At 42.9% G+C, this 282,698-nt stretch overlaps 5 protein-coding genes and 2 long non-coding RNA genes across 13 annotated transcripts; 1 reads left to right on the top strand and 6 right to left on the bottom strand.

Moving 5' to 3' along the window:
• Positions 1-5,012: 5,012 nt before the first annotated feature.
• Positions 5,013-16,363, bottom strand: LACTBL1 (lactamase beta like 1). The gene is made up of 6 exons (XM_030865583.2): positions 16,249-16,363; positions 14,969-15,078; positions 12,764-12,921; positions 11,516-11,754; positions 6,598-6,703; positions 5,013-5,994 (listed from the first exon to the last, which is right to left on the bottom strand). The coding sequence occupies exons 1-6, from the start codon at positions 16,295-16,297 to the stop codon at positions 5,013-5,015; spliced, it is 1,644 nt and encodes a 547-aa protein (XP_030721443.2). The 5' UTR covers positions 16,298-16,363.
• Positions 16,364-33,910: 17,547 nt separating this feature from the next.
• On the bottom strand, positions 33,911-35,788 carry TEX46 (testis expressed 46). Its single transcript, XM_030883020.2, has 2 exons — positions 35,597-35,788; positions 33,911-34,108 (listed from the first exon to the last, which is right to left on the bottom strand). Exons 1-2 carry the CDS (start codon positions 35,786-35,788, stop codon positions 33,911-33,913), a joined length of 390 nt encoding a protein of 129 aa, XP_030738880.2.
• Positions 35,789-39,743: 3,955 nt separating this feature from the next.
• Positions 39,744-103,819, top strand: KDM1A (lysine demethylase 1A). 3 transcript variants are annotated; one of them, XM_030875406.3, is made up of 20 exons: positions 39,744-40,224; positions 48,141-48,306; positions 62,027-62,086; positions 73,480-73,613; positions 76,658-76,736; positions 77,360-77,452; positions 78,338-78,444; positions 80,009-80,090; positions 81,142-81,236; positions 90,080-90,222; positions 90,600-90,690; positions 91,885-92,019; positions 92,794-92,867; positions 93,650-93,761; positions 96,906-97,038; positions 98,850-99,037; positions 99,461-99,575; positions 101,271-101,398; positions 102,091-102,237; positions 103,311-103,819. In XM_030875406.3, exons 1-20 carry the CDS (start codon positions 39,868-39,870, stop codon positions 103,494-103,496), a joined length of 2,625 nt encoding a protein of 874 aa, XP_030731266.1. In that variant the 5' UTR covers positions 39,744-39,867; the 3' UTR covers positions 103,497-103,819. The 3 variants fall into 3 exon arrangements, 2 of the variants coding, with proteins under 2 accessions (XP_030731266.1, XP_030731272.1); XR_011377552.1 differs by lacking the exon at positions 101,271-101,398 and having other exon boundaries at positions 103,311-103,447; XM_030875412.3 differs by lacking the exon at positions 62,027-62,086.
• Positions 103,820-105,357: 1,538 nt separating this feature from the next.
• On the bottom strand, positions 105,358-186,309 carry LUZP1 (leucine zipper protein 1). Of its 5 annotated transcripts, none has more exons than XM_030875356.2 (5): positions 186,216-186,289; positions 134,790-134,854; positions 133,834-133,939; positions 111,265-114,440; positions 105,358-109,344 (listed from the first exon to the last, which is right to left on the bottom strand). In XM_030875356.2, the coding sequence occupies exons 4-5, from the start codon at positions 114,319-114,321 to the stop codon at positions 109,189-109,191; spliced, it is 3,213 nt and encodes a 1,070-aa protein (XP_030731216.1). In that variant the 5' UTR covers positions 114,322-114,440; positions 133,834-133,939; positions 134,790-134,854; positions 186,216-186,289; the 3' UTR covers positions 105,358-109,188. The 5 variants fall into 5 exon arrangements, with proteins under 5 accessions (XP_030731216.1, XP_060165766.1, XP_030731224.1 ...); XM_060309783.1 differs by lacking the exon at positions 186,216-186,289 and adding an exon at positions 170,273-170,291; XM_030875364.2 differs by lacking the exon at positions 134,790-134,854 and having other exon boundaries at positions 186,216-186,309.
• Positions 186,310-187,828: 1,519 nt separating this feature from the next.
• LOC138842885 (uncharacterized) lies at positions 187,829-192,546 on the bottom strand. The gene is made up of 3 exons (XR_011377851.1): positions 192,361-192,546; positions 189,051-189,098; positions 187,829-188,649 (listed from the first exon to the last, which is right to left on the bottom strand). It is a non-coding gene; the product is annotated as an uncharacterized lncRNA (long non-coding RNA).
• A 15,100-nt stretch (positions 192,547-207,646) lies between these two features.
• On the bottom strand, positions 207,647-209,459 carry HTR1D (5-hydroxytryptamine receptor 1D). Its single transcript, XM_030875347.2, has one exon. It carries the CDS (start codon positions 209,053-209,055, stop codon positions 207,760-207,762), a length of 1,296 nt encoding a protein of 431 aa, XP_030731207.1. The 5' UTR covers positions 209,056-209,459; the 3' UTR covers positions 207,647-207,759.
• A 55-nt stretch (positions 209,460-209,514) lies between these two features.
• LOC138842887 (uncharacterized) lies at positions 209,515-226,468 on the bottom strand. Its single transcript, XR_011377852.1, has 3 exons — positions 226,351-226,468; positions 220,701-220,784; positions 209,515-209,957 (listed from the first exon to the last, which is right to left on the bottom strand). It is a non-coding gene; the product is annotated as an uncharacterized lncRNA (long non-coding RNA).
• Positions 226,469-282,698: the final 56,230 nt, after the last annotated feature.

Genomic DNA, 282,698 nt, shown 5'->3' with positions numbered 1-282,698 from the left:
CAATTTTTAAAATCCAATTAGAAAATGGACAAGACATAAAGAGACATTTCACTGAAGAGGATATACAGATGGCAAAAAAGTATATGAAAAGATTTTCGATATCATTAGTCATCAGGAAATTAGAATTACAGAAATAAAAATAGTGACAATACCAAATGCTGGCCAAAATGTGGAGAAACTAGATCACTCATACATTGCTGGTTGGAATATAAAACGGTACAGCCACTGTGGAAAATAGTTTGGCAGCTTCTTCTTTAAAAAAGCTATCATTCAACCATCAGTTGCCCTCCTGGGCATTTATCCCAGAGAAATAAAAACTTATGTTCACACAAATACATGCAAACAAATGTCCAAAGCAGCTTTATTTGTAACAATCTAAAATTGGACAACCTAGATGTCCTTTACCAAGCGAATGGTTGAATAAACTGTGGTGCGTCCGTACCATGCAACCAACCACTACTCTGCAACAAAAAGAAACAAACTATTGACACTTGCAACAACTTGAATGGATCTCCAGAGAATTATGCTGAGTGAGAAAAAAACCTCAAAGATTACACACTGTGTGACTCCTGTCAACAGAAATAATCAATAACCAACCTGTAATAAGAATAAAGGAAAGGGGGCTTCCCTGGTGGTGCAGTGGTTAAGAATCCGCCTGCCAATGCAGGGGACACAGGTTCGATCCCTCGTCCAGGAAGATCCCACATGTGGCAGAGCATCTAAGCCCGTACACCATAACTACTGAGCCTGCACTCTGGAGCCCGTGAGCCACAACTACTGAAGCCTGCGCACCTAGAGCCTGTGCTCCGCAACAAGAGAAGCCACCACAATGAGACACCCGCGCACCACAAGGAAGAGTAGCCCCCTCTCGCCACAACTAGAGAAAGCCCGCACACAGCAATGAAGACCCAACACAGCCAAAAATAAAATAAATAAATTTAATTAAAAACAAAAAAGAATAAAGGAGAGTTTTATTTGAGCCAAACTGAGGACCAAAGCGCAGGAGACAGACTCTCAGATAGCTCTGAGGAACTGCTCCAGAGAGCATGTTTTTCAGTGCAATTTTATATCTTGTCAGCACAAAGAACATCAAACATGACAGGGGTACATTCCTTCAAAGTTTCTCCCAAAATACAGATTTGTACATACATAGGAAGTCAGTATGGCTTTGGTGCCTGGGGAGGGAGACTAATCATCAAAGAAGTAGTAGCACTGACATCCCAGGAAGGGAGGCATTTATCTCTGTCTTCAAAACGGAATTCTTTACTTCTGGACAATGCACCCTTTTCTTTAATGGTTAGAGGAAAGCAACAGTGTATGTTTGATAAGCCACAAAGTCAAGCTAAACCATGTATGTGTAAGCCAGAATGACTTCCCCGTACCTCAATATGTGAAAATTTCTTCCATCACTCCATTGATATAATATTCTTGAAATGAGAAAATTACATTAATGGAGAACAGACTGGTGGCTGCCAATGCTTAAGGACAGGGTGGGTTGGTAAACAAGTGGGTGTGGCTAGAAAAGGGCAACAGGAGGGATTCTTGTGCTGATGAAAATGTTCTGTATCTTGACAGTATCAACATCAATAACTAGCTTATGATATTGTCCTATAGTTTTTTTAAATATTTATTTATATATTTATTTGGCTGCTCCAGGTCTTAGTTGCGGCACGAGGGATCTTCGTTGGGACATGCGGGATCTTTAGTTGCTCCACACAGGATCTAGTTCCCTGACCAGGGATCAAACCCAGGCCCCTGCATTGGAAGCACAGAGTCTTAACCACTGGACCACCAGGGAAGGCCCTGTACTATAGTTTTGCAAGATGTTTCCATGAGAGGAACATGGATAAAGGGTACACTGATTATTTCTTACAGCTGTATGTGAAACTACAATTATCTCAAAATTAAATGTTTAATTTTTAAAAGGACATGCAAAATGCAAGCCCAAATTTGGTATTAGACTCATCAGGCATAAGACTCCTCAAAATTTTAAAACTTTTGCTCTTCAAAAGACACCATTAATACAAGGAAAAAGTGGGACTTCCCTGGCAGTCCAGTGGTTAAGACTCAGCACTTTCACTGCAGGGGGCACGGGTTCCATCCCCGGTCAGGGAACTAAGATCCCGCAAGGCACGCGGTTTGGCAAAACAAAACAAAACAAAACAACCACAGGACTACAGTGAGACAGGACTTCACAACCACTAGTGTGACTGAAATTGAAAAGACTGTCAATGCTAAGTGGTAGGAAAGATGTGGAGACACCGAACCACTGCATATGCTGGCAGGAACATAAAACGGTACCAGTGCTTTGGAATACTGCATGGCAGTCACACCTAGATATTTACCCAAGAGAAATGAAAGCATGTATTCACACACAAAAAAGACTTATACAGGAATGCTTTTTCATAAAGCCCCAATCTGGAAACAACCTAAATATCCATCAAAAGGTGAATAGATAAACAATTTGGTGGCATAGCCATACAACTGAATACTATTCAGCAATAAAAAGGAACAAAACATTGATATACACAAGGACATGAATGGACCTCAGAAACATCCTTCAGAGCAAAAGAAAGCAGACACAAAAGCCTGCACTATATGATTCCATTTATAAGAAATTCTAATCTAAAGTGACAGAGTAGACCAGTGGCTGCCCGGGCCTGAGAGCAGGGGAGGGGACTGACTGCAAAGCAGTAGGAGGGCCGTTTTGGGGATGATGAACATTTTCTATATCTTGATTGTGGTGAGGGGTATACATTTGTCAAAATCATCAAAATGTACCCCAATAATGTGTACATTTCCTTTTATGTAAATTATAACTCTATAAGGTTGTTTTTTTTAACATCTTTATTGGAGTATAATTGCTTTACAATGGTGTGTTAGTTTCTGCTTTACAAAAAAGTGAATCAGCTATACGTATACATATATCCCCATATCTCTTCCCTCTTGCGTCTCCCTCCCTCCTACCCTCCCTATACCACCCCTCTAGGTGGTCACAAAGCACCGAGCTGATCTCCCTGTGCTATGTGGCTGCTTCTCACTAGCTATCGATTTTACATTTGATAGTATATATAAGTCCATGCCACTCTCACTTTGGCCCAGCTTACCCTGCCCCCTCCCCGTGTCCTCAAGTCCATTCTCTAGTAGGTATGTGCATTTATTCCCGTCCTGCCCTTAGGTTCTTCATGACCAGTTTTTTGGGGTTTTAGGGGTGTTTTTTAGATTCCATATATATGTGTTAGCATACGGTATTTGTTTTTCTCTTTCTGACTTACTTCACTCTGTATGACAGACTCTAGGTCCGTCCACCTCACTACAAATAACTCAATCTTGTTTCTTTTTATGGCTGAGTAATATTCCATTGTATATATGTGCCACATCTTCTTTATCCATTCATTTGTCGATGGACACTTTCATTACTTTCATGACCTGGCTACTGTAAATAGAGCTGCAGTGAACATTGTGGTACATGACTCTTTTTTTTTTTTTCGGTACACGGGCCTCTCACTGTTGTGGCCTCTCCCGTTGCGGAGCACAGGCTCCAGACACGCAGGCTCAGTGGCCATGGCTCACGGGCCTAGCCGCTCCACAGCATGTGGGATCTTCCCGGACCGGGACACGAACCCATGTCCCCCACATCAGCAGGCGGACTCTCAACCACTGTGCCACCAGGGAAGCCCAACTCTTTTTGAATTATGGTTTTCTCAGGGTATATGCCCAGCAGTGGGATTGCTGGGTCGTATGGTAGTTCTATTTTTAGTTTTTTAAGGAACCTCCATACTGTTCTCCATAGTGGCTGTATCAATTTACATTCCCACCAGCGGTGCAAGAGAGTTCCCTTTTCTCCACACCCTCTCCAGCACTTGTTTGCAGATTTTTTGATGATGGCCATTCTGACTGGTGTGAGGTGATACCTCATTGTAGTTTTGATTTGCGTTTCTCTAATGATTAGTGATGTTGAGCATCCTTTCATGTGTTTGTTGGCAATCTGTATATCTTCTTTGGAGAAATGTCTATTTAGGTCTTCTGCTCATTTTTGGATTGGATTGTTTGGGTTTTTTTGATATTGAGCTGCATGAGCTGCTTGTAAATTTTGGAGATTAATCCTTTGTCAGTTGCTTCATTTCCAAATATTTTCTCCTATTCTGAGGGTTGTCTTTTCATCTTGTTTATGGTTTCCTTTGCTGTGCAAAAGCTTTTAAGTTTCATTAGGTCCCATTTGTTTATTTTTGTTTTTATTTCCATTTCTCTAGGAGGTGGGTCAAAAAGGATCTTGCTGTGATTTATGTCATAGAGTGTTCTGCCTAGGTTTTCCTCTAAGTGTTTTATAGTGTCTGGCCTTATATTTAGGTCTTTAATCCATTTTGAGTTTATTTTTGTGTATGGTGTTAGGGAGTGTTCTAATTTCATTCTTTTACATGTAGCTGTCCAGTTTTCCCAGCACCACTCATTGAAGAGGCTGTCTTTTCTCCATTGTATATTCTTGCCTCCTTTATCAAAAATAAGGTGACCATATGTGCATGGGTTTATCTCTGGGCTTTCTATCCTGTTCCATTGATCTATATTTCTGTTTTTGTGCCAGTACCATACTGTCTTAATTACTGTAGCTTTGTAGTATAGTCTGAAGTCAGGGAGCCTGATTCCTCCAGCTCCATTTTTCTTTCTCAAGATTGCTTTGGCTATTTGGGGTCTTTTGTGTTTCCATACATATAAGATTGATTTTTAAAAGACACAATGCTAGACCATATTCTTAGATTTGACAGACATAAAAGTACTCTGTCAATTCGCTATTAAAGTTTCTAAATGCTCACTAAATTTCTGTAAACTCTTCCTCTCCCATGGATAACAAACAGTTCGCCACCGGCTGTAGTTCACAGACCACACTTTGAGTAGCACGGCCCTTTCCCACTTTGCCAACTCCTTAGTTCTTTAATAGACATCCCTACAGCCTTACCTTGCAGAACTAGGATGGAAAGCTGCCAGGCGAGAGAAGGGGAGGCTCTGAACAGGGGTCACTGGGTCTTGAATACTGGTTTGTGAGACAGCCGCATCACCCGGTACGTGTTGAGGCCCGGCACGTCGAAGCCGGGGGAAAGCCCGTGGTGGTCCAAGGGATAGAAGTTGACGAGCTGCCCGTGCTGGGCCTCGAGGGACAGCCAGGAGTCACCCAGCGGCAGTGCGCACGGAAACTCGCGGGCCACATACAGCTGGAAGACGCGGCCGCGCAGGTGGCGCAGCGCCAACGTGCGGAACGCCGGGGGCACCAGCGCCTCCACGTGGGGCCCGAACTGGCGCAGGTGCAACTCGCCCGTCGGCCTGGCGCGCACTTCGTAGAAAGTCAAATTGGCAAAAGTGAAGTAGCCAGTGAAGGGTCGTGCGCTGGGCGGCGGAGCCGGGCTGAGCGCGGCCTCACGAAGGGCGCTCTCCATAGCCGGCAGAAGCACATCGTAGACCTGAGCCACGAGGTCAGGCCCTGGCGGCCTCGGCCCGGCCAGGAGCAGCACGAGGCTCAGGCGCAGCGGCGGCACCAGGGAGAAGGTGGCGGCATAGCCATCCAGGTCACCGTCCTTGCGCACCACGCGGTAGCCCCGCTGCGCATGGAACTCCCACGGTGTGCCAGTCTCGTTGGCGAAGTAGGCGCCCGGGCAGGCCAGCAGCGGTGCCAGTAGTGTCTTAGCCGCGTCTGGCCGCAGAAGCCGCTGGGGCCTGCTGCCCAGGAGCACCATGGCCAGCTTGGCCAGGTCAGAGGTGGTGGAGTACATCTGGCCCGACGGGCGGTACCAGCCGAGATCGTACAGCGGCGCCGGCCGCCCGCTGCCATAAAAGCCAGCTGCCAAGCGGGCACGCACAGGAGGTGTCAGATCGAAGCCTGTGTCTTCCATCCCCAGCGGTTCCAGCACGTTCTCCAAGATCCAGTGCTGGTAGTCACCCTGGGAGGTGTGGGCTGCCAGGACATGGGCCAGAAGCGAGAAGGCCAGCGTGCTGTAATGGCATCTGGAAGAGGAGGGGTGGAAGCTAGGATGCAGCCTCGGATGGACATCTCCAGGCCCTAAATAAACCCTTCCCACCTGCTCAGACTGTCTGCAAAGCCATCAGAGTTTCTGATGCCTTCTCTGTTCAGTGGCTGGCTACACCAGCTATCCACTCCCTATCTCATCAGCATCCCATTTATTTCCAGCACTTGGCAAAGTCTGTATTTATCTTGTTTATCTGTTCACTGATAAGAATGTTCACTGTTCACTCAGAAGAATGCAAACTCCACGAGGAGGAACCTGGTTGGATTCGTTTGCTGCTATATCTCAGTTTAACATATTCCAAGCACAGAGTAAGTGTTCAATAAATGTTGAGTTGATTAATGGGAAAAACATGAGATTCAAACAGGACTGGATCTGGGCCCAGCTCCCTGCTGCCTTGCTCTGCCATCCCTCTAAGGTCCTCAGTCCCCCCAGCTGTGGAACAGGGGTTGTCATCAGTGACCTGCGAGGTCTTTCCTGGCTCTGACCACCTAGGATGAGGTGACATAGGTTCTCTCCCAGGAGGGGTATGTCACCTTGTGAGGTTCCTAACATTGGTAGGGCATCAGGGCTCACTCCTTACCTGGTTCCTGGGTCTGCCACCAGCACATCATCCTTGAGCAGGTTTAGGGCCTCCTGGGTGCTGCCCCTCCACAGCAGCGAAGTGGAACGGAGCCTTCGGGGCAGCCCTAGGGAGGAGCAGTGGTCAGACCTGCTGGGTCAGCTGATGGTGGGATGATGGGCCCCTGGCTGTACCCCCTCCCCCACCTTCCATGAGTTGAAAGATAACAAAATCACCTTTAAAAAAAAAAAAGCTCTGGCATAGACTCTAATCCTGCCTGTGTTTCATTGGGCAAGCCATTTAACCTCTCTGAGCCAGAGTCCCCTCATCTGTAACATGAGGGAAATAATTGCTATGTCATATGGCTGGTGTGAGGATTTGGTGAAATCAAATGCTTAGCAAGGTTCCTGGTCATAGTAATTGCTCAAAAAATAATTATTATCATCAACCATAGATATCTGATTCCATAAAATTCTTGAGGTCACTGCCCAGATAGGTTTTGTGGAACTGGCTGCTCCAGCCACTTGGAATTTTCTGTTTATTGGATGTGACTAGTATTGACAGGATCACAGGATTAGGATTCTTCCCACCCATTCACTCAACAATAGTGTTCAAGCATCTCTTTCGTGCCAAAGACTGTTCTGGGTACTGGAATTCAGTAGTGAACAAAACAAAGTCCCTGCCCGTGTGGAGTCTGCATTCTAGCAGAGGAGACAGACAAGAAGCAAATAGATATGCATGCTGTGAGGGAAATAATTCCATGTATGAAAGGAGGGATTGTTATTTTTTACAGAGTGGTCAGAGGAAGGCCTCACAGGGTAGGTGACCCTTGAGCAGGTGAGAACTCGAGGAGGTGAGGGAGAGAGCCACATAGCTCTGTGAGGAAAGAATGTCTTAAGCAGAGGAAAAGAGCAGGTGCAAAGGCCCTGAGGCAGGAATCTGTGGGCATGTTTGAGGATCAGCAGGAAAGAGCCAGTGTGGCTGGCAAGGACTGAGAAAAGGGGAGACTTTGGAGGTGAGAGATATTGGGGTGCAGGCACCAGATCCTGTAGGGTGCTATAGGCTACTGCAAGGACTTGGCCTTTTCTCTGATTGTGATGGGGCCACTGTAGGGCTTTGAGCAGAGGAGCGATGTGATCTGACATATATCAGGGTTGCTCTGGCTGCTATGTGAAAACAGACTTTGGGGGGCAATGGCAGACACCAGGAAGCCTGTAAGGAGACTTGCAAAAATCCATGTCTAAATGCTGGTGGTTTGGATGAGTGAGGAGTGGTTGGATTCTGGACATATTTTGATAATGGAGCCAACAGAATTTGCTACTGGAGGGGATGTGGAGGGTGTGGGAGTGAGAGAAATCAGGGATAACTAACTCCAGGCTCTTGGCCTGAGCAGCTGGGGGATGGAGTCCCAAGTCCTGGGTTTAAATTCTGACTCTAACACTTCTTGCTGTGTGGCCCAAACCATATGCTTTACCTCTCTGAGCCTCTACTTGCTCACCTTGAAGTGGGCTGAAGCACCTGCAGTGGTTTCCCTGTGAGGTGTTACAAAACTTAACTAAGAATGGATGAAAAGCTCCAAGAATGGGAGAAAGCTCTAGATTAGGGTGAAGGTCAATCATAAAAGGTACTGGGGGATTTCCCTGGTGGTGCAGTGGTTGAGAGTCTGCCTGCCAATGCAGGGGACATGGGTTCAAGCCCTGGTCCGGGAAGATCCCACATGCCGCAGAGCGACTAAGCCCGTGAGCCACAACTACTGAGCCTGCGTGTCTGGAGCCTGTGCTCCGCAACAAGAGAGGCTGCGACAGTGAGAGGCCCGCGTACCACGATGAAGAGTGGCCCCCGCTCTCCGCAACCAGAGAAAGCCCTTGCACAGAAACGAAGACCCAACACAGCCAAAAATAAATAAATAAATTTATTTAAAAAAAAAAATACTGGGAACATATAACAGAGTCATTCAAGCAGCTGTATGCTCAATTGGTGGGCTTTGGGACACGTAGGGTGGGCTTTTTTGTTTGTTTGGGGGGGTTGCATTTTTCTTAATTAATTTATTTTTGGCTGCATTGGGTCTTCGTTGCTGCATGCAGGCTTTCTCTAGTTGCGGCGAGCAGGGGCTACTCTTCGTTGCAGTTGTGGGCTTCTCACGGCGGTAGCTTCCTCTTGTTGCAGAGCATGGGCTCTCAGCGTACAGGCTCAGTAGTTGTGGCACGTGGGCTTAGTTGCTCTGCAGCATGTGGGATCTTCCCGGACCAGGGCTCGAACTTGTGTCCCCTGCACTGGCAAGCGGATTCTTAACCACTGCGCCACCAGGGAAGCCCGTGTAGGGTGTTTTTAAACTGACCACAAACACAAGACCCCTGTGCTGGGTCCCTTGGGTGCAGATGAAGAAGAATCCACAGTGTACCCTTAGAGGGAGCCCTGGGGTCAGGTTATAAACAGGAGTGTATTTAATAGGAGGCTCATGGAGCAAAATCCTCAGAGCCTCTCACCTGTATGACCCCTTCCAAGGCCCGTATCCAAGTTTGAATTTATAGTATTGTATTTTTAAAGAGGACCCCCAAATTATATCTACATCAGGCCTCCATAAACCTAGGTCTACCCTTGGCTGTAATAACCAGAGCTACATTGACAAGCACTGCTGTGTGCCAGGTACTCTGCTAAGGGCTTGGCATTCATTAGCACATTTAATACAGCAAAATAGCATGAACCAGTCCTTTTACAGAGGAGTAAGACAAGGCTCAGAGAGGTTACGTGACTTACCCAAGATCACACAGCTGGAATTAATTTCATTGCTCATGCCCTTAGCCACTAGGCCACCCTCCCCCAAGGCTCTGATCCTGTCCTGCCTGGACGACTTCAGGAGGTTCCACTATCTGGCAGAGCCTCAGGTTCACCATGTGCTAATGGGAGTGCTAACCAGCCATGTCCACAGACTGAGACCTCAGGCCTGAATGCACTTTGTAAAATGATGAAATAGCAGGCACTTATGGTGGATTCCTACCATCTAGAGTTGATGGGTTGGTGACTGCAAATATGAACAATAGAAGGCATTTTGGGGTGGTGCAGCTGGTGCCTGCCTTCTCCTCCTTGGCTGGGTCAGTCACCATGCAGCACAGCCCCCCTCCCACCCGTTCCTGCCCAATTCCTGTTCACTGGCTTTGTCTTCCAGTATCCCAGCCTGCCCTTGCCCTTCCACCACGTAGATTTCATCTTGGCTTGTTAGCACATCTTTTATTATCATCATTATTATTATATAATTTGTTTTTAATAAGTAATTCATTTACATGATTCAAAAGTCCAAAGACACCGAAGGGTATACAATGAAAAATTTTCCTCCCACTCTTCTCCACAGCCACCAAGTTCCCCTCCCTGGAGGCAGCCCAGTGATTCAATCCCTTTCCCTTCCAAAAATAGGTGGTACCCATTTTTATATATATACCTGTATATATACACACACACGTAATATATGTGTATATAAATATATATGTTATATAACAGATACATTACAAATGGATTATACATATACATTCATATACATATATACATTATATGTGTATATATTATTTATTCATATGGTAGCTACAATATATGCTGTTACGAGCTTTTTTACCCACTTAAGATTGTATGTGCATCTCAGTACACAGGGAACGTTATTACCCATTTTTTTAGGGCTACAGTAGTATCTGATTGTATAACTCTGCCATAGTTTATTTAGTTACTCCCCTATTTATATTTAGGTTGTTTCAATCTTTTTTTTTCACTATCACAAACAGTGCTGTAGTGAATAACTGTGTACATACCTCATACCGCACATGTGTGAATACATCTGTAAGAGAATTTCCTAAAAGTGTATTTCTGAGTCAAAGGATATATACATTTTTGTGACAGGTATTACCAATTACCCTCCACACAGGTTGCACCAATTTTTTTTTCTTTATTTTGGCCGTGCAGCGCAGCACGTGGGATCCTAGTTCCCCTACCAGGGATCAAACCTGTGCCCCCTGCAGTGGAAGCACAGCGTCTTAGCCACTGGCCGCCAGGGAAGTCCCAAGTTGCACCAATTTAAATTTCCACCACTGATGTATAAGAGGGCCTATTTCACCATAATTTCACCAACTCAGTACACCCACCATTATGGCCTTTACCAATCTGATAAGAGGAAAATGTGTCTCAGGAGATTTAATTTGCATTTATTTTGTTATGAATGAGGTCGAGCATCTTTTAATATTTTGTAATATTCTTAAGAGCCATTTATATTCCTCTTCTGTGAACGGTCTGTTCTGTTCCTATCCTTTACCCATTTTTCTGTTGGGTTCTTGGTCTTTGTAATGGTTTATATACTAAGGGAAATTAACGTATAGTTGTAGAATATATATTATATTCAAATTATATATATAATTTGTAGAATTGTCAACAAATATTCACTTGTTGACTTGTTCTTGATCTAATAAGCAGATCTTGACCTGTCAGCTTGCTTTTGACCTTCCAACAGATCCTCATTTGTCCACTTGACCTAAATTCTCAGGTTTTACCTCAGCTTTTTTTTTTTTTTTTTTTTTTTGCGGTACACGGGCCTCTCACTGCCGTGGCCTCTCCCATTGCGGAGCACAGGCTCTGGACGCGCAGGCTCAGCAGCCATGGCTCACGGGCCCAGCCGCTCCGTGGCATGTGGGATCCTCCCGGACCGGGGCACGAACCCACGTCCCCTGCATCGGCAGGCGGACTCTCAACCACTGCGCCACCAGGGAAGCCCCACCTCAGCTTTTAACTCACCCGATCTTTCTACCCCTGGCCCGCCACCCAGGAAGGATGAGAGGGAGCTATGGCCAGTTCAGGAAGCAGAGCAGAGAGTGGGCCCAGCCTGGCTGGATGAGAACCTGCTCCTTGGTTCCCCTACCTGAAATGGTTTGGGCTGAGCTACGTTAAGTTCAGAGCCACTCACCTGAGAGCTGGCTGGCCATCCTTCGGAGGGTGACAGGTGAAGGCCTTGGGGCTGGGCCCACCTCCTGCAGACCGTCCATCAGGCTCTTTTGTTCAGGCGCTGACGCCATGCCCAGTGGGTTGTTAATGGTGAAGGTGCTGGCGTACCGCTCCAGAGGGTCATCTAGAGAGGCCACGACACCCTCCTCCCACAGACGATAGAGCATCAGCACGGGAAAGATCTTGGAGATGCTGGAGATCCTGGACAATGTGGGGGGCACAAGGGTGCAGAGGGCATCCTGTTGGCTTCACGACCCACCTCCACCCTGCACCCCCAGCCTCCAACTTTCTAGCATAATTAGGAAAGCACTGAGTCCACCCTTATTCAGCATCTCAGGCAGAAATCCACCAGCCTCTGTAGAATGCCTTTGGGATGCTTGAGAACTTACCAGGGGCAGTGGGGCTGGACCAGATGGACACTCTCGAGCACCTCCCCCATGCCAGGCCCTTCACCAGGCACTTCGCTCCCTGGGACAGACCTGGGTTGGGATCCTATCTCTGCCTCTCACCAGCTGAGCTGCCTTGGGCAAGTGCTAGACCTTTCTGAGATTCAGTTTCATTGTCTGTTTCATGGGTTGTAGAAAGGATCGAACAGATTGTGCTTGCAAAGTGCTTGGCAACACACCTGGAAGGTAGTAAGTGCTCAATAAGTGATAAATATAATTGTTGCCCTGTGCCTGGCACATAGCAGGTGCAGTGTGAATGGAAGCCCTGCAATCCTCACAGTATCTCAGGGAGCAAATGTGTTCACTTGGCACTGTGAGCTCTGAGGATCCTACAGGCAGCACCCAGGAGGGGAGACTCTGGGTGTGCAGCAGATTGTCCCAAGTTGCTTCCATCTGGGCCACCGCTGCCAACTGGCAGAGACCCAGGTCGAGGGCCCAGGAACTGGTTACGGTTCTTTAGTGTCACGTGGAAGGGGTGTGGGGTGGGACATAAGGGAGCCTTTTCTAGTTTGGGAGGCATTAGGATAAGGGCTCTCCAGAAGGGATTCCTTCCTGACTTGTTACCACTGTGATGTGATGTTAGGCACTCACTGGTCCTCTCTGGACCTCAGTCTCCTCATCTATAAAATTGCCAAGACTTAATAAAGGGCCCTGGCAGCTAAGACCCCCAGTCATGATTCTCTTGAGTCCCCCTACCTCCTAAGTTCCCCTTGTCCTACCACTCTTCGCCCCCTCCACAAGACCCTGGTGGTCCCCCAGCTGACCGGTACATGGTGTACTCATTGGGGGGCCCAGAAGCCGGGTCTGAACCGTTCTTCCTCCCGAAGTTCCCGGTCCAGAGCACAGTGTCGTTGTGGATGACAACTGCAGACATAGCAGCCAGGCCTGGGGCAGACAGTGCCTGCCGCAGGATCCTGTCCACCTTGGAAGAGAAGAGCGGGTGCCTCAGAGTACAGGTACAGAGACAGGCCCCTCTCCCCACCCACAGGCCCCATGTGGTTCTGTACACCGTACCATTCACATACCGCACCTTGTACACAGCACCCCCTGCCTGACTCCCCTCCATTCTCTCCCCCTAGTGGCTGGAAGGGAGCCCAGTGAGCCTCCAGACCTCGGGTTCTCAGACCGTGTCCCATGGGGTGGGGACCCCACCCAGCGGCAATCAGAGCAGATCCCCTGGAAACTGTTTTGTATGTAAGTTTTCCTCATAAGACCTTTGTTCAAAGAAACATTTCTTTGGAAATACGTAAGAGGAGGGAGGCGTTAAAACCCCTGATCTAATCAAACCTGTGTCTGATGCCCTAAAAAACCTCCAACAGGCTGAGTCTGACCCCTTAGTGTTGGAGAATTCAGTATTTATAGAGGGCCCCTAGCGCTGTCTTTGAACATTTATTGAAAATACCTCATTATTTTCAGTCATGTAGTATAATGATGGTGATTAACAGCTGACATTTACTGGACATTTACAACATGCCAGACACAGTATAAAATGATTTTCATACATTGTCTCACTTAATCCTCATAAGTCATTGCTGATTTCTCCCCATTTTACAGGTGAGAAAATTTGAGATATGAAGTGACTTGCCCTGGTGGTTAATGGCTAGTGGAATCAGGATTAGAACCCTATGCTAACTCCAGCACCTCCTTGCCAAGAGATTTTACATTCCCTGAATTGAGCTCAGTCTACCTGTAGTTTCCACCCCTGCACTAACTTTGCCTCTCTGAGCCTCAGTTTCCTCCTCTTTAGCTAGGGATTCACGAGGTGGTAACATAAAGAAGATAGCACAGTGCGTGGCATGTACCAGGTGCTCACTAGAAGGTTGCTATGGTTATTATTGTTGCTTTATTTTTTTTTAATTACTCTGACCCCTGGGAGCCAAATAGCGTGCTTCTGCTCTCTCTCCTTCACAAAAGCTTTTTGTGTATTTGCAGGCAGTGATTGTGTCTCTCTGCACTGGCCCACGCCTGCTCTTATGTGGACACATCACCCTCCTTCCCTTCAACTGTTCCTCGGATGAAGTTTCAAACCATCTCCCACCACCACCACCAGGCTGCTGCACATACACTTCTGATCTGTGTGTCTCCTAAGGTGAGTGACCCAAGTGGGTAGGGTCTGAATGGCAGAATGGCACAGACAAGAGCTGGCTGACAGCCCCCTCTAGTGTTAAGCCATTCTGCAACGGTAAAAGTTGTGTTGTGGGGTCTTTAATCGTCTTTCAATGGCCTCTGTGATCCTCTCCTATCTCCTCTTTCTCCACCCCCACTTAATGGCCCCACCAGACTGAATATCCTCTCTGTATATGCCTCATACTGACCCTGCTGCCTCTGGGCCTTTGCACATGCTGTTCCCTCTATCTAAAGCACACCTTTCACACCCCCAAGCTCCCTCATTATACACACACATATACTCTGAGTATCTACTCCTTGTTCACCTCTCAGTTTAGACACCACTTCCTCTAGAAGCCTTCCCTGACCCCAAGTCCAGTTCCTTTGTGTCACCATGTACCCTAAACTTTCTCTATCCTCACTCTTACCCCTGTGTTATAAATATTTACTATCTTGACTGTTCCAAGACTAGTAGCTTCTTGAGAGCAGGACAGTATCTTCTTCTGCCACATCCCTGGTGTGTAGCGCAGAGTAAGTGCTCAAGAATTGTATGTTGGGGGGCATACCTGGTGGTCCAGTGGCTAAGACTCTGCACTCCCAATGCAGGGGGCTTGGGTTCGATCACTGGTCAGGGAACTAGATCCCACATGCTGCAACTAAAGATCCCACATGCATGCCACAGAGAAGATCCTGTGTGCCACAACTAAGACCCAGTGCCCCCAAATAAATTAATTAATTTTTTAGAAAAAGAATTATATGTTGAATGAATGAATGAATGCCACTACCAGCTCAGAGGATATGCCCTCCCCTTCATCAACCGGGCCTAGCCCACACAGCCAGTTCTCTCCTGGCTCATCACTGACCTTTTTCAGGGCCTCCTTCAACACGGGGAGGGGGTGGGCCAGGGGCACAGGCTCAGGGTGCTGGGGACACATCCTCACGGGGGCAGAAGTCACCTCTGGTCCCAAGGAACCTGGAGGGAACATCACATGGTGAGTGGAGGACAGAGATCAGGTTAGTAGTCTAGGGGTCATTGCCCACTGGGTCTTCTCTCACTTCTGGGTGATCTCAGGAGGCAGTGGGAGGTTTAGAGAAGAGTGGTTCTTGTACTCTTGGGGGGTTCTCACACCCTTACCACCCCACACTGTCCTTAGAGGATGCAGGGAGGTCTGGAGGCCGTTGTGATGGTCTCACAGCCTGAATCCTGCCCTGCCAAGGTCCACACCTTCCCCCTGCGTTTCCAAGAAAGCGACACACATGGACAAAAGTAGGATGGGACTCAAACCCTAATGCCCAGATGCACAGCTCTGGGGATGAAATGAGTTGTTCCTGGTGGTTTAAGCCTGAAGCCTAAGTGGGGCCCTGAGTCCACTTCTCCACCCTTATATATAATCAGAACTGGAGAAAGGGGGACGGTAGAGATGTGGCTGAGTCTGCCCCACAGAGCCGGAACTTGTCTAAGTCTGCTGACCACATGGAGGGAGGAAGCTCGTCATGCGAAGAGAGAAGGGCTACCAACAGGCGCCTGTGGCCTGATTGGTGTCTCGAAGGCCAGGCAGCAGGTAGTGAGTGTAGGACTGTGCTGTCTCCTCCTGGGCATGCTCTGCCCTTTGCCCCTGGCTGCCCATGGCTGGCATCTTGTGGTGAGGCTGTGCCAGCTGGGAGGGCTGGCCCTAGGGCATGAGCCTGGCGTTGCCAGCAGTGGTGGTTCACTTGCTGAGCCTTGACCAGCCCAGGATGGAGAGACCAAGAAATGGCAGCTGCTGTCCATGGACACGTGGACATGTTCTTCCCGGGGTCTTATATGTAGCTGGGGCAGTGCCTTTAAAGGGAGGTAGGGCCTGGAGATCCCACCTTGGGGGCCCAAGGAAGAGCAAGGGAAACACTGTTTGCACTTTTGGGGGGATCCTGAGTTTTACCCCTGGAGTCGATGGCTTAAGGGACCCCCAGTGGTATTAGATCCTCAGTTACTACAGAAGGGCATCGAGGCGCAGAGAGATCACATGACTGGCCCGAAGATGCACAGTTAGTGAGAGCTGGAGTCAGAATGGTCCTCCCTCCTGCCTCAGATCAGGAGTGGCGGCTCAAAGCCCATGGGGACCTCCGGAGGTGGGGGGAAACTCAAGGGTGTTCCTGCACTCACCGGTCTTCAGCTTGGGGAGGTAATACTGCCACAGGAAGCAGCCAGTCATGAGCACAGAGAGCACAAAGAAGAAGCTGCAGGAAACCGGGAAGAGCCACTTCTGTTTCCCTTTCAGCAGGCTGAGCTGCCGGCCAGCCTGCAAGGGGAAGGACAAGGCACACCCCCAAGGGGGTCAGCAAGAGGGAGGAGAGAGGGACCCCTGCCCTGGCCCCTCCTATGCCTTAGGTTCACCCAGACATCAGGAGAGCCCACAGCTTGGGGTAAGTTTCACACCTGTAAAACCAAGGGCCTTCCCAGGATTGCCCCTTCAACAGCTCTACCCCATATGTACCTCTGCATCTCTGTGCCTTTGCATAGCCTGTTCCCTCTGCTGGGTGTGCCCTCTCTCTCCTATGTACTTAGTGAAACATCTAAGACCCGCTGAAATGCCACCTCCTCCATGAAGCCTTCCCCAACTCTCCTCACCCAAGTCCCCAACAGGGCACTAGGCACAAGCCTCCGTTGTGGTGCACATCCAGCTTTCTCTCTAATACAGTTGTTCTACAACTGTTAGCTGATCCACCTCACGGAGTGTGAGTTCTCCAAGGGAGGGACCACTTCCTCACTCTCTGTCCTCCACGGCCTCTGGTTTATCCTGGTTGCTCGGTACATGTTGTGGAGGGAATGTGTGGGTCCTGAGAACACAGGACAAGGCTTCCCAGGAGACTCGCTTCGCCCCATGCCTCGCCACACACCCGCTTTCCCAAGCCTCCACCAACGGTGTGTTCTTGCAGTGGGCCTGCGTAAGGCTCCCAATGTGTGGTTGGTGTCTCCCAGCTGTGGCTGGTCTCATCGCCACGCCCCCCATGTTTCTCTGCCAAGTGAGTATAAAAACCGTTGAAGTGAAAAGGGACCTGCCTGGAAAGCTCAAGAAAGGGTGGAGCTCAGAGAAATGGGGTCTTTTCCTCAGACAGGTGCGGGGGCTGAGCAAGTGTGGCTTGGGAGGTGGGCGAGGGCAGGAAGCAAGGAGCATAAGACGATGAGACCAAGGCCTGAAGTCCAAGAGAGGGAGGAGGAAGAGGCCGCGTGGGGAGGTGGCAAGGAATCTAAAGAGAAAGTGTGTGTGGCGACCTGGCCCCCAGGAAGAACCATGTATTCCCTCACAGCCAACTTAGAATCCTGGAAACACAGTACCACCTCCAGTTAGTGTCCCAGACACGGTGCTAAAAGCCTCTTAAGAGGCGCATCATGGCACCCTGTGAGGTAGGCGCCCTCAGTGCCCTGATGTTACAGATGAGGCTCAGAGAAGTTAAATGACTTGCCCAGGGTCACACAGCTAGTTGCAGAGCTAGCATTTGATCTCTGTCTCTGGCCTGCTCAACCAAAGTTCTGGAAGAGCCTTCACAGTCATTTGTTGAACTTTCTCATTTCCAGGTTGGCAAACTGAAGTTACAGGAAGGAAAGGACTTGTCTAAAAAATGATAAACATCATATGTTGAGTGCCAGCTTTAAGCCTGGGCCTGCACTATTCACTTAACAGGTATTATCTTACCACACTTCATAGTCTGTTCATGAAGTTGGTTTGGGCACTTTCATTTTAGAGGTGATAAAATGAGGCTCACAGAGGTTAGGGGACTTGCTCAAGGTCACAGGGCACAGCAGTGGCAAAGCTGGGATTCACATCCAATCTGCCTGACTCTCCACCTTTATGTCTTAATGTGTCTTACGTCTCTTTTGAACTATCTTCATTTAAACTGTGATGTGAAAGGACTCTTCCCTGGTCTCCCCTAATCCTTCTCTGTCCCTCCTAGAGGGCCTGCAGAATGAGAGAGCTGGGAAGGAATTCAAAATTCAGGACCCTTGTCCCAGGATTGAGGGCTCTGTTTCATTTATTCATCCTTTCAACAGCTCTGTATTGAGCACCTACTAGGTGAGAGGCACTGTTCCAGGCCCTGGGGGCTCAGCAGTGTACCAGTATCAGAATTCCTGCCCTTGGGGAGCTCGCATGCTGGTGTTTAAGGCCTAGCTCTCCTGGCCAGCCCAACTCTGCACAATCTCTCTGCTGTGCTCAGTGGCTGACCTGTGCTCAGGGCGTGGTGAGGATTTGCTGAGTGAATGGGTGAGAGTAGTACAAATCATCGAAGAGTGAGAAGCAGCCAGCTGCTGGAGAGCTGGGTCTCACACTCGGGCCTCTGAAATGTTCAGTCACAGAAGATACCCTTGCAAAGCAAAACCCACATCCAAATCCAGGATACACCAGCCTAAGACCCATAAAACCTTTGGCAACTCCCAGTTTCTTCATTTGTAAAGTAGGAAAGGTAATAACCTTGCAAAGTTGTTTTGAGACAAAAAACGTAGCACCTATGTGAGGGGTAATATTCTAAGGACTTTAATGTACTTTATGCATATGAAATCATTTAACTCTCACAATATCCCATGAGACAGTATTATTATTACCACCAGTTTACAAGTGAGGAAGCTGAGTGTCACATATGCTAAGCCATTTACCCAAAACCACACAGTATTATGTGGCAGAACTGGACCTTGAACCCATACAGGGTGGCTCCAGAATCTGGCATCCTTAACCACTAGGCTATCTCTACTGACTCTGGTGAATGAGATGACATATGCTCACACAAAAATGTGTCCTTGAATGTCCATAGCAACATTATCATAAGAGCAAAAAAGTAGAAACAAACCAAATGTCTATCAAATGATGAATGGGTAATCAAAATGTGGTATATCCAATGGAAGATTATTTGGCCGTAAGAAGGAATGAAGTAGTACAACATGGATGAACCTTGAAAACATGGTAAATCAGCCACAAAAGGCCACGTGTTATATGACTCCATTTATATTAAATGTCCAGAATAGGCAAATCCACAGAGACAGAAAGTAGATTAGTGGTTGCCAGTGGCTGGAGGTACAGGGGGATGGGGAGTGACTGCTAACGGGTAGTTTTCTTTTGGGGGGTAATGCAAAGATTCTAAAATTGATTGTGGTGCTGGTTATACAACATTGTGAATATGCTAGAAACCACAGAATTCTACACAAAATTGGTGAATGTTATGGTATGTGAATTATATCACAATAATGATTTTTTATAATAGTACCTATTTGTATTCAGTTGCAAGGATTGAATGAGTTAATATTTATAAATCACTTAGGGCTTCCCTGGTGGCGCAGTGGTTGAGAGTCCGCCTGCCATTGCAGGGGACACGGGTTCATGCCCCGGTCCGGGAGGATCCCACATGCCGCGGAGCGGCTGCGTCCGTGAGCCATGGCTGCTGAGCCTGAGCGTCCGGAGCCTGTGCTCCGCAACGGGAGAGGCCACAACAGTGAGAGGCCCACATACCGCCAAAAATATATATATATATATATATATATATATATATATATATAAATCACTTAGAACAGTGGTGGGCACATGGTAAACACTATATAATGCATTAGCTATAATTGAATGCCTACTATGTGCTAGGCACTGAGCCAGATATTAGAGATATACTGATAAACAGTGAAGAAAATGTTTCCTACCCTATTGGGGATTACACTTTTCGGAGGAGGTGGGTATTAACCAAATCTTGCATTCACTATTCTTTCCCTATCTCCCTTTCCAAGGGCTCCTCCTTCACCTCTGTCCTACAAATATAGTGTACCTGGCTCCCCTCCTCCTCTTTCCTCAGTACACACACAATCCCTAGGTGACAAATTACCTAATCAGAAGTGGAAGAGGGCCACCACTACAGATCCTACAGGAAAGTATTGTGAACAATGTTATGCCAATCCATTTGACAATGTAAATGACATGGACAAATTTCTTGAAAGACGTAATTTCCCCAGGTGATCTCATGCACAAGGATACCAGCCATGTGCTAATGATTACTGATTCTACAGCTTCTGCCCAGCTCTCTCCCCTGAACTTGAGACTACCATTTTCAACTGCCTACCAAATATTTCCACCTGGAAGTCCCCACACCTCTGAAACCCAACATCCAGGGCAAAACTTGCTTATCTTCCCTCCTCCTCCTTCTCTAATATTTTCAACATCACTTCATGGCACCTGCTTCCACCAAGTCACACAAGCTAGAAATTTCAGGGTCTTCCCTGGCCCCTCCTTGCCCCTCAATCCCTACCCCCAGCCATTCACCAAGCCCTGCCGGCCTGTTAAGTTTATGAAATATTTCAAGCATAGAGAAGAATATATGGAGAATATAATGAACACTTGAGCACCCACCATCCAACTTTGATTAAATCTTAACATTTTATGATATTTTCCTCATATTTAAAAAGTACTAGGGACTTCACTGGTGGTTCAATGATTAAGACTCCATGCTCCCAATGCAGGGGGACTGGGTTCGATCCCTGGTCAGGGAACTAGATCCCGCATGCCGCAACTAAAAATCCCACATGCTGCAACCAAAGATGCTGTGTGCTGCAACGAAAAAAAGAAAAAAAAATCCTGCGTGCCACAACTAAAGACCTGGTGCAGCCAAATAAATAATTTTTTTAAAAAATAAAAAATACTATGTTACTTATTTAGTCTGTTGTCTATTCATCCCATCCCATTAGAAAACAGGGACTTTTTTTGTTTTGTTCACTGTAGTATTCCCAGTGACTAGAACGGTCCCTGGAACATAGCAGTCCCTAATAAATATTTGTTAAATGAATGAACGCATGAAAATAAAACATTCTAGGTAGAGTTGAAGCCCTCTGTCCCCTTTGCAGATCTCAATCTTCTCCCCCTCTCCCCACATGTGACACCCATTCTGATCTTGGTGTTTATCATTATCAGGCATGTTTTTATTCCTTTACTATGTGTTTATGGATCCATAAGCAGCACATAGTATTGTTTTTCAGATTTTAAAACTTATATAAATGATATCCTACTGTATTATCCTCCTTCAACTTAATTTTTTTCCAATTTGATACATGTAGTTCTGGATTATCCATTTTAACTTCTATAGAGTATGCTGCTGTATGACTATACTTCATAGTGTAATAGAGCATGGACTCTGGGGCCAGGCTGCCTTAAAGACGTGAGCATTTTATACATTTTAGTTGGGAGTGAAATATCTGGGTGGTAAGATATAGCCATCTTCAGCTTAACCAGATACTATCCAGTTGCTCTCCAAAGTTGTTCTAATTTATACTTTCACCACCTGTGATTCTCATTGCTACTTTTAGTTTGCATTTTCTTGATTACTGATAAGGTGGTGAGTGTCTCCAGCACCAAGACCTTGGCTTTGATGCCTGCAACACCCGGCACTCCACCTGGCTCTGGCAGGTTCTCAGGAAGTATGTTTTGAACTTTATGTTGTCCTGCAAGTGGAAGGACTTGGGTTCAAATCTCAGCCCTACCTTCCTGAGTCAGTTATAACTCTGGACAAGTCCCTTCCCCTCTCTGAACCTCCACTTCTTTAACTGTTGGAGAGGGCTGGGTTATTTACAAAGAGTTTACTTTTACATCTGGAAACCTCATTTGACTTCAAAAGTATCTTCCAGCTCTAGAATTTAGGGTTCACATTAAAGCCATTCTTTTTTTTTTTTTTTTTGGCAAAGCCATTCTTTATTCATAATTTCTAAAGATCGGAAAAGTCCCTCAACTGGTGAATGAATAGACAAACTATGGTACATCCATGCAATGGAATACTACTCAGCAATGTAAAGGAACAAACTATTGATATATGCAATCATGCGGATGAATCTTAAATACATTATGCTAAGTGAAAGAAGCCAGACTCAAAAGGCTACAGACTATAGGGACTTCCCTGGTGGTCCAGTGGCTAAGACTCTGCACTCCCAATGCAGGGGGCTCAGGTTAGGGAACTAGATCCCACTTGCCACAACTAGGAATTCTCATACCAAAACTGAAGATCCCGCGTGCCACAACTAAAGATCCCACATGCCTCAACTAAAGATCCCGCATGCAGCAATGAATATCTGGCACGCCACTACGAAGATCTGGCCTGCAGCAACGAAGACCCCATGTGCCGGAATTAAGACCCAGTGCAGCCAAATAGATAAACACATAAATTTTAAAAACGTTTTTTTAAAAAAAAGCTACGGACTATATAATTCCATTTTCATAACACTCTGGACAAGGCAAAACTGCAAGGACAGAAAACAATCAATGGCCACCTGGGAGTAGGGATGGTATAGACTACAACAGGGCAGAAGGGAATTTGGGAAGGTGATGAAACTGTTCTCTATCCTGATTGTGATGGTGGTTACAGGGCCATATGTATCTGTCAAAACACATGGAGCTGTACACCTAAAAGAGTGAATTTTAATGCATATAAACTGTACTTCAGGTTTTTTTAAATGAAGCCATTAAAAATCCTGAGAGCATTAGGTTGTCTCCACCTGGGTGTCAGAGGAGTGACACCAGACACAAGTCTGCACCTCAGCCACAGGAGTGAATGGGGAGGCTCTCTGGCATTGCCGTGGGTTTGTGTGGGAGGGGAGTCGGAAGGTGCCCCTCTTTGAGCATGAGCAAAGGACCACTGGGGCAAGCCCTGTGAGGGTGCCCTGGTCGAGGGCAGCCTGATCTCACTTAACAAGTACCTATGACACAGCATCATCCTCTCATTTTCAGGAACAGAATGAAATTCACAGATATTCGATGACTCGATGAGGTCATTGGCAGTGGATGATGGAGCTGGGATTCTAGCCCTGTCTATGCATCCCCCCCCCAACATGTGACTGGGTTCTCTGCATCCCCAATGTGCAGCCCTCCTCTGGGGCCCAGCCTCATCTCATGTCTGTCTCCAGTCTCAGAATTTATTCCAATAGACACAAAGGTGGGGTCAGTATCTAATGTCGAAGGTGCTCACCAGCTGCTCACCTTGACACTTGCAGATGTCACCTGGCATCTCTCTCCTCTCTCTTCCCAGCTGGAAAACGCTGGCGGAGGGGTTGCTCAGGGAGATCCAGGCTCTCCCAAACCCCACCCATAACGCAGTTCACCCAGCTCCTTCCCCTGGTGGTCTGCAGCCCAGAAACCTTCACCTTTATTCTCCCGACTGGCCACTCTGGGACAGCACTCCTTGTCCAGTCATTCATTCAGAATACAATCTCCAGGAGCTGGCTGTGTGCTGGGCACAGTGCTACGCCCTTTGGCTAACATCTGTCCCTCATGGAGCCGGCAGGATGGTGAAGAGGTCAGACACAAGGGCTCTGGGGCCTGAGACTTGATTCTGGCTCTGCCCTTATTAGCTGTGGACCAATGACTTCCCCTCTTTGAGTCTCAGTTTCCTTGTCTGTATAATGGGAATGGCCATCATTCCTACACCTCATAGAATTTAGATGAGGGTAAATGAGAAAATGCATGCAAAGCCCTTTGAAACTAGCTGCTCACAGACTGGTAGCTAGTGGAGTCATAATAATTTCTCTGGGAGAGAGATGTAGACAGATCATGTCAGAGGGCTCTGGGGGCTCTGAGGTACCCATGAGCTCAGCCTCGGGGTGGGAGGGGGAGGAAAGCTTCATAGAACAGGTAGTTGGGGATGAGTTGGGGGCACTCCAGTCAGGGCCCTTGAGACAGGAAAAAGAAGAGGATCTGTTTCTGGTTTGTTTTGAGAATTTGATGAGTCAATACACAGCAAACACTTGAAATGGTTCCTGGCCTGCGGTACAAACTCTAGAAACGTTAGTGATGACAATGAAGGTGATAGAGGGGTGATTTATGATTTAGGTCAATGCTTGAAGCAAGCCTTTGTGGAGCTATGCCTCACCTGGGTCTTCATTCTCTCCATGGTGTGGAAGATTCCAGCCCCTTGAGGAGTCAGCTCTATAGCCCAGGAGACCCTGTGAACAAGAAACTGAGTCAGTGGAGAGAAGGCAAAGAGAGGTCCTGGAGGCTGGAAAAGAGAGGAGGGGGCTGGAGAAATGCAAGAAGACAAGGATGGGGGATTTGCACCCAGAAGTCCTCGCTGTTTCCCAGACACTAATGCATCTTCCCATGTTGTTTCCCCATCAGACTGAGGCTTTCTAGGGTAGGGATCATGTCTCCATTTCATGAAGCTCCACCTCAAAGGCAAGGGGAAACAAATTCAAAAAAACCCCAACTGTCCAGGTCTGCCCAGTCTGTCCTGATTTCAGCACTGAAAGTCCCAAACCCCTCAGTCCAGGGGAAACTGGGACAATTGGTCACCCTCCCTGCCATTGCCTCTGCTTCCAGCTCCTCCTCCTTCTTCAAGCCTCAGAAACAACCCTGTCAGACCCGTGGGTGCGTGGTCCCAACTCACCCTCTTCTGGAAGGCTCAGGAAGGACGGGGAAATTCAGACCCGGCCATGGTTGGCCAGTGCCTCCGGGAGCCCCCGTGTTCCAGGGGACAGGAATGACATCCTGGGTTCTGAGGCGCAGGCTTCACCCAGGCTCCCCAGGGGCTGGCAGATGTGGCGCCTGATTTCCCAGTGCTAATCCCTCTGTGTGTCTTACGCTATGGGGATTAGTTCCTGGGGTCCCCGAGCAGCCGGGAGTGGGGCACATCTGTCAGGGGGACTGTGTGACGCCTCGTGACCCAAAATGCTCCAGGCTAGCGGGCAAATGTATGCTCTCTCCAGAAGGAGTGTCTGCCAAGCCCAGTGTGCGTAGGAGAGATGATGGGAACTGCCAGGAAACAGCCTCAGCCCGACCCACAGGCCTCCCAGACCTGCCATCCCCCACACCAGCTCCTCAGCTACCTCTGAGGAACCCTGGGCTCCAAAGAACACAGTTTGAAGACCACTGGGGTCAGCCTAGTTGTTACATATTCGGATAACTCGGTTCAAATCCCAGTTCTGTAACTACCTGTGTAGCCTTGGGTAAGTCAGGCCCTCTTTGATTTTTCATCTATAAAATTGGGATGATATCTATGTTATTGTGAGGATTAAACAGCGATGTGTATGCAAAGCAGGTAGCCCAGGACCTGGCACCTAGTAAGGGTTCTGTTAAGGTTAGCTTCTCTTTATTTTATTTATTTATTTATTTATTGACTGCGTTGGGTCTTCGTTGCTGCACATGGGCTTTCTCTAGTCGCGGCAAGCGGGGGCTACTCTTCGTTGTGGTGTGCGGGCTTCTCATTGCAGTGGCTTCTCTTGTTGCAGAACCTGGAATCTAGGAGCACGGGCTTCAGCAGTTGCAGCATGCAGGCTCAGTAGTTGTGGCTCGCGGGCTCTAGAGCACAGGCTGAGTAGTTGTGGCGCACGGGCTTGGTGGTTCCGCAGCATGTGGGATCTTCCCATACCAGGGCTCGAACCCGTGTCCCCTGCCCTGGCAGGAGGATTCTTAACCACTGCGCCACCAGGGAAGTCCCAAGGTTAGCTTCTTTTTATAACTTGGGTTTTACACCACAACTTTAGAAAGTCACTATCCACTGATTTTAGTTGGCACAAAAGAGAAAATATATTTGCCTTCTTGGCACCAGATATGGCTGCACATTGGAATTACCTGGCGAGCTTGTAAAAACCGCTAGTCTGGATCCCACCGCCCCAGAGGTCCCCAGGGGTGCAGCCCAGGGCATCACGATTTTTTGAAAACTCCTCAGTGTGTGGTTAAGGTTGAGAATCATTGCCCCAGACCACTGTGTTTCCATCTCATTATAAATGAATGTAGGAATAGCCTGGGGATCAAGTTAAACTTCAGGTTCTGAATCAGTGGGTCAGGGTGGGACCTGAGAGTCCATTTCAAACAAACTCCATTCTGGTCTGTGGACCACACTTTGAGGAGCAAGGCTCCTCTGCAATTCAAGGATTGCGCCAGCTTCTACTTCATGATCTCAATAGAACATCACAATTGCCTCCCAGCCACCCCGTCGCTTGAGTTATTCTATTTTGCTTATGCTCAGGGTCAAGTATGTGAATGGTGGAGGCAAGCCTTTTGGATCTTTTTTTTTTTTTAATTTTATTTTTGGCTGTGTTGGGTCTTCGTTGCTGCACGCGGGCTTTTTTTTTTCTTCTCTAGTTGCGGTGAGTGGGGGCTAGTCTCCATTGCGGTGCGTGGGCTTCTCATTGCGGTGGCTTCTCTTGTTGCGGAGCACGGGCTCTAGGAACGCAGGCTTCAGAAGTTGTGGCACGCGGGCTCAGTAGTTGTGACTCGTGGGCTCTAGAGCACAGGCTCAGTAGTTGTGGTGCACGAGCTTAGTTGCTCCACGGCATGTGGGATCTTCCCTAACCAGGGCTTGAACCCGTGTCCCCTGCATTGGCAGGCGGATTCTTAACCACTGAGCCACCAAGGAAGCCCAGCCTTCTGGAGCTTATTCTGTATCCCTCAAGGTCAAAAATCTGGGCTGACCCGGAAAAGGGGTGTGATAAGTTAGAGAGAGAAGAGATCTGAGTAATCTTGTCCAAGCTCCACATTGTATGGCTGGTGAAACAGACTGTGAGAGGGGAGATGAATTGCCAAGGTCACACAGAAAATTTAGTGGCAGCAATGGAGCTGGGACCCAGGTTTTCTTTCCCATTGTAGCTGGCTGCTTTGTTCATCTTTAGTGAGGCTCTAAGTAGGCTGGGCAGCCTGCCTCTGGGTCACAGATTGAATGCAGACAGTGTGCCCCATATAGATGCTTAGTGCCTTCTGTGTTACCCTCTGAGGTCTTCACAACAATCCCATGAGGCAGGTTTTATTCTGTCCCCATTTGACAAAGAGGAAACTGAAGCTCTGAGAAGTGAAGTCCCCCAGAAGTGGCAGGACTGGGATTCCAACCCAGGAGTCCTCTCTGCTTCCCAGACACTAATGCATCTCCCATGTTTTTTCCCCATCAGACTATAAGGTTTTCTAGGGTAAAGAGCACGTCTCATTCTGGTTTGTGCTGCCAAACCAGGGCTAAATATCTGAATCAGTTAATCCACTCCAGGGTTCTGCATCTCTGCTGACAAGGACCCTCACCCCCAGGACACTAGCTCCTCTCTTGGAGTTCCTCCCTTGCCCCTTTCCCCAGCCCTAATGCAGCCATTTCTCTCCACCCAGACCAGCCCCTGCACTACCAAATTTAGCCAGACCAGAATCCATACCCTGTCATAGAGGACAGTGGCCACACAGTGGCACCAGATGTCCACGTGTAAAGTCTTCCAGCCTCCTGGAAAGGATCATTTATTTAATCACTGAATGCTTCTCTCTCTCTAGGCATTTGTCCAAGGGCTTTCCATCCATGCACCAAGATAATCCCCGCAACAGCCCCATGCATTCATTCTCTCTATAGATGAGAGATCATATTAATCATTTGCTTAAATAATCTTCCAAGGCTGCCCACTGCTCTATGGAAAAATCCAAATTCTTACCTGCATAGTCTAACCCTACCCACTGGACCCTTGAGTCAGACTGCTGGGGTTCAAAACCCAGCTCCACCACTTATTATCTACATGACCTTGGTCAGATTTCTTGACTTCTCTTGGACCTCAATGTGCTGATCTGTAAAATAGGGTAATGAAATAGAACCTACCCCCTTGGGGTGAGAGTGAGGTTTACGTGAGATAAGACACCTAAAGCACACAGTAGGTGCACACAGTAACCGCTCTGATTACCATTAGATTTGGAGGGTCCCCCTCACAATCCCATGAATCTCTCCTTCTCTCTTCCCTTTTCTCCATCTCTCCTTCTCCCAACTTTTTTTTCTACTTTTACTCTCTCCCCTGACTCTCCACCTATTCTAGCAGGGACAGCATGTTAAATAGTATATTAGAAAGCGATACATGCTATGGAAAAATAAATAGAGCCAAGTAAGGGGAGGTAGATTATAGTATCAAATTGGGCAGTCAGGATGGCCTCCTTGAGAAAGAAATGTCTAGCAAATCACCTAAGGGAAGTAAGGGAGGTAGTAGTATATGGACAACAGAGGAAGAGAGTCCATGGTAGGGCCTTAGGGTGAGAGTGTACAGAAAAGCGAAGAGGCCAGTGGCTGAGCAGATTAAGTGAGGGGCAGAGTAGAGGCGAGGTGGGAAAGGTAGCTGGGGAGCCAGGTCATGGAGAACCTCCCAGGCCACAGGAGGGACTGTAATTCTCACTCTGAGTGAGGTGGGAGCTGTTGTAGAATCTGGAGAGAGTGGCATGACCTGACTTTTTTATTTTTTAATAAATTTATTTATTTATTTATTTTTGACTGTGCTGGGTCTTCGTTGCTGCGCACAGGCTTTCTCTAGTTGCAGCGAGCGGGGGCTACTCTTCGCTGTGGTGGGCGGGCTTCTCATTACAGTGGCTTCTCGTTGTGGAGCATGGGCTCTGGGCACGTGGGCTTCAGTAGTTGTGGCACACGGGCTCAGTAATTGTGGCTCGCGGGCTCTAGAGCACAGGCTCAGTAGTTGTGGCGCACAGGCTTAGTTGCTCTGCAGCATGCGGGATCTTCCCAGACTAGGGCTCAAACCCGTGTCCCCTGCATTGGCAAGCGGATTCTTAACCACTATACCACCAGGGAAGACATGAAGCGCTCCGGCTTCAGTGCTGAGAGCAGACTAGAGGGCAAGGGTCGGGGCAGGGAGACCAGGGCCTTGTTCAGCTGAGAGATGGTAGTGGCCTGGTGCACCCAGGCAGGGAGAACATCCAGACTCTGCATATGCTTCTAAGGAAGAGCCAATAGGACTTGCCAATAAATTAGAGCTGGATATGAGAGAAGAGAGGAGTGGGGATCAGCTCCAAACTTTTTGGCCTGAGCAACTGGAAGCTGGGAATTGACTTTTACTATGAGATGGGGAAACCTGCACGTGGGAGGGGGTTTGAGCGGAGGGACAGAGTTCAGGATTGACTGTATGGATTTTGAGATGTCTAAGTGAAGGTGTGAAAGTAGGCAGTTGCACATTTGAGTCTGGGATGTAGAGGTCTGTAACAAAGACACAATTTAGAAAATGATTGACATGTAACAGTAGATGATATTTAAAGCCATTACCAAGGGAGTGAGAAGGAGTAAAGAAGGGATCTGAGGACTGAGCCCTGAGGTCCAGGAGAGTACTGGGTGAAGTACTGAGTACTGGGTGAAGGTGAATATCACAAAGTCACGCAGCACAGGTGCAAATGGGGCTTTACTGGGAAAACTTGGAGGCAGAGGGTCAGCCATTGAATGAGGCATTGGGTTGTCCATCCAACCTCTTGTCATCATGTGGAGAGAGATATGGGGGTCAGGGCATAGCTGGAAACATCCTGGAATATTCTCCAGGAGAGGGACCCCTCATTCCCTTCACTACTTTTTTTGGCAAATGTGAGGTCAGTCTTGCAAGTAAAGAAGATGTGGTCTGAGCTCAGGTACCAGGGGAATTGTTTGCAGTGCTGAGGGCCCCTGGAGACCCCAGGGGAAGTAGAGACCATGTGGAATCATTTCTGCTTTGGGAAGGGAGGCCCCTCTGGAGCCCACCTGCTTTCTCACTGCTAGGAACCCGGAGTGAGTACCCAGAGTTTTCCAGTAAAGTCCAAATTGTTTTTCCAAGGTCCACCCCCTGACCTAGGGGCTCCTGAAACATAAGCCTGCCAAACGGGCATAGAAATCAACAAGGGGAGAAATCAACTGAGCTTATAAGGAACTTCCAATGGTGTTGGCAATGCTGGAGGAGACATTAATGCTAGAGGGAGGCCTGGAGTAATAGTGCAAAGCACATTGTGGAGGCCTAAGCCATCTGGCCATGGAGGAGTGGTCTGCAGGCATTGGACTTGCTCTTACGGTAGCTGCATGAGCTTCTTGACTTGTCTGAAGGTGTTAACCCAGAAGCAGCAGGAGATATTGGCCAGTGAGTATGGTTATTCCCCTGGTTGGCCAGCAAATAGTCCAAAGCTATGTGGTTATATCCTGAGCTAAGGATTCATGATAACCTTGACAGTGAGAACCCTGGCTGTCCCCATAGTAATTTCCTTTCTATGGTTCCACCTATCTAGGGGAGGAAAACCTGCATAAAATAGGGAAACCCATGTACTTAATACCCAGGAGTGTCTTGTCAATGGTACCAGAGGCTGGTGCTGGAAATGTTGCCTTGCCCACACATCTTGGGTTATTATGAAGGTTGATATGCAGGTGGCATTATGTCCAAGGAGAAAGCAACGAAGGACCTATATCTAGAATACAAAATAGTTTTGGGGTTACAAAGCGCACTGCTCAATATTCTTCCAGCTGGCCTCAACATTATCCATGAAGAGGATGAGAACATGATTGTGAAGGCCCAAGGCACAGCAGCTGGGAGAAATGTCCTTGCCATTGTCAGAGAGTGAGATACCAATAAGGTCTCCCGTAGCTGGGCATGGTGGGAGGGGGTAGGAATGGCATATTCAGTACTGTGACAGGTTCATGCCACGGGCCCCGGCCTGAGCAGCTGCTCAAGGCTGTTTAGCATTGCCTGTTCAGATCTGGAAGAAGAGGAGAGAGGTTATTTACCCCTCCACCCCAGTCTATTTCCTGAGATTGCTTGCCTATGTTCTTGCTAGATTTGCTGGGATCTGTCGTGTGCCTGGCATGAGCTAGTTGATCTGTCCTTTCTCAAAACATTTACCTCCATAGGAACCCAGGAGTCACCATACTTCCTGACACATCAGGGGGACTTGTTCCCCTCTTAGGTGCCCACAGAGGATGAGGGAGTGGCTAAGGTAATTGCTCCTTGAGCCAACCATACCAAGGCTCATTTGTACACGCCACCTGCAGGTGGCAAGTGTGGAAGAGCAAGTGAATTCCACGTGGACAGATGGAGGGCAGTGCCGTAAAGATAATTCCATCATCATATTATATCATACCTGGGAATTCCAGCACATGAAAAAGATGCTCATCAGAGCCTTAAGAGTCTAGGTTCTACCTGCTTGGTGGAAAAGAACAGTCACCCCATGTACCTAAACCATGTTCATGGTAGTCAGAATCCATGGCAATTGTGAACTAGTCAGATCCAAAGGTCATTGTGCCACTTTGAGCCACCTTGAGCCACAGGCCAACGTTCCTGCAAGTAATACACATTCCGTGAGCACCAGTGACTTCATAAGTCAAATGAGTCCTCACTGGACTCCCTCAAACCGCCGTGGTAGTTTCACTGTTGTGATAGGTCCAGGTGTGCATCTAGTGAACTAAAGTGGTTATGATGGCCACATAGTCTTAATCAGCTTTTTTATTCCAGATGCTCTCTTCAAGATGCAGTGCCTTACTGTGGGCTCATTCATATGTCACATATAGATCGAGTTTGTGGCTGAATTGTTGTATCCATCTCCACAGCAGGGGTTACCATATGGACATTCTCCTAATGGTCCCGTTTTGGGTGGTCCAAAGGCCTGGCCATACAGCAAGTCCATTAGCAACGGCCCATGAAGCTGTGTAAAAGGGACTATTTACAAAGGTGTGGGCAGGCTATAGGGAACACACAAGTGTGGTGCAGTACCCCTGGACTGGTAACTGGGGGGATGCTACTGCCCTTGGGCCAGAAGGGAACTGGAAGAAGGTCTTGTAGAGAGAGCCTCCTCTGTGATGACCCAGCCAGCCTCAAACCAGCCCCAGGCAACCCCACAAGAGGCATAAGCATCCCAACCTCCTCCTTCCCTCTCATCCTCTGCCAGGGATCCCTGTCGGCCAAACTCAACTGGAAGCCACAGGGTAAAGGAACCTGATGATGCAGGTTGACCCCCTGGCAGAAAAGGCAGAAGGATGGAGAGTGGGCCTGGAGGGCAAGTAGAAGATACAACACACAAGGGAGGGTTGCGATTTTAGATAGGGCAGTCACAGGAGTCCTCACTAGGAAGGGATCATTTGAGCAAAGACCTGAAGAAGTGTCGTAACTCATCGAATCCTCACAGCAATTGATAAGGCCATTTTATAGTTGAGGAAACTGAGGTACAGCACTCAGTTTATTCATCATCCAAGATTACACAGCTAAGAGCTGATAGAGTTGGGATCTAAAGCCAGGGAGTTTAGCTCCAGGTATCCTGCTCTAAACAAAATAGGATATAGAAAAATCATAAAATGAAAGGGCAGAGAAAATGTCAGGACATATAAGACTGTGATTGACAGTCATAGATGTTATTTATTGAGCACTGACTGTATACGAGCCACTGTGTTAGGTGCTATGAGGGGGATATACAGATGAACAAGATACTGTGTTTGGGTTTCCCTGGTGGCACAGTGGTTAAGAATTCGCCTTCCAACGCAAGGGACACAGGTTCGAGCCCTGGTCTGGGAAGATCCCACATGCCGCGGAGCAACTAACCGCATGCGCCACAGCAACTAAGCCTGTGTGCCACAACTAATGAAGCCCGTGCGCATAGAGCCCCTGCTGCACAACAAAAGAAGCCACCGCAATGAGAAGCACGTGCACTGCAACAAAGAGCAGCCCCCCGCTCACCACAACTAGAGAAAGTCTGCGTGCAGCAACAAAGACCCAATGCAGCCAAAAATAAATAAATAAAATAAATAAATTTATTTATTAAAAAAAAAAAAGATGCTGTGCTTGCCCTCAAAGAGTCTATAATCTAGTTGGAGAGTGGGGAGGGAGTATAGAAACATTTACAAACCAAATCCCAGCAGATCATCATACAGTCTATCGTAGAATTACAGATAAAATGCTGGGATACCGCTAAGGAAAGAGACACTTTACAGCTGGGCTGAGGGCAGCTTTCCGGAGGTGGTGGCTTTGAAAGAAGCAAAGAATTGTAACAGCAGAAAGGGGAAGATAAGGGATTCCAGGGGAAGAAACCACGTGAGCAAAGATGTGGCTGCATTTGGGGGATGGCTGATCACCTAATTTGATGAGAGCGCACGAGACTTTTGCTAAGAGAGATGATTTTAAGTGGGACACCAATAAGGCATTAAGCCACACTGGATCCCACAGCAAGGCAGAGGCTTCCTTCTCAATTCTCCTTAATGGAGAAAAGTCTCAGCTGAGTGCTGGCATATCTTGCAAACACTAACACTCACTAATCTCCCTTTTTAACCCACATTTTACAGATTCAGATCTTCAAGTGGGCAACCAAGCTCTGGTTGGAACTTCACAACATTGTTTTGTTTTCACTGTCTTTATTTTGACTGTTAGGTTCTATTTCAAACAATGATACTGGTTTTTTTTTAACTTACAGATAAATTTTTTATTATTATTTTCCTTTCCAGATAAATTTATTAAGGAAAATATAGTTGATTTAAAGGGACAATATCTAGTTACGCATTCAGGTGGTTCACAGCTATGGCAAAAATCACAAAGGTGGTACACTACTGACTGATGTTCAGGATACTCTGGTATCGGGTAAAAAGCATGTGAGGGAGAATAATGGGGGAAAAAGGTTGGGAAGGGGGTCAGATCATGGGGGGCCTGAACACCATGGTGAGGAGTGAGGCTTTTATTCTGTCAATCACGGCAAGGCGTTGGCTCAAGAATAGGCAATTATCATGCTCGGAGCTGTGCTTGGCAGGGCTTGTTTGTGGCCTCTGAGTGCAGGGGGAGGAGGAGACTGGAGGCTGGGACAGCACTGGGGAGGCTGTTGAAAGACTCAAGGAGAACAGGTAGAGGGCCCTGGACCAGGGTCAAGGTGGTCCAACTGAAAGAGAGGAAGGGCTGGGTTCAAGAGCTCCCATCAGGTTGTGTCATAGGGTGCTATGTGGCTGACCTGGTGAGTACAAACTTCTTTTCAAGAGGCGATGAATTTCAGCCTCTAATCCTCCTCTCCAGTGTGATTTACTAAGAAAATTCAATAGTCTCTGACTGGGCTTTACTGAGGAAAGGTAACAACAGAAGAGGCTAGCCCACCACAGTCTCTGGGACCTCGTTAGGGGGAATTGGAAGTGCAGTCAGAGATGATGGAGAACATAGATTCCCGTCTCCTCATTCTGGGTTTCCCCGCTGGAAAAGTCCACTGTCGGCTTGACTGCTTGTGGTGATTCATTCTATTCCATACAATGAACATCTGATTTTCTAAGACCTTCAGCTTCATTTCACTGAACATAAGCCGTTCAAGGATCTTGTCCTGGAGGGCAAAGCAAGCGTGCAGCCTCTCCACTTCTTTTGTGTTCAGGCAGTTGCTCTTGGGTTTGGCCTCGCAAGTCTTTGTCTTCTCTTCCTAAACTCCCCATCACCACGAAAAGAGGAAAAGTTGGTTAATAGTGATAATCCTTCCCATGCCAGTTGAGTTACAATCATCTCAATCAATTTCACGACCAGCATCTAAGGAGAGCCTCTTTGCCACATCTTGTGGGTGAGAGAATGGGGCCCAGTGAGGGAAGGTCCCTTTCTCAGCATCACCCAGCCTGCATGAAAGCCCCCAAACTCCCAGGATCCAGAGCTGCCTTTTGTTCACAGGAATAAGTGAAACGGCCGGCTAATCTGCACCCACGGAGGACTTAAAACCCTTAACCCAAATATATGTGTCTCCAGAGCTTGTGCTTTTCTCAACATGCCTCTTTGAGAGTTTAGTCAGGCCTCATAAAATCTCCAAGTCTCAGTGGTCTCATGAAATGCTCTTATCTCTGTCATCTTTATCTGCTCCCTCCCCCACCACTGCATGCAGTTGGTAAGGACACAATTTTTTTTTTTTTTAGGATTCAGCTACAAATTCCTAGTCTTTAAAACCATTTAAGAATTAAATATTTCAGACATGCAAAAAAAGTAAATATTACAACAAATACCCATGATCCCTAAAATATCACAACGGTAACTGAAGTCCTCTGTGGATTCTGCTCCTAGAGTGTTCCCCTCCCTCCCTGAACCTTATCTCAACTGCAATCCTGAATGTGGTATTTATTTTTTCCATGCATTTCTTTACACCACTTTACACTGGTTCTCAGTGGGAGGCTATTTTGCCCTCCCCTGGGGACATTTGGCAATGTCTGGAGAAATATTTGGTTGCCACAAGAGGGGTGAGGAGTGCTATTGGCATCTTGTGGGTAGAGGCTAGGGATACTGCCAAAAATTCAGCATTGCACAGGACAGTCTCTCATCACAAAGACTTATCCAGCCCCAAATGTCAATCGTGCAGAGGCTGAGAAATCCTGCCTTAATGTACTTTCACTATACATAGGCATCCATAAACTAGGCAGGATATTGTTTTGCATGTTTTTTAACTTTACATAAAAGACGTCATAATCTAGGTACATTTCTGCTGTCTTCATTATTCAGTTTTAGAGATTTATCTACGTTATACATGTTTTTAAATTTATCCATTTTAATTTTTCCCACTTTAAAGCAGTTGTTACTGTTGTCAAAGCATGTTGTCATCAAACATGAAGTAGAAGAGTCTGGGATGGGCCCTATTCTTCAGCTGAGGCAACTGAAACTTTGTGAAGGAAGTGCTTTGTCCTCTATCACCCAAGAGGGAGCTGCAGAGCAAGGTCTTAGACCAGAGTCGGATTCCTTAGTCTTGCCGCATTGTCCTGACACCTTCTCTGTCTTCCCACCCCCCAGTCTAGCTGCGACTATCCCATCACTCTCAGCTGAAGCTAAGGTCCCTCTTGCTCACCTGCTGGGGCTCTGGGGGCGTGGGCTTGAGTTCGTACTTGACCAGCCAGTTGCTAAGCAACAGCAGAAGTAATAGGAACCCAAACAAGGCTGGCTTATAGCTGATCAGCCAAGCCATCAGTGCTCCTATGGTGCCTGAGGAAGCAAATGTCCCATGGAGATTCCTAAAAAGAGACATTAGCTCCCCCAGCATTATGGCTTGGAAGCACCCAGGCCCCAAGGCCCTGCCTGTCTCCCATCTAGGACAGTTGCCCTCCATGACAGGAGTCATGGCTGCCCCCTCCTCTGAGTCATAACCGGCCCCCACCCCCAGCTGCCGCATAACAATAATACTGACTACTCCTAGGTCTTAAGCAGCCACTATGTGCCAGACTTTGACAGGCAGTTCACAAGCATCATCTCATGACATCCTCACAACAGCCAAATGATGTAGGCTTTCATGATACCTCAGTCATTCAACAGTACTTCTGGGCCTAGTTGCTGGGGATCAACTGGCCAGCAGTACAGAGCCTCTACCCTTGTAGAGAGGGAGACAGCGAAGAAAAATTATCCAAAACTTGGAAATAAGGCAAGAAGATTTCTGCAAGCTCGTTCACAGTCATATTAGGATATTGGCTAACTGGCCCACTTGTTTGTCACCTGATGCTTTAGGGGAAGGAAATTTTATTGGGTTTAATATTTAATATTGATTAGGGTCCTGACTCTGTAAAGTCAGATGGAAAAGTTGCTCCACCAATTTCACTTGGGTATATCCCAAAAATTGAAAGCAGGGTCTTGAAGAGATATTTGTACACCCACGTTCATAGCAGTATTATTCACAATAGCCAAAAGGTGGAAGCAACCCCAAAATCCATCAGCAGATAAATGGATAAGCGAAATGTTGTATATACATACAGTGGGATTAGCCTTAAAAAGGAAGGAAATTCTGACACGTTACAACATGGATGAACTTTGACGACATTATGCTAAGTGAAATAAGCAAAAAGCAAAAGCTATTTGATTCACTTATATGAGCTATCTAGTGCGGTCAAATTTATAGAGACAGAAAGTAGAATGGTGGTTGGCAGGGGCTGGGAGCAGAGGGGAATGATGAGTTGTCGTCTAGTGGGTACAGAGTTTTACAAGATGAAAAGGGTTCTTCAGATTCTTTGCAGAACCATGTAAGCGGATTCTTTGCAGAACCATGTGAACGGACTTAACACTAGTGAACTGTACACTTAAAAATGGTTAAGATGGTAAATTTTATGCTATATGTATTTTACTACAATTTAAAAAATTAATTTAAAGTGAATTAAATTAAAAATTTTTAATGAATTAGTTACTTCTGGGAAAAAAAATGGATAAGTTGCAAATGATTTTTGTTTCCAAATAGATGCAAATGAATTCTGTCTGACAGAAAAGATAACCTCAAAGTTTACAGTTTTATGGCCTTGTAGGACATTATTTTTTTTCTTATTCAACTTTGCAGTCTTATTCCAGCATTCTGTGTTCCACTGACCAGTGACTATATTATGTTTCTCATATTTTCCTTTGACCCATCTTTATCCTCCTGCTGTTCTCTCAAAAACGAGTTAAGGGACTTCCTTGGTAGTGCAGTAGTTAAGAATCCACCTGCCAATGCAGGGGACGCAGGTTCGATCCCTGGTCCAGGAAGATCCCACAAGCCATGGAGCAACTAAGCCCGTGCACCACAACTACTGAGCCTGCGCTCTAGAGCCCACAAGTCACAACTACTGAGCCCACATGCCACAACTGCTGAAGCCCGGGTGCCTGGAGCCCGTGCTCTGCAAGAGAGGCCACCGCAATGAAGAGTAGCCCCTGCGCTACAACTAGAGAAAGCCCGCGTGCAGCAACAACACTCAACGCAGCCAAAAATAAATTAATTAATTTTTTTAAAAAGTTAAAAAAACAAAGAATGAATTAAATAAATCTTTAACATGTGCTCACTATTTTGTATGGGAGTTCTTTATGTTCAAATGTAAATTTTAATGATTATGTTATTCTAATATATTCAATTAGTTGTCACTTGTTGGGTCTTAGGGACCTGAGATAACACTTTTTTAAAAAAATAAATTTATTTATCTATTTATTTTTGACTGCCTTGGGTCTTCGTTGCTGCATGAGGGCTTTCTTTTTAGTGGTAGCGAGCGGAGGCGGCTACTCTTCGTTGCAGTGCACAGGCCTCTCCTTAAGGTGGCTTCTCTTGTTGCAGAGCACAGGCTCTAGGCGCGCGGGCTTCAGTAGTTGTGGCACATGGGCTCAGTAGTTGTGGCTCGCGAGTTCTAGAGTGCAAGCTCAGTAGTTGTGGCACACGGGCTTAGTTGCTCTGCGGCATGTGGTATCTTCCCAGACCAGGGTTTGAACCCATGTGCCCTGCATTGGCAGGTGGATTCTTAACCACTGCACCACCAGGGAAGCCCAACACTTTAAAGTTAAATCTTTCTACACATACTTAAACATTTCCCTAGAATGTTTTCCTGAAAGTGGAATTGTTGGGTCAAAGGATATGCATATTTTTAAAATCTAATTTTAAATTTTATCAAACTACTAAACATGCAAGCCAGTCAGATAGAACTACAGGGTTTAAAACAAACAAGTTTCCATCTCTTATCTCATCCCTTCCCACCCTCACATTCTACGACTCAAACAACCAATTTCAACTCTTCTAGCTATTCCTCCTGGTGTTTATCTTGATATATCTGAGTAGTATGCTTATACTGTTATTTCTGAATTTCTCAATTTTGAAATTATATACTATCTTTTCATGATGGAATCTGGGTATTTAGCTCCTATGTAGAACCGCCTCCATTCCCACTTTGTCCCCTCTTCTGTAAACCCCTCTCACCCCTCTCCTCCACAAAGTTTCTCTTTCCTCCATTCTCCCCATATAATTCTATCCCTTTGGTTAAAACAATATTCATTGCTTATGTTATTATAGACCTGTCAGTGTAGTTCACAGCTGAACCATGTGTTGTATTATGATTACACTTTCTTTCTGGCATAGCTTTTAGTTTTCCTGAACTTAATTGTCTCTTTTTTTCTGTTAGCTTAGTTTAAAAAAAAAATTCAACTTCTTTGATGTAAAATCGACATAAAATAAAATACACCTATTTTACGTGTGTAGTTCAATGAGTTTTGACTAATGTATACACGCCCCAGTCAAGATAGAAAACATTTCCATCACCCCCAGCAAGTCCTTTCCAGCTCTCTTGAAGTCAACCCCCACCCTCATCCCAGGCAACCACTGATTGGATTCTATCACTAGAGATTAGTTTTACCAGTTCTTGAACTTCACGTATAAATGGAAGTATTTTTTGAGAATTATACTTTGAAGACACAAACCTGTAAAAAAGCGATTACAGCTCTGTGTCCTAGAGGAAATAAGCTTGAAGAACACAAGGCCTGTTCCAGTGTTGGGTCAGTGAAGGATTCCTGGAGGTATTAAAAGAATAAACCGCCACCACCATCAGCGACATTAGAAAGAATTAACCTGGAGTGGAAAGCCGTCATGTATGTGGGGATGGGAGCATAGGAGTGGGAAGAGGTGCGAGTGAGGAAGTGCAAATGGGGAGGGGGTCCAGACAGAAGACAGAGCATGAACAAAGGCCCGGAGGCAATGGCAATCCCGTTTGGACTCATATCTGGATTTCCTAACTTTTGTCCATTTTATTACCTCGAAACTCATTTGCTCTCCAAGATTTCCCCAGTCGAAGCAGGACAATTATGAATAGTAAATACGATGATCTACTAGTTACATATCAGTGTTTTCCCCTGTAAGCTCTTTGAGAGCAAGAACTTCATAATTAAACCTTTGTCACGTAGTAAGCATTAATAAATATTGGTTGACCTGACGAATGAGTAGGTGAATGAATGAATGAGTGAATGAACGAATGAATTTATGAATACACGCAAGTCCCAGGAGGAAATGGTTGCTCTCGGAGGTACAGTCTGGCCCAGAAGCCCTAGAATGGGGACCGTGCTGGGACCGACCCCGACGGCTAAGGAGACGCTCTAGGAAAGCTTCGTGCAATTTGCCATGGCGCCGCTCTAGCCTCGAGGACGCCGCTCTATGGCAGCGGGGTGGGCGGGGCCGTGGGCGTCTCGGGCTTTATTGTTCTGGCGCGGCGGGAGCGCGCGGAGCGCGCTTAGCGCGTGCATACGCGGCGACGGTTGGCAGCGCGCGGACTGTGTGAAGTGAAGCGAGGCGACTCCGGACTCACGGACCGACAGACCGAGCGGCCCTTACGGCCGTCCGCAGCCAGGCGGCCCGAGATGTTGTCTGGGAAGAAGGCAGCAGCCGCGGCGGCGGCGGCGGCGGCAGCGGCGGCGGCGGCCGGGTCGGAGGCCGGTGCCGGGGCAGCGGGCGGCTCGGAGAACGGCTCTGAGGTGGCCGCGCCGCCCGCGGGCCTGTCCGGCCCTGCCGAAGCCGGGCCGGGGGCGGCCGGGGAGCGCACTCCCCGCAAGAAGGAGCCCCCGCGGTCCTCGCCCCCCGGGGGCCTGGCTGAGCCGCCGGGGTCCGCCGGGCCTCAAGCTGGGCCTACCGTCGTGCCTGGGTCTGCGACCCCCATGGAAACGGGAATCGCAGAGACTCCGGAGGGGCGACGGACCAGTCGGCGCAAGCGGGCGAAGGTGAGGCCCGATCCCCGCCCTCGAACCGCTAATCCCAATGCCAAGCTTCCCCGAGGTTGTCCAGCCCGCATTACCCCCACCCCCGCGAGCCCCGGTCTTGGGCCTTGAGCCCCATGCCCCCCGACCTCCCCAGTCACCGACCTCCACCCACCTCTCCACTAGCTGGCTGGGTGAGGTGGGAGAAGGGAAGGTCTTTGCGGTGGTGAATGCGTCTTCATGCCGGGACCGGGCCGTCCTGGGAAAGGGGGATCTCGGGAAGGGGTATTTACTCATTTACATCTCGTACACCTTTTCATTTTCTTGACTGGGAAAAATGGCTCCCTGACGTGGAGTTATGGTTGGCCTTGCTGGAGACATACATCATTTGTTTGACCACAGATGTGTCTGGAAGCTGCTCAGCAATATTTATGTGTTTCGGCCGGGAGCACGTTGAGGCTGTAGGGTGATGCTAAAGAAATTGCCTTAGCCTTGAAGACCGGAAAAAAGGAACTTTTTTTTTTTTTTTTGAGCCCTTTGCTGTGTGCTAGAGAGTTTTGCTCTTTGTCCTTTTATCCTGTCAACGATCTTTTGATGTAGTTTTACAAATGAGGAAGCTGATTAAGAGGGTTAATATCAATTAGTCAAGGTGTAAATATACGGCAAGAAAAGGCTTTGTCACGGGACAGTATATGCAGACTCACATCTCTGGGTGCCAGATGCTGTGTTCAAAGCATCACCAACTTTTTATTTTTGCTAAACACCAACTGGCAGGTTTTGCTAGCCCCATTCAGGAATGAGTAAGCTGAGGCATGCAGTTTAAGCAGCTTGCCCAGAGTCGCAAAACTAAGTAAGTGGTGGAACTGGAATGTAAGCCCTACACTTACAATGTGATAAGGTAGCATCAGCCTCTGAAACAAAGGACCACATGTGACACCAACAGTGAGCAGGGCACTGGGGCAGTAGTAGGGCACAGACTTTAGACATGGCCCTTTTCTGGAGATTTCATGGTACAGTTGAAAAAACTGGAAGTATATGTACATATAATTTTAAGTAACTAAATATTTAAAATTATGTAATTTATGCATATTACAAGTTTTCTATCTCTATATAATTTAAGTGGATATACCAAGTCAGTGTGTATGAGGAGCTTCTTGAGTATTGCCCAGATTGAGAGCCCTCAGATTGAATTGCCCAGTTTTGAGAGATCTCTCTCCAAGAATACCTTACTCCAAGTATAAAGGAGGGAAGTCTTTGTGGGGGGGAGGGGCGGTTTAACCAACGCATAGGTTGGCAACTCCCAATTCTCTGAAATGAAATAGAGGATAGAAGCCCAATTGGGTTTTGATTTAACTATTTCAATAGAAAATTTGGCCAGAAACCAGATGATAAGATTTTTTTTTTTAAGAGAACGAGGTGTCTTATTTATTTATGCATGCATACCTGCATGCTGGGTCTCTTAGTTGCTGCACACGGGCTCCTTAGTTGTGGCTTGCCAGCTGCTTAGTTGCAGCACACAGGCTCCTTAGTTGTGGCATGTGAACTCTTAGTTGCAGCATGCATGTGGGATCTAATTCCCTGAGCAGGGATCCAACCCAGGCCCCCTGCATTGGGAGCACAGGGTCTTAACCACTGAGCCACCAGGGAAGTCCCTCAGATATTTTTTTTAAAAACAGGTTTATTGAGATAATTCACATACCATAAAATTTACCATTTTTGAGTATGTAATTCAGTGATTATTAGCATATTCACAAAGTTGTACAACCAGCACAATATGCTACAGTCAATTGTAGGATATTTTCATCACCCCCAAAAGACACCTGTACCATTAGCAGGCACTCTCCATTCATCTTTGGCTCCAGCCCCTGGCATTCACTAATCTTTGTGTCATTGTGGATTTGCCTTTTTTGGACATTTTATGTAAATGGAACCATATAGCATGTGGCCTTTTGTGTCTGGCTTTAGCATGTTTTCAAGGTTCATCCATGTTGTAGTACTTCCATTCAGTACTTGATAGCTCACTTGCCAAATAATATCCCAGTGTACGAATATACCACATTTTGTTTATCCATTCATCATTTTACAGACATCTCCACTTTTTGGCTGTTGTGAATAATGCTGCTGTGAACATTTGTGTACAGTTTTTTGTGTGAACATGTTTTTGGTTCTCTTAGGTATGATACCTAGGAGTGGAATTGCTGGGTGGTATGGTATCTCTGTTTAACTTATAGAGGAGCTGCCAAACAGTTTTCCATAGCAGCCACATCATTTTACATTCCCACCAGCAATATTTGAGAGTTCCGATTTCTCCAATCTTATTGACACTTGATAATGTCTTTTTATTATAGCCATCCTAGTGGGTGTGAAGTGCTATCTCATTGTGGTTTTAATATGTAGGCTAAAAATGTTGAATTGAGTATCTTTTCTTGTCCTTATTGGCCATTTATATATATTTTTGGTGAAATGTCTATTCATAGCCTTGGCTCATCTTTAAATTGTGTTGTCTTTTTATTGTTGAGTAGTTAGAGTTCTGTATATACGGTGATTACAAAAGTTTTAAATTTTGATTTCCAGTTTATTTTTTCTTTTGTCCCTTTTGCTTCTAGTGTTCCATCTAAGAAACCATTGCCTAATCCAGTGTCATAAAGATTTACTCCTATGTTTTCTTCTAAGAGTTTTAGCTCTTGCATTTAGGTCTGTGATCATTTTGGAGTCAATTTTTGTACGTGGCATTCTTTTGCATGTGTGTATCCACTTGTCCCAACACAATTTGTTGAAGGCTGTTCTCTCCCCTTTGAATGATTGACACCCTTGTTGATTGACCATAAATGTAAGGGTTTATTTTTCCACTCTCAATTCTATCCCATTGATCTATATTTCTGTTCTTATGCCAGTACCACACTGTCCTGATTACTGTAGCTTGGCAATATGTTTTGAAATCAGGAAGTGTGAGTTCTCCAGCTTTGTTCTTTTTCAAGATTGTTTTGGCTATTCTGTATCTCTTGCATTTCCATATAAATTTTAGGATCAGTTTATCAATTTTTGCAAAAAGGCAGCTGAAATTCTGATTGGGATTGTGTTGAATCTAGATTAATTTGGGGCTTGCTGTAAGATTTCTTTGTAATTCTCCTGTGTTTAATTTTCCTTTGTGATTAGCTCTGAAACTCTCAAAAGAAAAATGGGTTATGTGTTTATTTGGTGAGCAACTAGGAAGTAAAGAACTGGGGAAGCTGACCTACGTATTCATAGCTAGTCTTGGGAACCAGAGGAAACAGACCTCAAGGGATAGAGTATCCATAAAGGAGTAAAATGGAAGCTGAGTCCACTGTAGATAGACCTTGCTTCAAGACCTTGCCTCAAGAGTTTATGCAGGGGATATATCTATATTTTATAGCCTGGGAGCTTATTCATTTTGGGGAGGGACACTCTTTTTTTTTTGCCACACCGTGCAGCATATGGTATCTTAGTTCCCCGACCAGGGATTGAACCCATGCCCCCTGCAATGGAAGCAATAAGTCTTAACCATTGGACTGCCAGGGAAGTCCCTGGGGGGAGCCCTCTTTTTAAAAAAATTTATATATGCATAAACATGTATATAATTATATAAATAAGTAAATATATATATAATTATGTAATCAAAATTAGGTTCAGGGTATTGGAAGGAGTCCATGCAATTGAAGGTCCCTGAGGCTTAAGTTTCATTAGTTTCAGCATAAATTCACCTCTGAATGTCTATGCTAACATTATGGCAAACTATTTAAGGTTTGAAATTGTTAAATTGGGCTGAGACTTTGGGAACACCACACAGCTTAAGGAATGGCAGTCTTGAGCTGGGCCTTGAAAAAGGACAGAATTTTTAAAAGTGTTCTGGAAAAGGATGGACTTCTGGAGTTAACTCATCCTCCTGTGATTCCTTTTCCTCAGAAAAATAAATCCTACCTTGTAACATTATTAGGTTTAGATATAATGTAAATAAAATGCTTATTGCAGTGTTTGGCATAAGTAAGTAGGTACCCAGTGATTTAAGTACTACTAGGGAAGAAAAGGAAGTGAAAAATGCTTGGAATATAATAGAAAGTGGTTTGAGAAGCAACAGGGAGTCCAGAGTGGACAACTGAATGTTGGGAACAATGGGCGAATGAATTTAATTGGAAATGAGGTTCTTCTAGGAGCAAGATAAGTTGGAGGGACCAGTATGTTGCAGAGTTGTATCTAGGTTGTAGAGAGCCAAATACTAAATATGTGCTGTCCAGGATGGTAGCCACTAGCCACCTGTGGCTATTGAGCACTTACCATGTGGCTAGTAGATTGAGGGAACTGAATTTTTAATTTTTATTTAATCCTAAATAGCCACATGGTAAGTGCTCAATAGCCACAGGTGGCTAGTGCTACCTTATTGGACGCACAGATACAGAACATTTCCATTATCTCAGAAAATTCTGTCAGACAGCATTGCACTAAATTATGAAGTATAAGTGCTATGAGAATTTAGAGAAGGGAAAGATATATTTGTAAGTTTGGAAGACTTAGGGAGTAATTTGCAGAGGAGGTGGGCCTTGAGTTTTAGACATTGGATTTACAGAAAAGGTGGGAGTAGCTTTTAGGGAGTTTAGGGATGATTTTGACGAGTGTGTTAGAAAATGATTAGAGGTAAATTTGACTAATTAGAGCTAGAGAGTTTATATGCTGTTTTGACAGTTTGGGCATTCATTTGTTAAACTATCTGAAAATACAGTGTATTTGGACAATTAATCTGGCACTTGTACCCTAGGTGAATTACAAGGAAGCACTGTTAAAAGACTGGAGCTTTAAGGTGGTTGGGAAGTGAATGAATCACTGTAGCAAGGGTGTGGAAGAGATAGGAGGACTAGAGATACAAATTTGAGAGTCACGGGTGTACAGGTAAGAACAAGTACCCTACTGACTCATCTGCCTGTTGGGACACCTTTTTGTACTTGGTTATAAGTAGTTGTAGAACCTCTGAAGTCTCAGAGGATTTTACTTAGGGATAAAAGATTCCCAATCCTTTATGTTCATAGCATCCATTCTTTTTGTCAGGGGAATAATTCTTATTTTTTAGAGTTTGTATGATTCTTTCAGATGATTTTTAAACTTTTTCGTAAGTGGGGAAATCCTTTTTTACAAAATATAATTTTATGCACAATCCCAAAATAAAATACTACTTGCCTGTTTTATATGAAGTTTAAATTTATAACATTTATTTTAGTTGTCAGTCTTTGAGACAATGAGGCTATTTTGGTAGAGCCAAATTTGGGAGTGGAGGTTAAGCATAATAAATAGTTGCAGCTTCAATAATTTCTGTATTTTGTTTATGAAGTATTGTACTGATTGACAAGTAGTGGTAGTGCAAAAGGTTGTTTCCTTTGTTTTTAGCTTGTCTTGCCATCTCAGGACACTCTCTCAGTTGAACAGAGATGGCAGAAGAAATTTTATTCTTCAGTCTACCCAAAATTGAGTTACCTAAGTAGTACAACTTCATATGTTGGTGATCTCTAAAGGGTTATGGTTTGGTTTAACATATGAGTACTCATGTTAAAAATACATTTTAAAATTAGTAAATGAAATCCTCCAAAAATCCAAGGGTTCTGTGGAACACAGTTCTTTTTCTGTTGTTGTTAAATACTACCTTAGATATTCTTACTCCTATCTCTAGGTATTTTTCTGATCTCCTTTTTTTCTTGAAAGCTAAGAACTCTAGACCAGCCTCTTCCAGGTATATTCCTTGTTAGTAGTTATTACATCAAAACATTGGATTAAACAATATTTAAGAAGATTGTTTTTGCTGTGAAACTTCTCAGTACTTTTAACATGTATTATGACTCTCCTAGAGGGGGCCTATAAAAAATGCAGTGTTTCTCTAACTTTAATCTTGGATTCATTTTTCCTTCAAAGGGCGTGGTGTCTTAGGCAAAAGCTGAACTAATTCAGTAGAGAGGATCGTATATTATTGTTTGTGTTTGTCTCAGAATTTGCACATTGCCCAGTTCCACAGTAGGCACTTGTTAAGTGATTATTGATTGAATGGGTAGGATTGATGGGCAGGGGATTAAAGGGCTGAATCTTTGGGTCAGGGAGAGATCAAGCACTGTTGAGGGGTAAAAGGTGAAAGGAAGCTGCATACTGTAAACATGTATTACATTTTCTAACCCAGCTCCCTCTGAAACTTTTTTCCCTCCTTGCTGCTTTACCCATTATCCTGAGGTCTGTTCCTAACAGTTTAATCTCAGTCAAGTAGGATAAAGTTTGTTATCTGCATTTTGGGGAGATTTTATTGTAAAGTCTCTGAGATGTTTACCTGATCAGGTTTTTTTGTTTGCAACTAGAGTTTCAGTTTATTAAGGGCAGAGATACTCATTCATAATCATTTTCTCCATTGTGCCATGTTCTCAGTTCAGTATTTGATAGATAAATACGGTTATTCATGTGTTAAATAAAATTCTTAGAGCACAGGTCAAAACTATTCAATTTATCCATAATTGTTTCCATTTTCTAACCCAATCCCTGTTTTCAGTAAAACTCTTACCTCCCCTAGCTACCTACTCCCCCACCACCCAAATCCTGTGGTCATGTCACTTAAAAAAAAAAGAAGAAGACAGATAATAGCAGCCAGCCATCTGGAGCAATTTCAAAGATATTTCGAAAGTTAAAATAGATTACATTCACTGTAATCCACAGGACGATGCATTTCAGAAATCTAATATATTTGGAAGCCATGTTGTCTTTGCCCTGTCTCCACCTCCAATAAATACTTTTTATTTTATTCGTTTTATTTTTTCATTCAGTCCAGAATAGAGAGCTCTTGTTTCTGTAGCTTCCTTGTTAGGGTAGGGGTCAAAATGATGATTTGACAGTGTTCCAAGGTTGATGACTATTTGTAATACCACATTACACATTTTAACAAAGCGGTCCATAATAATCTTCCCTATCCTAAGTTGCTTTACCCCCCAATAAAACATTCATTAAGACTGCTTCCTCTTTCTACTTATTACCTGGTTTTCCCCTTTGTAACGGGTGTGAATTAGTAGTAAGGCTTGTAGTCTCCATATCCACATGACTTACTCCTTAATTTGTTGTAATAAGGATTCTTTGCTCTCATCATTCAACTCTCTTAGGTCACCATTGTTTTGTTTATGTTTTTGTTTTAAGCAAATGTACCGTTTTATTGTTTCAGTTTGACTATTGCCATTTGCAATTTTTATTCCCTGCCCACCCTCCCCACTCCTCAATTTGGTTTCTAGAATTCTTTTTTTTTTTTTTTTCCCAGTACGCAGGCCTCTCACTACCGTGGCCTCTCCCGTTGCGGAGCACAGGGTCTGGACGCGCAGGCCCAGCGGCCATGGCCCACGGGCCTAGCCACTCTGCGGCATGAGGGATCCTCCCCGACCGGGGCACGAACCCATGTCCCCTGTATCTGCAGGCGGACTCTCAACCACTGCGCCACCAGGGAAGCCCTCTAGAATTCTTTTGCTATCTACCTATGGAATAGTAGTTAGAAGTACAGATTGGCATTAGACAGACTTGTTATTCTAGCTAACTGTATTTTTGTCTGACTGAGGGCTAGCTTAGTCTTTTGTTGAAACTTCCAGTATGTGAACATGATATATACATATGTATAGATTCACACACAAACACACAATTAATTTTTATTTGTAGAGAGCCTCAGAGTCATTGATTTGAATTTCAGTACTATGATGTAAAAGTTACAGTTTGGGCTAAATCTGAACTGACACAAGATTATTTCATGAGAGATTTTGTTTTTAATGGTTACCTATTATGAGCTAGCTTGTTCCTTGTTATTTGCTTATTTTCCTTAAAAATTGAAGTTAGAAAACAATTCATATTTACTGATGGTTCCAAACTGAGTTTCTGACTTTAGATGTCCATTGTATTTAGCTTTCCCTGGTATAATCTCCATATAGGTAGAGTACAGAGAGATGGATGAAAGTTTGGCCAACCTCTCAGAAGATGAGTATTATTCAGAAGAAGAGAGAAATGCTAAAGCAGAGAAGGAAAAGAAGCTTCCCCCACCACCCCCTCAAGCCCCACCTGAGGAAGAAAATGAAAGTGAGCCTGAGGAACCATCTGGTGAGTTATAGTAACTAACCACAGTTTTGTTTTATCTTAGAAATAAGAATAAATGAATTTATTCCTATTCTGCAATGTTGTTTATGTCTTTGGTTTATACTCTTATATTGGCCATGTGTATTTTTGTGTGTATGCACATATACATGTATACACACATAAATATACATGCATATATACATAGTGGTACTGACATTCTTTTTGTGTGTGTCTGTACATATAGGAGGAAAGTAAAGAATGAGGGTAGAAGGATAATGGCTGTGTAAGGCAGCTGAAAAGTTGGAGAAAGTGCACAGAAAGCCAAACCCGAAGAACCAAACCTTTCAGTGATAACTCTGATTCAGAATTTAGAGATAGAATGATTCAGAAATTATTCTGGCTAAATTATGCCATTTACTTCATGGTTAGATACTTTCAGGTAAAACCTTCGTGGTGTGGATCAGTTTTGAAAAGGGTCTTTTCCTGGTGAACAAAGATAAAAATACATTCTGAAGTCAAAAAGAAAAGACTTAAGTGCCTGTTATTGTTTAGTTATTGAGCCTCCAGTCAAAAGAATGGTATAAGAAAAGGCTGTGAAGAGATTCTAAGGTCACACAATCTTCCCTATGACATTGAAAGATTATTGGAGCCTGTAGTACTGTTTTCAGAGGTTCAAACATTTTAAAAGAATTCTCACTAACATCACCTCAGTGAGTCCTACTGAGGATGCCCAGACCAATTAGGAATACCCTTTTGTTTTGGAGAGACCAAACAAAAGTAGAATCTTAATTAATATTTCATATCTTCTGCCTTTAATGGCTACTTTTTAACTCTTCTTGACTTTGAATTTTTACTAAGTTCTTCTCATTAAAATACTTTCTGTATTTCCAGTAGCTCCAGGCCCATTCACCTCACCAATTCTTTAGAGAGCATTACAAATCAGGTGTTAATTTAAACTTAGATTTAGAACTTATCAAACAGATTCTAGCTAAAACTCAAAAATAAAAATTTATAATTTACAGTAATTGTAATAAAATGTGATAAAAGAATACAGTTTGAGAGCATTTAGAAAAAGATAGATTCTGGGTTTAAATCTTCTCAGGACTCAGATTTCCTAAGAATGGTTTTCCTAAAACTTTCTTAAAATAACTTATCGGAGAGTTACTTACTGGGAGTGGTATATTACCTTTGGGAGTAATGTCCCTGAGGCAAACGTACCTCAACAACACCTCCTCTCTTTTTGTTGATTTTTTTTCCTCCTTTTCCTAGTCTTTTACATTTAGCACTCTCCCCTTCTTTCTGTCCTTACTCCCAACTCTTCCCTTGACTCTCTACTCCTTTCTTCTATATTCTTCTTTGATTCTTGCCTTTCTTTTTTTCTACCTTTGCTGTAGATTTGCCAATGAGATACATGGGGATAATCCTTTTGATAGCTGTTATATAGCTCCAGAGGCTGCTGATCTCTGTTATTCAGTAGATGATCTGATATCTCAGATACTGCCTCACCCTCTTTTTTGTGTAGTTGTCAGTGTCTCCAGTAAGAAACTGATTTACCATAAAGTATCAAGTTGATATACACTTTGTCCTCTGAGAATTTTAAACCAAGTCTTGGTGTTTTCTTTTTTGTGAAAGAGGTTTTTTATTTTGTTTTCCTTCTTCCATAAATGTCAGATATTGTTCCTACAAAGAGTAAATATCTTTTTAAAAATTATTTATTTGGTTGCGCTGGGTCTTAGTTGCGGCAGGCGGGCTCCTTAGTTGCAGCTCGCGGGCTCCTTAGTTGTTGCATGCATGTGGGATCTAGTTCCCTGACCAGGGATCAAACCCGGGCCTCCTGCATTGGGAGCATGGAGTCTTATCGACTGCGCCACCAGGGAAGTCCCCAAAAGTAAATATCTTAGCAAAGGGATTTAGGATCTGGGGAACTGTCTTTATGCCATTATGTTCTAGTTAATGTTAATCCAGTGGTTTAGTTTAAGTTTTAAACTATTTAATATTTTGGAGAAAGTTAAAGTTTTGTTTCTTAAGTTTAGGATATCTTCAGTGCTCAGAGGTGTGCTGATAACGGCCAAAACGTACAATTAATTTGTGGTTATGAAAATAAAGTTATTTTTCCTCTAAAACAACTCAAAAAATTTTTTTTAAACATTTGTAGGGTGAATTAGGGAATACTTGCCCTGGAAAAGTAGTGGTAACTTACTGGCCTGCAGAATTTAGAAATAGTTTGGGTCCTCATGGTGAATAAATATTATCAGGGAAGTTCAAGTATGTAGAAACTGTCCAGGGTTTCCAAAATCTCTTGTCTTATCCGAACTAGTTCTTTCACTTAAGTTTTCATTCAGAAATTGAATGGAAGCCTTGCCATATGCGTATTTAATATCTTGAGAGAAGATGTGGGTCTGGTTCTTTACCAAATCTTTTCAGTTATTTTAGGTGATAACTAGACATTAACTTACTCTCTTAAAATATATAAGGTTTGAATACATTTCATTCTTACCAGCTTTTAAACATGTTTAGAAAATTTTGCTTTGCTTTCCACAGTGTTAATCTTAAGAAGAATAAAATATTTTGTTAATTATGAAAGCACAAGGTATTCTGAAGTCAGTGGGTAAAATGATTTGACTAGAGAAGATTCCTCTAGGAGACTTCTAAGAGGAGGCCAAAAAGGAAGGTTGGAGCCTTGGTTACCAGGCTAAGGAATTTGAACTTGATGTCCTTTAAGCACTAGGAGGATCTGGCCATGGGTAACACTGAGGTTTTTTGAGTGAAGGTGCTATACCAAAATACGTGTTTTGGAAAAATCAATCTATGTGCTCTATAAGGGCAAAGTAAAGGAGTAAAGAGACTGGGATTGGAGAGGTGATTTAGGCTATTTTGGTAATTGAATTTACTAGATTTTGATCAATGGAAAAATGTTCTCAATATCAAAGTTGAATTTTTGGGGAAACGAGGTTTGAGTTTCAGGAATTCCCGGGTGGTCCAGTGGTTAGGACTCGGCGCTTTCACTGCCTGGGCCCAGGTTCGATCCCTGGTCTGGGAACTAAGATCCTGCAAGCCTGCACGGTGTGGCCAAAAAAAAATGGAGGTTTTTTAATTGAGAAAAAGTTCTCTGTTCTGGGTTAAACACTGTTTGTAGATTTGTCAGTTTTTAATTATAACAATGTGGCATTTAGTTGTGTGGTAGTCACATAGGTAAATGTATTTTTCATACTAAATATTACTGCTTATGTTTAAAATTCACCTGTTTTCTTAAACATTTCCATGTATTTTTATATTTACTATACACTTCTGAATATATTTGTTTTAACAAACGATGGTTTTATTTGGTTTTCCAGTACCTCTTCTATCAAGATAAAAGTGGCAACTGAGCCTGAACAGGTTGTTTTTGGAATTGAGTGTTTGGTTATTAGTGGTGTTACATAATAGTGAGCGTCTATAAAATAGAGTAAAATCTCGGTTGGAGTTTACATACTGGTTTAGAATAATTGCTGCTCTGTTAAAGTAACTTTCTATTGGAGAAAAGCTTTCTTCCCTTCTTGACTCAGTTGTTACCCTGTATACCTTAGATTATTCCTCAGTGAGGTTTTACTAAGTTAACTAATTTGCTAGCACTTAGCTTTTTTATTTTCATACAAAACATAGTTTTTTTCCCCTCACTGCCTTTCAGCAGTTGAAATTTTCCAGAAAAATCTCACTAAGTAGTTCCTGGATTTAAATTTTGTATTGGATTACTGTTTAGGAACTCTGGTTTGGGATTACTGTTTAGGAACTCTAACATTTGGGATTAGAAGTAGCTTAGTTGTGTATAGCTTAAGATTTGTATGGAAACTTACTCTAAAATAAATAAAATGAAATTTGAAATGGGTTTTTAAGATGCCTTTCTTAAGACTTCTTCACGTTAATGGATTTCTCAATAGAGACATCAGAAGTATGTTTAAAATATATGTATGTATGTGCACGTGTCTGTATGTGTACCATTTTTCCAGGCTCAGTGCTGTGCTAATACTCTAATGAAACTCAAAGGCTTCCATTAACCATTGATTAACTCTTCAAATCAATTTTGTTAGATATTGTTAGCTGGTCGGTGACGACTTTATTATATTCCATTTTATTGAATGACTGTGGGAAGAATCACTTTATCTCCTTGTTTAAAATAAGGATTCTGGTGAGAATATAACAAAGGAAAGTGTTTGCTCTCTTCTCTGTTGTGCATGGTAATTTTGGATGTGTTTGGTGTATGTGTTTGAAAGATATGTAGGCTTTTAAACAAATTACAAAACAATGAGATATGAGAGATTGCTATGACAAAAAATTCTGTATGGTTTTAATAATTTGGAGGCCTTGTTCATGTAATAGTCATGCTGTAGATTGAAAGTATTTTTAAAAATCACACAAAAGGAGATGCAACCTGAATTAGTAAAAATACTAAATTTATATAAAATATACAAAATGTACATGTATGGGTAGAAGAATTTAGCTTAAAATTCAGTGAAATTTGATCACAAATACTGTTGACAAGAGATTGACCGAAAACTTGATGAGTTGCTTTATTTGCTGTAGCAAAAATCTAAAAGGCAGAATCTTTTGGACTATCCTTTAGAACTCGATATAATAGAATTTGACCAGAGAAGAGCTGAAGATGGACCTTACTTTAAAAGAAAAAAATCAATGGTCGGTCCCAATATTTGTACAGTGGTCCTTATATTTTCATAATTCTTTGTTTATAAAGTACCCTGATCATCTCTCCTATGAGTCAGTCATACTGATTGCAGTCAGTAAAAGTGCTGGATTTGGCAGCATGGATAGTTATGGTCAGAGTTCAGGTGAATACTTTCGTTTATCAGGCTGTAAGTACTCTCAAGTGGCACATCCCAGCCTTTTCTCTCTCCATGCCTACAGGTGCACAGCCCCCATACCCAGCAGGAGACCCTTTTTTGTAGGTTTAGTAGAAGTTGCTAGGAAATTGATCCCTGAAGAGTTGTTTATGTTGCCATTTTGGCCTGCTAGTGTCAACTAAGTGCCTGAAATCATTTGATTTTCTCATCATATGAAGTATGGTGTATACATTTAGAAAACAGACCTAGGATTAATTTTCTTGCCTTTTTTTAAAAAATAAATTTATTTATTTATTTATTTTTGGCTGTGTTGGGTCTTCGTTGCAGGCTTTCTCTAGTTGCGGCGAACAGGGGCTACTCTTCGTTGCAGTGCGCTTGCTTCTCATCGCAGTGGCTTCTCATTGTGGGGCACGAGCTCTAGGTGTGTGGGCTTCAGTAGTTGTGGCACATGGGCTCAGTAGTTGTGGCTCGCAGGCTCTAGAGCACAGGTTCAGTAGTTGTGGCGCACGAGCCTAGTTGCTTCGCGGCATGTGGGATCTTCCCGGACCAGGGCTTGAACCTGTGTCCCCTTCATTGACAAGCGGATTCTTAACCACTGCACCACCTTTTTTTTTTTTTTTATTATAGCATCATTTCAGTGTTCTGATTTGGAACTATGCTCCAGAATAACTTACTAGAGAGCTGGGGGAAAATGTCACAGGCCGAAAAGGTAACCTAGATCAATTCAACAAAATTTTTGTATTTTGAGAGATTACTAAAAATGGACCAAGATGTATATTACTCTCCAACACATGGTCCCCACTCTCAGATAATTTATAGCCTAGTGTGAGATACAGATGTATACATAAATGTATAATAGAAGGCAAAATACTCTTAGATGTTACATTTCAGGGTAAAAATTTAGAGAGACTTACAGGCAGAAAGGGTGGAAAGGAAGGAAGTCTTCAGATCCTTCTTTACTTACAGGAAGAGTTAAAAAAACAAAAAAGAAACCCAACAAGGTAGGGGATTGGTGGTGTGGAGGGGAAAATTTTTATAGAGACATTTTCCACACAAAATAAGATTTTCACAAATGTGCAGCTCCTCATTCACTTTATTCTACATACATTAATTGTAAAACTATAGTGCTTTGTTCCAGGCATGGTGCTGGATTCTGAGGGTTCAAGGCTGAAGACTAGGTCCTCCTGCAAAGAATTCACAGTCCAGTTTAGGGTTACAGATATTAATTGACAACAATGAAGAAACAGTACGATAAAAGTATATACAAAGTATGGTGAGACTGCAGAAATTGTTTTCAGATGTTTTTCCCAAAATTGGGTTTTGGACGTTTTACTTTAAACATGAAGGAATGAAGTTAGGCTTTTATGAAGCAGTTTGAGAGCCCTGATTTTTAACTGTTTACTGCTTTTGGCTGATAAGAACCATTGAATCAGATGCTACCAAGTTATGTTTGGTCTTTAGAGATTGACCTGCTTTTCTTAATGAATGATTTTATTTTATTGATAATTTTGCTTTATTTTTTATTAAGGCAAAATAGTAATTTGTTTAGCTGAGCAACTTTATTTTTGTAATCTCCTCGTATTCTTTTGCTACCATCCTTTATTTGGTGTGATCATGGATAATAGAAGAACAGGATACTTTGAGGATTTTCTCATCTGAAAAATGGGGCTTGATATGAGGATCACATGAGAAGATATGGGCTCCACTTTTGTGTACAGATGTTTTGTATTTATTAAACACAGTTGAACCAGGAATACGGTGGGTTGGTGGTGGTGGTGTTTTTGTTTTTTTTTTTGTGGTATGCGGGCCTCTCACTGTTGTGGTCTCTCTCGTTGTGGAGCACAGGCTCCGGACGCACAGGCTCAGCAGCCATGGCTCACAGGCCTAGCCGCTCCGCGGCATGTGGGATCTTCCTGGACCGGGGCACGAACCCGTGTTCCCTGCATCGGCAGGCGGACTCTCAACCACTGCGCCACCAGGGAAGCCCGGTGTTGTTTTTTTTTAATTTATTTATTTTATTGAAGTGTAGGTGATTTAGAGTGTTGTGTTAATCACTGCTGCACAGCAAAGTGATTCAGTTATCCATATACACACACACACACACACACACACACACACACACACACACACACACACACATTCTTTTTTAAAATATTCTTTTCCATTATGGTTTATCATAGGATTTTGAATATAGTTCTCTGTGCTGTACAGTAGGACCTTGTTTATCCATTCTGTATATAAAAGCTTACATCTGCTAACCCCAACTTACCACTCCATCCTTCCCCCAACCCCGTTTCCCTTGGCAACCACCAGTCTGTTCTCTATGTCCATGATCCTGTTTCTTAGGTTCATTTGTGTCATATTTTAGATTCCACATATAAGTGATATCATATGGTATTTGTCTTTCTCTTTCTGACTTCACTTAGTATGGTAATCTCTAGTTGCATCAGATCAGTGTTCTCCTCAGGAAAAAATCAGGTTAGGTAATGGACTAGGTTGACATACATACTCTGTCACTTTTGGAAACTGGAAAGTGTATGTGGTAGCCCATTTTCAATAATGTGAATAGATCATTTTTTACAAGATAGATAATTCTTTAAGCTTTTATATGATAAATCATAGGAGGAGTGGCAAATCTTGATACTTTCTAATAAAGACTTTCTCTCCTCAGAGAATAACAATGTAAATCCATGTATCAACTATCGAGATATAACATTAAATTTTGCCATATTTGCTGATCACAGAGGTTTTAAACATTTGAAAATAGGATTATTTTTGATTTTGCTATTTTTTAGCATCTTCTGATATTTGAAGATAGACGAATACATATGATTAATTAAAGCCTAAGAAGTTGTATGTTTTTCATAGCATTGTAGACTCAAATCATGTTTAAGATGGAAGGAGCCTCTAATCATAGCCTGGGAAGATATAGATAGCCAGAGTTCTGAAAAACTGTTACATGAGCAGGAAAGGGGAACTCTCTTGTCGGGAAATACATTCATGGTTATCAGTTGTGAAAAGTTATAATGGTTCTTTTAATAGCAGCTCCAGAATAAAGTTCCATATTGGCCTTTTTAAAAACAGGTAAATAACTAGAAAAATAAGCTTTGTTTTTAAAAAAACTACCTGTACTCAAACACAGCTTAAGCTTGGTAGTTGAGCAACATAACATAGCATCTGAATTGTGGGCTTTCTTTGCAACATTTTGAAAAGTGAACTACAAACCAAGATTTTGCAACAAAATAAGTAAGGAAAATCTATGGAATGTGGAGGGAAATAGCATGTGAGAAAGTCAGTTCTTTCAATTGGCTTACAAAACCTTTGCTTTCTTCCCTAGCTTGTAGGGCTTTTACATTCTTTTATATAGGATCCCTACTACTGAGCTTCTCAGTTCTGCCCCAGTGTTAAGTTCAGGAGCAAAGCAGTGCTACAGCTCCTCCAGTGGTACAGTGAGAAAATTCCAGGCAGGCTCCTACCTCAGGAAGCATGGTTTTCCTGCTTTCTAGACTTAGTTCTTTATTTTATTTTACTTGCTGTGTTAGGTCTTTGTTGCTGCGCGTGGGCTTCTCATTGCGGTGGCTTCTTCTGTTGCGAAGCACGGGCTCTAGGCATGCGGGCTTCAGTAGTTGTGGCACGTGGGCTCAGTAGTTGTGGCTCGCGGGCTCTAGAACGCAGGCTCAGTGGTTATGGCGCACGGGCTTAGTTGCTCTGCGGCATGTAGGGTCTTCCCGGACCAGGACTCGAACCCATGTCCCCTGCATTGGCAGGCAGATTCTTAAACACTGTGCCACCAGGGAAGTCCCAGTTCATTATTTTAAACAACAGTGTAACCCTAGAATTGCTGCTCTAATTGGAGATTTCATTTTGGTTAATTTTGTTGGGGAGTATTGATCAGTGTTAGGTGTTTTAAAATGCCTCTGATGTGCTTCAGAGGAACCCCCGAGGCTCTTCCTTCAGGATAGTTTAGTCTACCTCTCTGAGCCCAGTTTACTTTGCTTTGCGTTTCTTTGAGCTGCTGTAGATGATTTATTCTTCTGCCAAAAATCATAGTCAGAAAGTTAGCAGGAAAGAGATGTATCAAGCAAGAGTGGTATACTTGAAGGTGTTTTTAAGCCACCTCTCACTACAGCAGGGACAGGAAGGCAGCACAACTTGGTGATGGTCACCAATAATTCATTTTTCTCAATTTTTTCTTTTTTACTTTTTTTATCATTTATGTTGACCAATTCCTCTTTGAAACTGTGACTTTCCTTAATGAGATTAATCATACAGCTGCTTCAAAATTTTTTACCTCTATGTTGATTTAAAATTTCTTATACCCATTCTCACTTGTGAGTTCTAGTCTTTAATTTCCAACCATCTTTAGAGTATTTCCATTTAATTTTACTAACCTGTCTCCCAGATTTCCCATTTTTTCCATTGTATTACTATTCTCCTGAACTTTGGAAGCTTGGAGTCTTGAAAGCCCCTTATCTCTTTCATCAAGTCTCTTGTAAAGTCATGTGTCTTCCTGTGCACAGCCTCTTCACCTTGTCCATTTTTACTGCCATCTTTTAAACTTTTTTTTTTTTTTTTTTGCGGTACGCAGGCCTCTACTGCTGTGGCCTCTCCTGTTGCGGAGCACAGGCTCCGGACGTGCAGGCTCAGCGGCCATGGCTCACGGGCCCAGCCGCTCTGCGGCATGTGGGATCTTCCCGGACCGGGGCACGAACCTGTGTCCCCTGCATCGGCAGGCGGACTCTCAACCACTGCGCCACCAGGGAAGCCCTACTGTCATCTTTTTATTCTGCTGGATTTCACTTCACATCTAAATTATTTCAGTAGTCTTTCGACTGGATCTCCTTTATCTAGATCACCTTTCTCCTCTAATCCATCTAGTACAAACTGATTAAAGTATCACTTGTTTTGTTGCTTTCCTGGTAAAAATACTATTCTCCTGCATTACTATTAAGATCAAGTTTAAGTTTTGGCCCTGAAAGTGGCCCACTTTTGCTTATCCTTTGTGTCTCCCACTGCTCTTTGAGATCATCTCCTTCATTAAGCAGGGTGCTGTGTGCGATTCTTCGTACATACCATGTCTGTGGTTTTCTCCTTGCTTTTGTAAATGTTCTGGACCATGCTGTGGTATCACCGTACCCCGCACCCCCCACCCCAGTCTATGCAAATTTCTGGATTTGTTCGGAAAAGCTTCCCTGATTCCCCCAAGTGTGTGTGTGTTTCTTGTTTCCTTTAAAAAAAAAAAAAAAAGTTTCTTTCTGGATATTTTTCATCTTTCCCCAATTAGATTATGAGCCCTTTGAAAATAGGGACTCAGCCTTTTCTACTTTTGATTTTGTGCTTGGCAGTTTGGATGGGTATTCAGTAAACATTAAATTTGTGAGCTTATTTTAAGTAAGAAACTCAACTAGTGTGTTAATATAGTGCAAACTTGTGTGTTCAAAGGTGGTTTTAACTTTTGAGATGTTTTTTTCCTTTGCTAGTTTCTTAGGTTCAATTGAAGTCAATCCTTGGCAGTTATTTTTATTCTGTAAATTTGGTAAATTTTTGATTAAATAAATTTTGATGAATTGATTTTCTGTTTAAAGATCATTGCTTCCTAGAAGATTTAGTAATTCCTCAAAATGTTTACAAAGTTATCAGTTAATGTGATTCCAAGAAACTAAATAGTCAAAATGTGATGAATATGTTGTTCAGTATATTCCTGGGAACAACACACCAATGATTCTCGCCTCCATGCCTGCCAGATAAAAGTATTTGAATGTAATAGACTTCCTCTTAAGATGTTGAAAGAGTGGTCTCTTGAGAGTTTGAATCAAGATGAAAAAACAATTCAGTAGTGTGACTATAACTAAGATACTTAACTGTTCTTCAAGAATAACTTAACAGATCTGTAGATTTATTAGAGGACAACTGAAAGGCTGCTATGGAAGATAAACTGAAAAGATTTTATTTTGAACTTGGAGAAGATATGCACAAATAAACTGTATTAGGGTCTCTACTTCAAACTTGAGGATTTTGTGTGTGTGTTGTCGGCGGGGGTGTGTGAAAACAAAAGGAAGTCTGCTCATTCAGTAGTGCCAAAATCAAGGTGATATTAAAAAATTGCTTGTGTATATTTTCATCTTCTGTTTTGAATTTGAGCTCATGGAAGATAACAACCACATTTGCCTGCTGTTCCATGTCTTTGTGCCACTGTCAGAAGCAGAGTTCTAGGCCTGAAAGACCCGAAGAGCAAATGAATATGGCATTTTATGTGTTCTAATCAGAGACACTACCTGGATGGAAAGTTAGCTGCAAACATTTGTATGTGTGCTGTTCTTAATAAAATGAATATTCTCTTAAAGAATAAAGGAAATTAATACGTAATTATAAGACTGTTTCTTATGCCAATTGTATTGCATGATTCTGTGCTTTGAACATTATAGCATGCTGGCAAAACAAAGGATCTGAGAGCTGGTAAAGCAAAAAAAAAAAAAAGAGGAAGAATTGGTCTAGAATACCACTAATAAAAATGGTGCTGTTTTCTGCTGTCTTTGGAGAAGTAGGCACCCTCAAAATACTCATGAGTATATTGTGATTAGAGAGAAAATAGCAACTTTACTTTCAAGCAGGTTATAAATATTCATCAATTCAAGAGACAAATATATTGTTCATTTACTTAATTTTAAGCACTTTTTGTTTTCCATCATTTCTTTCATGTTTATATCATCTTCTGCTTGGTTTTCTCCTGTTTCTCTGCTTAAGTAGTATTTTAGAGATTCATTTCTTTTTTGACTTTCTGTTGCTATGAGAGATACCTTTTAAAAATCTTCCAGAGTATTGAATATTTTCCATGTTTCTCCTACGTATTTTTATCGAAGGACAGTGTCTTTATAAGAATTTTGTTAGTACCTCTTTTCAAAAGCAGACAGCAAAAAAGACTGCCTTACCTTGTTGTAAAAGAGCAGCCTTGTTGACCTTCTGAGCACATAAGTCAGGGGTAAGAAATCCATATTTCTATTAAGAAAAAACATTGACAGGAAAAAAAAATCAGTACAGTAAATAGCATATTGTATGACATGTAGTGGGAGGAGAAGGAAAATGATAGAAATAGAAAGGGTAAAATAATTCAGTCTTAATGGCAAGCTTGAAAGTGTTTTTTGGTTTTGTTTTTACTTATTAAGAAGTGGTGAGATGCCATCATTAGAAGAGACTGTTGTTTTCATTCTTTCTTAAAGAAGCCAGAAACATAATTTGAGAAAGAAGAGCTATATTATTCCTAATGCCTAAATGTTCTTCTTGGAAACTCTTTCATTGTTTTCAGCCCCTTTCCCCCCTTCTAAAATAATAGCTTAATCTTCTGGTGTAGTTTGGTGCTATTTGGAACCAAAGAAAATAATGACAACAATTTTAACTCTGAAACTTTTTAACTCTGAAAGACTTTTAAATGAATAAATCCATAAGTTCATTAAGAATGAACATTTTTTAATTTAAACTTTAAAAGTAAAATTTTAAATGTACAGCCTGCATTTTTAAGATAAGTTTACAGATTGGATTTCATAATTGGAGTTATCTCTTCATAATTATATGCCCTTTCCAAAGGCTGTAAACAGCAAATCATATACCTTGTACCTTGTCTGAGAAGCATAACCTTCTAGAACCTAAAGTACCGTTTATACAAGAGCAATGTGAAATAATTTTAGGATGGGATTCTATTCTACTTTCAAAGCAGACCATATACCATCTAGCAACATATTATAATATTGTCAGAAATCATTTATATATGAATACCTTCATATACTTAAAGATGAAAATGTCATTTTAAGTCTCACAGACCTGGGATCATTCTTATAGTAAGGGGGCTATGTTAGTTTTACTTTCCTGCTGCCTTTTAACTCAAATGGTAGAATAATCAATCTGCTTTCTAGTTGAGATTCTTTTAGAATAAACTGTTTAATGAAGAGTGTCCAGTTTTAGATCTTTGTGGGATGGTGTTTCATATCTTCCAAAGATCACACTGGTAGTAGTTTTCCCTAGTATATCAGGTGGCGAGAGGCTTAAGAGGATCATTGCATCTGTCTTGGTGATTGATTTTTGGAAGAGTCTGGAAGATGATCTATCCGAACTTTCTCAAGTTTAACTTTCAAGCTGTGATACTTTTCTTAAAGTTATTTCTGTACATTAATCAATGAGGAAAATTTCTTAGAGGGCTTATTGTGAAGCTTGAGGTAGAAGCTCCCCCATCATCTTGCCTGCTCCAGCCTTCCCCCTTGTGTTATGTCTATCTACAGTACTTGGCATATGACTGTGAGGTGTTTTATGGTGTTTTAATTAAAGTGTTACTGAGGAAGCACTGGCATGTTCAGATCTGGCACTGTCTAGTATATATAGTGAATGAAACTTCTTTTGGAACTGAATCTTAGTTATCATCCCTTCTTTGAAGTCAAGGGGAGAATATTTCATTAAAATTATGTCTTGCTTGTTGTCTTATATATATTCTTTTTAGATAGAAAGGTAAAGTTTAAGAGACATTGAGCAGATGCTGAATTGTTGCAACTCCAGATCCTAGAGCCTATGTCACACCCACTCTCAGTCTAGCAACAAGTAGTAAAAGACATTTGGAATCCCTTTTCCCCCATCCAACCTTGACTATTAAGACTGACAGCAAGAATTTAGCAATTAGAAATACTGCGTACTTTGTTCTCCTACCTTTCAACAAGAATCAGCATGTAAAGTTGAAGTTTCCTGACCAGAATTTGGAAGACTATAATGTGACTCCCTGGGCCTTGATTCCAGAAGAAGGAGCTCTCTGAATATGCGTTTACTAGTTGGTGGTGAATTCGTGAGTCGCCAACTATTAGGCCTTTATGTCCAGATATTATCTCAATTTATGGAGTAAGGTCCCTGAGTTCTCCTCTTTCCTTCCACAGGGCAAGCAGGAGGACTTCAAGACGACAGTTCTGGAGGGTATGGAGACGGCCAAGCATCAGGTGAGGGTGGCATTAGATGCTTGCCACTTAGCAAGAGCCGCCAAGTCAGGGTTTGATGCTTGCAAGTGTTTTTGGCTGTAGTACCCACATTTTAGCCAGAAGCGCAGGGGAACTTTAACCCACAGGACAGAGTAGTATAATAGGAGAAAGTGTAGACAGAACAAAGGCAAGCAAAACCTTTTGAAGTCCTCAGGCCGATCTCAGCCCTCCACTCTTCTTCATGTTTTTGAGGAGATGGCGGGTACTTTTCTCCCCAGCAGCCTTTATAGTAAAAGTAAACATGATATAAAACATAGTCTTAGAAATCATGGGACCTTTACAAAGAAAAATAACTTTATACACAGAGGGGAAGCCATAGGCTGAAAAACAGGATGGAAAGGCCTTCTAGGATTAGTCAGAGGAACTATGTGGGCAAGAGAAATGGTTAAGTGGTATTGGATACAGTTTTTTCAGTTAACATTACATAGTTAATCATTTTGCAGTTTAAACATTTTGTTTCTCACATGAAAATTAATCTTTGTTAAAAACTCTGCTTGAAGTGCTGTTTCTTTTCAGACCAAACTATGAGATTTTAACTTTTGGAAAAAGTAAAGGGTTAAATGATTTATAGGGGCCTATCTGGAACAGTTAAAGTTTGTTCCAAGAATCCAAAGTAGAATATCTGGATTTCATCCTTTACCTCTTAAAGGATGCAATTGTGTGTGCCAGTGCTCAAAACTAGTTTATATATACATTTTGATAGACTTGGAATAGGTATCACTTATGGAGTTTGTCACTTTTGAACTCTTAAGTCTACTTTAAAATTATTTGTTTATTATAGTTTGTGTACAGCAGGTCCAGGGAATATTTTGTATTTTACTCTCTTAGATCAAAAATAGTTCAATGTTAATACAGAAATTAGTACTTAGGGGATCCAGAATGTTAGAAGTAGACTTCTTTAAATGCTATTTGAAGGATTGGAGGTTGATAATCAGTACATGGTTGTCTTAGAGGAGTTAAAATTCTCTTTCAGAGTCTGTATCTGATAGATAAATCTTCAAGAATGCTTTTCATCAAATGATGCACAATTGGATCTTCCAGGGAACTGTTGAGGGTCAGGGATAGCCTTTAGAGCTTTAATCTTGAAGAAATAAATTGAGTTTTCTTGTTTCTTTTTGTTTTGTTTTTACATGAGTAATAAATAAGTTTACTCTTTTGCTTAAGTAAACAACATGTTGTATTGCTGAAAGTAAAAGCAGACTTTCTTATAGAACTGTGGTGCTACTGACTTAATATTAGTAGAACATGAGTTTTAAGTGTTTCCAGGAATGGTGGTGACTATTCTGAACCCTTCAAGGTCTCTTCTTTAGATTTTCACCTTGTTCAGAAGCATGTATTTGTGAGATGATCAGTCGGAGTTAGAAACGTATGCTTATAAGTGATCAATGTTATTCTCTTAACAAAACCAAATGACCGTCATGAGTATCTTGGGACCAGGATCACATCTTGACTTTTAAAAAATCATAGCAAGTTGGTGTTTACATCCTAAATCTTGAAAGTTAGAAGGGAACTTGAGGTCATCTTGCCTAGCTTTCTGCCTTCAAATAGGTGGTATTTGTATCACCCCTGTTTTATCAGGTCCTGAAACACAAAGTTAAATGACTCGACCAGGAATATACCCAACTGTGGAGGAGTGAAAACCCAGAGGTCTCGTTTCTTATGCGTATACTATTCCTTACACCTTCCCTTATAGAATCATTTAAAGTGTGCGTTTACGCTGAAAATAAAAAATCTAAAGCATAAGAAATCATAGGATTTTCCTCTTTTTCCTTTTTCTCTCTTCTCCCCCTATTCTTTATTCTTTTATTTTTAAACTATTATAAGACTGGATATGGTGCATCTAAACTTACTAATTTTAGGAAGTTTATATGTGCATCCTATCAGGCTCTTGTTTTCCCTCTTTAGCTAGAAATCTAATTGTAGTTCATTTTCTCTACGTTAATAAAGGGGGAAAAAAGGCAAGAAACTCATGGAGGCCTTCTTTTCTGTTGTTATATCTCTCTTACTTCATTCAAGATGCTACCTGTATCATATCAGAATCGGGGGGAAATGATTTCATGGAATAGCAGTCCTATATACTCACTTCCCTCTCCTCCTTTTTTCTGCCTAATTGATATATCCGGAAAGATCTAAATTAGTCCCTTAAATATTTAACTACTTTTACTGTGTTTTGAGGGAAAGCATTAGCCAATCAGACCATTAGAAAAGGCAATTATGCTTTAGCATGACTGCATTTTGAAAGGTGATGCTGGAAATTTCCTGTGTTAAGTGGTGAGAAAGAGGAATTGAACAGAGGGCAAGATTGGTATGTAGGCAGCCTTGGGGCTTTTAAAAAATTAAGGTAGCATCTTTGAAATATTCTAAATTTCCAGAATACCAGACTCTGTTAAGTACACACAAACACCAAAGTATAAAACTGTATTCCAGAGCCAAGTGTAAATACTTCTGAATTATATGTACTACTGCTACTTTTAATCAGGATGTTATACTGAAAACAATTGTATTCTGTAAGATTCTTCCCTCTAAAGAAGATACTTGAGTTAGATTATCCAGAATGGTTTGTTAGTTCATTTTGAAATATTTTATAGAAAGAATGTTTTGATTTACCTTCTGAGCAGTTTAGTTTCCAAATTAACATTTTTTGTTTCCTTGGAAAAAAGTTAGATTTTTTCATCTTGCACACTTTTCACCTTGATTTTGATAATGGTTTCCTTCTTTGGAATAGTAATTTTCATCCCTAAAAACCAGAAGGAAGGCAATAATTACTGAGTTTATAGGGACCATTTTTCTTTTTTAAAAAATTTATTTTTAAGAATAATTGGGGTTGTTTTTAGATGTTATATAGAAGATAGAGATGGAGAACAGTGTTATTCCACATATACATTAATGTTACAACTTTTGGCTTCTTTAATTCCTTTTGTTAAACTTTTGATGTTTGATTCAAAGATAATTTAAAACTGTCATGACTCATATAAAATTTCTTAATTGTTACATATTTCCCAAATTAGCCAACTATATTGGAGTGATTTCTGTTGATAAGAACACTTGGAATGAGGAACCAAATATAATGTAAAATTTAGTGCTTTTTCCCCACATGGTTTTTCTGGCTGTCATTGACAATAGTATTTTGCAGTAGGATTGATGTTCATTGACCACTTATTAAACATATATATAGAAGATAATATAGCTAAGAAAGAAAACTACCCTGTTTCGGGGAGGGAGAAGTAGAGTTTACAGAGTTCATTGGTTGTCTTATTAATAGTATACACTCATGAAATACACCAAGAAGTAACCTATTAAGAGGTATTTGGTCCAAATACTCAGGATTATTGGGTAGATAATGCTTCTTATAAATGTGACATGTTTTGGGACTTGGCTTTGTTTTTTTATTTTGATTTGGGGGTACAGGACTGGGGACATCAGAGCTGTATAGTTGGGGCTTCCCTGGTGGCGCAGTGGTTAAGAATCTGCCTGCCAACGCAGGGGACATGGGTTTGATCCCTGGTCCGGGAAGATCCCACATGCCGCGGAGCAAGTCCGCGTGCAGCAACAAAGATCCAACACAGCCAAAAAATAAATTAAAAAAAAAAAAGCTGTATAGTTTTAGAAGCTTTCAAATTACTGAAATAACCTATACATCTGATAGTCAGCATTTCTTCTTTTCATGCCTTAATTTCATGCTTCACCCTCCACAATATGGCTGTTACTGATTATTTTTTTCCTTAAGGAGTAATTAATTCTCCTGACAGTCTTTAATTTTAGGTTGAGATTCATTAAATGTGAGGATTATTGATTTGATCTACTGTTGTGAATACAGTATTTGTGCCCTCATAATCTACTGTGAATGGATGAATTTTTCTTCTTGTCTCCAACAACAGTATTTCTTAATGTACAGCCCACAGTAGCATTAGACATTTTTGCTTAACCTCTTGTTAACCATTATTTTTTCCTAGATAGTGTTTGGATGTCTTTGTGGAAACAATACCTCAATAGCTTAGCTATAATTTTCTAAGTTACATCTTTACCTGCTTTGTTCTTCTTCTTCTTTTTTTTTTAAACATCTTTATTGGAGTATAATTGCTTTACAGTGGTGTGTTAGTTTCTGCTTTATAACAAAGTGAATCAGCTCTACATATACATATATCCCCATATCTCCGCCCTCTTGCATCTCCCTCCCACCCTCCCTACCCCACTGCCCCATCCCACCCCTCTAGGTGGTCACAAAGCACCGAGCTGATCTCCCTGTGCTATGTGGCTGCTTCCCACTAGCTATCTGTTTTCTATTTGATAGTATATATAAGTCCGTGCCACTCTCTCACTTCGTCCCAGCTTAGCCTTCCCCCTCCCCGTGTCCTCAAGTCCATTCTCTACGTCTGTGTCTTTATTCCTGTACTGCCCTTGGGTTCTTCAGAACCTTTTTTTTTTCTTTTTTAGATTCCATATTATATGTGTTAGCATACGGTATTTATTTTTCTCTTTCTGACTTACTTCACTCTGTATAACAATCTCTATGTCCATCCACCTCACTACAAATAACTCGATTTCGTTTCTTTTATGGCTGATTAATATTCCATTGTATATATGTGCCACATCTTCTTTATCCATTCATCTGTCGATGAACAACTAGGTTGCTTCCATGTCCTGGCTGTTGTAAATAGAGCTGCAGTGAACATTGTGGTACATGACTCTTTTTGAATTATGGTTTTCTCAGGGTATATGCCTAGTAGTGGGATTGCTGGGTCGTATGGTAGTTCTATTTTTAGTTTTTTAAGGAACCTCCATACGGTTCTCCATAGTGGGTATATCAATTTACATTCCCACCAACAGTGCAAGAGGGTTCCCTTTTCTCCACACCCTCTCCAGCATTTATTGTTTGTAGATTTTTTTGATGATGGCCATCCTGACTAGTGTGAGGTGATACCTCATTGTAGTTTTGATTTGCATTTCTCTAATGATTAGTGATGTTGAGCATCCTTTCATGTGTTTGTTGGCAATCTGTATATCTTCTTTGGAGAAATGTCTATTTAGGTATTCTGCCCGTTTTTGGATTGGGTTGTTTGTTTTTTTGATATTGAGCTGCATGAGCTGCTTGTAAATTTTGGAGATTAATCCTTTGTCAGTTGCTTCATTTGCAAATATTTTCTCCCGTTCTGAGGGTTGTCTTTTCATCTTGTTTATATTTTCCTTTGCTGGGCAAGAGCTTTTAAGTTTCATTAGGTCCCATTTGTTTATTTTTATTTCCATTTCTCTAGGAGGTGGGTCAAAAAGGATCTTGCTGTGATTTATGTCATAGAGTGTTCTACCTAGGTTTTCCTCTAAGCGTTTTATAGTGTCTGGCCTTACATTTAGGTCTTTAATCCATTTTGAGTTAATTTTTTTGTATGGTGTTAGGCGGTGTTCTAATTTCATTCTTTTACATGTAGCTATCCAGTTTTCCCAGCACCACTTATTGAAGAGGCTGTCTTTTCTCCATTGTATATTCTTGCCTCCTTTATCAAAAATAAGGTAACCATATGTGCGTGGGTTTATCTCTGGGCTTTCTATCCTGTTCCATTGATCTATATTTCTGTTTTTGTGCCAGTACCATACTGTCCTGATTACTGTAGCTTTGTAGTATAGTCTGAAGTCAGCGAGCCTGATTCCTCCAGCTCCGTTTTTCTTTCTCAAGATTGCTTTGGCTATTCGGGGTCTTTTGTGTTTCCATACAAATTGTGAAATTTTTTGTTCTAGTTCTGTGAAAACTGCCATTGGTAGTTTGATAGGGATTGCCTTGAATCTGTAGATTGCTTTGGGTAAGATAGTCATTTTCACATTGTTGATTCTTCCAATCCAAGAACATGGTGTATCTCTCCATCTGTTTGTATTGTCTTTAATTTCAGTGTCTTATAGTTTTCTGCATACGGGTCTTTTGTCTACTTAGGTAGGTTTATTCCTAGGTATTTTATTCTTTTAGTTGCAGTGGTAAATGGGAGTGTTTCCTTAATTTCTCTTTCAGATTTTTCATCATTAGTGTATAGGAATGCAAGAGATTTCTGTGCATTAATTTTGTATCCTTCTACTTTACCAAATTCATTGATTAGCTCTAGTAGTCTTCTGGTAGCATCTTTAGGATTCTCTATGTGTGGTATCATGTCATCTGCAAACAGTGACAGCTTTACTTCTTTTCTGATTTGGATTCCTTTTATTTCTTTTTCTTCTCTGATTGCTGTGGCTAAAAATTCCGAAACTATGTTGAATAATAGTGGTGAGAGTGGACAACCTTGTCTTATTCCTGATCTTAGAGGAAATGGTTTCAGTTTTTCACCATTGGGAATGATGTTGGCTGTGGGTTTGTCATATATGGCCTTTATTATGTTGAGGTAAGTTCCCTCTATGCTTACTTTCTGGAGGGTTTTTATCATAAGTGGGTGTTGAATTTGGTTGAAAGCTTTTTCTGCATCTATGGAGATGATCATATGGTTTTTCTCCTTCAATTTGTTAATATGGTTTATCACATTGATCAATTTGCGTATACTGAGGAATCCCTGCATTCCTGCGATAAACCCCACTTGATCATGGTGTGTGATTCTTTTAATGTGCTGTTGGATTCTGTTTGCCAGTATTTTGTTGAGGATTTTTGCATCTATGTTCATCAGTGATATTGGCCTGTAGTTTTCTTTCTTTGTGACATCTTTGTCTGGTTTTGGTATCAGGGTGATGGTGGCCTTGTAGAATGAGTTTGGGAGTGTTCCTCCCTCTGCTGTATTTTGGAAGAGTTTGAGAAGGATAGATGTTAGCTCTTCTCTAAATGTTTGATAGAATTCGCCTGTTTAGCCATCTGGTCCTGGGCTTTTGTTTGTTGGAAGATTTTTTTTTTTTTTTTTTTTGCGGTACGCAGGCCTCTCACTCTTGTGGCCTCTCCCATTGTGGAGCACAGGGTCCGGACGCACAGGCCCAGCGGCCATGGCTCACGGGCCCAGCCTCTCCGCGGCATGTGGGATCCTCCCGGACCAGGGCACGAACCCGCATCCCCTGCATCGGCAGGCGGACTCCCAACCACTGCGCCACCAGGGAAGCCCTGTTGGAAGATTTTTAATCACAGTTTCAATTTCACTGCTTGTGATTGGTCTGTTTATATTTTCTATTTCTTCCTGGTTCAGTCTCGGAAGGTTGTGCTTTTCTAACAATTTGTCCATTTCTTCCAGGGTGTCCATTTTATTGGCATATAGTTGATTGTAGTAATCTCTCATGATCCTTTGTATTTCTGCAGTGTCAGTTGTTACTTTTTCATTTCTTATTCTGTTGATTTGAGTCTTCTGCCTTTTTTTCTTGAGTCTGGCTAATGGTTTATCGATTTTGTTTATCTTCTCAAAGAACCAGCTTTTAGTTTTATTGATCTTTGCTATTGTTTCCTTCATTTCTTTTTCGTTTATTTCTGATCTGATCTTTATGATTTCTTTCCTTCTGCTAACTTTGGGGTTTTTTTGTTCTTCTTTCTCTAATTGCTTTAGGTGTAAGGTTAGGTGGTTTATTTGAGATGTTTCTTGTTTCTTGAGGTAGGATTGTATTGCTATAAACTTCCCTCTTAGAACTGCTTTTGCTGCATCCCATAGGTTTTGGGTCATCACGTTTTTATTGTCATTTGTTTCTAGGTATTTTTTGATTTCACCTTTGATTTCTTCAGTGATCTCTTGGTTATTAAGTAGTGTATTGTTTAGCCTCCGTGTGTTTGTATTTTTTACAGATTTTTTCCCTGTAGTTGATATCTAGTCTCATAGCACTGTGGTCAGAAAAGATACTTGATATGATTTCAATTTTCTTAAATTTACTAAGGCTTGATTTGTGACCCAGTATATGATCTTTCCTGGAGAATGTTCCATGAGCACTTGAGCAGAAAGTGTATTCTGTTGTTTTTGGATGGAATGTCCTATAAATATCAATTAAGTCCATCTTGTTTAATGTATCATTTAAAGCTTGTGTTTCCTTATTTCATTTTGGATGATCTGTCCATTGGTGAAAATGGGGTGGTAAAGCTTCCTACTATGATTCTGTTACTGTCGATTTCCTCTTTTATGGCTGTTAGCATTTGCCTTATGTATTGAGGTGATCCTCTGTTGCGTGCATAAATATTTAAATTGTTATATCTTCTTCTTGGAGTGATCCCTTTATCATTATGTGTGTTCTTCTTTGTCTCTTGTAATGGTCTTTGTTTTAAAGTCTATTTTGTCTGATGTGAGAATTGCTACTCCAGCTTTCTTGCGATTTCCATTTGCATGGAATATCTTTTTCCATCCCCTCACTTTCAGTGTATGTGTCCCTAGGTGTGAAGTGGGTCTCTTGTAGACAGCATATATACGGGTCTTGTTTTTGTATCCGTTCAGCCAGTCTGTGTCTTTTGGTGGGAGTGTTTATTCCATTTACATTTAAGGTAATTATCGATATGTGTGTTCCTGTGACCATTTTCTTAATTGTTTTTGGTTTGTTATTGTAGGTCTTTTCCTTCTCTTGTGTTTCCTGCCTAGAGAAGTTCCTTTACCATTTGTTGTAAAGCTGGTTTGGTGGTGCTGAATTCTCTTAGCTTTTGCTTGTCTGTAAAGGTTTTAATTTCTCCATCAAATCTGAATGAGATCCTTGCTGGGTAGAGTAATCTTGATTGTAGGTTTTTCCCTTTCATCACTTTAAATATGTCTTGCCACTCCCATCTGGCTTGCAGAGTTTCTGCTGAAAGATCAGCTGTTAACCTTATGGGGATTCCCTTGTATGTTATTTGTTGTTTTTCCCTTGCTGCCTTTTTTTTTTTTTTTGCAGTACGTGGGCCTCTCCCGTTGCGGAGCACAGGCTCCGGACACGCAGGCTTAGCAGCCATGGCTCACAGGCCTAGCCGCTCCACGGGATCTTCCCGGACCGGGGCACGAACCCGTGTCCCCTGCATTGGCAGGCGGACTCTCAACCACTGCGCCACCAGGGAAGCCCTCCCTTGCTGCTTTTAATATTTTTTCTTTGTATTTAATTTTTGACAGTTTGATTAATATGTGTCTTGGCGTGTTTCTCCTTGGATTTATCCTTTATGGGACTCTCTGTGCTTCCTGGACTTGATTGACTATTTCCTTTTCCGTATTAGGGAAGTTTTCAACTATAATCTCTTCAGATATTTTCTCCCTTTCTTTTTCTCTTCTTCTTCTGGGACCCCTATAATTCGAATGTTGGTGCGTTTAATGTTGTCCCAGAGGTCTCCAAGGCTGTCCTCAATTCTTCTCATTCTTTTTTCTTTATTCTGCTCTGCAGTAGTTATTTCCACTGTTTTATCTTCCAGGTCACTTATCTGTTCTTCTACCTCAGTTATTCTGCTATTGATTCCTTGTAGAGAAGTTTTTATTGCATTTATTGTGTTGTTCATCATTGTTTGTTTGCTCTTTAGTTCTTCTAGCTCTTTGTGAAACGATCCTTGTATTTGTCCATTGTATTTTCAAGATTTTGGATCATCTTTATCTGAATTCTTTTTCAGGTAGACTGCCTGTTTCCTCTTCATTTGTTTGGTCTGGTACGTTTTTACCTTGCTCCTTCATCTGCTGTGTGTTTCTCTGTCTTCTCATTTTGCTTAACTTACTGTGTTTGGGGTCTCCTTTTTGCAGGCTGCAGGTTCATAGTTCCTGTTGTTTTTGGTGTCTGCCCCTAGTGGCTAAGGTTGGTTCAGTGGGTTGTGTAGGCTTCCTGGTGGATGGGAGTAGTGCCTGTCTTCTGGTGGATGAGGCTGGATCTTGTCTTTCTGGTGGGCAGGACCACATCCGGTGGTGTGTTTTGGGGTGTTTGTGACCTTATTATGATTTTTGGTAGCCTCTCTGCTAATGGGTGAGGTTGTGTTCCTGTCTTGCTAGTTGTTTGGCATAAGGTGTCCAGTACTGTAGATTGCTGGTTGTTCAGTGGAGCTGGGTCTTAGTGTTGAGATGGAGATCTCTGGGAGAGCTCTCGCCGTTTGATATTATGTGGAGCTGGGAGGTCTCTGGTGGACCAATGTCCTGAACTCGGCTCTCCCACCTCAGAGGCACAGGCCTGACATCCGGCTGGAACACCAAGACCCTCTCAGCCACATGGCCAGGTACGTGGGGAGTTTCTTGCCTTTTGGGATGTCTGAGGTCTTCTGCCAGCGTTCAGTAGGTGTTCTATAGGAGTTGTTCCACGTGTAGATGTATTTCTGATGTATTTGTGGGGAGGAAAGTGATCTCCACGTCTCACTCCTCCACCATATTGAAGGTCTCTGCCTTGTTCTTTTTATTCTCCTAATCTTACTAATGCCTTTCCTTTAAAGTTGCTTCCATTATCAGTGCTTCCAACTTCTTGTTTTATGTGCTTTAAAATGATTAAATATGGATATCTGGTGCCTGTCTTGTTACTTATATAATTACTTCAGTGGTATTGAATTTTGAAACTCTTTAAATTGTTTCTTGATATGTTCAGAAGCTGATGGAAGTATATATTTGTAAGATCATCTTAGATAGAGAGCGCCGAATCCGAACCACTAGACCACCAGGGAGAGATCATCTTAGAAATAAAAGTAAAATATATGTGAATGTTTCTGAGGACACCTTAAAAAGATGTACTTAACCATCAGCTTATAAAAATATCAATTTAATACCCAATTTTAAGAATTATACTTGTTATGTAAGTTATATATATACTATGTATATATATTACTATATAGTACATGCAGTAAAATATTTTACTTGCAATATGTAGTAAAGCATTTCTAATGTTTCTGCCAGAAAAGGCGAATTCCTTGCTTTCTTTTATCTCTTCATTGTAGTCTGCTTAGTTTCTTTCACTGCTTGCCAGCACTGAATTATGAGAACTGATGGATGGTGCCATTTATGAGATCATGTGTTGGTTATTAAACCTTAGAGTCCTCTTCATGTTCCCTGCTGTAGTCCTAAAAGAAGGCATGTGATTGTGTTTTTCACTCCATAACCTCTTTTGCTTTCGTTAGTGTATTTTCCTTTATTCTGGTTCTTTAGTTTTAAATTTTATTGTATATTATCAGTAATGCTAATTTTAATTAGAGTATCCTCCAATATTTTAAAGTTTTTTTGTGGATGAAGAAAATATTCTAAATGCCTTGTGCTTTATATGGTATATTGTTTCACTCATTAGTAAACTGATTTTTGGAATGTTAAGCTGAAAAGAATGACTAAATCCTAAGGATGTTTCAGCTTTTGAGCAAATTGAAAGTTTTTTTAAAAAAGGAAGTGAGATCAGTCTGCAAATAAGGCAAAGCTTTACAGAGGTTCTTCAGGCAAGAAAGGAGTTTGAGGCATAATCATTATCCCTAGTTTTGTGTTCACTTTCACTTTTCCCAGAAGTCCTTTGCTTTTCTTTGTTAGGTGTGGAGGGTGCAGCTTTCCAGAGTAGACTTCCTCATGACCGGATGACTTCTCAAGAAGCAGCCTGTTTTCCAGATATCATCAGTGGACCACAGCAAACCCAGAAGGTTTTTCTGTTCATTAGAAACCGCACAGTAAGTTTCCAATCAGCTTTTTTCCACCTGAATTGTAAAAGGTACATATTACTTTTATATAGAATATGGGGGGAAAAATAGAGAGGAAAGAATTTTTAAGTTATCTGTAATACTATTCCGAGATAACCACTGTTAAAAATTAGGCGTTTTTTCCTCCAGGTATTTTTTTAAAGGTACATTTAATTTTTGTTTTTACAAAATTGAGATCCTACTTCCATGCATTCTTGGGATCCTTTTCTTTCCTCATAACCTCATAAACACACAATAAGAATCTTTACACACTTTTTTTTTTTAATAATACATTAAAAATAATCACTTTGTCTTTCCTTCCCAGGGTAAGAGAAACCCTTATTCTGTTCTTCTCATCTGGTTGATCTTCCTCCTCTGGCTAAATGATTGATTTTTAATGTCGGCAAAATATTTTTTTATCTGACAGTTGGGTCATACTTTAACTGTTGGGCATTTAAATGTCCATTTTTGCTTATTATAATGAAGCTCTGAACAGCTTTATACATTCTTGACTCTTATCTCTGGTTATTTCCTTAGGATAGCGTTCTAGAAGGAAAACTACCTGGTCAAAAAGTATGAACGCTTTTAAAGATTTGATACATGTTGTCAGATTGCTTCCCAGAGAGGCTGACCCAGTTGACACCCTCGTTACCCTGCCCTGTTTTTGTGATTAAAACGATGATAATCTGTGCTGCTGTAGTAGACCAAAATCATTTCATTTATTTTCCATTTCTTTGATTACTTAGACTGATTGCTTTTTTTTTTTTTTTTTTTTGCGGTGCGGGCCTTTTACTGCTGTGGCCTCTCCCATTGCGGAGCACAGGCTCCAGACGCGCAGGCTCAGCGGCCATGGCTCACGGGCCCAGCCGCTCTGCGGCATGTGGGATCCTCCTGCACCGGGGCATGAACCCGTGTTGCCTGCATTGGCAGGCAGACTCAACCACTGCGCCACCAGGGAAGCCCCAGACTGATTGCTCTTTCACATTTATTAGTCATTTGTATTTCTTCTGTGAATTTTTCTTTAATGTCCTTTATTCATCAGAAATTCTTTATATACTATTCAGAACATATTCATTGTACTCTGGAGTGATACAAAGTAGAAGAAATTCATGTTGTAATTTCAGTTATTTTGGATATAGCTCAGAGATGTCTTTTTAGCCACCACTAACGTCTTTATTTTGACCATTACATTGCAAAACTACTGCTAAATTTGGATTGTTAAATGCCATTCATCTAGAGTGATTGGTAGGTTTTTGTAGTACAGAATAAAGGTTCTTTTTTGTGAAGGAAAATAGGGTGATTTTTTTAAAGTGAATGGAAAATTCTTAATGTGCATTTCTGAGGCTGATTTGTCTTATAATTGAATCAGCTTCTTTGTGTAACATGTCAACATTTGTTCTAAGTGGATTTCAGACAAAATTGTCATTTTTTTGTTTCATCCTGAGGGGAGTTTTTACTTGAATTTGAGTGGTGGATTTATAGGGATCTCTGTTTTCTTTGATTCATTACCTGTGACCAGAAATCCAGATTTGGGGAAGGACTAGCCCAGGTTAGAGTTGTGGTCTCTGGCTAAAGAACGGAACTTAAGTCATTCTTTCCTGTAAGAATTGTGTCAGTTCTCTCGTGTTAAACTGCATCTTTTGCTTCCAGATTTTAAAACCACAACTTTAGGATTATTCAACTAGAACCTATGACCTGACCTTTATATTATAAGATGGAAGGAGGAAGAAGGCTTGTGTTGAGGGGTGATGGACTTGGGCCCACTGTGTGCTTGAGGAGTTCCATTTTCCTTTGACAGTGGCCACAGAGAAAAGCAGAGGGTCCATATGGATTTGGTCATATCTCTGTAATTGAATTTATTTGCACTTTTTTTTTTTTTCTTTTGCTGTACGCGGGCCTCTCACTGTTGTGGCCTCTCAGTTGCGGAGCGCAGGTTCCAGACGCGCAGGCTCAGTGGCCATGGCTCACGGGCCTAGCCGCTCTGCAGCATGTGGGATCTTCCCATACCGGGGCACAAACCCATGTCCCCTGCATCGGCAGGAGGACTCTCAACCACTGCGCCACTAGGGAAGCCCTGAATTTATTTACACTTTAGTTCTTTCTTTGAAACTTGTTTATGGAGCAGTCTTTATTAACTTTTAGCTAAGATGTAAATATGATGGTATTCAGCTGGTCTTACATTTTGCAGATATATATTCAGTTTGAAAAGAATAAATTGATTGTAAATAAATTGATTGTACCATAATATTTTTTATTCCTCATCTTACTGCTTTTTCAGCAGTATTCAAAATAATTGACTCCTCCTTTCTTAAATACACAGCTCCCTTAGCTTAACACATTATTCTAGTTTTTCTCCTGCCTCCCTGGTTGTCTTCTCTGAATGCTTTATAGCCTTATCCTTAACAACAGACCACTATGTGAACTGGTTAGAGTTCCTTAAGGTCCTCTCCTCTCTCCCCTGTTCTTTCCCACTAGGAGCCCTGTTCTACACACTTGGCTTCAGTTATCACCCATAAGCAAGTGGCTCTAAACCTTAACTCTCCTCTGAACCCCAGCTATGTATCTAGATGCCAGTCTTTCACCTCCTCTTGTTGTCTTGAAACTTAACTCATTATCTCTTATTTCGGTGTCCCTCATTCAGTGAATGGCATACCAACTCATTTAGTTGTGCAAGCCCAAAACTGAGGAGTTATCCTTTGCACACACACCTCCCCACATATCTGATTGATCATTTGATTTTGTATCTACTCAGGATCTCTGGAGTTATCTAACTCAGGTTTAAATTCTTGTTGCTCCCCAGCTGTATGATCTTGGCAACTTACTAGGCAGGCTAAATTATCTCCTAGCTTCTTTAATAATTCACTCATTTGACATAGTTTTGTGTTTCATTAGTTTCTTTGTCAGGAATATAACCCTTACTGTTTCACTGAAAGGAAAACCTATATTTGAGGCCTTAAAGTTAAAAAGATATTTTAAAGTGATCAAATGGTATATGTCTATTTGATTGTAATACAATTTCTATCATTTAAATACAGTTGCAGTTGTGGTTAGATAATCCAAAGATTCAGCTGACCTTTGAGGCTACTCTCCAACAATTAGAAGCGCCTTACAACAGTAAGTAGTGTTTTCAGTAGGACTGGTTTTGAACTGGATTTGAAAATGGATACTTCCTTCCAGAAGCTCATGGTTCCTTGATAATGAATTTGATAATGAATTTTCATCTTCTTGTGCTATGCAAAAATGAGCCTTGCAGCAAAACTATTTTGTGTGTTTGTAATTGTTTTTCTGATTTTTTAATTGTGTTGACGGGTGAGTGAGTTCAGAGATTGCTAATAATTTCTCCAGACCTATGTTCCAGCTTTAATCCACATAGTACTTTGCTGGCATTCAGCCTGTCTATCTGGCTTTCTCATTTCCCATTTGCCACCAGCAGTCTTGTAAAGTTTTTGCCAAAGGAAATGAGCATAATACTACTTTTAAAAGGGTTGGTTTTGTCCTTCATTTCATCTGTAATGGGATGTCATTTTTAAAAATTTGAAATTATGTGATATGCATTTTTGGACTACCACACAGATTAATAGTTCTAAGAATCACTTTTCTAAAGGAATCACATGACTTGAAGCTTATAGAAAAGATGAATAGAATGACTTCATGATGGAGAAATAGAAGAAGAGTTAAGAGTTTTCCATTTAAAGTGCTTAAAAGATAAACATGTTTTTAAATTCATTTTTCTGTAGGTGATACCGTGCTTGTCCACCGAGTTCACAGTTATTTAGAGCGTCATGGTCTTATCAACTTCGGCATCTATAAGAGGATAAAGCCCCTCCCAAGTAAGGACCTGGCCAATGAATTTTATGGTTTTAAATTAGGTTCCAGCAGGCTTTTTAGCATTTTATTTTGATTTCTAAATCCATATTTAGAACCAAAATATTCCCAAGTTTATCTTCTTATAAGTCAAATTTAAAGTAAAATCTCTTTGTAAATGTGAATTTCCTATAATTTCTGGTTTGATAAATACTTGATAAAAGATACTGAATTTCCAATTTAAGAAAAAACAAAGTAAAATTTATTAAAAATGAAAAAAATCAGTTATAAAGTAGGAAGTTTGTTTTCTCTCATTAACCAGTTCTTTAATGCAATGCTAAAGGTTGCATTTTTATTTTTTAAATGCTTTTTACCCCTTTAATGGTGTCTGGATAATGTCTGCCAGGAATCAGAAGATAGGGGTATTTTGAGAATTAATACATCTATCTATCTATTTATTTATTTTATATTTATGCTTTAATAATTTTTCATAAAAGGAAACTAAAGACTGCAGAAGTAGAGCTTAAAGAAAATAGCTTTAAGAATCGATTGGTTGACTGCTCAAATTGTCCTAAGTATAATTGTGAGGTAAATGTGGGAGATTATTCATAATAAATTAACCGAGGGTCACAGACGCTGAAGCACATGGCAGAGGTAATGAAAAAGTAAATCTTAAGATAAAGGATTTCATTTATGAATTTTCAACGTTGAATTAAAGTTTATAAGTTTCAGATATTTGCTAATTTGTATTCATATAGTTTTCATAATTTGAAAATAACTCTGAATTGTTACTTTGTGAGACGTCATAACATGTTAAGAACCTAGAAATTTTCTTGATTAAAAAAATAACAAATAAAAACTCTTAAACCTACAACAAAGTATTTTAATTTTTGTTCATTTTTTAATTTTAGCTAAAAAGACAGGAAAGGTAATCATTATAGGCTCTGGGGTCTCGGGCTTGGCAGCAGCTCGTCAGTTACAAAGTTTTGGAATGGATGTCACACTTCTGGAAGCCAGGGTAAGAATTTTATTTTGGGTTTAGAAGCCCAGCTTAATGGAAATATGGTAAAGAAATTATCTGTTGCAAATTAAGGAATCTTACAAATTGAACTAAACCAAACTGATTTAAATAATACTCAAAGTATTTTGACAGTGTTAACTACATTGGATAAAGCATTTTTGACAGTAAAACTTTGCAAAGTGCTCAGTGAGTATTTAGAGTTTATAAATAATCCATATAGCCCTTTGATGTATATTTTCAGGTCATTGTTTCTTGCAGCTAACTTTCAATTTGGGGGCTTTCTCGGGCATACCCTTTACAGGATGCAGTTATATTTAGTGGTGGGACAGAGTGAATTGTATTCTGTTTGATTGTAAACGGAAAGGAGTTGCTTCTCAGACAGCAGCCATCTTTTACAGCCTGGTGAAGCCAAGATATTGGCTCCTTATCATTAGTCCTAGAGAGAGAAATGGAAACTGAAAGAGGATGGGGATGATGGCACAGAATGGAAAAAAAGAACATCCCATTAGGATGTTATTATTCAAATCATTTTCATGAGTAATTTTTGAGATTTAATTATTTTTCAGTGGCTTAAAGACCTCCCTTGACTCCTACCATTTAAAGAAACAAAAACCAAACAACAACAAAACACTTCTCACATAACCTAAACAATCTAAAATTTTATAAAAGCTTTCAAAATGTTTTGAAATTGCTTTTTACAAATTCCTAATTTTTTAAAATGTTCTTTACAAATAGAGTATGGAGAGATCAAAATTAAATAATTCCTGATACAGTCTTACTTTAATATTTTATTCATTAATTCAGAAAACATTTGTGTGCCCTCTGTCTCCTGTGTACAAAGAATATAGCAAGGAATAATGGGATCATTATGATTCCTAGCCATGTGTGCAGGTTTTTGTTTTGCTTTTTTTCATTTGTTTGTTTGGAGTTTACAGAGTACTCTCATGTAATCCATGACTGAAGTATCACTGCAGCTCAGTAAGATTTCCCCATACTTGAAAATCTACAGTCAGCAAAGATAACACTTGGGCCTGTGTAGAAATGAGAGGTATTGTCAACAGTTCATGCTCAGTAGACACTCTGCCCTTGGGCATGGGGCTGCACTGGAGAGGCATTTGTCAGATAGATATCAAATCATTCACAGCTGACTTTGACACTGTGGGGCAAGAGTCAGAACATGAAGGTAGGAAAATGGCCTTTAGTGTTGAAATTTGTGAACAAATATTTTCTATGTGAGTGGCCCTTGCTCAGCCTGTACAACTGGTGTTAGAGACATTAGGGTAGGTGGCTAATAGTACCAGTAACTAAGTATGTCTTTTGGGTGTCAAATTGTTTCCTACCTCACATCACTTAATTCTGTTCCTTTTATATGTCATTCATTACCTACCACTCTCTCAAATAGTTAAAGTTCATTTGCTCTTTGTGCTCACATTGTACTCCATGTAAACTCTGACTACACCTTTCTTTTTAAGTTATCAAAGAGCCCTGAGATGGTACCTTGCCAGGTTATTATGGTTAAACTAGAATTTATGACTTTAGCCATTTAATTTCTGAAAAACAGGATCGTGTGGGTGGACGAGTTGCTACATTTCGCAAAGGAAACTACGTAGCTGATCTTGGAGCCATGGTAGTAACAGGTCTTGGTAAGTAGTTCTTAGTTTTGTACTGTAATACAAGGTCTGAGACTCATAAAATTGTTTAATCTTACATATATATATATATATATATATGTATGTATGTATGTATTTTTTTTTTTTTTTTTTGGCTGCGTTGGGTCTTTGTTGCTGCACGCGGGCTTTCTGTAGTTGCTGCGAGCAGGGTCTACTCTTTGCTGCGGTGCGCGTGCTTCTCATTGCAGTGGCATCTCTTGCTGTGGAGCACGGGCTCTAGGTGCACCAGCTTCGGTAGTTGAGGCACACGGGCTCTAGAGCGCAGTCTCAATAGTGTGGCGCATGGGCTTAGTTTCTTCTTGGCATGTGGGATCTTCCCGGACCAGGGGTCAAACCCTTGTTGCCTGCATTGGCCGGCAGATTCTTAACCACTGCGCCACCAGGGAAGTCCCTGTTTAATCTTACATTTTAAAGCCATAGATACAATTTTAAAATATATTGGTTAGGATACTGTTCTCAGTATTAGTGAGAGGTAAATTGACAAATAGTCTTCCTGAAAAGATACATCAATATGAGCATAATTTAAAATGTACATAGATTTTAACCTAGCGGATCCAGTTCTAGGAAATTATCCTAAGAAAATAGACAACTGGACAGTGACGTAGCAGATGTTAGAAACCACAGATTAGAAGATTAAATTATTATACAATGAGAACTATGCAGCCACTAAAAATTATGTAGCTGCATATTAACATGAAATTATGTCCACATTTGTTGCAAAGTTGGAAAAAGATCACAGAACAGTGCATGTGTTATGATCCTTTTGTATGTATATGTCTGTAATTTTATGCACATAAAATCTAGAAGGGTCTGTAATGTTAACCAATTTTTGGTAATAGGTAATGTTTTGCTTTCTTCTTTATGCTTAACTTAAATATTTATTTTACTTTGGGCATTTTGTTGATATGTAATTCATGTACCCTAAGCTTTGATATTTTAAATTTTGAGTAAAAATATTTTTGCATTGAGGTTTTTGTTCTCTTTTCATAGGTATGTTGAATTTAATTGTTGGAGTTTTTTCTAGGAGGGAATCCCATGGCTGTGGTTAGCAAGCAAGTAAATATGGAACTGGCCAAGATCAAGCAAAAATGCCCACTTTATGAAGCTAATGGACAAGCTGTAAGTTGACAACAAACTACTTTTCACAATTTCTTTGGTTCAGTGGAAAACAATTTTGGGGAAATATGTGAGTGAATATACACACATATAAATATGAACTGAGAGTAGAAATGATGTGACATTATTGTGATTGTTTCTTAACTCTGAGCTGTATAGGAAGGGGTTATACATGCCTGTTTAGGCATTTATCTTTAAATACTTAATGAAGATTAGGCTAGCTAGGCTGTTAAGTTTTTTAGTTTTTGATGGGCTAATAGCGAAATGGTGGTACTAACCTGATGCTTAGGTAGGTTAAAGTGTTTGTTGATCAGAGGCATAGGAGCTTCCTATGGTTGGTATGATAGTAGCATGGAAGTGATATTCAGTATGGGAGAGTGAGAGTGTTTTAACAGCTGTATTATAAGTTATGTAAGTCAGTCCTAATTTTTAGGGGTCTGTGAAACTCAAAAGTTTGTATTCAGCAGAATTTTTGCCAACTCCCCTGTTAGGAGTGAGGGAGTCTACAATTCTCAGGCTATAAACACACTATCATCTTTATATTTGAAGGAAGGGAAAGCTTGCTATGTATATGGCAGTTTAGCCTACTGTTATTAAAAGTGGTTAGATTCCAACTCTAGAATTTTGTGTGATAGGTCCCATGGGACATCCTCACCTTTTCCTGTCTACCTTTAGGATATGCAGTTTATATCAGAGAAGTACAGACTTCTGGGAAATGTTTTGGTTCCCATCCCCACCATTCTGGATCCATATTTACTCCCAGGGCTTTTTTGGGGGTGAGGGGAAAGGGCGGGCAGCCTTCTGGCAAAATAAACAAAGTAGAAAGGAAAAGGATGAAGTAGAGGTTAATTCAACAATTCTATAAACTTCTATTTACCCTGCAAAGACCTGTAAAAAATAAAGAGATAAGACAGTGTCCCTGCCATGTAAGACCCCATAGTCTGGTGGTACTTGTACACAAATAATTATCTTTTCCCACCTTTTTATTATAGAAATTTTCAAACATATACAAAAGTAGAAAGAGTACTATAATGGACTCCCATTTTTCCAGTCTTGTTGAGAGCAGGGGAAGTGACATGACCAGATAGGTGTTTTAGGTAGATAGACAGTAATTTAGAGAATTGAATTGAGGAAGCAGGGTCTCTGAAGTAGATACTACATTAGTCCTCAAGAAGTAATGGAATCCAAACCAAAGATTATCACTGATCTTTGAGACACTATCTTTTTCTTTAGACTTTCCTGAATGTAGAGCCTGTTCATTTAGTCTTTCTAACAGTAAAAAGTGAGGGGTTTTTTCCTAGTAGAGATATCCAAAGAAATTGTCTGCTTTCTTGGTATTAGATAAGCTGTAAAACATTTTTTAAAACACTTGTTTCTAAATAACATACCAATATTTGCTGAAGTGTGGCCTATAGCCAGCTGCCAATCCATGAACTGTTGGTTACTAGTATGGGATGAGATATATCTTGTGCCAGAATGTAAATAAACCACACCATTTAACCATGATGTTTGTTCAGAGGATGACTTTTTTTTTTTTGGTAGCAAGACTTTGTCAACGAAAGAAGTGGTGGTGCGTTTAATTTATGTTCTGGCATAAGCTCCGTATCTCACCAGGACCAGCCCTTTGAGTAGCATTTTGGTACACAGTTGTTAAGCTGGTGTGTGGTTTTCAGCATTTTGTTGTCATTCAACTCTGATCTTTATAGTATTTTTCTAGGTTGGTTTGTTTGTATTTGGTGAAGCAGCCAAATGGTAAGGAGGATTCTTTAAGCATTCTCAAATTTGGGAAAAAATTCTTTGCATCTTTGAGTTCTGCTTGCCTTAAGTTAGTCAATCAAACATAAGAAGACATTAATATTTCTTAATCATGCTGTTCCCAGTGGTCTAGCTCAGAGTAGGAATGGACAACCGGTGACCAGTAGACTGGCTTTTGGCTTATATGACAAGTACTGAGAGCTTATAGCCTGGTTAATTTATGCTTATAATCACAGATATGTGTCGTGCCTTTAGAAATCTAAGGAATCGCTCAGTCAGTTGCTTCATTCTCCCATTTTGCAGGGGAAGAATCTAAAGCACGTGCATGTTTCCCTGAGGTCATTATAGTCAATAAGTTGTAGAGCCAAGGTCCGTTGTCTGGTGTTGCAGCTTTAATGCCCGCACTTGTTCTGTTCTGCCTAGCTGATAGTTCAGGGAAGGTGGGAGCAGGGGTGAGTGTGCAGTTCTGACTGCCAGTGTGACTGCATCAGCTGAGTCTCCTTCTCAGAGAGCTTTCTTTTAATAGGTATTCTAAGGAGGCCCACCTAGAGTGATGATATTCACTCAGCCATTGATTTTTCTTCAGTGAACTGTTGAACGAAATGAGATGTGTTCCTCCATTCTCTGTGGATAGCCTCAGTGGAAGAGAGGGTGATTGATTTGATGGTTCTGTTGTTAGTACATAGAAATTAATTATTCCATCCTATACAAGGCCAGCAGTTAACTCAGAGTTATTAATATCATTTGTAATTTTGTCTTAAGGACATATCACCATACTCAGCCATTTTGCTGCTATAGAAAAAAAATCATGTAGTAAGTGGTTTTTGTTTTGTTACCTTGTTATTGTTTTAATAACAGTCACAAGAATCCCTGAAAGAGTTTGCCTCTCTCTTCTCTCTGGTCCTGGACTGGCAGCTAGTATGTTGAGCTTGTATGTTTGTTTTTGACAAAGGAAGCTTATTTTATGGCTTTGGTTTACTAGAACAGGGCTTTCTAATCTGGTTCTACTATAGGATATTCTTATAAATAGAAGTATCTTCCAAGCCTATAAAAACAATCAGAGGGCTTCCCTGGTGGCGCAGTGGTTGAGAGTCCGCCTGCTGATGCAGGGGACACGGGTTCATGCCCCGGTCCAGGAAGATCCCACATGCCGCGGAGCGGCTGGGCCCATGAGCCATGGCCGCTGAGCCTGCGCGCCCGGAGCCTGTGCTCCGCAACGGGAGAGGCCACAACAGTGAGAGGCCCACGTACCGCAAAAACAAAACAAAACAAAACAAAACAAATAATCGGAGCTAATAAAGCAGGTGCCCTCGGATTAACTGATGATGGAGTTATCCTCTGAATTATGCAGTTTTAAATAGATATGGGTAAGGTTGGGAAATAGAGTAATTCATATTTCAGGAGCATTTTGGGAGTCACTAGTGAGAGGACTGAAAACATGGATTGGTGGGGGAGACTGGAGAAATGACTGTGAGTGTTTTCTGCATCTCCTATACGGCTAGTAACTTGGGGGCTTTAGATTCTAGTTTTGTGTTTGACTTTTTTTGAGTAATGAAAAGGTATCTGAAGTGAGTGACTGTGTGAGAGAGAGAGAGACTCTGTGTGTGTGTGTGTGTGTGTGTGTGTGATTATTAAGTGAGATCAAAAGACTCAGTAACTACTTAGAGAAACAGAACCTGATTATGAGGAAGAAAGATAACACTTGAAAGGTAACGCATGCCAGGCTTCTTAGAAATACCATTGATTGGATACACTCAGTACCTATCATAACTTAGCAAGTTTCCACTTTTATTCATAGAGAGTGATGCTTAAGTGGTTATACTTTTGACAGAGGTATCTTGGCCGTTTCAGTTTTCATCTTCCTTTTTGGAAACATCTTTGGTATCTTTAAGGAAGTCTTTCTCTACCCTTTAAAATCATGACTGCCAATCCCTGCTTTTTATAAATATAAAAATCTCATGCCTTCCTTTAATGTTTTTGAAGTTGCAAAATAAGTTTTTTCCCCTCAAATATAGTTATAATACTGACTTTTCTTTTCCAAACTATATTAATTTATTTAACAAGAATTTACTGAGCACCTCTGCTATGTGCTAAAGAAGTTGCTGGAGTGCACTCCTTAGACATGCCATGTGTGCCTTCTCCACATGGCTTAGTCCCTGCTCTAGGAAAGTCAGTTATTTACATCCCCTGAAAGATTCCTTATGAGGTAAAAGAAGGAGAGGGAGGCAACAGTCTCCATTTATAGAATCACATTGAATTTTATTTGAATTAAGGATATACCTGTTGTCCTTATTCTCCCTTCAGGGTTAATAACAATATCTCATTTCCCTTAGCTATTTGGGAATCTGGGTTAGAAACTCCTCAGATGTAAATTTATTTTTCCACTAATCTTTCGTTTTACCGTAATTGTAGAAGTGCATGGGGGATGGGAGAGGTGGAGGTTGACTGTGGCCTCTGTTGGCCAGATTTTGCCATTACAACTTTCTTCAACGTGTAATTCTTCCTGAGGATTTCTCTGGCTAAATCTCAGAACTTTGAGTACCTGGAACCTAGGTACACTTAACTCCATTTTTGCTCTGCTGCTAGAGAACTTATGCAGACTGGAAGTATGACAGATGGGCAATGTTTTTGAAGACCTACCAAGCTTGTGATGATAGAATGCAACCAGAGGTAGAACTAAGGAGAGCTGTCCTTCCTTTGAGATGATTCCTTACAGAATCAGGGACCGTGTCCAGAAAGTTGTTTGGCTCTCCCGGAATTTATTCTGCATGAGCCAGTCACACAGGCTTCCCCACCCGGACCATGTTCAGGGATGCTCCATGTAATCCGTCCTCCATATATGGATGCTCCGTGTAATAGGATCAAAGCAGTCAGGGTTAGACCCCATTTAGAGGAGGGAGACTCACCAAATGTTTAGTCTTGAAGGAACCATTTATTTGGAGCCTTTCATTGAGAAATAAATGGTTTTGAAAAATCATAAAATCTGTTTCAAGCAATAGCCTTTTTGTTTGATTCTTTGCTAGGAAACTGTATCAAAGGTCCTTTCCCGAAAGACTGCTTCTTCGTTTGTTGTTATGTGTTGTCACTGTGTTGTAATATAGGAATCCAGCTGCGTAAAATGTGGTGCTTAAGCCTTGGTAACATTTGCTGAGTTCCTTTCTGAGGATGCAATTTAAGAATATACAATAGAACAGTCAGGTTAGGGCTTCCCTGGTGGCGCAGTGGTTGAGGGTCCGCCTGCCGATGCAGGGGACACAGGTTTGTGCCCCGGTCCGGGAGGATCCTGCGTGCCACGGAGCAACTAAGCCCGTGTGTCACAACTACTGAGCCCGTGTGCCGCAACTACTGAAGCCCACACACCTAGAGCCCCTGCTCCACAAGAGAAGCCACCACAATGAGAAGCCTGCGCACCACAACAAAGAGTAGCCCCCGCTCGCAGCAACTAGAAAAAGCCCACGCAGCAACGAAGACCCAACGCAGCCAAAAATAAAAATAAATAAATAAATTTATTTTCTAAAAAAAGAATGAATGGTCAGGTTAAACTAAAATTATTGTGACTTGTGTTAGAGATTGCCAGTATTTCAACATCCTTTCATAATTATTTGTGGAACTAACAGAGTCCAAGGGTTCTCACCAAAGGGAAAGAAATGACCTGAAACAGGTATGTAGGGGGTGCTTAGGGTAGTCAGTTGCTAAAGTTCTTGTCATTGTCTGAGTGTGTCAAGTAGAATATATCTAATAGATTAACTTTAGAAACAGAGTCAAGGTTTAAATACATCAAAAACACATTTTGGTTTTCTCCCAGTCAGTATTGGTGTCCTAATGGACAAGTATTTTATGTACTATTTTCCAAATATTTCTTTAATTTTAAAGTGTAATTTTAAAATTAATGGGAAAAAATCCAGGTTTCAAAGCTACCCCTGGTGTCACTGACAACATTCCTATAACTGCTTAGCAGAAAATGGATGGGACCTGACTGCTGACTGGAGCCCCGAGTTAGAGGGGGTGTCCTGGAGATGCAGTCATGTCATTCTGGTATCAGATGCAGCAGTGATCTTTTGGTTTGGTGTTTGTTTGGTTTGATTGTTGTTCTTTTTCTCTTGTACTGAATTTTGCTTATTCCTCTCTGCTTTCTGCACTGTCTCCCTTTACCACCCCCACCCCCACCCAAAGTGCCTTTCTTTTGCCCATTTCTGTGCCTTGACTCTCTCATTTTAGTCTCTGTACAGTCTGTTCCTTATCTCTGTGGTAGTTGCAGCTTCTGAGCTCACAATGCTTCTGTCATGCTGTGTGTTTAAAGCCTTGATTCTACTGCCGTCTTACAAAACTAAACTTGGCTTGGCTGTGGGCTCTTATTTACAGTTTATTTCTCTCTCTGCTGCACTGGTTAAAAGGACACTGTCAAGGTATTTTTCTTTCATAATTTTTCAATTCATTTTCCTCACTGTTTACAGTAACCCATTAAAAGCCTGAAACTTAAATCTTTCCCTTCCAAAGATCCCGTCCATCATACATTCCCACTGGTTTGTTGTAGAGTTGCACCTGTATGTTGGGCTGGTGCCATTTGAGTATTTGTCATTGAAAGAGCATGTAAAAAGTCAAGTTTTTTGTCGGGGGTGTGGGTGGACTAAAGGGGAAAGTGTAACGAATCAAGTGGGCTGCTCAGCAAACAGAGGGAAGAAACAAAAGGTCAAATTTGGTCCCTCTAACCTTGACAGTGTCCCTTTAAATATTTCTGTACCACACACCCTGGACCCCAGATACTGAGCCTTTGAGTGCTGCGTACTTTTTTAATATGAACTTCCCTATGTGACTGTCACTCTAGCTGTAAAGATTAGAGCTTGTCTAAAGCAAGCCATCCAATTGACACTGGAAGAGCTTTAATCTGTACCATTTGCAAACTTGGCGTATTGGCACTTTCTGTCCTATTGTAGAGGCATATGTGATCTGATCCCTCTTACTGCTATAGCATCCTCCTGCTAGGCATTTTAGAAGCCACATGTAGAAATATCACCATTTGTACTCCAGGAAAAGCAGTCATTCATATTGCATCTGTGATCAGTGAAGAGCTCATAACTATGTAGATTTCATATTGAAAATGTGATTGTTTCCTTTTTAAAGGAGCACCAAATTTAGAACCATCTTTTGTAACATCACTGCGGGAATTAACACCAAGCAAAATTTCAGCATTGCTTTGAGCTGTTCTTTATGTGACCATCATATATAGAGTATATGTAACTGACGGGAAAGTAAATGAAATTCCTGACAAGAAGGTCACTTCCATCAGCTCTGATAGCTGTGTAATCAAAACAAGTAGCGATGTCACCAAGAACTCCTTTCTTTGGCCCTGGACTTGAATGGGTAGGTCAGATGTGTTTGATCCACCAAGTCCTAGGTACCAAGTCCTAGGTACCAAGTCCTAGGTACCACCCTGATATATAAATGGCACCAAGCATCCAAAGCCTGATTCACTGCCTTATTTCTCAACATAAACCAAAAGATTCTCAGGGGTTTCTATTTCTAAGGCTAAGGGGGATTCTCTAATTCATAAAGATTTCCTGATCTCTCCCATGTGTGATCTTTTAGAACTTGATGCTTTAAAATATTATTTTGATTGAATTAGTTATAGTGTCTTGTCATAATTTACAGTTCCAAAGGAGAGTTGCAGTCCTTTTCCCTTTGTTTTGGTGCAGATTATACTTCTCACCATATTCTTTTTTGCTATACCATGGCTCATCTGCTAAGAGTTACTGTGTGACTCATCAGTGAAGGGGCAGAGGCTAGTGCTTCGAAAGCATCCATTTAATTGGGAAGGGCAAAACTGAAGGAGTTGCAGATGAGAAGCAGAGTTTTACTGTGATGATCTTGTCCATAATAGTTACCTCTAATTGTAGATCATTCTTCCTCAGCCTTAGTGATTATTAGGGCTTACTTTCATGTTTTGTTTTCTTGTTACCAATTTTAGGTTGATGGTAAAGTGAAAATCCAAATTTTGAATCCTGTTTCCCAGTTGGTGCCTAGCGCCTTTTTTTTTTTTTATGTATTTATTTGGCTGTGCCGGCTCTTAGTTGTGGCACGCGGGATCTTTGTTGCCACACGTGGGATCTTTCGTTGTGGCATGCGGGATCTAGTTCCCTGACCAGGGATTGAACCCAGGCCCCCTGCATTGGGAGCACGGAGTCTTGACCACTGGACCACCAGGGAAGTCCCGATGCCTAGCTTTTTATGGCAAGAGATGCTTGCCTTAGAACATGCTTTTTCCTTCTCGCTATTCCCATGAATTCAGCAATAGGATTGTAGATACAGTTTACTCTGGGGCTGAATTAAGCAGTAGCAGAGGAATTTGTGTCAGCTAACTGATGGTATCACTAGGTAGGGGCACAGCAGGGATTAGGAGCATGGTCTTGCAGCTTGATGATCTGCTTTGCAATCTGTTCTCTTACTCCACAGTAGTGAGCCAGACCTGGTACCTCAGTCACTCATAGTCTAAGAGCATTGGATATTCAACTCTGAACTTAATTGGTGCCATAAAACACTATTACTCTGAGAAAGAATTAAGATGCTGTTGTGTTCTTATTAATAGCCATGAATTTCACTTCTCTCTTCCCTACTCCTACCTGAAATTGTCGTCTTTGAGGGGAAGCAGATACCTTGGGCTTCTTATTTTTTCATCCTGTCCTTATTCTGGAAGGTGCTCAGGTGTGTTAACATAGTCTTTGTTCTCTGGGACTTCTCCAGTGTGTTGTCTGCATGTCAGCCCAGCTTATCTCAGTGCATGTCAACTCCAGGGCATCTTGGGCTCCACATGACTTCACTCAACACCAATGTGAATCCTGTGGCTGTTAATAAAGGTAGAGTCCCAGCTCTGAGGGCAAAATCGTGAGAATAGGAAAATATCTGGGCTGAAACATTTCATATCTCATTTAATGGAATTGACCACTTCATAGAAAAGACAGTTTGAATCATTGTCCTCAAAGGTTTCCCCTTTGAGATACATATTTTGACCTTTTAAACTGTAGAGCATTTGTGTTTTCATGGATGGTTATGTTTAGTCGTGTAAGGACCAACTCTGCCATACTTCAAATTTTCAGGTTCCTAAAGAGAAAGATGAAATGGTAGAGCAAGAGTTTAACCGGTTGCTAGAAGCTACATCTTACCTTAGTCATCAACTAGACTTCAATGTCCTCAATAATAAGCCTGTATCCCTTGGCCAGGCATTGGAAGTTGTCATTCAGTAAGTACTTTGATACCGCTTGTTGTATTATAGATTCCGTTTATAGATTTGCTATTTAATGTTTAAAGTTTTCATCAAATCTTATTTGAGCTAGTTTTCACTTATTTTCTTGTGAAATAGTTAAATCCAAAAGTAAAGCTATTTAAAATAATTACATGATCCTTAAGGCTCTCTCGATTGTAAAATTCATGTCTTTTATGGTATTGAATTAACTGTATTTAACATAGCCTAGAAAATAATTTGCCACCAGCCAACTTTCTTATTCCAAAGTATTAGAAATTTTAGAGGGCCTTGATGCCATCAAATGTTTCTGATGGGCACCTGTCTTACTCAGCAAGGCTGGCTGTGTGGCCGGAGCATATATATTGTCTCTTCAGGTTACAAGAAAAGCATGTCAAAGATGAGCAGATTGAACATTGGAAGAAGATAGTGAAAACTCAGGAGGAACTGAAAGAACTTCTTAATAAGGTGAAATTTTATATTTTTTTCATAGCTGAAGATGCATCAGTAGGGGGAAAAGGCCTTTAATTTAGAAATTTAAAAGCATTTCTGATTTTTTTTCTCCATGGGAGAGAAAGTCTGCACAGCTCATTATTGTTAAGAAAATAATGACTAGCAAAAGGCACTGTATTATCTGTCAGTATTTCTGTATGGCATTATTGGTAAATTGATGCTGGGGGAAATAGATCTTTCCTGTGTCAGGTTGCTGTTGCCTGTTGCAAAGCTGGCCTAGTGCCCTCTGCTGAAGTCTAGGATGAGAAGGAGATCAGCTGTGCTGGGGTTAAGTTCCCACTGATGAAGACAACATGTCAGCAGCCAGTACCATAATTCATTGGCATAATTATTTCACTTGAGGTGCCAATATGGGGATATTCCCCAGTGGTACCTGTAAGGGGGCCTTTGTTTATGCCATCTTCCAGAGCCCCAGCTCCAGACTGGGAAACCATTTGTTTCTCCTCATCCTGCCAGCTGCAGACTTGGGGGCTTTATGATGCAAAATCTGGGTGCATCTTGTGACTGGACTCTTGCCTCATTCTCTCACTGTACCTCATTTCGTCATCTTGTCAAATGAAGAGGTCTCTGGCACATCTTCTTCATGGATTGTGGTATGGATGAAGTGAGAAGAGTGGCTAGAACATGGCCAGCTGGTGTGAAGCTCCCAGTCTCAAGCTTTAACCTTCACCCTAGTCTTGTGTAGCACCACCAGAAATCCGAAAAAACTAACATTGGGAATGGTTCTTTGTGTGATGATTTGACCTTTTACATATTTAAAAAACAAATCATGACAATTTGTTTCCCAAAGCAATAAGTTTAATTGGAGACAGTTTGTTTTTCCTGGTAGTTAATTTTTAATTAATTATATATTTTTATTAATGGGACATTCCTAGTTCTCCCATTTGTTTTGGAAGACAGAGCCAATCCTCCTTATCTGATAGTGATGTGATACCTCTATGTTGAGCCATATAGGATTTTTTCCTGTTTTAAAATGTCATTAAAAAAATTTTTTTTAATATCATGATTTGGAAGAGGTATTTAAGAATTCCATAGACCTTGCAGTATAACCCTGTTTTGGTATAATAGCAGTTTAGGGGAGGAACCAAAGTACATGCTTTGGTGATGAATTACTGTCTGGAATGGTAAATTTGTATTTTTCCCTCTTAGATGGTAAATTTAAAAGAGAAAATTAAAGAACTCCATCAGCAATACAAAGAAGCATCTGAAGTCAAGCCACCCAGAGATATCACTGCTGAGTTCTTAGTGAAAAGCAAACACAGGGATCTAACTGCCTTATGCAAGGTATGGTATACATACATGCCTCATTGATTTTTACTTGGAATCCTAAGAAATAGTATAGATCCGGGAAACTTTGGAAAAGAGAGAGCCACTAGCCAATCACAGGTGCCTGTAGTAGGAAGAGGGTTTGGTACACAGGAGCTGTGGGAACTTAATGGGTTAATTTTGTCTGCTTTTTCTGCAGAATTCCTGCCTTGTTTTCACAGTGTCATCCTTTAGCTTACCCACATCTCAGTTTAGCCCTCTGTCATAGTTTATCTCTGACAATTTAAAATAATGATAATGAACATGGACTTCAGAGTTATTGAATGGAGTCAAACTGTCTGGTTGAAATCCCTAACTTAGTATCTCCTAGCCCTGTGACCTTAGACTCCTTAGTCACCTCATCTGTGACATGGTGTTAGTACTACCTCACTTGTAGGGGGTCTGAAGTGGTTATTCCATGCTCGGGACACAGTAAACGCACCGGAAGTGGTAGTCACTATTCTTTTTCATCCTTACTGTGTAGCATACTAGTATGTTTCTTTATTTCCTCCTTCTGCATCCTCCCCCACCTCCCCACCCCCACCCCCCTCAGTCTTAATTCTAGGCTAACATTGTAACTTGTCTCCGAGAACAACCATCCCTGAGCCCTGACCCAACCTCCAGCCTTCAGCTAAGGCACACTTGTAGATTAACCTGAACAGGGATATGGTCCAGGCCTTACACCTTGTGGTATAAATAACTAGGTGGGTCTCTGACCCATCAAGATCAACCCAGTTCTCTTAATTTTATCAGGAATATGATGAATTAGCTGAAACACAAGGAAAGCTAGAAGAAAAACTTCAAGAATTGGAAGCCAATCCCCCAAGGTAAGGAAAACACGAACGCTCAGAAAGATAGCTTTTACTGTTCCTTCTGTTAGATTTAAAAGAAAAATTACAAAGCACCCTGGGCTTTTATTTATGTTCAGTGAATGTATTGTAAATTGTTTAATGAATGGAAGGTATCTGTGCACATAGGACTATTTGTCAGGCTCCTTAATCCTCTGCTGTATATTTTAATGTGTAACGGTGTCCTAGATACTTGCTAGGTATCTTTTTTTTAAAAGATAGCCTTTTCCCATAAGATTTGATACATGAATGAAAATTGTCTTTGAGTGGCGTAGAAGGTGGTATTGCTTTAAACTCATAATTCTGGGGACCGGGAAAGTATTACACTTTATTTCCATTGGGTTTTTGATAGTGAACTCTTACATGGTGACAGTGTGCTGCATGTTGCATCCAGCCTCCACATACATCTACTCTTTTCTGTAGTCAGGGATGCTACCCATTCTTGCTTAAAAAAAAAAAAGTCCATGCTTTATTCAAAATATAAAACAAAAAAAATGTTTTAAAGTAAGCTTTTATAATGCAAGGTAACAGTATAAAGAAGACTTTTTTTTTCCCCGGAATTACAGTCAGGCCTTGCTTTATGGCTTGGCCTGCTCTAGGCAGCAGGAATAAAGGGCTTAATAAAACAGATACGGTCCTGCTTTTTGACTTAGAATTTCTTCACATAAGGCATAGTCCCACTGAGATCATCCACATCAGCCCATTGAGAATCATAGTAATGTCCTTTAATAACCTTGTGCTCCTTTGTTCTCATTTTGCAGTGATGTGTATCTCTCGTCAAGAGACAGACAAATACTTGACTGGCATTTTGCAAATCTTGAATTTGCTAATGCCACGCCTCTCTCTACACTTTCCCTTAAACATTGGGATCAGGTAAAATCCCCTTACCATGTATTGCGCATGTCTTTGAGAGGGCTCCTAAGATAAACTGTTAATTTGTTTGTATGTGTGTTTTTAAACAGCTTTATTAAGATATAATTTATATTCAATAACACTCACCTATTTTAAGTGAGCAATTTGATGTTTTGCCAGACTTACATAGTCATGAACCACCACACCCACAATTAAGATACAGAACATTTCTGTCACCCTGAAAAGTCCTCTTGTCCCTTTGCAGTCAGTCCCCAGCCCTCCTGCTCCTGGCCCTACGCAACCACTGATTTGCTTTCTGTCACTATAGTTTTGCTTTTTCTAGAATTGCATGTAAATTGGACCATACAGTATATAATTGTACAGTATGTAGCCTTTGTCTGTGCCTTTTTTTGATTTTGAGATTCATTGTTGTTGTGTATATCAATAGTTTGTTTCTTTTTGTTGTTTAGTAATATTCATATCCATTGTATGGATACGGCCACAGAATGTACCCATTCACTGATACATGGGCAGACATTTAGGTTGTTTCGTTTTTGGCTATAAATGATTGAAGCTACTGTGAACGTTCATGTCTTTCTCTTGGGTAAATATCTAGAAGTAAAATATTTGGGTCTGCGGGAAGTAGATTTTTAACTTTATAAGAAACTTCCAAACGGTTTTCCACATCTCATTCTCAGCAGCAGTAGTATATGCCCGCCCCAGTTGCTCCATAACCTCACCAACACCTGGTATCGCCAGTTTTTAAAATTTTAACCATTTTAATGGTTGTATAGTAGTTTTTCATTGTGGTTTTAATTTGCATTCCTGTGATGACTAGTAACAGTGAAGCATCTTTTCATGTGCTGATTGGCCATTCATATGTCAATTATTTGGTGAAAAGTCTGTTCAGAACTTTTGCCTATTTAAAAAAATCTGTCACAACATTGTTAATCAACTATACTCCAATATAAAATAAAAAGTTAAAAAAATTAAATTTATAAAACAGTTGTTTGTCCTCTTGTAAGAGTTCATTATGGTCTGTAAATTCTGGATACAGTTCCTTTGTCAGATTTATGTTTTGAAAATACTTTCTTCCAGTCTACAACTGGCGTTTTCATTTTCTAAATGGTATCTTTCAAAGAGCAAAAGTTTTTAATTTTATGAAGTCCTGTTTATCAACTCTTTCTTTAGGCTTTGTGCTTTTTGTGTCCTGAAAAATCTTTGTCTAAACTGGGATTGCAAAAATTTTCTCCTGTTTTCTTCCTGAAGTTTTATGAGCTTAGCTCTTATGTTAGGTCTATGACCCATTTTGAGTTAAATTTTTGTGTATAGGGCTTCCCTGGTGGCGCGGTGGTTGAGAGTCCGCCTGCCGATGCAGGGGACACGGGTTCGTGTCCCGGTCCGGGAAGATCCCATGTGCCGCGGAGCGGCTGGGCCGGTGAGCCATGGCCGCTGGGCCTGCGCGTCCGGAGCCTGTGCTCTGCAACGGGAGAGGCCACAACAGTGAGAGGCCCGCGTACCGCAAAAAAAAAAAAAAAATTTGTGTATAGTGAGAGGTGAGGTAGGGTTCATATTTTTCCATATGGTTATCTAATTAACTATTCTAGCACCATCTTTTTTCCTTATTTGTTTTGGAGCCTTTGTTGAAAATCAGTTCTTCTATATGCCACTGTCACACTGTCTTGATTACTTTTGCTTTATAGTACATCTTGAAATCAGGTAGTATAAGTTCTTCATCTTTGTTCTTTTTTGAAAGTGTTTTGACTATTTTAGATCTTCTATAAAGTTTTAGAATCAGCTTATCAGTCTCTACAAAAAAAGTACCTTCTGGGATTGTCATCTTAACAATAGTGAGTCTTCTAATCCTTGAACATGGTATATCTCTCCATTTATTTAGGTTTCCTTTAACTTATCTCAGCAGTACTTTATAGTTCTCAGTGTACCAGTCTTACACATCTTTTGTTAAATTATTTTTAAGTGTTTTCAGTGTGATTTACTCTTGAACTGGTGAGAAATCACCAGGTTTCTTAGATGCTGAATGGACCTGTAAATCTGAGACTTTGGCCAGACTTAAGATTGTATAGAAGTAAATATTATATTTTGCTTACATATTTTCATTTTCATTATACATTTTCCTAGTAAAATTATTTTTACTTCTTCATCTTCAGATTATGTCCTGGTATTCTTTAGAATTTGAATTTGGCAAGGATTGCACTTGCTAGTGGTATAAATCTTGTAGAATTTCCAGTTTCTTTATGGTTTTTCATGTAAATACTAAATTACCTCTAGTCACTGATCTATCATTTGATGTTGCAATATGTATTCATTTGTAATCGTTTTAAATTTTGAATGTAGGTGATGTGAACTGATCCATATGGGGAACAAATGAGTCAGTCACTAAGTAGTGAGAGTTGTGCTGCCAGCCCAGTATATTTTTATCTAATTCCTAAGAATCGTGGTATGTTTTCCCCAGGAGTTTCATGAAATTAGAAATATCAACTAGCCTTCAAAAGTTTCTCTATTTGGAAAATTTTTCAGTAAATTCAAAGACATGAAATCATTTTGGGAATTCTTCCAGGCCAAATCTTGACTTCTTCATGGATTATCTTGGGCGAATCTTTATAATCCTAGATTACGTCTGGTTTGACCAACTTTAGTTTTGGAAGTCTTCCTCAACTTTAAAATCTGTAAGTTTAAGCCATAAAAACTGATTTTGCTGTTATGTAGAAGAAAATGTAATTAGGATGGTGAATCTGATATCCTATAGATATCCATCTATAGTGCATACAAAAGCCAAACAAACTTTTATGGTATCATCTGAATTTACTGAATAAGCTTCCTTCCCTCTCCTGCGCGCCGTGGGTAGTCTGGACTTGGTGGTGTAGGACTGTGATGATAAAAAGTCTATCACAGAAGAAAAGAAACTGCCCCAATCTCACTGCCCAGAGGTAGCTATTAGTGACATTCTGGCATTCTTTCCGTTTTCCCTTTAGTTTCCTGGGGCAGCTGTAGTGGAAGACTGAGTGATTATTCTTTAATTTCTGTCTTAGAATATTGGCTTTCCACAAGCTGGTGTTTTTTCAGTGTTATTTTGTAGGACTCAATATAAATGGCATAAGTTAGATTAAGAAAGTGTGAAAATATGTTCTTTTCTGTCTTCTTTAGGATGATGACTTTGAGTTTACTGGCAGCCACCTGACAGTGAGGAATGGCTACTCATGTGTGCCTGTGGCTTTAGCAGAAGGCCTGGACATTAAACTGAATACAGCAGTTCGGCAGGTTCGCTACACAGCTTCAGGTACGTCTTTACTGGTAAGATAAATCTCTTACTTTGAAACATGGTACTGATCTTTTGTTGAGTTTGACCTACAGAAAAAATTTTAGGTACATCTCCTGATAGAATGTCTCATAAACTATGATTCCTGAATTTAAAATTTTGCATTTACAGAAGTACTGAGGCTGTAGAGCCTTTAGAGGCTCTGACCCCATCTTAGTATAAACCAGAAAATTGGGGCAATTTTTAGAGTCTCCAGTTTGTGCATATTAGTTTGGTATTATAGTAAACAGCCAGGGAGTTTGGATCTAATTTTGCTAAGTATGCTCTTAAATACCAGGATTTGGGCCCCTAGGGCTCCAGTGGGACCCACCCCTTGTATTTCACCATCTGCATCTTGGTTTTTGGCTTTTCCTATTCAGGTGGGCTAACTGCTTAGGCTGGTTTCTCATTCTGGGAGCAGTTTTGCTGATAGGTTGACTTCAGAGATGAAATTGCCCTGTGATTCCTTTGGCAGTAGGCTCTGTGCTCATTACTGCTGCTTTCAGGGTGCATTTCATGTGGAGTGCAGAGAGCCCATCATCCACCCACCTTTGGAATTAATAGTCTTGAACTCCTTAAGAAAGCTAGTCACCCCTGCTCTCTAAGGGCTCTCATGACTAGTGGAGATGTGGCCACCAGTCTTGCCTTCCATGGCCCCTTTTCTAGAGTTGCTGAGATCACCACAGATAATTTTTTTAACAACCAGTGAAACAGTTTGGGTTTTTGGGGGGTTTTTGGGTTTTGGGGTTTTTTTTGCGGTACGCGGGCCTCTCACTGTTGTAGCCTCTCCCGTTGCGGAGCACAGGCTCCGGACGCGCAGGCTCAGCGGCCACGGCTCACCGGCCCAGCCCCTCTGCGGCATGTGGGATCTTCCCGGACCGGGGCACGAACCCGTGTCCCCTGCATCGGCAGGCGGACTCTCAACCACTGCGCCACCAGGGAAGCCCCTATGTAACAGTTTTTGATTTTAGTTTTCCCTTCAGAGGCAGCTTCTGGCTGCTGGTGTTGAGAAGATCTACAGCCTTAAATAGCCATTTGCAGGCAGGTGGAGAACAGTGAGACTAGCTTTTGTGTCATTTTCCCTAATTCTGTGGCCACAGAAAATGGGCATGTATGGAGCTGTCATACTTACTTTGAGCTATCTATGTATTTTTCAGAAATTATGTAAAGAGGCATTTACTGAAGAAAAAATTGAACACAAATGAGGGAGAATTACATTAACTTACTTTCAGTACCTTTTCTGTGGTCAGCTTTGAGCTCATTCATATCCTGGCAAGCTAAGCATCACTGTATATTCTCAAGGATAGCATGCTCTGTGGTTTTAGGCTGCATCCCTTAGATCGGCACCACAAGCTTCTGATATCATTCTTCTTTTGGTCCTTAGTGAGCGCCTAACCACAGTGGAGAGATATTGGTTCTATCGGGATAGGCATTTTACTCTTAATTTTGGTCTAAATTTACTTAACTTTGGTAAATGATAAGGTCCTATTATTAGTCCAAAAGATCCCCAGTGTATCAGTCGGGAAGGTGGGGTAGTATGGTGGTAGAGATCGAGGACTCTGAAGTTGACTGTTGGGTTTAAATCCTGGCACTTGTTACATGTATGGCCTTAGACAAGTTACTTCACCTCTGCCTCAGTTTTCTTCTGTAGAAAATGAGCAGAACTGACTTCACAAACTTGTAGTAAGAATTAACTGAGATAGCATGTAGATTCTACTGTGCACTAAATGTTCAATACCCTTGTCATTATCATCCTTATCACCAATAAAGCCTTTTTCCTCTAACCTGTCTAGGATGTGAAGTGATAGCTGTGAATACCCGCTCCACGAGCCAGACGTTTATTTATAAGTGTGATGCAGTTCTCTGTACCCTTCCCTTGGGTGTGTTGAAGCAGCAGCCACCAGCTGTTCAGTTTGTGCCGCCTCTTCCTGAATGGAAAACATCTGCAGTCCAAAGGATGGGATTTGGCAACCTTAACAAGGTAACTTGCCCTAGGTACTTCTCTACATACCCAGTGTACAAATATCAGTCTGATTGCCCTCCACTTAGAGAGGAGAGAGGTTTGCGTTTTTGAACATTTTGCTGTGCTATCAACTCTGTGATATCAGGGTGAGGCCTGTCAGTTCATTAACTTTAGTACCTAATTATATAGAAAGTATCCATGAGGACTGTCTTCTGGGGTCACTTCTCAAACCCAAGCCTATAAAAAGAGAGTGCTAAATGTCTTCCTAAGTAGTACATGTATAATAGGGATTTCTAGGCTTATACTGAGAGTAGATTAGAAGGAACTTATTTTAGTAAGGTCTGAGGAAGAAGTACTTCCTGTTGAGGCACAGCTGTGCTTAGCTTAAAGCCATGTTCTCTGAGTGCTGTCACCAGCTTATACGCTTCTTTTTTACAATAGGTCGTGTTGTGTTTTGACCGGGTATTCTGGGATCCAAGTGTCAATTTGTTCGGACATGTTGGCAGTACGACTGCCAGCAGGGGTGAGCTCTTCCTCTTCTGGAACCTCTATAAAGGTAATGGCTTTCTAGTTTTAATCTTTATACATCCTTATAGGAATAGAGAATTAGGAATATTATACCTGCCTTCAAGGAGTTCACAACCTAGTGGGGTATACATTAAGGAGGCTGGCAGCCTCAGAACAGGGCAGGAAGTAGAGGAGTGAGAGTGAAAGCCAAGGCACTGCAAGAGAAAACATAGAAGAAGAAATCAACTCAGCCAGGGGCTCGGGCTCAGGCCCAGGGAAGCTTCCTGGAAAGGGAAACTTGTATTCCTCATTCTCAGACTTTTGTATCTGACTTGCCCCTGAATCTTTGATCACTTTCCCTAGAATGTATTTATCAAACTCCTACCTCCTGTTTTACATTCTTCTGTAATTGGGTTGCTCTTAGTTCTATATAGAGCTTTTTTTTTTAAAAGAAGTATATTTAGATCTTACCTCATTTCAAGAAAAGGATGTAAGACATTCTCCTTTGCAGCAGTATCAGGAGGCCTGGCCTTGACAGTGCAGACACATCAGTTAACCAGTTTGACTGACACGTGGTTCTTTCCATCACTCCTCACTGCCTGGTACTGAACATCCTTCGCACGGCCAGGGCCACTAACTCCGCAGAGGAGCCATTTGCTCCCTGAGCACATTGTTTCCAGCAACAGCTGAGTGCTCTTTCTCTTCCCTGATCTAGGCCATCAAGTCCTGCCAGGGCCTCACTCTCTCTCTCAGACCTGTTTACTTCTTTCCCACTGCCTACCTCCCAGTCCAGGCCACTCTTACCTCATACCTGTTCAATTGCCAATAGCCACTGACTGCTATCACCACTTCTTTCTTTTGATGGCTTTCATTATCGTGGCCATCATGAAGGCTGAATAATCTGACCCTTCTTTTCTACTCAGCTTCTTCATTGTCCATGCCCTCCCCAGCCTCCAGGCGCACTTGTCTGCTCTCCTGGAATCCTAAAATGTACCATGCTGTCTTCTGCTCTGGGGCCTCTGCATTGTACTGTGCCCTGGGCCTGGGGTGCTTTTATTTTTCTCCATCTCTTCCTTCCCAATGTGGCATACTCTATGCAGCTTCAGGGCTTGGCCCAAATGTTACTATTTCAAAGAGACTTTCCAGGACACATGTATTCCCACTGCCTCAAATGAAATTATGTCCTTGTATTCTTTTCTCTGTAGTCTGTGTTTTCATAGCTTTTATCACAGTTCGTAATTGTCTCTATGATTATTTTTGTTGTTGTTGATTTTTGGAGTATATAGTCTAGTTTATAGTTTTTATATCCCTAGCATCTAGTACTGTGGCTATCGCATAAGCCTGTTGCACACAGAGTCACGAAATGGGTGAGTAAGGGTGATGATGAGTATGGAAGGGCCTGGGATGACAGCTAAGAGGATGCAGCCCTGGTCATGGAGATGTCTAAGAACTCTGTGCCTAAATATAGGGACACTTGATAGCAAGATCTGAAGTTATATCTTCAGAACTTCTGTATTCTGCCAGGTTATAAGCAATGAAGTACATGAGTCACACTTCACTGTGGTTTGCCAGCACCCTTCTGGGGATAGGATTCAAGTTGCTGGCTCAGAAACGTGTGTCTAGCGTGAGTGGTGCATGTCTGTCATCAGATTTCAAACAGCCAAGAATAATGTGAGACCTGATAAGGAGGTACTTGAGAAAAGTCTGTAGGAAAACCCTGGAATTGTCCTTTCTGTTTCTCTAGCTCCAATACTATTGGCACTAGTGGCAGGAGAAGCTGCTGGCATCATGGAAAACATAAGTGATGATGTGATTGTTGGCCGATGCCTGGCCATTCTCAAAGGGATTTTTGGTAGCAGTGCAGTGCCCCAGGTAAGTAAGTAAGGGGCAGGGGCAGGTGAGGATCTGGGGTTTAGACTAAAGCAGGGTTTGGTGTATCTCGAGTTGCAGCACAGATTCTTGGTCAGGACAGTTTCAGCCAGAATTGTGTGCTGGGTTTACATTAATGCTAATGTTTAGAGTTCATGCCCTAAGTATGGGATTGAGAAAAGCCCCCAGTACATGGGCCAGGGGATTGAGAAGGCTATTTGCCGCATTTCTTTGCTTGTGTTGTCTGTTGTCTCTGCTTGTGGAATCATCCCCACCCCCAATTCCCCAACCACCTTTCAGATGAAGTGGCCAACTCCCCAAGGGAAGTCTCAAGAGAATCTCTTGGTACTTTTTTCTGTTATTCTTTCTTTAGGTCCATTGAACACTTTTAAGTCCCTGATGATTCCTTTGAGAGAAGGCATATTAATGCTTCATGTGAATTTTAAAAGGGAATAGAGATCAATCCCTGGGTGGATCTCTGGATTCATAGCGAGAAGGCAATCTGGAGGCTTCCTTGCAGCCTGAAGGCATTTTTTTTATTTTATAGCAGCAGCATTCATCACTTGGCTAACTCTCGTGTCTCTTGCCTTTCTCTCACTTGTAGCCCCCACCCATCACAGCTTTTCCACCTTTCAGAAATGACCGATTTGTCCTTGGTGTCCAGTAATAACTTCCACTCATGGTTTCTCCTTTAGCCCAAGGAAACAGTGGTGTCTCGCTGGCGTGCTGATCCCTGGGCCCGGGGCTCCTACTCCTATGTAGCCGCAGGATCATCTGGAAATGACTATGACTTAATGGCTCAGCCAATCACTCCTGGCCCCTCAATTCCAGGTGCCCCACAGGTGAGAAACTAGCAAACTATACCTGGGCTTATTTGGAAACAGGCCAGTATCCCAGGATTTCAGGGTAAAAATAGTGCCACTGGTTTTCTTTTTAGATTTTAGTCAGTCTTAGACCCTTGGACCCTTTCAGATAACCAAAAGCAGAGGGAAAGGGAGGAGCAATGTTTGTGTCTAATTCGTTACATGTTGTCCTTGTCAGTCTAGACAGTCTGTGTTCAGAATGCAAGAGTCCAGAGTAAAAACCAATTACTTTTTCCTTATTCAGACTTTTGTTCCTAAAAAACAAAAACAAAACCATCTTTAATTGTGCCCCATTTTGTACTGGCTCGTAGGATTGTTGCAGGATCCCAATTACTTAGGGGCCTCCAGGAATGCCCCTGAGAAATAACCTAAAGTCTTTATGAGTAGTCAGGGTTTCTCAGGACCCTGTGGTAAGTAAGGCCTGCTCTAAGCTGAGAGGCCGAAGTGTTCCAGAACGAGAACAAGTGCTGTGTTCTCTCTGGTTCAGAGTAGTCGGGAACACCACACCTCTAGTAGGGGATACATTAGGCAAAGGAAGCTCTACAACTGGGTATCCCCGAGAATTAAACCGATAAATAAACACAGATGCAGTTAAGCATCACCCTAGAACTAAGGCTGGGCTGAGTTTTTTGTTTTGTTTTGTTTTTTTGCGGTTCGCGGGCCTCTCACTGTTGTGGCCTCTCCCGTTGGGGAGCACGGGCTCCGGACACGCAGGCTCAGCGGCCATGGCTCACAGGCCCAGCCGCTCCACGGCACGTGGGATCTTCCCGGACCAGGGGCACGAACCACTGCATCGGCAGGTGGACTCTCAACCACTGCACCACCAGGGAAGCCCTGGGCTGAGTTTTATTGCCCCATTTGTACTTCTGTTTGTTCTAGGAAAATGCCTGCTGATAAAGGGAGACCCTTTTTGGGAGAATGATGGGCCAGTGATGGGGTGGGGAGGGCAGGTAGTGAGCCCTCAAAATCCAACAGGAATTCGGCAGTTCAAACACAACAATAAGGCATATTTGCAGCCTGCTGATTTTCTCTAATTTTTTTTCCTGCAATAGCCTATTCCACGACTCTTCTTTGCTGGAGAACATACAATCCGTAACTACCCAGCCACGGTCCATGGTGCTCTGCTGAGTGGGCTGAGAGAAGCAGGAAGGATTGCAGACCAGTTCTTGGGGGCCATGTATACCCTGCCTCGCCAGGCCACACCAGGCGTCCCTGCCCAGCAGTCCCCGAGCATGTGAGATGGATGTGTTCTAAGGGAAGAGGCCGATGTGTTTGTGTCTTTTGCTGCATAAGCAAAGCTCTTCTAGCAATATTAGATTCTACTGAGAAACTCACCCTGGCATCTGGGCTCCAGATCAACTGCTAGAGCTCCTGGTGGTCAGGTGGCCAAGGAGGTTGCCGCCTTTAAGTGACTTAGAGCTAGGGAGGCACTTGTCCATTAGTGTGGGAGTCTGTGTTCTTCGTTAGGACTGAGGCAAGCAAGTGCTGCGAGAGAACATCTTAAGTCTCTTTGTGTGTGGTGGTTTTTTATATTTTGAGAATAAAACTTCATAGAAAATTAGTCTTATCTTTTTGTTTCCCCTTAGGTTTCGAGTTATATATAAGGTAGGGGTGTTACTCCTTTGAAAATGCCAGTTTTTATCCATGTTTAAATAAAGAGGATGTTTATATAAAGGAGAAAATGGTTTGGTCTGGTCAGAAGACAGGATTGAGGGGGGTTCCCATAAAAGCAAAGGGTTTCCTGGTCTGTGGGGCTAGACTTCCCCATTGGGATTGTGGGGTGACCGTGTGCCAGGGGTAGGAAGCTGCAGGTCAAGCATATGGATATTAGGAAACTGAATGAATTTTCAAGATAAGACACAAGCCTTGACACAAAGTTTGGGTGGGCCTCTGGCAGACCATCCTGGCTTTATTCCCCTAGATTCCCTCCATGGGTATATGCTAACTTTCCACTTCTGTCCAAGGTATTGATATAAAAGTTTAAGGAGATCAAGGGTTTAGGTAACATAGTGGAAATTTTCTATTGCTGCTGTAACAAATTATCATAGCAGACTCTGAAGGAAGATTCCATTTCCTTGCCTCTTTCAGATTCTAGTGACTGTATTCCTTGGCTTGTGGCCCCTTCCTCCATCTTAAAAGCACATTACTCCAATCCCTGCTTCCATCATCACCTTCTGTTGTTCTGTAGTTCAGATCTTATCTCCCTCTTATAAGGATACTAGTGATTTCATTTAAGGCCGACCCAGATCTCTCGCCCACCTCAAAATCCTTAATCACATTTGCAAACTCGTTTCTGCCACGTAAGACTAAAACATTTTTACAAAAAGGGAACAGTGCCTTTTTCTTCCAAAGGGTTCCTAACAGACTATGTTACTGTAAGTTATGTACATAATCTGCTTCTGGAAGTTGGATTTTACTCCCGTTAGTCAATTCTTCCCTATAATTAGTTTAAATGAGGTTTTATTCTTAGTAAGATTTAAGGGACATTACATTGGTGGTCTGACTGGAAGATGAAGATGGAGAGGGCTTTTTCCTCATCCTGGAATGAGTGACAACCATGGGAAAAATTTGCACACCAGGATCAGGGCAAGTGGTGCAACTATGATGTAAAGGTGAGAAGAGCGTGTAGTAGAAAGTACATTGACTTTGGACCACAACCTATATTTGAATCCTAGCTTTCCCATGAATATTGTTACCTCAGGAGGTTAGGGTGTCTGATCCAGTGGTATGTGGTCTTTGAAGAGTTTTTGTTTTTTAAATAAACGACATAGGCAGCTTGGGAGACGACACAGATGATTGTTTTGTGTGTGTGTGTGTGTGTTGTGTGTGTGTGTGATGAGAGAAGAGCCTAAAAGTAAAATGTAGCAATGAAATAACTGCTATATGATTCCAAGTCCAGTTACATGAGTCCGAGGAAATGTCCTTTCCCAAGCCTCAGCTATGTTTCCAGTCCTTACGGCATCAGTAATTGGCTGAGTATTTTCAGTAAATGTAAATGAAATATACTAGCTGCACCAGTGCACAGCAACAGCTGTACACAGAGATGACATCAAGAAAAATGGCATCACTGACTCACACTCACACAAAGCACATGGAAACTAGGGAGCTTTATTGGTTACATATTGTGCTGCAGAGCCAACAGAGACAGCATTAGAGCCAGAGGATACATGCAGACAGGCAGCTTCAACTATACACATGCACCCAAGGAGCCCTGAGTCACTGCTCATGGCTTCGCCCTGGTTTCCAGCGACAGGGTCTGGCCTCCTTGGTCCCATGCTTGGAGCTGGAATGTAGGAGAAGCTGCTGCACCTAGACTCCAAGGGGCAGGGGAGAGACCAGAGCACCTGCCTGAGCAAGTAGGTGTGGACCGACAGATACTGATGTGTCCCCTAGCAAGGGGGCCTATAATGTAATAACAGTTTATTTGAGGGCTACTTCCCTAGCCCTCCCGATCTTTAAAATACAAAAAAAAAAAAAAATAGACTTTATTCTCTTAAAAATAATACATTCCATTCAGTACATGTTCTGAGCTGTGAAGCAGCAGGAAAGTAGGGCCCCTTTCCCTATGATCTTGGTTGTGAGGCTTTGAGGAGAACCCTGTTGTTCCCCACCCTGGGGTATTTAAAAGGTAATCCCTAAAAGCAGCTCTTCCAAAGCAGTCTTGTCAGAGTAATGATAAACCCACACCAACAAAGGCAGCTGGGGACCCAGGGGCAGGGTCCCTATTCCTTTACTGGGAAACGATAGCACATGGCACTAACTCACTAAATATAAAGAACTAAAACTGCCCCAGGATGGCAAGTCCAAGAGCAACACAGACGCTCCCACACCCCACGAGGGTGATAGCGTCACGTGCAGGCCTGCCTGTGGCCGAGGCTGGAATTCTTGGCCCCACTGCAAATCCCTGTGGCCCACCCGGGAACTGTTTCCTTGCTACGCAAAAGCAGAAACAGCCGCAACTTCTCTGCCCACCGTCCCTGCAGCTTTCTCTGGTTGTTTCTAGTACCAGAGTGGTGACAGACAGGCGGGGGCAGGTGGAGGAGACCAGCTCCTAGCACTGAGCCAGCTCTACTTTCTCCAAGCAAGCAGCTCTGGAGTGCCAGCTTCCCAGACCTTACTAGGAACCCTCCCACACCCCATACACCTGCCAGTAAAATTCCGAGTTAGAGCCAAGCTGCAGAAGAGGCTGGTCATAAAAGTGGGTTTGTTGGCTGGGACAGAGGGAATATTTGGCTTGATTAGACAACTATTCAACTACCAGGTCTCCCATTTGGAAGTTTCCTCCAGGACCCCTGATGGTGAGGCCTGGGTCCAGACGGTCACACCTAGGTTGCTTTTCAGAAACAGGCCTTCCAACTTTGGAATTTACAGCCAGCCTTGCCAGCCATTTGAAGCCCAGAGGAACTGAGCCTCTAGCGTTCACCTGCTATTACAAATATATTTTCTGCAATGCTGAGGACATTTAAAAATAAAATCTATTTTACAGCGGCTCTAGAAAGTGTGCAGATTAAGGAAACAAAATATTTATCCTGAAATAACTGTTACAATCAAACCCTATTGCACTCAGATTTTAAGATAGCAGCCCCAGCAAAAGGGCACCATAGCTGCCCCTCTTCCACAGAGCATTCTGGGTGGTGGCAGATGTTGGTGCTGCTAAAATGTGGAAAGATCCAGACTTTGGCACCAGGAGCTACAGCACCAGAATCCAGGGCTCCCAACGCCCAAAAAGACAAGAATTACTGGCGAGATCTTTGTAGGCATCGTTTGGCGCCCTTCTGTTTCCACCAGCAACGAACCACAGACCTAATTTCCTATAGCCTCAGTTGACCGCCACAGGGGTCTGTTTCCTTTGGACTCTCAGGGTTGACAACCAGTTAAGAAGAATGGCAGGAAGGCTACAAGTGAGAGGTTGCAGCCTTGAGCCAATGACCCAGGAAAAGCAGCAGGAAGAGATTTTGAAAACAGCATCTTGAGTATCTGAGGCAGCAATGTGAAGAAAAGGCAAGCCACATGACAAATACCCTTAGATTGGCAAAACTCCAGAAAATGGAAGTATAAGCAAAACACTCCTGTCCGTGAAAGTCAAGTAGGTGCTCCCCAAGCCTCCTCCAGGATCGCCAAATCTGATGCAGACAAGGGAGGGGCAAACGCTGGTTCCCACCCTGAGCGGAGGCAGGGAAGATTCAAGAAGCACTGGAACAGGAGATACACACCTTGTGCTGTGGAAAGCACGTGGCCTGCTGTGTGGCACTGGGCAAGGTTGGTGTTGAAAAGGGCCGCAGAGACCATCTAACCTCACCCTTTCACTTTATAAACTGGAAAAGTGAGGCCAAGGGAACTTCTCTGAGTTCATCCTCATGACATTAAAACATGGGGAACTGGAAAGAATAAGGCCCAGGAAAACAAAGGCGATGGGAAGGACACATGTAAACCCATTTGGACAATACCTTCCACGATTAAGACTCACCCCCCACAGGGAGGAAACAAAAATCTTAGAATGCCAGATTTAGGATCCTTAGAGACCATCCATTTCAAAGAACTCATTTTACAGATAGGGAAACTGAGGCCCCAAGAGGACAATGACTTGCCCAAGGTCACATAGCAAGGAAGTACAAAGCCATGAAGAAAATTCAGCTTTCCTGACTTCCACTCTAATGCTCTTTCACTATGAAGGAACAGTGTCTGCTTCATAAAGGTAGCCTTTGAAAGGGGATCCCTTCTTTGAACTGAGAGAATGCTTAGAAAAAGCAGTGCCAAGAATGTACGGTTCTTTCCCCACGTGATTGGTATAAGGAATCTAATCAATTTTTCTTTATGTGGCTTCCTGAAAGGTTTGCTATATTTTGAATTGTATGAATCTAGGGCTCTTGATGGGCACGTATTACCTTTCCTCCAATGAAGTCATCATAATGATAGCTGGTTTGCAGAAATCATGGGCCCACTTCTGTAGGAATGCATCAGCTTGGTAAAGTGCGATACCTCCTCCACGGGGGATGAGGAGGAGGAACAAAGTCCATGCCTTTCATGGAGCCATTGCTTTGTGGAGTGACTACGGGGAAATTGCTTCTTCCTGTCTACTTTCCCCCGTGCTGGCGCTTCCTAGAAGGCAGAGTATGCTGGGTCAGGCCCAGGTTAGTCTGGGAGTATTCCAAAGGAGAAAACAACGAAGTCAGCCTGAAGTCTCCAGCCACAGGAGAGGAGCAGGCAAGGCCAGCAGCATGTTGGTGCCCAGGGAAGGAGATGCATGAGGCTCGTGCACTTCCAGGTGCCTTTGGAAGGTGAACAGAGAGCCGGGGTTGGTGGGGGGGGTGTGATGTCATTCCAGTAGGTGGGTACCCGTGTGCTCTGCCCCCAGCAATCAATGGTCAGCCCGGGGGCCCAGTCAGAGAAACTTCAACCTAAAGGGTAGTTCCATAAACCCCTGTAAAAGTCTGAGGAACTCCACAGGGGAAGAAATGGAACCCCCTAGATGGAGCTGATGGCTGGTGGGTGCACAGGCCCCTGGGGCAAATGAGGAGTGAACTGGATGCGGTGAAGAGACTAAGAAATCAGAACGTTAACCACAGAAGGGGTTGCCCTATGACACAGAACCCACCAAGGAGCAGAGAAGAGATTTGGCTGCTGTTGTGTGGCGGGGATACAAGGGGTTTCTATGTCTTTCCTCATGTGGGGGCCAGAGTGGCCCATCCTACCTGGGGGACGGGGACAAGGAGAGTAGACTCATGCATCAGGGAAGGCTGGCCCTGGGTGACCATGTCCAGCTTGTAGTTTCTGATTCCCTCTGGCCAACTGGCAAAAAAGAAGCCACAGCCTGGCTCTCTGCCAGTCTCCCAGCCAAGGCCTAGTTTCTAGCCTGGCTCCTTCACAGGGCACGAAGGCGCAAGAGCTGAGAAGCAGGAGCAGAGGAGACAGCAGACCTCACCAGCTGGCTCAGTTTTCCTCAGCACAGGGCCTGTTTGGCCGTAACCGTTCCTCAGCCCGGGGTCGCCCAGGCTCGGGCAGCCCCGGCTTTGCAGACAGTTCAGACCTTTCGAGGGAGTTGTGCAGTCGCCTGTAGACACTGAGTGTGCAGTCGTCACCTTCCTCCTGTGCCAACAGATGACAAAAGTCAGCTGCAGAGAACAATACAGTGAATAATAAGACACCGTCACTCCCCACCCCAATGGCCCTCTCTAACAGGGAGATGTGGTGCAGACCGACCACAGCAGAACTGCAAAGGACTGGCCAGTATCAAAGTTCCACCTACGAACTCCAAGCTGCTGAGAGCTCCTAGGGTAGACTGGGAGGCTCACAGCTGAACAGGAGCCCTAAAAAGGGACAGGACCAGGAACAGGGCCACTGGAGTGGGACCTCCAAGTAGGGGCCAGCATTACTGGAGTGTTGCACGTGCAGGCTGCAGGCCTCTCAGGGTCAGAGCCATTTGCTCGCTGGAGAGGCAGGGAAGTATGAAAAGGAAGCTGGACAGCTCTTATCCTACTTCCCACCTACAGACTACCAAAAAGCTCACATATACCTTTCCTACCATATCTCATCTCATGTGCCCCTCACCCTATATTTCTCAGACATCCACAGTTTTAGCTTCATCCAACTTTCTCTGCACTCCTCTTCTACCAGAATTCTGCCTTTTTAATGTTCTTGTTGCTCCTCCCCAGCTAATGCAGATCAAAGAATGAGTGAGAAAGTCTGGTTGGCAAGGTAAAAAAGAGCATTGGATTTAGAGACAAGAATCTTGGATTCAAATCTTAGCTCTTCCAGTAATTCACCTGGATGGCCTTGGTGAAGAGACCCTTTGTGTCGCTGACCCTCCATTTCTACATCTAAAAAATAGGGATAATATCCCCCCACACACACCAGGGCTGTTGGAGAGACTGAATAAGACAGCGGGTGGGGAAGTGCTTTAAAGTACCCTGTAAAGACTCAGGGCTTTTCAACTTAACACACAGTCACCACCTGCCTTTTAAAAGAAAGGAACAGGGACTTCCCTGGTAGTCCAGAGGTTAAGAATCCGCCTTCCAATGCAGGAGGCACAGGTTCGATCCCTGGTTGGGGAACTAAGATCCCACATGCCATGGGGCAACTAAGCCTGCATGCTCTAGAGCCCGCGCGCCTCAACTAGAGAGAAGCCCACACACCACAACGAAAGATCCCGCGTGCCGCAACCAAGACCCGGCGCAGCCAAAAATAAATATTTAAACAAATAATAAAAGAAGGGAACAATCTCTAGGTCAAAAACATCTTTCTTCATCACAGGACTCACATCTAAAAGACACTCCTGGGGGCCTCCCCTTCATATGTTGTTCTGGCACTCTGACACTCATATAAGGAGAGATTCTAGATTTGTCTATCCAGTAACAAGCCACACTGAACCAGCCCTGCCCTCAGACTGATGACATAATGGCCTACATAGGTGTCTGGGACAAAAAGTGATGCTCGGGCATAAAGCTTATCCAAGTAGGCCCAGTGTAAGCCCCAGTGCTCCTCAGCCCCTACATGCCAGCAGCTGGCAAAGATCTGCCTAAACTGAGGCAGCCAAAGAACTCATTTCCTTGGCTCCATCTCTGCTCTACAGAAAGCCACTGTGCTTCCTCCTTTAACCCAGAACCTCCCAACAGCTGCAGCTGATTCTTGTGCTTCTAGGTACTGCTCTGTGGGGCTATAAGGGGAGCTCCTCTGGCGACCAAGAGAACAGAGGCCACATCTCTCTCCTTTTTTGTAGCCTTCATATGTGAAGGCAAAATGAAGGAGACAAATTGGGGAAAAGATTTTGGAAATGCATGCTGCTCTCTGCCAAATACCTTCTTCAAGGTACTTCATTCTTCTTTAAGGCCAAATCCACATTATTTTCAACAGTTCTCTGAACTACCCAGTTCTATTCAGTGTTTCTCAGCCCCAGTCTCCATAATCCTGAGTCACACAGGCCAGGGCAGAGGGGAACAAAAAAGAAAGTAAAGGAGAAAAGGGGAAAGTGGAAGGAGAACAGGAGAGAGGGAAAGAAGTGGGACTTACCATGCCTGCCAAGTGGTTCCAGGCTTCAGCCGTGACAGTATCTCCTACCCGATTCCGACGAGTGAGCACCTCTGACACGGTGAGGCTGCTTTGGGTCCTTCTGGAGGAGAGCTCGGGGGCATCCCCTGAGTTGCCTACCCTTCGAGTGCCCTGCTCAAAAAGGTATGAGCTGGGCTGTTCAAGGTCTGAATAGTCTGTGGAAGATCTCTGGATGTAGGTGTTGGTAGATTCCACATTTTTACCTATTCGAGTCGGGGGGTCTTCTAAAGAGTTCAAGTCTCGCCTACTCTTCCAGGCATTTCTCACAGTAACGTGTCTGGCATCTGACGAGCCCACTTCTAAGGGGCCACTATGGCTTTTCCACCTGATTGTCTCCGCTGTGGGTGCATGGCTATTCCTCTCCACAGGATCGGATGGCTTGATTATAATGCTGCTCCGAGAGACCACCGTTTCTGGCCTGTTCTTCGGGGCCCCATCTCCCATTCTTTCAGCTTCTGTGAACTGCAGGGTGATGTCATGTTTGTGAATGGAGAGCTCAAAGGGGGAGCTGACATGGTTACTAACCGACGTGAGCTCTGGTGGCCCAACCTGGATGTTGCTGGTGGATGTGTGCCTCTCCCGCAGGGCCTCGCCTAGAGCAGCTCTCGGGCTGCTGTCAGAGGGGTAGATAGTTATACTGCTTGTCACTTTGTTTGGCCCTGGTTTGGAAGTAGACTTCTGTTTTTCCAATGTGGCCTCGGTTCCAGATCCTCCCATGACTTTTTTCACATCCTTATCAATGATGACAGGTTTGATGATGGCTCTAGATCGCAAGGCCTCTCTGGGGCTAAAGGGCCGCTGGCTTTTTACCCCGGCACCATTGGCCTCTGGGAGCTCCACGGCATTGGTGGAGGCTCTGACAGGTTTCCCAGATTCATTTTCTGTTCCCACATCTTTATCATTCTCAAAGAGGGAGGTTCTAAGTCCCCCTCGGGATTTGGCCTTTTCTCTAGAGTTGGGCTGTTGCTTGGGCTCTGGAGTAATGGTTGTGTTTACCAATTTGGCAGTAACAAGAGACACCATGTCCATATCATCATCTGAGTCTGGCTTCTCTCTGCCACTGGATTTGATGACTCGACATCTCAGGGCCTCATGCTGACTACTGTCTTCCATCACAACTGCTATGGGTTGATCAACTCCTTCTTTACTGGGGGTTGAAAAGCCCTGAAGGATGTTCTCTTGGCTTCTGGAGCTATAAGGATACTTTGATAAAGGTGGAGCCTTGGAATTTGGGAAACTGGTATCAGCCTCTGGGCCGTTGGCAGCCTTTTTCCCCTTAGAGAGCCCTTCTGAGGAAGATCTTCTAGATGTTGCCAGAGCTCCCACGGCCTTAGAACTGCCAGAGTCTGCAGCCTGAGTTATTTGACTTCCATTGCCAGGCACCTGCCCCCTCTTGCCAAAGAGGGCCTCTGTGGAGGTGTCAGAAGCCTTGTCACCTCTCCCTGATATGTCATTGGGAACAGATCCATGGGTGGTATCACTAAATGTTCGTGTCGTCTTCTCTACTTTCCCCTTCAGCCCACTCTCAGTACCTGGCTTGGGAGTGCCCTTCCAAACTTTATTGTGCTCCTGGGCAGCTGGCGGGTAGCGGCTAAGCACTGACGGCTGTTCCCTGGACTTCTTCCCTTCACTCTGAGAGGAGCCAGATGCGAATCGATCTTCAGTTCTCTTTGTCTCCTGAGTCCCACTGTCTGCACCTGCCCCTGTGTTGGAAGCTTTGGCTGCCCTCCTGTTGGTAAAGCTGGGAGAGGAAACCTGCCTGTTGCTCAGAGGATAGTTTTCATTGTTGAGAACAAATTCCCTGTTTCGGTGCCTTTCCCGCTTATGCTGAGGGGACAGTTCCCGGGGTGTCTGCTTGGACACAGGTGCCTCATTCCCATGCGCTCTAAACTTAGTCCTCTCATGCCTGCCTTTGCTGGACAGGAAAGCATCTTCCCCTTCTACCTCCCCGTTCTCTAATTCTTTCTGTTTCTTGATTTGTAGCTTTATCTCCTCCAGCTGGCTGGCTAAGAGTTTGTTTTTATTTTGTTCACTTAAGTAATTATCCTGAAGGTCATTATTTTTGGCCCTCATTTTCTTAAGCTCTTCCTCCAAAGATTCAAAATGCTTGATTTGTGTCTTAAGTTTCTCAATCTCTTGGTTAAGGTCTTTTACTTTGTTGTCTTCCTGATTTCGGTTCTTTTCATTTTCTGATTTGTTTCTTGTTTCATTCTCTACCTGCTTTAGATAGTCCAGAGTTCCCTTCCTTCTTGATTCTTTGGACGGCAGTGTGGAAGAGATACCATCCTCAATTCGTAGGTCATTCCTTTCCAGAAGGTTAGAAGCATTCCTTGTATAATCTCGGTTCATTTTTTTGTTCTGCTCCAATTTTTGAGTGAGCTCTTTTATCAGTTTCTCGTTTTCTTTCTCCTTTTCATTCAAGTATTTTCTCTCACTTACAAAGGTCAGAGTTAATGATTTCAGCTTTTCTAACTCTGACACTAAACTCTGCTCAGTTTTATCCAGCCGGTCCTCAGAAGATTCTAGTTCTTTCACTTTGACCCTGAGCATTTCCAGCTCAGAGGAGATTTTCTTTGTCAGGTTTCTCTCCTCATTCAGGCTCAAACACAGTTGGGTACAGTCATTCTTACTCCTGCTAAAGGCCTCCTCTAGCTTCTCCAGTTCAGCCATTCGTTTCTGAAGCCGCTCAATCTCAGATTTTAGCTCCCGGGTGAGGTTTTCCTCCTCCTCAAGTTTCTCCTTCATCTGCTGACAGAGATCCTCTGCTCTCTTAATTTCCTCATCTTTGCCTTCGATTCTCAGCACTCGCTGACGCAGCACTTCAATCTCAGCCAACATGCTGGAGTTGCTGCCTTCCGCCTGAATCACCTTGTCCTGGAGATCCAGGAGCTCATCCTCTGCTTTCTGGAGGTTTTTTGTGGCTTCCTCCAACTCATCAAGACGGCGGCTTAGACTCTGTAACTTAAACCGCAGGTGGCGGCTGGAAGCAGTATCCTTGTAGCTTGTAAATTCAGCCATGTCTACTGCCAGCCAATGTGGGCTCCTAGAGGCACCCAGTTCCACTCGAGGGGATGAGAAACGGTTACCTTTCTCTTGGCATCCACAACCTTCTTTGGCAGCTCGAGACCATTATCAGTCTACAGAAGAAAAGCAGAAAGCATGTCAGGCAGCAAATCTAAAACCTCTACTTCAACTCCCAGTTGTAAAGAGTTCCCATATGTAATTCTTGTGCCTAGAACATGGCAGGTGTTGAAATTTGTTGAATGACTGAATTTGACTAAACCTGCAAGAAAACACTGGTTCTTTATGGCTGATGCCTAGTTTCACCCTAATGAAGAATGCCACCAATGGCAGCATGGCAAAAAGACACAAAAATGCCTCATTTACATGACCAACTGTTCGATATTCAGGAAGCAAAGTCCAACCCAAGAAGGATAAAAATAAAATCTGTACCTAGAAGCATCATAAGGATACAGCAGAATACCACAAGGTATTTTAAAAGCAGTAAGGGGTGGGGGGGAGCAAATAGTCTATGAAGAAATAACAACTGAACTGGATTCTCAGCAGAAACTTTTAAGTGGACATCAAGAAGATAAAAGACATGATAACAAAACAAAACGAAAAGACATGATATAACATCTTTAAAAGTTCTAAGAGAAAATAACTAACCTAGAAGTAAATCTCCTAGAAGTAAATACCAAGAGAAACTATGAAAGAGAGATATAATTAGTCAGAAACACTTTAAGAACAAATAAAAGGAAAATAAAAATTTAAGTGTTTATCACTGAAAAAACTATTGATAGACGTACTTCAGAATACAGAAACTGATCATTTAAAGAAGGCATTAGATGCAAGAAGGAAAAGAAATTAACCCAGACAAGCACTGATTGATTCAGTTAAACAATAAAAATCAATTAGGGATTGGTTTTATCCTGCTCCTTCTCCCCAAAGTGGAACTGAAACACTAAACAATAATAATATGTAAATCATAAAGAGAGAAATCAGAATTCAAGTGTTCTTAGAATGTTATATTCTTTGCGAAGAGGATAGTGTTATTATAACTAACTTTAGACCTTGTTAAGAATAGATATTAATCGTATATCTGATAAGGCATTAATAAGCAGAATATATAAAGAACTTCTACAACTTAACAGCGAAAAAGAACCTGATTTAAAAATGGGAAAAGGACTTGAATAGACATTTCTCCAAAGATGATATCCAAGGACGACTACTATCAAAAAACAAAAAGTGTACAGATGTGGAGAACTGGAACCTTTGTACACTGTTGGTGGGAAAATGCTATAACTACTATGGAAAAACGTGATGGTGGTTCCTCAAAAAATTAAAAACTAATTATCATATGATCCAGCAATTCCACTTCTGGATATATATGCAAAAAATGAAAGAATGATCTCAGAGGGATGTTTGCACACCTGTTTTTTTTTAATTTTTCTTTTGGCCACACTGTGCAGCTTGCGGGATCTTACTTCCCCAACCAGGGATCAAACCCAGGCCCCTTGCAGTGGAAGCGCAGAGTCCTAACCACTGGACCGCCAGGGAAGTCCCCATACCTATGTTCATAGCAGCATTTTCACAAGAGCCAAAAGGTGGAAGCAACCTAAATGTCCATCAGTGGATGAAGGGATACACAAAATGTGGTTTACACATACAATGAAATGTTATTCAATCTTAAAAAGGAAGGAAATTCTGACGCTTCAACATGGATGCACCTCGAGGACGTTATACTAAGTGAAATAATCCAGTCACAAAAGACAAATACTATATGATTTCACTTATATGAGGTACCTGGAATAGTCAAATTCATAGAAACAAAGTAGAATGGTGATGGCCAGAAGCTGAGGGAAAGAGGAAATAGGGACTTGTTGTTCAATGGGTATAGAACCATTTTTATCTTTCAGTTCTGCAAGATAAAAAATGTTCCAGAGATTGGCTGGACAACAGTGTGTATATATACTTAACACTACTAAAAAAGTGTACATTTAAAAATGGTTAAGATGATACATTTTATGTTATGCATTTTTTGCCAAAATAAAAAATAATTTTTAAAAACGTTAAGGCACAAAAGAAGTAAAATACATAGAGATGGTAGGGTATACTTTCAGTTTCTGGTCCAGCATGTAAGGAGCTTCTAAAGTCATCACTTCTTCCTAACAAGTAAAAAGCTGAACAAACAAAATCAACAACTCTTCTTAGATCCATCAGAGAACTGAGGTTACAGAGAAAACTGCTTCCCCCAAAGTTAAACAGACAAGTGGATACAGAGAACACAATTTACCAGAGCAGAAATGCAGGAGTAGAAACCTCCACAGGAACTAATACCAGGGTAGGAAAACCTAAACTGCAACTGACAAACTTCTCGAGGCTCAGGGTGGACAACTTTGGGAGTCAAACACAACAGAGGGCGTCTCAGTCTTAGGTGGGAGATGCACCACATTTTGTGAGCTTTACCTCCAGGAGCTGTACCAGGTTCCCACAGTGAAGATGGGAAAAAATCCCCTCATGCTTCCAGCTGGAGGAGGGTAAATTAACCATTTTGAAACCAGGGTCTAACCTATTAGAGTCTTATCCGAGCCTAACTAACCTGGGGGAAGGAAAATACCCAACTCCAGCCAGCTCTAACTTTCTACATGGTGGAAGGAATATGCCCAACTCCAGCCATCCTGTACCACCTAGGGGATGGGGTAGGGAGAGGGGTGGCACGTAGGACCTGACATTGAGAAGCACTTGTGAAATTCATAGCCCAGGGGCCCAGGCTTACTAAAAAACTGAGACCTGATCATGGGACAACAGGATACTTCCCCTTCCCCAACACTATACCACAACATCACTAAAGGCCTACTTGCCTAAGTTATTTTTACCCAGGACATCATGTCCAGCTTTCAACAAAAAATTACAAGGCATGCTAAAAGACAAAAACACAGTTTAAAGAAACAGAGCAAGCATCAGAACCAGACTCAGATATGGAAGAGCTGTTAGAATTCAGACAGAAATTCAAAATGACTATGATTAATATGCTAGAGACTCTAATGGAAAAATTAGACAACATGCAAGGTCATATGGGTAATGTAAGAAAAGAAATAGAAATTACAGAAAAGAATCAAAAAGAAACGTTAGAGATCAAAAACACCAAGAGAAATGAAAAATGCCTTTGTCTCATTAGTAAACTAGACACAGCTGGTAAAGAATCTCAGCGCTTGAGGATATGTCAGTAGAAACTTCTAAACCTGAAAAGCAAAGAGAGAGAATGACTGCAAAAAAATGGAACAGAATATCCAAGAAGTGTGGGATAACTACCAGAAGTGTAACACATGTGTAACGGGAATACCAGAAGAAGAAAGAAAGAGAAGAAAAATTTGAAGCAATGACAGAATTTCCCCAAATTAATGTCAGCACCAAACCACAGATTCAGGAAGCTCAGAACACCAAGCAGGATAAATGCTAAAAACGAAAACACCAAGGCATATCATATTCACACTACAGAAAATCAAAGATAAAGGAAAAATCCTGAAAGAACCCAGAGGAATAAACACCTTACCTACAGAGGAACAAAGATAAGAATTAGCATCTGACTTCTCAGAAATCATGCAAGTGACAAGACAGTAGAGTGAAATATTTTAAATGTTGAGAGAAAAACACCACCAATGTAGACTGCTGTACCCTACAAAATTATCCTTCAAAAGTGAAGGAGAGGGACTTCCCTGGTGGTCCAGTGGTAAAGAATCCACCTTCCAACGCAGGAGATGCGGGTTTGATCCCTGGTTGGGAACTAAGATCCCACATGCCACAGGGCAACTAAGCCCACGCGCCACAACTACTGAGCCCGTGTGCCTCAACTAGAGGGCCTACGTGCTGCAAACTACAGAGCCCATGCACTCTGGAGCTCACATGCCACAACTGTAGAGCCCATGCGCTCTGGAGCCTGTGTACCACAACTAGAAAGAGAAAACCCATGCACCACAACTAGAGAGAACCCATGCACCACAACAAAAGATCCCACATGCTGCAACGAAGATCCCGCATGCTGCAACTAAGACCCAACACAGCCAAAAATAAAAAATAAATTTAAAAAAAGTCAATTCCAAAAGTGAAGAAGTAAAGACTTTCTAGGACAAATAAAAATTGAGGGGACCTGTTGCCAGTTGACCCACCTTACAAAAAAATGGTAAAAGAAGTTCTTCAGTAAGAAGGAAAATGATATAGGTCAAAAACTCAGAACACATAAAAAAAAAAAGGACGAGCATTAGAGAAGGAATAAGTCCAAGTAAAATAAAATTTTTAATTGTTCCTATTCTTAATTTATCTAACAGATAATTTTTCAAAATAATAATAGCAATAATGCCACAACTACTGAAGCCCACACGCCTACAGCCCATGCTCCGCAATAAGAGAAGCCACCACAGTGAGAAGCCTGCGCACCACGGTGAAGAGTAGCCCCCACTCACACGACTAGAGAAAAAGCCCAGGTGCAGCAACGAAGACCCAATGCAGCCAAAAATAAATAAATAAATTTTTTTTAAAAAAACCCACTTTAAATTTTAATAAAGACATATATAGGTTAAAAGTAAAAGGATCAAGAAAGATATACCATCTAACACTAATCAAAAGAAAGGTGGAGTAGCTACATTAATTTCAGATAGCAGATTTTAGAACAAGGAATGTTATCAAGGGGAAAGGGGGATATAACATAATGATAAAGGGGTCAATTCTCCAAGAAGACAATAGTCCTTAATGTGTATGTGCATCAAAATATGTGAGGCAAAAACTGATTGAACTGCAAGGAGAAATAGATAAATCAATTACTATGGTTGGAGAGTTCAACACCTCTCTGTGATAAATGGACAGATCCAGCAGGCAGAAAATCAGTAAGGACATAGCTGAACTCAGCAACACCATCAATCAACTGGATATAATGGACATCTATAGACTATTTCATCCAACAACAAAATAAACATTCTTCTCAAGTTCACATGGAACATTCACCAAGACAGACTACATTCTGGGTCATAAAACACACCCAAACAAGTTTAAAAGAAACTATACAATGTCTACTCCCAGACCACAATGGAATGGAACTAGAAATCAGTACCAGAAAGATAGCTGGAATTCCAAAATATGTGGAGATTAAACAACACACTTCTTTGACATGGGTCAAAGAAGAAATCTCAAGAGAAATGTTTTAAGTATTTTGAACCAAATGAAAACGAAATACAACTTTATCAAAAGTCGTGGGGTGTAGCAAACGCAATGCTTAGAGGCAAATTTATAGCACTGAATGAATATATTAGTAAAGAATGAAGATCTACAATCAATAAACTCCTATCTTAGGGAACTAGAAAAAAGAAGAGCAAATTAAAACCAGAGTAAGCTGAAGAAAAGAAATAATAAAAATTAGAGTAGAAATCAATAAAACTGAAAACAGAAAATCAATAGAGAAAAAAAATCAATGAAACCAAAAGCTGGTTCTTTGAAAATATCAATAAAATCAATCAGCCTCTTGCCAGGCTAACTAAGAAAAAAAAAAGAGAGAAAACACAAATTACTAATAACCCAATGCAGGGGGCCCAGGTTTGATCCCTGGTCAGGGAACTAGATCCCACATGCATGCCGCACCTAACAGTTCGCATGCCATAACTAAGGAGCCCACCTGCCGCAACTAAGGAGCCCACCTGCCACAGCTAAGACCTGGCACAACCAAATAAATATTTTTTTAAAAAAAGAAAGAGGGACATCACTACAGATCCCATGGACCCTAAAAGGATAATAAAGGAATATTATGCATAACTCTATGCACACAAACTTGATAGCTTAGATGAAATCAATTTCTTGAAAGACACAATCTACCAAAACTCACACAAGAAGAAAAACACAATCTTAATAGACCTGTATCTATTAAATAAATTGAATCAATATTTAATAACCTTGCAAAACAGAAAGCACCAGGCCCATCATTTCACTGATGAAATTATACCAAGAAATTATACCAAGTATCTACAACCTCTTCCAAAAAGAGAAGCAAAGGGAATACTTCCTAACTTGTCCTTTGATGCCAGCATTACATTAACAACAAAAGCAAAGACATTACAAGAAAACTACAGCCCAATATCTCTCATGAACACAGATACAAAAATCCTTAATGAAATATTAGTAAATGAAATCCAACACTGTTGAAAAATAATTATACACCACAACTAAGCGTGATTTGTCCCAGGTATGCAGGGCTGGTTCAGTATTCAAAAATCAATAAATGAAATCCACCACACTGACAGGTTAAAGAAGAAAAATCACATGATCATATTAATAGATGCAAAAAAGCACTTGACAAAATTCAATACCCATTCATAATAAAAACTCTTAGCAAAGTAGGAACAGAGGGGAACTTCCTCACATCTACAAAAAAACCCTACAGATAACATCATACCTAATTGTGGGAAGTCCAAAGCTTTCTCGCTAAGATCAAGAACAAGGCAAGGATGTCCCCTCCTATCACAGCTTCTCAAAATTTACTGAAGTCCTAGCTAACACAGTAAGATAGGAAAAGAGAAGAAAAGGTATACTGATTGGGAAAGAAGAAATAAAACTGTCTTTGTTCACAGATGATATGACTGTCTTATGTAGAAAATCTAAATGAATCAACAAAAAAACTGGAACTAATAAGCAATTATAACTATAGCAAGGTTGCAGGATATAAGGTTAACATACAAAAGTCAAATCAATTTCCTGTATATACCAGCAATGAACACATGGAATTCAAAATTGAAAACACAATACCCTTTGTATTAGCACCTCCTAAAATGAAATACACAGGTATAAATCTCACAATATGTACAAGATCTATATGAAGAAAACCACAAAACTCTGATGAAGAACTAAATAAATAAAAAGATATTCCATGTTCGTGGATTCTAACACTCAATATTATCCAAACTCAGTTCTTCCCAATTTGACCTCTAGATTCAATGCAATCTCAATCAAAATCCCAGCAAGTTATTTTGTGGATATAGCCAAATGGATTCTAAAATTTGCATGGAGAGGCAAAAGACCCAGTACAGCCAATGCCATATTGAAGGAGAACAACAGAGTTGGAGAACTGATGCTACCCAACTTTAAGACTCACTATAAAAGCTGCAATATTCAAGACTGTGTGATACTGGTGACAGAAAAGACAAATAGATTAATGGAACAGAACAGAGAGCCCAGAAACAGACCCACAGAAATATGGTCACCTGATCTTTGACAAAGAAGCAAGGGCAATACAACAGAAAGACAGTCTTTTCAACAAATGGTGCTAGAAGAAATTGGACATTCACGTGCAAAACTATCAATATCGACACAGACCTTACATCCTTCACAAACACTAACTTGAAATGGGTCACAGCCCTAAATGTCATAGATAAAACTATAAAACACCTAGAAGATATCATAAGGAGAATACCTAGTGACCCTGGGTTTGGCTGTGACTTCTTAGATACAACACCAAAGGTACAATTCATGAAAGGAGTAATCGATAAAATGAACTTCATTAAAATTAAAAACTGCTCTACAAAAGACAATGTCAAGAGAATGAGAAGACAAGCCACAGACTGAAGGAAAAAAAACTTGCAAAGGACATATCTGATAACAATAAGAAAATCTGATTTTAAAATGGGCCAAATACCTTAATAGACACTTCACTAAAGAAGACCTACAGGTGGCAAATAAGCTTATGAAAAGATGCTCCAACATCACTTGTCATCAGGGAAATGCAAATTTAAAGTTACCACTACACCAAATGCTAGTAAGGATGTGAACCACAGGAACTCTCCTTGCTAGTGAAGATGCAAAATGGTACAGCCACTTTTAGAAGACAGTTTGGTGGTTTCTTAAGAAACTAAACATACTCAGGCATATGATGTAGCAATAGCAGCACAGGTAAGATGCAAAATATTATATACAGAATGGATAAACAACAAGGTCCGACTGTATAGCACAGGGAACTATATTCAATATCCTGTAATAAACCATATATATACGTAACTGAATCACTTTGCTGTACATCAGAAACTAACACAACATTGTAAATCAGCTATACTTCAATAAGACAAATTTTTAAAAATAGTATTACAAAAACAACAAAAAAAGCACAGATAGTTCATCTATAAGAGGCAGGAAGGCAGAGTATATGGGTACAAGTGTTAGTGGGTAGGTAGGAAGGAAGGTGTGGTGGTAGTAGTCTAATAAAGTTCTCTTCTGACTGTTTTTGCTTTTTCACTGAAGTAGAAAGCAAGATCATCATCTTAAAATGATGACAAGGGCAGGGGGTAGAGTAGTACAGGTTTCAGAAATGGTCATCTAGGTGAATGGAAAATAGAATGATTGCCAGGCAACATTAAGGGCCCACTTGAAATTCATGGTTATAATTTAAAGTGAAACCAATCAGCAAGGTTATATTTTTATATTCAGTCTTGTTCTGCTGACCAGGTGAAGGCACAGAGAGAGAGAATTGGACTGAAAACAGGGTTGGAAGTTTGCAAATGTAACAAAGCAAGAAAAGAGTGAGGAAATTATAGGTGTGCACAAGGGAGCTTCAGTAAAGAGAAACACGAACATCAAGAACATGTGAAGAACAGTGAAAATGTAATAGGACCAATGAATTGAAGGTACCAATGAGGATTGAAGGATTGTTGGAGTCAGGGTACTAGGAGGAATGAGCTTGAAAGACAGGAGACGGTAATCAGAGAGGGATCTCAGGGAATTGAAACTATCAAGGAGTTGCAGTAATTGATAATGTCAAGAACTAAGGTATAAATAGGCAGAGCACAGAGGATTTTCAGGGCAGTAAAACTACTCTGTATGATACTACAATGGTGGATACATGTCATTATACATTTGTCCAAACTCACAGGATGTACAACACCAAGAGTGAACCCGAATGCAAACTATGGACTTTGGGTGAACATGATGTGTGTGGAGGTTCATCAACTGTAACAAATGTACATGGGAGATGTTGATAATGGGGGGGAACCTGAGGAGGGAAGTGGACAGGGGGTATATGGGATATTGCTGTACCTTCCCCTCAATTCTGCTGTGAATCGAAAACTGCTCCAAAAAAGTAGTCGTAACTTTTTGTAAGTTAAAAAACTAAAGTATGATTCTGGGAATGCCAGCTACAGAGAGGGGTGAGATCACTGGAAGAGAGAAATACTGAGAGGCAAAGGTGTTGCAAGGATTCCTGAATTGTACATTAAAAGCCCACAAATTAACAGGACTAGTGCTGCAAATTGTGACATTAAACAAGAAACTATAGTCATCGAGAAATGAGAGGCAGTGACCCTGGGGTTCAATATGACAGCAACAATAAGGGCACTGGGTGATGCAGTCTGATATTAGATTTAAACCTAGGAGAAAGGATGGAGGGAACAAGGTCTGAGCCATAAGAGAAAAACAGCCTCCATTTGAGAGAAAAATGGACTCAACAATGACCCCATGAGAAAGCTCAGGGCAAAAGAGAAACGACCTTAAGCAGGATTTGAGGAGATGCTAAATGCCACTTCTCTCCAACCCCAAGATCTCCTCCATCAATTGCACTTAAAGCCTAGAGCCACCAGGTGGAGCCCATGCTCAGCTTTTAAAAAACACCGAGGCCTCCGCGGCGTTGGAAATTACAGGGCCTGCCTCCCTCCCAGCCTCTCCATCGCCCAGCTCCCTGACTATTCTTCCCTCTCCACCACTCGGCTTCCCTGGGTATTGTCTTTCTCTGTCTCTTCTCACCTGTGCCTCCTTTGGTCTCCCCTTCTCCTCCTTTTTCCAGCTTACAGGCTTCCTCATTCCCAAAAACGGAGAGGAAAAAAAAACCCTACATCTCTATATTTTTTATAAGAAAGAAACCATTTCCCTTATTCCCATCTACTTTTCCTACATACAAAAAAAACCTTGTTTTTGGCCTTTTGCCTAGTGGTACAGTAAAAAAAAAAAAAATTCTTAACTACCAATTTTTTTTTTCTTGCGGTACGCAGGCCTCTCGCTGTTGTGGCCTCTCCGGACGCGCAGGCTCAGCGGCCGTGGCTCACGAGCCCAGCTGCTCTGCGGCACGTGGGATCTTCCCAGACCAGGGCACGAACCCGTGTCCCCTGCATCGGCAGGCAGACTCTCAACCACTGCGCCACCAGGGAAGCCCCTTAACTACCAATTTTATACACAGGGTGGAGGGGATGGGGGACTGAACTAAAAGTAGGAGCCATAAACCACTTTTAAATGAGTAGATACAAAAGATCTGTAGTGGCATAGCAGTTATTGGAGGACAAATGATGCTTCTATAATACAAAGAGCTTTAAAACAGCTTATCCTCATAAGTATGCTAGACAGTCATTAAATTGTATACTTTAAAGAGAGGAACTTTATGATACATAAATTATATCTTAAGTTGTTTAAAAAAAAAAAACAGCTTACCCCAAACAGACATTCTCCTCAACAAGTCTTATTTATACTACATAAACAAATCTCTTTCTTAGAGAGGAAAATGTTAAACTTAAGTACAGCCCCATCTATAAATGATATTTCTGAATTAGCAGAGTCCAGGAATTACACTGCTTTTTTATTCATTTGGCTTTTAGTGCCAATTTTATATGTTCTGTTCAAGACTCTGATATGAATCAACCAGGGTAGCACAAGGAATGAAAAAGCTAAACTCACTGAATATACAGCAAATACTTACTGAAATATATAGAGAAGAGAGTTATCACACGCCACTGCTCAAAATCCTTTAAAGGGCCTTATTGCTCAGGACAAAGCCTACACTCCCCACACGGCATGTGAAGTCCTAACGACCCGCCCTGCCTACCCCTTCAGCCTCGTCTTCAAACTCCGTGTAGCTCTTCACTCTCGACGTTCCACAAAACTTGCACTCTCTCTCACCTCCAGGCCTTCACTAGCTTGATAATACTTCCTTTTCAGTTTTTCAAATCCCACCTTAGGCAGTACCTCCTCCTGGAAGCTCCTGGAGCACCTCCTTCCTGAACCCCTAGGCTAGATCAGGGCGCCTCTTTCTTGCGCTTTAGTCTGCTGTATTGGTCCCATCACAGCACTTATCACAATGTATTCAAGTTTTATTTATTCATTTTATCTCTCCAACTTGTTTCTTTTTCACCACTGTATTCTCAGCACCCAGCAGGAAGCCTAGCACATAAATTAATGCTTAAAATTCAATGAATGAATAGGGCTGAATGAGCCCCCTAATTATTAAATGGCTGGTCAGCCCTTTGGCACTAACCATTAACAGAAAATAATAAAAATGATGTCAAGGAGCTACTTACTCATGGATTACAAATGGAGAAAACAACTAACAATAACAGATACACCCAGCACAGATATCAAGTCCCGTGGTAATGCTCTGAAAGGTCTCGTCCCAAGCCCCAAGCCACTTGCACAGTGCTTCTCCCGTTGGACAATGACCCATCTGGCTTTCAGGTCTATGCCATGGAAATATGACATAAATACCAGAAAACCACACCACTCATTGAGGTTCTAATTATTGGAGGAAGTGTTGAAGCAGAAAATATTTCTGGATCTTCTTCCACTCCTTAGAATGGGATTTCACAGCCAAAACACAGCTAAAAGATCATGTAGTCCACTGAGTTTCAAACCAGACTGAGCAAACCCCTTCCAGAGTCACCTGGGAAAAGAGAGCAGGGGCGAAGGTCTGAGCAGGCTGAGTCAGGCTCCCTCTCTCACTCAGTCAACCAAAGCAACCGATTTCAGCTTCTTAACATATTGGTCTTCCCCCAAATGACTCACGAAAGAGTTCTACCGCTTTTATTTAAAATAAAACTGCCTGTTTGGTCCAATCCCTTTATTTTAAAAATGAAGGAACTGAGACTCAATATTTCTCCAGCAACTTAGCAAAGCCAAGGACTTTAGTCTCCTGACTCTCCCCAGGACTCTTCCCATTGTGTAAAAGCACTTCCCTACAATTCTTGAGCATTTTTACAAAGTGAGGCATTCTGATTATACATAGACTGATAAAAACAGAAAGGTATAAAGGGAACAAATAAAGGACAACCCCAAATTGAGCATGACTATACTACAGACAATATAGTAAGGACTTACTATACATGCTTTCTCTAGGAATCCCAGATCTATCTACTTGAACAAATTACTTCTCTGAGGTTTTCTCATCCAAAGACAATATGTAATCCCCCGGCATGTAAAGCACTTAGCAGAATGCCTTGCACATAAGTCACAACAAACAGTAGCTATTACTATTATTCTACTCAGCCTTCACAATAACCTTATGGGATCGTTACCCTCAAACTTGCCCAAGGTCACACAGCTAGTAACGACAGCCAGATGGTGAACCCAAGTCTAGTTCCAAAGACCATATTCCTTTAAGAATGCTACCCTGTTTGGCCAAGTCATTGATCTTCTTCATGTCTCAGACCCTTCCTCTGAAAAAATAAAAGAATATCAACCCCACCTACCTCACAGCAAAAGTTAAAGTCAGCAAAATCTCTTTGAAAAGTCCTGTGCATACCTAAGGTAAGTTTCACTAGGCAGAATCCTCCTCAAAAGAGAGACTCACTAAAATCAGCCCTTCTACCCAGGGTAATAAATAAGGAAATGGATTGAAAATGAGGTTAGAGTCACTTATCTCTGACCTTTTGGCTCTAAGCACAGCCAGAGAAAGAAATGCTTTGCTACCTCCAGGACCATCCACAAAGGGAAGAGACAGATGCCTCTCTTTCCAGTCTTCCTGCACTCCCCATCAAGTATGTTTATCCAGGTAAAATGCATTTATTTAGTAGACATCTATGGAACATCTGTAATGCACCCAGCATTTTGCCAAGTGCTAGAGAGAGATCATTAAGACCCAACCCTTGACTTCAAGAATCAGAAAGCTAGAACCAATTATAAAATAAGAATAAAGAGGGGCTTCCCTGGTGGCGCAGTGGTTGAGAGTCCGCCTGCTGATGCAGGGGGACACAGGTTCGTGCCCCGGTCCGGGAAGATCCCACATGCCGCGGAGCGGCTGGGCCCATGAGCCACGGCCACTGAGCCTATGCGTCCGGAGCCTGTGCTCCGCAACGGGAGGGGCCACAACAGTGAGAGGCCCGCATACCGCCAAAAATAAATAAATAAATAAAGAGGCCTCCCTGGCTTCCCTGGTGGCGCAGTGGTTAAGAATCTGCCTGCTAATGCAGGGGACATGAGTTCGAGCCCTGGTCCGGGAGGATCCCACATGCCGCAGAGGAAATAGGCCCGTGCGCCACGACTACTGAGCCTGCGCTCTAGAGCCCACAAGCCACAACTACTGAGCCCACATGCCACAACTACTGAAGCCCGTGCACCTAGAGCCCATGCTCCACAACGAGAAGCCCCCACAATGAGAAGCCCATGCACCGCAACGAAGAGTAGCCCCCGCTCACTGCAACTAGAGAAAGCCCACGCGCAGCAACGAAGACCCAATGCAGCCAAAAATAAATAAATAAAAACAAATAAATAAATACATTTATTTTAAAAATAAATATGTGCACCTGAAAAAAAAACATTAACTATATTAGGTGATATTGCTAAAATCACTTATCATTTCTAGTAACTGTTGCAGATTCCTTTAGATTTTCTACACATATGGTATATCTTCTGCAAATAATGACTATTTAGCCTTTTCCTTTCCAAATTGTGAGACATTTATTTTCCCCAAATACAATGTTGAAGTAAAATGATGAGAGTGGACATACTGCTTCGCTACTGACCTTGGGTGGGGGAAGGATTCAGTATTTCAATGTTACTTATAATGTTTACTAGAGGTTTTCCGGTAAATGTCATTCATCAGATTGAGGACGTACCTCTTCATTCCTAATTAGCTGATTTTTTTTTCTTTTTAATCATGTAGGGTGTGGAATTTTATCCAATGGTTTTCTTTTGCATCAACTTAAATGATCATGTTGATTTTCTCCTTTATTCAATTAATATTGTGAATTAAAGTGATTTTTTGAAATGTTAAACCAACCTTGCATTCACAGGATAAACCAAACTTGATTATGTGTTATGTTTTTATATGTTGCTGGATTTATTTCCTAATATTTTTATTATATATGTTTTATAACAGCTTTATTGAGATATAAGTGAAAAATAAAAATTATATATATATATAAAAAAAAGAGGCCTCCCTGACCATCTCACAAAACATAGCACCCACTCTGCTTCTTTTCACTTAGTACATTTCACCACCTGATATATGTGCACTAGAAGCTCAGAAGTGATTAATTGTACCCAAGAGTGGGGTGTGGGAAGGAAATTGTTTATATTAAGCCTCAGAAATCATGGGAAAGTGAAGAAAGGGACGAGTAGTCCATTCTTTAATGCCAACTTCCTCCCCCCGCCCAACACACATACCAGTGTCTAACTCAGTTCCAACTCATACTAGAAAGATATATCACTGTCTCTCATTCAGACCTCCTTTCTGCCAAAGGTCTTGAACCCAGTTCCAAGTGGCCCTAACCAGCATTTTGGAGGCTGGTTCTTTTTCCTGTCCTAGTGGGCCAGGAAGGTCTGAAATAGTACAGAATCAAACTTGCCCTGCCCTTTCCCCCAACACAGCTGCCATGATTCACTTCCTGTTCCCAACAGTCATTTAAAGTAGGGGATCAGCAAACTTTTTCTGTAAAGTTTGATAGTATCCATATAAGTATACAACTTAGTTTGATAGCAAATATTTTAGGCTTTGTAAGGCCTAAGGTCTCTGTCCCAACTACTCAACTCTGCCATTGTAGTGTGAAGCAGCCACACACAATACATAAGCAAATGACATGGCTGTGTTTCAACTAAACTTTATTTACAAAAATAGGCAGTGGAGGGCTTCCCTGGTGGCACAGTGGTTGAGAATCCGCCTGCCGATGCAGGGGATATCGGTTCGTGCCCCGGTTCAGGAAGATCCCACATGCCGCAGAGCGGCTGCGTCCGTGAGCCATGGCCGCTGAGCCTGCGCATCCGGAGCCTGTGCTCCACAACGGGAGAGGCCACAACAGTGAGAGGCCCGCGTACCGAAAAAAAAAAAAAAGGCAGTGGGCCTGTGGACCACAGTTTGCCAGTCCCTGATGTAAAGAAAATGGGAAAACTATTTTAAAGCAGCTTCCTCCTGACAATTTCTAGTTACCTGTCTTAAAACCTTCAGCTGTCCACATCTCACCAGCACTTCTTGAGTGTTTCTATTTAATTTCTGGACTTAAAAAGATTTTTCCCAGAATCACAAATTCATGTATTTTAGATATGCAAACCTCAGGGCTGGGAGCCCAACTAGTACGTAGAGATTCTCCAGGTTGGAAAGGATTTAGAGATCATCTGATCCAACTTCCCACTCAATGAAGAAATTATCTAGCAAGTAGTCATTCAGCTCCTATTCAATGACAGGAAGGGTACTCATTTCCTCCCAAGGCAGCTCATTTCATCTTCGGACAGCTCTAAGGTAAGATATTCTACTTGTTCCTTCTTAGCACATTTTACCACTTAATTGCTTGAGAATTTATTTACCGTGTGACTCTTTTTACTAGATTGTAAGATCTATGAGATCAGACATGTTTTTTTGTATTTGCAGCTGTTTTTTACTGCTGTCTCTCCAGCACTTTGAACAGTGGTACATAAAGGGTATAAAGTAATTGTTTACAGGGAGGAAGGAAGGGAGGGCAGGCAAACAAAACAATGCTGCATTTGGGGAACTTTAAGTAACTCAGCAGTACTGACACGACAGGCACAAGGGGAGGAGCAGAGCAGGTAACTGATATGGTTGAGTGCAACAGAGAAGCCCTTGAAATCTCACAGCAAGTGCAGAGGCTGAGGCGGTAATATTTGAGGACCAAGTTTAGAATTCCCCCTTTCTCCCTTTTCCTCTTCCTTCCAAGCCTCCCCTGCACCATTCTGACGGTGATCATCTGTCACTGCAGTATTCTGAAGCCTTTTCAAACAGGCCCTCCCCCAACAAAAAGTGCAACAGCCCTAAAACCTCTAGATAGAGTATCCCCCCCTTACCCACGGGGGATATGTTTCAAGACCCCTGGTGGATGCCTGAAACCACACACAGTACAGAACCCTCTACGTATTATGTTTTTTCCTATACAGTTAACCCTTGAACAATGTGAGGGTTAGGGGCAACAACCTTCCGAGCACTCAAAATCCATGTATAACTTACACTTGGCCCTTCATAGAGGCAGTTCCTCCATACATGCAGTTCCTCTGTATCCTGAGTTCTGCATCCGTAGATTCAACCAACTGCAGATCGTGCGGTACTGTAGTACTTACTATAGAAAAAATCCGCATATAAATGGACCCGCACAGTTCAAACCCGCGTTGTTCAAGGGTCAACTGGACAAGAGGACGGAGCAAGATTTCATCACGCTACTCAGAAGAGCATGCAATTCAAAACTTATAAATTGTTTATATCTGAAATTTTTCGTTTACTATTTTTGGTTGATTGGTCCATCTTAAGCTTACATTATTTACCTTTTTTTTTTTTATTTCAATTTGAAAGTTGGTTTCAATCAATAGTTTCAATTGTCTAAGTATTTTCTACAACTTCCAGTTTATAAGCATTCACTCACTATTTATTAATCTAACAGGCATGTCTCTTCTGTATCTTCATCCAAATTGATTTTCAAATTGTTAAACAAAATATAACCAAGAACAGCCCTCCAGAATGCCACTAAAAACAACCCGTCTAGATAAACATCAATCCATTAATCAGTACTTGTATATCCTTTGCATGCAAGCCAGCCCCAAATTTTCTTTGTCTTAGGATCACATGAGAAAATGTTAAATACCTAATTTTAGCACGTAAGACATATTACCTTTGTAGCATATTCCTGATACCCCAGCCTAGGAACCTTTTCAAAAACGAATTGCCCTAATATACATCGAAGTGCTATATATAGAGTAATTACCCCTGGATGGTATGATTTTTTTCCTTTGTTTTCTAATATTTCAATAACAAACTTGTACTGGTTTTACAATTTAAGTAAAATCACAGCAAAACTTAAAGAAAAAAAAATTATCAGTTAGCTTGAGTTACTCTTAGTGATTTCTACGGTCATCCCTGCGTTCTTATCCTTCGCTCAATCAGGTTTAGAATTTTACCAGAGATCACTGTCAAGTTTCCAATGATACCCTCAAGCCCATGTGACCTAGAGGTTAACTCCAGATAAATCAAACATCTCTACAGAGAGAATTAGAATTTGACTCTGCCTTCAAAAAAAATATGTCCAGAAACCATTCCTTTCTGGCTACACAGCACTGCCACCCTAGTCTGAGCCACCACCATCCCTGCCCTAACGAAGGCGAAAGCTTCCTACCTGGTCTCCCTGCTTCCGCTGATGCCCACTTTACCCCACCTTCCACAGTCTTGTTCCCCAAGAGCAAACAGAGTATAAGCCTTTTAAAACGTAAGTCAAATCATGTCTCTCCTCCACTGTCCCCTCCCCAGTGGCTCCCATCTCGCTCAGAATAAAATGCACTCCAGGGACTTCCCTGGTGGTCCAGTGGTTAAGAATCCGTCTTGCAATGCAGGGGACGCTGGTTCGATCCCTGGTCAGGGAATTAAGATCCCACATGTCGCGGGGCAACTAAGCCCACACACCACAACTACAGAGCCCATGAGCTCTGGAGCCAGCGTGCCACAACTAGAGAGAAGCCCATGCGCCACAACTGGAGAGAAGCCCACGCACTGCGACGAAGAGCCTGCACACCGCAACAAAAGATCCTGTGTGCTGGAACTGAGACCCAATGCAGCAAACAAACAAACAAACAAACAAACATTTTTTTAAATAAATAAAATCCACTCCAAAGGTCTTACCCCCGCTCTCAGGCCCTAGGTGATCTGAGTCCCATTACTTCTCTGCTTTCATCCCCTACTGCTCTTTCCCGACTAACTCCACTCCAGCACACTGGCGGCCCTGTCGGGACTTGGACAGAACAAGCCACACTGATACCTCAGGGCTTTTACATTAGCTGTTCCCTCTGCCTGGGATGCTTTTCTCCCAGGTATTTCCCTGGGTGTGTTCCTCACTTCTTTCAGATCTTGGCTTAAAATATCACCTCATCAGAGGACTTCCCTGATGACCTTACATAAAGTAACAATCGCTCAGCTCCCCATCACTCCCTATTACCACCTTACCCTGCTGTTGGTTCTTCTGAGAAACTATCACCTATGGGTGTTGTTTATTTATCTACTTATTTATTTACATCTAGCTATTCATTTTTTAAAATATTTCTACCCATTAGAATATAATCCTTGAGAACAAGGATTTTTTCCCTGTTTTGTTTAAGGCTGGACACTTAGCTCCAAGAACCGTGCTAGCCACGTGGTAAGTGGTACCATCAGAACATAAGTCCCAGTATATAGCAAAACACTCTATGTATAAGAGGTATGTGTAATAAATTTTGTTGATGAAAATGATTACTGCCCCCTCCCAAATTCACCAAGTATATTGAAAAAACATTGGTGCTCCAATAAAGAGAGACTAAAGTACCCTCAGAAAGATCAATGAACAAATGAATACTGGCTGCCACCCCACCCAACCAAAAATGAATTTCATTATCTACCCAGTTCCCTGGGGTAGGAAAAATCCTCCAGGGAAAGGAACAGAACAAGAAACCTGAACCAACGAACAGGGCAAGAATTTGCCTCAAAGTTTCCCACTCCCTCAAGAAGAGCCTGTCCCAAACTATGCCTGTTTCCAGGAGGGGTTCCCATGAGAGTGAGAGGTCTTGCTAAGATTCCTTTCCTATGTCCAATCACTCCTACGCCTAGAACCCATTTCCCAGACTCATTCTCTGGTTGCCCCATTGCTCCTCCTTCCCAGAGAACCTTGTTCTAACTATTAAACAGCTACCGCTGGTGACCAAGACCACTAGGTCCTCTGGCCACTCACTGCTCTAGTTTCTTCTATTTCATTAGTACTCTCCACTGCCTCAGTCAACAACACCAATAAGATACTGGCATACACAATCCGGAAAGGGCTAGGAAAAGGAACTAGCTGTCAGTCACTGCCTCAACCAAAAAGTAACTTTCAAAAAATAAAAATAAAAATAAATAAATAAATAAATAAATAAAAAGTAACTTTCACAAAAGAGAAGCATTATAGTGCAATGAAAATAACCCAGGTTTAAAATCTAGTCCTACCATCTACTACTTGTATGAACTTGGAGAAGTCATTTGACCTCTCTAAGCTCACTTCCTTGTGGTGAAAATAGCAGCACTGACCTCATAGTGCTGGTGTAAATATTAAGGGAGATAATGTCTGTCGAACAGGACTATGCCTAGCATATAGTAAGTGTTCAGTAAATGGTAGATAGGCCTATTTCTGAAGGTTGGCTGGGTGGATTGAATGAGAAAACATGTGAGGTACTTAACACAGTACTTGGTTCAGAATAGGTCATCAACAAATACTGACTTTCCTCCCTCTCTTGTAATGGTGGTAAAATTGTAGAGACTTCAGAAACCACCCAATCCTATCAGTGTGGCTCTACAACATTGTACAACATACTTACCATTTAGGTAATTTAGGCTTTCTGTCAATGCTTCTGGCTGCTCCCCTGATGCTTGTTGTCTTGGCAACAGTCACTCACTATCTTTTAATGGCAGTTGCCTCTTGACCTGGAGAGAATATAAACAGAAGGGAAAAGATAGGTAAAACATGAATTGCACCAAGACTGGGCTGACCCAAAGGCCTCTCCCAAAGACCTTCACATACACTGCAGTGTCAGAAAGAGATAAGGGAGAATCTGCGTGCAGATCCTGACTCTGAAGGAAGCTGGCTATCTCTCTCCTCAGGGGAGAGAGGGAGTTTGGCTCTAGGAGACTTCCCCTTTCCTACTGGATGATATGGTCCCAGGATAGACTACATTGTTGTTCCTGAAATTAACAGACCTATACATTCCCCAACAGTCTAAAAATTCGTATGACAGCTTACATTCAGGAAGGATCTCAGAAATCAACTAGTTAAATGCCCACATTTTAAGGAAGGAAACTAAAGCCTGGAAAGGCTGAGTCACACAATTGCTTAGGGCTAAAGCTGGGATTCTACTAAAAATAAGATGTTCTGGAATATGCGTGAGGAAAAAAATAATAAAACCAAACATCTGTGAAGTATCCACCACACCCTGGGCAATATGTTTTATGTTTTACACCAGACAATAACACAATAATGTTACCCCCTTATAGATGAAGAATCTAAATTTCAACAAGTCAAGTGACTTGTCCAAGGTCTCACAGCTTGTGAGTAAGTGACAGGCAGGGTTTAAACCCAAGTCTGTCCAACTACAAAAAGCCAAGTCATCATGCTGACTCTCACTGGGGTGCCTTCTAGACTTGGTCCTCAAAACAGCCCTGAACTACTCAATATCAATTAGAACAAAAACAGAGCCTGTCTGCAAACTTTACCCCTGGTTTTGTAATAAACTTTCTCCAGGGGGGCTGAAAAGCCTCCTAACCCATTGAATCTTACCCCTAACATTGGAGAAGAGTAAATGAAGGTGGAAGATCTGGGTCAAACTTCTGTCCATCCCAGTCCTGAGGAAGAACAGAAAAATGGCTTCTAAGCTAGTGGCAAAACTAAAGCTTTTGTACATCGTCTTACACTCACACTATCCCCCTCCTTTCATGACAACTGCCCATCCCTCTCTTATATATCCCACAGACCACCCTGTGACCTCCTTCCCAGGCTGTTGGTCCCTTTTTTTTGCGGTACGCAGGCCTCTCACTGTTGTGGCCTCTCCCGTTGCGGAGCACAGGCTCCGGACGCGCAGGCTCAGCGGCCATGGCTCACGGGCCCAGCCGCTCCGCAACATGTGGGATCCTCCCGGACCAGGGCACGAACCCGTGTCCCCTGCATCAGCAGGCGGACTCTCAACCACTGCGCCACCAGGGAAGCCCTGTTGGTCCCTTTAATCCAATTTCCACACCTCCACCACCAACCACGTAACATACATACAGATACAGAATCTACCCCTACCTCCATCCTCCTAGGGAGCTAGAAAAGGCTAGAATTAAGATGAAGAAGTAATAAAATGATAGCTTTTTAAAACTGGCTTTAAAAAAGACGAAGGCTTGAAGCCTCAAGCCAGTTAAGACCTAAGAGAGAAGAATTATTGATAAGCAATGAAAACAGCTAGAAAAAAGGATCTGTACCAGGGGCAGCACCCAAGGGATGGCTTGGGTGGGCATGGCAGAAGCTTTAGCTCTCTCTCCCCGCACCACACACTTCAGAAAGACAATCAGTCTACGCAGACTAAGTGTGGTTGCTATTCAAACAGCATCAGGACTGGCCCACAGACCTTCTGCCCTGCCCCTCCACCCACCTTACACACACACACACACACACACACACACACACACACACACACACACACACACACACACACACACACACACACACACACACACACACACACACACACACACACACCTTCCTTTGCATAGCCTAGAACCTTTCCTACATAAAAATTCTAAACTCCTAACAGTGACAGCAGCACCTCTACTGAAAGCTGCTGCCCCCTCCACCTACTGCCAAATTTGCTGGCATAGTAATAAAGCCCAGGAGCCTATTCTCTTCAAAACAGGATGGAATACATTGCCAAAAATCAAACAAACAGGAACTCCAGATGATCCTGATTTGTTTTCAACTATCACACAGCCTTTCCTTATTTCTAAGGGCAAATGATTTCTTTCCTTTGCTTCTGAATGTCATTTACTTCTTGCATCCTCAGTGTCCTGGTCCTCTGTCCCCAGAGACAAAGGATGACTGTAAACTCCTCAAACTCTGTAGTGCTGCCCCTTCAGAGCCTCTCACCCCAGCGGATCTGGCGGTGATAGTGAGGGTTCTGTGTGCATGTGCTCTCTGTCTAGAAGAAGAGATAACAGGACCCTTACAGATCACGGAAGAGCCCAACTGCCTCATCTTCCAGAGGAGAAAATGAGTCCCAGCAAGGAGAAGAGACTGGCCCAAGGCCGCAAAGCTGGTTGAAGTGAACCCAGTTGAGTCCACCTGAGATAGTTCACAAGCCACATTAAGGAAATGCATCAGTCCATCCTCATTTGATTGAAGATTAAAGCTCTCTTACTCTCTGGGCTCGGACCTAGGTTGCGGCGACATGGCTAAACGCACCAAGAAGTTCAGAATGGTGGGTAAATATGGGACCCATTATGGTGCCTCCCTCAGGAAAAGGGTGAAGAAAATTGAAATCAGCCAGCACGCCAAGCACACTTGCTCCTTCTGTGGCAAAGCCAAGATGAAGAGACGAGCTGTGGGCATTTGGCACTGTGGCTCCTGCATGAAAACAGTAGCTGGTAGTGCCTGGACCTACAACACCATTTCTGCCGCCACAGTAAAGTCTGCCATCAGAAGAGTGAAGGAATTGAAGGACCAGCAGAAGCACCACCATTTGAAACACTGCAGCCTAAATGGGTTAATTTATGTAACAAAAAAAAAAAAAAAAACTCTCTTAAATGTATATCACTTTTGTTACCAAAACACTTTGATAATAGATAAAAATGCTAGTGGGTAGTTCTGCTTCCAGTACACTCCTCCCACAGATAAACAACTAAACACTCTGAATAAAATATAAAAAACAACTATCTGAAGTGAACAATGGCTGGCAGATTTTAGAAAAGTTAAAAACTGGAAGAAGGGACTGGCAGGGGAAGAATTCCCCATTTTTGGAGCTTTGACCTGAGGGTTGTCCAGCTGAAGATCCAATTAAAAATTAAACCCTAGACTTTCTGTCCAGAAGGCAGAGAGACCAGAGAAGCCACAGACAAGAAGAAGAAAGAAGAGAGCCTGAGATGGAGAGCCTAGGTTCTGTGAGACACTCTGCCCAATCTCCAGCTGACCCCTGAACCATGTCCACATGGGGCAGAGTCCAAGGACCTCAGCTAAGGACAAAAGAACTGGACTGAGATTTGAACTGCCACCCACCACAGGTGAGACAGAACGTGCAATTTTGAGTCTAACCAACTTAACTATCTGCTAAAACAAAAACATCAACAGAAGCCAGAGTCTCCACAACATAACATTCACATGCACCCATGTCCAGGGCACAATCCCAAATTACATAAAGAACTAAAAGAACTAAACCCATTTGCAAGAGAAAAGACAATCAGGAGACGGCAACTCTAAGATGACCCAGATGTTGGAATTATCAGACAAGGATATTAAAGCAGCTATTATAACATCTATTAAAAGCAGAGAAATTGAAAAAAATTTAAGTGGAAATTTTAGAACAGAAGTGCAGGATCTGAAAATTCTCTGAATGGGCAAGCTTAAGAATGGAATGGAGATGACAGAGAAAAGAGTCAATGAAACTTGTAGATCAAACTGAAATAACTGGGTCATCCGCAGTCTCTAGAAAAACCACCCTCAGGCCTTTCACCTAAGTGTATGCAATGATTACTTTCTGTTATCAGAAAAATAGGTATCAGAGAGAACCAGAATGACTAGGAATCACAGAGAAACCATTACCTGCAATTCTTTTGGACCAGGCCACCCCTCATCTACTAATTAACTCTTTCAAATATAAGCAAAGAAGAAAGTATAAAGGTAGAAAATGAGAGGGCAGGATAAAAATGTACACCTGAGATAACCATAATATCCAAAGTCCTAAGAGTCAAATCTAGTGCCCCACTGTGCGTACTGAGAAGCAAGGAGATCGTCATGTTTTCCCCTATAATTGCTGAGGTAGCATTCTCAGGATTGTTGGCGAAAAAAGCCAGGAGGGATTTTTAACATTTTTTTCTGCCCTATGTGGTCTCTTCAACAAAAATCCAACCTGGTAAACAGGCTGCTAGCAGGATGGGGTGGGACCAGTCGGTGGTCTGGAACTGAAGAGTACCAGCAGCTTGGTGAGAGTCAACCTAGTGCCACCTGGATTGGCGAAAGAAGCTAACATGGCACCACCACTGACCAGCGTCCCACACTCAGGTTACCATGTTGGAGTTCAGCTGCAAAAGACACGTGCATTTCTGTAAACCCTGCCTTTTTCTCATGCCCTTCCTCCCCACCCACACACCTGCCCACAGGGAAGAGAATCCAGTGCAAGTGCTCTTTTCTCAAGTCCTGTCATTAATTCTTAAATTGTGTTAATAACAGAGGTTTCAACACTTATCTATGATGGAGGGCTACTAAAATAATGTCTTTCTTTTTCTAATTCTCCCAGGATAACTTTTTACCCATGTACCTCTTAAGATGAGAAGAAGATACTCTTATCCCCCATATGACAGATGAGCAAACAGACTGAGAGACTTGTGACCCTTTTAGGAAAGCTAGAAACAGAGGCAGGACTGGCACCCAATAATCCCATCTCTGAGCTTCAGCGTTTCTTCACCTCACTAAAGAAGCCTTACCCAACACAGACCCAAAAATATAAACAAGATTGCAATTGGAAAGAAAGGACTTAAGAACTTAGTATTAATAAACAATTGATAAGACTCATTTGTGATCAGCATATCTGTGTAAATGCAGGCCCTCAAGGAGGCCACCTGGCTCTGCTGTCTCCTTCCCTAACCAGTAGGTTGTAATTGAGACCAGGCATCCTTGCAATTAGCCCATGTTTGTGGGGTTTAGCAACAGAACCACATGCCTGAGATTGTTGGTTATTCACCTGCTTTAACAAAGTTGGCTGAATCAGAAGAACATGCTGGCTGCCTTTAACCTCTAGAAGTCTATAATTAGGGTATCAAGGGGCCACAAGGATTACAGCAAGTAATGGCAAATGTAGTTAAACAGCAAGTCACAGAAATCACCCTAAGGAGAAAGGAACCAAAGGGCTTTTATTACCTAATTTAATCTTCATGGTAACCTATCAGGAAAATACCATCATGTTTAGTTTATAAATGAGGAAACATTAAAGGTTCGAAGTCACATAGCTGATAAGTGGTAACTGATAAGTGGATCCTCACCTACATATTTCTGCCCCAAATTCTGCTTTCTCCTCTCCATTATACCTCCTCTCTAAGGAATCATCTCTCAGATCTCACCCTCAAAAAAGTCAGTCCTGATCCACAGTCCAAACATCACAAACCTACATGAGGTCGATGGGTAGTTTGTTCGTTTTTTCATTCATTCATTCATTCATTCATTCATTCATTCTAATATTGACTGACCGTGCATCAAGCTCTGGGACAAGCACTGGGGATAAAACAGTGAATAGAAACAGACTGTCTTCGAGGCATTTTGTACAGTACAACAGAAAAGCACTGACTGAAGAATCATATTAAATATAAAATCTATGAAGTACAATTAATAGAAAGTGACCCACTGGGGGAGGTCTAGGAAGGCTCCAATTCGCAGTAAAATGTTCCAAGTAGAAGAGGGAGTACAGTGAGCTTGAAGAACTAAAGTAAATCTGTATAACCAAAGAAGGGAGAACCAATAGACACAAGAGATGAGACTGGAGAGGGCCATACCATGCAGGCCTTTGGAGCCCAAATTATTATTAAACTACCCAAATAATTTAAGTCATTTAAGTGTTAAAAAGATGTAACGTGTGTACATTTCAAAAAGATCACCTTGGCTTTAGTATGGACAACAGATGGAAGGAGGTAAGGATGATGCCAAGAGATCAGTAAGGAGGCTAGTTCTGTGGTCCAGGAGAGATAATAGCTAACAATACTGGGTGCATACAGGGCACTTCCTATGTGCCAGACACTGTTCTAGGTAATTTATATGAATGAATTTAATCCTTGTAACAACTCTGTGAAACAGATACTATTATCAGTACTGAACAGATACTACTATAAAGTTAAGTAATTTAACGAATTCCATGCCCCCGCTTGGTGTCCTCACTTCCCTCATAATCAGTCCCTTGCAAACAACTTTAATTCATTTCTTCATATTCAACTAGTAAAACTTCAATCCTTGTTAAACCAAACTAACAACCTCTCCAGGCCTACACCAAAGCAGCAAAGTTATAAAGTTGAAATAAAGTTGTATCTCTAGAGAAAATATAACTACATTGACTGGTATCATTTTAAATTTACCACCACAAATTTCAAACGGGCCCCCTCAATGCTGCCAGCAATCCTGCTGCATTTCTCTTAGTAGGTTCACTTTTCTATTCCCCCAAAATGACTCTTTCACATCTTTTTCCCTTTCAGTAAGCCTCCAGCTCCCATCAGCTAATGACTTTGCCACCAAGAAGCAACATGAAACCGTCATCTTCCACTCCAAATCTAACAACACACGAGCACTCTGCTTTCCCTACTGCTACAATGAAGACTCTTTGTTAGTATATAAAGTACAAACTTTCATATCTACTATGGATCCAATTCCCTCTTATCTTTTTTTTTTTTTTTTGGCGGTACGCGGGCCTCTCACTGTTGTGGCCTCTCCCGTTGCGGAGCACAGGCTCCGGACGCGCAGGCTCAGTGGCCATGGCTCAAGGGCCCAGCCGCTCCACGGCATGTGGGATCTTCCCGGACCGGGGCACATACCCGTGTCCCCTGCATTGGCAGGCGGACTCTCAACCACTACGCCACCAGGGAAGCCCTCCCCTCTTATCTTCATATGCAGTTATCCCCACTCTCTCTTACATCATCATTTTTCTCTTTACAGACTCATACCCATCAGCATACAAATATGCTTGAGAATGGCACTACTCTTAAGTGTGGTCCACAAACCAGCACTGGCTCACAAACTGTTACCGTTATAGGTACAGAAATTGAGAGTAAGCATACAGACATTTGTGTAGCAAGGTGACATTGCTGCAACATCCAAGCATATGATCAGTGGACTTCTCAAATGGTAGACCAGTTAGTTGGTGAACCCAAATAGTGAGTCACGTGTGAAGTAAGCTATGTACAAATCGTACACAGTACTACCACATGTTGATCCCCGACAGATTAGATCCAGAGGCCACATTTGAGAAGCAAGATTCTAGAATTACCCATCTTAAAAAACAAGACAAAAAAAAAACTGAAATAAACTCTCTTTTGAGCTCACTTCCTCCAGCTGCTCCAGCCCCAACGTCTCTGCTTCTCTTCAAAGCAATACCTCTGGAAGAGTTGTCTACACTCTTCATTTCCTCCCCTCTCATTCTCTCAGTTCACTCCAACCAGGCTTCTATCCTCAACATTCCACTAGAACTGTTCCTCAGGGTCAAAGGCCTCAATATCACCAAATTCTAAGGTCACCTCTTTGACCTCTAAATAGCATTAACACAAATAAACACTCTTTCTCCGTCAAAACACTTTCTTCCTTGGATGCAGGATAACACACTTTCCTGATCTTCTTCCTACTCCTCCCCTGGCTCTCCCTGATTCATTTTTGCTGGCTCCTTCTCCTCTGCTTGACAAGGGACGGTCCTGGACCTCTTTTCTTTATCTGTACCCTTCCTTTCTTTGGATAATCTCATCCAGTACCATGACTTAATATCAATGACTTCCAAAGCTTTTACCTCCAGGACTGACCCCCCTGAACTCCAAAAGGATATCCAACAAGCTACCTAACATCTCTACTTAGACGTCTAATCGACATCACAAATCCATACATTCTCATATGCTTGATGGCCTTCACCTTTTACTCTTCTCTCCCCAAACCCATTCCTCTTCAGATCTTCCCCCATCTCAGTCCACAGCCACACCATTGACCCAACTGTCCAGGCCAAACACCTGGAATCATCCTGGATTCTTCTTTCCCTCACATCCCACATGCAAATCCATCAGCAAGTCCTATCAACTCTACTTCCAAATTTTCTTGAATCTGTCCCTCTGCCCTCTACACTGCTATTAAGCACCCTAGTCCAAGCTCCTGGACTCTCACCCTACCAATTACAATAGCCTCTCCTTAAGCCTCCCTACTACCAACTGTCCCCATTCTCCAAATAATGGTGAATTAATTTCTAAAAATTTAATCAGAACAAGACTCTATCCTGCTTAAAAACAACAAAATCTCTAATGGCTTTCCCATTCACTTAGAATAATCCAAAGTCCTCACCATAGCCTACAAGGCCCTACATGATCTGACCCCTATCTACTTCTCTGGCCTCATTTCCTACCAGGTCCCCTCCTCACTTCCTGTTCCTTGCGCACACACTGTTCATTCTTGCCTTACGGCCTTTGCACTGCTCCCTTTTCCCTTTGTACAGCTGGCTCCTTTCGTTCATTGAAGAGTCAGCTTAAATTTTACCACCTCTATAAAGACTTGATCAGCCGATATAAAGTAGCTCTCACCCGCTAACATATCACCCTGGCTTATGCTCACCTTAGCACTCAACCTTATCTGACAGTTTGTCTATTTGTTTATTGCTCGTCTCTTCCTCCCCACTCCCTGTCTAGCTCATCACTATATCCCCAGGAACTAGAACAGTGCCTGACTGACAATAAATAGATGAGTCTACAGCACAGGGTAGTGATTTAGGCTGGAGACATGCATTTATGAGTCATGTGCACAGAGGTGTGGTTACTAAAGCCAATGGGGTGGATGAGATCACCCAGGCAGAGTGTCCACTATGAGGAGAGGGGACAGCCAGGGAGAGAAGAACATTTAATAGCTGAAGAATAGAGGATGAGCCTGCACAAACAACAGAGAACTATGAGGAAGAACAAGAGAGTGTTATGTCACTGGAGCCAAGAGAAGAGAGTGTTTCCAGAAAAAAAGGGCGGCCAACAGTGTTGACTTCACTGAGAAAATTAAAGACGAAAAATATCTGTTGAATTCAGCTTCATGGAGGACATTAGTCACCTTAGCAAGAGGTGTTGCAGTGAAATGATAAGGGCAGAAGCCAGACTAGAGCAGGCTGAGTGAGCAGAGTGAGGCAGTGAGTATAAACAGCTTTTTAGAAAAGTTTGGCTATTTGAAAGTGAAGGTGATGGATTAAAGAGAATGCAGGGCTGAGGAAGCAGAGTTGTTCTGTCTGTTTCTGTTTAATGGGTGCACTTATCAGAGTACTGCTGCACTCACAAGCTGCAAGTCACCCAAAGGTCTCACACCCTCACACCCAACTTAGGATGCCATTTCCCTTGGACTGATTCCTAAATGCCCAGAGTATCTAGAAGTTTCTGTTTACATGTACATCTCACCTCCCTTACTACATACAATGGAAGATAAAAACACCCTTCTATATTCTTTCACTTGGTGCTGTCAAGACAGAACACTGGGCTTTCTTACTAAAGGGCCTGAGTTTAAAAGGTTTTCTGCTGCTATTTTAACTTCAAGGCATATATGGGGATCACTGTTATTTCTACCCCAACAAGAAGCTTTTTTTCCATTTTATAGCCCCTAGGGCACTTCCCTTTGTCTCCATTCCACACTCCCTGTCCACCCTGCCTGCTTCCCAGGCAACACACTATAATGGCAACGGTCTTGGGAGTGAGAGAAGCTGGGTTCCCACTATAATTCAGTCACATATCAGGTTAGGTGACTAAACTTCACAATCTCAGTGTTTTCAAGTGGATACAGAGATTATAATATCTAAACTTCATGGGGGTGTTGTAAGGGCTATATGAAAATATACATTACGTGCCTAAGCACATAAGGCCTAGCATAAAACACATCCTATAAATGTTAATTCAATTCTCTTCTCATTACCATTCTGATTAAGCCTTACATCCTCTGCACAAGTTTATTTAGTGTCTTTTTTCCCTCTGTCTATGTTGTACCAGGAAAAGGAGAGGAACCTTGAGAAATTAACTTGCCCAGTTCCAACCGAAAGAGTTTTAAAGAAGTACTAAGAGAGGTGGATGGGTGGGGCCAGAGGTGTAACCAAGCAGCATCTGAAAGGGCAGGGAGGAGTCCACAAACAGTCAGGCTCCCTGCCAGGTTCTCCTGGGTCCCCCTCCAAGTTCCTTCTTTGCAGCTAAGGCTGTGTCTCTGTATCATGCTCTTTTAGTAAGTCATGCTTGCCAACAAGTCTCAAGTCAATGTCTTCAGTATTAAAAAAAGCAAAACAGCACTTATACTCACACACATACTGGGCTGTACAAAGGGCAATGGAGTCCTGAGTTCTAGTCTTGACTCTCCAATTTATTAGTTCTGGACCCTTGTAGGATTATTCTAATTCTCTTACTCAGAGAAACTCTTACTCAAAGTTTCTTCATTTGTAAGACAAAAATAACAATCTGTCTTCACTACAAGACTGAAAGGATCAAATGAAATAATGTATGTGAAAGTACTCTGCACACTATAAAACATGGTTATTGTTATATTATAGGTATACAAAGCAGTTACACAGTCTACGTTTGGCCAGTTTCGGTGTAAGTTTGACTGAAAAAGTCCCCAGCTCTGGAGTACTCTATACTATGACCCAAGGCTACCTATTTCCAACCCAAGTCCCTCTGTCCCTGGCAGCTGAAAAATTTATATTCTAATTCCACTTGATTCCCTTATCTTAGCAAGGTTTCTTGAACTTCTCTGGCTAAGTGGCTCCATGTCCCCAAAATGGTAAAGACCATGACACCTGATGATCTCTAAGGGCCCTTTTGGCTTGGACATTCTAAGCCTCTCTATCCTATACTCTCAAAGCACTTTGTCTCCCTACTTGAGCAATTTCCACTCTACTTTGCATTATAGCTTTATCTTATATTATCTCCTAAGGAGAGAGCAGAAGGTTGTCTTAAATGAGTTTTATATTCCCCACAGCACTTAACATGGAGCTCTGTACATAGAAAGTACTCAAAAAGTATTGGCTGAATTGATTTATTGCTGATTTCTCATTTTTTGCACTTATTGTCCATACCACACAATAATTATAGACTATCTTCTTATCCTTTTATATTCCTTTTGTAGCTCCATAGGCCTGGCAAAATGTGAAACACATAGTCTATATTTTTTTAAGGACTGGTGACTGGTTCATTTCTTGATCAAGGTAAAAAAAGCTCAGAGCCAATCAACATATCCTACCTACGATTTTTAACAACTGCCTCTGGTTACTGACATATATAAACATGACATTTATCAGACTGTCACAGGAAACTGTATAACAGTTATTACACGGATAGAGGCAAATGGAATGCAGGAGTTAAAGGCCCTTTTCTCCCCAGTGACATCAATAATGTGGTAAAAAGGCAAATATGTTGACAGCTAGCCATACCTGGACTCTAAGCTCATCTCAGGGAGTGTGGCGGGGGGATCTTCTAAAACGGCTCCCAGGGATGTCCACCTCCTAGTATCCAAGTTCTATGGGGGCTCCTCCCTTGAGTGTGGGCTGGACCTAATGACTTACTTCTAATGAAGAGAATATATGGCAAGAGTTATGAGATGTCACTTCTGAGATTAGGTAGAAAAGACTGAATTTTTTCTTGTTGCCTCTCTCTTGCTCTCGCCACCTCTTGCTTGCTTTGATGAAGCTAGCTGCTATGCTGGAGAGGTCCGTGTGGCAAGGAACTGAAGGTGGCCTCCACCCACCAACCGGCAAGGAACTGAGGGCCTCACTCCCATGTCCTGGAGGAACTGAATCTTACCAATGACCACTGAGAGAACTCTGAAGCTGGTCCTTCCCCAGGCACACTGGAGGTGAGCAAGTCCCTCCTGTGAAATTTTTGATGTGATGTTGTGGGTTTTTTTAAATTTAAAAGCTGTTAACTCTTAAAGATACATACCAAAATGCTTACAGATGATACGTCTGGAATTTGCTTCAAAATAATACAGGAGGGCTTCCCTGGTGGCGCAGTGGTTGAGAATCTGCCTGCCAATGCAGAGGACACGGGTTCGAGCCCTGGTCTGGGAAGAGCTCACATGCCGTGGAGCAACTGGGCCCGTGAGCCACAACTGCTGAGCCTGCGCGTCTGGAGCCTGTGCTCGGCAACAAGAGAGGCCGCGATAGTGAGAGGCCCATGCATCGCGATGAAGAGTGCCCGCCGCTCGCCGCAACTGGAGAAAGCCCTCGCACAGAAACGAAGACCCAACACAGCCAAAAATAAATTAATTAATTAATTAATTAATAATAATAATAATAATACAGATGGGGTTAAGTGAATGAGGGTATAGATGAAACAACATCAGCCATAGTTTATAACTGCTGCAATTGTGTATGGGTACGTGGGAGTTCGTTATGAAGTTTCCTTTCGTTTAAATTTGAAATTCTCTATAACAAAAAGACTTCTTGCAGGGAGGGATGGGCAAAATCCAAGAACCCAAGGGCCCTTCTAAGTTCCGACGATCTACGATCCCACAACACCTCAAATCCTATGCTCTGACCTTCCCTAGGTTTCCTGAACTGAATATACCATTTCAATCCATGCCAGTGACCTACATTATCACTTTCCCACAAAAACTCTGTTGAGCACCCACATCTGATAAGTTAGTTAAAATAAGATTACTTGGACAATTTGGCCCTAGTAGGTGAAGAGAATCGAGTGATACGATGGCTAATTGCTAGAAGGTACTTGGCACAAAGTAGGAGGAACCGCCCTAGGGCTTCCTCATGTAGGAAACCATCACCTGTTGTACTTTATTGTGGCCACCCTTAGGACACACCAGCCTTTGGCCAGTATAGGTATTTTAACATTTCCTCCCTATGCTGTGTACAAACTTAATTTTTTAATCACTTACAGTTTTCTTTCATTATGCCTCAAGTATCTCAATTGGTATGAATGACCTATTTTCTAATTTCCAGTTTTGTTCAGCTAATTAAAAAAGAAAATCTCATGGTCTACAGTTCCACAAGAAAAGAACTTCAACAGGGAAGAAATCATATCTGCTTTTTCTTGTCAGAGTCTCTGATTCTTCGGTTAGAGAATCAATCTTTGAAGTTCCTACTAAACAAGAAGATTCACACAATAAAGTGAAATGAGGATAGACAAATGCAAACTCAGTAACTAGTTCCCACACTCTTCCTTGAGGTACATCACCATTGCTACTGCCACATCCCACTTCTATTGTATAAGATGTCCATGCTCTAATCTGTCATGATAACTTCAATCACCCACACAATATTTATATTCTACCCCCTACCCTTCACCCTCTCTTTATGAATAGTCCTGAGATAATACTGTATCTGAGGGGTTTTCAACTCTGGCTAAATATTAGAAAAACCTGGGGACCTTGCAAAACTATCACTACTGTCTGATAACTGACTCAATTTCTATAAGAGGTCAATGATTCGAAAAAGGCAAGGGATGGGGGAGCAGGGGAAGAGGGACCACTCTAGATGTAAAGAAACTTAAGAAACATAACTTAATGTGTGGACTCTGGGTGGATCCTTATTCTAACAAACTAACTGCAAAGACATTTTTGAGACAATCAAGGGAATTTGATTATGACCTAGGACTTAGATATTAAGGATTTGTTAACATCATTAAATTTCATAATGGCACGGTTATGTGAGAAAATGTCCATATTTAAAGATGCGTATTAAAGTATGTGGGGTAAAATTACATGATATCTGGGATTTGCTTTAAAGTTCTTCAACAAATGAAGCAAATGTAGCAAAATCTTGAAAATTATTGAATCTAGATAGATACATACAGGTTCACTGTATTAGCCTCTCCAGCTTTGCGAATGTTTGAAATCTTCATAATAAAAAAATACTTTTTTTAATGCTGACACCTAGGTACAACTATAAAACTCTTTATCAGCTTCTACCAAAGCTGAGCATATGATCCAGCAATCCTATTCCTAGGTATATATCCAACAGAAATGAGTGCCTGTCTACCAAAAAGACATGTACAACACTAAGAATGTTCATGGCAGCTTTGTCATATAGCCAAAACTGTCCCAAAAGTCCCGTAACAGAATAAATAAATAATTGTGGTACATCCAAACAATGAGCTATTACATACTAGATGAATGAATGCAACATGGATGAATACCAGATATGATACTGAGCAAAAAAATCCAGACCCAAAAAGAGTGCATGCTATCTGATTCTACTTATATGAAACTCAAGAATAGACAAAGCTAATCAATGGGAATAGAAGTCAGAATAAGTGACTACTTGGGCAGCCAGTAACTGATGAGGAAGAAGCACGAGGGAGCCTTCTGGAGTTTTGGAAATGTTCTATATTTTGATCCAGAGCATATCTTGATGTGAGTAGTCTTTTGTTTTTTGTTGTTATTTTTTTTTGGCTGCGTTGGGTCTTCATTGCTGCGCACAGGCTTCCTCTAGTTGTGGTGAGCGGGGCTACTCTTTGTTGTGGTGCACAGGCTTCTCATTGCAGCGGCTTCTCTTGTTGCAGAACACGGGCTCTAGGCGCAAGGGCTTCGGTATTTGCGGCACGTGAGCTCAGTAGTTGCGGCACACAGGCCCTAGAGCACGCGGGCTTCAGTAGTTGAGGGACGTGGGCTCAGTAGATGAGGCACGTGGGCTCTAGGGCATGCGGGCTTCAGCAGTTGTGGCATGCAGGCTCAGCAGTTGTGGCTCGCAGGCTCTAAAATGCAGGCTCAGTAGTTGCAGCACACAGGCTTAGTTGCTCCACCACATGTGGGATCTTCCCAGACCAAGGATTGAACCCGTGTCCCCTGCATTGGCAGGTGTATTCTTAACCACTGCACCACCAGGTAAATCCCTGTGAGTAGTCTTCACATGACTATTTACACATATAAAAATTCACTGAGTATTTTACTGAAAATTTTGTGTACTTTAGATATATTCAATAACAAACAAACATTAGAGTAAAAATCAGAATCTTACGTACCAGTGTTTTACAAAAGCTCTGTAAGCAATCCTAACGTGCAGCCAACGCTAAGAACTGTTCTTCTACCTCAACAAACTTCTACCTACCAAGACTCCCAGGTCTTGGACTTCCCTGGTGGTCTAGTGGCTAAGACTCCACACTCCCAATGCAGGGGGCCCACATTCCCAATGCAGGGGGCCCACGTTCCATCCCTGGTCAGGAAACTAGATCCCACATGCCGCAACTAAGGGTTCGCATGCCGCAACTAAAGACCCCACATGCCGCAACTAAAGACCCTGCCTGCCACAACCAAAAGATACCTCATGTCGCAACTAATGATCCCGCATGCCACAACTAAAGACCCTGCACATGGCAACGAAGATCCCGCACGGGGCAACGAAGATCCCGCGTGGGACAACTAAGACCCAGTACAGCCAAATAAATAAATAAATATTAAAAAAAAAAAAAAAAGACTCGCAGGTCTTCCTACTTCCACTGCAATAGTAACTGTGAAACAAGGTAATAAAAACAGAAGCTTGGAAAGATGGTGGTGCGGGGAGTAAGGCGAGAGGCACCTCTTAGAAGAGTAAGAATTCAGGACAAGGGAGGAAAACTGAGGTCAGTGCTGATGGAGCTAAGAACATAGCTGAAAGAGACAGTGAGTATGACAACTCAGATTCTAGTTTTAGCTTATTACTGGCTAGCTATGGGCTTGGCCTTAGGCAAACTGCTTCTTTTCTCCAGACCCCACTAAGATCTATTACAGTTTTTAAACAGTCTGGAGAGGTAAGTGAGAGGAATCAAGTAAAAACAAGCCCTTTTGAAGGACCCTAGGTTTATCTCTAGCATAGCACTTACCATTCTATACTATAATTATCTACTGGTTTATCTCTTCCCACCAAACCTAGAGCTCTTAAAAGGCCAGGATTATGTATATCATCTCTGAATCCAAGCACATGCATAGAACTTGGCACATAATAATAACTCAGTAAATGTTCAATAGCTAAATAGCTGAAAACTATGAGTGCCTATACTTATGTTCTTATAAGTACAGATACACTTATATAGACTTATAAGAAAGAATGATTCATTTCCCACATATACACCCTTTTCAAATAACACTGAATAATATTACTTTCCTTATTGATACCAACTAAAGGGAGTCCAGATTCTAAAATACCCAGAATCATCAGAAAGGCTCCCTAGCCTACCAGAAGGCCTCAAAAGTCTATGCCTCCTCCTCCCCAAATAACATACCTCCTAATAATATCTAATGCTTATACATTATTTCATAGTTCAAAGTACTTGCAGTCCCATAATCTCAATTAAACCTCATAACAAGTCTATAAGGAGGTATTATCAAATCCATTTTATATAATGAGCAAACTGAGGCACATATTTTAAATAATTTGCTGACCTAAGGTAAACTGAAATTAACTAAAGGAGGGCTTTCAATATGTACCCTCTTTCTTCGGAGCCCAGAGGGAGGAGAAACAGGAACATCACTACCTCTGCTCCCCTGGCCTCCCCAAGTTAGACGGATCAGTCCACTAGCTACTTTTGCTTTATTGAGCTGACTACCTCTTAAATTTTCCTTGTCTCTATGAGAATCAGTTATATGATTTTTATGTTAAGCAAAATATAAGTCCAGCCCAAGTAGAAAAATCCCAAGTCTACAAACAGCCACACTCAAAAGCTTCTAGCTGACATCCTTGTGTATAAAGCTAAAGAAATAAGAGAAAAACTTGTTCCAGCAGGGAGGTATAAACCCTACTAACCAAACGGCCCTACAATACTCAGGCAGTTATGCACAACTGATTTAGTTTGTACTTGCTTTTATATTTTCTTCAATAATTTGTACTGTCTATTGTTTTCTCCTCACCATTGCAAATTCTTCAAGGGCAAAGGTCACATCTTCCAGTTAAGACGGTCCATCTCCTATATAAACGAGCATACTGTACCCAAGCTAAAACTGGACCATGTTTTTCTGACCCTGTAATTTATATAAACTGTCTTTCCCAAAATTAAACATTTAAATACTTTTTTAATTTAAGTACTTAAGTTATTAAATACTTTAAGTAATTAACAAGCTTACATTCTTCAAAAGAATAACATATATAAAATCTAGAGTCAGGGCTTCCCTGGTGGCACAGTTGTTGAGAGTCCGCCTGCCGATGCAGGGGACACGGGTTCGTGCCCCGGTCCGGGAAGATCCCACATGCCGCGGAGCAGCTGGGCCCGTGAGCCATGGCCGCTGAGTCTGCGCGTCCGGAGCCTGTGCTCCGCAATGGGAGAGGCCACTACAGTGAGAGGCCCGCGTACCGCAAAAAAAAAAAAAAAAAAATCTAGAGTCTCTAAGAAACAAACACCAAAGAACACAGCATCTACAATAATGGCAGGCAAATATTTGAGTGGGAACTCAATGAAGATGAACTGTGTGAATGATAACTGAGAGCTCAAAATCCATTAAAAATCACTTAAAGCAGAATGAAATAACCAGGAACCAAGAGAAATGGATAGAGAATGCCAAATTAATTGGAAAAACAGCAAGTCAGACTTTAAGGCAGTACCACCCAAAGTCATGCTTGGGGTCCCACAAGGGAACACTGGATCTAAGCACTGCATTACACCCACAGCAGAGATCTATAGCCCAAGTGCAAGCATTCGGGTAATTACTCCCCACTACCACTGCCCTGAGGTCCAGGCACAGGACTGCAGGAGTTAAATCAGGCAATACTAAAAGTGAGGAGGAAATTAACATGCCACCTGACACTTTTCCGGCATAGCCTAAGCCGATTAGTTTAGGTTACAAACACAACTGCAAGATTCCACTACACTGATGAAACTACTCTTTTTCTGCAAACTAAAAATAACCTATTTATCAAATCCGGAGCATTCCTCAAGTATTTTTGCCCCTGTCAGCTACCCGAAGTTCCATTTCCTCAAATCCTTCATTTAATCTACAGTGTTTTATTGGATCCAAGTCTCCCCATGTCCCTCAGCTTCCCCCTTCATCCTAATCCTGTGACTACTGCAAGAGACAAAAACCCTTTCTTAACTCAAGCTTTTTAAGTTTCTTTTCTAATAATAAGCATGTACAAAGCTTGTGGCTCCTGCCTTGTGTAGAGCCGCAAATGGATGATGGGCTGAGCTGCAGCAAAGAATAATGAAAAGCAAAGAAAAAATGAAGGACAAGACAGGGCATGATCAGGAAGTTGGCTAAATGCTTTTCATTCAGGCAGGAATAGAAGGAACCCCACCCACTTAGAAGAATAAAGCATAAGGGTGAATGGTTTCCAATACAGAGCAGACTGTATTTTACCACCTTACAACATAACAATCAAGCCTGCTCTGGGGACAGATAAATACCCAAAGAGCTCTGAGTATCCCACAGGAATCACTAATCTGTCCTAGGGTTGAAGTGACATGTTCAGGGGAAACAAGCTTCCATAATTTAAGCCAAACAAGTCAGGCATAAACTGCAGATTTTCTAGTCATAAAGTGCTGAGACAGATGCTCAAATCATCAGCAGTTCTCCTCCTCTCAGGCCCTAGGGTAAACTAACACTCCTTTTCCAAAGGTGGAAACTAACATGGACTTTGAACTTCCTTTTGGCCCCTTGTTCCCTGCAATAGCCTCAGGAGAATGCCACAATACTCTGCCACCCTATATAGATGTAACAAAGCATTTGCTATTGTAAAACAGTTACTTGGGATATACATAATGTACTTCCCACAGATCCAACTTTCAAGTCTTCTCTCACTCCTATTTTTATCCTTTTATCTCTTTAAAACAAAACAAAACAAAACAAAAACTGGCTTATCTATAAAATCCACACTCTCAGAAACATTCCTCCTGAAAAAAGAAAACTTTAGCCTGCGACCACCCAAGGTGCACTGTGGTAAAGTTCCAGTGCAGAATCTATGCTGTGTATCAAAGCAAACTGCAAGTTGTGGTCCTTCCAGGATTCATGAAATCAAAGAATATCAAAGCTGGAAAAATCCTTGGGGGTCAATTATCCAGTCCTAATTTTCATTTTATTTTTTATTTTTTTGGCCGCACCTCGCGGCTTATGGGATCTTAGTTCCCCAACCAGAAATTGAACCCATGCCCCCTGCAGTAGAAGTGCGGAGTCCTAACCACTGGACCACCAGGGAATTCCCCGATTTTCATTTTAATGATGGGGAAAATATGACCAAAAGAGAGGAAATTGAAGCTTGGAGCAAAACCGAACCTAAGACCTAGGTATCCAGACTCCCAACTCAGGTCTCTTATGCCACACCATACCTCTGCAGAAGCCTGAGTTTACGGGAGTCAAGTAGCTACGGAAAAGGGAGGAAAAAGAAAGGAAAAAAGGTACCAAGCAAAGAGACCAATTCTTTGTGAATTCCCCTCCTCTGTTACTGGAGGAGGAGAATTCAGGGGATCAGTTACTGCTCCTCCAAATGCCTTAACTTTGAGAGTTTGTCTCTTAGGGACTTCCCTGGTGGCACAGTGGTTGGGAATCAGCCTGCTAATGTCAGGGACACAGGTTCAAGCCCTGGTCCAGGAAGATCCCACATGCCGCAGAGCAACTGAGCCCGTGCACCACAACTACCGAGCCTGCGCTCTAGAGCCCGTGAGCCACAACTACTGAGCCCACGAGGCACAACTACCGAAGCCCACGTGCCTAGAGCCCATGCTCCACAACAAGGGAAGCCACTGCAATGAAAAGCTTGCACACTGCAACGAAGAGTAGCCCCTGCTCGCCGCAACTAGAGAAAGCTTGCACGCAGCGACGAAGACCCAAAGCAGCCAAAAATAAACAAATTAAATAAAATAAAGAGCTTGTCTCTTAAACATTACATAATTTTTACTAAAAGCAAGATACAAATTGCCACTCACATCCTAATGGGGCCTCCCAATCACTGGACAGGCAAAATCAAAATCAACCAAATACTAGGATGGAACGACTACAAGAACCCTTAAATAGAAAGTGGCATCCTTTGGGGGAAGAGGGCACATTTTTAAAAGACGACTCAATTGTATGACACCACTGAAAGAAGCCACATTATCAGATCATATTCTGTATCTAAGCCTTAGAGAAAATTTCAGTTCTCTGCATCTTTTTCTTTAACAGTAAAATGAAAAGTATAGACTTTCATTCATTCAAAGACCCTTTCAAGTTCTAAAAGGCTCAACCTCTTTCCAAGAGGCCCCTACTAAAGGAAGACACTAGCCATAACAGTACCCAAAAGGCAAGGTACAAAATTCTTAAGCCTGACCACCGGCCTGGAGATGGGTCCTGGCAGATGGGCTTCCAAGCTACCAGTCTTCCCAGCTACCAGTCTTCCCACAACCTGACAATGAACATCAGTGGTATCACTAAAATTAAACATGAGGGAAACAGTGCACACTTTCTTCTACACTGTGCCCACTAGAATGTTGGCTGTGATGCCTCTTTAGGAACTGGTTTGACCATCTACCGATGATTAAATTTGCCATTGTTGATTGTTTCCATCCCCTCCCTTGAAATCAAACTGAATATTTACTGTCTACTATTAAACATATTAAATACTTTCTCAATATCCTCATTCTGTTTGTTTTTTCTTTCATTTAGCATCTTGCATGTTAGAGATTTAAAGAGCTATAAAGAAATAAAAAACTTTAATCACAAAAAACTAGAATTTTCAATTAACAGAAAATGAAAACACTACTGAGCGTAAGCAAGCTTTGTCCTAAATCATATCAGTCTATATAGCCAGCGCAGTGTTCTTGTTCAGTGGTTGCTCCTTCCCAGGGATGTGGCTGATGGTGAAAATGCAAAATAATGTAAGCAAAGAGGATAAGAGTTTCATTTTCTGCTGTCACATCAACACATCTTAATGAGGAAGCTGTAGTATATCAGAGATTAAAGCCAAGAACTAAATCAAGGCAAAAGGAAACGCAAGCTCCAGCATAGATGATGAAAAGTAATGAATCTTAAAAAAGCAGGAAATTAGCATGCCCACCCACTAAGTCTGAAATGAAGATGATTTCTATCAGCAAGATAACAAACAGTAATTTTCAAACCTCAGTATGGATATGGAATTACTTGTTAAAATCACAAATTCCCAGTTACCATCCACAAATATTCTGGTTAATTGGACCTGTTGTGCACATCAGTTTGCATTTGTATTCTGATACAGATGGCTCAAACACTATACTTTTAAAAATACTATAAGGGGAAAAAAATTGTTAGGTCTCCTAGACACCTAAATGTACATTTTCTGGAGCGGTGTAATCTACAGTATGTATTCCAAAGATGGCATGCAGACTGATTTTCAACAGAACTAGACCTACCCCTTTCCCTTCAGCAGACACTTGAGAATTAATATGGGCTGATTTCAATCACTTAACAAGGTAATCCTCCCTTTCACCTTCTAAAGCAACTTCTCAAGTCAGAGCTGTCTCCACTCCTTATACCAAAGAGCCTTGCTCCTTATCTTAGAGGGTCACTCGCTGGCTTCATTCTGAAACCTCTCAGATAAGTCTTCTGTGTCATCCTACCTAAAGAGAGAGCCTATCTAAAAGTAGGCACCCCTTCTCTAACTTGCTACTTGTTTCTCCTGCTTTATTTCTCTTCATGGTACTTAGCATTACCTGAGATTCATTGTATTTTATATTTAATATTTATTTACCCTCTCCCTCACTGGAATGTAAGTTCTATTAGAAAATGGAGGGGGTGGGGGATGCGTGGGGAAGACTTCCCTGGTGATCCAGTAGTTAAGAGTTCACCGTCTTAAAAAAAAAAAAAAAAAAAAAAGAGTTCACCTTCCAATGCAGGGGGTGTGGGTTCAATCCCTGGTTGGGGAGCTAAGATCCCACATGCCTGGCGTCCAAAAAACCGAAACGTAACACAGAAGCAATATTGTAACAAATTCAATAACGACTTTAAAAAAAATGGTCCACATCAAAAAAAACTTTTTTTAAAGAAAACGGGGTCCTGAACCCCGCTACCATTGTATTCCTAGCACCATAACAGTGCCTAGCATACAGTAGGTACTCGATAAATGTTTATAAATGAATAAAGCACCATTTCAGAAAACAAAGCAAGGGCTTCCCTGGTGGCGCAGGGGCTTCCCTGGTGGCACAGTGGTTAAGGATCCGCCTGCCAATGCAAGAGACATGGGTTCGAACCCTGGTCCGGGAAGATCCCACATGCCGCGGAGTGACTAAGCCCGTGCGCCACAACTACTGATACTGCGCTCTAGAGCCCGCGAGCCACAACTACTGAAGCCTGTGCTCCACAACAAGAGAAGTCACTGCAATGAGAAGCCCGCGCACCGCAACGAAGAGTAGCCCCCGCTCTCTGCAAGTAGGGAAAGCCCGCGCGCAGCAACGAAGACCCAACGTAGCAAAAAATATAAACAGATAAAATTTAAAAAAAAAAAAAAAGGAAAGAAAACGAAGCAGGCTCTTGGTCTTTCATCCTATTCAGTTTACCAGCTATACTTACTGTCATAGAACTTTACACCCTACTTGGTAATTATTCTTCCTTTTGATGGTTACATCATTCAGAAAATTAAATCTAGGCGTCAGCCCAGGGAGGCTCCCCGCCACATGACTTTCACTACCCTATGGTAATGTGAGATGTTTTTCCAACTAAACTACAACAGAATTTTAAAAGTCTAGCCTACAGATGTTTCCAAATGACTTACACTCCTTGGGAATGACTTGGCTTCTATTATATGAGAAGTCAAATACAACGTTGGCAAACACCAATGTGAAAGCTGCAAGTTTCAACAAAAGCAGAACATAGTATGTTGGCAGCCAAAATCACCTCACTCTATTCTACATTAGGTCAGCCAAACACTTTCTGTCAAAACTCTGCTCTCGGGGCTTCCCTGGTGGCGCAGTGGTTGAGAGTCCACCTGCCGATGCAAGGGACGCAGGTTCGTGCCCCGGTCTGGGAAGATCCCACATGCCGAGGACCGGCTGGGCCCGTGAGCCATGGCCGCTGAGCCTGCACGTCTGGAGCCTGTGCTCTGCAACGGGAGAGGCCACAACAGTGAGAGGCCCAAGTACCGCAAAAAAGAAAAAAAAAAAAACTCAGCTCTCACCACACACACTTGTCTATTCATTCGTTATGGTAAATAATATCCTATAAAGCACGTACTTTACATGCTTTATAAACATCACCGTAATCCTCAAAACAGTCCTACAAAATAGGTATTATTATCCTCATTTTATAGATTAGGAAATTGAAACTCTGAGAAGTTAAGCAATTGCAACTAATAAATAAGTAGCAGGCTGAGATTTGAATGCAGGTCTACCTGACTTTAAATTCTTGCTTTTTTCATGGTAACACTTTCATTCTTAAGTCTTCCCCCTCTGCCCCGCCTCACCCTAAACATCTCCCTCCCCCTGCACTAAGACTGGCACATAAAAGACATTTGATAAATGTTTGCTGAATCCATGAGAATTAAATGGGATATTTTAATTCAAACTCAAGAAACCACCTAAGATCAAATTCTTCAGTCCTTCAGTTTTTAAAAACAAAAAATCAAGTTCATTCAACTCCTTATGAATAATAAAAAGTAATGGAAAATATACCTTTTTCAGTTTAAAAAATATTGGGTTTATTCCAAAATGGAACTTATCAAAACATAATTCATTACTATGGAGACCTGAATATAAAGCAAGTGAAATCACAGAAGCAGTGTTGTTTAGTACGCTAAGAGGTGGATATGAAGGAAAATCTGAGTTCAAGTTTCAACTACAAAGTAGTGACAAATGCTCTCGTCCCTGCACCTAACAATGGTGCCCTAAAATTCAAACATGTTAATGCCTATAGAAACACTTCAAAAACTGTAAAGTGCTATACAAAGATAATTATTAGTATAATTTGAACCTTGATGAGAGAATAAACACCTGATATAAGACTCTTAACCTCTAAGGCCAGCATTATTAAAAGTCCCACTATATCTCGAGCTTGGAAAGAGGTAAATGTCCTAAACTCTAATTAATTTATCCTTAATAAAGAAAGGTTGTGGCTTACCCATTATCAATCTTTTTATGTCTAAGTCTTATCTCTCCAACTGCAATATTAAGTCTCTTGATGACAGAGAACTAGGATATAAACATCAATATCTTGCTTTGCTTGAGGACCAACAGTGACCTCACCACAATGCATTGGGATATGGGGAGAGACAGGTTCCTTTATATCCAAATAATAATTCCCTCCTTCAGGCTAAGAAACAGCAGTTGTCAGATCTATAAAATGGGGTGAAAAAAAGAGTCCAGATGATTTCTTCCAGTTATAAAAGCTGTAATTATTAGGGACAGCTGATAAACACTATCAGCGTAAGCCTATATGTTGGCTTAGTCCTCCATAAGCTAAAGAGAAAATAAGCGAGTAAAGACTTTCAATAAGCTTAAATAAAAGACTACAGCAGTGGTCCTAATTAATGCCATAAAGTACATTTATCTGTGACATTGCTGAGACTGGTCAGGAATGGTAAAAATCTTTTTAAAGCCAGTGGGGCCTGGGTAGGTGATAGGGGGAGAGGGAGAAAAAGAGGGAGAGGGAGGGAGGGAGAAAGAGAGGGAATGAATTAGTTAAGGAGCTATTGGGATTGTGTGTATGTGTATGTGGTTGTATCTTTTTTAAAACAATCTTTATTTCCAACAATCCATTTCTTTTTTTTTTAATATTTATTTATTTGGTTGCCCTGGGTCTTAGTTGTGGCACGCAGGATCTTCGTTGTGGCATGTGAGATCTTCGTTGTGGCATGTGGGATCTTTAGTTGTGGCATGTGGGCTCTTAGTTGTGGCATGCAGGATCTACTTCACTGACCAGGGATCCAACCCGGGCCACCTGCACTGGGAGCGCAGAGTCTTAACCACTGGACCACCAGGGAAGTCCCCTGTGGTTGCATTTTAAATAATGAACAAGATAGGAAAATCTCATCATTTGGCTCACCATCCTCTTATTTGCAGCCCTCAGACATAAATGACCATTGCTCTATCAGGATCCAGAATATCAAGATGACAATGAGACTTGGAATCTTGCAACACATTTTAACATCAGCATAGCCTTCCTACAGTTTCAACATTTCCCCCAACCTGCCTCTCAACAAAATCCTCCAACTATTCACCACCTACTAGTGATACAAATCCCACCCCATCAAACTTGCCTAAGGAAATAAGATCACTTATAAGAATCTTTTTTTCCCGGTTCATTCATTTTCTGCATGTTTTTATATCTATGTACAAACCATGTACCAGAATCACAACTCAATTTTACATCTGCAAGTGATCAAGGCTGTTAGAATTTCAAAGAATACAAGTGAACACAGTAGACAATAAATATTAGTTGAATAAACAGTTAGCATACAAGTGACTAATGCACAAATCAGATTTGTGAGGCGCGCCCACTACAACTACAGACTACAGTCTAAATTCCTTAGTCTGTTACTCAAGGCATGCCAGCCATTACCTTTTTCCTTCCCTGGACAGACCTACTCATTATTTCCTGAGGACAAAGTCCTTCACGTTTTACCTTTACTCAGGTATTTCCCCTGCCTGGAATGATCTCCATCTCATCAAATCTATTCAAGAAGCAGTTCAGTGCCATCTCCTCTACAGTGCAGGTCTTCCACACCCACTGCACGTTAACTCCTCCCTTCTGGGGCACCTTCTGCTGTTTAGCATATACTATATGACAGCTGTATTGTCGTCTTTTTTTTTTATTTATTTTTATTTATTTATTTTTGGCTGGATTGGGTCTTCGTTGCTGCACCTGGGCTTTTCTCTAGTTGTGGTGAGCGGGGGCTACTCTTCGTTGCCGTGCGCATGCTTCTCATTGCGGTGGCTTCTCTTGTTGCGGAGCACAGGCTCTAGGGCACGTGGGCTTCAGTAGTTGTGGCACGTGGGCTCAGTAGTTGTGGCTCACGGGCTCTAGAGTGCAGGCTCAGTAGTTGTGGCGCACAGGCTTAGTTGCTCCAGAGTGTGGGATCTTCCCGGACCAGGGACTGAACCCGTGTTCCATGCATTGGCAGGTGGATTCTTAACCACTGCGCCACCAGGGAAGTCCCGTATTGTCCTCTTATACAATGCACTCATAGACATATTTTTTGCATTTACACCATATGATTCCAACTACAATGCAAAATTCTTCAAAGACATAGTGTGGACTTATTGTTTCTTTGTATTTCCACTAGTACAATATTATGAATATAACAGTTTTTCAGTAAAAATCTGTTTAAGGAAAACAGCAAAAAAAGGAAAGGAGAGGGCAGTATCCTCAGGATATATCAAGTTAATATTAAAATCAAGTCGTTATCAATGACCTGAATCCTTCAGTTGTTTTACGTAGTACAATTTGTATTTCTCAATGGTTTCCTATCACTTAAAATAAAAAGCCTGGGACTTCCCTGGTGGTACAGTGGTTAAGAATCCACCTGCTAATGCAGGGGACACGGGTTCGATCCCTCGTCCAGGAAGATCCCACATGCCGCGGAGCAACGAAGCCCATGCACCACAACTACTGAGCCTGCGCTCTAGAGCCCACGAGCCACAACTACTGAGCCCACACACCGCAACTACTGAAGCCCGCGCACCTAGAGCCTGTGCTCCGCAACAAGAGAAGCCACCGCAATGAGAAGCCTGCGCACTGTAACGAAGAGTAGCCCTCACTCACTGCAACTAGAGAAAGGCCACACGCAGCAACAAAGACCCAACGCAGCCAAAAAAAAAAAATTAAAATTAAAAAAATAAAAACCTTACACAATCTGGTCACTGCCTTCCTCTCTTACTTCATCTCCTATCATATTCTTTTACCACTCTCTCTGATCCCTTTTTTTTTTTTTGATCCCTCTCTTTGCTCCATACACACTGGCCTCCTTGAGTTCTCACAAAGGCCAGCTCAATCACAACCTTAGGATCTTTGTACTTGCAGCTTCCTCCGCCTTCTCCCAGATCTTCCCATGGCTGCTGCCTCCTCGTAATTCTAGTCACAGTTCAAATGTCACTTCCTCAGGATGCCTTCCTGACAATCCCAGCTAAAGGTATACTCCTCTCCTCCCATTACTCCCTACTGTATCAAACTGTCTTATTTTCCTTTGTATCTATCTGAAATTATTTTGTTGATATAGGTCTACTGTTTATTTCTTCCAACTAGTCTGTAAGCTCCATGAAGGCAAGAATTTTGTTCACCACTGTATCCCAGTGCCTAAAACACTACCTGGCATGTAGGGAACAGTCAATAAATATTTATCAGGACAAGAATGGGACTTCCCTGGTGGTCTAGTGGGTAAGACTCCACATTCCCAATACAAGGGGCCCGGGTTCAATCCCTGGTTGGAGAACTAGATCCTGCATGCATGCTGCAACTAAGAAGTCCGCATGCCACAACTAAAGATCCCACGTGCCACAACTAAGACCGGGTGCAGCCAAATAAAAAATAAATAAATAAATAAAATTTTTAAATGAGTTTGTTTCCTCTCAGCTAATGCTGCAGGTTCTCCTCAAGAGCATAAATACCGTTTTCTACCTCTTTACCTCCTGCAGCACCTAGCAGACTAAATGCACTAAATCACTCAATAAATCATCAAGTATAGTGTTTTCTGGCACACCCTTCCAGTTACATCTTTAATTAAGTCAACAAATATTAAGTACCTATTATGAGCCAGGCACTAGGCTAGGCATCATTCTAATTTCTTACTTTTTTTATTTATCAAGTTCATCAATGATATTCTGAAAGGTCCAACACTTGATCACAAGCTAAGGAAGGCCTGAACCCCCTCTGCACAGTCAGGTGACCTCATTTTATTGACCAATGAAATGCAACTAATTGCAGCTACCTGCAGGGCACCATTCAAACTTAGTACAGTCATTCCAAGACCATCATCCACCCTCTGGATACCAAAATCTGCCAGTGCTCAAGTCTCTCATATAAAAGGCATAGTATTTGCATATAATCTACACACATCCTCCCATATACTTTTTTTTTTTTTTTTGGCTGCGCCAGGTCTCAGTTGCGGCATGCGGGATCTTTCATTGCAGGGCACGGGCTTCTCTCTAGCTGTGGTGCTCAGGCCCCAAGAGCGCGTGGGCTCAGTAGTTGTGGCCTGTGGGCTTAGTTGCCCCGAGGTATGTGGGATCTTAGTTCCCCGACCTGGAATCAAACCCATGTCCCCTGCATTGAAAGATGGATTCGTAACCACTGGACTACCAGGGAAGTCTCCCATATACTTTAAATCATCTCTAGATCACTTATAATCCCTAATACAGTGTAAATGCTATGTAAACACAGTGTCTAGATCACTTATAATCCCTAAAACAGTGTAAATGCTATGTAAACACAATGTAAATGCTATGTAGATAGTTGCCTCATGCATGGCAAATTCAAGTTTTGCTTTTTGGAACTTTCTGGAAGTTTCTTCCCCAAATATTTTCCACTTGTGGTTGATTGAATTTGCAGATGCAGAAGGCCAATTGTAGTTATTTTTCATGTCAGAGACCACATATTATTCAATTACATATCAATCTCTCATCTATTACTGTTCTTCAAGAGAATATCTCTCAAAAAACAACTGTACTGGGACTTCCCTGGTGATCCAGGGATTAAGACTCCATGCTTCCAAGGCAGGGAGCGTGGGTTAGATCTCTGGCTGGAGAACTAAGATCCCACATGCCGCATGGCACAGCCAAAACAACAAACAAACAAACAAAACAAACAAAAAAAATTATACTGTTGGAGAGGATGTAGAGAAAAGGGAACCCTTGTACACTGTTGATGGGAATGTAAATTGGTGCAACCACTATGGAAAACAGTTTGGAGGTTCCTTTAAAAATAAAAATAGGGCTTCTCTGGTGGCGCAGTGGTTGAGAGTCCGCCTGCCGATGCAAGGGACACGGGTTCGTGCCCCAGTCCGGGAAGATCCCACATGCCGCGGAGCGGCTGGGCCCGTGAGCCATTGCCGCTGAGCCTGCGCGTCCGGAGCCTGTGCTCCGCAACGGGAGAGGCCACAACAGTGAGAGGCCCACGTACCACAAAAAATAAAATAAAATAAAATAAAATAAAAATAAAAATAGAATTACCACATGATCCAGCAATTCCACTTCTGGGTATGTATCTGGAAAAAACAAAAATACTGAAAGGGTACATGCACCCCAATGTTTTTGTTTGTTTTGTAATTAGTGGTTTAGTATTTTTTTAAAAAATAAATTTATTTATTTTTGGCTGTGTTGGGTCTTCGTTGCTGCGCACGGGCTTTCTCTAGTTGCAACGAGTGGGAGCTACTCTTCGTTGCAGTGCGCGGGCTTCTCATTGCGGTGGCTTCTCTTATTGCAAAGCACAGGCTCTAGGCATGCAGGCTTCAGTAGCTGTGGCACACGGGCTCACTAGTTGTGGCTCGTGGGCTCTAGAGCACAGGCTCAGCAGGTGTGGCGCACGGGCTCAGTTGCTCCGCAGCATGTGGTATCTTCCTGGACCAGAGCTCAAACCTGTGTCTCCTGCGTTGGCAGGCAGATTCTTAACCTCTGTGCACCAGGGAAGCCCCCTATCTTGCACTTTGAATGGATCTTTTACCCAAGCATGATCTTATAAAATCATGCATTGGTCATTTGTAAAATACTGGTTCACTAAGTTGACAGATATGCAGATCTTCTAAATGTTGACACATTTCATTGTACAATATCGAAAAATCACTTTTGTTAATTTCATCATCAATCTCATCAAAAAAGACTAAGTACTGGGAAGCTGCCAAGCTCACAGTGGCAAATAAAGTTATGCAAATTCTAATTTTTGCTTGAAAGTTCTAATCCTATCATCGGCAACAGATACTGTCAGTTGTTTTCCCTGAAGTAACAAGCTTCATTTCATTCATTTCCAAAAAAATGTCTGCCAAATACCCAAATCCGCATAACCAGTTTATCTGTCGATCATTATTTCAAGTAAAAAATGATGATTCATGAAAAAAGAGGTTAGCTTAGCTTGCAACTCAAACACTCATACTAGTGTTTTTCCTCAAATAACCACTCTACCTTGATATGCAAAGAAGTACTTCATAGAACTTGCCATTTCATCACACAGAATATTGAAAGATGTGTACTCAAGATTCAAGATTTAATAAAATTAATAATTTTTACTGCTTTATCAAGGACATTCTTAAGTAAAACTGGCATTTCTGTTTTACTGCAAGTGTGTTGCAAACACGATTATTACTAATGCAATTTGATACCGTTATGTTGATTTGTGCTAATACACCAGCAGCTTAATCCCCATTGATTGCTTTTATATCATCAGCACAAATGTCACCACAGTGAAAAAGGCAAATGATGTCTTAGTATTATTATGAAAATAGTTTCACTTTGCAAATCCCCTTAAAGGGTCTTGGGTACCCCTGGCAATCTGTGAATAACCCTTTGAGAACCACTGATGTAGGTGAAAGATATATGAGTACTCATAATACTATTTACTCAACTCTTCAGTAGGTTTAGAATTTCAAAAAAATAAAAACTGAAGAAGAAAAAAACAAAACATAAAAATTCTCAACTGTTTTGAAGAGCAAAAGAAAATACCTACCCCAATATTAATGAATACATGGCACTGCAGTGTTCCTTTGAAAAACAAAGAACGGTAGTGGAATTAGCTGTCAGGCTTTATTAACCAATGAAGGCTCAATATAAAATTTCAACTCCCTGGGTTTATTTCAAAAGAATCCATGTAACAAGGAACTATCACTGACAAAACAAATACAGATCCATGTTTTGGGCTAAATATATTTTGGAATTCAGAATTTTTTAGATTTTGGAAAGATAATACAATAGGGACCAGGGCAGCACCCAGTAGGTAGACACACTAATATTTTTACAGTTAAATAATCATACTAAGTAGGATAAATAAAATTATAAATAGCTTCACTTTAGTTCAGGTCAGGTTTTGCCATGAAGTGGATTATGTTTTTCATTCTTAATTATTTTTTGGTTTTTGAAATTGCATATTTCAAAAGAACTGTGGGCTCCTTGGGAATATGCTACACTTCTATTCAAATAATTTCATCAGCCTATCCTCATACCCATTTATTGGAGAGGGGGGTTAGGTAGAGGCTTTTGAGATTTTCAAGAAAGTTTTATTTGTGATTCTAATGTAGTTGCATATTCCATTGAAGATTTGGAAAAATCACATTAACAGGAACAGGTGGTGAGGAAGAGGCACAGTGCCAATATAAAATCATTTTCATCAGGAGTCAAAGTAACCAGAAAGAACATAGCTTGGGAAATTGTAACCAGTGGTCTTGGATTGGAATTGTTACAATAAATCACAGGTAGCCACTTCAAGACCTTAGAGCCATAAGTAACTCTCTAAGGCTGAAAACAGGCCCTTAGAGGAAGGAAAGATGATTAAAAATTAAAACTATGCATCCATTTACACCTAAAGTATGTAACAAATATGCTAGTTCTACTTGAGGCTACAAATTAGTTAGGAATCAGAATTCGGAGACAAATTATTGTTGCCCTTAGTTGAAACACTAGCAAATTCCTGATACTACACCTCAATTCTCTTCTCAATTCTGCCACTAACTAGTTACACAGCCTGAGCCAGGATCATAGTAAATACCCAGCAAATGGGACATTAAATCCATGAACCTAACTTTTTTGAACCTCTAATTCATCTGTTATAGAGAACACTGGATTAAAAGATCTCTGAAGGTCTCTTTTAAGCTATAAATTCTTTAACAAAACCCAGGTTTATTAATATGACTGGAGGTGGTCAGAATTAATTATGACTAGTTTAAAAAAAAAAAAAAAAAGGGCTTCCCTGGTGGCGCAGTGGTTGAGAATCTTCCTGCCAATGCAGGGGACACGGGTTCGAGCCCTGGTCTGGGAAGATCCCACATGCCGCAGAGCAACTAGGCCCGTGAGCCACAGCTACTGAGCCTGCGCATCTGGAGCCTGTGCTCCGCAACAAGAGAGGCCACGATAGTGAGAGGCCCGCGCACCGCAATGAAGAGTGGCCCCCGCTTGCCGCAACTAGAGAAAGCCCTCGCACAGAAACGAAGACCCAATACAGCCAAAAAATAAATAAATAAATAAATGTTAAAGAAACAACAAAAAAAAGACAGTGGGTTTGAATGTCAGCCTGTGGGTTCAAGTCCCAATCTGAGTTTAAAAATAAAAGAAAAAAAAAAAACCTTTCTGTCATTATGAAAAAAAAAAAAAGAAGAGGGTCCTTGATCAAAGAGAAAAAAAAACCCACAAAGTTTTCCCCCAAAGGTAAGAGCATGCAGAAGGGTTCTGTGTTAACAAATAAGATAGAGGGGAGATCAACTTGATGGAGTAGGAGGCTCACCTCCCCCAATGAAAACATCAAAAGTACACCCACATGTGGAGCAAGTCTCACTGAAAACAAACTGGAAACTGGCAGGAAGCAACTATTACCACAATAAACAGTGAAGGGATAAACATGAAGATATAAAATATGACAGTAAAAACACAAAACATGGGGACTTCCCTGGCGGTCCAGTGGTTAAGACCCGCACTTCCAACACAGAGGGCGCGAGTTCGATCCTTGGTTGGGGAACTAAGATCCCACATGCCGTGTGGTGAAGCCAAAAAACAAATTAAAAAATAAAATAAAATAAAAAAACAAACCATGGGAGAAGGGAGTAAAAAAATGTAGATCTTCTTAGGAACAAGTGAGATGGAGTATAATCTGACTTATAATGCATGTGCCCCCAACAAGGTCCTAATGTACAGCACAGGGCACTACACTCAATATCTTGTGATAAACCATAATGGAAATGAATGTAAAAAAAGAATGTCTATCTGTGTATAACTGAGTCACTTTGCTGTACAGCAGAGATTGGCACAGCACTGTAAATCAACTATATTTCAATAAATATAAAAATAGATAACCAACAAGGACCTACTGTACAGCACAGGGAACTCTACTCAGTATTATGTAACAACCTAAATAGGGAAAGAATTTGAAAAACAATAGATACATGTATATGTATAACTGAATCACTTTGCTGTACACCTGAAACTACATAACACTGCTAATCAACTATTCTCCAATATAAAATAAAAATTTTTTTTAAAAAAGGATACATGTTGCCCACAAGGAACTTACCAACTCAAACAACTTTAGTGGTGACCTTAAAGACTACCTAGTCCAAATCACTTTACAGAAGAGAAAACTGAGACCCTGAAAAATTACATGATATGCTCAAGCTCATACTACCTGGGTGTGGCAATGCTAGGATGAAAACCCAAAATTCCCCAGTTCCCAGTCAAATGTTCGCTACCTTTCCTGTAACCCAAGACTTCTAGAACTGCCTAACTGCAGTGCTACCTGTAGTATAGCAATCACTTCAATCAATATATGCTCTTTCAGGACCTCTAGTTCTACTATATCATATATATGTATTGAGGTGGGCAACGAATTCTAGGCAAATAGGTCCAAAAACTCACAAAAAATATTTGCAAATCATATGTCTGATAAGAGACTAGTATCCAAAATATAGAAAGAACTCTTATAATTCAACAATTGAAAGACAACCTATTGGAATTCCCTGGCAGTCCAGTGGTTAGGACTCGGCGCTCTCACTGCCAGGGGCCTGGGTTCAGTCCCTGGTTGGGGAACTAAAATCCCACAAGCCATGCAGGGTGGCCAAAAGAAAAAGAAAAAAGAAAAAAAAGACAACCTATTAAAAAATTGGCAAAGGGGCTTCCCTGGTGGCGCAGTGGTTGAGAGTCCGCCTGCCGATGCAGGGGACGCGGGTTCGTGCCCTGGTCCGGGAGGATCTCACATGCCGCGGAGCTGCTGGGCCCGTGAGCCATGGCCGCTAAGCCTGCGCATCCGGAGCCTGTGCTCCGCAACAGGAGAGGTCACAAAGGTGAGAGGCCTGTGTACCGCGGAGGGGGGAAAAAAATTGCAAAGGATTTGCACAAGCATTGCTCCAAAGAAGATATACAAAATGGCCAACAAGCACATGAAACGATGCTCCAACATCATTAGTCATTAGGGAAATGCAAATCAAAACCATGAGATACCACTTCACACCCATCATTATAGCTATAATCAAAAAGAAGCACAATAACAAGTATTGCGAGAATGTGGAGAAACTGGAGCCCTTGTACATTTTGCATTCCCCTTGTTTGTGGGAATGCAAAATGGTGCAGGTGCTGTGAACAAAAATTTGGTAGCTCTGCAAAAAGTTAACCACATTTATCATATGATCCAGCAATTCTATTCTAGGTATATAATGAAGAGAAAACTTATATCCATACAAAAACTTGTACAGCAATCTTTATTCATAATAGCCAAAAATTAAAACAACCCAAATGTCTATTAACTGATGAACAGATAAACAAAATATGGTATATTCATACAATGGGATACTATTGAGCTCTAAAAATGAATGAAGCACTGATACATGCCATAATACGGATGAATCTTGAAAACACTGTGGTAAGTGAGAAGCCAGACAAAAAAGTCTACATATGGTGTGATTTCATTTGTATGAAATGTCCAGAAGAGATAAATCCATAGAGATATAAAGCAGATTATGGTTGCCAGAGACTGGAGGTAGGGGAGAATGGACAGTGACTGCTAATGGGCATGGGGTTTTTTTGTGGGGTGATGAAAATGTTCTGAAATTAGATAGTGATGATGACTGCACAAACCCTGTAAATATACTTTTTAAAAAAGTGAATTGCACAACTTCAAATTGTGAATCTTATAGTATGTGAATTACATAATACATATTTTTGTTTGTGTTGTTTTAAAACACACAGAGAGACACCAAAGTGAACTTCCCACTCCTTCCCTCTCGGGTTGGAAAAAGAAAAATACCAACACAAGGTTAATGCATCAGTCTCAATATTTATTGAGCAAGGCATATGCTACAAAGTGGAAATTCAGAGATACTCTGTTCTTATGATATTCATAAGATTATAAGTATACAAAGGTAAACAATTATAACACAATGTGATACATCCATAACAAAAGGTGTACAAAGTACAGAAGATGATTTATTATGGAGTCAGGAAAGGTTTCATAGAAGATGTCTAAACTAGATTATCTCCAGGCAGATAATGGGAGCAAAAATGCTATACATATCGGTCCAAGCTGTGTCATAATGGCATTTAGAAGTGGGACAAATAATTTCTCTGGAGTGATCTAAAAGAGCTTCATGGTGAAACTTAAGCTTATCTTTGAGAATGAGTAGAATATGAGTATGTATAAAACTGAAGGGACTGGACTCTGAGATAAACTGAGAAAACAATGAATCAAAGGCAAAATACAATTAGAAATGCACATATTTAGCTCAGGACAGCAAGAGTAACCTAGATAGACCGCTAAAGTAGCACTGTCTAGGTGCTGGTGTTGGTATGACCTGGGCAGCATTTTAATTTGTTTCTTCCAAAGAAATACTGCCTGTAGTATTTCAGTTGCCTCAGATGTTTCTTGCACATGTAAAATTTATGTGCCAGATATCTTTCTATCCTCATTTAATCTTTACAACATACCTGAGCTAAGTACTAATACCAATTTTAACAAGGAACTCAACTTCAGAAAGGTTAGTAACAGCTCACAGGACTATACCTATGCATTCTGTTCAGTGTCATAAATTCATTCTCTCAATTAATCCTTAAAACAACCCTAAGAACCAGGTATTATTAGTACGTCTATTCTGTAGATGGGAAAACTGAGACTCGGGGAATTTAAGCAATTTGCCCAGGATCACACTGGCAATAAAAGACAGAACTGGGAATTAAGCCCAGGCCTGCCTGATCCTAAAGTTTTCTACTACTAGACATAGTGCTTCATCTATCCCTAATCATTATTCAGTCTAATTCAATATCCTTCAATGTTTATACTCTGCATTTCCTGTGACTAGGAATAGTGGTCTCTTACATGAACAGGCACAATATACATCTGCTGAAGACACCGTTTCTATGTATTAGACCTAAGGGAAGGCTAACAGGAGAAATCCTAGCCAAGAGACACCCCCAAACAAGATGACTTCTCAAAAATTCTTTTGTCTTCAGATTTTTCCAAGGGGTAGGGAAGAGCCTCCAAAGCTACAGCACACTACAGCAGACCCCTGAGGGAGAGAGATGCAAAGAAATCTTTTCATCAAAAAGATGGAAAGGACAAGTCTGACCACGATCTGGTTACAGCAATGCAGAGATCATGCAGTACATACTGCAGCAAAATCAGGTGCTGACAGCTAAGAGATAACAAGCTGTGCAAGGAAAGAAAACACACACACACAGAGAGAGAGAGAGAGAGAGAGAGAGAGAAGCACTTAGATCTAAACAAGTGCAGGAAACTGACACAGGACAAAAGAGTGGGATGTGGTATTAAGTTGAAGCAGTTCAAGAGTTAAATCCGTGAAAACTACTCACACGACAGCAACAGCTCACGCTGGTAACTCCCGTCTCCCATTCATTTTACCTTGTTTTCCAACATAGAAAAGGTAAGCTCTTTTCTCAGTTCGCAGCAAATCCAATACCCTTCAAATGCTGTTTCTCAGCTTGCTAGATGGCTAGACTAGGACACAGGAATGACGCAGCAACATCCTCCCCAGCTCCCTTCTAACAGCAGGAAGAGAATCAAGGACCAGAAGAAAAGAGTAGCGGGGTATGATTTTCCTTCTCATTCCAAACACCTCAGCTTTGTCCTCCTTCTGTAAGAGAGGTGACTATTATGACACTCATCCCAAACCATTTTTTTTTCTCTTTCAGATTGGGGTTTGATAATCTTTTAAATTTTATTCCATTTAATTTTGTTCTGGTATCCTTACACAAGTTTCTTCATGGATTTCTTCTTTGTAAAATGGGACTAAATATGCTAACTCCAGACCTTATTTTCCTCATAGGAATGTTACTTGAAGGAAATGTTATTTAAAGTACTTGGAAAAGTTAAAAGCATAATATAATAACAATAGCTAGCACTGATTATATGTTTACTTCGTGTCAGTCTAAATCCTTCGTGTGAACTCCTTTATTTCTCACAACGCCATGAGGCAGATACAATTAACCTCATTTTTCAGATAAGTAAACTGAGTCACAAAGAGGTAGAGTTTCTTTCCAAGTTTACACAAATATATGGTAGAGCTGAAATTCAAACCCAGGCATATTGGTTAATAATTGTGAGTATATATTTCTATACTAATGTAATGTGTAATGAAAATTATGTTAGGATATTAACAGCACATGGCTTAAGGAAGCAACACAATAAATAACCTAGTCAAACATTCAACAAATGTTTGAATTCTACTTTGTTCCCACCACCATATGCCATCATTTGTACGCATTCTGAGATTAACATGTAACAGATACACTTATGTGGGACAGAAGAGCTGGAGTCACAGACAATATGTCATTTTAATAGGAGCACAGCCAAGTTACTTAACTGTGCCTCAGTGTCCTCGTGTAAAACAGCGACAATACCTACCACAAAGAATACAAGCTACATTGTATTTCTTACATGTCAAATGACACATTGCAAAACCCCTCAAATTAAAATGGTAGTGTCTTCTTAGAAATGAATTACTCCACCTTCTCATTTGACAAATCTGAAGTCCAAACTGTAAAGTAACTTGCTCAAATTTGTATAGCTAGGTAATGACAAAGACTCAACTAGAACCTCCAGACCCAGTCCAAAGCTCTTTATCATCTCTCTAGGCTGAATAATTCCATTTCCTGACAGGACAATGTGACAAATATCAGAGGACAGAGAATGACTCAAAACTTCTAAGGATTAAAAAAAAATTCAGGATGCAAGGCTTCAACATTCATTTAACACAGCACAACAAGACAAAACAACAAAAAAAGTGGCATTACTCAGTACTGCTTCCTTCTCAAAAAATCATGTCATTTCAAAAATTTGCTCTACTGCATTTGTATTAGGCTAACCCACATTTGCTCATGCTATGCCTTCCCAGCCATCTCTGTAACTTTCTGAAACTGTCTTGGCAAACTCAGGTCAAAATCCTAATAAACTCCAGGCAACTGTCACAGCGCAGTGTTATTATAGCAAATACTCCTGAAAATAAGTAGGACTTAGAAATTCTATTATATTGAGATTCTCAGTCTAGTTATTTTTGTTGTGATAGAAGTCGATCTGTTTTTTCAGAAATAACTTTCCGTGCAAATCATACCGAAATAAGAGAGAAGACATAAAATTTTTCTCATTAAGGTCACTTACTGATATTCATTAAAATTTCCCAAATTTTTTGGAGCATTTCAAATCTCACATGAGTTTACCAAAGAACTCAACTCATATCACTCTTTCCACAAGTCTGCTCTAAAAAGGACATGTTTGGTTTTAGGTATTGTTAAGTATTTAACCAGAGTCAAGACTAGAATCCATTTTACACACAAGCCACAGAAGGATCAGGGAGAGAGAAAAGAGAAAGAAAAGGAAGACTGGCAAGTCAAATCAATTATTTTCTTATAAGTCCACAGGGGTACAGAGTCCTATAAAACGCACAGTGCCAATCTGCTCCATCCCTTCCCTGCTAGTCAGTACAGGCTACAAGATGAACACCAGAGTCCAACAACAAGCCAAGTTCCAGGCAAAATGGCCTTACTAGGCTAGATGGAGCCAAACACACACATTTTTAACTCCTAATCAAAGAACAGAGCTTCAAGGAGGAAGATGATCAATAGCTTAAATACTGCAGAGAGATTAGGGATTAAGAGATTAAGGCATGGGCTTCCCTGGTGGCGCAGTGGTTGAGAGTCCGCCTGCCAATGCAGGGGACACGGGTTCGTGCCCCGGTCCGGGAGGATCCCACACGCCGCGGAGCGGCTGTGTCCGTGAGCCACGGCCACTGAGCCTGCGCGTCCGGAGCCTGTGCTCCTCAACGGGAAAGGCCACAACAGTGAGAGGCCCACGTACCGCAAAAAAAAAAAAAAAAAGAATCAGAAAAACGTACACTGATTGATTCCCGCTGTCCAAGGAGTCAAAGAGTATTCAACCAGCAAAAACACAAATAACAGTATTCATTAGAGAGAAGAGTTGTTTTCAGTTATAGGTTAAGAGATGGAGGAAATATTGGGAGAAAAGATTAAAAACCTAGGACTCGACTCACATTTGTGCACAGGTTCTATCAGACCCAGTAGAAGCAGCTGGTAAAGGAATGAGGCGGAAAGGGATGGGGCTTAGATTTATAATGTTGAGGAGATAGTAAAAATAGAACTTTGAAGTAATTATCAATGGCAAACATGAAGAGTAAGCTAAAGAATTTTATGGCTGCAGATGATAGAGGAATGAAGAGAGAGGAACAGACCAAAAAATTGCTAAGTATCATTGACAGTGAGTCTCCAGTACTAACTACAGTTTCAAGTAGAATGATCTTCAGTCCCACTTTCCCAGAAGCTGGACCCTGAAACTTCCTTTAATTTCATTTGCCAAGATTAGCAATTAGCTGAACTGTGTCAAAATTGGGGATTTTTTTGTTTTCTGAATCAAACATTTGTTTTTAATAAGGATTTGTTAAGAGCTCTACAAAAGCATAAGAGAGACATTATCCAAAACATAAGTGAATGTAATTGACTAGAACTAGGGCTACAGATCCTATTTGGTCTTTTAAGCTGACTCCACCCCACCCCCACCTACCCAGACAGGATGGAAAAGGATAGACAACACCAGTTAAATTTGGGTAGCACTTCACTGATTTGAATTACTGCCTAATCAATTATCTCAACTGACCCACACTTCATTCCTATTCTTACGAGGTCTAACCCAAACACAGAGTAGTATAAAGAACACAAGTTTTGTGTCACGGTACTCTAGAGTCCTAACTCTACCAGTCCCCCAGGGATATTTCTTAAGCCCCTATGAGCTTCAGTTTCCTCATCTATAAAGTAGGAATAATAGTACGTATTTCATGAAGTAGCTGTCAAGATTAAAGAGTTAACAGACATCAGGTATCTGATACAGAGCAGATGCTAAAGAAATGGCAGGTAATATATTCTACTAAAACATGCTGCAGTAACAGAAATTCAAAGACTATTTTAACTAATATTATAAACTAAGCCATCCAAGGTGAACCAGTTTATTGCTACACTGCTGTTAATTTACATAGGACAAATTCTGTTTTAAAAAACCTGAAGTAAAAAAAGCGTTCCAAAAATTCTGTTGCACTTGATAATCTAACTAATGATGATGTTTTTTATTGGGGTATAATTTCCATAACTAAGAACTTAGTGGTTTGAAACATACTTTTTTTTTTTCCAAATAAGCACTACTTCCAAAATAGAGGAAATCTTTTAACTTCCAATTCAATCCCAGGGCAACATTAGAGACTCTCAACATATCTCAAATAAATGGAATTGTAAAAACACATGGATGTAAAGTAGTTAGCAGAGAATTCAAGGCAAAAGCCTATGTCTTTCTCCTTTTCCCAACTTCAGTTAACTAATATCACAAATGCTCCTCAGTTTTACCAATCCTATAATCTTAGAGTTATCATTTCTTTCTTTCTCTACATCATCATTAAGTCCTCTCTCTTCCTTCTTCAAATCTTCTCTCCAACATATCCCTCTTTTTTTCTTTTTTTTACTCCCTAAATTCAGGTCTCAATAGTGTTCACACCTGAATTTCTACAATTCTTTTTTTTTTTTTTTTGGCTGCACTGGGTCTTTCATTGCTACACGTGGGCTTTCTCTAGTTGCAGCGAGCGGGGGCTATGCTTCGTCGTGGTGTGCAGGCTTCTCACTGTGGTGGCTTCTCTTGTTGCGGAGCACAGGCTCTAGGCGCGCAGGCTTCAGTAGTTGCAGCACGCGGGCCCAGTAGTTGTGGCTCACAGGCTCTAGAGTACAGGCTCTGTAGTTGTGGCACACGGGCTTAGCTGCTCCGCGGCATGTGTTATCTTCCCGGACCAGGGCTCGAACTCATGTCCACTGCATTGGCAGGAGGATTCTTAACCACTGCGCCACCAAGGAAGCCCCCTCTATGACAATTCTTAACTGGCCTCCTTTCTAATAATCTACATAATATCTCCTGATTAATCACTCTACAAGTTCCAAGTTTATCAAGTCATGTCCCTATTTATAATCCTTCAATGATTCCCAAATGTTGGCAAGATCAAGTCCAAATTCCTCTGTATAACTTTCAAGACTGTTCATAATCTGACTGAGCATTACCTCACTGATCTTATCTCCTCCTAGTCCATAATCTAACTCTATTATAGGATCAGACAAGTATTCTCAGGTCCAATCAATAATACAAGTTTGTTCCAATCTCAGTATCTTTTCTCTTGCTCTGCCCGGGCCTGGAAAACTATCCCCTTCCTTTCTACCTATTCAAATCCTATCCATCCATCACTGTAAACTCTAGTCTAACTGCCTCCATGAAGCCCTCACAGGTCACTTCAGCCCAGACTAATCTCAGTAAACTATGATCTGTCATTTTGACATAAATTAACAGCATAACAACAGACCTCCTAGAGCAGTCACCACTGTACCATAGATTCAATGGCATTTTCACACACAAAAAAAAAAACTTAAGTAAACTTTTCATAAGGCTGAATTATTCAGTATAAAAACCTCCTTTCATCTGAGATGATGCCCTTTCGTTTCTCTGTTTTAAAATGTTCCATCTTTAACCCTCTTGCACTGTTGGTGGGAATGTAAATTGATAGAGCCACTATGGAGAACAGTATAGAGGTTCCTTAAAAAACTAAAAATAGGGGCTTCCCTGGTGGCGCAGTGGTTGAGAGTCTGCCTACTGATGCAGGGGACATGGGTTCGTGCACCGGTCCGGGAGGATCCCACACGCCACGGAGCGGCTGGGCCCGTGAGCCATGGCCGCTGAGCCTGCGCGTCCGGAGCCTGTGCTCCGCAACGGGAGAGGCCACAACAGTGAGAGGCCCGCTTACCGCAAAAAAAAAAAAACTAAAAATAGAATTACCATATGACTCAGCAATCCCACTGCTGGGCATATACCCTGAGAAAACCATAATTCAAAAAGACACATGCACCCCAATGTTCATTGTAGCACTATTTACAACAGCCAGGTCACGGAAGCAACCTAGGTGTTCATCAACAGGCGAATGGATAAAGAAGATGTGGTACATATAAACAATGGAATATTACTCAGCCATAAAAAGGAATGAAACTGGGTCATTTGTAGAGACATGGATGGACCTAGAGACTGTCATACAGAGTGAAGTAAGTCAGAAAGAGAAAAACAAGCATCGTATGTTAACACATATATGTGGAATCTAGAAAAATGGTACACGTGAACCTGTTGCAAGGCAGAAATAGAGACAAAGACGTAGAGAACAAACGTATGGACACCAAAGGGGGAAAGGGGGGGTGGGATGAACTGGGAGATTAGGATTGACATACATACACTAATTAATATGTATAAAATAGATAGCTCTTGAGAACCTGCTGTATACCACAGGGAACTCCACTTTGCTGTACGGTAGAAACTAACACAACATTGTGAAACAAATATATCCCAATTTAAAAAAAATAAAAATAAATAAAATGTTCCATCTTTTACAAAATGGTGGTATTAGATGAAAAGACTGTTTTTCGTTTTCATGTCCTTACTTGGAAAACAAAAACCTCTTTTGAAATATGACTGGTTTTATGAAACCCAAGCTCTGGAACCACAAGTCTACATCCCCCATTTTGGCATTTATATATGGCCCAAGACTGTTATGGAACTATTTTAAAAACTAGGTACTGTCTCCCCATTGAGAATTTTAAATTCTTTAAGAACAAGGGCTATATACTGCACTTCTTTTGCCTTTTTCTTTTCTCCACATTAATTAGGCCTGGATCAAATATATAACAAGTACTGTAAACTGAAAAAAATTAACAAAATTCCTGCTTTGTTTTTTAGAAGATGTTGGGGGTAGGTGTTTATTAATTTATTTATTTATTTTTGCTGTGTTGGGTCTTCGTTTCTGTGCGAGGGCTTTCTCCAGTTGCGGCAAGCGGGGGCCACTCTTCACTGCGGTGCGCGGGCCTCTCACCATCGCAGCCTCTCCCGTTGCGGAGCACAGGCTCCAGACACGCAGGCTCAGTAGTTGCGGCACACAGGCTCTAGGGCACGCGGGCTTCAGTAGTTGCGGCACGTGGGCTCACTAGTTGTGGCTTGCAGGCTCTAGAGTGCAGGCTCAGTAGTTGTGGTGCATGGGCTTAGTCGCCCCACGGCATGTGGGATCTTCCCCCACCAGGGATCAAACCTGTGTCCCCTACATTAGCAGGCGGACTCTTAACCACTGGGCCACCAGGGAAGTCCCCAAATTCCTGGCTTTTAAATTTGATGTGAAACTGACCAAAAATGTAACGAAAATCTGTGTTCGTCTCCTCTCCACTCCTCTTCCCTAAAGATTCTCTGCACCCCTGTGGATTGTACCTATTTAGTGAACAACCACTACCTTCTAATATTTCTGCTCAAATCCCACTCCTCTTGCCTCTCTTTATGATCTGAAACTTTATCCCTCAGTTACCTTATTATTTCTCCCTGTTCCATTAACTGTCTCACTACCCACCCACCTAGTTTTCCATCATGCTACTTTAAGATCCTGCTAGTCTCTTTCAAACTGTCTTGGGATCTAGTCTTAAAACAAAAGTCTAACATAATCGCCAGTCCTCAAGGTTCCTACCAAAAAAAAAATTTAGCTTATGTTGGGAAGTATATAATTTTATCCAATTATATTAAGACTATCTCATATTGCACTCCAGTACAGCTGTGGCAAAATGCATTAAAACTGGTATTCCTGATATAAACCTACCAGGGACCATTACTTTGTTACACAAACAGCGTAACTACATTTGTAATATCTTCTATGCTCAACCAGCTTCTGTGTATTCTGTAACAGTATTCCATTTTAAAGACATTTACTATATCTTTAAATTTATCATGACCTAAAAATGGTATTCTTTCTATCCTAAGAAACATAAGCCAATGTTGACCTCATTTACTCAAGGAATAATGACCTTAAATGCACACAGTTCATAAAATCATTTTGTGTTCTGGTTCGAGCAATGTAATTTTCAAGAACAAGCTCAGAGTCAAGTCCTAGCTTGGCAATCACCAATTGTGTTGACTGTGGGCAAACTGAGCTCATATCTTAAGGATTTTTCATCTGTTAAATGGGGATAATTAACAGTATCTACCCCAAAAGGTTGTTAAGAGAAAGATTAAATAGACATAAAAAGCACTTAAGTACAGTGGCTGGCACGTAGTCAATAAATGTTAGGTTTTATTATTAGTCCTCAATAAGAAAGAATCCTTACAAGAATTTTCAAGAACTGATATAAGACTTAAATGAACTGTTTATTCACTGATGTTAGATATAAATCACTCAGATGGCCTAAACCAGATACATTACCCCAGGTAATTAGAAAGACAGCACATTTATGATAAAGCTGTTTCAGGATTTAAAGAGCCAAAAAATTACTTCTACTACTACTGGAATTTAACTTTTCCAGTTAAATGCTTGAAACTGGATAAAAGCAGAGATTTTACACTTAGAAACAGGAAAATACTGTCATTTTTCTATCTAAACTCTTTAGCCTCTGCAGAAAACCTATACAAATAATGCCTTGGTAAGTGGGAAAGGAAAATACCTTTTAACTGTAATTAACTTCAAATCTGTTCCCATACAGATGTGCCTCTCAGCAAACTAAAAATGTTCCTTTCTCCCCCTTTTTAAAAACTTTCTTTTTTAGACCAAAAAAAGGACGAATTTTTAAAAGGCTACAAATAAAACTATGTTGATATTAATACAAGATAATGCTTTATTAGAGAGAATTTCAATTCAATCATAATACAAGTTAAACAAGTTATAGTCAAGCAATTATTTTTATTTATAGAGGTTCAAAATGAGTGCTGTTATTCAAGTCATCTTGGGAAGCAAGACTCACTTTCAACAATGCCACCAAGGCTCAAAACCTTTTTGAAACTCCATTTGTAAGAGTCTCAAAGACAAGCCTCATACACAAAAAAATCCTAGTCTCCACCTTTTAGAATTACATCTCATTTATGACCAAAAACAATGTTGATTACTCACTTCATTCACAGACTTATCTCCAAAAGTTAAATATAACTCCCCCCAAATGAACACTTATCAGGATTAAGAACATGAAATACGCTCTACAGACAAGTTCAAAAGTAGTATACCAAATATTTCAGTTTGGAAATCTCACTAAAATAAATATACAACTACTCATTTTGTAAACTTCTAATATTTGTTTTTAAAAAGCAGTCATGGAACTTCCCTGGAGGTCCAGTGGTAAAGAATCCGCCTTCCAATGCAGGGGACGCGGGTGTGATCCCTGGTCGGGGAACTAAGATCCCACAATCCACATGGCCAAAAAAAAGAAACTTAAAATACACAGTACGCATCTCTTAAAAAATGGGTTTACATTTATCACTCAATTGTGTTACATGTATATTAAGTTAAACCACCCAGTTACTACTAATTCAAATTTGCACTTAAACTGGCTCAAAGTAAGTACATACGAAATTAGTACATACATTCTTCTACCATTAATAAAAGAGAAAAAATAACTACTGAGAGAGCTTATTGGCAAGTCAGAGAAGGTAGCTTGAAGCAGATTTAACTGGCTTAAATTTTTCATTGTTGATATCAAAATAAAATGTTACTCAACAGAGTAATTCAAATGAGGTAGTACCTAGTATCTCATTTCAGTTAATAGCTCCAATCTGAGAGCATTAGACAAACATTTGATTAAGCGTCATTCCAAGAAGAAACTGTGCATAGTTCTTTTCCAGTGACAGATTCCAGAAGTATCTGCAGCAGGTCTAGACTCCTGTACTTTCACACCCTAAGCACCTGAAGCAGTTGGGGCACTCTCAGCCTTTTGATTAGAGAAAACACTAAGCAGAATTCTAATTAAAATGTTAATAAGCCTGAGAAATTAAATTATTACTTACATAAGCATCATTATGATCAATCATCTAAAACTGTACCGAGAGCCTACTATGTGCAAAGTTCAGTGAAAGTAACTGAGGGGAGTACCAGCCAAGACAAACTTAGCTTCTAATCCAAAAGCTTCTGATAAAATTAGGTAATTAAGATACAAGTTAATAAAGTTAATCAAGAACATGAGGGGCACTAGCGTAACAAGCCGCAAAATTTTTAAGAAAGTGAGAAGCTTCTGACCCAACTAAGGACATAAGATACATGCTAGTGTGACTTAACCAAGAACATGAGGCGTATCGGCAATAAATGTCACAAAATTTTAGAGAAGAGAGACTTACTATTGCAAAGTCAGGACAGACTTCAAAGATGGGGAATTGAGCTGAGTCTTGAAGGATGGAAAAAATGAAATAATTAAACAGCATAAGAGAAGAAAAGGACAGAAGATAATGGAAATAAAGGTGCTGAATTGGGAATGTGGTCGTTAAACATTTATTAAATACCTACTACATGTCACTCACTGTGTTAGGTACTAGGTATACACTGGTGAACAAAGCAGATGAGTTCCCTGTTCCCATGAAGTCTAGTTGGGAAGACAGATAATAATCAGGCAAGCAGATATATCATTATGATTGTAATAGGGGTTATAAAGGGAGTTAACAGATGCCAGTAATAGGGAATAAGAGGAAAGGATTAGCTAGATAAAATGATGAGGGAAAGGGACTTCCCTGGTGGCGCAGTGGTTAAGAATCCGCCTGCCAATGCAGGGGACATGGGTTCGATCCCTGGTCTGGGAAGATCCCACATGCCGCTAGAGCAACTAAGCCCATGCACCACAACTACTGAGCCCACGTGCCACAACTACTGAAGCCTGCGCGCCTAGAGCCCGTGCTCCACAACAAGAGAAGCCACCGCAATGAGAAGCCCACGCACCACAACAAAGAGTAGCAACTAGAGAAAGCCTACGCTCAGCAACGAAGACCCAATGCGGCCAAAAATAAATAAATAAATTTATTAAAAAAAAAAAAAAGTGATGAGGGAAAGTATCTCTGAATCATAAGCTGAAGCTTGAAGGAGGAAGCCAAAGAGCAGGGGAGAGAGTATTCAAGAAAGAGAGCGCCACATGTACAAAGGCCCTGAGGTAGGAAAGGACTTGTGTTTAAAAATAAATAAGCAGGTAGGGTGAATGAAGCACATAATCTTATGTGAAACTAACATAAGATGACATTGGTACATACGGGCCAGGTTATACAAGGCATTATAGGCCAAGATAGAGTTTAATTTTATTCCAAGCCCCAAAGAAAACCATTAAAAGTTTCTGCGTACTCACATACTGTTGAATAAAAGGAGCCAGACCCAAGAGTATATACTGTATGATTCCATTTTTACAAAAGTACAAAGTACAAAAATTGTTTGTAAAAACATTGTTTTTACAATGTTTTGTACTTTTGTAAAAATGTTTTACAAACATTTTTACAAAAGTACAAAAACTGATCTATGCTGTTAGAAGTCAGGATGGTGATTACCCTGGGTGACTGGAAAGGCAGCAAGAACCCGAAGGGAACTCAACAGGGGCTTCTAGGTCCTGGCAATGCTGTTTCTTGATCTGGGTGCTGGTTACATGCGTATAATTCAGTTTGTGAAAAAAATCATGAAGTTGTACACTTATGTGTACTTTTCTACATATAAATATTATATACTTCAATTAAAAGTTGTAATAATTTTTTAAATTTTTTGCAAGTTTTTAGTAACATATGTTTTAAAAATATTAGTCTGTCCAGATAAAATGGGAACAGAGGAGCACATGCAAATATGGAAGGACTTGATTGACATATTAACCTGGTGGAAGCTTTCAGATCCATATAAAACAGGAGGATATTTTTCATAAAATAAGTCAAGCAGCCAGTGAATATAAAGTACCATGTTTATAAAGAATAAATGCTGGGTCTAGAAAGGGAGTTATACAATAAAGGATGAGCTATAAATTCCTTTGAATGTGAGACGGTATCTCTAGAAATTAAAAAAGGAATAGATGAAAACAGCAATGCCTAAAAAGGTGAGCCATGCTCGTTATCTTTTAGCTTATATTTTAATATGGTATTTTCAAGCTCTTCCCTTGCCACCCCAACTCCAATACAGCAGTGTAATGAAACACAAAGATCCTAAACTTGAGCATCAATCACATCTGAGCTGAAACCAATGGTCTGCCCCTCATAGCTCCAACAGTAACTGCTCTGAGCCCAGCTCCCTCATGTATAAAGAGGATAATGACTACCTCATAGTTGTTATTTTCTCTCTATCACCACCCAAAATGTTGAATTGGTAGACTGGTATTTTAATTTAATTATCATTTCCTAATGGTATATGGAGGGCCAATGGTTGATGGGTTTCCATTCTCAAGATTCATAAGTGGGAGAAGAGGATTATCTAAGAGTCAACAATAAAAATAGAATGAATAAAGAAAAACGAGATAGGGACTTCCCTGGCAGTCCAGTGGTTAAGACTCTGAGCTTCTATTGCAGGGGGCACAGGTTTTGGTCCCTGATGGGGGAACTAAGATCCTGCATGCCGCGTGGCACGGCGAAAAAAAAAGAAAAAAAAAAAAGAAAAACAAGGAGTCAAAGATAAAACTAGGGCTTCTTCTAGCAGGTCAGATACAGTAGTTTCAAGCATTTTCTAAGACAGGGACTTGAGCTGAAGCAGAATGGGACAGGTTCAGTGACTTCAGAAATTATGAGAAGGAAAAAATAATCTATGTTTTCCCAGCAAGACACAATTCCTACCTAATGTATTCCCTTTGTGGAATATTAGCTAAAACAAGTTAGAGATTAACACTAAGGATATTCTGTCACAGGTGGAAGGGCAAAGCCTTTAATCATTTTATAGCATCCCCACCCTTAAGAATTATTTGAACAACCATATTGTGTAAAGCACTTCTTAAGTATAGCCAAAGATGTTAAGTTTTTTTTTTGTTTTTTTGCGGTACGCGGGCCTCTCACTGTTGTGGCCTCTCCCGTTGCGGAGCACAGGCTCCAGACGCGCATGCTCAGCGGCCATGGCTCACGGGCCCAGCCGCTCCGCGGCATGTGGGATCCTCCCGGACCGGGGCACGAACCCACGTCCCCTGCATCGGCAGGCGGACTCTCAACCACTGCGCCACCAGGGAAGCCCCAAAGATGTTAAGTTTTATATTACAAGAGCTACTATTTCAAAAAAGAAACAAAAGTAGAAATTCAAGTTGTTAATAAATCTTTGGGTAATTTTTTATTTTCCCCACAGTGTATCCCCTATCCTAAAAAGTAATGAAAACCCGGTTCCTCACGAATTTATCTTTCTGCTGATCTGACAAGTGTCCTCATCTCTACCTCTCTTACTCTTCTCATGCACCTCACCATTAGATACCTAAGGTTTCCCTGTTTCCTACAAAGTTGGCACACTGACTCTCTAGTATTCACTCTGATCTCACCAGTATTGATTCTGAACATAGAAACTTCACAGCATTCCCAACGATCACTCTGCTAACCAACACCTAAGAGATAACACACAGTTTAAACAAATGAGGGCAGTTGTGGTGATCACATAACTGTATGCATTTGTCAAACCTCATTAAACTGTACACTTCAGGTTGGTGAATCTTATCGTATGTAAATTATACCTCAATAAAGCTGATTTTTTTAAAGAGAATGCATGCATTCATTCATCCAGCAATATTTACTGAGCATCTATCATGTGCATCAAAGTTTATACCAAATCTTTCAGCTTGACTACTTGGGTCCTACCTGTATGAAATGTGTGTGCTCTACTCATAAACTAACACTGTCCCAAAAAGCCATGTTCCATGAAAAATGGTTCCATTTCTGATTATGAATGTCTCCTTAATGATGCCCTCTACAGCAGAAGGACAATTAGCTATCCGTCATCTTCCATTACATAAATGAATTCTATGCTCTTTATTGTAATACAAATGCTTCCATCATAAGAAAAAAATTAAGCACCTAAGCATACAGAACATACCTCTACCACAGCCTTATATGTTTGTCTTTCTATCAAAAAAATTAGAATATCTCAAAAGCTTACTGATAACATTGCTGGAAGAAAAGGTAGTATTATTGGGGAACAGACTTAATTGACTCATTTTTAGCAACCATAGTGACCCAGTGGCTGAGTCAAAGGCCTGGAAACTAGGCCTCCTGGCTCCCAACCCAATATGCAGAGTGGATCTTAGAAACAGACTTCGGTTTGAATTCCAGCTCCACTTCTTACTAGTTGTATGCATACACTTAGGAAAGTCACCCTCAGTTTGCTCATCTGTGAAACAGGGATGCCAACTACCACCTCACAGCATTGTTGTGAAGACTATATGAGATCTATACCATGTAGCACAATTACTGGGCACAGAGTAGGCAACTCAACAATATTAGTTCCCTTTCTTGGTCTTAAATTATTTAAGAGTAAGAAAATATCTATTAATCAAGGCTAATTCACAATCCCTATTAGTAATCACAGGACAACAATGAACCTGTATTTGCTCCTTGTTCATCACTCTAGATCAACTCCCTTCCCATCCCACCGTTTCCAGTTTTTCAAACTTCAGTTACTATGTTTAGAAGTGATTTAATTTTAGAAACCTGGAAAATTCTTCTGAGTAAATTGAGCAAAACCTTCATCTGCCCCAAGGGGAATTCTGAGCAAAACAATTATTTCTAACAAGAAAAGAATTTTTTTCTATGGGGGTTATTCAATTTAACCACATGAACGCCGCCAAAGCTGCACGCAAAGTAACAGAAAGCCGTCTGGAACACACCGTACAGATTCTCCGAAGGGAAACATCCCCCTAAAATCCAAACACCTCCCTCCCTAACCTTAGGTAGTAAAATCTTAATAGGTGATCTGAATTCCCCAGGCTCTGACACCAGTCCAACTCCTTAGGCCAGAACTGCAGCAGTCCGTAAAACGCCCTGAACAAACCCCACCTCTCAAAATACCCCCAAAAAGGCAGGCAGGTCCAGAGAGTATTTTCTCCTTAATGGACAGATTAAACACTAGAAGCACAATTCCTTTCCCAAGGTCATCCAAGTCAGTGAAGGTGCGACGGAGAATCTGCAGTCTCTCGGGCTTTACGGAGATCACACTGCAGGGATTTTTTTTTTTTTTTGAAGTGGGGGCTGCCTATTCTCTTCCCCTCTCCCACCCTCAAGTGTGAGCACTGGTCTCGGCATTTCCGAAACAAGCCACAACAAGCTCTGCAGTGTTAGGAAAGGGACTGACGCGACGAAGAAACAGATGCTCCAAAGCAAGATGGTCTTTCTCGGCTCGCAGAGCCTCCTCCAAGGTTATTAACAGAAACCGCAGGCACCCCAGGGAGCTCTACAGCGGGCTCCGAACCCCCAGCCCGGCCGCTCCGGGACGCCGGGTTCCCTTCAGCAGCCCTCGCAGCCCGAGGCCACCGGCCCCAGAAACCGCACTTCATTCCAGCGCTCCGGGAAGCCATGGCTCTTTCCCCGCCCGGGCAAGGGTGGGGGCGCGCAGGGAGGCGGGCCGCTCGCGCTGCGGAAAGTTCACCGCGGCTGCGGGCGGGGGCGGCCCCGGCCCGGCTCGCCCGCGTCCCCCAGCAGATTCCACCATTAATTAGTCCTAAGGACTGTCTACTGGCAACTTAAACAAAGCGAATGCCTCGAATTCCTTCCCGGCCCAGCGGTCTGGCTGCGAGACCAGCATCGGCCGGGACACGGGCTGGCGCTGCGGGCGGACAGCTGCGGCGGCCGCGGCGGGACCCCCTCCTCGCCCATCCCGCGTCCCCGCCACCGGGCCCCGCAGCCCGGCCCGCACGCCAGCCTGAGCGCTCCCAAACCTCCCTCCTCCTCCTCCTTCTCCACCTCTCCTCCTCCTCCTCCTCGGGAGCTCCCGGGCTCTTCCTGTAAGATCACTTCCTTCCTCCCCGGGTGCCCACGGGCCCCGCGCAGCCCCCTCCCCGGCGTCCCGGCCCCCCGCCCGGCCGCACCGCTCCCCGCCCCCACCGGGCCCCGCGCGCCTCCCCACCCCCCAACTCCCAAACTCGACCCTAAAACTCTCCTCTGCTCAGCTCTTGGCCCCTAACATTTCTCCTCAGGTTCTCGCTCCCACCAAGAAGTCTCTCAAAACCTTCCCTCCCCCTTCAAAGGAAAAATCTCCAACTCCAAAAGAATTCTCAAGGTCTCTCTCCACAGATCTCCCTTTCCGAGCTCCTTCTCCGAAATTCCGCTCAAACTCTACCCCCACCTCAACTCCACAACCCCCCAGCCCTCGCCGGGGTGCGCCCGCCGGTTCTGCCCGGTCACCACTGGGTGCCCCGACCCCTTGGCGGGGCAGGCCTCCTCCTCCGGGCGCCCTCCTCTCTCCGCCCGCCCGCCCGCCCGCGCCGCGCTCCCGCCACCTTCCCACAGACTCCTCACCTCGGTGGCTACGGCCCGCGCTCCCGCCCGCCAAGGGCTCCGGCGCTCGGCTCCCGGCGGCCGGCGCCTCCTCCGGCTCCCAAGACTGACAATGAGGGGCGGAGCCAGAAGGTGACGTCAGCGTCCTGGAAGGCGGGGTCTTTGTGGGGGCGGAGCTGATAGACGGTCCCTCCCCCTTTGTCTTCTCCCCCTTCCCGGGACTTGGACTTTTCCAAGTTTCTATCGCCTGTCTAGCTAGGTGCCCAGGTCCTGTGCTACGCGCGGTGGAAAATCGAAATGGAAGACAAGACGTCCTGCTTTCAAAAGGGGCACCCTCAGGGGATTGTGGGATTAAATGAGATAATCCATGTAAAGGTATTTAGCCCAAGGTCTAGTATGGAGTAATCTCTCAAAAAATACTATTTCTATTACTCAGCAAAGTGTGGAAAAGGAACTCAGCTTGAACTCAGGAGGCATGGGTTCCAGTCCCCAGCTCTGCTATTAATTCCATGTGTGATCCTAGATAAGTCCTTTGCCATCTATGTTCCCTCCTTTTGCCTTCTTTAAAATGGGAAGGGGCAATGACCAGATGATTTCAAAGGGCCCACCAATAATTCTATGACATTTTCCTGTGGACCTACTATGTGCAAGGTACCTAGAGCCCAGAGAAGGGAGAGGGGTCCTTTGAAGACAGGCTAAGACCCAGATCCAGCATGGTACAGAACACAGCTCTAGACACTCTCCCCTCAGATGCCCTCCCACATACTGACACAGGGTTGCATTCACAAGCCCAGACCCAGATGCACTGGGGGCTGCTTCCTCTTTGACTGCAGCAGCATAGCTGGTCTCTTGAGATATCTCTTGTGTAAGCTCCTTATTGCCTATGGAATAAAGGCCAAATGCCTGGCCTGGTGTGATCTCTTCCTACCTTTACACACACACACACACACACACACACACACACACACACAAAGTTTATCCAAACTTCCCCCAGCACACCCACTGCTTTCCCACATCTGCGCATTGCTCATGCTCTTCCCTTGCTGTCTCTTCTCAGTTTACAACTCTTCCTAGTTTCTCCCAGCCAGAAGCTGACTCTCCCTACTCTCCCTACTCTTTTTTTTTTTTTTTTTTTTGCGGTACGCGGGCCTCTCACTGTTGTGGCCTCTGCCGCTGCGGAGCACAGCCTCCGGACGCGCAGGCTCAGTGGCCATGGCTCACGAGCCCAGCGGCTCCGCGGCATGTGGGATCTTCCCGGGCCAAGGCACGAACCCGTGTCCCCTACATCGGCAGGCAGACTCTCAACCACTGCGCCACCAGGGAAGCCCTCCCTACTCTTAATACCCATGGCATTGTGTTAACTCTCATGTGGGCATGAACACATTTTAACTTGTGTCAAACTGACCTCCCCTTTGTTTCTTAGCACTTCCTTACTTCCTTGAGGTCAGAGCCCACACATGTTTGTGGAGCTCAGGTTCTGATGCCAGAAAACGCTGGGATTATATACCCGTGTTCTGGCCCGTACTAGCTCTCTTTGAGCCTCATTCTCCTCATCTGTAAAATGAGCATATTAATACAGTCCTTGTGGTGTTCGGTTTAAAATTATATAAGACACTGTGTGGAAAGCACCAGGCACAGTTTTCCACAATGTACCTGTCATTCTTATTTTCATTCTTTTTTTTTTTAATTTTATTTATTTATTTATTTTTGGCTGTGTTGGGTCTTCATTGCTGGGTGCAGGCTTTCTCTAGTTGCAGCGAGCAGGGGCTACTCTTCCTTGTGGCACGCAGGCTTCTCATTGCGGTGGCTTCTCTTGCCGCGGAGCAAGGGCTCTAGGCGCATGGGCTTCAGTAGTCGTGGCATGTGGGCTCAGTAGTTGTGGCTCACGGGCTCTAGAGCGCAGGCTCAGTAGTTGTGGCACACAGGCTTAGTTGCTCCACGGCATGTGGGAACTTCCCGGACCAGGGCTCGAACCCATGTCCCCTACATTGGCAGGCGGATTCTTAATCACTGAGCCACCAGGGAAGCCCTTCATTCTTATTATTATTATCATCAATATTATTTCTAGTTCCTAACACCAGATAGCATCCCTAGTGATAATCCACCTAATCATTTCATAGTGGAAGACTTTGAGGTGCTGAGAGAGGAAGAGGTTCACTGAAAGGGGCCCTGCAGAGCATGGCCATTGGAATAGAAACTGCAGTTTTTAGACCCCAGGTGGATTCTGCAGAGTCACAGCTGATACCCCAAAGTGTCTCTGTCACTCAGCACCCATCCAGGCTGGGGACGCCTTCAAGTTCTCATCCTTTGCAGCAGAGCTGACCTGGTTCTCCCTTGTGCCTCTCTCCTCTCGTTTTCCTTACAGAGAGATGGATCTGTGTTAAACTGCCCTTGGCGACTCCGCAGTCTTCTAGCAGAACTGCAGCAAGGCACTGGGTGTTTCCAGAGTGCTGGCCTGTGGGAAGAGGGAAAGGGCTTTGGGGTTCTGATTAATTTCCTGCGAGGGGGGACAGGCAAATGGCTGTTCTGAATTGCCTGGGCTGGTCCTCAAGAGCCCCTAACAAATCGCAGCTTATTTCTAGAATAAGAGATTCCAAAATTCAACTTCCCATGAAAGGAAGGCATGGCCACAGGATTGCTGCAGGCAAAGAAAGGGCCTTTACTGAGTCCCTGCTATGTGCTGATTCCAAGCATTGCAGACACTTGGAAGAGAGAACCCAGGACATACAGGGGAGGTTCTGAAGACAGAACCTTCTCTCTGGGACCCATGAACTGATCAGCCACTTATTCATTCATTCAGAGCAAAAGCTTTGGCACAGGACAGATCAGGATTCAAATCTCAGCTCCATTACTTACCAGTTGTGTGTCCTTGGGCTTTCAAGTCTCTGCACCTCAGTTTCTCATCTGAAAAATGTGAATAATAATAGTATTTATTCCATTCAGGGGCTGTGAGGATCAAATGAAATAACATGTGAAAGAGCTTAGTTCAGAGCCTGGCATCTAGTTCATGCCAGGATATGGTGGCTGCTGTGACTATTCCAACATGGCCTCCCAGTAAGGCCTCTCATGTGCTGGCCTCTGGACTGGAGGTAATAGTTCCAACCATAAGAAGCTCATTTGGTAAAAGGAATGGAATAGATTTTCATGAATAGGCAAGAAAAGGTGTCTACCGGGTATTGTTAAATTTAAAAAAAAAAGAGTAAGAATAAGTTGCAGAATTACAGAAGTAGTAGGATTCCATAATTATAATTTATATGCTTAGTATATGCATTACAAAATGGAGAATATAGAAAACTAAATACGATGCCTTCTTTTTATTTTGCGTTTCTTTGTGTGTGTGTGTGTGTGTATAGCAGGAATTTTCAAAAAAGACTCTACTGAATGCTAAGAGGGAGAAAGAGGATGAAGACACAGCTACAGGGTGTATCAGCAATGGGCATGTGAATCAACTGTTCATACGCCATAGAAAATTCTACAGGTTCCACCTCATTCTTCATGGCATTCCAGGGAAAGCCCCAGCCCAGACAATTCTCATCTTCTCATGTCTCCCCAGCCCTTAGCTGCACTTGAACTTTCAATGGTATAGCCAGAGGCAAGACTCTGAACAGAACTCCCAGGAACCAGAGCAAGGCCAGTAGTATTCTTCCTTTAAACAGGAAGAATCTTTTTTTGCTCGCTGTCCTGTGCCCCATCCCCACCTCCCAAGGAGTAAACAATCTGACAGCATCTTGCGGCTACAGTGCCTAAACCTGCCTGCACTTTCATTTCTCCTCATTATATCTTTCTGCAATTTAAATTTTTTTACAAAGAGGATGTATTACTTGGTCATCAGAAAAAAGGCAGTAAAGATGTATATAATAAGAAAGCTAACCAAGCCCGTGCTGGCTCACTTTTGTTGGTTTCCAAACAATAAATTAGAACAATGTGGTTGAGGCCAATGCTTAAGTCTCACAGGAATCATAGAAAGTAAGAGTGGGAAGGGATAGAATCACCCTCAGTTTCTCCTACCACCCCCCAAATGGCATAATTTTAAGTCCTCTCACATTTCAGACCACCCACCAACACATGTATTTCATACATTCATTCAACAAACACTTATGGATCCTTTACTATAAACCAAGCATCATATAGGTTATGAAGGTCATTATTCCTATCTTGCAGATTAGAAAAACAAGACTCAAGGAGGTAAAGTAAACTGCCCAAAGTCTCACATCTATTGGGATCTAAACCAAGACCTTCACAACATCAAAACTCAATTCCTAAAGGGTGAGGGCTAAATTCCAAAGTGAGTGCTCTGTGTACTTAGGCAGCCATGATTGCTGGGTGGCCTCGGGCAAGTCACTGAACTCTTCGCAGCAGCAGTTTCCCCATCTCTGTGGAGTAAGGACATACCTGCATATTTTACGTAAGTTAAGCACTTTGTAAGTTATAACACATAATTCAAAGGGAAGTCATTATGTCACTCTTCTGAGACTGATTCTCACTCATCTTTGGATCTCTTGGTGCTTTCCCCATTCGTGTTTATCCCCATTAATGTTTACCCCCCATTAACGAACATATTTAGGACAGTCTTCCTTGCACAAGCTCATATTATACCCCCCACTAGCCTGGGACCTCCTCAAGGAGTGGAAAAATGCTTATTCATTTCTAATTCCTTTCTGCCCCTAGTGCAGTGTCTGGCAGTCCCTCCATTCCTTCACTCTTTCATTTATTTCATAACAAATGGCTGAGAGCCTAACATGTGTAAGACAGCAAAGGTCCCTGCCTTCTTAGACCTTAAGACTGGTGGGGTGGAGAGACAAGAAAATATTAAGCACAGTTAATTACTTCATTAATTAACTGCATTAAATCTCACAGAGTGGGACTTCCCTGGTGGTACAGTGGTTAAGAATCCGCTTGCCAATGCAAGGGACACGGGTTCAATCCCTGGTCCAGGAAGATCCCACATGCCATGAAGCAACTAAGCCCTCGAGCCACAACTACTGAGCCCACATGCCACAATTACTGAAGTCCGGCGCCTAGAGCTCGTGCTCCGCAGCAAGAGAAGGCACCGCAATGAGAAGCCTGCACACTGCAACAAAGAGTAGCCCCCACTCATCTCAAGTAGAGAAAGCCCGTGCGCAGCAATGAAGACCCAACGCAGCCAAAAATAAATTAAAAAAAAAAAAATCTCACAAAGTATCAGCCCAGGTGCAATGAGAGCTTGGGGGACGTGTTGTGGGGACCTAAGTGAATCCAGGACATAGGGAAGGCTTCCTAGAGGAGGTGGCCTTGAGGCCTAGAGATGTTAAGAAATTTGTTCAGTGTCACACAGCTGTTGAGTGGAAATCTGGGATTTTAACCCAGAACGCTTGACTCCACACCCATATTCTTCTACTAAACAACACTGCCTTTTATCTCCTCCCTCCTATTCTTCCCTGGCTCTTATTGGTGAAAGGGAGCAAGGTCTGTCTAACACGGGATGCTCAAAAGCAATGTTTTTCCAAGATTGCGGAATCAGGGCCCCCTTTGAGAATCTGGTGAAATCCATGAAACATCTCCCATGTATACATGTATACAGACAGACCCACAAAGTCTTGCCTGCAATTTCAGGGTCCATAGGCATCCTGAGGCCCAGGTTTAGAACTCACACCATGGGGACCATAGGACTTTATAGTGAGATTCTCAGAACCTCAGAAAGAGATACCAGGGCCCCATGGGGACCTCAAGTTCAGAGACAGACCCCAGGATTCTATAAAAAGATTCTCAAGATCCAGGCGAAAGAGGCTGGGATCCTGTAGAGACCCCAAGTCCTTCCCCTGCAGAGACGTTAAGATGCCACATAGATTGCAGAGGAGGCTCAGGCCCGGACAAAGCTGGTGTCCCCACAGGGGAACCCGTGGGCCTTGGAAAGCTATGGTGAGACCTTTTTTGGGTCGCTGACACCTTTGAGGAAAAATGCAACACACAAGATGCTGTACACAAAATCAAGGCTTTCACAGACCTCTAGGAGGCCATCAGTAACCCCCAGAATCAGGCCTCCTGTTCTTGGGCCTCCACAAGAACCTGAAGCCCCTCAAGAACCTGGACCAGGACCACAGACTCAAGGCACAAACTCTAGAGTCAAACAGACCACGGGTCGAATTCTGGCCCTGCTGTTTACTAGCCATGACCTTGGGCCACTCACCTACAAACCCTCAGGCCTCAGCGTCTCACCTCCCAAAAGAAAGGGTCGGTCACCTCTCCCTCCCCAGTCCAAGCCCCCGCGGCGTGGGCTCCGAGGCGGGTGGGGTGTAGGCGCCTGCGGGACCCAGTCTCTCCGCTCCGGCGCCCGGGAGGGACCAGGACTGCAGCACTTTCCTGCAATGCTAATGGGCCGACTGCAGCGGGAGTGCGGGCGTCGCGGGAGGCGGCGCGCCTGCCGCAGTGACAGCGACGCGCCGCGTCCCCGCGGGCCTGGGAAGCCGGCGGGGCCGTTCCCACCCGCCGGGCAGGGCGTTCCCGCCGGCCGGCTTCCTGCAGTCGGGGGCAGCAGAGGGGGGAGGCTCGGAGGGGCCGCGGGGCCCGGCAGGCCTGGTTCCTGGCTTTCTCTCCACGTTTCCTGAGCAGGACCGGCCGGGGGATGGGACCCAGCACAAACGTCCTTCCTGGGAGCGCAGCCAGGAAATCGCGTCCTGGTTCGCTCAGGTTCCTCCTCTGTCCGGGAAGGTGCCGATTGCGGTCCGTAATCTTCTCGTACTTACCCACTGGGTGTGATGCGACCCGCTTACCGCTTCCGGAAGCTGAGAGCTGAAAAGGCAGACCCCAGACCCTACAACACAGCAAGATTCCAGCCCCATGATGGAAGTTAATTCCATCCTACGGATGAGAAAACTGAGGCTTGAAGAAATGAAGTGACTTACCCAAGGCCTTCATAAAAACATTACTGCAAATAAAATAAAGTGTTCACTACCTACCAGGCGCTGTGCTACAAATGCTCTAAATGTCATTGTATCATTGAGTCCTCAGAACCTATGAAGATAACTATTGTCCCTATTTTATAAATGAGGAGACTGAGAACCAGAGAAGCCAAGTGGCTTCTCCGATGTCTCACAGCTAGGAATTAAATGCCAATCTCCTGTTTCCAGAGCTCAGGCCATTCCACTATCCTGCGTCCCAGATGTCCTATTTCAACGCATTACAGTGAGTAACCTGAGAATCAGAACCCTGTCTCCTTTGTCTTTGGGTCCCCCAAACCCCACTTGGAACTTGACACAAAATAGGCACTCGGAGATGACTCTGGAGCCTAGCACAGAAGCTCAAAGTTAGAAGGACTAGTAGGAAGCATCTAGCCTGACTACTTCTAGAGCCTTCAGCCAAGTGAAAATTCAGCCTCTGCTTCAATACTTCCTGTCATGAGGAACTCTCCCTCTCGCATCATAATCCATTCCCCTGTTGGACAAATATGTTTGGTCTAAAATATAAATACTTCATTTTGCTCACGGTTCCTTGTAAACAGAGGAAGAACATTTCCCTCCTCTTGGGCATAATACACACCGCATGGTATCCTTAGCCATTTTATAAGGGTTCAATAATTTTAAGTCCTTGTGAACTGGAACAGTGCCAGCTATTTACCAGAGACGTTCCCCTTTCGTGTGTAGAGTTGTTTCAGAGCAAAGCAGCCAGCCCAGGCTACATTTTCCAGCACCTCTTGCAACTAAGTATGTGACAATGGGATATGGGCAGAGACAATGTGTGCGTGTCCAGGCCAAATCCAAGTTAAGAACTATGTATGCTTTCTCAAAGCTCTCTCATTTCTCTCCCATCTGCCAACTGGATGCCAACACCACATGAACCTGGGAAACCACATGCTGAACACAGCAGAGCCTTGGTCAGCCTGGGTTTCACCCAAGTCGCTTGACTGAATGGTACCCACATTGAACCAACTTCTATTTAGTGTTTAGGCATTGAGATCTCAGGATTTCTCTCTTACAGCAGTTAGCATAACTTAACTAACACTGGGACCAACTTAGGTTCATTGTTATGTCCTCCACTTCACAAAGCATGATGTTGGTCACAGAAAAGTTGCTCAAAAGACATCCATCTAGCACTGACTGTGTCCACCTGGTTCAGCTGGGCAGAAATAGTCTGTTCATCTCACTGATGCATTATGTCTTGTCTATTCCAAAAAGGGTTTTGCATTGCAGCTGCAAGCCTATTTGATGGATAATTAAAGAGCAAGAATCAAGAAGTAATGAAAGCCTGGACCAAAGGACAGTGGAGAAGGAGGGAAGAAAGGTGAAAAATTGACTAATAATAGCAGAAATGCTAGGTCAAGTTTTCTAAGGACAGCAACTGTGACAGAGCAAAAACCATGGCTCTGAGTTTCCTGGCAGTCAAAGCAAAGAGGGAAACAGGATGAGTTACAAATTATATGGGAAGTAGTAAACATGTGATTAAGCACACAAACCCCAGAGCCAGACTGTGTTGTTTTGAAGCCCAACTCTACCACTTACTTAGGCAGTTATTTAACTTCTCTGTGCTTCTGTTTTTCATCTAAAAAATGGAGATGATATAATAATAATACCCCTCTCTTAGGGTCATTGGGAGGATTAAATGAGCCAAGGCATATTCAGTTCTTATAACAGGCCTGTCACGTGGTGAATTCTATATAAGAATTAGCTGTTGCTACAGTCTGATTGGAAGAATCAGGTCAGTGATGTGGAAGAGACAATTTTTTCCCTGTACTAAACTCTCAGAGGCATGTATTACATAAGGGACCCCAACTAATACCATGGACTGTGCCTCAGTCAGACTTATGACAACTGCTGGGCCCTGTATCCCATGGTCATTTCTCTTATTGGCTTTTGGTCCAGACAAGCCTTGGCATTCTACTCACTAGGTAACTCTGGGGGCAGATTGTTCGGGTGCCCTAAGTGCCTTTCTGATGACCTGTCCACAAGGCAGGTAAGTGTCATGGTGACAAGCAAAGGGGCTGGTGTCAGACCCAGGTACATTTGTTAACCTCTTCAAGCCTCAGTTTCTCCACCCATACAGTGAAGATAACAACAAATAGTACCTACCTAAGAGACCTGCTATAAAGATTCCATGAAAGAATAGATACAAAACCCTTACCACAATGACCGGAACTATGGGAAGATTGTACTACACCAGCACTCACAAAATAAGGGAGAAACTGCCAAAATTAAAGTAAGGAATCTCACCTGAGATCCCTGGAGTACGGAGAATCATTTTTAATGCTTTAAAAATTGAAACAGTTAAGACTCCGGGCTTCCACTGCAGGGGGCATGGGTTTGATCCCTGGTCAGGGAACTAAGATCCTGCATGCTGCATGGCTAAAATAAATAAATAAATAAATATAAAATTTTGTTTAAAAGTGGAACAGAAATGGTAATTTCCCGCAGAATGTGGCCCTGGGCTGACCAAGGCATCATTTCTTTGCTTCTGGCTGGAATTCCCTTGGCCTGATTCAGTGTGGTGTGCAGCCCAGGCTGGCCTGTTTTTGGAGCCACCCTGGCCTGATGAGGTGCTGCAGAGCCAAAATGACCACCGTGCCACAGCAAAAGACTGTTTCTGAGGGGAGTTGAGAACCGGAAGCTCCCCCTTGGGCTTCCATGTGTTGGGTGCTTCCTCGGTTCCCAGCACTGCACTGAGCATATTACGTTGCCCTGACAACAGCTTCAAGGGGTGAGCCCTACTGGCAACCACATTTTATGGATGAGTAAACTGAATATCAGAGAAGCAAAGTGACCTGTCTAGGGTCACACAGCTAAGAACTGGCTAGTCTGGTACACGAGAGAGATGTGTGTTTCTAACCATTAGACCACACTGCATCTCCCCTGCACCCTGGCCCAGGATCTTGTCTCTCTCATTAGCCTAGGCTATCTGTTTTCCTCAAGGATCTTCTAGGAAACACCCACTGTAGGGACCACCTTCTCCTCCTGTCTGGGCAGCCCCTTACCCTGTGAGAACTATCTCCTGGACAAGACAGACAAGTGTTAATGGTGTGCCTTAAGCTGGTCAGAAGCTCTGAGTGGATGGAAAACCCGCCACCATCGCCATCACAGAGTCCAGTCTCAGCTCTCATTTGCTCAGCCTCCTGGTTGGTCTCTCTCTCTGCCTCCAGGCTCCCCCACCTCCATTCCTCCCTTCACCTGCAATCAGGGTGATGGGTCTCAACACTTACCTAACCAAGTCATCCCCCTTCTGAATAACCTTCAGCAGCTCCCTATTGCTCCCAGGATAAAGTTCAAAGTCAATCGTCTGGTATAGCCCTCAAGGCCCAGCCTACTTCTCCAACTCTCTCTTTGCTCTCAGGCATCCTTGGCCCCCATCGCCCCAAACATTCATAGTTCCCAGCCCCAGAGCCTTTGCACATGCGGTTCCTGTGTGATGTGAGGTGAACGAGCTGCCAGGCCTAAGCTGTGTTGTGAGATTGTCAGATTCCATTAACCTCATCTTCTCCCTGCCCTCTAACCAAGACGTCTCTGCCAGCAGGAGTTGCCCACCATCCACCTGGAAAAGGGACCAGTCAGGAAGAGGGCATAAGCAACTCGGGCTCTGTGTAGAGTCCTGGGAAATGAGGACCTTGTCTTGCATCCACTCTACGTGTCAGAAACTAGGTGTCAGGAGGTGACATGATAAAGCAGCAATGGGGAGCTAGATTTCCTACCAAGTCTACGTGACGCCTGTATCCAAGTTTTGAACAATTCCCCAAGGCAATCTCCTTATTTGAGGCAGAATTCACCTCTGTATATGTATATAATGTATACAGTTGCCTGAGTGCTGTCCCAGAGCAGGCAGTCTTCCCACCTCGTTATTTCCACTTGCTAGGAATAATTGCTCTGAATGAGGAAGGCGCCCACTCATCGTTGATTCCTGTGCCTTTCTCTGGGGCCCCTGTGCCACCTGGTGGGCATATATAGAATAGACCAGTATTTCTGCCGACAGCTCTGAGGAAGGAGGCCTAGGGTAGGTGCCCTTAGCCAAATTCTCCAGGGTGGCATTTTCATCTCAGTCTACATTCCCCTCTGAGACCCCAGGGCTCATCTGCGTCTGAGGTCCTGAAAAAGGCAGAAGCTGATTCTGTCTCACTGTGGAATCTTGGGTCTGTCACGGCCCCTCTCTGGGCTCAGGTTCCTCATCTATAAAAAAGGACCTGAAGAAATCGGGCCCTACCAGCTCTGACATTCTAGGATCTGTGTCTAAAGTTCATTAAGTGGGAACTTCCCTGTTGGCACAGTGGTTAAGAATCCGCCTTCCAATGCAGGGGACGCGGGTTCAATCCCTGGTCAGGGAACTAAGATCCCACATGCCGCGGGGCAACTAAGCCCACGCACAACTACTGAGCTCGCATGCCTCAACAAGAGAGCCGGTGTGCGGCGAACTACAGAGCCCACGTGCTCTGGAGCCCGCATGCCACAACTAGGGAGAGAAAAAAAGAAAAAAACCGCACACCACAACTAGAGAGAAGCTCACGCGCCGCAACTAGAGAGAAGCCTGTGCACAGCAATGGAGACCTGACGCAGCCAAAAAACTGAAAAAGAAAATAAATTTTAAAAATAATAATAATAATAAATAAAGTTCACTTAAGTGACCTGTGGCTCTGCCTCCTTCTTTAGCTCAATGGGAAGAATGTAAATTCCAGGGGGGCAGGGAAGTTGCTGGCTTATTCACTCTCTATCACAAGTGCATGGGACAGTGCTTCAAACATAGATGCTTTACTGGGTTTGAGGCTGTATTAATAGAAGCACTGTATGTACAATGAAGGAGGTAACACTCCTGTCCATGTCTGGAGTTCCGAGTTCCATTTGGGATCAGAACTTTGAAAGGGACATGGAGAAAGTGTAAGTCATTCATAGGAGGATGAAGAAAATAATAGCTGAAAGGGGGACCACAAAACTACACAGTATGGGGGAACAGTTGAAGAAGCCAGAATATTGAATCTGGTATAAAAAAGACTCAGGGGGTACATCTTCCTTCAAATATCTGAAGAGGGCATCTGGGGAAAAGAAATGGGAGAACTAGGAATTAGGGTCGTTACTTTAAGGGAACAGATATTTCTTTCCCCAAAACCAAAAGAAGTTTTCAGTCTGAGCTACATAAAGAACAGACCTGAATTTGAATCCCAGTCTGTCCCTAACTAGTTTTGTAACCTTGGGCAAGTTTCTTTATCACATTAAGCCTTGGTTCTCTCATCTGTAAAATGGGTATAATGTGGAGCACACAGGACTGTTGCGAGGATAGAATGACATAAAACATTTTTAAAGTGCCTAGTGCGAGGCCTAGTGCCTGGTTAGTGCTGAAGGAGTGTTGCTGTGGTTAAAAACATAGAGAGGGAGTGAGTACCCTGTCACTGGAAGTGTAAGCAGAGGCTCGAGGATAACGTGGCAGGAATGGGAAGGAGTCAAGCAGCTAGTGGGACTGTGGCTCGGGGAAGTGGTGCAGGCTGGTAGCTAGTAGTACTGGCTCTTGGTCACAATGATTAGATGTTTATCTTGGCTTTGCAATTTAATTGCTGTGCAAATTATTTAACCATTCTGAGCCTCAGTCTCCCCAGCTGCAAAATAGGGATAAGTAGTTCCCACCTCACCGAGTTGTTGGGGGATGAAGCAATCAAAATGTGAGCGGCTTCTCTGATGTTAATGATCTGATTGGGATTGTCCTGGATGACCTTGAAGGTCCCCTCCCATCTGATATTCTCCAGGTGTGGAATCCCTGCTCTTGCCCTTGGGAGCAGACTGCAGGGGGCCCTGGGGAAGCAGGTAAATGCACTGTCCTAAGACTCCCAGATGCAGAAGACTCCTTGCATCTGCTCCTTGCCAGGGGCAGTGTAAACAGGGCACTGTCCCTTTCCCTCCCCCACAAGCCAGCCTTTCCTGTGACAGGAAGGTGGCTAGGATGGCATCTGAGGAAGCTGAGGGGGCAGGACACAGAATGGGTTACGGGACAGGACAGTGGTGGACAGGCTGTCTGGTTTTCTAATCTGCTTATGCACTTTGGTCCCCAGATAAACTGTGAGCTCTGTGAGGGATCCAACTGCTGTACAGGGTACAGAAATTAGCCAATAGCCTAGGGAGGATCAGAAGTTGCCAAATGGCAGCCCAGGGGCCGGATCTGGCTCACAGGTTTGTTTAGTTGTCTGCATAGTTGCACAGTGGTTTGTTTTTTAAATTAGTTATCAACATTTAAAAATAAGGGGATTGCATTAAAAATCCCAATTCCTTACTCTCTTCAAAGTCAGCAGAGCTGACACATTTCTGTATGGCACGAGTTAGTGAGAGATGAGTAGTAGCTGCCACCTTTAGTTAGGGCATATGAGCTCCAGTCACCAGAGTCCCCACACCTCCCAGTTGTATCACACCAGTCAGCTTCACTCACTTATGAATGTGCAAATTACTTAACCATTCTGAGCCTTAGTCCCTTGAGTTTATGATCCCTGGGATAGAGGGATATCTAAGCAATATCTAAGGACAATGGGACAAATCCCAGCCTGGTTATGTGATTCATGAGTGCTCTGAACTCCATTTCCGCATCTGTGAAAGGGGGAGAAGGACACAGATCCCTCCCAGAGCTGATATGAAGATTACTTAAGAAAATGTCTGTAAATCACCTGGAACATAGGTGCTCAACAAAAATTCCTTGTGAGTATACCACGGCCCAGGCTCATTCAATACTCTCCCTGGTTTTGAATGCCACAGTCCTGGGCACAGTGCCAGGTCCCAATCACCCTTTGAGGCTAGTGTTATTGTTATACACACCATACAGAAGAGCAAACTGAGGCACAGAGAGATATTAAGCAAGTAAATGGAAGAGCTGGCATACATAGCCCAGTTTGTCTGATTCCCAAACCTGTGCTTTTCCCTCACAGCCACACGCCATTTTGGCCCTGACCACATCCACTGGGGTTGAGTGTGAATTCTGAGGTATAACTAACTATAGGGCTGGAATTCTAGCTCTACTAGCATTTACTAGCAGTGTGACACTGGACGAATTATCTAATTTCTTGGGACTTCCAGTATTTTATCTGGAGGATAGGAAAAGGACCATCTTCATGTGGGTTAAATGAGTTAAATGCTCATAAAATACTTAGGGCAGTACCTGGGTACACAGTAAGAGCTCAATAAATGCTAGTTATTGTTATCATTAATTCAGCACTGGCTGTGTGCCAGGTACTAAGAGTACAAAGATCAATGAGAGTCCCTGTGGGGCTCAAGATGAGCGATCATAGGCCAGAGTGATGTGCTGTCAGGGAGCCTGGCTGTGGAAGCAGAGGTGGGTAGTGGTTAACTTTACGTGTCAGTTTGTCAGGACCACAGTGCCCAGACATTTGGTCAAATATTATTCTGGATGTTTCTGTGAGGGTGTTTTTGGATAAGATGGACATTTAAGCCAGTGGACTTTGAGTAAAGCAGATTGCTCTCCATAATGTGGGTGGGCCTCATCCAATCAGTTGAAGGCCTGCATAGAACAAAATGGCTGACATCCCCTAAGCAAGAGAGACTTCTCCAGAAGATGTCCTTTGGGCTTCACCAGCAACATTGGCTCTTCTGCACCAGACTGCTTTTGGACTCAAGGTGGAACACTTTTGTCTGAATCTCCGGTCTGTCATCCTCCCCATCAGATTTTGGACTCATCAAGCCTCCACAATTGTGTAAGTCAATTCCTTGAAATAATTCTCTTTCTATATAAATGCACATCCTATTTGTTCTATGTCTCTGGAGAACCCTGACTAAAAGAGCGGGGGGTAGTACCAATACCTTTGGCAGTGCTAGCCTGGAGAAGGTTGTCCGGGGGCCCTGACCCTCTCCCTTATAGATGTAACTGTCTTTAATATTTGGGGTGCATTTACTATGAGGATCCCACAAAGCTGGGAGAGATAGCACCTATAGAGGCTGACAGAATCAGGATGCAAAACCCACTTAATCTTCAGAATGATGTGTAGGAACCTACAAGAAGAAATGTAACATGGATCAATGAAAAGTCCTCCCCTTGGGCTCAATTGTGCAGAGACAGAATCAGGGACCAGGGGGCAGGAGAATGTAGCCAGCTGGAAAGCACTAGGTGTGTATAAGACTTGGCACTTTAGTTTGACAACAAGTGCAATATGGGCCAATTCCTTCCTGGGTTACGTTAAGTTCTGATGAGGCATGAGGCTGATGAGCCTGAGGAGACACAGCCCTGGCCTCCAGGTTCCAAAAAGGCAGGATAGGGACGGGCAGGTGGAAGTTACTGGAAATCAGATTTGGGCCCAGTGGGAAGAACAGTCAGTACTGACCAAGATGGCCTGGGTGTCTCATGGGCACTGATCTCCCTGTCACCAAGAATGTTCTAGGAGTTATCCCTTCTTCACGATGTAACCAAGACAGTGCTGTGAAGAGAAAGAGCATGCACTTTGGATGGGATGGACCTAGATTCAAACTAGTTAGTGTGAGTGTGACCTCAGATGAGTCACCCTGAGCCCATGCACCTCAGGGAGTACCCGTGCTGCACTGGAAATCCCTGGGTTGCCTCTTAACGCAGCCAATGAATATAACCTGTTTACCACACTGGCTGGCTCACACTGAGAAACATCCTCTGGCTGTCCTCACTTCCCTGCCCAAGGCGCCAACCCCGTGCCAACCCAAGAGTGCCTCGTGTTGCCCAAACTTGCTGCCCTCCAACCCGTGAGAGGACCGGGTAGCAAGAGAGAGGTGTGTCCTCCTGCTATCTGTCTCGATGCGTTCAGTAGCAAGTAACAGAAAAATCCAGCGAACAGTGTTTAAATCATAAGGATGATTACTGTTCACTTAACAAGTAATCTGAGACAGGCAGTCCCAGGGAAGCTTTGGTGCCTCAGTGATGCAGTCAAGGAAGTGGGCTTGCTCTTCCTCCTCTGCCATCCTCAGGGCATCCACAAGGTTTTCCTGCAGGATCACAGGATGGCTGCCCAAGCTTCCCATCCTCACCGGACAGCTCCCAAGAAGGAAGAACATTTTTAGAACTTTTTTTTCCTCACATGTCTCTCTTTCCCTGCAAGGAGTATCTTTCCAAAGGCCCTAGCAACTTTCCCTTGTATCTTTTTATTTTATTTATTTTTTAAAATTGAAATATAGTTGATTTACAATGTTGTGTTTCCCCTTATATCTTGAATAACCAGCTTCTCCAGGTTGGCAAGGTACTTCTCCATCTTGTACCTAAATTTTCAGATCCTGGGAACCCCCTTGGTCCCTGGCAGATCTGACCAGTTGGTTTCCCTACTTATATCCCACTGGCCAGAACTGGGTCACATATCCATCCCTTGACCAATCCCTAGTAAAGGGAATGGAAGTATTCCAACTGGTTTAAACCAATCAGGATTCACCTCCTGGGGGAACTGGCATGTTGCCATTTGACCTGATTGATGGCAGGAAGCAGGACTGGCTGCTAGACGTGAATCCTGCAGTGTCTGCCACACTTGCGTACGTCAGAAATTAGCAAATTCCTGTCCTAGACAAGGCTCTGCTCTCCCCCAGCATCATCGCCATCATGCTGTGCGTGTGTTTGTGACTAATTGTGAAAGAATTAGGAGCATGACAAGGATGTTGGCAGAGGGGGAAGGAGTAAAGCCCCAAATACCGGCTTCCTCTGTGGTCATGGGAAATAAGTTTATTTTTAATCTGACCTTCATGTGGCCTAATTAGTGTGCAGTTCTCCAGGCATGGGCAGCTTTCAGGTAATAATAAGAAAGAGCAGAAAACAGCTGATCTTTCTCCTAAGCTGGCCTATCCTTTGACGGTCCCTGGGTAGAAACTGTGGAGGAGGGGGCATCTGAGCAGAAGGACAGAGGGCCTGGGCTGAGTGCAGGCTAAGGGATCAGCCCAGCCCTGGCTCCTTGGGGATACTGGGGTAACCCAGCCTCCTCACTCACCTCTTGCCTCAGCTACACTCAGGACAGAACTGCCCTGAGTCTGACCTAGGTCTACCTGACACCAAATCTCATGATATGTGAGGTTCCAGCCACAGGAACCAGTTACCTTCTCTTAAAACTTTAAAGACAAAGACATTGAGAATAAGTCATTTATAAACCTGGAAGTGGTGTTTCATTCAAACAAATATTTATTGAGTATCTACCATGTCTAGGCACTGAAGTGTGTTGGCGATCAAACAATGATACATGATAAGTAAGATCCCCACCTTTAAGAAGCTGACACCCTAGAGGTGACAGACAGACAATAAGCAAGAACTAATATATATCATCCTCCGTAATAAATATAATAAAGTCAGAGAAGGGGACAGAGATGGCTGGGTAGATGGAGGGGAGGGGTGCCTGCTCTTCTGAGGTCTTCCGACTACAGCCTGTGAGCTGCCATCTATTTTAGTAAATAACATTCTCGTGGAATATAGCCAAGCTCATTGATTTATGTATTGTCTATGGCTGCTTTCATGCTACAATGGCAGAGTTGAATAATTACAACACAGATTCTATGACCTGTGAAGCTGAAAATACTTACTCTCTGGCCCTTAAAAAAAAAGTTTGCCATCACAAGGAGATACCATTTCACACCCACTAGAATGGCTATAATCAAAGACAGACAATAACAAGTAAGAGTGAGAATGTGAACAAACTGGAACCCTCACACACTTATAATGGGAATGTAAAATGGTGCAGCCGCTTTGGAAAAGTCTGGCAGTTCCTCAACAGGGTAGACAGAGTTACCATATGACCCAGCAACTCCACTCCTAGCTATATACCTAAGAGAAATGAAAGCATATGTCCACACAAAAACTTATACCACAAAGGTCAGAGCAGCCGTATCCACAGTAGCCAAAAAGTGGAAACAACCGAAACGTCCATCAATAGATAAACGAATAAATAAAATGTGGTATAGTCATACAGTGGAATATTATCTGACAATAAAAGGAAATGTAGGGGGCTTCCCTGGTGGCGCAGTGGTTGAGAGTCTGCCTGCCGATGCAGGGGACGCGGTCCGTGACCCGGTCCGGGAAGATCCCACATGCCGCGGAGCGGCTGGGCCCGTGAGCCATGGCCGCTGAGCCTGCGCGTCCGGAGCCTGTGCTTCGCAACGGGAGAGGCCACAACAGTGAGAGGCCCGCGTACCGCAAAAAAAAAAAAAAAAAAAAAAAAGGAAATGTAGGGACTGCCCCCAATGCAGGGGGCCCGGGTTCGCTCCCTGGTTGGGGAACTAGGTCCTGCATGCATGCTGCAACTAAGAAGCCCACGTGCCGCCACTAAGACCTGGCGCAACCTAAATAAATAAATATTAAAGAAAGAAAAAGAAATGTAATAGTGATGTACGCTACAATATGGATCAACTGTGAAAAGAAAGAAGCCAGTCACAAAGTACCACGTATTGTATGATTCCATTTGTATGAAATATCCAGAAGAGTCCATCTACAGTGACAGAAATAGGTTACTGATCGCCTAGGGAGAGAGGGTGGGCAATGATGGCTAAAGTGTGCACGGTTTCTTTTTGGAGTGATGAAAACTGATTGTGGTGATGGTTCCACAACTCTGTAAACATACTAAAAGGCATGGAATTGTACCGTTTAAATGGGTGAATTTATGGTATATGAATTATATCCCAATAAAGCTGTTTTTTTTTACATCTTTATTGGAGTATAATTGCTTTACAATGGTGTGTTAGTTTCTGCTTTATAACAAAGTGAATTAGTTATGCATATACATATGTTTCCATATCTCTTCCCTCTTGCGTCTCCCTCCCTCCCACCCTCCCTATCCCACGCATCACAAAGCACCAAGCTGATCTCCCTGTGCTATGCGGCTGCTTCCCACTAGCTATCTATTTTACATTTGGTAGTGCATACATGTCCATGCCACTCTCTCACTTTGTCACAGCTTACCCTTCCCCCTCCCCATAGCCTCAAGTCCGTTCTCTAGTAAGTCTGTGTCTTTATTTCTGTCTTACCCCTAGGTTCTTCATGACATTTTTTTTTTCTTAGATTCCATATATACGTGTTAGCATACGGTATTTGTCTTTCTCTTTCTGACTTACTTCAGTCTGTATGACAGACTCTAGGTCCATCCACCTCACTACAAATAATTCAATTTCGTTTCTTTTTATGGCTAAGTAAGATTCCATTGTATATATGTGCCACATCTTACCAATAAAGCTGTTTTTAAAAGTTTTACCAACCTTTGTTCTAGACAGTTAGGGAAGGCCTCGAGGTGGTGGCATTTGAGCCTCTTTTGTAATTGGCTCAAAGTTCTCAAATAGTAACAGGTGGCATTTTACTGAGCACTTACGTGCCAGGCACTGTGTGAAGCATTTTGCAAATCACTGCCTCATTTAATCCTCACAAAGATCCTATGGCTTAAATACTGACAACTCCATTTAACAGATGAAAAAACTGGAGCACAGAGAGATTAGGGGACTTGCCCCAGGTCACACAGTTGATAAATGGCAGAACCGGGATCCAACCCCACGTATTCCTTTTTTTTTTTTTTTTGCGGTACGCGGGCCTCTAACTGTTGTGGCCTCTCCCATTGCGGAGCACAGGCTCCGGACGCGCAGGCTCAGCGGCCATGGCTCACGGGCCCAGCCGCTCTGCGGCACGTGGGATCTTTCTGGACCGGGGCACGAACCCATGTCCCCCGCATCGGCAGGCGGACTCTCAACCACTGCGCCACCAGGGAAGCCCCAACCCCATGTATTTCTGACCTCAAAGCCTGTGCCTTTAACCACTGAGACACACTGTATGTACATAGTTCCCTGTCCAGTCTCTGGATTCTTGATCTTTCCCAGATCAGATCAGGAAGATGGCCCAAAGCGAGATGGAGGAGGTGGGGAAGAGCACAGCCTTAAAGGAAAGTAGGGAAGGGCACGCGGGGAGCAGAGGAGAGCAGTGACCATGCTGAGACGTGTCTCTGGGCTCAGGGAGGGCCTCCACGGGGTGAGCAAGTCACTAACACAGTGGTTTTAGAAATTTGGGAACAATCTAGTGCCTAAAAATCACCTAGTGCAAGAAGTGGAGAGAGGTTTATTTAAAACAGATTCCTGGGTTTCACTGCCAGAGATTCTGACGTAGTGGGTCTGAGTTAGGGACCAGAAATTCAATGTTGACGGAGTCTCCCTGGGAGATTGTGATGCAGATGGTCCAGGGACCACACTGTGAGATGTCCAGCAGAAACTTCAAGGTCAGCACAAGACTCCTCTGGGTGCTCCCCTACCCTTATCTTGGCATCCCTCCTTTTTCCTCCCTTTCTGATATTCCATATTCCCGACTCTCCTTCTCCCTGTGCCCAGAGACCCCATGGAGCATTACAGGCCTCCCAGTCTCTGTTCCTGCTCTTTTCTCCACCTGGCGTGACCCTCCCTACCTTCCTTTGCTCTGCCCCATCTCCCCCATGAGGCTTCATCACACCTCCCCTTCCTTAGTCTCCCATCCCCAAAAGGCTCATCTTTCGGGAGTCTGCTGATGTGTCACCTCTTTATGAAATCTTCCCTAACCATAGGCAAGTTTCTTTATTGCAAAATGAGGATGAAAAGCAAACCAGAAATTTATGTAAGGAGCATTGCAGGCACTCAATACATAGCAGCTGCTGTTTTTATATGGCTTGACCTTGGGCAGGAGCTCTTAGGCCAAGCACTGTATTAAAATATACAATAATATACCCATTATTTTCCTCATTTTACATTTGAGGGAAGTGAGGCAAAGAGGGATTAAGAAACCTGTCCAAGGTCACCCAGCTAGAAATTGGTAGTACTTGGATTTGAACTGAGGCATTAGGTCCTCAGCTGTAATCATCATGTTACACTGACTTCCATTGTTATGAGGCTCCAATGAAATAATAACTACCAGGACTCTGGCACAGGGCCTGGCATGTGGTAGGTGCTCAATAAATGCTAGAGACTGAATTTAATTGAAAGGTTTCTATGTCCAGGGAGAGGGGGAAAAATTACCCCTTTGAGGCTTTGCTGATCATGATGTTTCATGCTTTTTATTTGACAATACTCAACAGCTTAAGATCTCTAAAGAGAATGGGATATAGGAACAAAATTCAGAATGGTATTCCAAGCTTGGTAGGTGCAAATCCTGTCAATCTACTTCAATGGGGGTAACTGTGGGTTTTAACTTCAGACCATTAAGATGGTGCAGGGAAACTGGGGAAGGATAGGCACAGGGTAGTTATCTGGTTCCAGCCATCCCACTCCCCTGCCCCTGGCTTCTGAATCTCTCTCTGTCACTCTGTATCACTGGCACCTCCAATGCTGAATCTCTCCCCATGAACAACTAAGGAAGATTCAATCTAAGAAGGACTCAGCGGAAGAAATATTGATACTTGAGTGTTAATTTCCAATTAAGGTGCCATATGGAATGGAAACCCATCCACCTGACTCCAAATTCTCTTTCAACTCAGGTCATTAATCTCATCTACCCTCTTTTAAGCTCCATACAAAACTTACGTAGACCAGAAAGCCTCCCGCTTTGAGCCTGGGGTCTTCCTACAGAGTCAGGCAGCTTTCTGCCTGAATTGCATCAATGGGGAAACCTGTGGTCACATTCTTCCCAACATGGATGAACTGTGAAAATATACTAAGTGAGGTCTTGTTCCATTTTACACAGCTGCCCAGCTTTGGGTGGCTCAGAGGTCAAGAAAACAGCAGCAAAGAAGAATGCTGAACAATTCTATTGATTGAACCAAAACCCAAGATATCAGGACTAACCCAACTCTCAGGAAAAATAAAAAAGACAATTCCAGTTGGGTTACAGGACATAAAAGATAACAAGAGTTGCCACCAAACAAGACTGAGGCTTTCCCGAAATGGACGACTTTCTGAAATGCTTGCTGAAAGTCTTTGTTAAACACAGTATAGATTATTGGATTGATGAGGGAGTTTAGATAGCCTAGCCAGGTGAAAAAGTCAGAAAGAGCTGGGTGGATCCAGCAGGAGTCCCGGCAGATGGGCAGGACCAGAGATGCAACAAAGAAGGGCAGCCAGCAGATGATAAAGGCGCCCAGAATGATCCCCAGGGTTTTAGTGGCTTTCCTCTCTCGGGCAGCAGAAATCCTCTGGCGCTCCAGGACACTATCCGCAAGCTTGATCTTCACATGGTTAAAAAAGAGAGGGGAGCCTGCGGAATGAGAGTGCCCCTCGTGAAGGCTGGGATTGAGCGAGCAGAGCGAGGACCCCGCAGAGCCTGTGATGAGACGGGCTGTGGTAAAGCACTTCCCGTAGAGGGATGGCGGATTCAGGATGCGGTTCAGGGCGGCTGTGTAGATCCGGCCATAAAGGATGATGAGCAACACAGATGGGAAGTAGAAGGCCCCACAGGTGGAATAGATGGTGTAGGAGATCTGAGAAGTGTTCACCAGGCAGTCCGACATCTCTTCCTGAGCTTTGGCCTGCCGCCAAAAGAGCGGTGGGATGGAGATGCAGATGGAGATGGCCCAGACGATGGCAATCATGGCGACCGCACGGCCTGCTGTCCGGCGTTTACTATACTCCAAAGCATCAGTGATGGCCCAGTACCTGTCCAGAGCAATGACACAGAGATGCAGGATGGAGGCTGTGCAGCACGTGATGTCAGAAGACAGCCAGATGTCACACAGGAGTTGGCCAAAGCTCCAGGTGTGGGTGGTGGTATATGCGATGCTGATGGGCATGACCAAGATGGAAACTAAGAGGTCAGTCACGGCCAGGGAGCCAATGAGATAGTTGGCTGGGGTGTGGAGCTTCCTGGTCAGGAAGATGGTGGTAAGCACAAAGGCGTTGGAAAGGACTGTGGCCAGTGTGGTGATGGAAAGGACCACAGCAAGAGAAATCTTGAGGGCTTGGAGGGTCCCTGCATCCCAAGCCCCTGGGGTTTCTGTGGCATTCAGGGATCTGTTGGGAGCTCCCTGCAGAAGGCCTTCCACTGACTGGTTTGGTGGGGACATTGTAGGTGGCTCTCTCTTCCCACAGACTTTCACACATGCAGCTACTTCCTTCACAGTTGTTCTGCTCACAGAATAAGGTCATCCTTCTGTTTCACGCTGGTGGGAGGCAGCCATCAGAACAGACCCCAGTGAAAAGACCTCAAAACCTGACTATTTAGAGAACATTGAGGTGACTACCACCTAGTAGTTAAAGGTCTTTCCTAAACCAGATGAATCCCAAGATGTCTCACTGTTCTGGAACTTTGCCCAGCAACTGGTCAGGCCTAGAGGACACATGCTAGATTTGTTAGACATTTATCAGGATATCAAAACAGTGTAGGCAGTGCTCTGGAATTCTTGCCTTTGGCATTTTGGCTCCTTCCAAAGCTTGAGAGATAAATGTGTTTAATGAGAACTTCAGAATAATTTCCTCCATCCTATGCTGAGAAGATTCTGGCTTTCAGGTCGCCTCTGGGGAGCTTTTTTTTTTTTTTTTTTTAATTTATTAATTTATTTATTTTGGGCTGTGTTTGGGTCTTCGTTGCTGCACCTGGGCTTTCTCTAGTTGCACGAGAGGGGGCTACTCTTTGTTGCGGTGGGCGGGCTTCTCATTGCTGTGGCTTCTCTTGTGGAGCACGGGCTCTAGAGCACAGCCTCAGTAGTTGTGGCGCACGGGCTTAGTTGCTCCGCTGCATGTGGGATCTTCCCGGACCAGGGATCGAACCCGTGTCTTCTGCATTGGCAGGCAGATTCTTAACCACTGTGTCACCAGGCAAGTCCCCTCTGGGGAGCTTTTAAAACTAGAGACAAAAAGAAGTACCAGCTGATTCAGAGAGGCAGTGCAGTCAACAGCTCACAATTTTCTCAGGTTCGTCTGGACGTGTCATGAGGTACTTAACTTTGGTTCCTGTCCCACTGAACGTCTGGAGCCCAAACAGACAAAACATTCCGGTTACCAAGACTTGAAGAATGCATGAGCTGGGAGAAGGCAAAACAAAGAGATCACTGTGGGTTCATCGAGGAGGGCACGTGTTCAGAAGTTCTGGGGGTTAAGGAAAAAAAAAGTAGAGTTGGGCTCTAGAAGGACAATTTAGACACTTGAGATTAACTCTAAGATTAAAAGGATACTGTTTAGTGTTGGCAGCGGTGCAGCGTAACTGGCACTCTCACAAGTGTGAGGAGAATCCAGGGGAGCGCGACGTGCCCACCCCCCAATCCCCAGAGGGGGCAAAGTGTCACAGCTGCTGGAAGCATCACAGGCTTGTTACAAGGACATGAAACCAGTTCTGTAAATTGTGAATCAGAAATCATCCTATTTATTCAGCAACAATGGAAACTAAACAAAATAACTCTACACACACACACATACACACACAGAGGCCACTTGGAAAGATACCAAATTGTTACAGTTTATTTCTCTACAAATTGGGGAGGGGGGCAGTGAACTTTCTTCTATTCATATGAATTTTCCAAATTTCCTAGAGTGAGCATGCATGACTCAAAACCAAACCAAACCAAACCACCTTTTTGTTAAGCAAAGAAATGAACTGCCAAAATAAAAACCCCAGAGCATTTTTCATGGTGAAAGTTCAAATCCAGAAAATACATTTGGCTTTCCAAATGAAAACTGGAAATTTAGTCACAAAAAAAATCTTAAAGAATCATTTTCTTTTCTCCTCTGTGTCTCGGGACTTGAATCTGGGTTTCAGCATTTAGGACAGAGGCAAGTCCTGGGGTCTGAAGTCCATGGGGCCTGGCAGGCAGCCCCTGGGTATATGGGGTTGGCAAGAAGAATGCCAAGACCCCTTAGCCTTGTCCACAGCCCCCACTGTGTCTCCCCCTGCCTTGCGTGGAATCCTACAACTCCACCAGGAATCCCTATGATTCATTTTATCTCTTCCAGGTCAGCTTAGCAAACAGGTCTTGCCCTAAAAGCATTCACAGCCCAGCAAGGGAAGCAGACATGTAGCTTCAAAGACCCTGAGATGGAGCTGGCAAGACAGAATATATATATATACACATGTACTTAAAAAAAATGTGATCATAATTATTATGTATGAATTTGTTTCATAGTTTGTATGTTTATTTATTTATTTATTTATTCATTATTATTATTTTTTAGGCCACGCTGTGGGGCATGCGGGATCTTAGTTCCCCAACCAGGGATCGAATCCATGACCCTGCATTGGGAGCACGGAATCTTAACCACTGGACCACCAGGGAAGTCCCCTGTTTTTCCTTTTTTAAATAATTTTATTCATTTTTATTTATTTATTTTTGGTTGCATTGGGTCTTCGTTGCTGCACGTGGGCTTTCTCTAGTTGCAGTGAGCGGGGGCTACTCTCCATTGGGGTGCGCGGGCTTCTCATTGCGGTGGCTTCTCTTGTTGTGGAGCAAGGGCTCTAGGCACGCGGGCTTCAGGAGTTGTGGCGCACAGGCTCAGTATTTGTGGTGCGTGGGCTTAGTTGCTCTATGGCAGGTGGGATCTTCCCGGACCAGGGATCGAACCCGTGTCCCCTGCATTGGCGGGCGGATTCTTTTTTTTTTTGCGGTACGCGGTCCTCTCACTGCTGTGGCCTCTCCCGTTGCAGAGCACAGGCTCTGGACGCGCAGGCTCAGCGGCCATGGCTCACGGGCCCAGCCGCTCCGTGGCATGCGGGAGCCTCCCGGACCGGGGCACGAACCCATGTTCCCTGCATCGGCAGGCGGACTCCCAACCACTGCGCCACCAGGGAAGCCCTGGCGCGCGGATTCTTAACCACTGTGCCAGCAGGGAAGTCCGCACAATATCATTCTTAAGGCCTGTGTATTGTTCTACTGGCTGCCTACATTAAGGAGAAGGGTTTCAGTAGTCAAGGTCGGGAGGGATGGCATTCCTGGTGGCTGGAAAGGCAAGAGTAAAGGCCCAGAGGCTGGAGTGCAGAGAGCAGAGGTGGGCAGGGGACAGTGCTCAGGCGGTGGCTGGCGCTGGGCATGGGAGGCAGCAGGGCACAGGGGAGGGTTTGGCTTGGACTGGGGCAATCTGGGCTCTAATCCTTATTCTACCCCAGCCTTCCTGTATGACTTTGGGCAAGTCCTTAGGTCTCAGATTTCTTCCCGAAACAGAAGCCACCCCATATGGCACCCAGGGCTGCCGTGGAGCTTTCATTGCTCTGGGCAAGGTCGGCCTTTGAAACCCACTAAAAGGCTGAGAAGTGTCAAGAATCATTATCATCCTACTTCCTTCATTCTGCTTGGCTCAGGGCTTTGTTGGGAAGGTTCAGTCTATGCCTATTGATTGACTGATTTAAAACATTAAGAAGCTAAATGTGCAATGTGGTAGTTTCCCTCCCACTTCCCAAAATCATGCTTCATCTTTAAAAAATATCTGCCTCGAGGAGGGGAAACAGTTTCAGTTTAAGAAAACCCATCTTAAGCCACCTGCTCTAAAACATTCCCAAAGTTTGAGGAATATTATCATACTATCTTTCATGGGGCTCTTGGTATGTTCCAGGCACTGAGTTAGCCCTGGGGCCAACTCCACCAAGGACCCCTAACCTACAAATAAACCAATCAGTGCTCAGAAAGGTGAAGTCACCTGCCCAAGGTCGTCCACGTGCAAGTGGAAAAACCGGGTCCAGGGCCAGCTCTGAAATTTCCACGCTTCTCCACACTGCCTCAGTTCAGGAAGCAAAGCCTTAAGGCATGTTTGCTTCTAGGAGAGAAGCTGGTTTGGGATCTCACGGTGGTAAGTGAAAACAGTGATTCCCTCCTGCCACCCCAGCCCTCTCCTTGCCTCGTGCTCCTCCCCAAAGGCCTATTTCCTCCCACTTCCGTTCACAGGGAAAATGTGAAGTCGGGCTGGACTGCTTGGAATTTTCTTCCCTCCAGACGGTCTGGGTGAGCGAGGTGCCGCCATTTCTCAAGGAAGGCTGGTGTGCTTGCCCCACAAACCCTGGCGGTCACTCCTTGGGTTCCAGGGATTCCAATGACCTCATTCCAGTGAAAGGCGTGGGCTCAGAAAGGCCTGAGAGGCTGGTGGGTGACATCTTGGGAAGAAGGACGGGGTGGATTGCCTCGGGCAGGAATGCTGGGCTGGAGCTCTGCAGGAATTCACACGATTCTGGGGCTATCTCCTGACTGCCATCTTTCTCCAACTGGAACAAATCTGGGGGAATTTCCCGCAATCCAGCTACATTTGGAGCTGGAACAAATCTGGGGGAATTTCCCACAATCCAGCTACATTTGGAGATACAGACTACAGCTCTAGAGTCAACCAGCTCTTTCCCATCACATTTCACATAATAAGATAAAAAATACACATTCAAACAACAGTGAGATACTATGTCCATCCAGCAGATAGGTAAAAAATTTGAATCTGATCACGTCATGTCAGTTTGGTAAAGATGTGGCCCAACAGGAATTGTCACCTCCCACTAGCAGAGTATAAATTAGAGGAGCTTTGTTAGCAAACAATTTGGCCTTATGCCGTAAATCTAAAAATGTAATGACTACCTCACAACCCAGTAATTTCACTCCCAGGTATATAAGACAGAGAAACTCTTTGATGTGTTCCCCAGCAGAGAGGAACGAGAATAGTTAAGGTGGTACTGACTGTAACAGCAAACCACTGGAAACCACCCAATCGTCCATCAGCAGCAGAATGGCAGAATGTGGCATATTCCTATGACGGGTGCTACAGAGAAGCAAGACTGAGTAAACCGAAGCACACGCATCAAAATGGATGATTCTCACAAACATAACAGTGCCAACGTCAAAAACATGCCAGAAGAAACAAACTGTTTAAGGATATTAACATATGTGGCAAAGCCATAAGGAAAAGCAAGGAAATGTTAAATATAAAATTCAGGGGAAGGGCTTCCCTGGTGGCGCAGTGGTTGAGAGTCCGCTGCCGATGCAGGGGACGCGGGTTTGTGCCCCGGTCCGGGAGGATCCCACATGCCGCGGAGCGGCTGGGCCCGTGAGCCATGGCCGCTGAGCCTGCGCGTCCGGAGCCTGTGCTCCGCAACGGGAGAGGCCGCAACAGTGAGAGGCCCACGTACGGCAAAAAAAAAAAAAAAAAAAAAATTCAGGGGAATTTCTTGGTGGTCCAGTGGTTAAGACTCAGGTCTTTCGCTGCAGGGGGCCCAAGTTTGATCCCTGGTTGGGGAACTAAGATCCCGCAAGCCGCGTGGTGCGGCCAAAAATAAGTAAATAAATAAAAAATAAAGGGACTTCCCTGGCGGCACAGCGGTTAAGAATCTGACTGCCAATGCAAGGGACAAATGTTTAATCCCTGGTCCGGGAAGATCTCACATGCCGCGGAGCAACTAAGCCCGTGTGCCACAACTACTGAGCCTGTGCGCTGCAACCACTGAAGCCCGCGTGCCTAGAGTCCGTGCTCTGCAACAAGAAAAGCCACCGCGATGAGAAGCCTGCGCACTGCAACAAAGAGTAGCCCCCACTTGCTGCAACTAGAGAAAGCCTCTGTGCAGCAAAGAAGACCCAACGAAGCCAAAAATAAATAAAATAATTAAAAATAATAATAATAAAATAAAATTCAGGATAGTGGTTACCACTAGAGGGGAAAAGAAGAGGGGATGTAATCATCGTGGAAGGGTTTTAAAGGTATCAGTGATGTTCTGGTTTTTAAGGTGGAGGTGAGTACATGGAGGTTTATTGTTAGTCTTTAATCTGTAAGTATGTTTTTTATATATATTTATATACACTCTTTTGTAGGGAAGGATATATCTGTAATTCTTCTTAACTTTGTACATTATAAAAAAAGAGAACCCCACTACCAGCACTGATACATTGATTCTGATACATTAATACCTATCCATACATCCTGGTTCCAAAGATCTGGGTTCTGATCCCATCTCTGCCACTGACCAGCAGGGTAATCATGGGCAAGACATGATTTCTCTTTGACCCTCAGTTTCTTCATTGGTAAAATGGGAACATTAGCATGGCTGTGCTGCCCCAAAGGGGTGTTTAGTAGTTCCAGTAAGATCATGTATGTGATGTGCTGTAACTGTAGCATCCTGAACAAATGTAACCATGGTAACAGAGCTGGAGGGAGTGGCTAAAAGCATACATTTTAGGTCAGGCAGGCTCAGACTCCAATCCCCGTTTCTCCTCTTCCTCACTGTGGCCATTGGGCAAGTCACTCAGTGATGGAGGTGATACTTCATACCTCACCGGAGTTTGGGGAGAACTGGTAAGAACATGGACCCAAATGCCCAACATAGTAAATGATGACTTCTCTGGTTTCTCTAGGACGTATCCAACCATGTTCAGGTCTCCAGGCAACAAGGTCTCTTCCCTCACTAGAAACAAGGCATCACTGTCCGTTTTAGTGAGTGATGTCTGTCATTGTCAGAACTACCAGCCATACCAGGGAGCTTCTCCCCTGCCCACCACACTTCTGAGAGCCCTCACAGCAGCATCAAGGACCCTCCTCAGCCTCTCCAGAGCCCAGCAGCATCTTCCCTGGAATCCAGATCACACAGATTCTAGCCATACCATGCATCCTCCAGCTCCAGCATCTCTGCAGAGGGATGGAGGAGAAAAAGCAGGCAGACAGACCTGGGTCCCAATCCCTACTTGGTCCACAGACCACCTCTGACCACAGCTGACTGGACCAGGGTGGACATGTGAGTCAAAACAAGCCAGCAGATTCTCTCTGGGGAATTTAGATTGGAGGTTGTAAGCAGCTGGGTGGATAGATGATGGAGGGGAAGCAACTTGAAAGCTAAGGATGCTGGGGCGAGAGTCGGGTCACAGCCATGACCAAAGCCAGGGCAAGTGGTGGCGGGGAGCAGAAAAGCCGTAAGTAAACAAACCAAAAACACAAAGCAAAACAAAAACAGGTCTGCAGAGAGAGGCGGGAGAACGGAGCAGAGAAAGGAGCAGAGAGAGAGGGGAACCACCTGCCCTAGGAGAGGAGGAAGGAGCCTTCCAAGCCCAGTGATACTCCTTATCCTTATATGTCCATGAGAAGCCCCTAGACCCAGGAAACTTCATTTGTAGCAACTTGCACTTTTCCTAGTTGAGTCAGTTCAAATGGACACACCAGGCCCTGAGAAAGAAATCAGACAGAGGATTTTCAGTTCCTTCCCACCAAACAATCCCTACTGTGGGATGGAGGCAAGTCATTTCACCTCCTGCGCTTTTCTTCCCATCTGTAAATGGGGTCCCAGCACCTTTTTCCCAGAACTGCTATGTAGATTCCAGGAAGGCACAGTGGCTGCCATACCACAGGTGCCCTTTTTATCACTCTTAACTAAGGCTTCCTCCAGACTGCAGGAAGATCAGTCACCTCCCCTTTTGGAAGGATCTTTAACTAAGCGAGTCGTAAAACCTTGCCAGAAACAAACAGGATGTATGGGCTTAGTGTATTCTCAGAAGCCAGTCCCACCCTTTTGGAGGAAGGAAAAAAAAAACAAGGCTGTGATAGATTTTGTTTGTTTGTTTGTTTGCGGTACGAGGGCCTCTCACTGTTGTGGCCTCTCCCGTTGCGGAGCACAGGCTCCAGACGAGCAGGCAGGCCCAGCAGCCACGGCTCACGGGCCCAGCCGCTCCGCGGCATGTGGGATCTTCCCGGACCGGGGCACGAACCCGTGTCCCCTGCATCAGCAGGCGGACTCTCAACCACTGCGCCACCAGGGAAGCCCTGTGATAAAGATTTGTTGCAGTAGAATCAATCCCCCACAGAGGAATTCATGCCTGTTCTTTCTCTGGAAGCTGTGTGGTACGGATGAGTGCGCCCTGGACGGGCAAATCCTCCACAAATCTGAGAATGATTTCCACAAAGTACATCCACAGCTGTTATTTCATCTCATTCTCTCTATCTCATGGGACCTCCCACAGTCTGAGTCTTCTCTGTAAAATCAGGGTATCAAGTCTATCTCCCGGGGGTGTCATGCGAGTGAAATAAAGAGAGGAAGACTGAGAAGTTTTAATGTGTGTTTCTATCAATCAGTCAGTCTCTCTATCTGTAAATGAATGCAAGTTTTGAAATTTAATCAGTTTCTTGAGCAAGTCAACCTTTCACCTCAGTTTCTCCAATTATAAAATCTGGAAAATGTCAAAAAATAAAAAGTAGCCAAGGGACTTCCCTGGCAGTCCAGTGGTTGGGACTCCATGCTTCCAGTGCAGGGGGCACGGGTTCGATCTCTGGTCAGGGAACTAGGATCACACATGCCTCATGGCTAAAAAAAACAAACAAACAAGTAGCCAAACCTCTGACCCAGAACTTCTACTCCCAGTTATACACCCAGTAAAAACATGTACAGCTGTTCACCAAAAGGCATGTGCAAGAATTGTTCATAACAGGAACTTCCCTGGTGGTGCAGTGGTTAAGAATCCGCCTGCCAATGCAGGGGACATGGGTTCGATCCCTGGTCTAGGAAGATCCCACGTGCCGCGGAGCAACTGAGCCTGTGCACCACAACTACTGAGCCTGTGCGCCACAACTACTGAAGCCCACACGCCTAGAGCCTGTGCTCCACAACCAGAGAAGCCACCGAAATGAGAAGCCCGCGCACCGCAGGGAAGAGTAGCCCCCTCTTGCTGCAGCTACAGAAAGCCCGCGTGCAGCAACGAAGACCCAACACAGCCAAAAAGTAAAAATAAATAAATAATAATTAATTTTAAAAAATGATATAATCCAATCTAATCAGCTGAGATTGCTAAGGCCTAGAGAGGTGGGTGTCTTGCCCAAGATCACAAAGTTCCACCTTTCTCCTAGCTCAGCTCAATGCTTCCACTACCCCATGCTGCCTCCATCTTACCCTGTCAAGACGAGGTGTATATTTCCTTGCTCCTGGATTCTGGGCTCAGCATGGACTTGCTATGGCCAACAGAGTGAGGCAGAGGTGACAGTGAACCGATTCCAAATCTAGTCAAGACGCTGTGCATGTTTCCCCTTGCACTCTGCCATCTCCGTGAGAAGAACGTGTGTGGGCTAGCCACCGGTCCCAAGAGGAGGAGACAAACATGTGGAGCAGAGCTGCTCACACTAAAGGCCCCAGCAAATCCCCACAGAGAACAGAGCTCCTCAGCTGATGGGTAGATGCATGTGTGAGCCCAGCTAAAATAGCAGAAATGCCCAGCCCATTTCAGATTAAGTCAGTCAATCTCCAGATGCATGAGTTGTAGTAATAAATGTTATTGTTTTAATCCACTGAGTTTGAGGGTGGCTTGTTACACAGCCATAGCTGACTGATACAGTCCCCTCTTTCACTGAATTACTAAACTCTATCAGTTCCACTGCCGAAAGCTAACTCTGCCTTGGCTCTTTTCCTTCTTCTCTATCCCTGTTGCCACTGTCTTGTTTCAGGCCAAAATTTTCTCGGCTTAAATGGTCTCCCTGCCTCAACTCCTTTCCATTCTGTTACCACATCACACCCGGAATCCTCCTTTTAACTAAAAGTCTGACCATGTCACTCCCTTAAAACCCTACAGTGGCTCCCACTGCACCCGGGATTAAGTCTCAGCTCCATGGCTTGGTTTAAGAGACCCTTCATGAACTGGTCTTTAATTACATTTCCAGCATCACCTCTGAACCTAGCTGGCTGTGACCTTCACACTGTAGCAGCACAGATCTGCTTGTTTTTCTGCCAGCATCCTGCTGCCATTCCCATGTCCCAGTGCTGTTTCCTGCTCTACACCTTTGTCTCTGTCTGGAAATTAAGTCACCCTTCAGGACTAAGCTCTGGCATCTCCCCATGAAACCTTATCTAAGCTTTCCCCAGGACAGCTTCCTCAGGGTTAGATACCCCTCTTCTGGATGCCCACAGCCGCACAGCACTGTCTCCATCACTGGACATTGAGTGCAGGGACCATATCTTATTTAGCTCCTATAGCCCTGACAGCTGGCCCAGAGCAAGAGGTCAATAAGTGTTTATAAAAGGCTCCATGAACTGGTGAGAAATGGGCCCTGAGAAATGGACTGAGAGATGGGAGCCCTGGGCTTTAGCTTGGTTCTGCTACTAATTCTCTGTGACCTTACAAAAGACAGTTCTTCATCTGGGCCTCAGTTTCTCTATCTTGAAAATGAGAGGGTTGGACCAGATCAGAGAGTCTCTTGCTGTGCATCAGAATCACCTGGGGGAACTTTAAAAAAATACAAATGCTGTTAAACAAACAAACAAACAAACAGATGTCCAGGCTTCAACCCCTGAGGGGTAGAGCCCAGACACTGTAATTGTTCAAAGCTCCCCACATGTTTCTAGGGTGTAGCCAGGTTTGGAAGCCACTGGTCTGGATGATCTCTGGTTATCTTCATCACCGGCAAGCTTATTATCTTTAAAAAGTCAAAGACAGGTAAAGCTTGTTTCCAAAGCCTTTGTAACAGTTAGGGAGACATGAAACTCCAACCCCTTCCTACTTTCAGCCTTGCGCTGGGTCAATTACCAGCCTTCAACAGGGAAGGGACCACCTTGAATGACTAAATGCATTGTACAAAGGCTCTCACTGAATTCTCCCATGCTTGTGAGAAAGAGGGCAAAGAAGTTTTAAACTCTCACCATCTGCCCCTAAGACTACACCTTGGGGCAGAGTTGTTTTCCCCACTTTACAGATGAAGAAACTGAGATCCACAGAGGTGAAATGACTAGCCCAAGGCCACATAGGCAATACGTAGCACAGCCGGGATTCAGAGCCAGCGCTGAGAAACTCTAGAACAGTCACTATTGGCCACATGCGGGCATTGAGAGCTTGAAATGTGGCCACTGACATGTGCTGCTTTAAGTGTAAAACAGCCTGGGTTTCAAAGACTTAGTTCAAACAAGAACGTAAAATATCTCATTAATAATTTTTATATCAGTTACATGATAATACCTTGGATATATTGAGTAAGTAAAATATATAATTGAAATTAATTTCACTTTTTTAAAACGTGGCTACCTCTAAATTTCCTAGATCTAAAATTACGTTTGTGGCCTGAATTGTATTCCTATTGGATAGCACCGCTCTAGAACCGGTCTTTACAACAGGGGTGATATCGCCCCCTAGGGGTCATTTTGGGACTCTGTTTTCATGAAACAGTGCAATCCCAGGAAGGGGTTGGGACAGTACCCGGTGCTGTGTGGGCAAGGGCTGGAATAGCAGTAGTAGTAAATTAATGACCAACATTATTAAGAGCTTACTATGTGCCAGGCAGGATTTTTTTTTTTTTAATATTTATTTATTTATTTGTCTGTGCCGGGTATTAGTTGCAGTGTATGGGATCTTTTTAGTTGTGGCATGCGAGCTCTTAGTTGTGGCATGCAGGATCTAGTTCCCTGATCAGGGATCTAACCTGGGCACCCTGCATTGGGAGCGCGGAGTCTTAACCACTGGACCACCAGGGAAGTCCCAGGCATTGTTCTAAGCACTTCCCCTATGTCAACTCATTTAAGTCCGACCACAACCCTCTGAAGTTGGTGCTATTATAGTAATTTCCCAGGGAAGGGATCTGAAGCTCAGAGAATTGGCTTGCCTAAGGCCCCAAAGCTAGGGCACTATAGATCTAGAATTGGAAACTGGCTTGCTCAATTCCAAGCTCCATCACTCATAAAAGGTGCCGAGTCAAGTCAGTTCCACTCCCTTATGCATTCACAAATATTTAACCATATGTGCCGGCTCACATTCAAAAAATCTCTGCTGGGTCCCTGTTATGAGCTGGGCTCCATCACTCTCACCTGAATGGGGTCTCTCTCTGCCAGGTCCAGTGATGGGAGGGTGCACAGACACCTTCAGCCCGCACTCAGCACGCAATCTTCTGCCTGTTTTTCCAGCATGGCCCAAAGAGAAAGGTGGGAAGGTGGTTAAGAATGTGCACATGCATTACCGAAGATCTTATTTAAAATGCAGACTCTGGGCTTTCCTCGGTGGCGCAGTGGTTAAGAATCCGCCTGCAGGGGACATGGGTTTAAGCCCTGGCCCGGGAAGATCCCACATGCCGCGGAGCAACTAAGCCCGTGTGCCACAACTACTGAGCCTGCGCTCTGGAGCCCGCGATCCACAACTACAGAAGCCCGCGTGCCACAACTACTGAAGCCCGCGCGCCTAGAGCCCGTGCTCCACAACAAGAGAAGCCACTGCAATGAGAAACCCGCGCAGTGCAACAAAGGGTAGCCCCCGCTCGCCGCAACTAGAGAAGGCCAGCGCGCAGCAACAAAGACCCAACGCAGCCAAAAATAAATAAAATAAAATAAAAATAAATAAATGTATAAAATGCAGATTCTGATTCTGGGGGTCTGGAGCAGGACCTGAGAGTCTGCATTTCAGAGAGGCTCCCAGGTGATCTGCTGCTCCACTGACCACACTGAGTTGTGTGAGGGGTGATAGTAATGTCAGCCCTGGGATTCAAGAAGGATCTCAGAGTGTCACAGCAGGAAGGACTCTTAGGCATCATCCACTCCAACTCCCTGATGGTGCCGATAGGGAGAGAAAGGGTAAGACACTTGCCCAAGGTCACACCGTGAATTACAGGCAGAGACCAAGTCTTCAGACTCCCATCCATGCTCCTTTCCATCCACTGTCTCCTGTTTGCAGCAGCATCCAGGACAGGAGTATCCAGACGCTCTCATGCCCATTTCACACCATACGCTTTTGGTATTTTCAAATTCTCTCCCCGCCTCCCATCTGAGTTTCCATCCTAGGGGAGCAATCCTGGGAGCAGAGTGGCAGGACAGACCACACTCTGCAAGAAACTTTAAGGGCTGCACCCCCTGGTCCTGGAGCTCAACCTGCCCCTCCCTGCCAGATGCTACACATCTGGGTCCCCAGAAAGCACTTGAGCCGATGGAGTGAAACTGTTTTCAGGACAGAGGAGAGGCTGTCTTCTCCAGACTGGATGCGCAGGGTACTAACAACAGGAATTCATTTCCTAGAAATTAAACACTGAATTTGTTGGTGTTTACGGGATTCATCACCTGCTTTCCCTGCTGGGAGGCATAATACAGCCGTGATTAGAACATAAGCTTTGGAGTCAGATAGTGCTTTGGAGTTAGGTAGACTGAACTTGTTTCCCAGCTCTGCCATTTATTAGCTCTGCGACCTTGGGCAAGTTACTCAACCTGTCTGAGCCTGTTTCCTCATCCGTTCAATAGCGAATTACTTAAAGCCTTTCACAGGAATTCCCTGGTTGTCCAGTGGTTAGGACTCCGCGCTTCCATTGCAGGAGGCATGGGTTCATCAATCCCTGATTGGGGAAGTAAGATCCCACAAGCTGCGCTGCGCAGCAAAAAAAAAAAAAAAAGGCCTATCACATGTTGCCAAGAGCAACACAGATGTGGACCCTGCTCTTAGGGAGACACCATGGCCCTGGGGAAACCTCCTGGGACCTGGGACCACAGAGGATGACAGTGGTGCATGCAGGGAACCACGGGAAAGTAGGGGGGACATGTAAGCTGCGGCAGCCCTAAGATCCCCAGGTGAAAGTGGCTTTGAAGCTGAGCACTGGAGGACAAATAGAATTAGCAAGTGAAGAGGACCTGGGGCCAGTGACACCTATTCCACGGGACTACAGCTTGGGAAAACCTTCCCTGCCATGCACCCCAAATCCTTTTTCTTCATTTCCTGTTGCTCACCTGTACAGAGATTGCACAGGCCAGGCCTCTCCTCTCATCCTCCTGTTGACCTGCGCTCAGCAAGAGACCCCACCTCCAGTTTGGCTGAGACCTCCTCCTGTGCTTCTCTCACTCCTCTGAGCCTTTGCACGGGCTATTCCCGCTTCCTGGAATGCCCCTCCTCTTGTCTCCTCCACCCTCTCTGGAGGTTCCTCTGGACCCTAGGGATGGAATTGATCATCCCTCCTCCCTGTCCCACTGGTGTCCTTATTACACATCACACTGGACTGCCCTAGACTGGGCTCACTTGCTGACTGCCTGTCTCCCTGTTGGACTTGAGTTCCGGAAGGGAGGGGGACATGTGTGTCACGAAGCCCAGGGACCTGTGTGGGGTACCCTCTGCCTCATTCACCCATCCAACTCTGATATCACCCTCGGGATCAAATTCAACTGTCTTCTCTTTGCGGAAACGTGTCTACTCCTTCCACCGAAGTGAGGTTGGCCTCTCTCCTCTGTGCCAGCCGGTACCTCATGACATTGTTCATACTGTACAGTTCTCATCATCCTGCATCCAGTGCTTGTGGGTCTCTCTCCCCACAAGATGGCAACTTCCTGGAGCAGAGTCCGCTTTTGTTCACAGCTGTATGTTTGGGGCTCAATACTTATAGTGGTTCTGCAGTGATTTACTCAAAGAATGAATGAAAGAAGCACACTGACAATTTTACCTTTGCTCCCCAACCCCGTGCTTTGTGCCTCTGGCCACAAATGTCCTTTGTTCATCCCTCCTGGATGTCTCATAGGGAACCCAAACTCAGCTGAGCCACTATCTTCCACCCTACCCCAGCTTTGCTTCCTTTGTAGGCATTATCCTGGTCTTACTCACCCATCCCCAACACTTGGAATCCTCCCTCCTTCCTTCTCTCCCCCAGCATTTAAACATTTATTTCCCTTTTAGGAATGAGGAAGCTGAGGCTCAGAAATGTAACGCAATTGGCTCAAGGTCACACAGCAAATAAATGGGCCTTGCTCTGGAGAGCCCGGACTCCCTAGCTACCTAGCCGGACTCTCACTCCCCCCACGGGTTCTGTCTCCTTTCCCCTGACTTCTCTACACACATTTGGGGCATCTGTGTCTTGGTTCAGGCTGTTCCTCTGCCTGGAAGAACAATGTTTCCCATTCCCCTTCCCACATATCTATTATAATCTGCTCTCTGAGGCCCTTCTCAAAGCTGCTTCCTCCAGGAAGCCTTCCTTGGTCAACTGGATGCAAAATCTCCATCCTCTGAACCCTCTCCTGACTCCAGGTTTGTTTGTGCCTCTTATGCCTGTGCCTGGAAGCTCCTTGAAGACCTACCTATTTCCTCCCCACTCCAGTGACCAGAGCACAATAGGCTCACAATCAATATAGAGTAACTCTTCATGTAAGGCTCAAATGAGCCGAGGAGAAATAACAGCATTCCCTCTCTTCTGTTTAAAACTATCCAATGGCTCCCATCTCAGAATATAATCCAAAATCCTCACCATGGCCTGCAAGTCCCTACATGATTCACCCACTGCCCCCTCCAGGTACCTCTCTGACCTCATCTTTTACCAGCCCTCTCCTTAAATATCACCTCCTTGGCAAAGCTTTGACCAGACAACATAAAGTATCTCATCCTTTACTACAGCACCCTGCTTCATGCTCATTTTAGCACTTTACCATATCTGATATTTCCTGCCTGTTTGTTTATTGCTTGTTTCCCCTGCCCCTCCCCACCCATGCACCTTCTGTCAGCTCATCACTATAACCCCAGGGCCTAGAACAGTGCCTGGCTGACAACAAACATGCATTTATGAGCCATGTGCACAGAGCGGGTAACTAGAGCCAATGGGGTGGATGAGATCACCCAGGGAGAGCATCTTCTACGAGACAGGAGGGCCTGGGAGAGCACAGCGGTTAATGGCTGTAGAAAGGAGGCTGAATCTGGAAAAACAACAGAGACCAAGAAGAAAAATACGACAGTGTTAAGTCACAGGAGCCAGGAGAAGACAGTATTTCGAGGGGAAGGAGCGATCAGCAGAGAAAGTCAAAGACTGAACAGTGTTTGCTGAATTCAGCTTCCTGGAGGACACTGATGACCTTGGCACGCCCCTGCCCCTCTGTGGGCCTCGGGTGGAAGCCGTCTGTGCAAAGAGAGGGACCTCTCAGGTCCTGGGAATTCCCAGCTTTGAGAATCTGTATTTCTGCTCACATTCATATCACTCTTGCCAAAAAGAACAATCATCTACCTGTGGTCTAGGAGGGAAGGGATGACCCAGGGTATCCACCCTCATTATTTATCCATCAGGTAACTGACCAACTGAGGAAGCATCTCTGTATTTCTGGGCCTGTCCTAGGCACCATTAGGAGGGGAAGAGGCCCTAGGGCCTGCCAGTCATGTCCAGGTAGCCAGCCCCCTCCCTCCCATGCCATCCTCTAGTTCCTGGCTTCCTGATGCCTCCATGACAAAGGCCACCCACTTCTCTCCACCAGCTGGACAGACCAAAGGCTGTAGAAGGCCCAGCTGCCCAAATGGTTTTGCTGGCTACTGTTGGTTAAGAGTCCCTTGATGTCCTTGTGAGGAAAGCTTAGACCCTGGCCGTGGCTGCGCCACCCAGAAGACAGCAAAGACCCACGAGGTGCGGCCGATTAGAAAACCCTGGAAGCTGACCCCAAGGAAGAGAGTGAGAGGTTGCTCCTACCAACCAGAGCCGTGATGGCCACCAGTGCCAGGTGCTGTGCTGAGCAATGACCCTATCTGATTTGCACAGCAACCCTGTGAGGTGACCATTCTAATCCCTATTTCACATGGGAGGAAACCAAGGCTCAGAAGAGGTTAAGGGCTTTCCCAAGCTCACACAGCTAGTAAACAGCCAAGCCCTGTTTGCTAATGCAGCCAGTCTGACTGAGAGCCCCTGCTCTTAACCCTTGAACCTCACCAGAGCTAGTGAGGCAAGGGGCTTCAGTCTTATATTCTTTTACAAGCAGTTTGACCTTGGGCAAGATTTATTCCCCACTCTCTGCATCTGCAATAATTCAGATTTCTTAGTGCCCTTCCATTTCTGACATTATGTAATTAACTGGGATTTATACAGAACTCTACAGTTTATAAAAAGGCATTCATAAGGCATCTCATTTTTTTACCACAGATCCTGCAGGGTGGGAGAATTATCCTCTCCATTTGATAGATGTGCAAACTGAGGCTCGAAGAGACGCAGTGACCCGTCCAAGGTCACAAAGCAAGTCAGGGCCGCCGGGCTCCGGGTCTGGAAGCCGAGGCTCCACACTAGACGCTCCTCCAACTCCGCTCCAGAAAGGGGCGACCCTGCGGCGCTCGGACCTGGCCGGCAGGGGGCGGCGCCCGGCTGCCCTCGGCCGCCAGGGGCCACGAGGGAGCGTCGCAGCCCCCCGCCCGAGGGGCGCCTCCCGCCCAGCCAGATCTCCCAGAACGCGCGCCAGGGATCCCGCAACCGACCCCGGGTGCTGACTCGGTCCACCCTCCATCCTGGGGCTCCTGGGGCTCCGGGCCGCGCCCCCCGACGCTCCCCTCCGGCTGGACAGGTCCTCCGGGACCCCCTTACGGCGAGTGCCCCTCCCGTCCGAAGGCGCCGAGAGACGGGACGCCCGGGCCAGCGGGGCGCCGACGAGGGCGCTGCCTCCCCTCCCAACTCCACCGGGACGGCCGCACGACGAGCAGCCGGGGCCCCGGCGCCACCCCGCCCCGCCCCACACCGGGAGGCACCGGACTCCGAGCGCTTACCCCCTCCCGGACACGCAGGTGCGGACCGCGGGCTCACCCTCCCGGGTCCTCTTCCTCGCGCAGCGCCTCGTCTCCCCGCCGGCGACTGCCTCATCTCCGCCGTGACCCCCAGCCCAGCTCCGGGCGTCGCCCCCCCCCCCCCGCCGCCCCGGGGGCTCTTTCCTGGCCCGCGCCGTCTCGAGCCCCACCTCCCTGCGCCCTGCGGCTCCGGCTCCCCTCTCCCCTTCACGCGCCCGCCGCTCCTCCTCGCTCCCCTCCCCCAGCTCCTCCCCACACCCGCGAGGCTCCCTCCCTACTCTGCCCTCCGCCCGCCAGGAGGGAGGCTCGGCCCCTTCCTGTCCCGGCGGGGCGGCCGGGAGCTCCGAACCCCCGCCTCCGCCGTCGCCGCAGCCCCAGGCCCAGGGGTGGGTAGACGCTGAGGAAGGGAGGTGAGGAAGTCCGCAGCTCGGTGCTCCCCGGTCCCCACCTGCAGGAGAGAGGACGGGCTGTGTCCGGAGTAGGGGGTGGTGAGAGGTGGGCCCTGCCCAGAGACCCTTGCTGAAAGCCTAGCCTCCCCCATCTGTCCCTGTCCCCTGTGCTTAGCCCTAGTTAGGTTTTTTTCCCTTCATTTAACAAATATTGATCTGTGGGTCAGGCATGTTCTAAGCACTGGGGACATAACAGTGAACAAAACGGATGTGGACCCGATGGAGCTTACATGAATGTAGTAAGTAGAACATACGAAGTGTTTATAGAGGTAAATAGGGTGGAGGAAAATGAAGCCGGGAAAGGAGATAGTGAGGTGCAGGCTTTGAACAGGGAGGTCAGGGGAGGCCTTCCCGCGAAAGTGGCATCTGAGCAAAGACGAGAAGTGAGGGAGTGAGCCCTGCAGAAATACGGGGAAACCACGCACCAAGTGAGGGCAGCGAGGCAAGGGCAGTGATTAGCAGGAGTTGAGGTCGGAGGTGGGGGGAGGGGCAGCTGCCTCGCTCATTCGAACAGCGGATTCTGAGCAGGGGACCCAGCCCCCAGGTTACAGCAGGTGATGGGGGTGTGGAGAAGAATCTTCCTGGTTCTAAGAACCAGGGTTGAGAGAAGAGAGAAGACTTGAGCACAAAGAGGAACGACAGACGGAAGAGAAAGGTTCAGGAAGAGGCTCAGGGCTGGGCATGGCCAAGTTTCATGCCCTCAGGGGGAGCGGGCCTTCTGTCCCTTTATGGGCTTTTTGTCTCCTTGTTCTTCATGTATTTCCAAGCCTTGTTATTAGGTGCATCCGCTGCTAGGATTGTTATATCATCTTCATGAACTGACTCTTCTGTCATTATGAAGTGACCCTCTGTCCCTGGCAACAGCTCTTGTCGTGAAGTCTCCTTAACTGGGTGTAGGGAGAGGCCAGAAGCAGCCCCTGCTGCTGGTTTATTTCCAGCCCACACAGCTGTTTGACATCTGGTACACCCCAAACTCAGCAGCTTCTCCAGACTTTCTTTCCAGTGTCTTTCTGTGTCCTTCTGCTCCATGAGTTCTCTACCCACCTGGACCTCCCCTCTTTTCTCCACTCCTCACCCTCCTGGTTTACCATTTGATGACTGGCCTGGAACCTTCATCTCTCTCTCTCAATCTCTCTCTTTTTTGGAAGGCTCTGATCAATGATCATCAATAATGCAAAAGTTCTTTTTGTCTTAGCGCAAATCCCAGGCAAATAAACCACTGGCAAATAGACAGGCGTTATCGGCAGCCACACCTCGGCCTTCTCCCCTCTACTCAGGCCCTGGGCTCTTCTCCCAAAAACGAAGTAGGAAGGTTGACCAATGCCAAATGTAGGCATTGCCCAAAATAGGTACTGCTGCTGCTGCCCCAAGTTGAAGCTTCATAGAGGAGGAAGGGGTCCTGTCTACATGGCCCAAGCACCTGTAGCTGCCGCCGAGGTACCAGCCTGAGATCTGCTGTCAGAAATCACACGGCAGAGAAAATATAGACATGCCCGGGCTGTGTGTGCTCACTGGAAAGACCCTGACAGCCCCAGAAGCTGCCCTGACCAGTGATGAGAAACAGAAGGGACGAGGATGTGCAGCATCTCAGCACACTCTAACAGCTGACATCATTTAACAACAAAAGCAGCCGGAGATGCACAGTGCCACTGGAAAGCTGGTTTAAGGAAAAGGCTGGGTCTGCAGGAGAGGGTTCACTTCAGCTTCTCAGACCTCACCCTGGGCCAGCGGATGTGTTAAGTACAGTCCCTACTCTCAGGAAGCTCAGAGTCCAGGAGAGAAAACCCACATGCCATTAAGCACAGCGCAGTGTGGCGGAAGGGAGAGAGGTGGGGGCGGGTAAGGAATGCAGAGGACAGCATGCCCTACCTGGGAGTTGAACAAGGGCCACCCCTATGCTGAGCCTTGAAGGGCGAGTAGGAGGCATCTGAGCAAAGAAGGGGGAAGGAAAGCAGAGAAGTTCCCTGGTAGAAGGAACAGCATGTGCAAAGGCACAGGGGCTAAAAGAGAGAATTTAGTTAGGGAAACTGCAAGGCTGTAGATATTGCTAGTGTGGGGAGAAGTAGTCAAGATGCAGCTGGAGAGGCAGGAAGGGGCCAGCTTATGAAGAGCTTTGAATGCCAGGTAAAGGAGCCTGTGCTTTATCCTGAGAGCCATGGGAGCCAGGGAAGGGCTTTGAGCAAGGGAGTGGCATGATTGGACAGGGTAGGTTGGCAATCCATGGTACCCTGAACTGTGATACCCATGTGGAAATCATCACAATCCCTACTGCTGCCATGATGAAAAAACCTGGGGCAATTCCTGATCAGCTTCCTCCCCCCTCCAAACCATCCTCCATGCTTCATGAGAGCGGGTTTCCTAAAACACATGGATCCCTTGTCCAGACAGCTCCAGGCCCTCCCCATTCTCTCCTGAAGAGGTTCTGACTCCCTTGTCCTGGCATTCCAGGCTCTTCCCAGTCTGTTCCCACTCTGTACCCTGCCTTCTCAAACCTGGCTCATGCTTTTCCTCCCATGTGGAAAGTTCTGACCTTCATTTCCATTGATCAGAATCCCCCCTCATTTCCAGAATCTCACACCTCCTTGGCTTACCATGACTCATCCCTCAAGGCCCAACTCCAAAATTCCCCTCTTTGCAGGGTCCCTCTCCTTCCTCCTGAACAGAAATGGTGGTTCCCTCTGTGGAGGTCCAAGGGCCGAGTGGGGGGTAAAAATGTTGACTCAGTGATCAGACTGAGTTTGAACCTTGATTTCACTGCTCAGTAGCTGTGCAGCCCTGGGCAGGTTATGGCAAGTCCCCTGCATACGAACGAGTTGTTCCTAGAGCCCGTTCATAAGTCCAACAAAGTTAGCCTAGGTACCCAACTAACACAATCGGCTATATAATACTGTACTGTAATAGGTTTATAATAGTTTTCACACAAAAAATACATAAAAAACAAACACAAGAAATAAAGAAAACATGTTTAATCTTACAGTACAGTACCTTGAAAAGTACAGTAGTACGTACCAGCTACATCCCTGCTGCTTTTACACTGGCTTCCGGACATCCTGGGCTTGAAATAAAGATACTGTACTACTGTACTCAATACAGTACTTTATGTGGTTGGACATGCGAATGCACGTTCGCATCTTATGAAAGTTTGCAACTTGAAGGTTCGTATGTAGGGGACCTACTGTATCTAAATTCTGTGAGCCTGTTTGCTCATGTGTAAAATGATCACAATAACAGTACCTACTTCGTGGGGTTATGATGAGGGCCAACTTAAACTTGTGCATCTAAGTACATAGCCCAGTGCCTGGCGCGCAGTAAGCCCTCCATGAGTGTTCGCTATCACTGTAATTGTAATTGGAATGCCACCCCTTTCACAATTATTTTGCATCCATCTCCCCCAACATCATGGGTTTCTGAAGGGTAGAGGTTATTCACCTAGCCATGTCCCATGCCCAGCACTGAGTCTGGCACACTGTAGGCATTCAACCATCGATGGATGGATGAATGGATAGAGGCATGAAAGAAGCCACCCAGACACTCCTGCTCCCATAGAGTCCACCTTGCTTGGGAGGTGGGAGCCAGGCTTGCCCTCTTCTGAAGAGGGTTGAACAAATTGTGTGTCAGGGGACTACTGTCTGGGGCAAGCTTTGTCATCAGACAGTCTGCGGTTTGCAATTTCTTCAGGGGAGAGCAGTCTAGACAGAGGTGACAGCTGCACCAGCCAGGGAGGAGCAGGCACTGCATGGGAATCAGAATCCAGGGGAGGGCTTTTCAGGAAACCGGAAGCCCAGCCTTCTCCCTGTTTTCTCCCCTCCTCGCCACTCAGGAGCTGGCTAAGCAAGTTTGCTACCAGTCTCCAGCAGTGGAAATTAGTTCTCAGCTTCGACCAGGGGACAACAAAGAGGGGTACAGCACGGCCCCTTGCCAGCTGGTGTCAAGGGTAAAGGGAAGGATGGGAGAATCTGTCAAGGAAAGGAACCAATATTTATTGAGCAGTTCTTATGTGCCAAGCACAATGCTAAGTGCTTAACGTGCAGTCCCCTCTCTGTAACCCTGCCAGGAAGGTACCATTGTGGATTGCTGCTGGATGAAGAACCAGACACGGAAGTTAGGGGACTTTCTCTTGCAAGGGTAGTAACAGAATGGGACCTCGATTATATCTAAGTCGCGAAGCCCGTGCTCCCCGCATGAATCATGCATCTAATCAACAAATATTTTGAGCACCTTCGCTCTGCACAGTGCGAAGGTAAATGGTGCAGGGCAGCAAGGATAATTTAGATGTGATTTCTACTCTCAAGGAGTTTATAACCCGAGGACAGAGGTTAAGCCTCACTTACCTTTGTATTCTCAGCCCAGGGAATTCCCAGTGAACGTTGAATACAGCACACAGATTGTCAGAGCTGGAAGGGTCTTCACAGTGCAAGTACCCCAATCCCGTTAATTTACAGTTGGGGAAACTGAGACCTAGAAGGAGGAACTAACTAGAGGATGTGGTCAGGAGCTTGAGCTCTGGAGACAGACTATTTGGTTTGAATCTCTGCTCTGCCACTTACCAGCTGTGTGACTTTGGGTTGGTCACTTAACCTTTCTGAGACTCAGTTTCTTTGGGAAAAAAAGGGAGGGGTGGCTAAAATTATAAGAATGAAGTAAGATCATCCATGCATGGGATTTAGCATAACACTTAAGTAATCCCACAACACATCGTGCTTTGATTACGATTAACCAGTCACACAGTGAGTTAGTCACAGATCTGGACTAGACCTCAGGCTCCTTGACTCACCATCCAGTGCTCTTTCCAGCTCTCCATGGTTCCTTGTGTCCATTCGAGTGGTGGTCGGAGGAGAATGGAGGTCACCTAGGGAGGGGGGTTGCGTGTGCTCAGGTATCTGCTGTCCTTGGGAAGAAGTGCCCAGATGTCCCTGAGTCCCTGCCTCAGTGCTTCCTGCTACTGCCCCTCCCCATCTTTGAAACCTTCCCACCCCCACCCTCCCCGCTTGACTGCAGTCCAGAGACTCACTCCTAACTGGAACAGGCAGGAGACTCTTGATAACATCCCACACCGCCCGTTGCAATTTCCTCTGGGCCAGATGGGGTGGGGCTTCGTGGGGAAGGAGCCAACAGGAAATGCCCCGGGAGCAGTGAGGGATGGCTGTCCAGAGAGCGTCAGAGATAATATCTCCAGCATCAAACCTCCGTGAAAGGAGGAGACAGGTCCCACAGGAGAGCTTTTTCTGTTTGTTTTCCTCCGGCTTGACTTCAAACCAGAGAATTTAATTAAGAGCTTGATTGCTTTGCCCAGGGAATAGAAATCTGAGGGGACAGCGAGGCTGAGGCTCGTGGTGGCCAGGAAGGGAGGGAGGGCCTCTCTTGACTCAGATCAACCCGTGATGGGTTTAAGTTGCAGCAGAGGAGTTCAGCTCACAGAGGACATTTCGTGTGACCTCTAAGACAAGAATCTTTCCCTACAGGATCTTGGGAAGTTTTAGATTCTGCGATACAATTTGTAAGAAGTTTAAACCAGCCAAAGAAATAGGTAAAGTTTGATATTTCCCATTGTCCCCATTCACATCACTCTGATTGTCTTCCCTGGGGCTGCTGGCATATAGTGGAAAGCCAGTGGGCCTGGGTTCAAATTCTGATACTTTAGCTCCCTGAGCCTCAGTATCCTCATCTGTAAAATGGGGACAACTCCAGCAACCCATTCACCTGATCTACCTATAAAATGAGAATAATAACATCTTTCTCGCAGAGTTGGGGGGCAAGGAATAAACAAGACAGAACCTGGAAAATAGAAGGGAGGTAAGTGTCAGAGAGAAAAGAAAACGGACTTGGAAGTTAGGCCTGGGAGAAAATTCCAGCTCTGCTACTCTCTTATGGAATGAACTTGGGCAGGTACAGTACTTCTCTGAGCTACAGTTTTCTCACTTGTAAAATGAGGATGTTAGTGCCTACCTCCCTGTGTTATTGTGAGAATTAACTGAAACAGGATATGGAAATACCTACCACTTGGCCTGGCCCATAGTAGGCACTCATTTAGTGTTTGTTAAATTTAAACACCCCTCACCCCCTCTATCACCACCAGCTCCCCAGGGTTTTTCATGGAGGGAAGGAATTTCTGAGGAAGGATTGTTTGTGGTTTGGGATAACTTCCTACCTCTCGGCTCTCTGAATCTTCTCCAGGCTGGGTTGGAGAGTTAGTAATTTGCAAAGAAGACTTCCAGCAGGGCCGACTTGGGGCTGGGGCCAGATTAGTCATTTTAACAAAATTCACTGATCAATTCTGTTTAAAGAAGAAAAAAAAGCAACATTCGACTTAGTCTAACTGGTCAATTATTTGTGGATGGAGGTGTGTCCCCCAAGAGGAGCAGATTTTCTGGTATCTTGGTTTAATTCATGACAAAGCCATTTGAGAAGGGTTTTGATGCTTCTGCCCCCCAAATGGCCAAGAAGAAGCTTCTACCTCGATGTCCCAGCTTCAGGCAGTCTTAGGGATGTCTTAGGAGGAAAAGAGGTGGCGAGAAGCAGAGAAAAGCACAGGGACCTGGTTTTGAGTCCCATTCACTTGACCGTTAGTTCTTGCCAGGTGACCTGGGCAGGACCCATCATCTTTCCAAGGCCTTATTTCCTCTCTCCTCCACCTTCTTTCCGGTTTCCTCTCAGCTATCTCCTCCTGGAGGAGGTCTACCCAGCACTCCCTCTCAATCATGCTCTTTCCCCTTACCCTGTTGCAGTATGTTTTTTTCTTAGCACTTACCTGACGTTATATTTTCATTGTTTACCGTCCATCTCTTCCACTACTGTCTATCCTGTTTGTCAATCCACCCAAGGCCCTAGATTAATGCCTGCACATGCTAGATGCACACTACGTATTTCCCAAATGAATAAAATAATGAAAAAGGGCTATTACTTACCTTACAGGACTGTGGTGAGGATTTTAGTGTGTTTTCGCCTCACTCCTCCACTTACCAGCTATGTGACCTTAGATGAGTTACTTCCCTGCTCATCTGTTAAATGGGCATAGTAAAAGCATCTCCCTATATTGTGGCACATGAAATGATGCCTATAAAGTATTTAGCTCATTGCTGGGTACATAGTAAGTGCTCAATGTAACGGAGCAGGACCCTATGGGGCCTTCCTGGGACAGGACCCACCCCTCCCCCAACCCGCAAGTGCCCTCCACCTGCCTCTTATTTGTAGAGAAACTTTAGCCTCCTAGGCCTTTCCCAAGTTCCAAAGAATAAATTTGATCAGAGAAGTGAGAAAAAGTCAAGCAAGACAAAATAATAATAGTTTAGCCATTAAACAAAGTCAAGGACCTTCAGTTCGTTCTCAAGGGCTATAGATAATATTCTGAGCCATGTCCTTTGAGCTGCTTTGCAGATACTGAAACCCCCACCAGGTGGAAGAAGTGAAGTGCATGCTGCCCACAAGCATGTAGACCCCAAAAGCTTGGAACCAGAAGGTTGATGATGTTGACTCTTGATTACCTCACCACCAACCAATCAGAAGAATGTCCACGAGCTGATCATACACCCCACAACCTCCCTCCCTCACCCTGTCTTTAAAAACCTTTCCCTGAAAGCCATCAGGGGGTTCAGGTCTTTTGAGCATCAGCTGCCTGGACTCCTTGCTTGTTGCCCTGCAATAAATGCTGCACTTTCCTTCACTACAACCCAGTGTCAGTAAATTGGCTTTACTGCATGGGCGAGTGGACTGGAGTTTGGTTTGGTAATCCAAACTTGGTATGTGATATGGAGAAAACTCCAGAACTAGGGTAAAGGATGGGTGAAGACTAGGGTCTGCCATGGGGAAGACCAGGCAGGAGGAAGTATGGGGCCTGACTCCAGCAGTGGCTGTGGGGAAGATGAGGGGAGAAAAATTAGGACCATTTTTGAGAAGCCCAGTAGGTTGTCACAGACCAATTTCAGACTCAGGGAGAGACACAGAGAGCACCCTCAGTCAACCCTGCTGCCCTCCACAATCTTGTATTTCCAAGAGGATTCCAGGACGGCACCCCTCCGAACATGTCAATGAGAGAAAGGGCTGAGGCCAGGAGGGTGACAAGGCACTGGGCACAGCGTGCAAATAATTCCTTAATTCATCTTCACAACAGCCTTTGAAGAGGGGATTATCATCCCCATTCTATGGATGAACTACCTGAGGCTCAGAGGGCTGAAATAACTCCCCAGGTCTCCTTAGGGAGAGCTGGAAAAAACAGGAGCCGTCTGCTAAGAGTTCACTGAATGCCAGGCACTGCCTTGAGGAACAATGTTTTTCTTCTTGGCTGTGCTGCCCTCTGGCAGGATCTTAGTTCCCCCCACCAGGGATCGAACCCATACGCCCTGAAATGGAAGGGCGGAGTCTTAATCACTGGCCCACCAGGGAAGTCCCAAGGAACACTTTCCATACAATAGCTCCCAACTGATCATGAGGTCTGTGCTTTATTATCCCCATTTTACAGATGAGGAAACTGCACAGAGTGGGTGGTAATTTGCCTAAGGACTCACAGCTAGTAAATGACTGCACCAGGATTCCAACGCAGGCAACCGGCTCTGGGGCCCATGCCACTCAGCCTGAGTCTATTTCTCCAACTATGAACTAGGACTTATACCATCTACTCTTTTTTTTTTTTTTTTTTTTTTTGCGTCCACAGGCTCCGGACGCGCAGGCTCAGCGGCCATGGCTCACGGGCCCAGCCGCTCCGCGGCATGTGGGATCCTCCCGGACCGGGGCACGAACCTGCATCCCCTGCATCGGCAGGCGGACTCTCAACCACTGCGCCACCAGGGAAGCCCATACCGTCTACTCTTAAAGGACTTGGGGGGGGGGGGACAAAGGAGATCCTAATGCACAGGGGAGCATCATGAAAAGTATAAAGTATGAAGTGAGGGATTGCTACTCTGGAACCGAGATTAAAGGATATTAGGGAGAGTAGCCAGCACTGTGCCTGCCCCCGCAGACAGCTCCGCAAAGCTGCTTCCCTGCCTCTCTCCCCATTGTATCCCTAAAGCTCACGAGCCCCTTGTTCCTGGAGTGTTCTTCCACCCTGTGGCTGTGTGCATGTTACAGAGAGGAATCCAGTAAGTATTGGGTTCTTTCTCAAAGATGAATTGAGCAGAGAGAAATAAGGCTGACGCTGTAAACCCACACATCAACCAGTCTCATTACTTTATAATCCCATCATACCACGCCTGCCAGGGCCCAGCCAAGCTGAAAGGCAGAATTTAATTCTAAAACGTGGCTTGGAAAAAAAAAAAAAAAAAAAAAGGATGCTTCCAAATTTAACCCTCAGGTATCCTGGAAAGATCAGCTCTCATCGCTCCAAAAAAAGAAAGTTTGACAGTTTCTGAAATTCAAGGGAACCTCCTGGCATGAAAACTTAATTGACAGATACATTTGAGATTCCTAAGTATCTTTTTAAAATCTCATGTGTTCCCTTCAAAACATAAAAAACCTCTGAATTCCATGTAGATATAAACATTCATTTGAAATGCAATTTTGAAAAATTAGAGCTGATTTTCACCCATCAGAGAATAAATTTTAAAAGATTGGTAATACCCAGCATTGGCTAGGATGTGAGGAAATGGGGCCCTCATTCATTCCTGGGAGAAGTGCATATGAGGATGGTCTTTTTGGAAGAAAATTTAGCATCAGCTATCAAAAGTTCGAGTAAGGGCTTCCCTGGTGGCGCAGTGGTTGAGAGTCCGCCTGCCGATGCAGGGGACACGGGTTCGTGCCCCGGTCTGGGAGGATCCCACATGCCGCGGAGCGGCTGGGCCCGTGAGCCATGGCAGCTGAGCCTGCGCGTCCGGAGCCTGTGCTCCGCAAGGGGGGAGGCCACAACAGTGAGAGGCCCGCGTACCGCAAAAAAAAAAAAAAAAAAAAAAAAAAAAAAGTTCGAGTAAGCATACTTTTGACAATTCCATTGCTAAATATCATCCTAAAAATATACTCTCCCACACGCATACAGATGTATGTTTATCACTGTAAAAAAAAATGAAGATGATATTTAGATTTCCTTCTATGCCTTTGTATTCCTTTTAGTTAAATAAATGATATTATATCTACATTATGAGCTACCATAAAGCATTAGAAATAGTTTGGCAGATCTCCATGTATTGGTGTGATAAGCTCTCTGAGTGAAAAAAGCTGAAGTGAAAAAAGCAAGTTACAGAACAGCATATGCTGTGATCCCATTCAGGTACCAAAACTACATCTGTGTATATGTACAACTATAAAAATGCACATAAATGCTAGAAAAGTGACTGGAAGAAATCACACCAAGCTGTTAACAGTGGTCAGCTGAGGAGGGAGGGCGATAGGGTGAGTGCAAGGGACTTTCACCTTTCACTCTCTTACACGTTGGCATTTTCCTCTTCTTGTTGGCATTATTTTCAAGCATATAACTTATGTGACTTCAAAATACATATTCAAATATATGATAAAAATTAATTATGAGGCTTTTGAGCAAAAGCTACATTACATCAGCAACTTCATGCTCCACATGACGTATGAGGAGCTTCTAAGGTACCTTCTGGCTAAAATTCTACAAATACTAAAAAATAAAAGAAAAGCTTTTTTTTTTTTTTAAGGTACGCGGGCCTCTCACTGTTGTGGCCTCTCCCGTTGCGGAGCACAGGCTCCGGACACGCAGGCTCAGCGGCCATGGCTCACGGGCCCAGCCGCTCCGCGGCATGTAGGATCTTCCCAGACCGGGGAACGAACCCGTGTCCCCTGCATCGGCAGGCAGACTCTCAACCACTGCGTCACCAGGGAAGCCCTCCTCAAACATTTTAACGCAGCTCCAAAGACATTTCCTCCCATGTGGAGGAAGAGCATCCTTTGAGGAAGCTGCTAAATTGCCTTCATTATGTTTCTTTCGGAGGCACAAAGTGCCCGTCTGCTTTCATGGTGGGGGGGTGTGGATACGTGCTGAGCACAAACACAAATCAACCCCAATACAAACACAATCAGCAGGTTCATGCAGCCCTGTAATCTAAAGACAGGGGGACAGTGGTGCCCGTGGGGTGGGCAGCAGGTCAGCTCAGCTCCAGGGCTCCCCTTGGATCTGGGTTCCGGTTGAAGCATGCAGGGACTGCAGCTGGCACCAGCTCTTGACACTGGGGTGCGGGGTGGAGGACACAGTGCTGTACAAGGGAGAGGCTGCAGGATTGGGGGCCCCCAACAGGGGCAGTGCTGACCCCATGCAACAGCGCGACTGTAAAGTCACAGTGTCGTTGGAACTCGGTAAACATGAGATGCAGAAGAGGCCTTTGGAATGTCATCAGGGGAAGAGCACAGGTGCTGCATCAGACAGCTCAGGATTCAAATCCTGGCCCTGCCACTTACTAGCTATGTGACCTTGGACAAGATATGTAGCCCTCTCTGGGGTTTCCTCTTCTGTAAGATGGCGATAGTATACCTGCTTCCTAGGTTGGAGTGAGGAGGTGTGAGGGGATGTCTGTCCAGCTCTTAACACAAAGCCAGGCATGATTAAGTGCTTGAGAGTTAGCTCTTTTATTTTTTCTCATTATTATTCACCTACACTTTCCAGAAAGGCCTATGGTTGACCCTCCTTGTTCTCTTTCTCAGGGAGGAAGGATGCAGAGGAAAGATGAAACGATTTTGAGAAAGGACAGCAACTTAATCTATGTTCCCGAAGGAAATCTGCACAACCTTGAGTAAGTCTCCTTACCCTCCTGCGACTCAGGTTCCCCATTTATAACACAAGGTCCAGAGGACATTTCAGCTCTGACTACCTCGTATTTTATGCATGAGGACAGCACCAGGCTGCCTCCAGAGCTATCCTGAGGCGGTGACTGGGGGAAAAGCTAAATCAGGGAAGAGAAATTCCCATATACTTACTCACCACTTAGAAGAGTGTGACTGGGACCGTTAAGGGATGAGCTGAGGATGAGGATGGTTCTCTGGCAAAGCAAGGACGACTTGGGAATGTGCTAGGCAGTGTCCAGCTTTTTTTTGGACAGGAACTGATGGGACTGTTGGTGATGAGAGCAGCTTCTACTTTTTGGAATCTCCTCTGCTCCAGGCACTATGTGGGGCATTTTACAGATGTAAAATCTTTCATGCTTGTAACACCGCTGGGGAAAAATGACCCGATTCAAAGATGAGGAGACAGCTTTAGGGAGCTAAGATCACACAGCTAATAAAACAGCAGAAGTGGGACTTGAACCCGGGAGGCTCTGGCGTCAATTCCCTGTGCCTTATGCTGCTTCACCAGTTGGGAACGGCTTGAAATGAAGAAAGGGGAATAAACATGCCCAGATTTCCTCCTATATATTAAGCAGTGGGCTAGATACTATGTTTATGCCATTTAAACATTCCAATAGTCTTGTAATATAGGTACTAATGTTCCCATTTATAGATAGGTCCATTGAGGTCCACTGAGGCTAAGAACTGGATTCAGGGTATAACTGATAAAAGGACTAGTTTTGGGACTCTTAGTCTGTTTTTGTGTTTCAGACCTCTTTGACAACCTGGCAAAACCTATGGACTCCTCCTCAGAACATGTTTTTAAATGCCTAAAATAAAATACATAGAATTGCAAAGAAAACAAATGATAATGAAATACAGTTGTCAAAATGCTTTTTAAAAACCCCATTATAGGGCTTCCCTGGTGGCGCAGTGGTTGAGAGTCCGCCTGCCGATGCAGGGGACACGGGTTCGTGCCCCGGTCCAGGAAGATCCCACGTGCCGCGGAGCGGCTGGGCCCGTGAGCCATGGCTGCTGAGCCTGCGCATCCGGAGCCTGTGCTCCTCAACGGGAGAGGCCACAGCAGTGAGAGGCCCGAGTACCGCAAAAAAAAAAACAACCCATCATAGGCTTCCCTGGTGGCACAGTGGTTAAGAATCCGCCTGCCAATGCAGGGGACACAGGTTCGAGCCCTGGCCCAGGAAGATCCCACATGCCGCGGAGCAACTAAGCCTGCGAGCTACAACTACTGAAGCCCACACGGCTAGAGCCCGTGCTCCGCAACAAGAGAAGCCACTGCAATGAGAAGCCCGCACACCACAATGAAGAGCAGCCCCTGCTCGCTGCAACCAGAGAAAGCCCACACACAGCAATGAAGACCCAGTGCAGCCAAAAATAAATAAATAATTTTTAAAAATCTTTTCAATTAAAAAAACAAACAAACAAACCCCATTATAGGGACTTCCCTGGTGGCTCCGTGGTTAAGAATCTGCCTGCCAATGGAGGGGACACAGGTTCGGTCCCTGGTCCAGGAGGATCCCACACTGCAACAGAGAGTAGCCCCTGCTCTCCACAACTAGAGAAAGCTCACACACAGCAATGAAGACCCAGTGCAGACAAAAAATAAATGAATGAATAAAAAAATTTTTAAAAACCCATGATATAATAATGAGTGCTCTTTTTTTTTTGGTTGCCTTGGGTCTTCGTTGCTGCACACGGGCTTTCTCTAGCTGTGTCTAGTGGGGGCTACTCTCCGTTGTGGTGCATGGGCTTCTCATTGCAGTGTCTTCTCTTGTCATGGAGCATGGGCTCTAGGCACGCAGGCTTCAGTAGTTGTGGCACGTGGGCTCAGTGGTTGTGGCTTGCGGGCTCTAGAGCGCAGGCTCAGTATTCGTGGTGCACGGGCTTATTTGCTCCGCGGCATGTGGGATCTTCCAGGACTAGGGATCGAACCCGTGTCCCCAGCATTGGCAGGCAGATTTTTAACCACTGCACCACCAGGGAAGTCCCAAGAGTGCTTTTTTATTAACACATTAAATAACAAGATCTAGCAGCTGGTGTAATAACTACGTACTCTAATTTCAAAGTCATGGTGACCATAAACAATATTTCAAGATATCTGCAATAACCATAATGTGATGCCAAAATATCTATGATTTTTAGGAACCAGAGCCACAGGAATTGCTAATAATATGTAGTTTATTGCCTTGATCCATTCTAACTTTGGGTTAAAAGATAGTAAAAACGCAGATATAATTTTCCACTATCCAAGTCCATGTCCTGCCTGAATTCTGTCCATGGACCCTGGTTAACATCCCCTGCATAGACTGTAACTATGGTCACTGGATTGAGCTATACTAGAATAAGACATAGTTGTGCTTTGGTAACCCATCAATGGCTTGTTTCATGGAAGACCTAATATTTGGCCAAGTATATGATGCTCTCCAACCCCATTATACACACCTGGGGAAAAAAGCCTTTTGTTGGGGTGACCCATCCAAGGGAACAGGACCACCAAGAGAGGCATGCATGATACTGACACAGGGAGGTTCTTCCCAGGCAGACCAGTCCTTTCTGGTTCTTGGTGGCTTCAGTGGGTGGCCTGAGTACATGAAAATATACAGCCCCGAAAATTTCACACCATCTTAGATTTCTTATCTTAGTCCTTGCTCTGTTTCCAACAGATAAGGTTTCTTCTCTCTTAAGTGGGTGACTTCATTTGATACAGATTAAGAGCTACCATATGCCAAGGAGTGTAGCAAGCACTGAGAATGCATTTATTCATTCAACTTATATTTATGGAGTGTATTGTTAGTCACGACTTTTGAGCTAAGCAAAAAAGAAAGGGGGGAGGGTACTTATTGACTCACATAGCTGAACATGTCTAAGAACAGCACCACTTCAGGTATAGCTGGATCCAGGCTATATTTTCCACTATAACAGCTTCATTCTCAGACAGGCTCCCTGTGAGTGCAATAAAGCAGCCACCAGGAACTTCTGTTGATTATCTTACTTATCAGCCACCTCAGCAGAAAGGAAGTGACTCTTTCTCAACAGTTCCAGAAAAAGTCCTGGAATTGACTCTCAGTATATCAAGCTGGGTCATGTGTCTGTCTTTGAACCAATCACTGTGGCAAAATGGACGTAATATGTTAATGAGCCAGTCCTACCTGAGTGGCAGGTGGGGCGGCGGCGGGGGGGGGGGATGTCTGCAAGGGAAAATCAGATCGCTGACACCGGAAAAATTATTCAGGGAAAGGGCGGTGGATGCCTCTGTTCCGATTGCCTCCTATTCATCTGGTTGGTGAGGGAGGAACCCCGCCCTGAACAGTACAGATAGCCAAACACATGACACTTGACAATGGACAGATGAACTCAAAGAGAAGGTAATATTAATCAAACATATGCACAGCCCCAGAAGTGTACATGGCCTGCCACACAGGGCCACACGGGGGTTGCAGTCAGGAACAGAGTGAGCCAGCAGGGGCTTTGGGAGGGTGGACTTTGTAGTAAACGAGAGGATGGGGTGACCCTTGTTTTCCTCAGGAGGAAGTGATTGGCTTGTTTGAATAATTTCTCAGGCTGGCAGGGAGTTGAAATAGGTTAGGTTAAGGACCAGGTTGGGCAGCTGGTCTGGCCAGTAGGGGAACTAGCAGGGTGGAGAGCCTTTCCTGATGGGTGGGGGAATACCTGGAGCAGTGGAACTGCCTTTGGGGCCCTGTGAGGCTCACAGATGCCAGGGCAGCACGTGACACTTTAGACCTTACAATACACCTTCTGAAGGGCCTGCTGTAGGCCAGGTGTGCTCTTAGACATGGGAGCTGAGATGGGAGATGTCTCATAGGTCTGGTGCTCCTGACTTTGAACTGGAGTCTCGGCTCCAGTTGGATTATTCTGGACCCAACCCTCTGCTTGAATACCTCCCTGGAATCTTGACCCACTTTTGGACGTTTAGAAATTTCTTTGTCATATGGAGCTATCCTTAGTTTGCCCTAAATTCAGTGAAAAGAATACTTACTTACTGTGTGACTCACAAAGTCTGAAATATTTACCATCTGGCTCTTTAAAGAAAAAGTTTGCTGATCCCTGGTCTAGAATAGTGGATCTCGGTTAGGAAGATGCCATTCCAGGCAATGGGGCTTCGGTTCAAATCCAGACCCAGCTGTGTGGTCTTGGCCAAGTTACATCAACTCTGTGAGCTTGTTTCCTCATCTGTAAAGTGGAGATGAGAACAGTTTACCATGGGTATTTTTGTGGGGTTGGGGGGGTGATAAAAATGTTCTAGATTTAGATTGTGGTGATGGTTACCCAACTTTGTGAATAGACTAAAAATCGCTGAATTGTACACTTTAAAGGGGTGAATGTTATGATCTGTGAATTCTATTTCAAGAGAAAAAAAAAAAACCTACCTCCAAAAGCTGTTTTAAGGATTAAATGAGATAGTGCAGAGTAGAGCATAAGGAAGAGTGTAGCATAGCACCTGACACAGAGTAGGTGTTTGTCATCAGCATCGTCAGCAGCAGCAGCATCTTCATCATCTGGAGGGGGGGGAATTATCTGCAACTAAGCAGAGGAAAAAGATTTGTGTATCCAATGACCTCTGTTGTTTTCTCTTTCACAATACCTAGAATAGTAAAGCATCTGGGCATCAAGCCAAATCAGCATTCACGCTGAAATTACACTACCTAAATTAAAAACATTTATCTTTTAAGATAAAAGTAAATTTATTTTCCTTAAAATATTATCATGCTTGACAGATTTGACAACAAACAAAAATAAACTTTTCTCTTTGGCACATGACACTACACACAAAGTCAAAATAACAAATTAGGGGGAAATATTTCCACATAAAACAAAGGGTTAATACAAAAATGGTCCTCCCAGGATCAGATGGCTTCACAGGAGAATTTTATCGAACACTTAGAGAAGAGCTAACACCTATCCTTCTCAAACTCTTCCAAAATATAGCAGAGGGAGGAACACTCCCAAACTCATTCTACGAGGCTACTATCACCCTGATACCAAAACCAGACAAAGATGTCACAAAGAAAGAAAACTACAGGCCAATATCACTGATGAACATAGATGCAAAAATCCTCAACAAAATACTAGCAAACAGAATCCAACAACACATTAAAAGGATCATACACCATGATCAAGTGGGGTTTATCCCAGGAATGCAAGGATTCTTCAATATACACAAATTAATCAATGTGATACACCATATTAACAAACTGAAGGAGAAAAACCATATGATCATCTCAATAGATGCAGAGAAAGCTTTCGACAAAATTCAACACCCATTTATGATTAAAAACCCTCCAGAAAGTAGGCAAAGAGGGAACTTACCTCAACATAATAAAGGCCATATACGACAAACCCACAGCCAACATCGTTCTCAATGGTGAAAAACTGAAACCATTTCCTCTAAGATCAGGAACAAGAAAAGGTTGCCCACTCTCACCAGTATTATTCAACATAGTTTTGGAATTTTTAGCCACAGCAATCAGAGAAGAAAAAGAAATAAAAGGAATCCAAATTGGAAAAGAAGAAGTAAAGCTGTCACTGTTTGCAGATGACATGATACTATACATAGAGAATCCTAAAGATGCTACCAGAAAACTACTAGAGCTAATCAATGAATGTGGTAAAGTAGCAGGATACAAAATTAATGCACAGAAATCTTTTGCATTCCTATACACTAATGATGAAAAATCTGAAAGAGAAATTAAGGAAACACTCCCATTTACCACTACAACTAAAAGAATAAAATACCTAGGAATAAACCTACCTAAGGAGACAAAAGACCCGTATGCAGATATTTAAGACACTGATGAAAGAAATTAAAGATGATACAAACAGATGGAGAGATATACCATGTTCTTGGATTGGAAGAATCAACATTGTGAAAATGACTATCTTACCCAAAGCAATCTATAGATTCAATGCAATCCCTATCAAACTACCAATGGCATTTTTCACAGAACTAGAACAAAAAACTACACAATTTGTATGGAAACACAAAAGACCCCAAATAGCTAAAGCAATCTTCAGAAGGAAAAACCAAGCTGGAGGAATCAGGCTCCTGGACTTTAGACTATACTATAAAGCTACAGTAATCAAGACAATATGGTACTGACACAAAAACAGAAATATAGATCAATGGAACAGGATAGAAAGCCCAGAGATAAACCCACGCAAATCTTGTCACATTTTTGATAAAGGAGGCAAGAACATACAATGGAGAAAACACAGCCTCTTCAATAACAATAAGTGGTACTGGGAAAACTGGACAGCTACATATAAGAGAATGAAATTAGAACACTCCCTAACATCATAAACAAAAATAAATTCAAAATGGATTAAAGACCTAAATGTAAGGCCAGACACTATAAAATGCTTAGAGGAAAACATAGGCAGAACACTCTATGACATAAATCACAGCAAGATCCTTTTTGACCCACCTCCTAGAGAAATGGAAATAAAAACAAAAATAAACAAATGGGACCTAATGAAACTTAAAAGCTTTTGCACAGCAAAGGAAAACATAAACAAGACCAAAAGACAACCCTCAGAATGGGAGAAAATATTTTGCAAATGAAGCAACTGACAAAGGATTAATCTCCAAAATTTACAAGAAGCTCATGCAGCTCAATATCAAAAATCAAACAACCTAATCCAGAAATAGGCAGAAGACCTAAATAGACATTTCTCCAAAGAAGATATACAGATTGCCAACAAACACATGAAAGGATGCTCAACATCACTAATTATTAGAGAAATGCAAATCAAAACTACAATGAGGTATCACCTCACACCAGTCAGAATGGCCAGCATCAAAAAATCTACAAACAATAAATGCTGGAGAGGTTGTGGAGAAAAGGGAACCCTCTTGCACTGTTGCTGGGAATGTAAACTGATACAACCACTATGGAGAAGAGTATGGAGATTCCTTAAAAAACTACAAATAGAACTACCATATGACCCAGCAATCCCACTACTGGGCATATACCCTGAGAAAACCATAATTCAAAAAGAGTCATGTACCACAATGTTCATTGCAGCTCTATTTACGATAGCCAGGACATGGAAGCAAACTAAGTGTCCATCAACAGATGAATGGACAAAGAAGATGTGACATATATACAATGGAATATTACTCGGCCATAAAAGGAAATGGAATTGAGTTATTTGTAGTGAGGTGGATGGACTTAGAGTCTGTCATACAGAGTGAAGTAAGTCAGAAAGAGAAAAACAAATACTGTATGCTAACACATATATATGGAATCTAAAAAAAAAAAAATGGTTCTGAAGAACCTAGGGTCAGGACAGGAACAAAGATGCAGACATAGAGAATGGACCTGAGGACACAGGGAGGGGGAAGGGTAAGCTGGGACAAAGTGAGAGAGTGGCATGGACATATACACACTACCAAATGTAAATAGCTAACTAGTGGGAAGCAGCCACATAGCACAGGGAGATCAGCTTGGTGCTTTGTGATCACCTAGAGGGGTGGGATAGGGAGGGTGGGAGGGAGATGCAAGAGGGAGGAGATATGGGGATACATATATATGTATAGTTGATTCACTTTGTTATAAAGCAGAAACTAACACACCACTGTAATACTCTAATAAAGATGTTAAAAAGAAATAGTCCTAAGAAGTAAATAGGAAGAAGACAAAGAACTCACTAGAAAAATGGGCTAAGGACATGGACAATCATAGAAATTGACTGCAAATAGCCAAAATGCTTATGAAAAGATGCTCATCCCCTCAGAGAAGTCAGGGAAATGTACATTATGAATCAGGAGATGCTATTTTCTCTCATCAGATTGGCAAAAATGTAAACAACTAATAAAATATGGAGAAATGTTTGTGAGCTCACAAATTGCTACAAACTTTGGGAAAATAATCTGGCACTATTTACTAAAATTTAAAGCCTGCATACTTTTTGACCCAGCAATTCCACTTTTAGGAATCTGTCAGGTAGAAATAAAAGCATGACCACATAGGGATAGGCATACAGGAGATTCACTGAAGCACTCTGCGTAATGGCAAAAAGCAAGAAACGGGAAGCAACCTAAAGGTCCATCAGTGGAATTAGTCTACCTACCTCCCATGGAATGTTATTAACTACCAAAAGGAATGAAATGTTGCATATGGATATGACCGACTTCTAGACATGGTATTAATTAAGACAGGCAAGGTGCAGAACAGAATACATTATATGTACAATATATATTGATATGTAAACTGGGAGGCACAATGTACGTACACATTTGCTTGTCCATGCTTAACAGATCTGGAAGGATACACAAGAAAGGTCATGCTCATTGCTTCTAGGGAGCTAGCCAGGCGCCTGAAGGGGAGGGGTGGGGGGAAGCTCATCTTTGAATACTGTTGTATACCTTTGGAATTTTGAACCGCGTGAATGTATTACTTATTAAAATTTTAGATTAATTAAAAGAATACACAGATCTAAAAATATTGGAAAGATGTCCACAGTATATTGTTAAATGAAAAATGTATGTCCTAGGACAATAAAAAATGATTTTGTTGCTGGTAGAAAAGTAAAGCAAAAGAAATAAACAAGAAGCCCTAACACTATACACCCAGACACACACATATATTTGTTTAGGCATTAAAAAAAAGAAATTTTTTCTTTACACATGAGCATGTATAACATTTCTACTTAAAAAAAAAACTGCCATTGCTTTGATTTGTTCTTTTTTTTTTTTTTTGTCACGATGCTTAGTTAATTTTGAGCAGAGGACTCTGGTCTGGAAGATCTTCATGCAAACCTCTGGCGCCTCAGAAGTGGTGCAAAGAGCTTCTCTTGGCTTCCTGAGCCTATTCTGGCAGGATGTTTGTTGCTTTCCTTGTCCTCAGAAGTTTCAGGTTCTGGGTTTTTAACCCAACAGCCTTGGCCCTCCAAGTACCTCCTTTGCTCCGCACAAGAGAAACATGCAGACTCTCCAGTATGTTAGTGGCATTTGAGGGGCACATTTCAGGAACAGAACAGGGAGACACAAGCAGAGTGAGGAGCAGAGGCTCCTGGGACCCAGTGCCAGCCTCTGCCCTCAAGGAGGCTGAATGGGCTGGTCTCTTCCAGCTGCCCAGGGCTGCCCGGGTGTATGGTCCCTAGAGAGCTGCTTGGACTTCTAAGAGTTGCACTTTTATTATTTTTGGAAGGAGATAGTTGGTTGCTTTGTTCCCCAGTGACACCCCTGAGATGCTTTGCTCAAATGGTCAGTCCCTGTGAGATTTCCATCCAGCCTGGTTTCCACTGACCTGCTGGCTCTCCCAGATTAATTTACTGGTTAAGAGCTCCAGGGTCCAACAGATCTGATCTTCCAATCCACCTCTGCCATATACTACCCATGGGATTCTGGGTGGGTGACTTACCCTCTCTAAGCCTCAGTTTCCCCAACTGGAAAATGGAGGTGGGGGTGATAATAAAACTCCTCTCCAGGAAGATGTCTTAAGAGGAATTGATGCTGCTAGTGAGCCTGGCACATGGGAGATGTGACATCTAAGCCACTGGCCTTTAGCACAGCGGGGTTACAGCATACCTCTGGCTCTCACTGTACTGTGACCCTCGGTGTGACCTCAGGGGTGTGGCTGGTGGGGACAGTGCACAAGTGCTTGTGTGTGGAGCTGCGTGGGCCTGAGTATGAGGAAGGCGTGTCTAGAGTTGTCTCCGGGTGGGGGGGGTTGGCCAGAACATCTGCCATCTTGAAGCAGACGAACAGGGAGGGAGGGGCTGTCTCAGCAAAGGCTCTGAGGTCCAATTTATAAAAATAACCCTCCAAGTCCCTGGTGGGGCAGAAGCAGCAACCCCCCCCCTTTGCCTGCTCCTGACACCCAAAGTGAGATTAGACAAGCACATTCATTAATTATTTCAGAAATAACCGAGGCAGCACTTGCTACCCCAAAAGCTGAGGCTGCAAATGTCCAGTGGGTTTTAATTATTTATCAGGAAAATGGTTGTATCCATCAGTCACAGACCCATTCCACTGAGTGCTCAGTGGTGGGTTGGGCTGGGTGAAGGGCTCTACATCACTGGGCTCTCAGGGAGCTCTTGGCGTGGCCAGGAGGGGGAGGGAGAAGGTGGTGTGCGATGGGACTGATTTAGGGAAACCACCTGAAAGCAAACTGGTCCTCTGCTTCAGGGGGCTGACTCAGTGCGGCAACTGGGCCTTTGAGTGTGGGAAGGACTGTGACCGGTGGGGAGGAGAGTTGGGTCTGCATCCAGGCTCCCCACTTCTTAGCCTTCACCTTGAGTAAGGTCACACACCTTGCCTCTATTTCCTCACTCTAGGCTATCAGTCAGGAATTTGGAAACATTATACTGTGGAAGCAGTGGGAATAGTGGGAAAAAGAAACCAAGGTGCAGGGAGGTATAATGGCTGCCCAAGGTCACCCAGCGGTCATTGGTGAGTGGGACCCTCCAGGGTCCCGACCCAGGCTTGTCACCTCCATGCCTCCCAGGGCCTCCCGTGGTTCCCTCTTTTCCAGGCCCATTTCCGGGGGACACACGTGCTTGATGGCTGCTCTCTTCCGGCGATCCTAGGAACAGGCTTGGCGCATGCCCAGCTAACCCGGGTGTCCCGTGACCCTCTTTCCTCTCCAGCTTTTGTTAAATACTCTCTGCTTTTCAGCATTCTCAGAGCAGGACCAGGTGGTGCCTTGCCCGAAAAGTGAGGAGGAAGGAGCAGATGTGCTCCAACACTGGGGAACGGAAGGGAGTCTCTTTTTTACCCAGGAGCCCCTCTTAATCCTGGGGATTTCTGTCCTGACTTCTGGCTTTTCCCACCATTTCCACTGTATGACTTTTCCAAATTCCTGATTAATATCCTCTGTCCAAAATAGGTTCAAATAGCTGCTCACACAGTGTGATTAGCAGCAGACAGTGGCCAGGCAGCTAAGCCCTGGAAACCCAGTGCCTGGGTTCAAATTCCCACTCCACCACTTCCTAGTTGTGTGACCTTGAGCAAGTTGTTCCACCACCCTGTGACTCAGTTTCCCCACATGAAAAATAAGGATAATAATAGCACCGACATGACGACGTTGTTGTGAAGGCTAAATGAGATAACACACGTCAGCACTTAGCCTCATGCCAGGCCCAGAACGAGGGCTCAAGGACTGTGTGCTAATAACAGAACTACAAGAGGTCATTTCCATATATCTGTCTCCCCACATACAGTGCAAGCTCGTGGAGGGCAAGGATCACGTTTGTTTTATACCTTGTACATAATGGATACTAAAAAAAAAAAAAAATTAAATTTGCTGAATTCAGAAAGCACGTGAGTAGGATTCTAGTTCTTTTTTTACCTTTTTTTTTTTTTTTTTTGCGGTACGCGGGCCTCTCACTGTTGTGGCCTCTCCCGTTGCAGAGCACAGGCTCCGGACGCGCAGGCTCAGCGGCCATGGCTCATGGGCCCAGCCGCTCCGCGGCATGTGGGATCCTCCTGGACCGGGGCATGAACCCGCGACCCCTGCATCGGCAGGCGGACTCCCAACCACTGCGCCACCAGGGAAGCCCAGCATTCTAGTTCTTGGCGTTCATGCTCGAGCGTTCTGGAGGTCACGTTCTGCGTGAGTGACGTTTTAGTACTTCATTTTAGGCTCACACTTCTCATATTCTGCTTGCACAAAACTGCACATCTTCAGACTTGCCCTGCAATTATAAGGCACTTCTGTAATTTTTCTTGAATTTTACCTCCCTTCCTAGGCTATAAAATCTACGAGGGAAGTGACCCTGCTTACTTTGATTACCTCCGAATGTACCCATAGGCCTAGCTCAGGGTCTGGCAAACATTAGACACTCGGTAAATATTTGTCAACTGGCTGATGACTCAGACGTTTAGCAGAAGGGGTGGTTAGTGAATAGAGAAAACTTGCTTTTTAAAAAGACCAATGAAACACTAGCAAACTGTTAATGTTCTATATAATAATATATTGTATTAAAATATATGCAATTAGAACAAGAATTAGATTGAAACAAGTAGCCAGGTATCACTGATTTTTTTTTTTTTTTACTAATTCTTAACTATTATTTATCACTGTTAGGTTTAACACGGACTTAGGGCTCTGGCTAGAACAGAAGTTATCTTTAATTTACTCTTCATCTCCTAACAGTCTAAAACTTCCTGTGATATATATCTAAATATCCCTGTGGGGCTTGAAAACACCTTAACTACAAAAGGCTGTACCTGTGGCTTTTCTTACTTGCCAGTGGTGTTCTCATAGCCGTAGAGACTACACACTTTTAGTTGGGAGTGCTATTTAACTTTACTGTTTTCCCTTCTTTCTCTATCCCTGTTTCTGCCCCTGTATCTCAATCCATAGACGGAAACACAAGAAAGCCAGCTCCATGCGGCCTCTGCCCTCATCAGAAGCATGAACCTTTTAACTACATTTTCCCTGAGCAGAAAAGGATTACTCTGTACCCATCAGCCTTTTCCTAGTTATTATTTCTCTTCTCTTTTGGAGGACATTGCTTCTAGCTTCTCCCCTCCTCTTCCATTCCCAACCAATGACTTAGATGGGCGTACTGTAAAATAAAGTTTACATTAAATCGTTTCTATGGCAACCTCACACATGGGCTCTCTGGTTCTAAAGCAATCATATCCCTTTTCTAGTTACAAATTCAAGCTTGCCAAAAAGTAACTTGTCTTTAAAATACACAGAACCTAACGAGGTTTGTAAAGAGAGATAAAATGGTTGCACAAGATAGGAGTCCCTTGATAGAAAGCATGAGATGAATTCCTGAAAAAATCCTCTGTAAATCATGGTTATTTACACTGCGCTAAAGCCATTTTAAGTCTGCATAAGAAAGCTTGTTGAATTATAAATATTAGGAAGCGCTCTCATTTCTGGAGCACCACCCGCTACGTGCTAGACGTTGGACAAAGCACTCTGCATACATGAATTGTTTCGTTTAATTTTTAGGCTTGTTTAAATTTCAGGCTTCGTTTAATTTTTAGACTTTGCATCCTGCAGAATTTTTTTTTTTCCCCTGCAGAGATTTTTGCCCATAGATTGTCATTAGAGCCAGTGGGCATCTGCTCCATGGAAAATGTTTCAGCCCCTGAAATTAACTAGTTGGAATTGAAGCAGTCATCCACATACCTCCTAATAAGAATAACAGCTGCTGTTTACTGTGCCAGGGTGGTGCCAGGAGGTTTGGCCACAGCCTCTTGGTTTTTCATTATTAGAACAGGCTGCAGGGTGTTAGCGCCCTGTCATAGGTGGGGAAACAGAGGCTCAGGGAGGGAGAGCTACTTGCTCACACGGCTAGGAAGTTACCAAGTTGGGATTTGAACCAAGGTGGGTTTAGTCCCAAACATGTGCTCTTGTCACCCTACCTCCTAGAAATGCTTCCAGTCAGAGAGGTAAGGGAGAGACCAATATTGTTGCTCAGACTTCCAGGTGTGTATGAATATCCTGGGCAGATTCTGTACTGGGGTAGGTAGCTCTGGGGCATGGGAGGTGGAGAGGGAGGAAAAGGAAGCATTCACCCTTCCCGTTCCTTGAAATTGCTGAGCTCTAGTTGGTTCCTACTAACTGAAATGCTGTCTTCCTCTCCCACCCCTCTCAACTTTTCCTCCTGGCCATCTCCTTCTCCCCCTCCAAGTCTCATTAAAAGCTGCCTCCTCTGGGGGCTTCCCTGGTGGCACAGTGGTTGAGAGTCTGCCTGCCGATGCAGGGGATACGGGTTCGTGCCCCGGTCCGGGAGGATCCCACATGCCGTGTGAGTGGCTGGGCCCAGCAAAAAAAAAAAAAAAAAAAAAAAAATGTTCCAGGGCACAGGGGCAGGTGTTATGGGCATGGGCAGGACCACTGCATTGGGGACCAACCCCTCCTCTCCAGGAAAGGTCCCTGCTCCTCCTCTTAGACTTTTCTGGTCAAGCACTGGTGATAATATTTATTGAAGCCTACCACGTGAGAGGCCTTGGACCAAGTGCAGTTTCTTTATGTAGTTCTCACAACAACTCTGTAAGTAATCTGTATTATGCCCACTTTATACAGAAGGAGTGGGATCAGAGAAGACAATGTCACTTGTCTAAGATCACATTATGGCAGAACTAGGACAGGAACGAGGTAGGCTGTCTGACTCCAAAGGCCATCTGCTCTGCTACCCTGCAAAATGCCTGCTTAGTCTCATCTTTTGTGCACTTGGATCCCCAGACTATTGCTATTCACCTCTGGACAGGTTCTAGTCTGTCCATGTTCTGCTGTGTGCCTCCCTTGTACAGGCCCTTGAGTCCTGGTGTTGGCTATATCACTAAATAGGCCCAATAGCAGAACGATTTCTGTGGTATCTCTGGAAGCTTTGGAAATTTTAGGGCCAAAGCAGGGGCCAGGCAGAGGCTGGATTTGGAGGGGCTGAGGCTGGGTCTCATGCATCTTTGCATCTCTCACTGAATAGCCCATGTTAAAGCACCATTTTCAAAAAAGGGTAAAATCATGATTTGCATTCAGGTATAAAATGAACACATATTAAAGATTTCATTTAACACATCGTCAGTGAAGGAACTGGTAAGATGTTACAACCAGTTCAAAGGAGAATCCAAGGAACAGACACATTTATTGATCAGGAATATTGACATAAATGTCCAAATGGAAGAAAAACCAGCTTCTTCCACAGTGAAGGAGTAAAATCCATGGAACGTCTGCCAGACAGAATGTGCATGTGGATAGACGAGAATTATTTTACTTTGCTATCAGTTCTCTACAATTCACAGAGTTATAAAGTAGTTCAAAGGCAATGAAAAGCTAAAATCAGATAACCTGGAAAAGTGTGTGCCGGACCAGGGTCAGTTTTTACTGGTAAGAGCCAGGTAGTAAATATTTTAGGCTTTGTGGGCCATATGGTCTTGTTCAAATATTCAACTCTGTCCCTTAGGTATGAAGGTAGCCATAGATAACACACAAGTGCACCTGGCCGAGTTCCACTACAACTTTACTTAAGGCAGTAAAATTTGAATTTTATATAATTTTCACATGTCGCAAAATATTATTCTTTTTTTTTTTTTTGCGGTACGCGGGCCTCTCACCGTTGTGGCCTCTCCCGTTGCGGAGCACAGGCTCCGGACGCGCAGGCTCAGCGGCCATGGCTCACGGGCCCAGTCGCTCCGTGGCATGTGGGATCTTCCCCGACCGGGGCACGATCCCGTGTCCCCCGCATCGGCAGGCGGACTCTCAACCACTGCGCCACCAGGGAAGCCCGCAAAATATTATTCTTAATTTTTTTCCAACACTTTAAAAGGGTAAAATCCACTCAAGGGATATAAAAACAAGTGGCTATTGGATTTGCTCCATATACAGTAGTTTGCCAACTCCTGCTCTAAACAATGCAGTTCTCTGCTGAAGCATAAAATTTTCTCTATAGTCTCTCAGTTTGGCAGGCAGAATAATGCCCCCCATATATGTCCATGTCCTAATCCCTGGAACCTGTGAATAGATATGTTATGTAACATAGCAGAGGGGAATTAAGGTTGCTAATCAGATGATCTTGAGATGGGAAGATTACCCTGGATTATGTGGGTGAGCCCAGTGTAATCCCAAGGGTTTTTTTTAAAAAAAATCTATCTATTTATTTATTTCTTTTGCCTGCGCTGGGTCTTAGCTGCAGCATGTGGGATCTTTGTTTTTTTAGTTGCGGCATGCGGACTCTTAGTTGTGGTATGCAAACTCTTAGTTGCAGCATGCATGCGGGATCTAGTCCCCCGACCAGGGATCGGATCCGGGCCCCTGCGTTGGGAGTGTGGAGTCTCACCCACTGGACCACCAGGGAAGCCCCCCAAGGGTTCCTTGGGAAGAGGTAAGCAAAAGAGTCAGAACAGAGAGCTGGCATCATGAGAAAGACTTGACAACCATTGCTGGCTTTGAAGTTGGAAGGGGGCCATGAACCAAGGAACGCAGGTAGACTCTAGAAGCTGGAAAAGGCAAGGAAATGGCTTTTCCCCTAACATTTCCAGAAGAAACACAGCTCTATCGACAACTTGATTTTAGCCTAGTGAGAGACCCATTTTGGACTTCTGACCTCCAGAGCTGTAGGGTAATACTTTTATATTGTTTTAAGCTACCAAGTTTGTGATAATTTGTTACAGCAGCAATAGGAAACTAATATATCCCCTTTTACCAAAAAATAATCTCAAAGAAAGATTATTCTTGATCACAGAATGAGATTGGTCTCATTTGGTTTGGCCTGACTATGTACATAGGTGCGGTGAGAATGTTAATCTACCAGACAGACCTTATGAATTTGTTGCAAATTTTCATAAGGAATCTCAGATTGGACTTTAAGTTTAGGTAAATTCCTCTCCTCTTGAGTCCTCCAACTATCTAAGATTTTGGGGCTTACCAGGAAGTGACCTTCCTTATTCACCTGTAAGGCTGGGAACTCTGGTCACTGGGTGCCAGGTCAGTTTTCCTGGGAGGGTTGTGAAAGCCATTGGCTTCTATTTCCTTAGAAGTGTCAGTCATATCGAAAGTGGTAATTAAATAAGCATCACTTTCAAATATGACAAGGCAAGCCTTTGACTGCAAAATGAATTTTTCAAATTATAGAATGGCAAAAAGAAGGATATAGGGGACTTCCCTGGCAGTCCAGTGGTTAGGACTCCTCGCTTCCACTGCAGGGGGCACGGGTTCGATCTCTGGTCGGGCAACTAAGATCCCGAATGCCATGTGGCACAGCCAAAAAAAAGAGGATATATTCTTAACAAACCCATGCAAATAACTATACTGCCATGAAAAGTAGAAAGACTCAGTAAGAGTTTCTGGGGGAGGGGGGAATAGGGAAGAGCCAATGAGAATAAGATCCTTTTCTGAAGTTTCACCTCAGCTTGCGAAAGCAGAGTCTACTAAATTGTCATGGGTTACACATAGCTTATGAAGAAAGTAAAAGGCTTCCTTATATACAGAAAATAGAACATTAAAAAACACCTGTAGGGCTTCTCTGGTAGCGCAGTGGTTGAGAGTCCGCCTGCTGATGCAGGGGACACGGGTTCGTGCCCCGATCCGGGAAGACCCCACATGCCGCGGAGTGGCTAGGCCCGTGAGCCATGGCCGCTGAGCCTGCGCGTCCGGAGCCTGTGCTCCACAACGGGAGAGGCCACAACAGTGAGAGGCCCACGTACTGCAAAAAAAAAAAAAAGAAACACACATTCAGGGAGAGGGAAAGATAAAGCAAATGGGGCAAAATGTAAACAATTGATGAATCTAGATAGAGGCTATAGGGAGTTCCTTGTACTAACTTGCAACTCTTCTGTAAGTTTGAATTATATGAAAATAAATTATAATAAAAATAGTTGACCAGAAACCTTTTATTTCACTGCACAGTGCTAAAAATATTCCTAGAATTTAAGTCCACTTTCTTGGTAAACACCTCTAAGGAACAGAACTGAACCTCCATGAAATAATTCAGAGGTTCTTCAGGATCCTAAATCTTCAATAACCATTTATTCATCATTGATGAGAAAAAAATTAATTCTCCATATAATCAAAATTTATTCCTTTAAGTCATTCTTTCAGCAAATACGTGGGAGCCTTCTATGTGCCAGACACGTTCTAGGTGTTCGGTGGGCTAAAGAGACCAAGATCTCTGCCTTTATGGAGCTTACAGTCTAGCAGAGGGAGACATACAATAAATAATGTTCATAATTAGTAAGTAAATGATATGGGTTAAACGGTTATAAGTGCTATAGGAAGAGTACAGCAGGGTAAGGAGGAATCAGAAGTGCAAAGGCAGGGCAAGCCAGGCCAGGCTGCCATTTTAAATAGGGTAGTCAGGAAAAGCCTCACTGTGGAGAAGCACAGGCTTGAAAGAGGGCAGAGAATGAGCTTTGCAGGTATCTGTGGACAGAGCAATCCAGAAAGGAACAGCCAGTGTAAAGGCCCTGAAATAGAAGCTGCTCATTTTTTTTTTTTCTTTTTGATTTTTTTTTCGGCTGTGCCGAGGGGCTTGAGGGATCATAGTTCCCCGACCAGGAATTGAATCCGGGCCCTCTCAGCAGTGAAAGCAAGGAGTCCTAGCCATTGGACGCCAGCGAATTCCCTTTTTTGTTGTTTTTTGATTTTTGTGGAAGCTGCTCATTTTCAAGGAATGGAAACCCCTGTGGCTGCAGTTGAGTGAGAAAGTCATATTTCTGCTCAAAATCCTCCACTGGTTTCCCATTTCTCTCAAAAATCCTTGCAGCAGCCTTTAAGATCCTATAGACCTCACCCTTTTCACCTTTCTGATTTCATCTCCTACTCTACCTTTAAGTTCATAAACAGTTTTGTTTACACCAGAACAAAAATATCTTCTAAAAAATGCATCGTTATCTTTTGAAATGCAAGCATCACGTTTGTTTTTGACTGTAGGTTAATAACTATACTATACTATGGCACTAGTCACAGGCTATCCTGAGTACTGCATGTAGATTAAAATATTAAGGTCTGTCAAAGTGCACCGTGTGAACGTGTGAGTCATATAAAAGAAAGGCACAGGGAAGTCCAGGATTGTGTGTACAGACATTCCCGCTCACTGTTGATTTCCACAGGTAGAGGGTTTTTTCCTAAAATGTGCAGGCATCATCTGTTTCAGAGAATCAAACAACTTCAGATTATCTCCAAGCTTCCTCTTAGCTCTAGACTGACACCCCATTTTCCAGAAGAGAAAATTGTAGCTCAGAAAGAATCAACGGGACTTCCCTGGTGGTCCAGTGGATAAGATTCCGCACTCCCAATGCAGGGGGCCTGGGTTTGATCCCTGGTCAGGGAACTAGATCCCGCATGCTGCAAATAAAGATCCCACATGCCACAACTAAAGATCCCACGTGCTGCAATGAACATCCAGTGCAGCCAAATAAATAAATTTTTTTTTAAAAAAAAGGAAGTATAAACGACTTACTTAAGGGACACATACCAGGGAAAACTAGGAGTCTATTCAAGCCACCTGAAGCCACCTTCTCTCAGCCCGCTGCTTTCTCACTCAGCAGCTCAACACTGTTCCCAGAAGCTCCCCAGAGGACAAAAGCACAGAAGTTCCCTCATCTAAGAATAAAACATTTTACCCTATTATTCTCCAGGGACAATTATGGAGTGTTTCAGGTTGTGTCACTGATTACTTGCTACCGTTTTGCAACTCCAAATAACTTTAGGTTCCCATAGCAACACACTCTGCTCTGGAAACTTACATTGTTCCCTAATCCATGTGGGAAGGAACAAGAGCTTCTCCTAGAAAACACAGCAGGTGGGAGAAGACATGTCATGGAGTGTGGCGGGTGGGGAATGGTTACTAAGGACTTTGTCCAGCCAAAGACAATGAACTAACACGGTCACCACTATGAATGATTAACCAATCCTTGACCATTCTCGATGGGGCCCAAGAAGAGATGTCTGCCAAGAAAGTGTCTTCATATTGCAAGATGTGTTATGATGCTTGCCAGGACCAAGGCAAGAAATTAAGAACCTAAGCTCCATCAAGTGAAAGGAACTTCCACTAAACTTCATTAAATGTACACGGTAGTGGGACTTCCCTGGTGGCGCAGTGGTTGAGAGTCCGCCTGCCGATGCAGGGGACATGGGTTCGTGCCCCGGTCCGGGAGGATCCCACATGCCGCGGAGCAGCTGGGCCCGTGAGCCATGGCCGCTGAGTCTGCGCGTCCGGAACCTGTGCTCCGCAACGGGAGAGGCCACAACAGTGAGGCCCGCGTACTGCAAAAAAAAAAAAAAAAAAAAAAAAAAAATACACGGTGTTTTTCATAGAAAAGATGTTGCAACCCCAAAAGATTCATGTTGGCAGATAAACTGAAAGGCCTATCACATGCAGAATTATTTGGGAGGTTGTGTACTGATGTCTGCAACTTACTTTGAAATGGATCACAGAAATAAGACGAATTGATTGATGGAGGGATGGATAGACATGTACGAAAGCAAGCATAGTAAAATAATTGTAGAATCCTGGTGGTTGGTATAGGGGTAGTCAATGTGAATTCTTTCAACTTTTCCCTAAGTTTGAAATATTCATAATAAAATGTTGGAATAAACTTAAATGTGTATCACATTATGAGAACAGGGAAGAAAAAATGAAAGTATGAGAGAAAAGATGGTTAGGAAAGGAGAAAAAGAGATAAAAGGGGAAAAGAGAGACAGATTATCTTCAGTGTCCTTCCTAAGCTGATTCCCTTTCTTACCTCTGCCCTTGAGAACTGATTGAAGCAGATTTTGATTGAATTGGGTTGAAATTATTGAAATATATCATGGTGTCAAAAGGAACCCAAAGGAATTTTTGAAAAACACTGAATCACTAATGTCTCTTGATGTTTTGAATTGGCTATTGTTATCCTGAGATGTTTATGTAAAATCAAATAAGCATCTATAAAGGGTGGGGTAGAATTAAACAAGTGTTTTTTAGTCAGGAAGTCCAATATCCCAAAAACAGAAGCTAAAGCTGACAGCTTTTGAATGTTAGGGCTTATCACTCAAGTCCTGGGGCTAGTGGAATACACAGTTGGAAAACTTCTTCGAGGCTGATGTTCATTTCTTTACACACAAAGTTCAAAACAGTGAGTGTCAAGGTAAAAACCAAACTTAAAATCTTTGATATTTAAAGAAAAATGTCTGTGAACTACTGACAGTTTCGTAAACACACTGTGCATAAACGGGAACGTAGCTCTAGTCTACAAAGCCAGTAAGAGCTGTTACATGTGAAAATAGTACCACCTAGTGGACAGAGTGGGAAATAGTCTAACAATGTCTTGCCTACCTACTCGTTTTCTTCTCCTTTAGAGGAAGATTGTCTACTAGTCCTTTATTTTTTCCACTGTTCTTAATTATTCAACAAACGTACATAAGGAACCTCTGGAATACTAGAAAGAGCACAGGACTTGGAGCTAGAATAACTTGTCACCATATTTCTACTTCTTTATTTTTTTCTTTTCTCTACTTCTTTATGTAGCCTTTGTGTTTCCAGTATTAGTTTTGAACGTAATTTCTCACAAGGACTTGCTCATTAATATTCAAAAGGCCCACAGAATGGCATTTATAGGTTGGGATTGAGGTGTTAGCTAATGCCGTGGTGGTAATCATTTTGCAATACATAAGTGTATCAAATCAAGACTGTACACCTTAAACTTACACAATCTTGTGTGTTAATTATGTCTCAAAACAGCTAGTGGCCAGAGGGTGTGGGAGTGGGGAGAGGCCCAGAGACCAAACTGCCTTCCATATACATCTTCATATATTTAAGATGACTGTAGCACCTTGGTCAGGTCATGGGAAATCTCACCTTTAAACAATTCCTTTCTTAGGGTGTGGAAAATTCTCCAGTTTTCTAATTAAATTAAGAATGCCCACGGGGGAATTCCCTGGCAGTCCAGTGGTTGGGACTCCTTGCTCTCACTGCCAAGGGCCAGGGTTCAACCCCTGGTCGGGGAACTAAGATCCCACAAGCCACTCTGTGTGGCCAAATAAATAAATAAATAATGTCTATTCTTGAAAGAAAGAAAGGGAGGGAGGGAGGGAGGACAGAAGAAAACAAACACCCCTGGGAAGAGTAACACCTCAAATGAAAAGGCCTGGGTTCTGATATCTGCTGTCAGTTTACTAATTGTGTGATTTGGGGAAATAACTCCCTTTGAGTCTGCTTTATTTAGATGTCATCTGCCTACACTACTTCGTAGATTTGTTATTGGATCTTAAATCTCCTTATGTCTTCTAGTAACACCCATCTCTGGGATCAGACCAGGCTTAGCTTGACTCTCCTCCCTGCTTCCTGGAGCAGAGAGGACTCTGCATCAACTCCCTTGCAGATATAGCAGCAGCTGTAACAGCAGGGAATTAGGGCAGAAACAATACTGCAAGGATGTTATTTTGCTCAAGATCACAAAGTTTATAAGTTTAGATATAGATTGGGCTCCAAAACCCATACATTAAGAAACCATTTTTTTGGATTGTGAAACATGACACCAATACAGACAAGTGCATTATAAACAGAGCTTAATGAGTAATTATAAAAAACACCCATGAAGTCACCATGCAAAGCAGAAATAGAACTCTACAAGTCTTCTTTCTTCCACATTCTTTTTTTAAAATAAATTTATTAATTTTATTTATTTATTTTTGGCTGCGTTGGGTCTTCATTGTTGGGCGCGGACCCTCTCCAGCTGCAGTGAGCGGGGGCTACTGTGCTGCAGTGGGCGGGCTTCTCACTACGGTGGCCTCCCCTGTTGTAGAGCACAGGCTCTAGACACATGGACTCAGTAGTTGTGGCTCGCGGGCTCTAGAATGCAGGCTCAGTAGCTGTGGTACATGGGCTTAGTTGCACAGCATGTGGGATCTTCCCGGACCAGGGCTCGAACCCGTGTCCCCTGCATTGGCAGGCGGATTCTTAACCACTGCGCCACCAGGGAAGCCCCCACAACATTCTTGTATACGTATCCTGGTGCATGTGTACGAGTTTCTCTAGCGTATAACTTTGAGGAGTGTCAATACTGTATCATGGGGTATATGTGTATTTATCTTCAAATTTACTAAGACAAACTGTTTAAGTGGTTGTTCTACTCTGCTCTGCCACCAGCAGCGAATTAGAGTTCTCATTGCTCCATGTCCTAACACTTACCCTTGTCAGCCATTTCCCTGATTACTAATAAGGGTGAGCACTTATTTATATGTTATCACTGGAATATCCTTTTTAAGGTGTGCTGATTCATGATTCAAGTCTCTTGCCCGGTTTTCTATTGAGTTATCCCATGCTCTTTTTTCTACTCAATGCCTCATGCGGGGTTCTAGATATGTCCAAACAGCAAAGAGCAAAGGGAGGACAGGCACTAGGGCTTATTTTTTGTTTGTACTACCCATAGTGCTATACAGAGCTGGCCACAAAGTAGGGCTTAAGAAATACATGCTGATTTTTAAAAAAATATTTATTTACTTATTTATTTTGGCTGAACTGGATCTTAGTTGCGGCACGCGGACTCTTAGTTGCGGCACGCGTGTGAGATCTGGTTCCCCAACCAGGGATTGAACCTGGGCTCCCTGCATTGGGAGCGTGGAGTCTTACCCACTGGACCACCAAGGAAGTCTCAATACATGCTGCTTCGTTAGTACAGGACCATAATCCTTACCAGTAACCCCAAAACACAAAGAGTTATGAAAACCAAAATAATTTTTCTAAGTTTGGTACAATATTTATTTGGAGGCAAAACCTGAACTGACACAAGGCTAATTATAGTTTTTACTTATCATGTTTCCTGCAGAAGTATTAATGGTTAACTATGGATGCTGCCGCAGACCGTGCTGCGAAATAACATAACATACAAGTACCTATGCCCCAGAAGAGCTTCCTAAATCTGAAAATTTCTGAATTCTTGAACACATCTGGCCACAAAGATGTTGAATACAGGATTCTGGACCTGCCATTTATTGAATCCTTGCAATATTTCTAGCACCATGGTTAAGTAGGTGTCTTACATATATAATAGACCTGTTGCAAAGATTAAATAAGGCAGGCATTAGCCTACCTTATTTTACATAGGAGACACCAGAGGCTCAGACAGGTTAAGTAATTTGCCTAGTCACACAGCAGAGCTGAGATTCATGTTTATTGAAATTAATATATCCTACAAAATCCATACATGGCATATTAAGCATAACTGATACTACAGAGTCATTCAAAGATATCAATGAAACATATTTAACAATAGTTAAATTAGTGAGCCAAATTGAACGCCTGCAGCATATTCATTGGGAAATGTGATTTAGATGGATTAGTCACAGTAACACAAAGTGCACTCTTTTCAGAGATGAACTCTGAGGTCCAGAGAGGTTAAAGGGCATGTCCAGGGCCTCACAGCTAGTCAGTCTGAAGAGCTGAAGATATTAATTTTAGTTTGCTGAACTTCTAACAGGGCTTCCTGACACAGATACCAACAATCAAAACTGTATTCCTCTTCTCATGGACTTTTAAGACAAAGTGAGACTGTTATTTCTGAAAAAATCAATATTTAAAGCAAACACGTTTTAATAAGGTAGACTCTCAAACCTCCCCTTCTCACCTTGCAAACTTACATATTCTTCCCTCCAGTCTCAGAGGATGAGATTGTCTTTTTGTCCAAGGTCCACTGCTTCATCAGGGCCTTCCATTCCACTCACTCCCATCTTTTCTGGGGCCTTGGTTTCACAGTCATCATCCCCTCTCATATTTTTAACCTTCCTGCTTTCAGTTGGCTTTTCCAACTTTTAAAAATATAGCGCAATATATATATATATATATATATATATATATATATATATATATATATATATATATGGCGTAGGGGGCTCCTTCCTCCATTCCCTCTAAACATCAGTGTTTTCCCCTTTCCTTTTCAGCAAGCTTAAGAGTAGTCTACACTACCCCATTTTCTCACCTCCCACTTATTCCTCAAAGCACTAGCAATTTGCCTCCCCGCCCCCTGCCCCAGTGTTCCTCTGGCGACAGAGTGCCAATTTCTGTGGACACGTCTCAGTCGCCTTTCTCATTCTGCTGTATTTGGTGCTGTTGACCTTTCCCCTCCTTGAAGCTCCTCTCCCTTGGGCTCAGTGTTGCTCCTGTTTCCCAGTTCTCCTGGAGGTTTATCTACGGCCTTGATCTCTCACTTGAGCTTCAGACTACATTCAGGCAGACAGATTCCAAATTCAAGTTTCTGGCTTCTCCAGACACATCAGTCTAATTGTCTTCAAATCCTTTGTTGCTCCTCTTGAGCCCAGGCCTGCTCCTGCATTCCTTATCTCAGGAAATAGCTACTACCTACCAGATAATCTAACTAGAAACCTAGTGGTCACACATCACCCTTCTCCTGCCTCCACTTCAATCCCTAGTTCCTGCCTTTACCTTATCAAATAAGCTTGAAGGAGAGAATCCTCACTCTTGTCGGTTCAGTTAAGCAAATATTTGTTGAGCACGTTATACACACTTAAAACATATTAGAACCCACCTCAGTGGAGAAATTCAGTAGCCCACAAATCTTAGAAAATGCTAAACACCTACCAATTTATTTATATTTAGGACAAAATACTTTTGAAGCAATCACTGTAGATAACTAAAATGTATCAGGAATTATAAATAGGCATTTCTAAGTGCACATGTCAAGGGCCAGCTTTTATAAACTTGGTTTAATAGGACAACAAATAGCTCAAATTCATCCCAAGTTGTGGCAGTCAGCCCCCAAGAAGGCCCCAATGTCTCACCTCCTGGTAGCCTTGCTCTTGTGTAGTCGTCTCCTCCCACTGAATGGGGTTGACCTGTGTGATCAATGGCGTATTGTGGAAATGATGGGAGCTTGCTACATTATTCCCTGGGTGAGGGGGGTAGCTAGCTGCATGCCAGGAGAACATAGTCAGTCCAATGAAGATGTCCACTTGACTAGAAACGGACTTTTCCTGCCAACAACCAGTACTAATTGCCAGGTATGTGAGTGAGCCACATCGGAAGCAAATCCTCCAACCTCAGTCAAGCCTCTAGATGACCACAACCTCCTGAGCCAGATCACTGAACTAAGTCACTCTTGAATTCTTGACCCAGTTTAACTGTATGAAGATAATGTTTGTTTTAAACAGCTACATTTTGGCACTCATGGAAGAAATGTGGAAAGCTCCACAGCACAAGCGTTCACATTACTGACCAAATGATGATGAGATGCTCCGAATATAATGACTATGGGGAAGCTTTGAATGTCTCTCAATTTATACAGATATGAGAATTCATTCTGGAGAGAAAGTCCTATTGAATGTTATCAGTATTGGAAAGTCTTCCATTTTTCCACATGCCTTAGAAAACTTGAGAACTCACACTTCAAAGAAATTTGTGAATATAAAGAATGAGGGAAAGCCTTTAATGATGTCTCTTACATTAGGAAATATATGAAAATCCTCCCGGATGCAAAATCTGTAAGTGTATTAACTTTGGAAAAATTTTCAGCGACTCCTGTCTTCACTGACATGTGAGAACTCATACTGGAGGGGACCCTAGGAATAAAATCAATGTGAGGATGTCTCAGCCTCAGTTCTGCACTGAGTGGCCACAAAATAATTTATACTGAGAACAAAAAGTATAAATGTTATGAGAATGGGATTACCTTTATCAATATCCCATGCTTAGTTTGGGCCACCAGCTCATTCCTCTTTAGTCTTTTTGGTTTCATATAAACATTGATGTCTACATCATCAATGCTATCCGCTAAATTAAACCTTAAATTACATTCTTAAAAAAACAAAACACTACTAAGTTTGGAGGTAATTTGTTATGCCACAATATATAATACATAGACTTCCCAAGACATGTGAAAATCTGTTCAATGTAATGCATGAAAAGTTTTGTCCTGCAATTTTATCTATTGGAATGGGGGAAACAATTAAAGACTCTTGGTTGTAAACAGCCAAGAAGAGGCTGAAAATATCTGTCCTTAAGAAGTTATTTTGAAGATTACTCCATAAATCAATCTTTGTAGGACAGTTGATGATTTCCAACTATGGGGGTAGAAGTTAAGCCCTAGAGTATATTAGATAATTCATTTTGTAGAAACTGAGGACCAGACCAAGTACCCTTAAGGTGTCAATTTATGATCATGAGTCATACAAGCACTAAAGAACTCAGAACTCAGACTCCTGCTGTCTCCCTATCTTTAGTGCTAGCCATGTGTTTACGTTTTTAGACTACTTCTGTCAAAACAACAGCCAACAAGGACATCTCAATTTATCTTTACATTCACATTTCCTACTCCTTTCACCTCAGGTACCACCAAGTCAAGCTTAACAGAACTACTGGCCAGTCCAGAGAATTACACCTTCCTGACACTACTTCTACACCTCTACCACACTCCTGCTCTTCACACAGATCACACTGTATTGCACTTAAAATCTCTTATTTGATTCCTGTTTATAAAAGCAGAGATCTTGTTTTGCTTTTTGCATACCCAAGGCTTAGCACAGCACTTGGGCACATGGTAGCTCTTCAGTAAAGGACAGCTGGCATTTATGCTACCATTTATGACCTCAATATTTTAATGCCTTCTGCTCTATCATTTTAGAGTATACCCTTCTCGTACACCTCTACTCCTAAAATCCTGGCTTTACTTCAAGTATCATCTCCTAGAAATCTTTTCTGATTCTTACCACCTCCTACCCCCAACTGTCAGCCAACCTCATACGGAATGGAAGTAATTGCTGTTTCACTGGAAACCTCACAGACCTTTCAGCTCTACTTCATGTTCTGGCATTATACTCCCTTTTTGCCCACATAATCTTCCCCATCTTTCCCCATCAAACTTCCCCTTTTTGCCCACATAATCTTCCCAAGCCCAGAATCCGAATCTCCAATTAAGTCAAATTTTAGTTGAATGGGTGAAAGAATTGAGTTTAGGAGTTCCCGTCTCCTGGGAGTCTTCTTTGAACCTACCCACCTTTGGTCTATCCCAATGTTCACCAAAATGTATTAAATTGTTTATGTGTATACTTCCACCACTATACCCTTCATTCCCTGAACGCATCTAGAAAGGATCAAAACGTTTAACTCAACTGGAAGGAAATGTACACATCCTCTCATTCTGACGTTCATTCATTCATCTATTTTTCCTCAAATATTATCACCAGCATATACAGAGCCACCCAGAACTTTTGTATAACACTACCAAAGACCTTTATTAATATTCTGCCAATTATATAAGCATTCCCAACTTAGAGCTGCCTCTTCCAACTAAAAATGAATATTCTCTTCCCCTTTAGATGTATCAATCTACATTTGAAGAGTTTAAAGGCTAAATAAGCCCACATGCAGTAAGACTAATGTTAAAAGAAATGAGGCACCAAGGCCTTGTAAAAGGAAAACACCTTCTTTGCTTCTAGTCAGACACTGCAAGTTGAATTAAGTGAAAGTTCATGTTCCTAATTGTTTACTTTGTAGGTGCCCAAATGTAATCTACAGCCTGCTACTCATCATCACCTGGGAGCTTGTATCAGAAATGCAGACTCTCAAATGGTACAGCCACTTTAGAAACAGTTTAGCAGTTCCTCAAAATGTTAAAGTTAACATATGACTAAGATCTACTGCACAATGTTGCGCCCACAGTTAACAGTACTGTATTGTGTACTTGAAAATTTAAGAGGATAGATATTAAATGTTACAATTTTTAAAAGTTACCAAATGACCCAACAATTCCACCCCTAGATATATTAATAGAAATGAAAACACATGACCACAAAATCTCACACACAAATGTTCACAGCAGCATTATTCATGATAGCCAAAAGGTATAAACTCAAATGTCCATCAACTGATGAGTATAAACAAAATGTGGCATGTCCATACAATGGAATGTTATTTGGCCATAAAATAAAGTACCTGGTACATGTTACAACATGGATGAACCCTGAAAACATGCTAAATGAAAGAAGCCAGTTACAGAAATCCACATAATGTGTGAATCCATTTATATGAAATGTCCAGAATAGGTACATCCACAGCGACAGAAAGCAGAGTAGTGGTTGCCAGAGACTTGGTGTGGTGATGAATGGGGTTAACTGCTAATGGACATAGGGTTTCTTTTTGGAATGATGAAAACTGTCCTGAATGAAATTAAGATTGGTGACAGGTGCACAACTCTGCATGCTAATAAAACCCATTGAACCGTACACTTCTAAGGAGTGAATTTTACATGAATTGTGTTTCAACATGTTTTTTTAAAAAGAAATGCAGATTCTCAGGCTTACCCCAGACCTACTGAATCAAAATCTGCATTTTAACAAGATCACCAGGTGATTTCTACATGAATTCAAGTTTGAGAAGCACTGATGCTTAAGAAATACAGTCAAAATTGCTTCTCCAGTTAATTTCATTATTAACCATTATGGAACAGTTAATTTGATTTCACTAGGGCAGATTTTTCTTGTCACAATTGCCTGAGTCATACAATCAGCTACCGTTCACAATGATTCTATAACACCAGGTTTTTCCTTTAAAAATTTGCAGTTTTAGTACTGGGTGGCACCTGCATTGAGTTAAAAGCAAAGCCTTGGCATATATTTTTTAAACCCTCAACAATACTAGGTATATAGTAGGTACTCTTACTTTAAGTAAACCACCAGTTTTGAAACGGTGGCAATAATATCAAGTGACCAAAAGAGATACACATCCAAATGAGACCAAAAAACCACTCACTTCAGAAAACAGTTTATTAAAGGTCAAATCAGATTTACAGAAATATAAAACAGGGGCTAGAGATGCAGAGGCTTCAGAAACTATACATACAACAGGAAGTAAATTACCTACCTGGAGTTCTCACAGCAGTTTTTCTTTATTTTGTACAGAGCCTAATCTATTTTTAAAGAATCCTAGGGAAAGTCTCAGCAGTCTTATTTTCTCATCATTTAGCAGCTAAAGAAAATGTCCACATTCCAGAAAGAAAGAGGGGTGGACTAAGTGACAACAGGTAGTGAAGAGAAAATATAAGGGTGATAAGCTCTGCTTCTCTGTGCCAGCACTTTAAATTTTGTGTGTGTGTGCACGCACACTGTTGGGGGGAGTGAGGGGAGGGGGAAGAGGGGAGATCATCATGCAAAATGACTGTCTTGGAGCCAAGAGTTGAAAAAAGGGAAATTCTGGTTCTCTAAAAAGTTGGACAACTGTTATCTATAGTAGTTCTATATTACTGAAACTTTCCTTTTTAAAACTAGGCAAATTTTATTAAGAATCTGGAAAGTCTGGTGGGTACTCCTAGCCAGGTACTGCATATAAATATCACACCCAAATTGAAGAGTACAGGCTCTGCAATCAGCCTGCCTGGGTTCAAATACTGGTCCTACATGACAGTTGTGCAAACTTGGGTAAGTTAACTTTTCTGCCTTAATGACTTAGAAAACGGGCTTTAAAAATAGCACCTATTGGGCTTCCCTGGTAGCACAGTGGTTGAGAGTCCGCCTGCCGATGCAGGGGACACGGGCTCGTGACCTGGTCTGGGAAGATCCCACATGCCGCGGAGCGGCTGGGCCCGTAAGCCATGGCCGCTGAGCCTGTGCGTCCGGAGCCTGTGCTCCGCAACAGGAGAGGCCACAACAGTGAGAGACCCGCGTACCGCAAAAAAAAAAACCCCAATAGCACCTAACTCATAGGATAGTTATAGGGATAGGGATTTTATATATATATATATATATATATATATATATATATATATATATATATATATATATATATATATGGCCTAGAACAGTACCTAGAACATAGGAAGTATTTAGTAAATGTCTCTCACACACATGCAGTGCTGGATCTTTCAAATACAATTTGTCATATATCAGATTAACATGCTAGCTACAGTGGATTGTTGACTGGGAAATGGAATTAGCCTCGTTTTATTTGATTCTGATTCCCTAAACTAGAATTCAATCTGTATTGTATCAATAAAAATGAATTTCTTGAGGACATGAACTGTGTGCTAGTCCATCTTTTTATTCCAGGGCCTGGCACAATGCCTATTACATAGGGATTTAATAAATTTGGAACAATTTAATCCTAGTAATTTAAAAATTATCTATAAACCCATACAGGTGGATGTTAACAGAGATCTATACAACTCCATAATTTTACTCTTATTTGACTACATATAATACAAATGTAGTTCTGGTAGGAACTTTGAAGCATTTAAAAAGTTTTTCTAAACGGTAAGGGGTAAAATTAAAACTCAACTACAAATAATTTTTTAAGAGAGGATTTGAGCACAAAACAACAAAAACTGGCACTCTGTACACTTCAATGCAAGATCCAGCTTAACTGCTGAGAAGTAGAGGAAAAGCTTCGTGTTGGTTGGAACAACTCCACCTTCTCCACAATTACTAAGAACCATACCAAATGGGGACAAGACTTTTGAAGCTCAGAATAAAGAAGCTGTCCAGTTTTACTAATACAGAACTGGTTTTAAAATACCTAATAAAGTCTTTCTTCAAAACAGACATCTCACTTACCTTTTCAGTATATTTCCTAAAAACATTAAAGACAGATGTAAGGCTTAGTTGGTAATTTTCATGAACTCAGTTCTTTTCCTCTGACTGTAGTGGAGCTGACGTGACAAAGCAGGTTTGGGAATGCTAGAAATGAATTCCTACTTCCCCTTGCATTCTTCAGGTTCATTTTCCCCCAAATTTCTGCAATGGTTGGCTTCCATTTCAGCATCAGTCACGAAATCTTGAAGGTTAGACACAGTAAACAGGGAAGGACATAAAATTAAGTGATACGGGCGTAGCTTTGAGTCTCACAACTTTAATAGGGATGAGTCATACCTTAAAGTATGTGAAAATGAATTACATACTCTGTTCCTTTATGAAATTCAGCTCTTAGTCAAGCTAAAGTTATTAGTTTGGTATAGCCTAAAATTTTTGTTTGTTCCTTTAATAAATGTTGAGTGAAAAAAGATGTAATTCCCATGAAGACCAAGACAAACGTTGATCAATTTGAGTCTGCACCACTGGTTTATTTTGCACTATAAATGTGTAAAGGAAAAACATGTCTAAGAAAGGGAATGAAAAATACTGGCAAACTGTTCTGATTTTCTAATTTGCCAGTCAAATTTGAAATGAATATTTTACTTACGTATCACTTAAGTCAGAAAAAAAAAAGTGAACCATACCTGATTATCATTAGTACAAGCTTTAAATTAAGACTTATTCCATTCAATTGCTTTCATAGGAAATTAGCACTGAAATTAACTTAGTAAGAGAGAAAAAATATTGAATAATTCATGTGGAATTAACAACCAAGAAATGTCTTTATGCTTTGCAAAATCATAAACTAAAAACCAAAACATTCTACATTTCAAGTAGTTAGCAAACAAAACTATTTTTCTTTCCTTCCTATAAATCATTAAATGTTTGCTGTACTCACACACTGAAACCTCAATTCCCCTTGACAGCCAAAAGTGACAGAATTAGGTCACTACTTTGGGAATATAAATGAGAGTAGCTAGATTAGGGGAACTCAGGCTCACAAACTTGCTTTTTAGGGGAATGGAAGAGAAAGCCATCGGTATGCCATTAGTTTGAGCATTCCGACCATGTATCAGGCAGTTATCCTCGTTGAATGGCTCTGGATTCCAAACGACACATTCTTCCTCAGCGTACTCACTCCATCACTGGCTGAGCAGTCCACACTGGAGACCATTTAAAAACATGCTGTTTGTAATAACCATTATCTATCTTAGCAGCTAGAAAGGTAAAACAAAAGTTAGCATATAAAACTATCTTTAGGGACTAGGGCAGAATACTAATTCATGAATGATAAATATAATGACCAGAGTAATTTCTCAAAAAGTATAATGAACACATCTGGTACTAAGGAGTTGGCTTTGTTTTTAAGAAACAAAAAAATTTCAAAATGTCTTTTATTCATAGTATGGTCCAAGTACCCTCTTTCCTCCCCACAACTTCTATTTTTGAAGTGGCATTCCAGAAGTGTAAGAAATATAAAATATCATGATTAGGTGTTCGCTAAACAGGAAGGCGAGCCAGTGAATTTATTTATACTGCCCAATTAAATAATAAACACTGGAATCAATATGCCTTCCATCCCAGAAAAGTTCATGGATGAAAATCAGACATAGCAACAACTGCTTCTGATGCCAGATTCTAACTGCAAAGGGCAAGAGGGACTCATGTTACCTACTCTTAACTTCACAAAGAAAAAGCAAAATTCAGTTTAAAAAAGAAAAGGCTTTGATATAAAGCAGAAACACACCATTGTAAAGCAATTATACGCCAATAAAGATGTTAATAAAAAAAAGAAATGACCATTTAGAATGATCTGAAAAAAGCTGAGAAATTTTCATAAAACAGAGTTTGAGAACAAGCTGTGTGAATGCTAGGCTCAATGCTTCTTAGTTTGCAGTTAAACAGTATTCAAAGGGAAGACAAAATGTACATATAAGTTTCTTTTCAAAGTAGGACACTGCTCAAAGCTAAGCAATGGGGCAGAGCACTTGTGTTAAAGTGGTATCTGGAAATTAGGCAAAAATAAAATACAGTTTGTTGCAGGGTTGAGATGCATCCTGGATCAGATTTGTTAAACTAAGAGCCAGGAGTTGGCAAGAGCAGACCTCTGCTCTTAAAGACATCCTAGTTTGTAGTATTTTGTGCTTGTTAACAGTCAACAATTAAGTTTCAGGGTTTGTATTTTGAAGCTGGTTATTCTGACATCTATACTACAAAACACTTCTGTTTATATTTCAGGTCCTCTAATATAACCTAATATACTTAACCACAGCTTCACTGACATCACAACTGCTCCACTGACATCACAACTGCTCCTACAGACTTAAGAGGGGAGGGGTGGGGGGGAAACTGAGAAATGTAATCATTATACCTGTTTCATTACACCAGTTGAAGAAAATAAAGCTCAAGATATGGAGAATTAATTATTTTTTATTTCTCTTTATGCCTGGTTTATAAGAAGTTGACCACTGGACCTAAGAAAAAGCGGAGGTCCTAGCACCAAGTTTTCATCACTCATTTGAAGTAAACACCTTTCTTTCACATAGAAAGGTGCTTATAATCTCTCACTTCAAAGTTAAATTACCTGGAGCTATGCATATTTGTGTTCTTCTGTAATAGTGTAAATAATCAAGAACCACATGAGTCACACCCTAGTGATAACAGCCATATTTTTTTGGCCTACAACAAATGCAACTACACTTTTAAGTGTTTACATGCTTCTTTAAAATACTAATTTCGAACATATAAAATGAGTAACATTCTTGTTTCATTTAAACCCAATATTCAGTATCCCTGACTGAGGGGGGCTCAATAACTGGTCTTTCAGAAACAGTACACTTGATTCATATATATTTTAAGTATAGTTGCTAGCTTGGTCCCAACACTTCCACTTGGTTCTCTCAACTTGGTTCTCAACTCAAGGACAAAGCCAAAAGCAAAACTGAACCTGTAGACTAGGCCTTGTTAACGCTGAGCCAAGATGGCCACCAACTTTAAAGAGGCAATCTCTCCCAATTTGGGGATGCTCTGTACATAACTATAAACAAAGGGTCAAGTGTCAATTATGCCCACGAAATGGAGATTTCTGTAGCCTCAGCTCCTGAAAATTCATTTTAAAAGATAACAAGGCATTACGATTATTTTAGTTGTGAAATGTGAAATATCAAGAGAATAAGAAACCAGAAAAAGAAGTCTTGAGCATAATTTCAACTTTTTTTCTACATAAAATTTCCTGATAATCAAAAGCCATCAAAGTGCCTTTCAAGAAGCCTTATCCTATCCTGGCTGATGACAGGATCAGTTGGCTGATGATGGTGAAGGTGATCCCATTCATGAATATTTACAGATTTTTCCTTTGGAGATGCTGTTGCTCTTGGACTGAATGCCATCAGAGCCATTGCTACCTGGATACAGAGCATCTGCTATAGATCTGTGTCTCCAGCCTGGCTTCCCATTTTTCCCAAAGTGCATACTTAAGGAATGAAACACTCATTTCATGTTAGTTATAAGTAAACCACATAGGAAGCAAATCAAATTACTTAATATTTATGTCATCTCCTCCCTTCCTAATGCTGACCCCACTACTCCATTTCCTGCAACCTCTTCTCTATTTTCATTTTTTTTTTAATTTAAGAAAAACATTTTCCCCGTGTAATTCTATTCTCCCAACATATGTGGGCTTTGCCCAGCCCCCTTTCTTTGAAAAAGACATTGAGCTAAGCTCTTGGAAATTTCAGGAAAAAAATCAGTGTTAAAACTAGAGGCAGAGTAAAGAGTAAACACTACTTTTCATGTAAATTATTAACAAGGGTCAAATTTAAAAGGTGGCAGTTAACCTGATTAGCACCCTCTCCCCTTTCTTCTTGCCTCTGGTTCCAAGAGTGAGCCTTAGAGATCATGGTCACTGACAGACTGTCAAGGACAAAGTGAATGTAAGTATGGAGACTCTGACTCCACCTTCCTCTTAGGCAGAGATGTGGAGGAGTGACTGGAGCTGCTGCAAGGTTCATGAGGCAAAGGTTATAAACTTCTAACTCAAACTACAAAGAATAAGAAATCCTAAATGTGTCACTATCTTTTAATCATTGGCCAATCAGTTATTACACTGTCCCCCTTTCATGAAAATACTAACATGGGCACTCTATTACCATCATACACAACTCCATTAATCAAGCCCTTATTTTCCTATCTAAATTAAACTTTCAGGTCACTTTTTAAAAAATGCTAAAGCAAAGAAGAAAACTAGAAAATCTGTATTTGAATGAACTTTGCCAGTGACTGTGATGTAACCTGGAGTGTCACTTTTAAAAATAAATGGACATAATATTTCTAAGTGTCAACAGCCACACTTGTATTAAGTTTCTCCTTGCTTTATGAAATAGGTCAATTTCTAAAAAATCCCTAATAAACATATTAGGGATTAAACATAAACATAATATGAATATTTATAAACATAATATTTTGGGGAATTCCCTGGCGGTCCAGTGGTTAGGACTCCCCGCTTTCACTGCCAAGGGCCTGGGTTCAATCCCTGTTCGGGCGAACTAGGATCCCACAAGCCACGTGGCATGGCCAAAAATAAACAAACATAAAATTTTTATATATCAGATAAATTTCCCACTTACAACGAATTCCAAAGATGCTTTACAACATTTATTTCTGATTGCTATCAACCAGCACCTTCTCCTTCCATCATTTTTTTTCCCCAAGTAAATTCTCCAACAAACTAATGGTTCTACCCGATACCTTGGGTGAAATTCCCAATTTGATCTCGCTAAATTAGGTTACTATAAATAAGATGGAAAATGTGCAATTTTAAAAAATGTATTATTGGGAGTTCCCTGGTAGCCTAGTGGTTAGGATTCCGGGCTTTCACTGCCGTGGCCCACGTTCAGTCTCTGGTTGGGGAACTGAGATCCCTCAAGCCGTGCAGCCAAAAAAAAAAAAAGTATTCTTTTTCTATAGCTTTTTAAAAGACTGCCATCAGAGCCTTTTTCTCAGAGATTTGATTATCAAGACAAAGAAGAAAAAGAGAGAATGTGTATTATCCATACGTAGAAACTCATGTTCTCACTGACTGCGGAAGAACCTAGTCCTGTTCATTCACTGTGAAGTTCTACTTCAAGTAAATGGAGTTTAAGCAAACTTCAAGTAATTCCAAGTAAAAAAATAACTGCAGACATTTAGTTTTCAAAGAACACTTGTTTGACAGAAAAATGTGTTAGAATTTTTGGTGTCACTAAATGAAAAATTTTAAATGTGTAGCATACCTTGTTTCTAAATTAAAATAAAGGATGTTTTAAAACAACTTTATGAGTAGATAAATGAACATGACACTGCCAAGGTTTTTTGCTCTTCTACAACTTCTAGTCATAGAAAAGAACTTGCAGGGTTCACTTTGGCACACCTGGCTCAGATATGTGAGAGATATGATATGGGGTTTATATCCACTGAGGCTTCTGGGGAAGAAAGCATTTCGGACAGAGCAGCAGTAAGGCCTGATTCCGATAAATCTAAAATGTTAGTTTTAGATTAGTATTTGCTATTCACTTTACAATTAAGTAACTCAAGTACTGCATAAAATTTCACACAGAGGGGAAATAAATTTCTAAGTACTTCCTAATATAACATTAGACCACCTGTTTTGACCTGAAGGATTGAGAACTGATATATGTTTATAAAAATAAAAGAGAATCAAAATACCCGTAATTGTTTTGGCAGACCCTATACCACTTAAATTGTTATGTAAATATTTTTCAGATTGAACACAAGTATGCAACTAAAGGAAAAAGACTTCATAACCCTAATGTAGAAAATGTTCCATATTATACTTTTTACCTATGTCCTTCTTCAAGTCTGAGGGCTCCAATACATGCTAGTGAAAAAAAAGATCAAAATTAGCATTAGTGTAAGGATTTTCAGTCAATACTACAAACAGAATCACCAGGAGAAAAAAGTCAGAATAAAGAAAACTCAATTATGTGACTTAATGAGAAACTCTTGAGACATACAAAATCAAACTGTATTACTTACCAAACCTCTACACCATCTCCTGATAAATATCCAGGGAAAAAATGTGGGAGATCTAAAATGTATCATAAACATGCAGAGAAAACACTTTAATAGCTCTCCCCCTAAACAACATAGTTCAAAATGAAAAATTTCAAGACAAGACATAGGTCAATGAAGTATAATTATTTTGATGTCTTTTATAAAATTTCTAAACTTATGAATAAACTTCCAGTTTACTGCTCCTGATGATGCTGAAATAGGTTGAAAAGGGAGGGAAAAACAAGTAAAACTTAAATGTGGGGGGGGGGAAATTTACACAGAACATGGGGGTAGAGTTAAGTGCAGGGAGGAAAGGAAGAGAGAAAACACCAAAATTAAAAATAAAATAAAAACCTTTCTCTACAACATGATGGAGCTCTATTTTCTTTTTTTCTTCTAGTTTACTGAGACGCAGGGCTCTATTTCTGATCAGATCAGTTATTTAGTATTTGAACCATGGCTCTACTACAAACATTCCTGCCTCTCAATGTCCTCGTCTGTAAAAGTGAAGCTGTGAAGAGAACACCTGAAAAGCACTTTGAACAGTACGTGACACATAGTAAGCACTTAACAAATGCTAGCCATCAGCATTAAACAGAGCACAGATTCACCTAAATTTTATTTCCTTATCAACTATTATTTTTATTTTTCCAAGGGCAAAAGCAGGGATCTCCCCGATGGGCTCCCTTAATGGCTGGAATTTGAGTCCAGGTCTTGCCAATGTATCTCACGATACTTAACTTTCAGAACAGCTTCAGGCAAATTCTTTCAAACGTTCTTTACATAGAAATAGCTGATCCAAATATGAGGTAACACTCTTCTTGCCTGGCATTATTGATAGTAGGAGATGGAAGGCAGTATGCCCTTATATATAGTGTTATATGTATGTTAAATGTGGTGAATTAAATGTTCAAGTTTGCTGTGAGGATAATCAAAGTGGTCAGACTCTACTTGCAAGTATAAAACCAACTTAACCTCTTTTATCCCTTTCCCCTACAAAACTAAAGCTTTTGTGTATATATATATATAAAGAAGCAAACATATATCAATCACAAAATGTAGAAAAGAAAATATTCTATGAGTCTAAGAGCAGGGCAATAGAAGCATACAATAGCAAATTAAATTTTACAAATTTAAACCTTATATTCTAGAATAAACCTTCTGTTTTTAGCTTGTAATTCAAAACTCGCCACAATAAATCTAACCTAAGAAACTGCTTTGTCTCTAGCTCTAAAAAGCAAAATATATTTCCAGAGAAAGATAAAAGTGAAAGTTTTTAGTTCTAATACTTGCTTTATTACAAATTAGCTGTACAACCCTGGCGATGTCATTCAATCCCTCTGGGCCTGTTCTCCCACTGGAAATAGGGATACTAGTGCCTAACACGGGAGTTACTGTGAATACTATAGATACTATAAAGCGCCTAGCTGCATGTGACTGGCACACATTAGGAATTCAATGAATGGGAGCTATTGCTTGACTACTGTGAGAAGGGGTGGATATCAAGTCAAAAATATCAAGAAGCCTTTCTTTTTGTACTTTAATTTCCCCAGGAAGAAACAGCTAGAGCATCGAACATAGGAAGCAGGTCTAACAGGCTTCGTCTAAGGGAGTCTATCACCATGATTAAAGTACAGATTTAAACAGTCTCACTCACAGTATGGATGACTACCGCAATATGGACGTGTACTGCAATAATATAACAGAACCTTTGCTTTCAGAAAATACAACAGCATGTGAAATTCTATGTACCCACCTATGTAATTTTTAGGCCAGGAATGGCCAACTAGGCCTTTTTTCTGTTTGGTCTGTGTACTTTTTTTTTTTTTTTTTGCGGTACATGGGCCTCTCACTGTTGTGGCCTCTCCCGTTGCGGAGAGCAGGCTCCGGATGCGCAGGCTCTGCGGCCATGGCTCACGGGCCCAGCCGCTCTGCGGCATGTGGGATCTTCCTGGACCGGGGCACGAACCCGTGTCCCCTGCATCGGCAGGCGGACTCTCAACCACTGCGCCACCAGAGAAGCCCTGGTCTGTGTACTTTTAAGAAGTGGAATTCTGAAAACTGTAAAGTAAAAGATTGCTCTTTAACTGTCAAGAGAATTTTAAGTTCTCTGTGAGTCACTAGGTTCATCCTCAAAACCTGATGCAAACTCTCATATCCATATTGACTAAATCTAACCCTTCTGCATTTTCTACTTAGATTTTGTTACCCACTGCATCTAGATAAGTTTCAGTACAATTTTGTTGTCAAATTGCCACTTGATTCCAAGAGCTCCCGGAAGTGGGCCACTAGTTGGAGTCTAGAAATCATTTTGTATATAGCAATTTTCATAGTACAACCATATATTCTTGTTATTTCATGAATGATATCACATTCCAACCCATGTCTCTTTAGAAAACGGAATAATCGCCAAAGTAATTGCTAGGAAGTAATGAGTTAAAGCAAGGTGGACAAAGGCAGTCTAACTTCCCTAAGGTTAACAGTAAAGGTTTAACTAGAATATCAGAATGGGAAAGGAATAAAAGGTTGGAAAGGAAAGATACCTGGGAAGTACATAAAAGGTCTCAAATTTCAAGAATTCAGATCTGACACCATGATGTGATGGGAATATTGGTATTTGTGTGACAATCATTATGGCAACTGTATAGAACAAACAGAATAGTGAGAGACATCAGGTAGGAAAATAAGGAGAAGAGTTGTAATAATTTAGAAATTGACTTGTAAGACACACAGCAATGCCTCCTAACCTGTAAGTCTTAGATTTGGGGGTACATCAAGCCAACTTAATGTGAATTTTCTCCCTTAATAGAACATTAGCTCCATAATGGGAGAAGACTGCCTTATACCCACAGTGTATTTTCAGACCCTAGTACATTATTTAGCATAAAAGTGGCTCTCTAAAAGTATAGTCTAAATCTGAATGTAAATGTTGTTGTAATTAATAAAATAATTCACTTAAAAAGTATTGCTGAATTCCTAGAATCTTTTAATACAAAATTTCCAATCAACAGAAGTAGTGAAGTACAACTGTTAGTTCTTTTTTCAGCCGCATCGTGTGGAGTGCAGCATGTGAGATCTTAGTTTCCCAACCAGGGATCCAACCCGCGCCCCCTGCACTGGAAGTGTGGAGTCTTAACCACTGGACAGCCAGGGAAGTCCCACAACTGTCAGTTCTTATGGTTGGTCTGATATTTTTTCCTACACTGGTTCCAAGTCATTTTCCTGCAAGGTTAAGAACTCCCACCCTAGGATAGTAGATTAACTAGAGAAAGTAAGGAAAAGACGTAGAAGAATCAGTATGACTTAGCAGAAAATCCAACAGGAGAATTATTAAGATTGCAACCCACAGGATCAAAATGTGCTCCCACAACACGTAATTCTTTCATGCCTATGTCTGTGAGGTTTTGTTCCCTTTGCCACATGCTGCTCCTTGTATCCCCAGTGCCAGGAACACATGTACTCACTAAACGTTTGTTAAATGACTGGTAACTATTTTTCCGCATTATCAAGTCTCATGTGATCTGGAGGTACATATGAGATTAGAGACTGAAAAATTCAGTAGCCTTAATAGTGGCTGAAGTCCCTAAAGAGGGACAAAAGACACAGGAAGAGGGCATTACAAGGGACAAGAAAATACACATATTGTGGACCACAGCCAGCAAAAGCCAGAAAAGCTTTGAAGGTTTACTCAATTGTGTCAAAAATAACAAGACGATCGAGGATAATGACTGGGAAAAAGGGCAACTGAAATGGCCTGAAGATCACTGCTGTCATTAGCAATGCTGGCTTTAACTGAGCAGCAATTAAAATGATCTGTAATTATGAATCTCCTAGACAGGACACAGCTGGATGGAACCTCAGAGCAACCCAGGGCACCTTGGTTTGTCAGATACCTATTTGGAATTCTGAACCTGGTCTTGGTGCTAAGTATAACTAGAGCCAGCCTGACTTTGATTAATACCTTCCAGGTCACAAGTCCCAACTCTGATATTGCAAAACTGTTTATTCACCAGGCACATATACATATATGTATATACATATACATATCAGTTACTGAGAACTGATTTTCCTTAAGTTCACAGGCAATCAGGATGCCATTCAACTTTGCTTATGCATACTACATATAGGCTTCTTTCTCCAGGAATCAAAGTGAGTGGAAAACAATAAGGCAGTAAGTTCTGGTTCTGCTCTATCTTTAGTCTATGACCCTAGCCTAGGCAAACCATGAGTTAAACAATAATGCCCTACTTCTAAAACACACACAAACAAACAGAAAGATAACGATTGCAGGTAATCAGAAAGATGTTAAAAAAAAAAAAAGCTAATCAACACTACACAAAGCCAGGTTATATATGCACCCATACTTCATGACCTTCCAGCAGCCACTTCAAAGACAAGAAAGAAAGCCAGGGAACATACAAAACAGGGCAGCTAAGAAGTGTTTACAAAAATAAAGTAGCTTTTACCTTCAAAGAGTAAGAACTCCGATCTGGAAAGAAAATTAAGATGATAAAATTGAATTCCATGTAAAATCATAGTGGTTGCAGATAAGATACCACAGTCTGGCTCCATTTTATTCCAAGTAATTTAAAACAAATCCTGAAACACTAACTAGGAAATGTTTTAAAATTGGTAAAAAGAAATCTCAAATCACAAGATGATTAGTAAACTTGTGACAAAAGCCACAAATACAAAAAAATTTTTAAAAAGAGAGTAGTTAACCATAAATAGGTTTAAGAAGGTTCAATTAATGAAGGCTACACTGATAGCAATATTTATTTACAAAACGGAAGCTTCTCAGCTATTCAGAGGCTACCATTAGTCTTACCATCACAACACAAAATAATTTTTATGCTGTCATTTCTATGAAACTAGTCTTTGGCCCCACCTATAGTTCTGAGCTGGGGAAACTAATAGTCTAACCAACTAGTTAGTAATACCCCAGTTATTCAATATTTCAAAGAAGCCTAATGACATTTACCAGATAAGACTGCACACAGCAAGTAAAACCCAGAAGGCAGTACAGAGTGGTGGTTAAAATGTGAGCTCTGGTATCAGACCAACCGGGGTCAATTCAGGATTGGCCACTTCTAGTCAGGAGGACCTTGGACCAAAATGTCTCTGTCTCAGTTTTCACATTTACACTTACTTAAGACAATGACAGCCCATTGGAAGCATTCAGTATTAGTTCTTCTGCCAAGTTTGTTTTTGACTGAAATTATAACCACTTCAACGTGTTAACCTCAGTTCTCTCTTAGTGATTAAAAGTTCCGGCTAACAATTATAGGTCTTAGAACTTCTTAAAAGAGAAAATGTTCATAGGTGAAAAACAGAAATAACTGTGTGTATTATTAGACACTAACCAGTTTTGTTACGACATCATGGAGTTTGAAACAGCTTGACCTCATGAGGGGCCTTATGAATTACAGGGAATGGAGAAAAAAAATATTTTTAGTAAATCTACTCCATTTGAACAAAGCAACATCTGTATGTCTGTTTATCTTCAGGGAGGTAAGAAATATTTCAAAGAACTGCCCATTATTTCAACCCTGACCAGGGATTTCTCACTTAAAGGCTCAGTTTTCAGTAAGGGAAAAATAGATACAAATATAAGGAAACCTACCTTCACATTTGTTCTTTCAAATTCATATGGTCACTCCATCTTTACATTTTAAAATTTGAACTGTGCAGTTAAAATTCCTAAAATCAAGTTACTTTGATCATATCCAGTGGATACTAAACAATTTTAGTTAAAAAATTCATGATATATACATTTTACAAGCTCTTCTCTCTAGGAGTAATCCAAATCATACACATTATTCATGTATTCCAATTATAAGCTGAATATTTTATTATGAGCACAGAACCCCTTTCAAATTTCCAATGGTGTTTTTTCTGGAAGATTTGGTTTGATGATCCCTACTATTTATAAATCTATTACTGCCTCCTGGAATCTTTTCTAAATTCTTTGAGGATAATGATGACTTACTATTTGTATTTCTAACTCCTGAAATGTAAAACACTCAATGATTGTAAAATGAAGGACAACATATCAATTATCAACGTTAGGTACAGACTAGACTTATTAACCTTTTCAATAAATAACTGACTTTTAGTTGATTATCTAGATTTGGTTGATAATGTACAAGATGAATCTATTTGATTATATCCCTTCCTACACATTAACAGGTTGATCAAGATGTTACTGTACTTTCTGAAAAGAAAAAGAAAAGTTAATTACTGTTATAATACTTCTCAAGGACAAAATCCAGTATGGGGAACTTTTGGTAGTTCTTACTGTCATACTGAAAGCCCACACTATGGAGAAAGCAGCTGTATATTTTGCAATCTTGTTAAGGTGAAAAACATGTTACATTAATAAAAATAAGAGTAAAGTTAATAATTTTCAACACCACATGTCATGATGAAGCCTCAATTTGACTTTGCTATTTATTACAACTATTTAAACATTTTTCCCAAATATTTATTGGTAAGCAAGATCACATAAATTATATGCTGAGAATTCATGTCAGTGTTCAGCTGCTGGAATACAGTTAGTCAAACTTCTTTCTTCAAGACTACTATACTATACATCTATAGACTTAAATATTCTGCCCCAGACAGAATCTTTGGGTAAATTTTAAGAAGCAGTCATCATTGCTTTGACCTACTTTGCAGATTTAAATATAAAGCAACACTAAAGCTGATATAAAAATATTACTTTTAAAACAGCAATGATAGTGACTTTTCAGAAAATATTGGCCAGATCCTTTATTAATGTAATATTTCAAATCATTAATAATCTCCTTCTGGGAAACATTTAGTCTACACCAAACAAAACTAATCATGTAAAAGTTCCGTTAAGGAGAGAGCTAGTTTTCTTAGAGCCAGATCAACTGATCAGTTATAAACTCAAAGAAATGACTTAAGTTCAGGTATCATAAATAAAAAGTCTTCAGCTAATCCCTTATAGCATCACGTTACCATCATGGTGACTTAAATTCAGGACTGCTGAGTACTGGGAATCCCTGAATCTATTCTGAAATACTCAATTATTTTAAGCAATGGACCAAATTACATAGAATTCTAGAAGCAAGACATTACAGTCCTTAAGAATTAATAG

Source organism: Globicephala melas, chromosome 1, assembly GCF_963455315.2.
Source record: "Globicephala melas chromosome 1, mGloMel1.2, whole genome shotgun sequence".
Taxonomy (NCBI): Eukaryota; Metazoa; Chordata; class Mammalia; order Artiodactyla; family Delphinidae; genus Globicephala; species Globicephala melas.
The sequence above is the reverse complement of the archived record's forward strand: the minus strand, read 5'-3'. Positions and strand labels throughout refer to the sequence as shown.

What these genes read in the sequence shown, in the direction of transcription:
- KDM1A (XM_030875406.3), top strand. Translation starts at nt 39,868, where the DNA reads ATGTTGTCTGGGAAGAAGGCAGCAGCCGCGGCGGCGGCGGCGGCGGCA. An exon ending in TCACACTTCTGGAAGCCAGG is followed by an intron (nt 78,445 to 80,008) that starts GTAAGAATTTTA and finishes TCTGAAAAACAG; the next exon opens with GATCGTGTGGGTGGACGAGT. An exon ending in CAATTCCAGGTGCCCCACAG is followed by an intron (nt 102,238 to 103,310) that starts GTGAGAAACTAG and finishes TTCCTGCAATAG; the next exon opens with CCTATTCCACGACTCTTCTT.
- HTR1D (XM_030875347.2), bottom strand. Translation starts at nt 209,055, where the DNA reads ATGTCCCCACCAAACCAGTCAGTGGAAGGCCTTCTGCAGGGAGCTCCC.
- TEX46 (XM_030883020.2), bottom strand. Translation starts at nt 35,788, where the DNA reads ATGCTGGGGGAGCTAATGTCTCTTTTTAGGAATCTCCATGGGACATTT. An exon ending in CGCCCCCAGAGCCCCAGCAG is followed by an intron (nt 34,109 to 35,596) that starts GTGAGCAAGAGG and finishes TTTGCCCTCCAG; the next exon opens with GACAAGATCCTTGAACGGCT.
- LACTBL1 (XM_030865583.2), bottom strand. Translation starts at nt 16,297, where the DNA reads ATGACTGGCTGCTTCCTGTGGCAGTATTACCTCCCCAAGCTGAAGACC. An exon ending in AATGAGTACACCATGTACCG is followed by an intron (nt 11,755 to 12,763) that starts GTCAGCTGGGGG and finishes CACATTGTCCAG; the next exon opens with GATCTCCAGCATCTCCAAGA. An exon ending in GATGGCCAGCCAGCTCTCAG is followed by an intron (nt 6,704 to 11,515) that starts GTGAGTGGCTCT and finishes GCTCCTCCCTAG; the next exon opens with GGCTGCCCCGAAGGCTCCGT.
- LUZP1 (XM_030875364.2), bottom strand. Translation starts at nt 114,321, where the DNA reads ATGGCTGAATTTACAAGCTACAAGGATACTGCTTCCAGCCGCCACCTG. An exon ending in GGAACCACTTGGCAGGCATG is followed by an intron (nt 109,345 to 111,264) that starts GTAAGTCCCACT and finishes CTGTTGGCACAG; the next exon opens with GAGGAAGGTGACGACTGCAC.